The sequence below is a fragment of the Nothobranchius furzeri genome, chromosome 17 (genome assembly GCF_043380555.1).
Source record: "Nothobranchius furzeri strain GRZ-AD chromosome 17, NfurGRZ-RIMD1, whole genome shotgun sequence".
Taxonomy (NCBI): Eukaryota; Metazoa; Chordata; class Actinopteri; order Cyprinodontiformes; family Nothobranchiidae; genus Nothobranchius; species Nothobranchius furzeri.
Genome location: NC_091757.1, coordinates 53,230,899 through 53,455,898, shown reverse-complemented (window position 1 = coordinate 53,455,898; position 225,000 = coordinate 53,230,899). Strand labels below are relative to the sequence as shown.

The 225,000-nt window shown below is 42.2% G+C and overlaps 14 protein-coding genes across 30 annotated transcripts in view; 8 read left to right on the top strand and 6 right to left on the bottom strand.

Moving 5' to 3' along the window:
* The window catches only part of nmrk1 (nicotinamide riboside kinase 1), a 5,266-nt gene extending 2,481 nt beyond the window's left edge, over nt 1-2,785 (top strand). For both annotated transcript variants that reach the window (XM_054731581.2, XM_054731582.2), the window contains 4 exons: nt 160-231; nt 329-435; nt 1,894-1,977; nt 2,202-2,785. In XM_054731581.2, coding sequence (XP_054587556.2) covers nt 160-231; nt 329-435; nt 1,894-1,977; nt 2,202-2,212 — 274 coding nt within the window. In that variant the 3' untranslated portion in view covers nt 2,213-2,785. The remainder of the gene's footprint in view (nt 1-159; nt 232-328; nt 436-1,893; nt 1,978-2,201) is intronic.
* A 53-nt stretch (nt 2,786-2,838) lies between these two features.
* On the top strand, nt 2,839-8,852 carry LOC107394140 (gamma-glutamyl hydrolase). The gene is made up of 9 exons (XM_015972920.3): nt 2,839-3,717; nt 4,819-4,933; nt 5,011-5,061; nt 5,138-5,222; nt 5,794-5,932; nt 6,115-6,221; nt 8,036-8,129; nt 8,218-8,355; nt 8,484-8,852. Exons 1-9 carry the CDS (start codon nt 3,603-3,605, stop codon nt 8,600-8,602), a joined length of 963 nt encoding a protein of 320 aa, XP_015828406.1. The 5' UTR covers nt 2,839-3,602; the 3' UTR covers nt 8,603-8,852.
* A 2,851-nt stretch (nt 8,853-11,703) lies between these two features.
* rnf122 (ring finger protein 122) lies at nt 11,704-37,341 on the top strand. 8 transcript variants are annotated; one of them, XM_054731584.2, is made up of 9 exons: nt 11,707-12,153; nt 15,826-15,905; nt 17,534-17,850; nt 20,295-20,353; nt 25,198-25,354; nt 33,118-33,163; nt 33,239-33,280; nt 33,372-33,454; nt 35,868-37,341. In XM_054731584.2, the coding sequence occupies exons 5-9, from the start codon at nt 25,245-25,247 to the stop codon at nt 35,980-35,982; spliced, it is 396 nt and encodes a 131-aa protein (XP_054587559.1). In that variant the 5' UTR covers nt 11,707-12,153; nt 15,826-15,905; nt 17,534-17,850; nt 20,295-20,353; nt 25,198-25,244; the 3' UTR covers nt 35,983-37,341. The 8 variants fall into 8 exon arrangements, with proteins under 8 accessions (XP_054587558.1, XP_054587559.1, XP_054587561.1 ...); XM_054731586.2 differs by lacking the exon at nt 17,534-17,850; XM_015972919.3 differs by lacking the exon at nt 20,295-20,353.
* A 3,841-nt stretch (nt 37,342-41,182) lies between these two features.
* LOC107394138 (chondroitin sulfate N-acetylgalactosaminyltransferase 1) lies at nt 41,183-50,463 on the top strand. The gene is made up of 10 exons (XM_015972916.3): nt 41,183-41,320; nt 43,836-44,404; nt 44,481-44,581; nt 44,659-44,837; nt 45,339-45,555; nt 47,305-47,406; nt 48,760-48,941; nt 49,034-49,128; nt 49,194-49,275; nt 49,917-50,463. The coding sequence occupies exons 2-10, from the start codon at nt 44,042-44,044 to the stop codon at nt 50,198-50,200; spliced, it is 1,605 nt and encodes a 534-aa protein (XP_015828402.1). The 5' UTR covers nt 41,183-41,320; nt 43,836-44,041; the 3' UTR covers nt 50,201-50,463.
* Nucleotides 50,464-54,892: 4,429 nt separating this feature from the next.
* Nucleotides 54,893-66,648, top strand: LOC107394137 (phospholipid phosphatase 1). The gene is made up of 6 exons (XM_015972915.3): nt 54,893-55,322; nt 58,238-58,389; nt 58,482-58,762; nt 59,376-59,433; nt 59,897-60,073; nt 64,702-66,648. The coding sequence occupies exons 1-6, from the start codon at nt 55,166-55,168 to the stop codon at nt 64,822-64,824; spliced, it is 948 nt and encodes a 315-aa protein (XP_015828401.3). The 5' UTR covers nt 54,893-55,165; the 3' UTR covers nt 64,825-66,648.
* A 5,013-nt stretch (nt 66,649-71,661) lies between these two features.
* LOC107394134 (ATP synthase subunit alpha, mitochondrial) lies at nt 71,662-75,106 on the bottom strand. The gene is made up of 11 exons (XM_015972912.3): nt 74,950-75,106; nt 74,432-74,507; nt 73,950-74,119; nt 73,656-73,829; nt 73,274-73,440; nt 72,895-73,195; nt 72,585-72,809; nt 72,393-72,500; nt 72,170-72,314; nt 71,939-72,089; nt 71,662-71,857 (listed from the first exon to the last, which is right to left on the bottom strand). Exons 1-11 carry the CDS (start codon nt 75,007-75,009, stop codon nt 71,779-71,781), a joined length of 1,656 nt encoding a protein of 551 aa, XP_015828398.1. The 5' UTR covers nt 75,010-75,106; the 3' UTR covers nt 71,662-71,778.
* Nucleotides 75,107-76,102: 996 nt separating this feature from the next.
* On the top strand, nt 76,103-99,116 carry ark2cb (arkadia (RNF111) C-terminal like ring finger ubiquitin ligase 2Cb). 6 transcript variants are annotated; one of them, XM_070546158.1, is made up of 9 exons: nt 76,106-76,415; nt 77,251-79,598; nt 79,728-80,043; nt 82,197-82,325; nt 88,131-88,260; nt 88,412-88,516; nt 88,744-88,839; nt 89,293-89,396; nt 95,516-99,116. In XM_070546158.1, exons 2-9 carry the CDS (start codon nt 79,535-79,537, stop codon nt 95,631-95,633), a joined length of 1,062 nt encoding a protein of 353 aa, XP_070402259.1. In that variant the 5' UTR covers nt 76,106-76,415; nt 77,251-79,534; the 3' UTR covers nt 95,634-99,116. The 6 variants fall into 6 exon arrangements, with proteins under 6 accessions (XP_070402258.1, XP_070402256.1, XP_015828400.1 ...); XM_070546157.1 differs by having other exon boundaries at nt 76,103-76,415; nt 79,371-80,043; XM_070546155.1 differs by having other exon boundaries at nt 76,103-76,415; nt 77,312-80,043.
* Nucleotides 99,117-101,054: 1,938 nt separating this feature from the next.
* On the bottom strand, nt 101,055-141,575 carry loxhd1b (lipoxygenase homology PLAT domains 1b). The gene is made up of 42 exons (XM_070546160.1): nt 140,623-141,575; nt 137,189-137,303; nt 136,776-136,856; nt 136,520-136,704; nt 134,669-134,767; nt 134,436-134,584; nt 132,293-132,416; nt 131,916-132,025; nt 131,241-131,381; nt 131,012-131,147; nt 130,386-130,546; nt 126,405-126,491; nt 126,191-126,326; nt 125,935-126,089; nt 125,615-125,775; nt 123,057-123,133; nt 122,691-122,887; nt 122,313-122,505; nt 118,593-118,753; nt 118,167-118,488; nt 117,019-117,170; nt 114,548-114,681; nt 114,311-114,456; nt 114,135-114,239; nt 113,939-114,067; nt 113,446-113,610; nt 112,188-112,369; nt 112,004-112,120; nt 111,739-111,901; nt 107,696-107,850; nt 107,413-107,622; nt 107,103-107,229; nt 105,919-106,127; nt 105,515-105,700; nt 105,298-105,425; nt 104,987-105,104; nt 104,725-104,902; nt 104,387-104,572; nt 103,844-104,014; nt 103,596-103,728; nt 103,327-103,482; nt 101,055-103,254 (listed from the first exon to the last, which is right to left on the bottom strand). The coding sequence occupies exons 1-42, from the start codon at nt 141,230-141,232 to the stop codon at nt 102,774-102,776; spliced, it is 7,131 nt and encodes a 2,376-aa protein (XP_070402261.1). The 5' UTR covers nt 141,233-141,575; the 3' UTR covers nt 101,055-102,773.
* A 17,956-nt stretch (nt 141,576-159,531) lies between these two features.
* Nucleotides 159,532-162,428, bottom strand: ptger4a (prostaglandin E receptor 4 (subtype EP4) a). The gene is made up of 2 exons (XM_015972909.3): nt 161,336-162,428; nt 159,532-161,087 (listed from the first exon to the last, which is right to left on the bottom strand). The coding sequence occupies exons 1-2, from the start codon at nt 162,113-162,115 to the stop codon at nt 160,551-160,553; spliced, it is 1,317 nt and encodes a 438-aa protein (XP_015828395.3). The 5' UTR covers nt 162,116-162,428; the 3' UTR covers nt 159,532-160,550.
* Nucleotides 162,429-182,093: 19,665 nt separating this feature from the next.
* mrps27 (mitochondrial ribosomal protein S27) lies at nt 182,094-191,547 on the bottom strand. The gene is made up of 11 exons (XM_054731578.2): nt 191,400-191,547; nt 191,176-191,253; nt 190,131-190,201; nt 189,975-190,033; nt 189,535-189,649; nt 189,101-189,179; nt 187,793-187,908; nt 187,589-187,691; nt 187,329-187,471; nt 183,090-183,251; nt 182,094-182,466 (listed from the first exon to the last, which is right to left on the bottom strand). The coding sequence occupies exons 1-11, from the start codon at nt 191,470-191,472 to the stop codon at nt 182,218-182,220; spliced, it is 1,248 nt and encodes a 415-aa protein (XP_054587553.2). The 5' UTR covers nt 191,473-191,547; the 3' UTR covers nt 182,094-182,217.
* A 6,173-nt stretch (nt 191,548-197,720) lies between these two features.
* znf366 (zinc finger protein 366) lies at nt 197,721-210,047 on the bottom strand. 2 transcript variants are annotated; one of them, XM_015972907.3, is made up of 7 exons: nt 208,250-210,047; nt 205,381-206,394; nt 205,137-205,304; nt 201,726-201,876; nt 201,231-201,422; nt 199,465-199,639; nt 197,721-199,379 (listed from the first exon to the last, which is right to left on the bottom strand). In XM_015972907.3, exons 2-7 carry the CDS (start codon nt 206,385-206,387, stop codon nt 198,808-198,810), a joined length of 2,265 nt encoding a protein of 754 aa, XP_015828393.3. In that variant the 5' UTR covers nt 206,388-206,394; nt 208,250-210,047; the 3' UTR covers nt 197,721-198,807. The 2 variants fall into 2 exon arrangements, with proteins under 2 accessions (XP_015828393.3, XP_070402704.1); XM_070546603.1 differs by lacking the exon at nt 201,231-201,422.
* Nucleotides 210,048-211,712: 1,665 nt separating this feature from the next.
* Nucleotides 211,713-213,175, top strand: LOC107394127 (isotocin-neurophysin IT 1). 2 transcript variants are annotated; one of them, XM_015972903.3, is made up of 4 exons: nt 211,713-211,814; nt 211,890-212,011; nt 212,093-212,297; nt 212,863-213,175. In XM_015972903.3, exons 2-4 carry the CDS (start codon nt 211,892-211,894, stop codon nt 213,003-213,005), a joined length of 468 nt encoding a protein of 155 aa, XP_015828389.1. In that variant the 5' UTR covers nt 211,713-211,814; nt 211,890-211,891; the 3' UTR covers nt 213,006-213,175. The 2 variants fall into 2 exon arrangements, with proteins under 2 accessions (XP_015828389.1, XP_015828390.1); XM_015972904.3 differs by having other exon boundaries at nt 211,719-211,814; nt 211,887-212,011.
* A 967-nt stretch (nt 213,176-214,142) lies between these two features.
* Nucleotides 214,143-214,882, top strand: LOC107394128 (fatty acid-binding protein, liver-type). The gene is made up of 4 exons (XM_015972905.3): nt 214,143-214,299; nt 214,384-214,556; nt 214,629-214,721; nt 214,792-214,882. The coding sequence occupies exons 1-4, from the start codon at nt 214,233-214,235 to the stop codon at nt 214,840-214,842; spliced, it is 384 nt and encodes a 127-aa protein (XP_015828391.1). The 5' UTR covers nt 214,143-214,232; the 3' UTR covers nt 214,843-214,882.
* Nucleotides 214,883-216,129: 1,247 nt separating this feature from the next.
* smyd1b (SET and MYND domain containing 1b) lies at nt 216,130-222,817 on the bottom strand. 2 transcript variants are annotated; one of them, XM_015972901.3, is made up of 10 exons: nt 222,370-222,817; nt 221,602-221,778; nt 221,267-221,480; nt 219,945-220,075; nt 219,773-219,811; nt 217,709-217,904; nt 217,432-217,524; nt 217,071-217,234; nt 216,747-216,915; nt 216,130-216,420 (listed from the first exon to the last, which is right to left on the bottom strand). In XM_015972901.3, exons 1-10 carry the CDS (start codon nt 222,591-222,593, stop codon nt 216,256-216,258), a joined length of 1,572 nt encoding a protein of 523 aa, XP_015828387.1. In that variant the 5' UTR covers nt 222,594-222,817; the 3' UTR covers nt 216,130-216,255. The 2 variants fall into 2 exon arrangements, with proteins under 2 accessions (XP_015828387.1, XP_015828388.1); XM_015972902.3 differs by lacking the exon at nt 219,773-219,811.
* Nucleotides 222,818-225,000: the final 2,183 nt, after the last annotated feature.

Below are 225,000 nucleotides of genomic sequence, written 5' to 3'. Positions count from 1 at the left end.
TTGCTAATCATTAAATAATCTACTAGTATGTTTATGATAATAAAAAGGGCACTTTTCTGTAATTTTTTTTGGAAAGTTGGCATCTATCAGATTTTTTTTTCTCTATCAAATTGACGTTTCAGTATTTTCACACAAAAAAATAACATTTTATCTCTTCAGGCCTCTAAATGAGCTGTTTGACAAAAGGTATCTTTTGGAAATACCTTATGATGTCTGCAAAAGGAGACGCAGGTACTTATTTCCTCTTAGGGGGTTTTGCCCCTTATGTGTGAGCTACTGAAGTGGTAAACAGTATTTATTGATTTACTTTTTTGTCTGTTTTTATTAGTTCCAGGGAGTACTCACCTCCCGATCCTCCAGGGTACTTTGATGGATATGTTTGGCCAATTTACCAAATCAACCTCCAAGAGATGGAGAGGACCACATCAGATATTGGTGAGTGACTTTAAATGTTCTATAACTTGGTACATAAAATAAATAAATGTTTTTTATACACATACAAGCATTAAAGGTGCATTATGTAGAAATGAAGTAAAAATTACATCCTGTGGTAAAAATTGGTTACTGCTACCACTTTAAACGACCATGGAGCTTTTTGCTAGCCGCGCTGCAGTATTAGCTCGGAGGAGACACGGCAACCCCACACTCACTGATGGTAAACAGTAGTTACGTCTAGCGATGGGTACCGAATTCGGTACTTTTTAAGGTACCGACCGAATTCCATAGTACCGACTGAGCACCGATTCACGTCATTTGAAACGGTGCCTCGTTTCGGTACCCGTCCTTCATAACAAGAACTTGCCTAGACAGCTGCGCACGCGCAAGAGCGTTATGTCATCGGTCGCTGCGAGCGAGTTGTAAACAGAGCAGCATGGTAGAAAGAACGCACGCTAAAGCTTGGGTCCACTTCACTAAATGTGATGGGTAACTGGGTGATGATGAAACCAGCGACAACGATCTAAGTGAGACATCCTCATCTTAATCTGCTCCGGTAGGTAAATAAAATGTTTAAGATAATGTTAGCTTGATTTGTTAGCTTCCGTTCCGCTAATGGTGCGTTCGCTTTCTCCTCAGAACTCCGAATTACCGACTAGAAGAACATGAACACGCTCTAAAGTTTGGCTTCACTTTACTAAATGCGACGGGTGATTGGGTGAAGATGAAACCAGCGACAACGATCTAAGTGTGAGGCATCATCGTTTTAATCTGCTCCAGCAGCTAAACTGTTAAAGATAATGTTAGCTTGATATGTTAGCTTCAATTGCCACCATTGTTATCAGCTAACGGTGCGTTCGCTTTCTCCTCGGAAATTCTAACTTCCCAGTAGGAAAAATCAAATGAAAAAGGACGGCAAAAGGAATGAAGATACACAGTAAATTTAGTTCACAGTAAAGATGTTTGCTTCAGTTTAATTATCAACTTATAGAACTGCAAGGATGATGTTAAAATACAAACAGTTGTATGTTATTTATCGTGATATTTATCAAATGTAGTTATAAATTGAGAAAAATATATATTTAATTATAAAGGAGAATTAAAATATTAAACACTCAAAAGTATCTAAAATTGGTACCGTTAAGTACCGGTATCGATTCCTAGGTACCGGGAATTAGTATCGAATCTATTCAAATGCCAAAGGTACCCATCCCTAGTTACGTCCCTCCGTCCTTTGTTTTGAAAGCAGAAAAACTTGACAATCCCAGCAGCCAGCTGGATGTGAAATATGATTCAGTATAACCTTCCTTCCAAAATGACTGAAATATTGGACTCATTTGGGATTTTCTCACTGTAAAATTCTCAATATATTCTTACATTTTGCACCTTTAAATGCACAAAATCTTAATATTTCTGTACTAATACAAATAATACTGGCTGGTTTATCTTTTTTTCTAGTGTTTCTGGATGGTCTGAAACCAAAGGAAGAGCTGTTGGCTGCTGTGCGTGAAGATATTTGGCAGGAAATAGACCGACTCAAGGGTGAGGCTAACATGTGGCTGCACACCTTACTGACTGAAGAGTTCACTATTTCTTTTGCTGTCCAGGAGAAAAAAAATCTGAATTGTGGTAAAAATCTGTGAATGACTGGTGCAAATGTCAAATAAATGCATGTAAAAACAACAAAATAACAGCAATTTAGTTCAATTTGATGTCTCACTACCGGAGCGTGCACTGGCTGAGCGGATTTTTATTTTGTTTTCCAGAGAAAAACTGACTCATCTAACATGTTTTACCAATAATGGAGACCGCTGCCCCTCTGGATGTTTGGAAATAATTGCTTTTGGGCTAAAGCTCACCTGAAAGGACCAAATAAAGTTCTGTTTTTGTGCTTCGTGGGGTTCCCGTGGATCATCCACTTCTTCCAGCCCTTCCCGTTGGTGCTTGATCAGATTGAATATTTAATGTTTTAATCGTTTTACTGTTTGTTAATGTTGTTTGCATCTTTTTTCCTACTGACACATCTTGTTGTAGTACCAGTTAAAGCCACCAGGGGCATGTATTGATCTGAGTTTGGCAGGGAATCATAAAACCACCTCTATGAAACTCAGAACTATGAGGTTTCCCAGTTAGGGTTAAATGTTTGCAAACTGAAAAGTGACATTACTTCATCTTTCAGTGGTTTCAACAGCTGTCGGTAATAAAGCTAAAAAGGATAATAATGCAGTGCTGAACCTGAGCTACAATATGTTGACCATATTCACTCATGTTGTTGCTAAATGTATTCATTACAAATTATGAATCCCAATTAACTTTGTAGCTTTTAAAATAAAATGCATCTGCAGATCTATCAAGTCTGATATTTTACATTTTACAAAATAAAGTTCCTTAATTGTTTTAATGCCGATAAAACTAAAGTAACCTGATCTATATGGGTTGTAATTTTGGTTAAAACACCGCCAACATGTGTGCCATTTGCAGTGTTCCATCTATTAATCAAAACCAGAAATTCTTTACTTCCTTAATGCATCTGGCTAATCTTTGCGTTATCAGGGGGAAGAAAGTGCTTATCTGTCACTAAAATTGCACATCTGCATTAAGAAAATGCACCCTTTGGTTATGCAAGCTGATAGGAACTTTATCCATTTCAGAAGGTGTTGCTTTCTTCAGGGTTTTGTGCAAAGTGTGGAAATGCACGTGCACCACAGGTGGAATTTTCTCTGGTTTTTACAGTGATCAGTGCACGTTTCAAGCCTCCTTCCCTCTAGAACCACTGTTTTCATTTTCACGTTTTAAAGTGTCGGACGCTGATTTAAATCTCTGAGCCGTGGGAACCCGCAGCCGCCTTCCTTTCTAATGTTCTCTACGTTTGTTGCAAAACTCATTTCAGACACACAAAGCTGCACTAATTACCACACGCCCGAGGATGAAAATTTCACCAAAAAGTCCACCCCATCTGCAGGATGTTTTATGCATGCCTCAGCAGTACACTTGTCTAACCGGCATGTGCAGCAAGACATCACATGTAAACCAGGGCTTTCCTCACTTCCCTGTACCGACCATATCCTCCTCTGTCACTGCCTATTTAAGTCCACAGCGGGCTAATGTCAGAAACCGTCACGTTAAACCACCTTCCAGGGCTGATTTGCTGAATCGTGACTGGGAGCATGTCCAGCGTGAGATTTTTAGCGTATCTGTGGCGGGTTTTTTTCTGCTGCTGCTGCGTCAGAGCCATGCCTGCTAAGATCCAACAAGAACCACTGAATGACAGACCTGTGATCGGTGAGTGAAGCCGTTTTTCAGTGATATTTGCTTCTGTACATTAGACTTTTCTTGTAATTTCTTTAAATGATCTTGAAAAAAAAACATCTAAAAGTCACAGGAAAACAAGTGAAATGCCGAAAGTTCTTCGGAAATCCTGAGATCCAAACCACCTTAAACAATAACAAATAGTGGCTTTTGTAAGTAGATGATTAAATTAGGGATGCTCGGATCCGATCATGTGATCGGAAATCGGGCCCGATCATGTGACTTTTAAAAGATCGGAATCGGATGTTAAAGATCGGATTTAACCTTATAAAACAACAAGCATGACATTTTTAATCAATCTTGAGATTCAAATTGAATAACAATGGCTTAATTTTGTACCAAAATTCACTTCCTCAATAACAACATGACAACACCATACAGCAGCCGTAACGTCACACGTTTTAAAGTGGACCGCGGAATTCAGGTCGCAGTTAGCTAGCAGGTTAATGCTCGTCTCGCTCCAGGAGAGCAAAAAAATGTCAGCGGTTTGGAATCATTTTAAAATGGAGACCGAATGCTGTCCAACAGCCACTTGCAACGTGTGCAAACCGAGTGTTTCACGTGGTGGAAAAGACAGAGCTGCTTTTAACACCACGAACCTGATCCGCCATCTCAAGAGCAAACATCCAGCTCAATATTCCGAGTTCACCGCGGCAACGCAGATCAAAACATGGAGCCAGCCGACACTGGAAGCTATGCTGAAAAACAAAGAAAAACTTTTTATGGTATCATGTTGGATGCCGTCATATAAATAATAATAATAATAATAATAAAAACCTAACAGGTCAATTTGGAGGCAGTCTCCCTTTTTTCTTGCTATTTTATTGTATTGCTGAAGTATCGGATCGGGACTCGGTATCGGCAGATACTCAAAATCAAATGACTCGGAATCGGATCGGGAGCCAAAAAATGTGATCGGAACATCCCTAGATTAAATCAAAGGTGGTATGAGTCCTTTCTGTGTTTTTGAGCTACTTGTAGTATGAAGGGTGCTTTATAAACAAACAAAACCTGTGCAAATGCTGTGTCACTGTTGCTTTCTTCTTCCTTATCTGTGTTATTTTTACCACACAGGTATTTTAACTCAGCTAGTCTCTGACGACGTCATGAGGCCGTTTGGGAGGACCTACATACCTGACTCCTATGTGACGTACCTAGAGTCAGGGGGAAGCAGGGTGATGCCCATCAGGTGGGAAGAACTGCTCTGATATTTATCTCTTTAATAATATTTAAATAATAACAAGATCCTGTTGCTCCTTTCACCAGGCTGACTCTGACAACAGCTGAGTATGAAAACATCTTCTGGAAGATAAATGGGTGAGTGCATTTGATCTTAAATATGCAGGTGATTTGCATATTTAATAATTATATCTTCTGTTTTATGTTTGTTCAGCCTGCTTTTGATTGGTGGAGCTGCTGATTTGGAGACTTCAGACTTCGCCAGAGTGGCGAAGATCTTTTACAAACTTGCGCTGGAGGTATGTCCTTTTGTCCAGATCTAAATGTTTTGGAGCGTAAAACCCAATCAGCTCCTGGACATGAGCTTGATTAGAGTTGTGCTGTGCTGTTCCTCCATAACCTTTAGTTGTTAAAGAGCAAGTCACCCCCTACAAGAAACTTACTTCACTCCCACTTCATGTTTGAAAAATGCAACAAATGCTGTTGCTCGGCAGACCGAGAGGGCGGAGCTGCTAACAAATACACACACACATAGGCTCACAATGGCATTATGACATCATAATGTACCAGAAGACATCATAGCATACCTCTTAGCCAATAGCGGTGGCAGATTTAAATTCAAATACAGTGCAGAATTTTTCCCTGACGACGGCGCAACACTGACAGTTTTAGGCAGAATATTTGAATTTTAACCAAATGCACTGAAGTGCAAAATTATTGACTACACGTGTCTGTAACATGATTAGACACTTGTTTATAAAGTTTATCAGCAAAAAAAAAAGTGATTTGGGGGTGACTTGCTCTTTAAACTTTTACTGTTTGATTTATTTTTGCACAGAGAAGTTAAATCATCGACTGTGTTTGTTCTAGGCCAACGATGCAGGAGATTTCTTCCCCATCTGGGGTACGTGCATGGGCATGCAGCTTCTAACAGTGCTGGTGGCTGGGCAAAATCTGCTGACCAACACCACGGCTGAGAACGTCGCCCTGCCCCTAAACCTAACAGCAGGTGAAAGCTTTGGGTGGTCTTTTCATTGTCATTAGTTACAGACTTTTTATCGTAAAGCAGGAAAACTGCGTAAACCGAATTGCGACACTTGGTATCCGGAAGAAACATAATCTGCATATTCAGCTGTTTATAACTGGAAAAAAAGAAGCTATTTAACATATTTTAAATTAACTTGATTCCAGATGCCCTCACCAGCAGGATGTTCCAGAACTTTCCTAAAAGGCTCTTAAAGGCCTTGGCAGAAGAACCTTTGACTGGAAATTTTCACAACTATGGACTGGAAGTGAAGGTATCCATCTGCTGTTTCACTTCCATTGTTGAGTTTTTGACTGAAACTTCCATGAGAAGTTAATATAAAAAAAAACACATTTCCAGAGAAGCAGGTTGACCAGTTTTGATGCAGCAGGATGTTATCAGTCAAATGTTAAAATTTCTGCTTAATCAACATAAAGTCATGTTTTTGTTTCAAACTGTGCAAATAACAGGTGTTTAAATCTCCAGAACTTCCCCTACTCCTGACAAAAGGTGAAACAAATGTTTTGAGTCTTTTAGATAACAACTTATTATAAATATTTGATGAGACAGTTTTCATCATTCCACATTTTATTATTGGAAAACTATAAAATCTGATTGACTAAAAGTTTCAAGCCATTTTGGCTTGCTTTTAGCGCCCCTTAGTGTCCGTTAGTAAAAACAAAAGTAAAATGGCCTTCTAGAGTCCTGGAACCCCCCAAGGCGCTTTACAACACAATCAGTTATTCTCCCATTTACACCCTGGTGGTGATGAGCTACATTGTAGCCACAGCTGCCCTGGGGCACACTGACAGAGGCGAGTCTGCTGTGCACTGGCGCCACCGGTCCCTCCGAACACCACCAGCAGGCAACGTGGGTTAAGTGTCTTGCCCAAGGACACAACGACAGACTGAGCGGGGCTCGAATGTACAACCTTTCGATTACAGGGCGAGCGCTTAACTCCTGTGCCACCGTAGCCAAACTCTTACTTGTGCTTTCCTCTTTTTAACACCTTAATCTTGCTAATATGTTTCCTCAGCCTTCATTGGTGTCTACAGGAGTGGTTCATCACTGAATCAAACAAATCAGCTGTGTTCATGATCTAAAACATGGTGGAAGCACTCCAGTGTCGGGCATGTCAGCTTCACTTTAATAAGTCCAAGAGGGACTGAACCGGCACTCTACGGTTGCAAGTGCGGTATTCTGACCACAGAGGGCAGAGGGGGTCTTATTGACATTTCATTAACACTATAAAGAGTTATTTTAGCACGTACTGGCTCAAGAAAAGTATTTTAAAATGTAAAAAAGTTGCATAGTATCCCTTTAAGAGCTAGTTGACTTTTTCTGGCCACTTATTTAAAATGATCAAAATTGCCTCTAAATCACAAGTTACCTAGCCTGGCAAGCCAGACTAAATAATACATTTATTTAAATAAATTTAAATAAATGTATTATTTAGTTGACGGCTCTCGGTTGTGGGGCGGGTTCTACCGTTGTCTTTTAAATGATCTCCGCACGCTACTGGACAATGAATGTGACATACTCACCGCAACAGCCATCGGTAAATGAGGCGGTCCGCAGTTGAAGGAGAAAACGCATCATCTTTTCTAAAAAAAAAGCACTTAAATACATCTATCTGCTCCTGATTCTAATGAAGCCCAAGTTCTAACGTCCAAAATTGATGTAAAAGCCGTTTCAAACGGGCTGTCGGCTTCTTGTTTCACTCTGTTGCATCATCCCACCCACCAGGCATATAGAGTGCCCTGATTGGCCCACAAAGCGGATAAAGCTCTGTGATTTGTTCACTAAGCAGATAGAGAACTATGATTGGCCCACCATTATGGACGAACCACAGCTCTTTATGTGTTTGAAACCCCTCTAGAGAGCTGTGATTGGCCAGCCAGAATGCTGTTGGGGCTGCAGAGGTTCCAGTGGAGCGTTCCTAGACCAAACTTTGCAAAGCAAGAATTTGGTCTAGTTCACTAGGCTACTAGTTACCCAGAGAAGAGCAGAAAATTGCATAAGAACTAAAGATTTGAAACAACAAATAATAAAACATTATTATTTTTCTTATGCTAAATGTTCCTGCAGACCTTCCAGGAAAACCAGAAGCTGCACGGCTTTTTCACACCGCTCTCCACAAACACAGCTGAAAACGGAGTCCACTTTGTGTCCACATTAGAAGGTATTTGTGTGTGAACGTGTCACAGCAAAGCCTTGCTCTGGAGGAAAGCCTGTGATGGCTCAGTGTTGTATTTCCTCTGTCGTCTCAGGTAAAAAGTATCCCTTCTATGGAGTGCAGTGGCACCCGGAGGTGAACCGTTTCCAGTGGGACAGAAAGCTCAGCTTTCCTCACTCCCCTCATGCTGTTCAGGTATCCTCTCTGCTGGCTGAGTTCTTCGTCAACGAAGGTATCACGGCCGACACTGTATTAGATTATTGCAGCATATAGTTCAAATTCTGTTTTCACTAATAGACTATGAACATAAATGTATTAAATGTATTTAATGAACAGATCTTATTTTTTGACTTTGTTCAGGAAGGAGAAGTTTGCATCACTTTGACAATCCAGAGAAAGAGGCCTCGTCACTGATCTACATGCACAAACCCGTCTACACTGCAAACTTCACCTCATATGAGCAGGCTTATTTCTTCTGAGGCCCTCCCACTGGCTTTACTGGGTCCTACACAACAGTGAACTGGTTTCATTCAGCAGTCTGGGTCGAAACTGCTGCTGCAGAGTGCATGCCTGTCAAGAACTCTGTTTTTGAAAAACTTTTAATAATTCTGTAAAGTAGGGGTTGCATGACTTAATTTGTTTTAAAGTCGACAGTCAAGGAATGAAAGTCGAGTCGACTTCGACTAGTTGTTGATGACGTCATTCACCTGAAGCGGGGGGGGGGGGGGGGGGGGGTCAGTAGGTTCGCTGGAGTTTTTGACAATAAAAATTGCGCCCACATTTTCTAAGTTAACACATCTCTTTTAACAACGGTAGTTTCTGCATCCTACTTCAGCCCTCTCCCACTTCCCCCTGCGCAGCAGCAGCAAACTGATGCGCCTGCAGCCTCTCAGAGTTCCTGCTGCTCTAAACATTAAAATAATTATTTCATTTTCTGTTCCTCACTTCTGATTACCTTCAGTGGTGTCTGTTTGTTGCAACCACCAGGTACAAAAACTAACTTGTTTTTATTTGACTATTTTTCTGTCCTGTCTGTTTATCTTCCTGCATCTCCTCTCAGTCCTAAAGAAAAACTGCTACCTGGGTTCATATATATTCACCTTATGAGTTACCTTTGAACTGCAGTTCTAAAAGATCTACCGACCGCAAAAACAGCGGAGTACCGCTGCTCGCCGGCCGACTACAACGGGACCGTTTTTGCTGCGGAGATCGTGCCGGAGCGGAGCGGAGATAGTGGAATCTTGGGGGTGCGTCACCGGAGGACAAAACAGGTGATGCGCCTCGCTCCGCAGCAGCGAAACGCATCAGACACAAATAACAGACAGAAAACAGGAAAGGAAATGAGCCGACATGAACGATCGCGTGTTTAATTTGTTTTTGAGGTGGTGACACCTGATTTGGCGGTGCTCAGGACGCAGATGTCTGGAGCGCGTCAACGATCAGAGCTTTGCATGCGCAAACGTGTTAAGATTAGGATGGGGGTGAGGGGGAAGGTAAAATTGCAAGAGGGAAAAGGTCACAGTTTGGTTAAATGTCCATTTTACCGCCGGTGTCAGTACCGACGTTCTGGCACAGCGCCTCGCCTCTGCCTCCCGACGTGCAGGGGCTCATCACCTGCTGGAGGACTGCATCTTGTCAGTCATTATCACGTGACAGCGACTAGTCGATGACAGGCATAAAAAGTCACTACAGAGCCGTGAAGTCGACTAGTCGACTAGTTCATTTAACCCCTACTGTAAAGTTGTAGTTGCAATGGGAAATTGGGAAAATCGTCAAATTAGCTTAAAACATTTTTTTCATGCCTCTTTACAACATTCTATCATAGTATAGCTATGAATTTATTGTGGTGATTTAAAAAATTTAAACATTAATAAAGTGTTTTTTTCACCTTTGTCTAAAAACCTCTGCCAATAACACGTTTTGGACCAAAAGCAACTTTTGGGCCATCTGGTTGTCGATGTCGCCAAACTGCCACGCTTTCCCGGGTCCCACACTCATTATGCGCATTTAGCAGCAGAACACCACTGGTGTAAGAGGTTTGCGGTTCAGAAACACAGAATTTGAAGTCACGGACAACCTTTGGACCTAGAAAATGGCGACTGGTGTGCTATCTTGTTTCCTCTGGCAATGTGGGTTTCCGGGGAAAATACCCGTGGGAAGGGGTGAGTGTTCCATGCACAGACATATATATGTAGACTAGTGCTGCCTATTGGAGCTGCCATAGTGGCTGGCCGCCATCTTGGATGTGTCTCCGTTTGCTCCCTGTGCATTTATTTCTACTGAGGAAAGTGTTTACCACACTAAAACATATTTTATTATGCTTTGTCATAAAATTAGATATATGTTATAGTATGATAGTTAAACTATAGATACAAATTAATAAAAAAATGTAAAATATAAAATCCCAACAGGTAGGCTAGAAAAGTCAATAGTAATCCCACATGATTTATTTTCAATAGTATGCCATTGTTGCAGCCGTAAACTGCACAAAAAATGGGCATAGTTGTTCACTCTGTGTTGATTCCACTTGGGTTTGGAGAGTGAGGAACCCATCCAGTATGGCGGCAACGCCATTATGCTCTCCAGGGCCCAATGGGGCGTCTACGTATTCATGTCTATGGTTCTCTGACCATATTTGCATTCAAACTTAGCTTGTTTGCAGATTCGCTATAACAGCTTTAAATCTAACGTTAATATGAAGAAGCAGTTTGTTTGATAAAATAAAATAATTGTTGTCTCTTTGGACATATTTGGACATGTTTAAAGAGACATTTCTAGAGTTAATTTAAGGAAACTAACATTCAAAATATCAGAAAAATATTAAATATATTCTCAAAAGAAACAAAAAATAATTATAATTTAAATAAATGAAGCGTTCTCTGTGTGCTCCTGGAATTTCCAGGGCGAACTTTCTGAAACATAGGCCTCAATGAAAGTGGGAAAAAAATTAAAATCAAGCACAATCAGGTTCTTTTGTGACTAAACTATTACAAAAACTGCATTACATTCATGTAACTGTTACAATTAGCCCATTTAATAATTGTGAACCCCACCTGAACTTCCAAATATAAAACTTAACGGTCCACACTACATCCACAACACTTTAAATTTTTAAAACAGGTTAATTATTGTTCATTGTTTGCACTTCTGGTCTTTACAGGAAACTAGAAAATTAATTAGAAAAAAAAACATTAAGATAAAAAAAAATACGTGTTTTGGCGCTCCTTGTGGTTTTGCGCATGCTCACTGCTACTTTTTAAATACAATAATAAAACCATTTTAAAGCCATTTACAGAATTATTTTCACTATAAACTTTAATTTTGTATAAAGTTGAAAGCATCTGAGTGGAAATGATAAATGGTGAAAAAGATCATAAAAAATGTCTTCCTGGCTGAATTCTGTCGCCATCTAGTGGAGAGGGGGAGTTATTTCAGCAAAGATGTTTTCATGAACGAGTTGTTTAATAATAATAATCCACCCCTGACTGTTAGTCCAGTCATGCCGTCAAAACAACACACACACACACACACACACACACTCGCGCGCGCGCGGAAGATTGGTCTCTGCGCGTCAGGGGTGTCTGTCGGGGCGGGGCGAGTGAATCGAGGAGCCCATGCTCTACATTTCCTCTCACACAGAAGCAGCAGCTGCTCCTGGGTCATTGTCATGCAGTCTATTAATAAAAGCACAGCAGTGAGGGTGAGGTGAGGAGGCCTACGCATCATCACTTCTGCTTTTTGACTCAACCAGCGCGTGCGAGCGACTTGGCACATCAAAGCTGCTGCTGCTGCTGCTAAAGGAAGAAAAGAAACGCCCTTCGTCCACCTTTTTCTTTCCCAGTTCGTTCTACAACCACCTCTTTCGCAGGTGCTATTGTCTCGGCCACCTTTCACCCAGCTGGCGCACTCGCTCCTCCGCTGGCGCATCTTGGGCGCACGGGCGTCTGCAGCTTGTTGGTAAACACGAATCGGAACCCAGCGGCAAGGACTCTCCGTGACGCATTGATGCACCCGTTCCAGTGGTGTAACGGTGAGCAGGCAGCGTTTACAGCCGTGTCTCTTTTTGTGGGTTTGAGCCTTTGTGAGATAATCTGGTGTCATTGACAGAAAAACACTCGTGTTAATCATGGTTTGTAGGTAGGATGTTGACTTAACTGAAGTTGGGTGGAATAATGTGAAAATATTAGTGTGGTTAAATCAGAGGAAACTGTTTTTTTTGTTTTGTTTTTGTTGTTGTTGATAATTAAGTTGAGCAGAAATAGAAGAAATAGATCCTTAAAGCAGATTAATCGTGCACTTCTTCTCAGTTCTGCTTCTTTGTGTAACAATTTAATATTCTGCATCTCACGTAAATAAAGTGGAACCTTGCACAGACTGTGCACGTGAACAGCACCATAATCAGTCAAGAACACAATTGCCCCTTTTCAGTTTGCTATGAACAAAGTAATAAAAGATTGTTGTTGCATATTAACGCCAATAAAATCTTTTTTGAATTCATTTTTAAACTTTTTATCTGATTTTTTAATTCCACTTTGCATTGATCTGCAGACTCTAATGAATGCACTCCTTTATTTTTGTCTCAAGTTGAGATGCACACAAGGCCCGGCATTGTGCTCTCCGTGTAGCGTTTCGCCTCTCTGGGTGATCTAGTTGATGCTACGACCTATCACTTTCACCACTTGGCCTTGACCTCTTATCTTTGGAAGTCTGAGACACTTAAGTCTGGTTTGAAGCTTTTCTTTGTCTTTCCTCGGCTCCTTCGTCGTTATTTGTTGGTGTGACAGGGAGACCCCGGGTCCAGATGATGGATTTGAGGTCTTTTTTCCTCCATCTTTGCCTGTTTGAATGGAGGGGACCTCGTCTGTGGATTGTTGGTGCTGCTGAGACAAAAAAACAATTAGTGCCTTTGTGCAGCTCAGCTTTGCTATTCATAGTACAGGCGCACACACACACACACACACACACACACACACACACACACACACACACACACACACACACACACACACACAGACACACACACACACACACACACACACACACAGTGACACTGCTGGAAAAATGAAGCCGTATCAGGCAGCCACAGCTCAGCCTTGTGTTAGTGTTGGATCTTCATTTTTGTGCATGGGTTGGAGAATTCGGGTCGGGACCTACTTTCTTCCTAGTTGCAGCCTTGCAGCCGAGTGTTTCCCTCTCATGTGAAGTCCTGAATATTTGATGGGAAGTTCTGCCAAGCAGAGGCAGAGGCAGAGGCAGCTCTGTGTGAAATCTGAAAAAATAGGACAACCCCTCCATCAGGCGCCGGGTTTCGCAGCTCCGTCGAATCGCACAGGGCCTTCCCAGATCTTTGCATGACTGTTTTTAACGAATGGCAACACAAAATCCACACGGACACAGATTTTCTTTGTCCTCTAAATGGGAACTTGCACGCCTCGGTCTTAGCTCCGCATCTGCTCGCTGTTGGCACCATGGCAACGGAGCTCCTCATAAGAGAGCTAACATATAGGTCAGTGGTCATGCAAGGCCCCACCTGAAGTAAAATATCACACAGAGCTGTTGGATTTCCGCTCGTGCAAAAGGTGGAGGACGAAAAACGTCAGCGTCTACCCTAGCAGTTGGCCGAGACCTGACGAAGATGCACAAGCACTGGTGTGACCTACATTTGGGTTGAGTTTCTGCTGTGATATGAATTATAGACGCCACTTTTCACTTTGTGCGTCCCTTTGTCTTGGGATGGTTGTAGTGAGGCAACAAGAATGGAGAAAATGAGGTCAGCTTGTCTTGTTTGTTTGCAAGTTCACATCCTCACATGTCTCCAGCAACAATTGTGGACGCTGAGGTCATTTCCTCAGTGGCATACTGGGAAACCGAGCAATCTAAAGCTGCATACATTTAATCATTTAACAAATGCTTTATACTTTCTTTTTTCCTACTTAAAGGTGCTGTATTTGTTCTTGGAAAAAGCCGTTCAAGAAGCCACATTTTGGAGAAAAAAAAAGCATTGATTCAAAGGTCCGACCACTTTCTTCAGGCTCTACTTTAGAGTCACATAATCTGAAGGTTCTAGAAAATGGTACAACACCTGCTTGTGGCACAGACACGCACAAGCAGGAACCCCAGGAGATCAGCAGTTTCTGAAACACTCAGACCAGCCCGTCTGGCGCCAACAACCATTCCACTTTCAAAGTCACTTAGATCACCTTTCTTCCCCGTTCTGAAGCTCGTTTTGAACTGCAGCGTATCGTCTTGACCGTGTCAACATTCCTAAATGCATCGAGTTGCTACCATGTGATTGGCTGATTAGTCATTTGCGTTAAACAGTTGGGCCGGCGTACCCAATAAAGTGGCCAGTGAGTGTATATGTCAGGTTGTGGCCGAATGTTTAGGACCCAAATATGCAGATTACCCAGGATGACTCGAGGCAGAAGTTGGTAAAAGTAAAAAATCCTTTATTTTAGGAAGAACAAAAAATAAATCCAGAAAATGGCAGCGGGCCAAAAGTCCTGGAGAACAGGACATCAAAATGCTCTCTCAGAGCACCAAAACCTGAAGACCAAAAGCTCACGAAGAGCACGAAGACCTGGAGACAAAAGCTCAACCAGAGCACGAACAAACGCTGACAAACATACAATGGACCGACGCAACACAGAGACAAGACAGGGCTCATATAGACTGGGAAGAAGAGAGGGAGATGAATTGCAGGTGTGTGGGGAGACGGACCAGGTGAACACAAGTACTAAATCAGGGAGGAGGAAGAAAACACTGGTGGGAAAAAACACACTAAATAAAGAAAGGCTGTAACAACAGTAAATGACCTAAGAGAAAAACAAAAGACCAGAAGGCAATAACCATAACTAATATTCTAAGGGGAAGCTGACACTAAAGAAAAACACTACAGACAGAAACTACAGGGGCGTGGCTAAGAGGGGGGCCAAGAGAGCACAGGACCTGGGAGGGGGATGCCTGAGGAGGGAAACCTAGAGGGCAAATGGGGAACAGCAGGAGACACATGAGGGCGCTAGAAGACACAAAATGAGCACCTAGAGACGAATGGAAGACAGAAGGAGACACATGAGATGAGACGCAGACACAGACCATGACAGTATAGTGTGTAGTGGTGCAATAGATTAATCAACTCATGAATCGGATCGGATCGCAATTTTCAGTCGAGGATTATTTTTTGCATCAGCAGAAAGAATAAAAAAAGAAAAGACGAATAGCTTTGCTCTGTCTTTATTCTGTAGAACATTTTTGGCTCATTTTGCTACTTGCTATGAAAATAAGAGTTACAGAGAGGTCCGATTGCTGATTAAATGGTAAGACGGCTCGCTCACTCCCTGCGTGTCCTGCTTTCACTCATTTCCTCACCTTCCTGAAGCATTTATTTTTCTTTTCTCCTCACTTACAGATTTGTCTCACCAATAATTCCGGTGTCACCAGGCATTTCTGCACGCGTCACCTCCCTCCCTGCTTTACAGCGATCGCTGGAATGAGTTAGCGGCGCTGCACTGTCATACTTGAGGCCCCTTTGTGTGTGTGTGTGTGTGTGTGTGTGTGTGTTCATTTTTGCAGTTTGTATCATCATTGTATTTTACAGGAAAGCCTAAATGCTCCCATACATGAACTTTAACGATGCAGGTGGGTTTTCAAGCTCCTCCTCCGCTATGACCACTGCTGTGCGTTTCTCATTTGGATTGAACAGGTAGCGCCTTGGCCCCCCTTTGTGACCGATCCGAGGACCATGCGTGTGCCGAACCCCGTGTCGATCACGAATCAGTGATGGTACGTTGCGCCCCTAACAGCGTGTGGTGTATTTAGGGTGAAAAACCCGGCAACTTTTTATTCTTTGATTCAAAATCACAGAAGCTTAGTTAGCACTACCAACAATTGGGGAAACCCCACCTCTAACCAAACTGTTTGGAGAAATGGAGTTTGCATCCAAAATGAACAAATCAGCTAACCAAACCAGCTGCTGTCAGAAAAAAACATAACATTTCCAACATTATCATTCAAATTTGATTTGGAAAAACCTCTGTCAGTTTTAAATGACTATCATTTAAAGGTAAGAATGTGATTTTTTTTATATGCATAAATGTGAAAAACAGCAGCAAAAGTAACATAAATTTAAATGTTTCTAAAATGTCTTTTTTCATATGAAACCTACTCCAAAGCTATTTCTCCTAACTGAGGCCATTCAGAAAGTAATCTACCTTAAGGTTGACTAATGATTCTTTACTTTTACACAAAACACAGCTCAGAATCACTAAAATGTGTCTTGAAATATCTGCAGCTTATAGTTTACTAATGAAATGTGCTAATTCAACATTTTTGGCACATTTGTGCAAAATGACAATAAAACAAGTGAAAACAACTGAATATTCTACCATTTTATTAGATTTGCTTCTTAATGAACATAAAGTATGGAATAATCATAATTTAATTTAATTTAACTATAAGTTAGAATTTTATTTAGCAATATTAGGTCAAGCACAAGTGTCACCTGGGGCGTTTAAAAATAAACAACAAATGCAGAACCACCCAAGAAAGTGGCCTTAAGGCTATTTCTAAACAGATGAACTGAAACAGGTATTCTGAAAGGGTGTGTTCAATGTTCTAATTCTTTAAATGTATAATAAACCCTTCATTCACCCTCTCTTTGAGACAAATTAGACAAACGCTGTCCTTGCATGCTCGTGTTTAGAGAAAGCTTCACTCACGCTAATCCGCCCTTCTCCCCACCATATGGCACTCCGTCTTCTACACTCTGACCTTTCCTGTTGATTTCTGAATTTAATCTGAATCATCTTTATTCCATCATAAACTTTCACATATATCTCAACTGTTCTTAGAAAACCATAATATATATATATATATATATATATATATATTATTTCACAGTCTTCTCATGATCGTTTAAAGAGCAAGTCACCCCCTTTGAGAATATTACTCCACCTCCCACTTCCTGTTTGAAAAATGCAACAAATGCTGTTGCCTAGCATACCGAGAGGGCGGAGCTGCTAACAAATACACACACACAGGCTCTCAATGACATTGTGACATCATATGGTACCAGTTCTAGGGTACCTCTTAGCCAATAGCGATGGCAGATTTAAAATCAATTGCAGTGCAGAGTTTACCTGACTGACAGTTTTAGGCAGAAAATTTACATTTTTAACTAAAATGCACTAAAATGTAAACATATTGACTAAACGTGTCTGCAGCACGATTAGACACGCATTTATATAGTTTATCGGGGAAAAAAAGTTGATTTAGGGGTGACTTGCTCTTTAAGGTAAAAACAGCTGAACGAGACTCACAGAAGAGGTCACAGCATCACGCTGTAGGGATAAATGTGCGTTTTTCCTCCTTTCTTGAAGAAGTAACGATTTTGTTTCTGTGTCCTCCTTCAGCTCCTCTCAGTCTCCTTTAAGAGCTGATTAAAGACCCGACTCATGTTTGATGTCTCTGCTGACCAACGCCTCTCGTTGAGCGAAGCATCTTGAACGTGCAGCCATTGAAGAGCTTCCATTAATGGAGATGCTCTCCTCATTCAGGGCGGATGAATCAAGAGGAGGAAACTATTGATCATCTCATTCGGCCACTCTCACTCCGGGTGTTGGATGGAAATGTCAGGGTGTTCCGCTGAAAGGATCGACTACAAATGCCAGGAAAACAAAAAGTGATGAGGGACTGATAAAAACAAGAAACGTCTCCATTCATCACTCCGGTTAGCCGTACTAATTATCTCCAAACTAGGAAACAAATTAACATCCTTTCTTTAACCCGTCTCTCTTGCCAACCTAAACGGTCCGATGTGCCACTTAAACCTTTCCACCAGTCCACATTAAAGAGCAAGTCACCCCCCCAAAAAACTTTTTTTTGCTGATAAACTAAATAAACGAGTGTCTAATCGTGCTGCAGACACATGTAGTGAATAATTTGGCACTTCAGTGCATCTTAGTTAAAATTTAAATATTCTGCCTAAAACTGGCAGTGTTGTGCCATTGTCAGATAAAAACTCTGCACTGTATTTTAATTTAAATCTGCCACCGCTATTGGCTAAGAGGTATGCTATGATGTAAACTAGTACATTATGATGTCACAATAATGTCGTGAGCCTGTGTGTGTGTGTATTTGTTAGCAGCTCTGCCTTCTCGGTCTGCCAGGCAACAGCATTTGTAGCATTTTTCAAACATGAATTGGCAGTGGAGTTAGACTCTGTTAGGGGTTGACTTGCTCTTTAATGGTGGAACTACATGGCAGGCCTTTAGATGGAAGCACTGGGTTTACATTTAGTGATAACGATGAGGTGGAGGAAGTGGCATCAAAAAATAAAAAGGTGTGGGTCTGTAAAATTCTCAGTTTGGAGAATTTTGTAGCTGCACCGACATGAGAATCTCTTCCAGATCTATTTCAGACCGAGCGAGGAGCAGTTTCACAGTCTTGGAGAGAGTCATGGAAATTAAAACCAAATTCAGGCTGCAGAGTCTCACAAGTGATTGGCGCACACAATCTGCAGTTTGATTCTTTTAGACTGTACGTGCGAGGGAGTCGCTCGGGAGATGCATCAAACTAATGATGCATGAACAGCTCAGGGGAAACCATACCATAGAACTATTACAACTTAAAGAGCAAGTCACCCCCAAATCACTTTTTTTTTTTTGCTGATAAACTATATAAACGAGCGTCTAATCGTGCTGCAGACACGTGTATTGAATAATTTTGCAGTTCAGTGCATCTTGGTTAAAATTCAAATATTCTGCCTAAAACTGTCAGTGTTGCACCGTCGTCAGGGAAAAATTCTGCGCTGTGTTTGAATTTAAATCTGCCACCGCTATTGGCTAAGAGGTGTGCTATGATGTCATCTGGTACATTACGATGTCACAATGCCATTGTGAGCCTGTGTGTGTGTATTTGTTAGCGGCTCCGCCCTCTTGGTCTGCCAGGCAACAGAATTTGTTGCATTTTTCAGCCATGAAGTGGGAGTGGAGTAAGTTTCTTGTAGGGGGGTGACTTGCTCTTTTAGAAACAAAGTCATGATATTTCCCCTTTTAAATAAAATTTCTTCTGTCCAGATGTGAATTTAGGAGCATTGTTGCATGAGGAACAGAACAGGAATGTTATTTTGGTCAAGCTTTGCTGTAATTTCTGCACACACTGCATTTATTTTGAAGAACATTTTAAAATAAGTCAATTGAAGCTCAGAGCAGTGATGTAAAACATGATCATTATCGATACATACACACGTGAAAAGGTTAGTTAAGAGACTTTTGCCAAGTTTTTATTTTCTGAAGCAGGTTTTCCATTTTTGATGCAGTTAATTGAGCTGATAGAGTGAGAATGTGCAGGTTGATACTGCGAACGTACCGTATTTTCCGGACTATGAGCCGCTACTTTTTCCTACGCTTTGAACCATGCGGCTTATAATGAGGTGCGGCTTTATGGGCTCGACACACGGGAGGCGACAAACGACCGCGATCAGCGAAATTTGTCGCTGTCGCTTTTATTACCTGACACACGGGAGGCGATCCGCGGCAGCGACCAGCGGCAAAGCTGTCTACGCGTTCTGTTCCATGGCGAAATCGAACCTTCCGTTGTTTTGTTTGGCTGTGTCAGGTTGGAGGGAATTAAGGTTATTTAAGCGGTTCAGAGTTAATAAAGCGGTAGATATGATGTTTCACAAGGTGCTGCTAGAGTTATGTGAAATCTTGCTTCTGATTTTACAACATAAAACATAATAATAATCAACTTCTCCTCCATGTTTGCTCGGAGATGTACGGAGCATCCTGTCCGCTCATTGGTCAGTGAATGAAACCTCCGTTGATTGGTCCTCGTCCCAGCGACAGCGATGAAAAGTTGAAAATGTTTCAACTTTCTGGGATCGCGTCGCTGGGTCGGCCGTGCACGACACGTGCACGAGTGCAAAATTTCACACGCACGTTTTTCGCATTTCGCTTTGTAGGATGGAGACCCGCGATTATCGCTTAGTCGCGCATGTCTCAGTGAAAATGAATGGAGGAGAGGCGATGTCGCCTCCCGTGTGTCGAGCCCATTAGTCAACCAGAAAGGATGGATGCTGGAAAGTCTAATGAAGGAATGGTTAAAGGAGGGCTACGGAAAGCGCCCAGGAGGATTTTTTTCACACTAAAACGACGCTGCTCATTTTCCCAGCTTCACCCGGGGATGATGACAGCAACACGGACAGCGACACTGACATCGCCACAGAAAAGGTATGTGACGAAGCTCTTCTGAGGCTGTTCAGCTCCGACACTGAAGAAGATGTCTTCAGTGGTTTCAGTGTGCAGGAGGACGATGAATAAACTAATCAATAACTTTTCTGTTTTTGTTTCATACTGATCAGTTCAGTTACTTCGTCTTGTCTTCGTCTTCGTCTTCCTCCGCTTATCCGGGTCCGGGTCGCGGGGGCAGCATCCCAATTAGGGAGCTCCAGGCCGTCCTCTCCCCGGCCTTGTCCACCAGCTCCTCCGGCAGGACCCCAAGGCGTTCCCGGACCAGATTGGAGATGTAACCTCTCCAACGTGTCCTGGGTCGACCCGGGGGCCTTCTGCCGGCAGGACATGCCCGAAACACCTCCCCGGGGAGGCGTCCAGGAGGCATCCTGACCAGATGCCCAAACCACCTCAACTGGCTCCTTTCGATCCGGAGGAGCAGCGGTTCTACTCCGAGTCCCTCCCGAATGTCCGAGCTCCTCACCCTATCTCTAAGGCTGAGCCCGGCCACCCTACGGAGGAAACTCATTTCGGCCGCTTGTATCCGCGATCTCGTTCTTTCGGTCATTACCCAAAGCTCATGACCATAGGTGAGGATTGGGATGTAGATCGACCGGTAAATCGAGAGCTCAGTTCAGTTACGTTCAGTTAAACTACGTTTTCAATTCAGTAGATACCTGCGGCTTTTAGCCCGGTGCGGCTTATATTAAGGTGCGCTCTAGTCTGGAAATTACGGTACTCTAATGTAAATTTAGTACACTGACACAAACACACACAAATATAGCTCTCCAACATTTTTTTACACATAACCCAATATTCTATTTTAGAGAGTGGAATCTCAGATGCAAAACCAAATAAAACAGCATGATAACGCTACATCATCACCTCCTTATTTTGATTTTCTAACTATAAAAGCATTATGAAGTGGTCTCATCTCCTCTTCAGCTTAGGAAAATAAGTTTTAAAACCACTCCTTATCACACTCTTAGTATCTTATATAATACCTTATTATAATATATATATATATATTTGTGCCTAACTGCTCTCCGTAGAGGTTTCCTGACTATATGGGGGAGGGGTTTGGCATAAACAGAGCTCCAGTTGGCAGCCAGCCAGCCACCGTGAAGCGGCTCGCTAAAACACGAACAAACATCCTCAAATAATAAAAGCCACAAAGCCAAATGCAAAGTTTAGAGCAGAGCATTGACCCAGAGGTTCCCTGATCGAGCAGACGCGTGAGAATACGTGTAACGACCGCTGAGCAAGCTAGTGGCTAATGCTAGCAGCTAGCTGCTATAATCAAGTATGGTGTGCTTCTTCAAAGATTCATAATCGTTTATGTTCGCATCTTAATGCATCAATTATTAGATCATTTTCCTCAGCTCTACTGAGCACTCCAGCTAAACAAAACAACACACTGCTTTAAAATTGCTCTGATTGGTTAATCGCTGTGTCTGTTGTGCAGACAGAAGCAGACTAGCAAATAGCGTGACTCGGCTGAGAAAAAAATGTGTGCCTGTAGACGTGTCCAGAGAAAATGACACAGGTGATAGAACACAAATACACAGTTCTACAATCTCTGAGCTTTGGTAGATCGTCACACGACACTATCGCAGGCCACAAATGTGCGCTTTATTTCAATACAAAAACTGTTATTTTTTAAATACTCCTCCATAAGGCTTAAAATAGACATATTAGTATAAATCTGAACATTAAAATGTTTATCTACATTAAAAATATCTGAAAGAGATAAAATTCTACCATTCGAGAAATGCTAGAGACCGCACAACATCTCTCAGATCGCCACAAATGGCCCCCGGGCCGCATTTTGGACATGCCCAATTTAAAGGATGGCGTGTGATTGACTCTCAGCCATTAACTCACTTTAGCTATCCAAGGAGTAACTAAGTATTCTGCGTAAATACTATGCACTGCTAGGGATGGGTACCGAATTCGGTGCTTTTTAAGGTACCGACCGAATTCCACAGTACCGACCTAGCACCGATTCACGTCATTTGGAACAGTGCCTCGTTTCGGTACCCGTCCTTCATAACGACAACTTGCCTAGACAGCTGCGCATGCGCAAGAGCGTTATGTCGTCGCTCGTTGCAAGCGTGTTGTAAACAGAGCAGCATGGTAGAAAGAACGCACGCTAAAGCTTGGGTCCACTTCACTAAATGTGATGGGTAACTGGGTGATGATGAAACCAGCGACAACGATCTAAGTGAGACATCCTCATCTTAATCTGCTCCGGTAGGTAAATGAAATGTTTAAGATAACGTTAGCTTGATTTGTTAGCTTCCGTTTTGCTGATGGTGCGTTCGCTTTCACCTCGGAACTCCGAATTTCCGACTAGAAGAACATGAACGCACTCTAAAGTTTGGCTTCACTTTACTAAATGCGACGGGTGATTGGGTGAAGATGAAACCAGCGACAACGATCTAAGTGTGAGGTATCATCGTTTTAATCTGCTCCAGCAGCTAAATAAACTGTTTAAGATAACGTTAGCTTGATATGTTAGCTTCCTATGCCACCATTGTTATCATCTAATGGTGCGTTCGCTTTCTCCTTGGAAATTCTATCTTCCCAGTAGGAAAAATCAAATGAAAAAGGACGGCAAAAGGAATGAAGATACACAGTAAATTTAGTTCACAGTAAAGATGTTTGCTTCAGTTTAATTATCAGCTTATAAAACTACAAGGACAATGTTAAAATACAAACAGTTGAATGTTATTTATTGTGATATTTATCAAATATGGTTATATATTGAGAAAAATATATATTTAATTATAAAAGAGAATTAAAAATATTAAACACTCAAAATTATCGAAAATTGGTACCGTTAAGTACCGGTATCGATTCGTAGGTACCGGGAATTAGTACCGAATCGATTCAAATGTCAAAGGTACCCATCCCTATGCACTGCTGCAGGAAAGTAGTGTTTGATCAGCTGGCTTCTTTGTGTAAACAAACATGTCTTCATGTCTCATGTGTCCTTCGTATATCTGTCCATCCATATGTTCGGAGTTGTCTTTCATTTCTTGCACGGATAAAAACAGATGAACCGAACACTCACATCCATAAAGGAGACCAGTTGGGTGATATTTTTCTTTCAGGTGAATTTTTGTGATTCTCTAATAATCTCAAAACATGAAATCGGACCAATTCAGTTTGCTATAAAAAAGAGAACAAGCGGGAAGGAGGGATTATAAAAGTCTACTGCAGTGGACAGAAATGACCTCTCACACCAGCTGCTTTGGTGCCATTAAAGACCACGAGTCTGCAGATCTCCACCCAGTAACAGCAGAGCGCTCTCTGGTGTGTGTGTGTGTGTGTGTGTGTGTGTGTGTGCACTTGTCTTTATGGGTTTGTGTGGACCAACCCCTGATGGGAGACCAACATTGTGTGGACATTCACCATTGTGTGGACATTTACCCGGTCCACACAACCAAAATCCTAGAGGAAGCTTCCTTTGTCCCACCTAGAGTTAAACATAATTTTTGCACCATTCTGGCTATAGTGGAAGTCAGGGTCCACACAAACAACTCAGAAAACGTAGTCCACACAAACCCATAAAAACACGTGTGTGTGTGTGTATGTGTGTGTGTGTGTGTGTGTGTGTGCGTGCGTGTGTGTGTGTGTGTGTGTGTGTGTGTGTGTGTGTGTGTGTGTGTGTGTGTGCGTGTGTGTGTGTGTGCTCTGTCTTCTCCATCCCCAGTGAGTCGTGGAGGATGGCTGCTTACACTCAGCCCGGATTCTCTGGAGGTTTCTTCCTGTTAAAAGGGAGTTTTCCTCTCCACTGTCGCTTTATGCTTGCTTAGTATGAGGATTGCTGTAAAGTCACTGACACTAGTCAGTGACTTGATGCAATTTGCTGGGTTCCTTATATAGGAAACATTATTTCTGATTGGCTTAATGAACTGTCCTGAATTGGAATGTTTACTATGTGAAGTGCCTTGAGACGACTCTTGTCGTGATTTGGCGCTATATAAATAAACTTGAATTGAAACTTGAATTATTACCTTGTCTCCCGGGTGAAGCCGTCTGTATAGAGCCTGTGTGTTTTGATAGAAATGGAAAAAAAAACTGCCAGTCTGCAGTGGTTTTCCCATTCGACACACAGAAATAAGTGTTATTAACTGATGGTGATCAGTGTTGCTTCAGCTCCCGTTTATCAACTCACTGACCCCGATCTGACAGATGAAACTTAAAAAAATGAGAAAATGGTGCAAAAGTCCATTCATTCAGTAATTCAGCTTAGACTGAGAGACCATGTAAAGGCTCAGGAACCCTTTGCAGGTGTTTTGGATTCATTGGCTGGTTTTCGAGTGACACGAGTTTATCTCATGTATTAGTTTCATCTTTTAGGTTGAATTACTGAAATAAATGAACTTTTGCTCCATATTCCAGTTTTTTGAGATTCATCTGTGTCTTGTTATATTTTCTGAATGACTTATTTCTCTTCAAATGTCTTTTGTTGTCCGTGACCTCAAATAGTGTTTTTCTCTTTGGGACTCTGGTAGTTTGCCTAAAGTTGAAGCTGATGCAGCCGGCTGTTTCTCCTTCCCTGATGTTATTGATCCATGAACCTCTCACGCTAATGGCGTTCTGTTGCTAAATACATGAGTGTGTTGTGAGTGGAGTATGCAAGGAACTGCGGTGAGACCTAACCCTAACCCCAAAACACCTGATTCAGGTTAACCTCTCTGGTCCTCTTCAACCAATCAGAGCTCAGAATTGTCTGCAGGCAGCAGCTCTACAGCGATGAGGATGTTTTTCAAGTTTAAATCGCTTTATATTTTAGGTAAATATCCCTTAAAATATCTAGTGTGTCTTTTGTTCAGGGTGCTTCTGTGGTCTGGGACTGGTTTACTCCAACAAGTCGTGCGCCATGCCACCCATCACCTTCCAGGATCTGCCTCTCAACATCTACATGGTCATCTTTGGGACCGGCATCTTCGTCTTCATCTTGAGCCTCATCTTTTGCTGCTATTTCATCAGGTGGGTGGAAACTCAAATAGAAATGTGGGTCTTTTGTTGTTATTGAAATTTTGAAAAGACCAATTTTGTAGATTGTATACTGCAATGCATTGTTTGTGAACAAATCCATCGTGAGGTTCTCTTGAAAGAAATAAATTGTAGATTTTCTTTGAAAACACGAAAAATGGCCCAAAAATCAGATTTACAGCAGAACTATCGCGCCCCAACTATCGAGTTTCTGCAGGTCTTTTAACCAGCAGAGTGTTGATATAGTTTTTCTGTGGAAAGTGTAACGTGATGGAGGCGCTATTCCACCGAAGGTTATTTACCCTCTCTCCACAGATGCCTCTGACACAGAACTAGTCTGCATGAGATATGGCCTCAAGGTCTCATGCATTTGCTCTAAACTGCTTCTTTCCAGCTCAAGAGAAGAATGAAGAATGGACTCTCTCCTTTTAATAAATCAAAGAACTCTATTTTAATAAAGCTAATCTAACAAAGTGTTAGTCAATAATAAGATGTGACCAATCTGTGAAATCAAAATATTAATTACTTTATTATAATCCTCTAGAATATAATGAGTAATATGACTTTAAATGTTCCACTAGGACTGATCTCACGTAGCGTTAAGACATGACACATTGTTTTACTGATCCAATCAGAATCTGCCAGATCTGACGGAGGCGTGGTTTTGGTGGTGCTTGGTAAACCTGTCATCTTTTCATTCGACCATAAACCAAAACATCCGAAGTTTAAAACTATGCCCACGTCATCTTTAACGCCAGTTCAAAGCGTTCTAGAGAAGTTGTCGGAGTGGCCAATCCGTAACTTTCCTCTTCAGCCGAAAGAACCAACGACAAGCTGGATAAAATCTGTTGCTGTTCCACCTGCTGCAACGGTTCCTTTCAGAATAAAGAACCATCACGACCCCGTTTTGGGTCTCGCTAGATGCCGATAAACTGTCGTGACCCGGAAGTATCTCAAAGACTGGTCTGGTCGGCAACCGCTGCTTTTCCTACCGGCTTCGGTTCCAGAGAGGGTCAAGCTGGACCTCGACATTCCTGATCTAACGGGGACTTCCACAAGGGTACGTAGACCGACAGAATGGCGTCGAATGTGTTTATGAATCTCCTAACCAAAGCTTAGCGCGACGACATCACCTTCACTTCCCACCAGAACTAATCGTTTCTTCGGATTTGCTGGTTCATTCCACACTACACCATTCTCCATCTCATTCACCTTAGTTACACCATACATTTAGTGTTAAAGTCAGTCTAGTTTAATTTGTTTAGTAATAAATCTTTAAACTTTTAAAACTTGACTCTCTCTTCTATTGTCTCTGAGTGAATATGACGCTGTTATCTAATCCCTGCAATAAAAAGTTCCAATCTTCTGGTTAAACAGTACCCACAGATCCATAAGGTTGATTTCATATTTACTATGGAAGCTTATGTCTTATGGCTCATTAAATAACATGTAAATTAAACCATTACTAAAGATATTTATATTATATGTTTTGCATATTTTTATTACCATGCAGGAAATTCTCATTTTGACATGTTTTGATCACAACGCAGAAACTAATAGAAACATTTGACTAAGCAAAAAAAAAAAAATTATCTGGAAATCAGCAGTCATTCCTCTTGACTCACACTGAGAAACGGTGTGTGTGTGTGTGTGTGTGTGTGTGTGTGTGTGTGTGTGTGTGTGTGTGTGTGTGTGTGTGTGTGTGTGTGTGTGTGACAGAAATGCATTAAGTAAAAATAAAAACACAAAGCCAAGAGGAACACACTGACCTCCTCTGCTGTTGACCAAGCTCCCTGATGAGCTGTGTGTGTTAGAAGGACGGGATGTGAGGCAACAGGAAGCCGCCTGTCACGGTGTGTGAGGACAGCAGTGAGCTCAGAATAACCCCACGCAGTGGGAGCACACAAAACCCTTACACATACAAAAGCTCACCAGGAAACAGCAACACCTGCAGAAGGAGGAGGGTTCTGTGTTTGATCCGGAGCTGGCTCTGGGAGACTCTGTATTTAGTAAACTGTTAAACGTTTTGTGTTGCTGTGTGATATTTTAGTCTGGGATTTTGAAATCCTTTTCAGAAGTAGGCAGAAAGTGTCAGAGTTTTGGAAATATCTGTCAGCTGGAACACAAGGACCAGTTTTCTGTCCAAAAATAATTGATCATCTTGTTTCCTGTATTATAGCATGGGTAGATTATTTATTTTAAGCTCATATTTAACCAGTAAATGGAAAAATTGTTAACATTTTAACTCAAAGTTAGATTTAAAGCTATGTTCACGTATTGTTGCGAAGTTCAGTATGTTAAGTATGGGGAGAAACAAACCTCCAAAGATCTGAGTGTGTGTAACAAGATTTGTGCGCATGTAGTTTATTATTTAGGTATAGGTACACACACACACACACACACACACACACACACAGATCTTTTAATTACGTACGCACAGATCTTGTTACACTAACAATTCTAGTTACACATGCACAGATCTTTTGAGCCTTGTTTCTCTCCATACATAAGCGTCGCAACCCAAACTTTTCCTGTTTATTTGTCCAAAAAGATGCTGCTCCATGCTGGTTCCCATCACAAATTTTAGCCAGAAATCTCTATTTACTGTGCTATGTTAACATTTTACGTTTTCTTTCCAATGACCTTTCATGCTGGTAAGTAGAAAAGCTGAGATGTATTTAGATTTTAATGCAAAAGTCAGTAAACAGAAAATAATCTTCTTTCTTTCCAAGTGGCTTTAACATCAATTTTAAAATGTTTAATTGAAAGTAATTAGGGACATTGTTCATTTAAAAAGAAAATCAGATTAAGAGAGATTTTTAAATAGATGATATAAAAACTCATTAACAGGTTCAACTCCGTGTCAGATCCTGTTAGCAATAGACTTCAAGTGACTGTAAACTTGAGCTTCGACCACGATCTTTGTCACAACCAGTTCACATCCCTTTCGTTTATCTGGCGCTTGCCGATGAATCACAACCTCTTGAGTCACTTCCTGTGGCTCTATTATCAAGCTGAACATAATATTGGACAGACATGAGATTGTGAAGCCATTTATAGAGCAGGTGATTCTGATTCAGAATCAATAAGAACGCTGTCGTCTGGAATTAGTTTGCAATTCTCAGATTTCAATTTTGCTTTTACAAAGAAAAGAAATGATATTTAGAGAAATGTTTCTGAAAAAAAGCTGAAGCCTCGAGGAGTTTATCCAAACCCAGTCATTGTGTGCCTAACTATGAGGACTTCTCTGCCTTTAGCTGTAATAATTAACCCTCTTCAGTCTGAAAACCTGTTGAGACCAGGCCAATTTAAGATGGAATAATTGAGACCTCTCTGAGAGAAGTGTGCAGAGTTAAAAGGGACTATAAGGAAGTGTGACAGCCAAAACATGTATAGAAATGATAAATGTCTTCTTCATACATTCTCCTGCAATGCCCTGGTCCTGTAGAATGAGTCCTGGCATTTTTACTGTGATTGCCTGTTTTTCTGTAAAATCACAGAAAAAGAGAGATGCTCGGGTCGAGCAGGCTGCTTCATGCGCGTTCACGCTCAGGCATCGCCCGTAGCATTTGCTATCCGTAGCTTTAGCAGCAGAGAGAGAGGCAGTGCCACTTTGTCGCTGTTCCTAACGCCTAGTGACAAAGCTAGCTACATTTCTGAGGACCCTTAGCTACTTCCTGTAGAACTTTCTTCTAGATATTTCCTGCAAATCAGCAACAAAATAGCCATTTTCACCTCGAACCGTTCTTTGGTTTGACGTTGTTTCAGCTGTCATCAAGGATATAAAAGTTACAGATACATTCAACATCATTGGTGCTTTAGCTCACCTAGTAAGATGCCTGACTGTCATGCAGAAGACTTGGGTTTGATTCTGGATGTGGACATGGTTTATTTAGAGTTTTTTACATTAATGGTATATTTTTTTACAGTAAGAAGCCCAAATTTTTATTTGAGACTCGCCGAACGGCATTGAATTCACAGATAAAAAAGATGTGGGTTCAACTTTCATTTTGGAACAATTTTTCAAGCAAGGGAAGGGAATGATCTGAGCATGCAGGAGGACTGACCCATCATAAACCTTTGTCGGCTGTGCTGAAGAGAAAGATACAGAACCAAATTATTTAATTAATTAGCTGCACGTTCTCCTGTCCTCTGTCCTCCGGGCCACACACACACACACACACACACACACACACACACACACACACACACACACACACACACACACACACACACACACACACACACACACACACACACACACACACACACACACACACACAGGACTGTCTCAGCTGTTATTTTTGTTTAGGAGTGTGCACGTACAGCGTGCACACCTCATGTACGAGCTTACTTTTGAAGCTGCAGTTTCGCGTTAGGCCTGAGTGGCGATCGCGAGCACAAAAACTTCAAACTTCCTTACAGTCCCTTTAAGGACGAGAAAAGAGTTGAGGCTTGAGGACTGAGAGGAGGATTAGTCAGAGGAGAACAAAGAACCAGAGAGTTTGATTTATTATTAGTTTTAATTAGCATTTAAATGAAATATTTTTCTTATTTGGTTTATTATCAATTTTTTTATCAAATAATCTAACAAATCCCGAGCTTTAATAAAATGTCAGTGGTTTAATCCAGTGAAGAGATCTGTCTGACTAATCAAGAATAATTAAGGAGAAAAGCATTTATTAGGTTTTTATTTATTTATTTAAAGATGAAACATTTAAAAATAAGAGAGTGAGCAAATCTAAAATCCTATGGTTGGTTCGATCCATCAAATGTTTTAAATGCTTAGGTCAAGATTTAAAAGTTGTGAATATAAAACTAAGTGCAAAATTAAATGTATAAAATAGGATTTTATAAATCTCTTTTTCTGTGTCATCAGTCAAGTAGGTTTCTAGTAAATTCTTATATTTCCTTTTTGTTCTTTAGAGTCGAGCTAGGTGGGCTGTCTACCTTGGACCTGACCCTTAACAGTGGCGGCTGGTGAATTTTTCTTTTGGTGGGGCACATTTGAACAGTTGTGCTGAAAAGAACGTGCCTGCTGTGCATGCCCTGTTGTGGGAAGCTGCATATGAGTAACGAGGCAGCTTTTTAATAAATTTGTACTATTAGCATGTTTCTTATCCATTTGCTCCTTTACAATATGATGGTTTATGGGCAGACAAACAAAATAAATGACGATTTATTTGGAAAATAAAAAACGATTCTTTAAAATGGCTAAAAATTATAAATGAGGAAGTGTGTTTTAACAAACTTGTAAAGGAAAATAAATTAAAGTGAAAACTTCTAAACCGTAATGACATTATAACTTTTCCATCCTTGGGAAACTCGACAGATGTAAAGCGTGTATTCTCATATTGTTCACATGGAACGCTGTAAGCACCCGTCTGTGTCAACAACAAACCAGCTTACCAAAGCAATTATCAACTGTTACTTCCTCACTTCGGCTTCTCTGACTTTTTCTGATGCATTTTTTTAATTATTCTGCTTTTCGAATCACATCTCAGATGCTGTGTTTAGTTTCGGGCCCAAACTGCAAATTTTGACTGATATTTGCGTCTAAGTTTAGTTTTGTAAAAACAAAAAGCCCAAAATAACCTTGTGGACAGAAGCGGTGGGCCAAGAGATAAAAATCTGCTCTCCATTGTTGGTTTTTGGAGGGTGGAGTGGAGATTCAAAGAGCCTAAATACTCATTAGCTCTGTGTGTGTGTGTGTGTGTGTGTGTGTGTGTGTGTGTGTGTGTGTGTGTGTGTGTGTGTGTGTGTGTGTGTGTGTGTGTGTGTGTGTGTGTGTGTGTGTGTGTTTTGCAAGTACACTTGCTACACTTCTGAAGTGTGTGTTCAACCCGTGACTTTTTGAGAAGACAATTATAATTTATGACTTTTAATTCTCATTCTATCAATCCAAAGTTAAATGTGAGTAATCAATCCAATGATTTGGCACAAAACTGGTTTAAAAACACAAATAGTATGTTAAAATTTTATTTAATGCTAAAATTCTGCTAATTTAATATAGCCCTAATTTATTTTGTGTGTTAAAATTTAACCAAATTTTTCCATTAAAGGGACATTATGGAAGTCTGACAGCCAAAACATGTATAGCAATAATAAATGTCTTCTTCATACATTCTCCTGCAATGCCCTGGTCCTGTAGAATGAGCCCTGGCATTTTTACTGTGATTGCCTGTTTTTCTGTAAAATCACAGAAAAAGAGAGATGCTCGGGTCGAGCAGGCTGCTTCATGCGCGTTCACGCTCAGGCATCGCCCGTAGCATTTGCTATCCGTAGCTTTCGCAGCAGAGAGAGAGGCAGTGCCACTTTGTCGCTGTTCCTAACGCCTAGTGACAAAGCTAGCTACATTTCTGAGGACCCTTAGCTACTTTCTGTAGAACTTTCTTCTAGATATTTCCTGCAAATTAGTAACAAAATAGCCATTTTCGCTTTGAACCGTTCTTTGAACGTTGTTTCAGCTGTCATCAAGGATATAAAAGTTACAGATACTCTAAATGTTACTAGAGTGTAGCTCACCTAAGCCCCCTTCAGACAGGCCATGAAAAACGGAAATGTTCCGGACTCTGTCCGTAAGACCTTTCTGTCTGAATACAAACATCCGGATAACGTGTTCTGGAATTTATCCGGACGAAGCCCCTAGTAACAGGTCCGGACTTGTTACGGACAGGCTGGCTGCTTCAGACTGGTGAGGTAGAGTTCCGGACAAGAGGGAGGGGGAGGAGGAGGGGACCGGGGGACGCTGTGCGCACCTATATAGCCCGCTGCTGTAGCATGCGGCGAACCACGGCAGCTCGCCTCGTACGGTACCGTCTAGACGCGCGATGGAGCGCTTCACACCGCTTCAGTGATTCCTTTAACCATTGAGCTTCATCATCCAGGTCTCTTATGCTTCTTCGTGTGCGCAGAATTATGCTTAAGCTCCTCGTGATTTTTATCTTGAGAGGCGCTATAGAAATGATATTTTCTTCTTCTTCTTAACTTAAGTCCGATTCCCACCCCACCCCACCCCCCGCAGCCGTCAGACATCTGGAACTTTTCCCTGCTGTGTGAACGCAGCCGAAAGGACAAGTTCCGGTACAAAAGTGGTGTGTCTGAAAGCACAGTTCCGGTTAAAAACCGGATTGAATTGTCCGCAAATGTTCCAGAATGTCTGTCTGAAAAGGGCTCTAGTAAGATGTCTGACTCCCATGCAGAACACCTGGGTTTGATTCTGGATGTGAACATAGTTTATTTAGAGTTTCTTTTTTACATTAATGGTATATTTTTTTACAGTAAGATGCCCAAATTTTTATTTGAGACTCGCCGAACGGCATTGAATTCACAGATAAAAAAGATGTGGGTTCAACTTTCATATTGGAACAATTTTTCAAGCAAGGGAAGGGAATGATCTGAGCATGCAGGAGGACTGACCCATCATAAACCTTTGTCGGCTGTGCTGAAGAGAAAGGTACAGAACCAAATTATTTAATTAATTAGCTGTGTGTTCTCCTGTCCTCTGTCCTCCGGGCCACACACACACACACACACGGGACTGTCTCAGCTGTTATTTTCGTTAAGGAGTGTGCACGTACAGCATGCGCGCCTCGTGCACGAGCCTACTATTGAAGCTGCCTTTACGCTTTTGGCCTGAGGGGATAATCGCGAGCATAAAAATTCAAAAGTCCGTAAAGTCCCTTTAAAGAGAATGTCCTCAATCAGTTTTCTACGAAATGTGAATTATTTAATATTTGATTCCTTCTTGCTTACAGCAAACTACGGCACCAAGCACAGAGTGAGCGGTTTGGATACAGAGAGGTAGGACTGAATCATATTTAGCACCATAATATTGTACCTTTGAACAAATATTCAAACGTGTTTCTAATCCTTCAGGTGGTTTTAAAAGGCGATCCTAAAAAATCAAGTCTTCATGGGGTAAGTTTGTGTTTGCAACTGATTCGGACGAGCAGCGGGAGCGTTAAACTGACCAGTGATCGATTCATACTGTCTGATTTCACTCACGCAGCAGACCTGCGCCGTGTGTCTGGAGGACTTCAAAGTGAAAGACGAGCTCGGAGTGTTGCCATGCCAACATGCCTTCCACAGGAAGTGAGTGGAGCACAAACGGGACTTTCTTCATGCTTGTTTGCACCTCGCACCTGCTGAGGCTTGCCCAAGTGAAAACTGTCAAGCTTGGTCTGAAGTTCAGAGATCAAAAGGGTCCTCATCACTCATTCGTGTCATCGTGCTGCGATTTCCAGTTCACGATTAGAAGGGAGGGTCTGGTAATCGGTTTATCACCGCCGACATGACTGGTCCTGAGATCCTGCAGGGGAAATACATCTGCATACTGAAGATTTAGGATTCTAAAAATGGACTCCCAAAGACAGAATATGGTTTTCATGTATTATTTATTTTTTTGTGAAACAGTTTCTTAAAGGTGGTCTAATTCATCCAGATTACACAACATAGATATGAGTCGTACGCATATTACCTGCAGTAGAAAGCAAACAAAACCATCTCACTTTGGGGAATCAGGGGGAAATCCTCTTAAAGGAGTCAAGATACAAACTAGCCAGTCTGGTGTCTGTTCCAGAACTCATCAGAGTTTTACATCTAGCTAAAAGTATTGACTCGTTGTGGTTTACATTAGTGGGTCAGGGTTTATGTCTCGTATATTTAGTAGCTTTTCTTTCCTATAACTATGTAGCAACCAGCACAGACTCAGGAAATATGTTTTGGGAGTAATGCGGTACAAAAGTAATTAATTACTGTAATGCATTGCTTTTTGCTGTAATGTGGTAATGAAAGGCATTACAGGGAAAGAAAATGGTAATATTTACTCGGTACAATTGTCAGTAACGCGGTAATTACAATGCATTTTTAAACCCAGAATCAAGATGTGGGGTTCCTAAAAGTTCAAATCGCAGGAAGCCTGAAAAACGATCCAGTATCCACATATATGACGTAATTTATGGACTCAGCTTTGCGGGCATTCTATGAGCAGAGAGGACGCAGCGGTGATGGCTCAAACACTCCAGCTGCGTCCTGCGCGCGGCCGCTGTTATATTCACAAAATCGCTCCACCAAAACAAAGTCATTCGTTTGCAATCGTTTATATCAGCCCATATTCTCTGGTACTTCATGTACTTTTCAGCTGAGTTCATAATCTGTGCCCCGGTGATTTCAACTAATAGCTGCTGGAGCGCAGCACATATTAAAATATATATATTTTTGCGTTCTGTAGATCCCTTTGGCTGATTAGTTAGAAAGCAGGAAATCTAGGAAACAGTTTTTCTGGAAGACGGAGAAAAGATGCAGCATGCAGGAAGGTTAGAGAGAGAAAGGGTCGGAAATTATTCAAATGAAATCAAGAAAACAAAACAAAGTGCTTGAAAAGAAAAAAAGTAGCTAGATTTATCCCCAATACACATTTTTACCAGTGAAAAGCAATAATATATAAGCATTTAATATTTATACATGTGGTAGAATCAGATCACACCAGAAGCCAGTCCCACATCCAGGGCCGTATAAAGGCATTTGGGGACCAAGGCAAATATAGGCTTGGAGCCCCCACCACCTCACTCCCTGCTCAGTTAATATAAGATGTCAGCGTGCTGAGAGTACAGATTGTTGTTGCTTTTATTTAATAAACAATCATTTTAAAGCACTGTTATTATATCTGACTGTTTTTAACAGCAATCCTAGCTCAGACACCACATCACCTTCCACATATATGTCATGAGCTCACTGAGCGTCACATGACCAGATTCATACTGAAGTTGTTTTGGTGAAAGTAACTTAAAGTAATGCAAAAGTAGTGTAATGCCTTACATTTTAAAATCAGTAATATTGTAATGTAATGAATTACTTTAAAATGAGGGTAACAAGTAATAAATAATGCATTACAGTTTTGAAGTAACTTGCCCAACACTTAACACATGTATAAAACGTTTCCTGTAAAAGTACCACTTACTTATTTTATGAACTGCTATGCATTCTGGGAAAGTGGAAGACGAGCTTGTATGAAATTCAAATTCAAATTAGAAAGAAAGAAAAAGAACGAAAACGATCTCACGGCGTCTCTCAAGATAAAAATCCTGAGGCGCTTCACATAAACAAAATTAAAAACAATTAAAGTATAAAGAATATTTCAAAAGTGATTAAAAAATAGGTTTAAAATGAGAAAATAAATACATAAAATAAAAATTGTGATAAAAAACATGATGTAAGGGAAGGGAGAGAGAAAATTAATATGAAAGAGGGAAATCAGTGGATCGCGGAATAAGTAGAAAGAGCAGAATTTTACATAATCTAATTAAAACCAAGTGAGATGGACAAGATTTATAACAGTTTAGTGCTTTTTTTGTTAAAATAACTTCCAGTTTCCCAGAATGCAAAGTGCAGAGTAATGCATCAGCTTCACAGCACCACCCTTTTCCCCTGCTGTATGTGTGTCGCCATCAGCAGGAGCTCATTTATGTCCAATTAGTTCAGTTTGTGTCTGTTTCTTCTCTTTTAGGTGTTTGGTGAAGTGGCTGGAGGTGCGCTGCGTCTGCCCCATGTGCAATAAACCCATAGCCGGCCCCCCCGAGCAGCATCACAGCATAGGGACTCTACTGGATGAGCTGGTATAACCTCTGACCCCTAAACCAGCCGCCTGGGTGGGGCTCCGTCGTTCCACCACTCCAGCTGGTTCAAGTTGGTGACCAACATGAGGAGGGACAATGTTTTGCTGTCAAAATTCAGCAAAGCACCGACACGGGGTAACCTAGTTACCACCTGGAGGAAGCCTCTGAAGGTTCTGTTGCCTGGCAACAACGTCTGATGGCAACACGACACCTTACAGTGTCTGAGAGATTATCTTCAGCCACCCACACTTCACTCCACCGCTCTTCTTTCTGTGCACACGTTCCTTAACATCCTCCACCGCGGCTGCCAGGAGGTTAACTCTGAAGCGGAGGAGGCGGTTTCTCCACGGCGACGTGGACAAAATGAGCGCTGACAGTTGGAAGCGCTTAGCGGGAAGCTCTGTTTGAGTCTTACATGTTACGGTGGGCGCAGGCGTGAAATTATATCTGTAACAGCTCCTGGGAAACATAAAAATAACACCAGCAGACAACAAGCTTGTGAGTTATCTCAGATGTTCCGGGGGAAAGCCTCGCTCTGTCTTTGTCAGTGGTATCGAGTAGTTTTTAAGGGTTTGTTTGATAAAAGTGGAAAGAGAAATAAACGTGTTTATGTAAAAATGCTCTACAGGGCTGATAAAACTGTTCCTAACACCTAAATGAATCCCTAGCGGTAAAAAATAAAATGTGGGACTTCACATTTCATCACTTGTATCTAAATGCTTCATTTTTCATGTGTAGCAAATTTTCTCATCAAGTTAAACCAACTAATTATTTTAAAATGTTTACAATTAAATCCAACTTGAACCCCCAACAGTAATTTTACAATATTTCTAAACTAATGTAAATGTTCCAGCTGTTTTTACTTCCCACTGTCATGTTTATTTTTACTGCCCAGATCTGTTTTTGTGTCGGTATTGATGGAAATAATTAAAACATCTCGTAACGTCACAGTTTTAAAACACGTTTATACATTTTTCCAGATTATTGCACTTTGAATTTTCCAAAAGAAAACGTTTTTGTCTGGTTTTGTTTGCAGCACCGCATGTTCTTTGTTTTTAAATCCGCAGAGTTACAAAGCCGTGAGTAACCATAAAACTGAAAAAGAAAGAAAAGGAAATGCAGGATTGAGTTGCAGCGGACGATTCTGTTGGGTTTATTCTCCTGAAAGCAAAACACTGCCTCAGTTGAGCACAAAACTCACAAAGCACACCTGAACACAACCGGCACCCTAATCTAAATGTTCACCATCAATAAATTCTGCTGCATTCTCTGCAAATGAGCAAAAGAAAATAAGTCTTCTCTTACTGTGCACATTCCACTTTTTGTAAGCCAACAGATGTAAATAAAGTCTTTGTTTGCTCTGCTTCTCCCGTTTCTTGTGAATTTGGCGCCACCTTCAGGCGAAAAGATGCAATAAACTTTAAAACTACAAACGCCGCTAAAAGCTATTTTAGTCTTTTTTGTATTTTTTAAAATCTTACTGGTAATCCAGAAACCTAACTGTTGTTTCAAACTATTAGGGACAGCAGGAGGTGGCAGGTTCGAGAATGCTGCTGTTGTGTCCTTGAGCAAGACGGTCGGTGGGACCGGTGTTCAGCAGGCCTTGCCCCTGTCAGTGCACCATCAGGGCAGCTGTAGTGACATTGAAGCTCATCCCCACCAACATGTGAATGGGTGGATAACTGATGGTGTTGTAAAGTGCTTTGGGGGGTTGTAGAACCCTGAGAAGGCGCGTTACAAATACAGACCATTTACCTTATTATTTGAGCTACAGCAACGACATTTTTTTTATTTAGTTATAACAATAATGTATGATATTTTAATTATTTCAGATATTTATTGGTAGGATTAAATTGTTATTTTTTTAAATCAAACAAAAACTGGAAGCTTGGAATATTATCTCGATCAGATGTTTATATAAATCAGATATAAGGGGTTGCACTAATGAATTAAAGTCTATTTATGTTGCAGCCCAATCTAAACATCCCAAAGTTATGTTATTTGTCTAAAACGGTCTAGTGGCTGGTTCAGGTTTTATGTTTTAAACCAGGCTAGCTTTGCAGGAAGTGTATAGGTTGCAGGTGAGTGGCGTAGCTGCTACCTGATGGATGTCGATTGTTTATACATGCAGAGAGCTGCTTTAACCAATCACAACAGGTGACAGCAGCCGGTACCGGTCGCTCGTGTACATCAAAGTTATCTTTCATAAGACGATAATCAATAAAACGATTTATATAAAATGGATCCAGAAGTTGTAGCCCGTCTCTGCCTACAATATTTTGATATTTTTCACCCTGTTGGTGGTTTTACTGAGCAGGTGCCACTTTTGTCATACGTTTCTTTTTAAAACATGTTTAGACTGTTCAGAATACAAATCCAGGCTCTGTCACGTTTGATTGTTGTAATTAAACTTTGTAGGTGGGGAAGGTCAGAAAAGGATCCGATCAATTTGTTTTCAACGGCGCAGTGCGCCTAGCTCTGGTGGTAATCGAGTGAAATTTTATCTCTTTGCAACAATTTTCACAAGAAAACAGAACAGTTAAAAGCAGGGCTCGTGTTGACCGGACAGTTCCCGTATTTGACCGTTTATTTTGACGGAGAAAGAATAGAAAGAATCACCCCGACGCATGCAGACGAACTGACATTTTAATCGTTTCGCACATCGCAGATGTAGCTAAATCACTCAAGAAAAGATTCCCATCTGAACATCTGAGCTGGACACTGCTCAGCACAGCTCACTGTCAGCGCGTAAGATGTGGAGAGGGGCTTGGAGCGCGTTGCAGAACCAGAGCGCATGCAGGAAGATTCCTCCCACTGAAGCGAGACTTGTCACTTAGAAAATGTTCCCTGATTATGAAACTTTGGCTGAATAGCGCTTGTTCCTGTCTCCAGTGTGGCGACACATCCAGGAGCCGTCTGAGGAGAATCCATGCGGCTCCAGAGCCGCGGGTTGCCGACCCCCACCTTATACTGTATGTATAATAATGTGCTTAATGGAGGGACTCTCTGTAGCGTTATAGGTTTCTGAAGAGCTGAACTGAAGCCCAGTGGGTTGTTCATACTATTGCTATCTTGGCCACGTCACGTGGGGGAAAAAATGGAGCTGAGGGTGGGGGCAGATGATTGACACCAATCAAAATCTGAGCAGATGTAGCTACAAGCTAATTGAGCTAACCAAAGCTAACATAGGTGGGCTAGTGCTTTTAGCTAGAAAACCGTGGCTAAGCATCTCTGCTATGCTTTGCCCTCTAGGCTGTGGCACTTTTAATGTGAGGCCTTGCAGTGGGCAAGCTACAGCCTGTATGCTCATCGGACACCTGTCAATCAAAATGTCATGCCCCTAATAATTCATAATTTTATGCTTTAATTACATTTTAATGGATGAGTTACAAAAGAACCCCCCCCCCCCCCCCCCAGAGTTGTCATGACTGTAAACTTGACCTATTAAACCTGAAATGGGTTTGAACCAGGCTGTAAACATGTTTATTTCTGCTGTGAACTTTGCATTTTTAACATGGGGGTCGATGGAAATTTGCTCCTTTCTGGGACCAGCCTCTAGTGGATGAGGGGGGAACTGCAATTTTTGTCACTTTTACCAAAAGCAGTGGTGTTTGCTCCTCTAGGGCCACAATCCTGCACATTTTACAGGTTTCTTTGCTTCAACACACGGGATTTTAATCAGTAGGGTGAATTGCAGGCATCTGCAGAAATTAATTATACTGAAAAGGTCATTAAAACTGTTGAATCAGGTGTGTTGGAGCGGGAAAACAACAAAAACATGCGGCAGAGGATTGAAACCTTTCCCTTCTTCTTTTACATTTACATTCATTAAAACTATTTGGCATGTGAGATTTTCTGGCCTGTAAACTGATAAAAGGTGATCATCGATTCTTGATGGTGCCACTGGTTTGCTAAATTTTCAGCAGTCTTGAAACCAAGTTAAATTGTCGTCGTCTTCCTCCACTTATCAGGGTCCAGGTCGCGGGGGCAGCATCCCAACTAGGGAGCTCCAGACCGTCCTCTCCCCGGCCACCTCCACCAGCTCCTCCGGCAGGACCCCAAGGCGTTCCCGGACCAGATTGGAGATGTAACCTCTCCAACGTGTCCTGGGTCGACCCGGGGGCCTCCTGCCGGCAGGACATGCCCGAAACACCTCCCCAGGGAGGCGTCCAGGAGGCATCCTGACCAGATGCCCAAACCACCTCAACTGACTCCTTTCGATCCGGAGGAGCAGCGGTTCTACTCCGAGTCCCTCCCGAATGTCCGAGCTCCTCACCCTATCTCTAAGGCTGAGCCCGGCCACCCTACGGAGGAAACTCATTTGGGCCGCTTGTATCCGCGATCTCGTTCTTTCGGTCATTACCCAAAGCTCATGACCATAGGTGAGGATTGGGACGTAGATCGACCGGTAAATCAGGCTAAATTGTCCCTTATAATATTTAAAATGCAATTTTAAGTTATTTAAATAAATGACAAAATGCATTATTTCTGCAAGTGCATTCCTCATTAAAATGATAACTTGAAGCCAAATTTAAAAAAATTAGCTCAGGAGTTAGAATTAATAATAATAATAATAATAATAATAATAATAATAATGCATTGAACTTATATAGCGCTTTTCAAGACCCCCAAAGATGCTTTCACACACTCTCACATTCACACACTGCTAGTGATGGTAAGCTACTTGTAGCCACAGCCGCCCTGGGGAGGTCTGACAGAGGCGAGGCTGCCATTTGGCGCCGTCGGCCCCTCTGACCACCACTAACACAGGCAAGTTGGGTGAAGTGTCTTGCCCAAGGACACAACAGCAGGATACCCCTGGCGAAGAAGGAATCTAACCCATGACCCTACGATCATGAGGCAACCCGCTCTACCACCTGAGCTACTGCTGCCCCAGAATTAGGAAAAAAACAAGAACCATCTGTACTGCTGCCTCATTAAACCCACTTCCCATTGGCAGGATGCGACTGGTTCTTGCATCTTTCCCTCAACAGATTGTAGGCGGCAGAAACATCAAGGTGTGACAGGAATTCTTGACTCTGGCTGTCTTTTAATGAGACCTGCAGGCAGAAAGGCAGAGCACCTGAAAGTGAATTAAGAATGAGGACAGATGTTGGAAAGGAGCGATGGAAACGGCAAGAGGAGGAGTGGCGGGGGAGGTGCTGGCTGGGGAAAAGGTGGAGACTAGGAGGAGAGAGGATGTGGTTCATTTTACTCATCTCATGTCACTTCAACCTTCAGTTCTGATGAGAAAAATGCTATTTTATGGCTTTTCCTAAGAGGAAATTTCCTTTTGAATGAAGGACTTCCAGATGTAACTTCTATATGAGATGCACAACAGCTGGTAAGTTTATTTTAAAAGATTCTGTTCATAAAATCAGTGAAATGTTCACATAACTTGGGTGATGATTTAGAAGAGATCAAATATTGCAGCTGAAGCATGAACTATGAGCAAAAAAAAAAAAAAAACCAACAAAAAATGTTGGTTTTGTCCAAGTTTTAGTTTGGTTTTGCAAATAAAATCTAATTTACTGTCGTTTGTCGCGCGTCATTACATCACTTGTGCGACCCTGAAAGTACAAGCAGGTCTTTCATGAAACTGGTCTCTACCTGAGCTATAAAGAGCCATCTGTGTTGTGAAAACACACACACACACACACTCACGCACAGAGAAATGCTTGTTTCTGTCACTTTCCTCCTCCTCCGACATCGTGGCGCTCAGAGTGGACGTCAGGTCAGGTTGATTCTCTCTTTCTCTGGATGTTGAAACAAACCAGAGCAGCAAAGGCACAGGATCAGGCTGAGACGCTGACCTCTGAGCCACATCAGGACATGATTAGCAGGTTGGGCGGTTCCTTTTTTCAAGCTGTTAAGAGATCCTTTCACTGCATGCCTCAGTTTCCCCCTGAAATCATCAGGACTTACCTTAGGGTTACAGATGAAATGACAACAATCCTGCACAGGTTGGGTCTCTGAGTGGGTTTTAGGAGTTAGTAAATAAGTTTTTGTGAATCTAATAATTATCTTTTAGAATCAAACTTGGTTTTAAGCATGAATTCAGTTCACACTGCTCCACTGTGAGTGAGATTATAGGCTCCAGGTTGGACAGTTTACTTCGGTATTCCCTTTAACGACACAAAAAGAAGCGTGATCTCAAAAATCTGTTTGTAAAAATGTGCAAAAGTCTCTAATTGTGTCACATTTTATTGCAGTTTGCTTCCATAAAATCAGACTTGCTTTTAAATACTTAAACGGGGTTTAAATCTTAAAATTTCATGCTTAAAGGGACTTTACAGAGTTTTGAATTTTTATGCTCGCGATTGCCCCCTCAGGCCAAAAGCGTAACGGCAGCTTCAATAGTAGGCTCGTGCACGAGGCGTGCATGCTGTACGTGCACACTCTTTAATGAAAATAACAGCTGAGACAGTCCCGTGTGTGTGTGTGTGTGTGTGTGTGTGTGTGTGTGTGTGTGTGTGTGTGTGTGTGTGTGTGTGTGTGTGTGTGTGTGTGTGTGGCCCGGAGGACAGAGGACAGGAGAACACACAGCTAATTAATTAAATAATTGGGTTCTGTACCTTTCTCTTCAGCACAGCCGACAAAGGTTTATGATGGGTCAGTCCTCCTGCATGCTCAGATCATTCCCTTCCCTTGCTTGAAAAATTGTTCCAAAATGAAAGTTGAACCCACATCTTTTTCATCTGTGAATTCAATGCCGTTCGGCAAGTCTCAAATAAAAATTTTGGGCATTTTACTGTAAAAAAATATATCATTAATGCAAAAAAGAAACTCTAAATAAACTATGTTCACACCCAGAATCAAACCCAGGTCTTCTGCACGAGAGTCCGACGTCTTACAAGGTGAGCTACACTCTAGTAACATTCACAGTATCTGTAACTTTTATGTCCTTGATGACAGCTGAAACAACGTCAAACCAAAGAACGGTTCGGAGCGAAAATGGCTATTTTGTTGCTAATTAGCAGGAAATATCTAGAAGAAAGTTCTACAGAAAGTAGCTAAGGGTCCTCAGAAATGTAGCTAGCTTTGTCACTAGGCGTTAGGAACAGCAACAAAGTGGCACTGCCTCTCTCTCTGCTGCTAAAGCTACGGATAGCAAATGCTACGGGCGATGCCTGAGCGTGAACGCGCATGAAGCAGCCTGCTCGACCCGAGCATCTCTCTTTTTCTGTGATTTTACAGAAAAACAGGCAATCACAGTAAAAATGCCAGGGCTCATTCTACAGGACCAGGGCATTGCAGGAGAATGTATGAAGAAGACATTTATTATTTCTATACTTGTTTCGGCTGTCAAACTTCCATAAGGTCCCTTTAAAAGCTTTTTTAGGACTTTTTCATTGTTGTCGTCTAGCCCCTGACTTAGGGTCAAAACATAAATTCAATTCAATTCATAAATACTTTATTAATCCCAGAAGGGAATTGATTCTGTCCTCAAACAGCATGATTTCATCTTAGGGGACATTGTTGCAAAAAAATAAAAGTTTACTTATTTTCTGAGTTTCATTCTCAACAAACTGACGGGAAACAAAGTGATTTTTGCACAAAGAATTTACCAAATATCTCAAAAACTGGGTATAATTAGAATATTTTGATGTTCGACAAATGAAGGACAAAAGAACACGCCTCAAAGTCTCTTTAAAGAGATGTTGGAAAATACTCTAGCTGAGACTCAACACAGGACCTGAGGGAAGTGATGGTTTCCAGTCTGTGCTTGTAGATCATTCTAAATTATTTAAATCCCAACATAATGCAAAGAAATCTATTTCTGTTTCATTAGAAATTGTTCTCTAAAACATGTTATTTGTGTTTCTGACCTGAAATAAAAGGCTTTATTTTTTTCACAGTGTTTTCTGGAGGTTACCTTACACAAACGTGTCCACAAATGAACACATGAATCATTTAAGATGATGGATGAGGATGTCCCAAGAAAGCTTTAAACATAATTTCTGATCATCAGAAGAAAAATCAATGCATTGCTCATTTTTTATGAGTGCATTTCCACATTTCCAACACCTCAAGTGTTGCAGAACTTTTTAAAAGACAACCCGCCATGCTCAGAAGGTGGCTGCTGTACCTGGTGGCCAGAATGGGCCTCATCACTCTGGGCCTCTGCTGCTGTCTGCTGCTGCTTTACCTCCTGGCCTGCAGACCGGCGTCCCACAGCAAACAGCAGCCTCTGCAGTGGTCTGGAGGCACCACCAGCAAGGAAGGATACATGGCCTTGTTGCAGGAGAGGGAGGACTCCCACAGACATTACGTCAACAGTCTGACGAAGCAGATATCTGAGCTGAAGGAGGCTCTCCTGGAGAGAACGCAGCAGCTTCACGAGTCCCTAGAGCAAGCTAAAAGTAAAGGGATTCTGCCTCAGGGTCTGGAGAGCCTGCACAAAAACCCGACAGAGTCTGACCTCAAGGTGAGGTTTACCAACAGGTGATGACAACAAAAATATGGAGCGATGCTCATGGTAAATGCTGCCTCGTGTCCTTCAGGAGTTCTTCCGTTCCCAGCTGATCCAGGCGGAGGTGAACTCAGGTGTGAACCTGCCCAATGAGTACGCTCTTACTCCTTTTGACACTTTCACCCTGCAGACGTGAGTAAAGGACCGTTCAGAAGAAGCCCCATCATTTCGAAGGTTACCACTCTAACAGATAAGGGTTCTTGCTGCAGGGTTTACCAGCTGGAAGGTGGACTGTCAAGACACCCAGCTGAGAGGCCTGCGAGGAAAGACCGCAGAGATGAGCTGATCAGCGCAGTGGAAACAGCTCTGCACATCCTGAACGGACCCCAACAGCACAGAGACGGCGCCAAGAGGAAACAAACCTACTCACCTGCAGACTTCATACAGGGTGAAAAGCTCAGATTACTCACGCTAGTTCTAAATCCCGCTAATCTCACATCTAATTATTAAGTAATTCTGATGAATATGTATTTTTGTATTCAAATTAACTCCTGCATGGACTCAAAACAACCATCCTATCCCAACAGGGCCTACTGACATCAACGACTCCTTGGTGTAGGGATATTCATAAGTAGTTTCAGCTCGTTAAGCAACAACACACAGCTGCAGTTTATAAATTTCGGACCCCCCCATATTCCAGTTACAATTAACAAAGCTCCTCGGATGACTATTGAAACGTCTTCAAGAAACGAAGTAGTCCAGTTGCCTTCATTTGAGCCTTTTGGATTACCATGACCTGGATAACAGAGAACCTTCACCAGCATATTCAAATTTAAAGGATAATTTCCATTTTTCTTCCATTTGAATATTTTTTCAGCTGAATTTCCATAAAAATCCTTATTACAGAAGATTAGAAGCAGTTTTGAGTAATGAGTGATCTCTGTGGCAGGGCTGACTCGCATAGAGCGGGACAGAGGAAGTGTTTACGAACTGATGTTCAAAGGGGACGGATCTCGGGACTTCAGGACGCTTGTCCTCTTCAGGCCGTTTGGTCCGGTGATGAAGGTGAAGAGTGAGAGCGTGAACACCCATGGCGTAGTCATCAACATCATTGTCCCACTCTCCAAGAGGTTGGAGGCGTTTAAGCAGTTCATCAACAACTTCAGGTACCCTCTGGAAGGAAAAGAACTGAATTAATTCACCTGCTGACTGACATGAAGATAAATACATTTAATGCCAACAAACTTGGACAAAAGTTTCAGAATATTGATAACTTTATACATATTTTGAGTTTCCGGCTAATAAAGTAGCAAAATTGACAGTGGTGTCCCCAAGAAGTGGCCAGAGGGGGCCATGACCACCCCCGGGAAATAATTAACCACCACTCTGGTCCCCCTCAGGGAAGACCGCCCCTCTTAATAAGATCAGTTAAGCATTCATCTTCTGTAATCAACAGAAATATTAAAGCTAATAATACATTCACCTTTATAATGTTTTAATTTAAAAATTATTCAATAAATCACAATTTTCATGAATACATTTATTTACAAATCTTATTGTTTTAGAATTTTGAAACTGTTTAATTTGCTAAACTCTCCCACAGTCACCACAGGGGCCAATCTGGTGTGCCACCCCAATCTGGCCCCCTTATAAAAACTTCCTGGGGGCACCCCTGTGAAACAACTCCAAATTGTTGTGAATCGGCAAACACCCGTGCGTCGTGTTCTGTGTCCCTTTGGTCCCTAGCCCCCTCCAAGTGTCCCCTCACGTTCTGTGTCCTTGTAGCCCCCAGCTCTTTTTGTCCCCAGCTCCCTCCAGGTTTTCCTCATGTTCTCTTAGGCCCTGTCCACACGTAGCCGGGGATCTGCCAAAACATAGATATTTTTCTACGTTTTGGCCTGTCAACCACACGAAAACGGAGTTTTTTCACACGAAAACGTATCTTTCTAAAAACTCCGGCCAAAGTGAAGATCTGCATTTTCTCTGTTTTGGGTGTCTGCGTGTGGACGGACAAAACCGGAGTTTTAAGGTCCGCAACGTCACTTTCCGCGACAAAAAAAATGCTGACATCACGTGTGCGACCTGTGTTTACACTAGCCGACAGCATGGATGCCCTCAGAGCTGCGCTCGCTTTATCAATTGTCCAAGCGCTTTTTGCTTGTTTGTTTTTGCAAGCGGAATTACTGCTCCTTGCGGAAGACCACAGATGAAGGATGAGGTTAAGAACGGGGGAAGTACTGCCGCCTACAGGTCTGGCATGTCCACAACGTATTTATCCGGGTACGTGTGGACAAAGTTTTTTTAAAACGAGGTGGTGTGGATGCAAGTTTTTGGAGGGGCGGATATTCGTTTTTTTAAAAACCCGGCTACGTGTGGACTAGGCCTTAGTCTCCCCACTGTAGTTTCTATCGGTTTATTATTTTAGTTCCTTAGTCTCCTTTAGTGTGTGTGTGTGTGTTCCCTTCCCCAGTTAGGTCTGGTTTCCTCCCCTGCTCCATTCTGCTCCTCCTCTCTGTTATTGGTTTCACCTGTGCCCAGTTCCCCACGCACCTGCTCCTTTCTCCTATCACCCCAGCCCTGTGTATATAACCCTGTCTGTGTCTCCGTTGTTTGTTGGTTCATTGTCCGTTGTTTTTGTCCCCATCTAGTTTACACAGATCCTGGCTCATGTGTGAGCTTTTGTTTTTGACTTTTTGGAACTTTTGAACTTTGGTTTTGAGTCCTGCAGTTTTTGCTTTTTAGTTCTCACCCCTAATAAAAGGATTCTTTAATTATGCAACCTCTCCAGCCTTGAGTTGTGGTGTTCTGTGTTTTGGGTCCAATCCTCCTGTGCCACTGTGGTCAGATTGATTTATTTAAAGCACTGGGCTGAAATTTAGCTGTTGACATGTGGTTCCTCATTTGCTCTGTTTTAGAGAAGCAGGAATCCAGCAGGACGGCAGGGTTCATCTGACTGTGGTGTATTTTGGCCGAGATCAGATTGAGCAGGTGAAAGCTTTAATGGATCGGACCACCAGGTAACACCTGAAAATAAACAAAAGTTGCAAGTAAAACTGTCGAATTAAAAAAAATCCTTAGTTTTTGCACAACTTGAGTTATTAAGAAGTTTTTAACAACCACCAAAATGACTAACCTGAAATGCTTCCATGTAAATCCACTCTACAATTACAGAAACACGGAACAGCTTCCAGATGAATTTTAAAGCTCGTTTCTTTACTCGATCCCTCTTATAAACCTGGAGTCTCCTGTCATTTCCAACCTTAACGACCTTCCAGTTTTTAATCATAATCTAGTGTTGCGTTTATGTATCGACCCATGTAGTTTCAGGTCAGATCTTCCATTATTGAATTTAAAGCATGAGACACATCCATCTTTCACACCGACGATATGAGAATGAAATTTCTCCGTACTCCGAACATTCTAAAGATTCTTTTGTGCTAAACTTCAGATTACCCCCCCCCCCACACACACACACACACACACACACTCATCCATAGATTATACACTGTAAAAAAATGTTTTTAAAGAAAGTAAAATGAAAAATAAAAAGATAAATCCTTCATACGTTTTCTTAATTTGTCTAAAAAGAAAACATTTTCCTAATTAGCAGGTTTTACTCATATTAACCCTTTGATGCATAATGGTCACTACAGTGGACAGGTACTCAAAACTGTTATTTATTTATTTTTACTATCAAGCACAGCTGTTGAAGACTTTATTGCATTTGAGCCCCTCCATTTGGACTTCAGTAAGTCAAGCCAACATATTTCATGTTCAGAATGCACGCTGTCCACTGAGGTGGACATGTGATAAATTTTTTGTAAATTAAATGTTACAAAAAATATGTAAATATGAAATTTGTTTAATTCACACCTAAAGATGACTGAAAAAAATTGTTAAAAAATCATGGTTGAATATTTCATAATTCATGCATCAAAGGGTTAAGCTCCCTCTAGGAACATTTGTCTAACTTTTCTTAATAAGATATTTCAGCTCATTTTAAGCTTAATTCAACCATTACAGGGCATGGAAACAGTTTGTAATTTTATTCTGGAATTTCAACCAATTATTATTTTTTTATTTAAATAGTAAGCACACTTAAACAACGTTGCAGTTTAAATTTCTTTGTGTGTAAAACTGTAATATGCACTGTAAAAATCAATTTTCGATCTTATTTTCAGAAAAAATTGGCTCAAATCACAAAATAATTCAGTCTCTTTTGCTTCATGTTTCAATTAGAAAATTCTCCCCAGATGTTCTGTTAGTAAATGACGTAAAGCTGCAACAGCTGTCTGATGAGGTTTGATGACCACAATGAACCAGAAGTGTTCGGAAGTTGTCTGGTCAGATGTCTTGTTTTTGCCTCTCAGGGAGACGCGGTTCAGGAGTTTCACGCTGATTCAGGTGAACGAGGAGTTTTCCCGCGGCCGAGGCCTGGAGGTAGGCGCCAGGGCTTGGCGGCACAAACAGAACGTCCTGCTCTTCTTCTGTGACGTGGACGTCCACTTCACCGCCGACTTCTTGACTTCTTGTCGCCTGAACGCAGAACCTGGTGAGAATCTGATCCACTTTATGCCGTTTAACTGAACAATTGGGATGCTTTATTTTTGACAGTTTTCATGTTTATTTTTACATCTTTTTAAGGAAAGAAAGTGTACTACCCAGTCCTGTTCAGTCAGTATAATCCAGCCATCATCTACAGCAATCAAACTCTCCGACCTTCTCTTCAGCAGCAGCTGGTGGGTAAAAATCTGAGTTCATGTCTGTTAGACAGAAAACATTTAAATAATTTCTTATGTTTCAGGTGATAAGGAAGGAAAATGGATTCTGGCGGGACTTTGGGTTTGGGATGACGTGTCAGTACAGATCAGATTTCATCAATATAGGTAAAGGTCTGTCTTCACGTGTCAGAAACGTCCAAAACAAGATCGCAGGAATAGTTTTATTTCATACGTATTTTTCATTTCTTCTGCAACATTAAACATTCACATAAATTAGTATTTGTGTGTCTTTTCAGTGTAAAACGTGTAATATTTTGCCTGAAAAATTAACTAAAACATAGATACTCCAGTCTAGTTTTATACATCTTACCTCCAAGCAGGGGCGTGTCCAGGGAGTGGCCTGGGGTGGCACATGCCACCCTTGGAATCTGAATGGCCACCCCATGTGTCACCACACTGAATTCCATTTAAATAGTATTTTCATTGTCCACAAAAGGCTTGGGGTAAAAAAAAAAAGCATAACCATTGGTGTCACCCATGCACAAAGTAGTGCCTCATCTGGGCCACCCCATTCTAAAAGATCTGGACACGCCACTGCCTCCAAGTAACGCAAAGTCACTGAAATATTTGATGTGATTGAAAATAATAAACAGAGAATACATTAAAACTGATAAATGAATGCATTTATTCACAACTGATTCAATAATTGTAGCTCTTGAGAGTTTTAGTGATTGTTGTCTGAGGAAGTGGGAGCCAGATAATCTACGCGAGTCTAATCCAGATGTGACCTTTCTGTGTCCCACCAGGTGGATTTGACCGTAGCATTAAAGGTTGGGGTCTGGAGGACGTGCATGTCTACAGAAAGTACCTTCACAGTAAGATGATGGTGATTCGTGCTCCGTCTCGCGGCCTTTTCCACTTGTGGCACGAGAAGAGCTGCTCAGACGAGCTTCCTGCAGACAAATACAAGATGTGCATGCAGACGAAAGCCATGAGCGAAGCCTCACATGGCCAGCTGGGGGAGCTGTTCTTCAAACAGGAGATAGAGCACCATCTGGACTCCCAGAAACAGAAATCTGAAAGCATCTGATGGGACACGTGAATTCAGATGACGGATTTCTATTGTTTAACATGTTATAATGTAATAATTTAAATGCTTCATAAATCAGGACATTTTAATTGAATACTGAAGCACACATTTTTATTCTACGAAAGTTTTTGAGTAAACGCAGAAAAAAAGAGGATTTTAAATAAAAGTGTTTGCTGTTTCTTATGGACGTGGGGTCAACTTTTATTATTTTGCACAAAAATATTAAAGTCTAACTCAGAATTGTCAAAGCAGAGAAACATGAATTGAATATGCTGTTGTCTGATTTCCTCTTTCTGACTTCAAACCTGGGCTAACAGAATTTAACCATAAACTCTATCAAATAAAAAAATAAAGTTTTAAGCCTATAGTCTTAAAAGTAGACGAGGTGTCTGCCACACAGATTAAAACTGGGAGCTGGTTCCACAAGAGAGGAGCCTGATGACTAAAAGATCTGCCTCCCATCCTTTTTTAGATATTCTAGGAATAACCAGTAAACCTGCAGTCTTAGTGCAAAGTGCTCTTTTAAGAACACATGAAACAATCAGATCACTGATGGAGTCCGATTTTTAAGAGAAGGAGTGAGAAGGATGATCTTAAAATCATTTCAGAATCTAACAGTCAAGCAGCCAATGTAGGGAAGCTAAGATGGGAGAGATGTGATCTCTATAATTCTCTATCTGCAGCATTTTGGATCAGACTTTTAAGTACATTATATGGACTTCCTGATATGAATTACACTAAACCAGTCTTGAGGTAATCAATGCATGAACTAGTTTTCAGCATTTAAAAATATTTTCAAGTTTAAAAAAGAAGTGCTTTTGAAACAGAAAACTGAAATTTAGAAGTCGCAACAAAGGAACAACATGTAAGAAAATACTGATATGCTGAAATATCAGGATACCTTATGTTATGATACTGAACAACTAAAACCAGTGAATCGGTTTTTATTGAGAATTTACATGTAAATCTTGCCTATTACTATGTGTGGTGCAATACAAACTTTAACGGTTCATCCTGATGGAACAACGAGGACTCTCGCCAACACTTGATGTGTCTTAGAAATGCTGGCCTGAATTTTTTAATTCAATTCAGTCTAAAAATCGCTTATACTGTCTGGCCTTTAGCATCAAAATGTACCATATTGTGTTTCTTCCTGCACTGTGATTATATTGTATCGCCCGATTTATATCCATACTCAGCTCTAGTAACATAAAACTGATGCAAAACAAAAGACTATCGAGAACAAATATTTTCTTGGATAAACAAGTAGATATTCATTAAATGATTCCAGAGCATAGTGGTGACAGGTTTAGTATTACCCATGTTTTTCCAACAGGAAATTAGTAGAAATAATTTATTTAGTGAAAACAAACAAACAAAAAGCCAAAAAAGCTGAATAAAAATATTCAGGAAGACTAAAACAACAAATGAGGACAAAATGTAAGTCAATGATGATGATGATGATGATGATGATGAGCAAGTGAATAACAAGTAGGAAGTAAAGGTGAAAACAGTACTACAGTTAGATAAACGGAAGTTAAATTAAGATAGAAAACCCAAAAACAGCAAAGCATGTGTGACTAAAGTATAATTGGGGATTGTTTGTATTTGTCAACTTTAATTCAAATACAGTAAGTCACAAAAAAAAAACTTCCTCCATTTGTGTTTAATGTGTTCATTGATAACTAATCTGCAGTTATTAAATAGCTAACTGCAATCCTTTTAAATGTTACAACTTATTGACATCATTGATAAATGTAGTAAATATGTTTTTTTTAAACCGATCAGTGATTTTTTATTTAATGATCAGTGGAATCTCCTCCACTAATAGCTGATGCTGCAACAGCGGAGGGAGGAGCAGCTCTGCATCAGCAGACCTCTGTCGTAGCGCTCTTCCGGCCTGGCGATTGGCCCCAGACTCCCATTTCCTTTTCCCTGTCTGGTGATGCCTTCAAGGATAACTCGGAAATTTAAAGGTACTTATTTCATAGACGCTCGGGACGGTGCTGGCCTGAGTAACTTTGTAAACAACTTCTAATAATTTAAATACAGCCGTGAAAAGTGACAATGGTAATACTATTTCTCATTCTATAGAAGTTTAACCCTTTTATAGTCCATAGTGGTGGACAGCTCTAACAAAAATATTGACAGTATTGTAAATGTTAATTGGTATATTTTCAAATAAATCACATTACTACATTGGTTTCACAGTAGTGTATCACTCCATATGTGGTCAGTAGGTGGTACAAAAATATAAAATTAATGAGTTTGTTTTGTCAATTCAGTTCAAGTTTATTTATATATCACCAAATCATGACAAGAGTCGTCTCAAGGCGCTTCACACATCAAACATTATACAGTTCAGTTCATCAAGTCAGTCTGTAAAAAGTTTCCTATATAAGAACTCAGCAAATTGCATCGAGTCACTGACTGTCCAATTAGCTATGTGGTATAAAAACAAACAAACAAACAAAAATAAATAAATAAATAAATACAAAAAAAAAATAACAGAAAAAATATAGTATATTAATAATATACTGCCTATGTGTATTTATTTACATGTTACCTTTGTTATTATTTTTCTTCATATTATTTTCTTAAGTGTTTGTGCTGCTGTAATAAGTGAATTTTCCCACTGTGGAACCAATTAAGTCTGTTCTATTCTATTACAATTAATTTGTGTTTGTGTTATTCTCTTGAGTGGAGAATTAAAAGTGTTTGTGCATGTTTTTTTTCTTTTATTTCATTCAAAATAAAAACAAATAAAACATATAAACAATAAGAAATACATAACAAAAAATCAAATTAGAACAAAAAGGAGCAGAATGAAGAAAAACATCTTATAATTTCTGCCCCCTTTTCCAGAAGAAATTATCAATTTATATATAATTACCAGTTGTCAGACACACATACAGATTCATTTTAAACTGTTTCCTGTTCTAAATTCCAGTGAGATCATGATCATTGATTTAATTTACATTTTCATAATTATTTAGTACACTCAATTTGGTGCATTTAGCTCTAGTGCAGGGGAGTCAAACTCAAACTCACACGGGGCCCAAATGAAAATCTGGGACGGAGTCGAGGGCCAAACTTATTATTTTTTGAAAAAGTGATGCAAATTTGCACATTTTCTTTATCAACATGTATGCAATTTTGAACCTTCAAATTTGGAAACAAACATATTTCTGCATTAACACTGAATGTGGAATAACCAAATTACACACGAGCAAGTCAGTTACAAATAAAACGCATCAGTGGTATTCATTACTTGTGGTATAATCAGCATTTTAAAAATCTATTCAGGATTTATGTTTTCTTGTTTATTCATTTTTCTTATTTTTTATTCTCCTTTTTTCTCCTGTAATAAGTGTCATCGCTGCTGTAACGTCTAGCTTTCCCCACTGAGGAACAATAAAGGCATTTTCTATTCTATTCATCTATCTGCAGCCTTTCCACTTCCTGTTTACTGTAGGTTAAATCTTTTCTCACGGGCCAACAACAAAATAAAAATATAATTTTACCTTAAATGAAAATGCAACATCTCACCTGTTAACTTTCATGTTTTGGAGCAGAAAAAGAGCATCAAACCAACATATTTAAAGCTCAGTTTGCTCCACTGGTTTACTGTGATGCTCACCTGTTCCAGCCAGATACCTGCATCATGGGGTTGATCTGAGCTGAGGAGGAGACTCCTGTTGTTTTGTTCATCTTCATCATAATAATGACAACATTAGATGACAACAGGTGCTCACATAGGTTTGTGCTGATGAACATGTCTGAGCAGCTTGACCACGTTGTTGTGTGTCAGGGAGGAAACACGACGACAGCAGCCACAGAGCCGTGCTGGTTTGAGCGTGTCGCTGTTCGCTGGAGTTATATCAGCTCTGTCTGGACGTTAGTTGGAAAACTTTCTCTTTCAGTCGTGAACACATTACTGAGCGGCTAGAATCTCCGTTTCTGGGCTTCAACGTCAGAAAACAGCTGAGTGAACTCGGCGCTGAGCGAGAGGAGTGTAGTTTGTCCGAGACAGCGGGGCTGCAGACACCGGCAGCAGACGCTGGAAAAAACACAAAGGAGGGGGCGCGTCGGCTCCGTGCTGACGCCACAAAGCATCATGGGAGTTGAAGTTTTTGCTGTAAAATCGGCCAGCGGTCCAGTTTAAATATATTTTTGATATTTATCTCGCTGGCCACATAAAAATGCTCCGCGGGCCGCATCTGGCCCACGGGCCTTGAGTCTGACATATGTGCACTCCTCCTCCATTAAGCGCCTCCATTGTATGCATTTATCGCTTCTGTGAAGTGTGCCAGGCTTAGAGCACCGCCTGCCCATGGGAGAGAGAAAAAAAAGAGCCAAGTAATCTTGCACAACAGTGTGCATGCATTGATAAAATTCTGCTCAGGGCCCCACTTTGGCCAGGGGCAGCACTGTGGTCAGTTTTTCTTAAAATGACAGAACCCTGAAAGGGCTCATTCTGGAAGCTACTGAAACTATCTAGAATAAAACTGCTTATGTGCGTGGAATTTTGCAACATTAACATGTTATTATTATAAACAATAGAACTATTGCAACTTAAGGAAAAAATGGAGTCATAATGTGTCTCCTTCAAATGTTGTAAACTCGTGATTGTTGACGTTTAAAAGTGACTGAGCTCGTATGTACGGTTTCCCAGCTGTCACTGAAGGCAGCATTAATCAGTGCAGTGGAGGAGCGCTCGTGCCAGTGTCTCTCGGGTAATGTCTGATGCGCTGACGGGGCGGATTGTCATGTCAACAGAAGGAATCCCGTGTTGTGCTGGTCGGTGAACGCCTCCTCTGTTTGTGGTGCTGTTTGCTGCTTTAGTTAGGCTCTTAGAGCCGATTTTAACCCGTTTTAGTCCGCTTCCTTGTCGGTTTGGTCCGCTCGGACTCTCCCGGGACAATGACACCGGTGTCTAGAAACTCTGTGCTGGAATAGAGACGCATGTGCGGCAGAGAGCGTGCGCCTCAGACACCGGTGGAGCCTGGAAAGTCTAAAGGTTTATTTATTTTTATTTTAACCAAAATCACGGACGCCAGAATCATGTTTGAACCCTCCGGAGTCCCTCTCATCCTTCTCGACGTTACCTGCCTCATTCTTGGTACGTACGCCTCTTCTAAACACACATTTTATTCATTTTTAGGGTTGTTTTCCTGCAGATGTGCCATATAAATTATTCTAACCCAGTTTTTATGGATTATTTGCATGTTTTATACATCTATAAAAGTGCGTTAGGTTACAGGAACCAGGCAGGAAGATGGAAAAAGTCCCACCCTGTATGCTTTTTTTCTTCTTTTTATCCAAGCAAACTTGTATTTTTAGCTCACTGCGTGGGACACCACAGAGGAATGGTGCAGGGTTGGTTGTTGAATTAACACTCAGCTGAGTGTGTGATCAGATTTAGATCCAGAAACCTTCTCCTCAGATTAAATCCACACTGCTCAGTCAGTGTCCTGTGGTTTGTCTCTGCTACACACACACACACACACACACACACACACACACACACACACACACACACACACACACACACACACACACACACACACCGATCCAAAACATCCATGAAAGCACTCAGAAACGATCAAAGTTTATATTATTTGGAAAAAATAAATTATAATTGTATTGCTTTGATAATCTATTTATGATGGTAAATTATTTATTGACTTAAAATAAAAACTGTTAATTTAAGTTGAATAAAATCAAGAAATGTCTGTAATTTAAAGTGGAATAAAAATAATCAGATTCTAGATGAAAAAGCTTAAATTTTGAGCCAATCCCCATTCATCTTTATTTTCTCTATCTCTCACATAAGTATGGAAGCCCATTCCCGCCACTCAGATAAAAAAAATATATATATAATCTCATATTTATGACTTAGCTATCTCATAATAATGAGGTACTATCTGAGATACTATCTCATTATTATAAGATAGCTAAGTCATAATTATGAGATAATAATTTTTTTTATTATCTGAGTGGCGGGAATGGGCTTCCATACAGCGCTCAGATCTGCTCAGTACGGAGCTCTATTCTACTAATGTTATCTATTTCAATGTCCTTTCTGGCTTCATCGGCTAATTTTTGAATGTGAACAGAACTTTATTTCCATCAGTTTTACAAGCTCAGCCCACATATTGTGGAGCACATAAATAAATAGACTTCAAACTTAAATGTTCAAATGCATATTTATGAGAATTTTTTTACACTATTATAAACATTTTTATCTTTACATCTCTGTAGTTAGTTACACAATTCTAAAGAATAATAAAATGATTAAACAGAGTCCATTAGAAGTTAATTCAGAGTTAAATCACCAGCAGACACTCATTTGTGCTGCAGCGACTGCACGATAACTCGTTTAGCCTAAAAGCATTAAAGCTGGAGGAATGCCCACTATTGCATTAGTGCAACCTACCTGATTGTGTAAGGAAACCCACCTTTTGAGAGGTGAGGAGAAAACATGCAGTCAAAGTTGTGCCAGAACACGTTTGTATGTTTGTGCGGATTAGGATCATATGTTCCTACTAGTCATGCCTGCACTGACTCACCATCTGTGGCTCACTCCTGTCTGTTGTTGCAAAATGATGCTGCAGCAAATCTACGCCTCGGGTAACTTGAGTCTGTGATGCAGAGGGGAGGAGAAGCTTCATAATTCTCAGGAGATTTTGTGTGGTTTTTTTTATTTTATTTTATTGTATTTTTTGCGGGAGGAAGTCCCTTCCACAGCCGGCCTCATCGAACATTAGTCAAGTCAACTTTATTTATAAAGCACTTTACAACAGCATAAAAGCTGACCAAAGTGCTTAACAAGCCAAAAAGAACACGAGATCCCTAAAAATTCTAAAAAAGAGATAAAAAGTTCATCACAAAGTAAAAACATGATAAAAACAAACGTATCAAACTGACATAAAAGCTACTAAAAACAGATGCATCCTCAAACTGAATTAAAAGCTACTGACAACAGACGAGTCTTTAAAAGTGATTTAAAACCCGACAGTGACGAAACCATCCTGATATGAATTGGGAGTGCATTCCACAACCTTGGAGCTGCTACTGAGAAAGCTCCATCACCCCTGAGCTTTCTCTTTGTTCTCGGCACCTCCAGGAGAAACGGGTCGGCTGCCCTCAGTGACCGAGACGGAGAGTGAGTAACTAAAAGTTCACACAGATACTGCGGAGCAAGGCCATGTACAGCTTTAAAAGTCAATAAAAGAACCTTGCACCGGACCCTAAAATCCACAGGCAGCCAGTGCAGCGAAGCTAAAATTGGGGTAATGTGCTCCCTCTTTCTCGAACCCGTCAATAGGCGTGCTGCTGCATTTTGCACCATTTGAAGACGAGAGAGGTGAGACTGAGGAAGACCAAGGTACAGTGCGTTGCAATAGTCAAGGCGTGATGTAATAAACGTGTGAATCACCGTCTCAAAGTCATGACTTGAGAGCAGACGCTTAACCTTGGCGATCCTCCTTAACTGATAAAAACTGGCTTTGGTGACGGCACTGATTTGCTTTTCCAGAAGCAGATCGCTGTCAAGCCGGACTCCCAGACTGGTCGCTACAGGTTTCCAAAAATAGGGCTAGTGGACCAAGGTCAGCAGAACATGGCCCACTGGACACACTAAGACTAAAAAGCATGACCTCAGTCTTGTCATTATTAAAATGTCAAAAATGTGCAGACATCCATGTTTTAACCTCATCAAGGCAGTTTAGAAGAGGATCTAAAGAATTGGGTAGGCCATGTTTAATGGGAATATAAACCTGGGTGTCGTCTGCATATAGATGAAAAGAACATCCATGTTTCGTAAAAATAGAACCCAGAGGTAGCAAATAAAGAGAGAACAACAACGGGCCCAGCACCGATCCTTGAGGAACCCCGCATACGAGAGGCGAGCGAGATGACGTGAAGCCACCTAATGATACTCAAAACGACCTCAGCTGTGTCGTCGCTCTTTTTTGGGAGGCCAGTTTGATCATTTGGGATTCAAAACTAAAACGCTTTTCTGTGTTTTTGCAGTTGGACTTCCCTTTTTCATCCTAACTCCTCAGCATAACCCCTTCAAACGGGGTTTCTTCTGCAACGATGAGTCCATCAGATACCCACTGAAGGACGACACCATATCCTACCAGCTGCTGGGAGGAGTCATGATCCCTTTCTGTCTCATAGTTGTATGTTTTTTTTTATTTAATCTGCCCATTCAGATTTCTGCTTATAAATCAAAGTATTTAACAAATACATTTTTTTATCTCTACAATTTTAGCTCCTTTGCGGAGAGTTTCTTTCAGTTTACCTGTCTCGTATCAAGACCCAGCCTTTGGGTAAGAAGTACCTGTGGTGCCTGTACAAAGCAGTGGGGAGCTACGTTTTCGGAGCCGCTGCCAGCCAGTCTCTGACTGATATCGCCAAATATTCCATCGGCCGTCTCAGGCCGCACTTCCTGGCCGTATGCAAACCAGTCTGGGAGCGGATCAACTGCAAAACGGGAGGTTACATCGAGAACGTCACCTGTACTGGAGACAGGTTTGATGTGGAAGAGGCCAGGTGCGGTTCTAAAACAGAACAAAAAAAAGAAGTTTTTTATTTCCCTTTTTGTGGTCATTTCAGAAGTTTTGCTTCCTGCTCTGCTGGAGTTCAGTTTTATTATTTTTTTGTCACATTTGACAAACAAAGTAAATTTGCCTAAGGGCACATATGAGGAACAAGGGCAGCAGACAGGTGAGGAAGGATGAGACAGAGAACCAGTGCAGACGCAGGAACAGAGCTGCTGAGCCAAAAGCGGCCGGAGAACCGGCACAATAAACCAGTCAGAGTGCAGGACACAGGAAAAACGTGGTCTGTCCAGAGTCATTCAGTGGTGAAGTCATGAGTCTCCATGGCAACAAAACTGGGCTTTAGGAAACCTGTTGCATAAATACTAACTGTAGTGCATAAAAACCACCTCACTGGAGCTGAAGCCTGTATACTATTACTGCATGACTCACCTGTTTCCATTCATGACATCGTTATGCAAACACACGATATGTAATCAGATTTAAGAATCACATTTAAGTAAACTAGTAAAATGTTTGGTAGATCTTGAATAAAAATCCATCATTTCAGACTGTTTGTGATTAAAAAAATGACTAATAAAGCTGATTTGTGCATTTTTCCACAGATTGTCCTTCTTCTCTGGTCACTCATCCTTTTCCATGTATTGTATGTTGTTCCTTGCTGTAAGTACTGGATAAATAACCTAAAACGTATTGTATTTGCCTTACTTTTTGCAGCTGCTTCATGCATTTAAAATGACTTTAAAGGCACATTTGCTTCTTTTTCTCCTGTGAATTAGTTGCAAATTGATGGTGCAGCTTTGCAAGAACAAACTCGGATACAGGTTACACTCCGTAACCCATAAAGAACAATATCTGTATATTAAATAGCTTATTATGCCTGAATATTTATTTTAGCAACACATGAAACTTTTAGATTCAAGTTCTGAAATGTCTTCAGCTGAGCTTCAGTTGTGTTGCATTTCAACTACATGACTATTTAGTTTTTGTGCGTGAGAGTTGTTTATTAGGGAAACCAGTGTTTATTGGTTTCTGTCAGCTACAGATTTTTTTTCATTTCTTTCACTGAAAGAAACTCTGTCCAAAAGTCAAATGCATTTCTTTTTTTGCGTTCTGTTTTTTGCAGCTGTACATTCAAGCCAGAATGAAGTCCAAATGGGCGCGGCTCCTGCGGCCCACCTTCCAGTTCTTCCTGATTGCCACTGCTGTGTATGTGGGTCTGACCCGGGTCTCTGACTACAAACATCACTGGAGTGATGTGCTCACCGGCCTCCTGCAGGGGGGTCTGATGGCGTTTTTCACCGTAGGTTTTCTCTTGTGTGTCGTTACGATGATGATGAAGTAATTTACCTTGATTACAGCTGGCATTAGCTGGTGCATGGACAGATCAAGTCTGACTGCTTAAGCGGCTTCTAGAAACAACATTTTTTGCAATTAGAACTGTTCTTTGAGCCTTTGTTTACTACGTGATTTTGTTGGGGCTCACAATGGCCCAGGAGCCCTAATAAATGGCCAAACACAACCATAATAAAACCCTGCAATGAAAAGGCTAGTTAACCCTGCCCAGTTGGCCAGGACATGAATATTACATACTGCGTGCTTATTGGCCAGTTTACCTTGATGGCTCTAAGGTGCTGCCTGAAGCCAGAAACTCTGGCCCAATCCCAATACTCGCACTGCGCCCTATGGCCTTTAGTGAAGGTCACTTGAAGGAAGTGTGCAGTAAGGCTGCGAGTGCGTAGTACACAAGTTTGCCGAACTGGGACAGGAAGCATTGCGTCATCGACCATGATGCATGGCGGGATGCCGGTTACTGTTTGTGCTCTCAAAATTCCCACACAGCAATGGATTGTGGGTATTACCCTATGCTGATGCAGTCCGCATCAATGTGGACTTTGGCGAAGTATGGATCAAGTGTGCAAAAGGAGCATGGTCAACTTCCACAATTTAGAATCGGGACACCCTACCATTGGTACTCAATAGGCAACCCCGGCCCGCGAGTTACAGTTCTAACAGGAGGACTGTCTTAAGCCTGGGGCACACCGGAGGCGGACGTGACGCGCCATACAGCGTCGCGCCCGCGGTTTTGATAAATCAAGTGGTCACATAAGGGCGCGCCGCTGAGCACTTCTTGGAAAGACGCGCGATAGTCACAACATCAAGCGGGACTTGAGAACAGAAAGCAGGAAGTGACTATTGTTTATACGTGATCAGACTTATCTTTGTGTTTTGTGAGACTCTTAATTCAACTGTGGGGTAAGTACGCTATTTATTAAATATTTTAAGATCAATAGTACTTTAAAGTTATCAAAACTGCGGCTGGGGTTGTGCCGTAAAGCCATTCCACTTTGTAATGTCTGGTGTGAAGTACTCCACAGTGTTGTAAACAGTCGCGGCGCTCCCCGTGTGCCCACTCTCAGTAACTATAATGGTTTCTATTTAAAATGATGGCACGGGTGCGGCGCCCCCCCCTCCGGTGTGCTCCAGGCTTAAGGCTCCACTTACTCCCCTCCGAACCGGACCTCGCTGTTGAACCGTTGACTCGGTTAGAATGTTACAAGAGGTCATATCACCAGTTCAGTCATCTCTGAATGTTTTTGAATTACACCCCCACCACCTGGACAGGACCTTTCAGTCAGGCCTTTCTGTTAGCACCCCACACCCCCCGGACTGGCCCTCCAACCCATAAGAAATGTTTTATCATATTTGAATACCACTGCACTACACACTCACACCCCTGGACGGGAACGCACAATTGAAGAGCGCAAGGGTGGAAGTGCGATTATTGGGACTTGGACTATGTCTACAGATGTGTTTAATGTATGGATAACTCAACAGACGTGCCATATTACCAGTATATCCTGGAATGTCACGTGTGCTCCGACATTCTTCTTTGTTTTCCTCTCATCCAGCAAGGACGCTAGCAGCAGCTTGCACTAGTGTTAGCAGTAGTTTATGCCAACAGTAGTTCACGTCAGAAGTAGCTCAAGCTAGTGTTGTTCTCAGGTTATCAACATTTATTGCTACTGCTGGCGTACGCAGATTTAAGTGTGTGTATCTAATCTTATGATTTGACATACCTGTTTTTGTCAGTACCAACCGTTTCATCATTGCCATTGCAACATTACTAATTTGAGTAGTTAAACAGGTCAGAGACAACACAGACAATGTTTCTATATTAAACAACAAGGTAAATGTGGTTTTGAATTCTGTGAGTACTGAGACTGGGCCTAGAACCCTTTACTGCCCTCAACCTTGAGCTTTTGTTTCCAATTTAGATCACTAGTCCACCATCCGGTGCCTCAGGGGGGGAAAGCAGTGCACTACCAACACTATCTATAGTGGGGACAGTGTGCTGCTGACCTCTACTCAGGACATTGTGGATCGATGGGCAGAATACTTCGAAGACCTCCTCAATTCACCCGACACGTCTTCCAGTGAGGAAGCAGAGTCTGGGGACTTTGGGTTGGCCTCTCAAATCTCTGGTGCTGAGGTCACTGAGGTGGTTAAAAAGCTCCTGTGTGGCAAGGCTCCAGGGGTGGATGAGATCCACCCAGAGTTCCTTAAGGCTCTGGATGTTGTTGGGCTGTGTTGGCTGACTCGGCTCTGCAATATTGCGTGGACATCGGGGCAGTCCCACTGGACTGGCAGACCCCTTATTTAAAAAGGGGGACCGCAGGGTGTGTTCCAACTTCAGGGGGATCACACTCCTGAGCCTTCCTGGTAAGGTCTATTCAGGGGTTCTGGAGAGGAGGGTCCGTCGGATTGTTGAACCTCAGATTCAGGAGGAGCAATGTGGTTTTCGTCCTGGCCGTGGAACACTGGACCAGCTCTATACCCTTAGGGGGATCCTGGAGGGTGCGTGGGAATTTGCCCAATCAGTCTACATGTGTTTTTTGGATTTGGAGAAGGCGTTTGACCGCGTCCCTCGGGGGGTCCTGTGGGGGGTACTCCGGGAGTATGGGGTACCAGGCCCTCTGATATGGGCTGTTAGGTCCCTGTATGACAGGTGTCAGAGCTTGGTCCGCATTGCCAGCAGTACGTCGGGCTCGTACCCAGTGAGAGTTGAACTCCGCCAAGGCTGCCCTTTGTCACCGATTCTGTTCATAACCTTTATGGACAGGATTTCTAGGCTCAGCCAAGGTGTGGAGGGCATCCGTTTTGGTGGCCTGAGGATCAGGTCTCTGCTTTTTGCAGATGATGTGGTCCTTTTGGCTTCATCAGAACGTGATCTTCAGCTTTTGCTGGAGCGGTTCGCAGCCGAGTGTGAAGCAGCTGGGATGAGAATCAGCTCCTCTAAACCTGAGACCATGGTCTTGATTCAGAAAAGGGTAGAATGCCTTCTCCGGGTCAGGGATGAGGTCCTGCCCCAAGTGGAGGAGTTTAAGTATCTCGGGGTCTTGTTCACGAGTGAGGGAAAACTGGAGCGTGAGATCGATAGGCGGATTGGTGCTGCATCTGCAGTGATGCGGGCGTTGTACCGGTCTGCCGTGGTGAAGAGAGAGCTGAGTCAGAAGGCGAAGCTCTCGATTTACCGGTTGATCTACGTTCCTACCCTCTCCTATGGTCATGAGCTTTGGGTAGTGACTGAACGAACGAGATCGCGGATACAAGCGGCCAAAATGAGTTTTCTCTGCAGGGTGGCTGGGCCCTCCCTTAGAGATAGGGTGAGAAGCTCGGTCATCCGGGAGGGGCTCGGAGTAGACCCACTGCTCCTCCACATTGAGAGGAGCCAGTTGAGGTGGCTCGGGCACCTGGTCAGGATGCCTCCTGGACGCCTCCCTGGTGAGGTTTTCCGGGCACGTCCAACCAGGAGGAGACCTAAAGGTAGACCCAGGACACGGTGGAGGGTTTATGTCTCTCACCTGGCCAGGGAACGCCTTGAGATTTCCCCAGAGGAGCTGGCCCAAGTGGCTGGGGAGAGGGAAGTCTGGGCCTCTCGCCTTAAGCCGGGCGTACACTGTGCGACTTTTTCACTCGCAGCATTCAGTTTCAGCTCAAACTGTACGACTTCCTCGCAGGGCAGATCTCACGAGTCATGTGCTCGCACTGCACGACCCAGTTCTCGCATGCGACCTGACTGCTCACACTGTATGTCTGGTAGCAACACGTCGGCCCTAAAAATGTGCTAAAAATAGCAGTTTTTACTCAACACGTCAGACTTTTTTGTCTTGCCTGTTGTCCTTCGGGAGTGCTGCAGGAGGACACACAGGGATTTATGGGGGTTGGATGAGGAAAACGAAATAAAGAAAGTAAATCTGTGTTTAGTGATCAGTTTAATTTGACATGAACACGACAAACACGCTTTCTTGACAATCTTTGTGAGTAAAAAAACGTGTAGAAACAAAAACGAACAGCGTGTGTTATTAGGGAAATAGCGAGCGACCGGCCGGCGTTGATGCAGGATTGCGCACGCGCCGTGAGCGGTTCTGATACTTTTTGGATCGTAGCTGCTCGCAGCGCCGCTTCAACAGTGCGATACCCTCACGAGGGACGAGCGAAATATTAAACACACCAGAAGTCCCTGCGACCTCACGACTGCTGATCGGCGGCTGGTCACGTGGTGTTAATCGCCTCTCGTAACCCCCTGTACACTACACGACCGCTCGGCGCAAAACTCGCCCCGATGTCGTGGCTTCTCGCACGACTGGAAAATCGGCTCAAAAAAGTGAAAAAGTCGCACAGTGTACGCCCGGCTTTAGGCCACTGCTCCCGCGACCCGACTCCAGAAAAGCGGATGAAAATGGAAGGATGGATGGGTCCACGATTTTTTCAAAATGATAGAGCTGTTTAGTCCTATTAAGTTTCGTGATATTTCCTGATTGCAGTTTAAAAAGTTGCTGAAATTAATTCAGTATGAGCTCAGATTTATTTTATGAATCTTACCAGTTAATGCAGAATTCTACAGTTTATGCTTCTACTTTTCTGCAGGTGTCCTGCGTCTCAAATTTCTTTGCACAGCCGCTGGAACCAGTTGTCTCACAGGCCGAAGAGGCTTCACACAGTTTACAGGAAAGCCCTCCCGCTGGTAACCACTACGGCAGCACGGACTGAAATCGCAGCTTTTCGGACCGCGCTCTTTCCCAGAAGATTGTCGCCGTGGGTCTTAGTCACATAAAACAAACAGCAGATCTCTGACAATAGCTTCTGAACCCGCTTCGCCTGCATGGAGCCAACGGTGCTACCTGGTGTAGCTGTGGAACTGATTAGACTCACAAAGTGCCCTACAGAAAACTGTGCTAGCACACACTAGTCTCACATCGCCTTCTTGGATGAATGTAATTCATAAAACCAAGAATATAATGAGCACTGCAAGCAGGCTTGTAGAAAACCTGTGACAATTTCCCTCTGGGATTAATAAAGTATTTTTGAATTGAATTGATCAAAAGAAAACCAGGATAGTCTTAAACAATGGAGATTGAACTCAAAACAATAATAAACCACCAACCCTGCTCAACGGTCACCTTTCCTGGAGAGGTCACCCGATAGGACAGTGGGAGGGTTAATGTAAACTCAAATGACTTTTGCAATTATTTTGTAATTTGAAATGTGCTTTTATTGTCAAAAAAACTAAAATCGGAAAAAAAGAAAAACAAATGCCCCTTTTTTGTTTTGTTGTTTTAAAATTTTAAATAACTGGTTTATTTTGTTTGTGTGAAAATACAAAGCAGATGGTAGAAAACTGAGAAGTGGAGACTTGATTTTATTTTTCACAGAAAATAAAAGAGCTGAAAGGTAAGTTAATGAGGCGAGCAGCTGGTCTCAGTGGGGATTCAGCGAGTTTGTCTTTCATTGTTTGAGCAGCTCGAATAAAGGTTAAAAAGTCAAAAGGATCAAGAATGTTGCTGTGAAAGGGATTCCTTTATTTCATCTTTTATCAGCAAACAATGCCCACCAGGTAACGTTTGTTTTTGGCATGTGATGTTATTTTGATGCACCAATGTTTGAAAGTCTTCTAAAACTTTGGCCTGACTGATTAAATTTGATAAAAGTAGAAGAAGAAAAGATTAGGAGTCAGATGTGACTATAGGGAAGGGGCTACCGAAGGAAACTTATTAAATAGTTCATGTTTTTATGCAGATTTGCTGTTTAAAAGAAGCTCACGACCTTCTGGCTGATTATTGTTGTGTCTGTGGCTGCACAGAGCTCTTATTGTCATCAACAATAGTGATGCTGCTCCATTCTCTCTGTCACATGTCTGACTTTATCCCGCCAGACGATGATGCTGCTGCTGCTGCTGCTGGAGAGAAACATGAGAGCCACAGCCCAGTCAGCAGCAGAATGGCTGAAGAATGACCTTATTTAGCCATTTCATTTATGAGGTGATGCATTGGTTTGAAAACCAATGGCTGTCATTTGTTTAGCTGCTGGGATAAAAGCAAAATGAACACTGAGGTATTGAGGAAAATACTTTCGTTTTGATTTTGAAATAAAGTTCAGCTGCTTTTTCTCCAACACCGAGAAAATGGAAAATTTTTTTGAACAGTTTAACTTTAAAGGAGTCAGAAAACAGAGTAAAGGCAGGTGTTGGCTGAAAATGTACAGCATTGTACGTTTAGAATTTAAATGTACAAATTTGGAAAGTTCAGTTTAAAGTTAAGGTTGAATAGTAGCATAATTGAAATGTTAACAAATGCGAAGTTTCGTTAAAAAAGTTAGAGAGCAAGTCACCCCCTACCAGACTCCCACTTCCTGTTTGACAAATGCAGCAAATGCTGTTGCCTGGCAGACCGAGAGGGCAGAGCTACACACACACACACACACACACACACACACACACACACACACACACACACACACACACACACACACACACACACACACACACACACACACACACACACACACACACACACACACACACACACACACAAAACAGCATAGTGAGCTTAAGTTACGCCCATCTACTTCCGCACCACGGGTCCCCAAAAGAACGAAAAAATGAATGCAAGTCAATGGGGATAAAAACTCTATGTTCTAATTGTGCTTGTTTTGTACCATGGATTTCACTTATGATGTCTGTGAATTTAAAAGAAGCATTTTGATACCAAGAACGTGCTTATTTTCGAACGGGGGGGAAATGCTATTTTAGGTTTTGTGTGAAAATAAGTCCAGGACTACAAATGCGCTTCACGAGAGTGACGTCATCGAACCACACGCAAAGAAAACTGAGGAGAAAGGGCAGTAAGTTCAGCAAACTTCCCACAGGAGGAAAGAAACACATGACACCAACCCTGCTGATTTCATTCCCACTATCTTGTTAATCAGGATGTTTGACCAAATTGGCCCATGCATTGTAGATTTTATTAATTTATCCCTACAATATGGCTCTGTACCATCTGTTTTCAAACTTGCAGTTATTGAACCTATCCTTAAAAAACCAAGTTTGGACTCATCTCAGCCTAAAAATTACACACCCATTTCTAAATTACCCTTTATCTCTAAAAATATTGGAAAAGGTTGTGGCAGATCAACTGATTACTTTTCTGGAACTACACAACAGTTTAGATAAATTCCCATCCGGTTTTCGTAAAAAGCATTCAACAGAAACGGCTTTGCTGAAAGTTTCCAGTGACATCATGGCTGCAGACAACGGGGAGTTCACAGTGTTAGTACTGTTAGATCTCTCTGCAGCTTTTCACACTGTTGATCACAACACCTTAACAGACTTGGTGACTCGGTGGGGATCTCTGGAACTGTGCTAGACTGGTTTAAATCGTTCTAACAGAAGTTACAATGTCTGAATGAACCAAGTCCTGTCAGACTCTACCGATCTGTTCTGTGGGGTACCCCAAGGCTCTGTTTTGGGTCCGCTGTTGTTTCTACTGTACATATGGACGTACTCTTGGACAGATAAGTGATTCATTTCATAATGTCTCTTATCACCTCTATGCAGATGACATTCAGCTGTACTGCTCCTTTAAGGATTCTGAGATCTACAAACTGTCTGAATTACTAGAGTGTCTATCAGTGATCACCAGCTGGCTAGAAAACTTCCTTCAGTTAAACTCTGAAAAGACTGAATGTCTGATCATTGCCCCTGAGAGCATGGTTCCCCTGACTAGTCTAAAACTTGGTCATTTATCCTCTGCCGTCAAGATAAACTTAAGGAATTTGGGTGTTATTTTTGACCAATCAATGTCTCTTGAAGGCCACTCAAAAACGTTGGTCCGAAACAGTTTTTACCACTTAAGAAATATCTCCAAACTGCGAAGGTTGGTTTCAAAACATGAACTTGAAATGGTTCTCCATGCCTTTATCTCCTCCCGTCTAGATTACTGTAACACACTTTTCACACGTTTTAACAAAAAAGCCCTTGACCGCCTTCAGTTTGTCGGGTTGCTAATGACCTGTCCTCCACTGAGCGGCTGCGACCTGCCTGTAATGGCTGAATGAAGTCTTCTTCTATTTGTTCCACATTTAGTGTGAAATTTGCTGCTTCAGTGCTTAGCTGCGCCCCCTACTGGACAGGAAATTGCACATTTAACCAAAACCAGTTTTCCAGGATCAGTGCGAAAAGATATAATGAAAAATAAATAAAAATAAATAAATCACAATATAATAAAATGGCTTTAAATACTTTGCAGTCTTGTAAATTATTGAATTTAAAGTTTTCATAAGAAATAATTTAAAACAATAGAACACTTTGTTGTTTATATGTTGTTATTTTTTATCGAATTTTGTGTTCATTTATTAAATGTTTTTTTAAATTAATTAAAAAAACACTCTTGGTAACACAGCTGAAAAATTTTTTTCAAGTTTTAAATCTAACTATGTTAATGACGTGTGAAAAAGTCTCTTCACCGGAATTAACTGCATTCTAAACGAAACTGTTGTCATGGCCAAAGGTCCATGTTATATATATATTTTTAACCAGGAATAATTGTATTTCCCCTATTTGTCTCTCAGCAGACAAGATCATCATCATTATGTGATTGCAACAACACACACGAAAATGCAAAATACACAGGGAGAAATCTGACATAAGTGCTCAGCCATAAATATGAGATAGACACTTCCTAGCAGAGAATAAAAATCTAATAAAATGTTTGGTAGATCTTGAATAAAAATCCATCATTTCAGACTGTTTGTGATGAAAAAATGACTAATAAAGCTGATTTGTGTATTTTTCCACAGATTGTCCTTCTTCTCTGGTCACTCATCCTTTTCCATGTATTGTATGTTGTTCCTTGCTGTAAGTACTGGATAAATAACCTAAAACGTATTTTATTTGCTTTTCTTTTTGCAGCTGCTTCATGCATTTAAAATTACTTTAAAGGCACATTTGCTTCTTTTTCTCCTGTGAATTTGTTGCAAATTGATGGTGCAGCTTTGCAAGAACAAACTCGGATAAAGGTTACACTCCATAACTCCATAACCCTAACCCTAAAGAACAATATTTGTTTGTCCAGAACTCTGCAGCGAGGCTCCTAACTGGAGCAAACAGAAGAGCACACATCACTCCTATTCTGATGTCTCTGCACTGGTTACCCGTTAACTTTAGAATCCTGACTATAACTTTCAATGCTCTACATGGTGAAGCTCTTCCCTATATTACAGAACTGTTAAAGCCTTATGCTCCAACCCCACCAGAACCTTCTAGACGTTCCAAAGATCAGATATAAAAGTCGAGGTGATCGCTCCTTCCAGACTGTTGCACCCCGACTCTGGAATGATCTTCCTTTATCCTTACATAGCAAGTCTGGACACCTTTAAAAACAGCTAAAGACCCTTTTATTTAAAGCTGCTTTTACCTAAACCTTTTATTTTCTTGTCTTTAACTCAAAATTTTAATCTTTCATCCGTCTATGAAATGTTATAATTTTATGACTTTATTTTTTTCTGATGTTAATCTAATTCTGTCTTGAGATCATTATGATTTTATGACTTTGTTTTATTTTATTTTGATCTATGTGAAGCTCGTTGTGATTCTATGTCTGTGACAAGTGCTTTATACATAAAATTTACTTACTAATTACGAACTTTTACTAGCTTATAAATCTCAAAGTACATGACTGCCATGGTCGAAACACCCATCAATACTTTTCATTTAAACTGCAGTACAACACACGAGCGATCCAGGGCGTAAGGAAAGCAAGTTAGAAAATGGCGTTTTTAGCCCCGTTGACATTTTTTCGTTCTTCCGGGGACCCATGAGCCAACCGGAAAGGGGGGTGACTTAGGCTCCATACTGTGACATCATAATGTACTAACTAACATCATAGGGTACCTCTTAAGGTTGGTTTATGCTTGACACGTCCACGAGGTTCGCACGGCTCCGCGCGGCTAAATTGCGTCATTTTAACAACCACGCCCCTCCACCGTGTCTCTGCACGGCCCAAAATTTCCGCACCGCGCACCTAGGAAATTTTCTAACCACGCGGACGGTCGGACGCGGAAAAACATGGCGGACTGGCAAGAACTAGTATGGCAGAGGTTCGTAAACACAGATATTTGTATGATTCAGCTCTCAGAGATCACCGTGATCAACATGTTGTTAATAATTCTTGGAGAGAAATAGCTCGCACTGTCGGAAAAGACGAGGACGCTGTTAAAAAATGCCGTAGAGCTCCATGCTGCCCCCTACAGTTTGGGAAATATTGGCTCACCGCAGAGACAAGCCGCATGAACCGTAAACGCTGCAAGTTGTGAAGCGCGTTCCATCCGCGAGCCGCATCACCAAGCGGAAAGTGAATGCGTCAAGCATAAACCAAGCGTTAGGCTCCATATTGTGACGTCATAATGTACTAGCTAACATCATAGGGTACCTCTTAGCCAATAGCAAAGGCAGAGCTTTTACCTGAAGACAGCACAACACTGATTTGGGGGTGACTTGCTCTTTAAGTTACCAAAACACAGTATGCCACGTTAACATGCATTACATTAAATTGGCGATGGGGGCAATACATACGTAAATCATTACAAGCAAGCAGTATTTTTGTGTTCGAGTAAGATCTTACCAACGGATGACCATTAGGGTAAAAAAATCCCTGGGAGTGCAACCTCCAGCAGAATGACACATCAGACTCCCTTTCATCACTGGCAAAGAGTGAAGAGGTTTTAATTTGGTTTTATTTCAAGTTTCAGCCAGTCTGAAGTTGGAAGTGAAATAATCTGGCCACAGGGTCCTGGTGGACTTCCATTAACTGTGTAAAGAGTTATTTTGGCACATACTGGCTCAAGAAACTGATTTGAAAATATGAAAAAGTTGCAAAGTATCCCTTTCAACTAAATTTCTACAATTTTCATGCGGAGTCTAATGTCATCAAACCTACTTTAAACATCTATCACCATCTGCTGGACAAAAATATAAAATGTGCAAGAATATGAAAATGATCAGATATTAGCAATTAGCTTTTTCATGACTAAACTTAACTTGTAGATTTTTTTTTTGTCATGCAGAGTGCTCTATTTTAGAAAGTATGAAGTTTGGGGAGAAAAATACATTTTTAATCGCCAATCTGGAAATCTTGCAATTTTCTCAGATGAAAATATGTAGGGCAAGCCAGTAAAACATTTAATTGAACCTGTGCCGAATCTACCAGACATGTCTCATAAGAACCATATTAACGAGGACATATTCCTGATCTTACCTCCAAACATAAGACAGGACTAGAGGATGTAATTTGTGACAGCGTCACAGATTTATTACTTTATCAAACATTTTACGCCAATCATTTCATCCAGTTGATCAGCAGGAGTTACAGCTCGCCTTACACAATAAACCAGTGAAGAGCAAGTTTGTTTTCAATGGTCCTTTGAAAAACTATTCAGGAACCCTGATCGCTAAAATTCTGAAACGTGATGTTTTAAATGAAAATGAGCCATCGAAGGGGTTAAAACTCATGTGCTCCATCAATCCAACACAATCAAAAGAGCAGAACGGAACAGCAGGGTTGTACGTTTTTTATTTGGAGAAGTCTGTACATGGAGGTTTTGGCCTTTGGGATGTTCACACATATAGTTAAGCTTTAGGAGGACACTGAAGATTGAGAGAAGTGCAATTCATTACTCAAAACTGGACAGGAAGTTCAAAACAATCTGCTTCAATTTAGCATCTGACGCTTCTGAGATCTTGCCATCAGCCCTGAAACAGAACAGGATTAAGTTAATTCCTTTTAAACCCAAATATATATACAAAAAAACAAGTCGAGGAGATGTGGCTCACTTGATTGCGGTGAGCAGGTCCTGATGCTGACTGAGGATGTGTTGCAGGAAAGCCTTTTCAAACTTTGTGATTTTGCTGGGCTCCATCTTGTCCAGGTGACCTCTGACCCCAGCGTAGATGACTGCTACCTGCTCCTCAATGGCCATGGGAGCTAAAATAGACGCAAACTCACTTCAGAACAAGGTAGGAATACCATTTTAATGAAAAGTTACACATGGCAGTGATACTCACAGTACTGTCCCTGCTTCAGCAGCTCAGTGAGCCTGACGCCTCTGTTAAGGAGCTGCTGGGTGGCGGCGTCCAGGTCAGAACCAAACTGAGCGAAGGCTGCCACCTCACGGTACTGAGCCAACTCCAGCTTCATGGTACCAGCCACCTCAAGAGGAAAAGGTTCATGTAAATCCTTCTGAACTTACCAGTTTTAGGTGAGCGTATTAGGATATTCCGATGTTACCTGCTTCATGGCTCTGGTCTGAGCAGCAGAACCCACTCTGGACACAGACAGACCCACATTAATGGCTGGGCGGATACCCTTGTAGAACAGCTCAGTCTCCAAAAAGATCTGCAACCAACAGGATATGAGACACCCAATGAAATACAACAACATGGAGAATTTTATGAAAAACGAAGGCACTGCAAAACAGACCTGCCCATCTGTGATGGAGATGACGTTTGTGGGGATGTAGGCAGACACGTCTCCAGCCTGAGTCTCGATGACAGGCAGGGCAGTGAGAGAACCACCTCCAAAGTTGTCGTTCATCTTGGCAGCTCTCTCCAGCAGGCGGGAGTGCAGGTAGAACACGTCACCCGGGTAGGCCTCACGACCAGGAGGACGACGCAGCAGCAGGGACATCTGACGGTAGGCGACAGCCTGAAAGAAGAGTCGGAATAATAAATCCATGTACAGAACCCCAGAAAATTAAAACAGTGCTTCAAAGTTAGCGTAGAGCCTAAACCTGCTTGGACAGATCGTCGTAGATGATCAGGGCGTGCTTGCCGTTGTCTCTGAAATACTCTCCCATAGAGCAGCCAGAGTAGGGTGCCAGGTACTGCAGAGGAGCAGCGTCGGAGGCGGTGGCAGACACCACGATGGTGTACTTCATGGCATCAGCGTCAGTAAGCCTCTTCACCAACTGAGCCACAGTGGATCTTTTCTGTCCAATAGCAACGTAGATGCAGTACAGCTTCTTCTTCTCGTCAGTGCCATCATTGAAGCGTTTCTGGTTGATGATCGTGTCGATGGCAATGGCAGTTTTACTGAAATACAGATTAAGCAGAGTTTGACCTTAAAGCTGGTCTCAAATGCTAAAAACAAACATCTCCACTTATAGTTACCCAGTCTGCCTGTCACCAATGATCAGCTCACGCTGGCCTCGGCCAATGGGCACCAGGCTGTCCACAGCCTTGATTCCAGTCTGCATGGGCTCCCTCACAGAAATACGTGGGATGATACCAGGGGCCTTCAGACCCACGCGCCTACGGACCTTAGAACCCAGAGGACCCTAGAAAACAAACAAAACATTTAAGCTACAGTAAGAGTTGCTTCACTTTTAAAACAGTACTTTCTTTAAAATAACCATAAATTTGATGTGTTCTTTATAATACAAACTCAAATAATTCACCAACACCTACAAGGACTCATTTAGTCAAACTGCCAGAAGCAAAGTAAAATCAAACTTGCATCATTTTGCTTTAAAGAAGCAAAACTTCAAATAACCTTTCCATCAATGGCATTTCCCAGAGCGTCCACCACGCGACCGAGCAGCTCCTCGCCCACAGGAACATCCACAATGGCCCCAGTCCTCTTCACTATGTCACCCTCTTTGATCAGCTTGTCGTTACCGAACACCACCACACCAACATTGTCAGGCTCCAAGTTCAGAGACATACCCTGGAGGACAAAAACAAGTTTTTGGTCAGTGATCTTAGAAATGTGTAAATAAAGACAGGTAATTAAAAACAGTTATAACCTGAATGTAACTAACACAACGTCTAAACTTTTTATGCATACTTTGAGACCAGAGGAGAATTCCACCATCTCTTCAGCCTGGACATTCCTCAAACCGTACACCCTGGCAATACCGTCACCGATGGACAGCACACGTCCTGTCTCCTCCAGGTCAGCAGAGGTGTCAGCACCCAGGATCTTCTCCTCCAGAATTGAGGACACCTCTGCTGTGCCTGTGAAAAAGCACACATGCAAAGCTCTTAATTTAAATGCATTAAAAAGAAAACCCATTTTAAACTATTGAGAACCAAGTTGCCATTTAAATTCCCAGATATGTTTTGGTTTGTAAAATCTGAAATGGTAAATTACATTTTATCTTAGCTGAAATTAAATGGAAGCACCACTGTTATGCAAGTGCAAAATTAGTTTTAGAAAGACTAATCCTGACAAATGCATTGTGTGAAATATAAGAATTACAATTAAATCCTACTTTAACAAGAACGCTGCGCCTGGAGGACAAAGTTAGCCTCGTGTTTTTGTCTCACCTGTCTTCTGCAGACATGGTCTGTGTGTGTGGAGGTGGTTGACCCCAACACAAGCAGCTGGGACAGTCTTGGACACCTGGAACCAAGAACAGGCAGATTTAATAATTCGTTGACTGCAAACATGTGAGTTGAACAAATATTACAGGAACAACCGAAAACGCGGAGTTGGAAATACTGAACTCATTTTTTAAGCTCAAAGAACATGCGCTGTCGGACTTCCTGACCTTCAGCGTGGCTCAATGAGCTCAGCGTTAGCTGTAATGCTAACTGTTAGCACCTGCCGGACAAAGATTATGTCTTCGCAAGGACAGCTCGGATAATTATGTTTTAGCTAGTAAAATTAAAGGCTATGAAGTTGAATTACTGCAGAAAGCTTACGTTTAGAGATGAGTTGAGACAACACTATTAGTCCGTTAGGGCCCGTGTAGCGTTAGCTAACAGAAAACGGTTTCAAATAATACTAAATATTTTGACGTTACAGCCTCGTTAGCTGCAACATGTTCAGGTAAAATACTTACAAATCCAGCTCTTCTGGGCAGGCTTCGGGCCAAAGCTGCTGCAACTCTCACAGATAACATTTTGTCGGGTTGCTAATGACCTGTCCTCCACTGAGCGGCTCCGACCTGCCTGTAATGGCTGAATGAAGTCTTCTTCTATTTGTTCCACATTTGTGAAATGTCCTGCTTCAGTGCTTAGCTGCGCCCCCTACTGGACAGGAGATTGCACATTTACCCAAAACCACTGTTTTCCACATGGTTTTCCAGGATCAGTGCGAAAAGATATAATTAAAAAATAAATAAATAAATCACAATATAATAAAATGGCTTTAAATACTTTGCAGTCTTGTAAATTATTGAATTTAAAGTTTTCATAATAAATAATTTAAAACAACTAGAACACTTTGTTGTTTATATGTTGCGATTTTTATCAAATTTTGTGTTCATTTATTAAATGTTTTTTTTAAATTAATTAAAAAAACACTCTTGGTAACACAGTTGAAAAATGTTTTTCAAGTTTTAAATCTAACTATGTAATGACGTGTGAAAAAGTCTCTTCACCGGAATTAACTGCATTCTAAACGAAACTGTTGTCATGGCCAAAGGTCCATGTTATATATATTTTTTAACCAGGAATAATTGTATTTCCTCTACTTGTCTCTCAGCAGACAAGATCATCATCATCATGTAATTGCAACAACGCACGAAAATGCAAAATACACAGGGAGAAATCTGACATAAGTGCTCAGTAATAAATATGAGATAGACATTTCCTAGCAGAGAATAATAAAAATTATTTTCAGTCCGTGTGGGATAATTCTATCAAACATCATGGGAAATGTAGGATTTAGAGCAGGGTCATTGTCCTACATGTTTTAGCTGTTTTCCTGCTCCAACACACCTGATTAAATGACATAATTCACCCCTTCAGCAGGTCCCCACGTGATTCAGAGATGTGTTTATTAACCGCTCATTCAAACCAAGTGTGTTGATGCAGAAGCCCTGATGGCAGGACCATGATTTCGATTCATGGGAGTCAATCTGAAGTTTAAACAATCCATCTCAATATTTGATTATCTGTCATTTGATCAGTTTGTGTTATTTATGTCCTTTATAGGGAATAAAAATCAAAAAGGTTATAAACAAGGGTCCGATTCAAACGGTCGAACCCTTTTAATGAATCAGAATTGACAGACTGGGACAGGTTAACCTTGAGAGACTTGCGGTTGTGGAGCACCGCAACATCGCCCCCTGTTGCCCCGGACAACACATGACATGTCTGCTTTTGTCAGCAACAACCAGCCGAGGCAGACAGTCGTTATTAGCCAGCCAGCAACAAACAGCCGCCTGAATGTAGATCCGCATGGGCTGCTACAGCTCCATCTCTCTGAAATACCCGGCTTAATCATAGGATACGGATCCCAGGATGGTGTTAGTGCATGTAGGATATCTGGTTCTTCCCGTGTTCGGCTCAGTAAGAAACAGAGGTACGGTACTAATTAATACTCACATCGATCCAAAACATGTGCCCTGTTTATCTTAATATTCACTGCAGCTGTTGCTCCGTCGGGTTAGCTCGTTGCTAGCTTGCTTCAAATTACCGGTCAGTTCGGTTGCGAATTGACTCAATTCTTAACAATACGTGGATTTTAGTTCGTTATAGATTATCAAAAGTCACCGAATGATGTGAGGCCCCGCGTTAAATTTGCGCGAAGCAATTTAAAAAAAAAGGAAGAAACGTCCTTGTCACGGAGAAGCTAACTGGCAGTTTGGTCACGGCTAAGTCCTGGAACGGAAACATTCCTCACAAAGGCTTCCACATGCTTGGAAGAGTGCGGCTCGGAAGTTCCTGCCACAAACACGTCCCTGCACGTGCAGTTGTGTTAAACTAATGTTTTGTGTTTCCCCCTTTCCCCCTTCATAGTTTAATTTTACCATTTCGCACAGTTGTGCACGTAACTGCCGTTTATTTGTAGTGTCGGAATACCGCAAAGTAGACGTAGCCCCCTTCCGCCAGTCAGCTTTATCCGTGCCTGGATGATGTCATTTGAAGATCATCCGCTGCCGCTTCCGATTTTCATTGCGATTTCTTCTAATTGTTATCAGTGTAAATCGGTACCAATCGATACGAGACTAATTGCTCGGGCTAGCCTGGATATCGGATCAATTTGTCGCCTTTTTAAATTTGCTAATCCAGTTCGAAGCTGCAGAACTACAGAGACTGAACATCGGTAACGCTACAGTGTAAGATTAATTTCACAACAGTGGCATCAGTGATTTCATTGTGCTTTTATTTCTGTTCTTATTTCCCTGTTTTCATAGTATGGAGGCTGGCTCTACATTCTGCATTTATCAGATCTTTGTCGTCCCCCCCATTGTGTAGCTAATGATCATCTGCTGCTGTGTGGTGTGGCGTGGCCTCTGCCTGTTCTCTGCATTTAGCTGTATTGTGAATCCCTTCTTCATTTCCTCTTTCCATCAGAAGACGACATTGGTATTAAACGCACCCCCTTCCCAAGATGTATTCAGCTATAGACTGTTCATGTGAAGCAGACTAAAACTATAGCTAACACTTAAAAAAAAAGAGCACCTTTTTGTCTTTTTCCTGTCAAATTGCTGTAGCACTGAGTGGACATTTTTAGTTTCTCTCTAGATATCAGTTGAATGTCATTGTGTACCTCCCATCCAGTCTTGTTAGACGACTAGCTGTAAATTCCTGTAAAGTGGATACATTTTGCATGATCTCAAGTTCTGCACTCGCATCGTTGAACACCAGAATTCGGCTCATCCTCCTTCTCTCCACACAAGGTGCAATGTACATTTATCAAAGTGACTTAAAATTAAAGGGGGAAAAAAAAGAAATTAACGTGCAGATTGGAATTGCATGCATGCCGCTCCTTTTTCCTGTCATGACTTTAAAGTACACTGCACCTGCGCACAACAACCTGCCATAACTGTCTCCATTTTTTTGTGTAATCTTTTATTTTGTTTCTCTTTGCAAATTTTCCAAGCTTTGAATCACACTGAACCGTCAGGGCGTCTCACCCTCGTGGGCTGAAATAGAAATATTCAAAATGCCAAAGCAGGAAAAGTGCTCACTGGTGGTTCATCGCAGTTTGCCCCTCCACTAACATAAGAGCAAAATGCTATCCATTTCACAGGGATGCCTATTTTTCCTGCACTGCTAAAAAGAGATCCTCTTATTAGTAATAACGTCTTTTATTGTTTGGTTGTGGTCTCTCTTTACCTTTTTGGTTCTGGTAATAGTACTTTCAGTGCATGGTCACGTTTTTATGATTCATAATTATTTTTTGTTTTATGTTTTTGTTTCTACATTGACTAGTGAAAATCCAATGTAATCTTTCTGTAGAAAAGATGTACCCTTGCTGTACTGAAATCATGTGCTGTAGCCAACACGTCTGCTCATTGGATGCTGCTTTTGTTCTTTTTTTAACCCTATATGGAGCATGGTGGGCCTTGCCTTCAGTCTATGTTGTTTAGTTTTGTTGCATGGATTTATACTATTATTAAAAACCAACAAAGGAAACACAAATTCCACATATACTAATATTTTTCAATAAAGAACATAGTGTTTATCCTAACCTTCAGTGTGCTTCTTGCTGATTTCCATTTATTGTGCCCCCCCTTCCCTTCCTCCTGCCCCCCTCTCCTCCCCCCTCCACTCCTCCAACCCCCCCCCCCCCTTTCCTGCTCCAACAAAGATAGACAATGTCCACGCTTCCTCCATCACAGGGCCTGAATGAGTCTATCTGCTGTCATTCGTGGTGATCGTTTTCTCTAAAACGCCGTAGTCTAGACTCGAGCTTTGACCTACACCAGCAGGTTCATCGCTCGTCTGCCTGGCTGCGCACTCTCAAACTGCCAAGCTTGAAATCTATATTTTTGGAACGGACGCTCTGCTCATCTGTTCTGATTGTCCCAGTAAATGCAATGTAGACTTTGTTTATCACTTAAATTATTTTAAAAAGTGCACATTTTAGACTAAATCACAGCAAGTTAGTTAAAAAATTGCCGAAATGTCTTCATTCAAGAGAAAAAATTCATTCGATTTTGTCAGATATATATATGTAATGAATTCTTTTAGCTTGAGTTGAGTTAAAACCTCACTGCACAAGCATTTTCTCTCTCACTTTGGGTCCCGACAGCAGTCTGTTTGCGTCAACTGCCAAATGTCTGTGGTTAGAGTTTATAAAAAGCATCCCAAGCATTTCCCCTCGGCTCCTGAAGGCTCCTTTGGGAGAAGGATAGAAGAAGCAAACTGGATGTCTAAGATGGAGACAGTTTGCTGGATTAAGTGCAAGCAAGAGACTGCATCTTAGAAAAAAGGGGCATTTTAGACGGTAACGGAACAGGAAAAGTGTAAAGCAGGTGGTAATGTTTCCTCCTGAGTGCACTGACCTGCTGTCGGGTGCCGGTTTTAGGAGATCTGAGCGGCCTTGAAGACCTTACTCATACACTGGTCCAGTTCATCTGTTCCTCTGTCTGAATCGGAAGAAAAGAAGTCGATCCAGATGTCGGAAATACATTTAAAGAAAGGAAAGCTACTGGGGCTTTTGAGAGCCAGACCCAAAAAGAAGGGGTTTTCATGTTAATGGTACTTGTGGTAACCATCATTTCCCCACCCCCCACAGAAGTATTTTTCACCCTAGGTAAGAGGCAGGGCTTCATTAACATGCTTTGCCACACACACACATACACAGTGACACTTCACCCAAAAATTAATTCCAGCTCAGTTTTTCCCCCAGGTATGCTTGACGACTTGTGCTTATCCTCCACAGGATCCCATTTTAACCGGCAGCAGCAGCACAGCCATGCTACCTCTTGCCGGCACTTCCAGTTAGGTCCTCAGGCCCAGCTGCCCATGGACTTCCCTATGCCCCACCCAGGGCAGCCACAGGCAGGCATTAACCCCCACCTGGCCCCACCCGGCCACCAGCACGGCCCTCCCCTTCACGCGCCCCTGAACCCGTTGCCCGCTCCCCAGTTCCAGGACATCCCCGGCCCACCCTTCCTACCTCAGGCATTACACCAGCAATACCTCCTCCAGCAGCAGATCCTCGAGGCCCAGCACCGACACATCCTGCAGCCCTCCAGGTATCCACACGTTTATCATCTTCATCAAATAGCAAAACTCCAGTCAGGACCTAGAAAAACTCATTCATACGTTCATCTCCAGTAGGCTGGACTATTGCAATGGTTTATTGGCTGGTCTTCCCAAAACAGCTGTGAAACAACTGCAGCTTATTCAGAATGCTGCTGCTAGAGGCTTAACAAGAGCAAAGAGAATGGAGCACATCACTCCTGTTCTTAAATCTACACTGGTTACCAGTAAACTACAGAATCAAGTTCAAAGTGCTTCTACTGGTTCACAGATCACTCAATGGCATGGGACCAAAATACATGTTGGATCTCCTTCCTGTGTATACCCCCAGCAGGGCTCTCAGATCCTTAGGAAGTAGTCAGCTGGTAGAACCTCGGGCCGGAACCAAACAGGGTGAAGCTGCTTTTAGCTACTATGCTGCACACCGATGGAATCTATGGCGCAGTATGGGGCCAAAATTAAGACTACTGCCCAGCAGCAGGAGGCTATAAAATTCTGAAGCAAACTACTGACCTGATTAATGATAAGCTGGCGCCGGTAACTGAGAGGCTGGCGCTGCTTACTGAGAAATGACACCTTTAGCGGCGTTACTACTAGATACGCTAGGGACTAGCAGCCCTCGGCTGGTCATTGACTGGTTCACACACTCCCTCTGCTGTCTATTAGCATGGATAGGCTAGCGTTAGCCTGGATGGGCTGGTGTTAGCATTGGAGAGGCTAGCCATTAGCGTGCCTAGGCTGACCACTAGCTGGATTTCCTACCCCCTTGATGGACCATTAGTATGGATAGGCTGGCGTTAGCATCGGAGAGGCTAGCCATTAGTGTGCCTAGGCTGGCCACTAGCTGACTAGTGACTGTCCGAGACATGCTAATGGCTAGCCTCTCCGATGCTAATGCCAGCCTATCCATGCTAATGGTCCATCAAGGGGGTAGGAAATCAGCTAGTGGCCAGCCTAGGCACGCTAATGGCTAGCCTCTCCAATGCTAACACCAGCCCGTCCAAGCTATTGCTAGCCTATCCATGCTAATAGACAGCAGAGGGAGTGTGTGAACCAGTCAATGACCAGCCGAGGCCTGCTAGTCCCTAGCGTATCTAGTAGTAACGCCGGTGTCGGTACAGGATCGGCTCTGGGTCCTTCGACTGCCGATGACGTCACATTATTGCAAATCTACTCGGCTTTCACACGTACGTTTTGGAAAGACATCAGCAGTTTGTTAATAAATTCTTGTTTAACACCTAAATGTTTTCTTTATAATTGTAATTTGTTAATAAAACACCATATTGTCTTTGTTTTGTAAAGAATGTGAAACTGCATAAAACCAACATCGGACTGACAAGAAATAGAACAGTTCTTATATGTGAAGCCACATCTGTTAGTACTAATTTGGAGTTCGTCTGTATATTTCCTTAGTTGTTATCTAAATACATTCTTTGACTCTAAATATTGCTTGGTGTCTTTCAATAAAGTTCTTATATTTTATTTTGCCCCATTTCATCAACATCAAGAGCTTTTGAGGGTCACCGTTTATCTTTAGCTTATATTTTACTTTTCCGTTAGAAATTCAAATATATTTTCTCCAAAAAGTGTTGATTTTTGGACTACAGGACTACAACCGCTAAGACTACGACTGCAAATTTGTTCTGACCAATCAAAATCACAAAGTGATTACGTCACTTCCGTAAGCTTCATGTTCAGCCAATCGACTACTTTGACGTCATCGGCAGTCGAAGGACCCTGAGCCGATCCTGTACCAACACCGGTAAAGGTGCTATTCCTCCTGCTGCTGGGCAGTAGTCTTAATTTTGGCCCCCATACCGCACCATAGCATCAGCTTCCTTATGAACTCAAATGTGCCCCAACTCTAGTAACTTTTAAATTAAAACCTTCATGTATTCATCAGCATTTGATTGATTTTCTTATACTGCACCCCCCTTCCCAATTCAATTACATTTATTTCAATTCAGTTTTTTTATATAGCACCAAATCACGACAAGAGTCGTCTCTAGGCACTTCACTATGTAAACATTCCAATACAGTTCAGTTCATTAAGACGATCAGTAAAAAGTTTCCTATATAAGGAATCCAGCAGATTGCATCAAGAATCCCAGAATGTTTTCTAACACCTGGTTGTTTGTGTTGGCAGACGCACCCCAGAGAGAGTTCCTCACCAGCCCCACAGACTGAGACCTGGCTACGAGTTTGCCCCTCCTCTCCATGTCCCTCCTCAACCTGTGGTGCAGCAACCCCGTTACCTTGCTGAAGGCACAGACTGGTGAGCAGAGCTGCACCCAAACTGGTCCAGATGATGAAACACTTAATCTGGTCCAGATCAGGGGTGGAACGAGTACTAAAATGTCCTACTCAAGTACGAGTACCAATACTTTGATAATTTTTTACTCAAGTACAAGTAAAAGTACTTGCCTAAATTTTTACTCAAGTAAAAAATATCATAAATAAAATGTACTCAAAGTAAAAGTTACTTAGTTACATTTTTCTCAGCGTAAGGATGGCTACATCTAAGTAGTGCAAAATCACAACACACACACACACACACACACACTGCAGCATTTTAGAATCATTTGAATGACTAATGTAAAGAGCAAGTCACCCCCAAATCAACTTTTTTTGGCTGATAAACTAAATAAATGAGTGTCTGATTGTGCTGTAGACCCACGTAGTCAATAATTTGGCACTTTAGTGCATCTTTGTTAAAATTAAAATATTCTATCTAAAATGGTCAGTGTTGTGCCCTCTTCTGGTAAAAACTCTGCACTGCATTTGAATTTAAATCTGCCATTGCTAATGGCTAAGAAGTATCATATGACATCAGCTGGTACCATATGATGTCACAATATCATTGTGAGCCTGTGTTTGTGTGTATTTGTTAGCAGCTCCGCCCTTTCGGTCTGCATAGCAACAGCATTTGTTGCATTTTTCAAACATGAGGTGGGGATTTTGGTAAGGGGTGACTTGCTCTTTAACTACACTGAACTGCTTTTGTAATAATTTAATCTCTTATTCCGGAGTAAAATAAAGAAACAAGCTACTGTAAATCATCACATATCTGTGGCATCAAGAAGCATCTTCTGAGTTCAAACACAGGGATGGAGCACAATGTTTACACCTGAACAATATCAGGATGTTTTAACTCACACTGTTTTATGAGCAAAATGCTGAGAATCCGCTTGTTATGAGCGCTAAACAGTATTTTGCCGCTTCCGTGTGGAGTGGTAGGGAAACACATTTCAAACACGGAACCGAGTTTGGCTACCGAACCGAGCAGAATTCTGAAGACGTAAAACTGGTGCGCGAAGGTGCATTATTGAGCCTACAATTTATTTTTACTCAGTAACGGATATGATTTAAAATGTAGCGAATTACATTTCTTTTGTAAAAACATACTCAAGTAAAAGTAAAAGTACAGATTTAAAAAAACGACTTAAAAAGTATAAATACGCATAAAAGCTACTCAATTACAGTAACGTGAGTAAATGTAATTTGTTACTTTCCACCTCTGGTCCAGATTACATTTCAGGTGGAGACAGGTTCAGTTTTAAGCTCCAGAGGGGAGGATTAAGTCACATCTAGCTGCAAAAATTTCGGTAGTGATCTGTCTGGAATATAGAATGGTTCTATTAGAACCATTTGAACAAAAACAAAAGCTGTTTGGTTTGTTTCCTTTATGGCTGATGTAGTGAAAAAGTGTGAAACAATTATAATCTGAATTTTAAGATAGGAAAGTTAGTATTTGATATTTATGACAACAACATAAAGTTGTAACCTGGATCAAAGTTGACAAAGCCACACACGGTTTCTGGTGACTTTGAGCAGTATTTCCATCCAGGCTTTTGCAAAAAGAGGATGGAGCTTCCACAACATTATTAATAACACTTCCCATTATTTCAGTTCCAGAATTAATTTAAGAACATGCAAGTTTCATCAAATATTGTATTTAAAATTCAGTGGGAGGTTTTTCTGTTGAGCTTTTTCTGAGATACAAAGTAATTTCAATCAAAATCCACCAGAAAATTGAATCATTTTACATATTTAAGCCAAATTGCTGCTCAAACAGAAGGTAATTTTTTATCCTGATTGAAATTCTCTAAATTTATGACACCATAATTTGCCCTAGTAGAACCATGCTGTAAAATATTCCTATAAGAAAGACAAGAACATTAAAAAACATGTATTAATTGCATATTTAACACTTTGGTGGTTATTTGTTTAAGTCTTAAATTACTGCTGACTAAACATGTTTTGCAAAGTTGGATCCAGTTCCTAAATGGTTGCCAGAGGTGGTTTTCCCAAACTGGAATTCATCCTATGTCACATATTTCTTTCTTTTCAGTGTGCAGTCAATAACCTGAGTTATTTTAAAGCCACACTATGCAACTTTTTCATATTTTTGAACTTTTTTTTTGAGCCGTCGTCGTCGTCTTCCTCTTCCTCCGCTTATCCGGGTCCGGGTCGCGGGGGCAGCATCCCAACTAGGGAGCTCCAGACCATCCTCACCCCGGCCACCTCCACCAGCTCCTCCAGCAGGACCCCAAGGCGTTCCCGGACCAGATTGGAGATGTAACCTCTCCAACGTGTCCTGAGTCGACCCGGGGGCCTCCTGCCGGCAGGACATGCCCGAAACACCTCCCCAGGGAGGCGTCCGGGAGGCATCCTGACCAGATGCCCAAACCACCCCAACTGACTCATTTAGATCCGGAGGAGCAGCGGTTCTACTCCGAGTCCCTCCCGAATGTCCGAGCTCCTCACCCTATCTCTAAGGCTGAGCCCGGCCACCCTACGGAGGAAACTCATTTCGGCCGCTTGTATCCGCGATCTCGTTCTTTCGGTCATTACCCAAAGCTCATGACCATAGGTGAGGATTGGGACGTAGATCGACCGGTAAATCGAGAGCCTGGCTTTCTGGCTCAGCTCCCTCTTCACCACGACAGATCGGCTCAGCGTCCGCATCACTGCAGACGCCGAACCAATCCGCCTGTCGATCTCCCGATCCCTCCTACCCTCACTTGTGAACAAGACCCCGAGATACTTAAACTCCTCCACTTGAGGTAGGACCTCTCCCCCGACCCAGAGTTGGCAAGCCACCCTTTTCCGGTCGAGAACCACAGTCTAAGATTTTGAGGTGCTGATCCTCATCCCAGCCGCTTCACACTCGGCCACGAACCTGCCCAGCAAGAGCTGAAGGTCAGAGCTGGATGGAGCTAGGAGGACCACATCATCCGCAAAAAGCAGAGACGAGATTCTCCTGCCACCAAACTCGACACACTCCACACCACGGCTGCGCCTAGAAATTCTGTCCATAAAGGTAATGAACAGAACCGGTGACAAAGGGCAGCCCTGGCGGAGTCCAACCCTCACCGGGAACAGGTCCGACTTACTACCGGCTATGCGGACCAAACTCACGCTCCTCTGGTAAAAAGACTGAATGGCCCTTAACAGAAGCCACCCACCCCATACTCCTGGAGCGTCCCCCACAGGGTGCCCCTGGGGATACGGTCATAAGCCTTCTCCAAATCCACAAAACACATGTGGATAGGTTGGGCAAACTCCCATGCCCCCTCCATCACCCTCGCAAGGGTATAGAGCTGGTCCACAGTTCCAAAGTCAGGACGAAAACCACATTGCTCCTCCTCTATCTGAGATTCAACTATCGATCAGACCCTCCTCTCCAGTACCTTGGAGTAGACCTTTCCAGGGAGGCTGAGGAGTGTGATCCCCCTATAGTTGGAACACACCCTCAGGTCACCCTTCTTAAAGATGGGGACCACCACCCCGGTCTGCCACTCCACAGGAACTGCCCCCGATGACCACGCAATGTTGCAGAGACGTGTCAACCATGACAGCCCTACAACATTCATAGCCTTGAGATACCCAGGACGAACCTCATCCGCCCCCGGGGCTCCGCCGCTGTGTAGTTGTTTGACAACCTCAGCAACTTCTGCCCCCGAGATTGGACAGTCCATCCTCAGGTCTCCCGGCTCTGGTTCCTCCTCGGAATGCGCATAGGTGGGATTGAGGAGCTCCTCAAAGTATTCCTTCCACCGTCCGACTATAGCCCCAGTTGACGTCAGCAGCTCCCCATCCCCACTGTAAACAGTGTGAGCGAGTTGCTGCCTTCGTCTCCTGAGGCGCCGGACAGTTTGCCAGAACCTCTTTGGAGCTGATCGATAGTCTTTCTCCATGGCCTCACCAGACTCCTCCCACGCCCGAGATTTTGCCTCGGCAACTGCCACTGCTGCATCCCGCTTGGTTATCCGGTACCTGTCTGCTGCCTCCGGAGACCCACAGACCAGCCACGCCCTGTAGGCCCCCTTCTTCAGCCTGACGGCTCCCCGAACCTCTGGTGTCCACCAGCGGGTACGGGGCTTGCCACCACGACTGGCACCGGCCACCTTGCGACCACAGCCGCCTCAACAATTGCAGAGTGGAACAAGGCCCACTCGGAGTCAATGTCCCCCACTGCTCTCAGGACGCGGTCAAAGCTCTGCCGGAGGTGGGAGTTGAAGACCGTCTTGACAGGTTCTTCTGCCAGGTGTTCCCAGCAGACCCTCACTATGCGTTTGGGTCTGCCAGGTCTACGCGGCATCTTCCCCTGCCATCTGATCCAACTCACCACCAGGTGGTGATCAGTTGACAGCTCCGCTCCTCTCTTCACTCGGGTGTACAAAACATACGGCCGCAGGTCAGATGATATGACTACAAAGTCTATCATCGACCTGCGACCTAGGCTGCCCTGGTACCAAGTGTACCGATGGGCATCCTTGTGTTCAAACATGGTGTTCGTTATGGCCAAACTGCGGCTTGCACAGAAGTCCAATAACGAAGCACCACTCGAGTTCAGATCAGGCGGGCCGTTCCTCCCAATCACACCCCTCCAGGTCATCCTGGTGCCAAGAGCACATGTGGACACCTTTATGTCTGAACATGATGTTCATTATGGACAATCTATGACGAGCACAGAAATGTGCCATTCCTCCCCACCACACCTCTCTATGTCTCTCTGTCATTGCCCACGTGAGCACTAAAGTCCTCCAGCAGAACAAGGGAGTCACCAGAAGGAGCGCTTTTCAGCACCCCCTCCTTGGACTCCAAAAAGGGTAGATAGTCTGGACTGTAGTTTGGTGCATAAGCACAAACAACAACCCATCTCTCCACATGTAGGCGGAGGGAGGCTACTGTCCCATTCACAATGGTAAACCCCAACGTACAGGCCCCAAGATGGGGGGCAACTAGTATGCCCACCCCTGCTTGGTGCCTCTCAGTGGGGAAAACTCCAGAGTGGTAGAGTGTCCAACTCCTCTCAAGGAAACAGTTTTCGGAGCCAGAGCCATGTGTCGAGGTGAGTCCGGCTATATCTAGTCAGAACCTCTCAACCTCGCACACCAACTCAGGCTCCTTCCCCACCAGAGAGGTGACATTCCACGTACTGAGAGCCAGCTTCTGTAGCCGAGGATCACACCACCAAGGTCCCCGGCTTCAGCTACCACCCATCACACATTGCACCCGAACCCTTTGGCCCCTTCCACAAGCGGCGAGCCCATGGGAATGGGGACCCACATTTCCTCTTCTGGCTGTGCCGGGCTCCATATTTGAAAGCCCGACCACCAGGCACTTGCCAATGTGCCCCACCTCCAGGCCTGGTTCCAGATGGGGGCCCCAGTGACCCGCGTCCAAGTGAGGGCACACTGTTACCATTTGAATTATTCATTATAAGGGGTCTATGGGCTGCACTTTGTCTGATCCCTCAGGAACGTACAGTGAGCAGATAAGTTTCACTTTTTGTTTAACTAAACAAACACTCGGGGGGTGTCAAAACTGCATAGTATCACTTTAAATGACTCGCTCAACTTGATTTATAACTTTTTATTATTCCAAGCAATATTTCAACCTTTTCCCACATCCCTGCGTTTTGATAACCTAATATCAGAAACTTAAAACTTTTGTTCCTTTTTTATAGTCTTTCCAAACATCAAGTTTCTACACAAGCAGCACTATGATTAGAACTCAGTGTTTCAGAACCACGCAGAATTCCTCCTGATTTTGCGTTTCGGTTTCCCTGCAGGGATCTGAGCGTTGATGCTGGAATGCCCACTCACCAGTATCACATCCACCCGCTGCCACAGCACTATCAGCACTACTTGACCTCCCCGAGGATGCACCACTTCCCTAGAAACAATGCCTCAACGCAAGTGGTGAGCCCCCCAAACACACAGTCTGCTGTGTTTGCCTCAGTGAAGTCCCCCTTTTGGGAATACTTAAGATCCAGGAAGACCTGTGCCCTGGGCATTCACCTGATTTCCACCGTGGAGCTGATGGAAATCTCTTTTATGTGTCTTCTTCCAGGTTGTCCATGAGATCAGAAACTACCCTTATCCCCAGCTGCACTTGCTGGCTCTGCAGAGTCTCAACCCTTCCCGCCACGCCTCTGCCGTCAGGGAGAGCTATGAGGTCTGCGCAGCTTCCGATTCCCTCTTTTCTGCAGGCACATTCTTTAGTTTTAAAAATTCTGGATCCAGATCTTTCAAACGATTCCTTAATTTACCTTTTTTTAATTTCATGAAGCTGCTATTTTCTCTTTTTGTGTCTCTTGATGCATTAATTATGTGTTTATTTTGGTTTTCCTAGTGCCAAAATACGTTAAAAAATAATAATAATAAGACCTGTTTTCCTCAAAGGAGCTTCTGCAGCTGGAGGACAGACTGGGCAGTGTGAGTCGGGGAGCGGTCCAAACCATCATTGAGAGATTCACTTTCCCCCACAAGTACAAAAAGGTAAGACCGGCGGCACTGGTGAAGCACTGGGAAGGGATGAAGGGAAATGTGGAGAGAAAAAAGGCATAAAGACGGGCAGTGCTGCCGGGTCAGTGAGTGAAGATGAGATTGGAATTAAGGTCACGACTCCTACAGCAGTTCAAAGGTCAATCTAGTTCCTGTTAGAGAGCTAACGAGTGGAAGCTGCAGTGCACACAACCCAAGAGCAGCGATGACTCATACTGCTGTCTGCAGACATGAACGTGAAGTGAATAAAAAAAAACGTCTAGGCTGAATTTGACCTAAATACTGTGGAAATAGACAGAAAATTTTCTGCATTTTTTAAATTTTCCTTCTAGGAAAGATGATTAGGTGACTTTTTTAATCCAGTCTTAGCTGAGCCAGAAACCCCTGTGGCATCAATACTGCATCCTATAAAATGAAAGTGTGTTTGCTCGTTGTGGTGATCTGCAGAGAATACCACAGGACCTGAAGATGTGTCTGGATGACGAGGAGCTCGACACGGATGAAAAGTGCACCATTTGTCTATCGATGCTGGAAGACGGGGAGGATGTCAGGTATAGACTGTTGCTTCTAACGCTTGCTTATTGGAAGTGCAGCGTTTGCTAATATGAGGTGTGCATAAACATTATGTTACAGTCCGAAAAGTCTCAGAAAGTAGTTTGGTTGTTTTCAGACTTTAAAAAAGATTTATGGTGACTTTTGCTGCTAATGCAGGATCCAGAAAGACCAGAAAAAGCATATAAATAGTAAAATAACCTTTATTTTGCTGCTAACTGGGTTTTGTTGCTTCAACATTTATACCTTTATTTGGTTTTATTTCAAAAGCATTTAAATAAAACAGTTTAGCATGTTTTTATAACTGTCATTAAACTACCAAAACAGATGTTCCATTCCAGGAACAAATGTGCCTTCTTTTAGCAGCAGTCACAGTTTCCAGATGGAAACCTAACAAGTTGCGGTTTGACTTTGAAATTTTGACTGGAGGTCACTTGAGACTTGTTCTGGTACCAAATTTAAACCTCGACCTGACAACTGGATCTGTTCTAGAGAAGATCTTAAAATCAGGAACCACATCTGGAAATGACACAGTTTAACTAAGAAAGGCTTATAAATGTAGGTATTTTATTAATATTCTAACAAGTGCTGAAGGGCTAGAGCAGCTGCTTTCTGTCAGAAAAAAAAACAAGCTCAGTACTTGATTTTGACGTAATTGTAATGAATTTAAATTACATGTTATTTAATAAGCCATAAGACGTAGGATTCCATAGGAAATATGAAATCAACCTTATGGATTATTTTAACCAGAAGATTGGAACTTTTTATTGCAGGGATTAGATAACAGCTTCATATTCACTCAGAGACAACAGAAGAGAGAGTCAAGTTTAAAAGTTTAAAGATTTATTACTAAACAAATTAAACTAGACTAACTTTAACACTAAATGTATGGTGCAACTAAGGTGAATGAGACGGAGAATGGTGTAGTGTGGAATGTTGCTCAGAACCAGCAAATCCGAAGAAACGATTAGTTCTGATGGGAACTGAAGGTGACGTCTTCGCGCTAAGCTTTGGTTAGGAGATTCATAAACATATTCGATGCCATTCTGTCGGCCTACGAACCCTTAGCTGAAGTCCCCGTTAGATCAGGAGGTGTAGAGGTCCAGCTTGACCTTGTGGAGCCGAGGCCTGTAGAAACAGCCGCGGCAGCCGACCACCAGTCTTGAGATACTTCCGGGTCACGACAGTTTATCGGCATCTAGTGAGACCTAAACCTGGGTCATGATGGTTCAGCTTTTATTCTGAAAGGAACCGTTGCAGCAGTTGGAACAGCAACAGATTTTATCCAGCTTGTCGTTGGTTCTTTCGGCTGAAGAGGAAAGTTACGGATTGGCCACTCCGACAACTTCTCTAGAACGCTTTGAACTGGCGTTAAAGATGACGTGGGCATAGTTTTAAACTTCGGATGTTTTGGTTTATGGTCGAATGAAAAGATGACAGATTTACCAAGCACCACCAAAACCACGCCTCCGTCAGATCTGGCAGATTCTGATTGGATCAGTAAAAGCAATGTGTCATGTCTTAACGCTACGTGAGATCAGTCCTAGTGGAAACATTTAAAGTCATATTACTTATTATATTCTATAGGATTATAATAAAGTAATTAATATTTTGATTTCACAGATCTGTCACATCTTATTATTGACTAACACTTTGTTTGATTAGCTTTATTAAAAATAGAGTTCTTTCATTTATTAAAGCTCCTCCTTGAACCGTCACCTTATCGTGGTGGAGGAGTTTGAGTGCCCTAATGATCCTAGGAGCTATGTTGTCTGGGGCACTTAGTGCCCCTGGTAGGGTCTCCCATGACAAATTGGTCTTAGGTGAAGGGTGAGACAAAGAACGGTTCGAAGGATCTTTCATGGCGGTGAAAACGAAGAGTCGGAGTACCCGGCCCGGAGGGTTACCGGGGTCCCACCCTGGAGCCAGGCCTGGGGTTGGGGCCCGTGAGCGAGCGCCTGGTGGCCGGGCTTTCGCCCATGGGGCCCGGCCGGGCCCAGCCCGAACCGGATACATGGGCTCGTCCAACTGTGGACCCACCACCCGCAGGAGGAACATGAAGGGTCCGGTGCAATGTGAATCGGGTGGCAGACCAAGGCGGGAGCCTTGGCGGTCCAATCCCCGGACAAGAAAACTAGTTTTTGGGACATGGAACGTCACCTCGCTGGCGGGGAAGGAGCCGGAGCTTGTGGCAGAGGTTGAGCGGTACCGGCTAGATATAGTCGGACTCACCTCGACACATTGCATTGGCTCTGGAACCCGAGACCTGGAGAGGGGTTGGACACTCTACTTTGCTGGAGTTGCTCCGGGTGAGAGGCGGAGGGCTGGGGTTGGCTTTTTGTTAGCCCCGAGACTCTCTGCCTGTGTGTTGGGGTTTACCCCGGGGGACAAGAGGGTAGCTTCCTTGCGCCTTCGGGTCGGGGAACGGGTCCTGACTGTTGTTTGTGCTTATGGGCCAAATATCAGTTCAGAGTACCCACCCTTTTTGGAGTCCCTGGGACGAGTGCTAGATAGTGCTCCATCAGGGGACTCCATTGTCCTGCTGGGGGACTTCAATGCTCACGTGGGCAATGACAGCTTGACCTGGAGGGGTGTGATTGGGAGGAACGGCCCACCTGATCAGAACTCGAGCGGTGTTTTGTTATTGGACTTCTGTGCAAGCCGCAGTTTGGCCATAACGAACACCATGTTCGAACATAAGGATGCCCACCGGTACACTTGGTACCAGGGCAGCCTAGGTCACAGGTCGATGATAGATTTTGTAGTCGTATCATCTGACCTGCGGCCGTATGTTTTGGACACCCGAGTGAAGAGAGGGGCGGAGCTGTCAACTGATCACCACCTGGTGGTGAGTTGGATCAGATGGCAAGGGAACATGCCGCGTAGACCTGGCAGACCCAAACGCATAGTGAGGGTCTGCTGGGAACGCCTGGCAGAAGAACCTGTCAAGACGGTCTTCAACTCCCACCTCCGGCAGAGCTTTGACCACGTCCCGAGAGCAGTGGGGGACATTGAGTCCGAGTGGGCCTTGTTCCACTCTGCGATTGTCGAGGCGGCTGTTGCTAGCTGTGGTCGTAAGGTGGCCGGTGCCAGTCGTGGTGGCAACCCCCGTACCCGCTGGTGGACACCAGAGGTTCGGGGAGCCGTCAGGCTGAAGAAGGAGGCCTACAGGGCGTGGCTGGTCTGTGGGTCTCCGGAGGCAGCAGACAGGTACCGGATAGCCAAGCGGGGTGCAGCAGTGGCAGTTGCCGAGGCAAAATCTCGGGCGTGGGAGGAGTTTGGTGAGGCCATGGAGAAAGACTATCGATCGGCTCCAAAGAGGTTCTGGCAAACTGTCCGGCGCCTCAGGAGAGGAAGGCAGCAACTCGCTCACACTGTTTACAGTGGGGATGGGGAGCTGCTGACGTCAACTGAGGCTATAGTCGGACGGTGGAAGGAATACTTTGAGGAGCTCCTCAATCCCACCAATGCGCATTCCGAGGAGGAACCAGAGCTGGGAGGCCTGGGGATGGACTGTCCGATCTCGGGGGCAGAAGTTGCTGAGGTAGTCAAACAACTACACAGCGGCGGAGCCCCGGGGGCGGATGAGGTTCGTCCTGGGTATCTCAAGGCTATGGATGTTGTAGGGCTGTCATGGTTGACACGTCTCTACAACATTGCGTGGTCATCGGGGGCAGTTCCTAGGGAGTGGCAGACCGGGGTGGTGGTCCCCATCTTTAAGAAGGGTGACCTGAGGGTGTGTTCCAACTATAGGGGGATCACACTCCTCAGCCTCCCTGGAAAGGTCTACGCCAAGGTACTGGAGAGGAGGGTCCGATCGATAGTTGAATCTCAGATAGAGGAGGAGCAATGTGGTTTTCGTCCTGGCCGTGGAACTGTGGACCAGCTCTATACCCTTGCAAGGGTGATGGAGGGGGCATGGGAGTTTGCCCAACCAATCCACATGTGCTTTGTGGATTTGGAGAAGGCTTATGACCGTGTCCCCAGGGGCACCCTGTGGGGGACGCTCCAGGAGTATGGGGTGGGTGGCTTTCTGTTAAGGGCCATTCAGTCCCTTTACCAGAGGAGCGTGAGTTTGGTCCGCATAGCCGGTAGTAAGTCGGACCTGTTCCCAGTGAGGGTTGGACTCCGCCAGGGCTGCCCTTTGTCACCGGTTCTGTTCATCACTTTTATGGACAGAATTTCTAGACGCAGCCGTGGTGTGGAGTGTGTCGAGTTTGGTGGCAGGAGAATCTCGTCTCTGCTTTTTGCGGATGATGTGGTCCTCCTAGCTTCATCCAGCTCTGACCTTCAGCTCTGGCTGGGTAGGTTCGCGGCCGAATGTGAAGCGGCTGGGATGAGGATCAGCACCTCCAAATCTGAGACCATGGTTCTCGACCGGAAAAGGGTGGCTTGCCACCTCCGGGTCGGGGGAGAGGTCCTACCTCAAGTGGAGGAGTTTAAGTATCTCGGGGTCTTGTTCACGAGTGAGGGTAGGAGGGATCGGGAGATCGACAGGCGGATTGGTTCGGCGTCTGCAGTGATGCGGACGCTGAGCCGATCTGTCGTGGGGAAGAGGGAGCTGAGCCAGAAAGCCAGGCTCTCGATTTACCGGTCGATCTACGTCCCAATCCTCACCTATGGTCATGAGCTTTGGGTAATGACCGAAAGAACGAGATCGCGGATACAAGCGGCCGAAATGAGTTTCCTCCGTAGGGTGGCCGGGCTCAGCCTTAGAGATAGGGTGAGGAGCTCGGACATTCGGGAGGGACTCGGAGTAGAACCGCTGCTCCTCCGGATCGAAAGGAGCCAGTTGAGGTGGTTTGGGCATCTGGTCAGGATGCCTCCTGGACGCCTCCCCGGGGAGGTGTTTCGGGCATGTCCTGCCGGCAGAAGGCCCCCGGGTCGACCCAGGACACGTTGGAGAAGTTACATCTCCAATCTGGTCCGGGAACGCCTTGGGGTCCTGCCGGAGGAGCTGGTGGACAAGGCCGGGGAGAGGACGGCCTGGAGCTCCCTAGTTGGGATGCTGCCCCCGCGACCCGGACCTGGATAAGCGGAGGAAGACGACGACGACGACGACGACATTTATTAAAGGAGAGAGTCCTTTCTTCATTCTTTTCTTGAGCTGGAAAGAAGCAGTTTAGAAGCAAATGCATGAGACCTTGAGGCCATATCTCATGCAGACTAGTTCTGTGTCAGAGGAGAGGGGGAAATGACTTTTGGTGGAAAACAGTCATTTCAAACCGCTACATAATAATAATAATCACATGAGAATCGATATCTGGTGAAGTGTGACTTACTACTACTACTACTACTACTACTACTACTACTAATAGCTACGTGACACTAATAACAAAAAAATTAAACACTATGAAAATCACCTTTATTGCCCAATCCATAAAATGTAACCTTTCCAGCGGTGGCTGGTGGAAAAAAAAATCTCGGTGAGGCTATATGTGAAAAATATTCCTTTCTTAGTCCATTATCAATAATTAAAGGTGTGGAACAATGAAAACATTTTTTACGATTATTTCTGATTATAATCGGTCACTCTGAATTTTTCATGCAGGCTGAACATGAAACCTACACCTTTCTCCTGATAGAAAATAGACGGTGAAACTCTAGGATTTGATCATTCTCACAGATCTACGTCACACTGTCACTTAACATTCATGGACTCACCCATCTTGACTCGCCATGGGGAAGACTGTTGTTGCTTTAGCGTCCAGGAAACCGCAGAGAACGCCTTGGCTAGTAGAAGCTAACTGTTAGCATTAGCAACTCCACCACTCGACAAAACTCCTCCAGGCTTGTGTTATTTGTGGAGATTAAACATCAACCTCGCAAGTCAGTGGTAGGGTCTCATTGCTGTTATCCAATTTGGGGCAAGATGTCCAAATATCAGGAAATAAAACTCCAAAACTTGCCGTCTGAAGCTCATCTGTGATGTATTTTTGAAACCTTTTTTCCTCATGTTCGTTTGGGCGGCGCCCTAGCGCCCCCTATGGACGAGCTGCCACTGGAATTTTCCATATTCTCTTTGACGCTTGTGCAAATTATTGTGGCTCAGCAGGAAAAATGGTGCACCTAAGAATAAATCCCAAATCTAAACCCTCTCACTCTTTGCTCCTTTCAGGAGATTACCCTGCATGCACCTCTTTCACCAGGCGTGTGTGGATCAGTGGCTGGCCACCAGCAGGAAGTGTCCCATCTGCAGAGTGGACATTGAGACCCAGCTAACCCCCGAGAGTTGATAGCTCCTGTCGACTCCCGCGACTATAGATCTGGTCTCGTTTGTTCTCCATCGCCTCCCTCCTGAATGAGGAGGGGGGGGGGGGGGGGGGGCGCTCAGCCAAACACCACTCTACACTTCTGCATCTCTTAAAGAGCCTGCCTTCTGAGACGGCTGCGACAGAGGGATCAACAAAGCACACTCACTTACAACACAAGGAGGGAGTGGGGTGGGGGGTGGTTGATGCACAGATAGGACGGACATTTCTGGACGTGTGAAGGTAGGAGTTGTATGGACAGATGTGCTGAGTCCTCACCTGTCCCCATACTGCCACCGTGACCTCTGACCTCCCAGCTCAGTGTGATGTATTCGGGCCGTTTTGCTGCCAAACCTTACCTACCCCCGCCCCCCCGCCCACCCACCAGGCGTGTGAAAAAATCTTTAAGCTGCTCTCCGCCCAAGCCCTCGCTCAGCACATCTGTACAGAACATTATCAAATGATTAGCATGAGGTCGTGTGGTGTGAACTCTTGTAGCTGAACGCTTGTGATGTCATGGAGTATAGTACTGAATAAGTATTTACAGAGTAACAGTGTTGTGTAGCAAAGCTAAAAGCCTTTTGAGATGTGTTTGAAAAAATGAACCCACAGAGAGGGGCAAGCGCGGGTTAATCGGATTCTGTGTTCAAATCACGAGCATTGAGATTTAAAAAAAGTCCACAAAGTCCCTCTTCTCACGTCTAACATGGATTTCCAGTTAGTTGACGCCATCGGAGTTGACGCTGAACCCGCTAACTGCAGGCATGGCTTTCAGTGATGTGTGTAGTGTCGTAGTCGGGCCTCCACCTTGGAGCCGAGGCCTCGGATGTGCATGCTGTATGGCAGGCTTGGGCTGTGTCGTTGATATTGTGGAGCAGTTTAGAAACAGGGATCGTGTCTGTGCATGTGAACCGTACTATTATGATCCCGCTCATTCATAGAGGAGAACAAGAATGCACCTGTAATACGCGCACACACACCCTCACCCACCCCCTAAATCACCCCCATAACTCTCGAGTCGCCCTTAGACGCTGATCCCACGTCGGTGCGGCGTTTCTCTCCTCTTTTAACGGTCAGGACTCAAAGAACTGCGGCCGGATCGGCATCTAACGGCAACTCTCTGCTCTGCTGCCTCCACTTGATCATGATCACGAGGGGCCGCCGCCGCGGGCTCGAGGACGCAGCGCCCGAGTCCCGCCATCAGAGGGACGTTTCTATTCTTACCAGAACCTTATTGCCTATCGAACAAGCACATGTGATTCCTAGAATCGCCTCTGTTGTGTGTTGGCTTCTTTAATTTCAATCTAAGTTGCTGCGGCCGTTTGATAAAAATAACAGATAAACTGTGTCTGGTGTTACAGGGAAAATACAAACTAGTTTGCCTGTGAAATGTGCTAGAATGTGTATGATTGTCCCCCACCTCACCCTCTCCAGCCCCCCTTCATGGTGCTTGTGTATGGTATTGCTAGAACTGTGATCAGTGATAGAAGCTGTTTCTCGACATCATGCATGAACCATGTTGGCGTATTTCACTTGAAGGAGGGTGAAAGGGAGAAAAAGCCATCCATTTGAAAAATACCAAACAACTGTTCTCAACATTGATTTATTTTATTTCAATTGTCTTTTTCTACCATTTAAAACAATAATATCTGTTTGTTCTTTTATTTTTTCTTTTATTTTTTTGCTCACCTGCCAATTTGGACATGGTACCAACACACCGGTGTCCATTTTAACCATAGTGAAGAAGAAAAGCTGCAATGCTGCAAAAACATATTTATTGTTGTTCTAATGTAGCTTGTGTTTCGTAAATGCACTATAATATGGAGTTGCCTGATATTTTTGGTTTGGTGGTGTGGGTACTTCTTGTCCTAGATTTTGTGTTTTCATTCATTTTAAAAAGTATTTTCATGCTTCCTCGTGTACTATTGGGGGGTAACTTGACTGTTGGTGTTGCTTTAAAAAAAAGTTATTTTCATTTTTTGTATGAAACCTCTGTCCAAAAAAACTACATATAGATGAAAATGGAGGTTTGCTAGTTCACATAGAATGCTGTGATTAAAGATGCCTTAAGTATTTAACAATCATTATTTATTACTAACTGTAGCTAGCTAGCTATTGTGGTGGAATATTTAATGTCTCTATCTCATAACTTTGCAATTTAATCAATATATTTATTTAAAATAACACAAAATACTAAAAAAATACCTCATTATGCATTGGTTGGTGGGGATGCTTGTGCATGCCGTCTGTGTTTTCTTTTTCAAAGAAGAATCTGTTGGAAAAAGCGACTGGGGGGGTGTTTCCCGACCTGTTTTCTAGCCAGCGTGGTGCTGTTGATCTAGACTACATTCCACTTATTTCATCTCTTCATTTTGAATGTTTTAATCCTGTTTCCAGGGCCAAACCCTGCCAGTCTTAGCTTGATTTTCTCCCGAAATATGACCGCTTCACTCGCCAATAACCCATATTTGATTTAAGTTTTTTGGGGAATTTTCTTTCACGATATTCATTATATTTCATTTGAGTGTTTAACGTTTTAGGAACCCACGTAACGAGTTGAAATATTTGTTCCTACATGTTGCTGGCTGTTGCTTTGTGTGGGATTTATGGGACTTATCTAACATGCTGACTTGAGCCATCGATTTCTTGAGCAAACTTCTGGTGTACTGTGGTTTTACAATATTAGATGTTCCACACCTCGATATGATAAGCTAACTACGTTTTTTCGGTGTGCATTTCCTCTTAATCCTCTACTAATCCTGCAAAAATATTCTAGCGTGAATTGAATTGGAATGAAGCTGACTGGTCTTACTATTATATCATTTCGTGCTCTCACTGGCCTTACCCCATGCCGACCCCCCTCCCTCGGCCCTGCGCCCGCTACAGTTTAACCCCCCCCCCCGTATCTCCAGACTGAACTGGACCGTAGCCATAGTATTAACTCAAGCTGATGAACCGGAACGAACAGTAGAAACTCAAAGCACAAGCTTTTTAATGCATGTCCTTCTCAGGTTTTCCTATGTGTATGTGGGAGTAGCTCTGTAGATGTGTTTAATATGATGCTGTACCTTCTTGAATATTTCAGATGTTTCTTTGCTGCTGAAAAAACACGTTGATTTTTAACCTGCCAGTGAAAAAGGGAAGTGGCCATCTTTGTACAACACACTGCTGTTTTGCTGTAACCGCGCAACGTTTTACGATCTTGACTATTTTATAGAAATGTAGAAGTATGTATCAATAATATGAAAGCAATAGCTAAATCATAATGAAGAATAACATGATCAGTGAATATTGTGGAAAAATCTTTAGATTCACTCTGGGTGGATTTTTGTACTGTATTTATTACTAATGATGATGCAAAAAGTTGCATAGCTTAACCCAAACTGTTCTGTCTCTTTTTTAATTTATTGTCTTGTATATGACCTTTTTGTATGTGTTTTTCAAATAAATTGCCTAAAATGCTGATAACTAATCTGCAGAGTTGTTTATTTAATGTATTTTCAGTGAAAACAAGCTGCTGAAGATTTGAACACGACTTGGTAGAAAATGTTTTAATCCCTGTTTTTACAGTGCACCAGCTGAAATACAAAGATGTTCAAAAATACACTGTAAGAACAAAAAATGTTGAATTTACTTAACCGAGTTATGTCATCTGGTTCCATTAAAGTTGGCATACCAACATTTAATGATGTGAATTTACTGTTTATATTTAAGCAAGTATGTTTAGTGGAACCAGACGGCATAACTTGGTTAAGTATGTAACGTGACGGAGGTGCTATTCCTCTGAAGGTTATTTACCTTCTCTCCTGGCTGGCTCGCCATTATGTAAAAGAAGTTAATTTGCATCTAATTCAGGACCCGTGAGACAAAAGATTCCATAGTAGATATGAAATCAATCTTACGGACCGTTGGGCTGTTTTAAACAGAAGATTGGAACTTTTTATTGCAGGGATTATGTAACACTTGTATTAAGTCAGAGACGAGAAGAGAGAGAGAGTCCTTTAAAACATTTAAGATGATTTATTTCTAAACATTTTAAACAAGACTAAGTGATGAATGGATCTGGTGTAATGAGAACTTGGTTAAGTAAATTCAACATTTCACTTAGACTGTAGATTAAAATACAAATGCACTCTCAAATGTTACAATATATTGACTGAAAAAAAGATAAAAACTTTGGCTTAGTGATATAATTTCAAATAGAAATTGAATAGATGAAACTTCTAAACCAATAATGGTAAATGGCCTGTATTTGATATCGCGCCTCCTAGAGTCATGGAACCCCTCAAGGCGCTTCACAATCAGTCATTCACGCATTCACACACTGGTGGGGATGAGCTACGATGTAGCCACAGCTGCCCTGGGGTGCACTGACAGAAGCGAGGCTGCCAAGCACAGGCGCCGCCGGTCCCTCCGACCACCACCAGCACTTAACTCCTGTGCCACCGTCACCCCACTAATAATAATGCATTAAGAGAGTATTGATAAGCTTAATCTTTGTCTTACAGGCAGAATATTGTAAAGTAAAAAACAATTTATTTCTTTAGCTGAAAACTAAAAAAGTGTCACAGATTACCAGTGGTGGAAGAAGCACATGATGTTTTTACTTAAGTAAAAGTACAGATAAAAAGCTACAGGTAAAAAAGTAAAACCGGGAGAATCCAAGATGTTTTTTTTTTACTTAAATAAAAGTATTAAAGTATGCATTTTCAAATGTACTTAAAGTAAAAAAGTAAAAGTATTCACTTAACATTTAAACGTGCATTGCATGTATAGAAGAAGTGGGCTGTCGGACCAGGAGGGAGCAAAACACAAAGTATAATTACCTTTGGAACGAAGTGTTCTGCTGGTCCCCATCTTTGTTACGTTCGCTCTGTGTTGATTTTTCCATTCAATTTTTTATCTGTTCTTTTTTATACACAGAGAAGTAGAGCTTCAGTACGAAGGTAAAAGCCAGCTCTGCATCAACTATCTATACGTCTAAGTCTTTAAAGAAGAACCAATAAAAATTGGAAGCAAATTAAAGTACTTTTACTTTTTAAACATTTTTGATAATGTAGTGGAGTAGAAAGTACAGCTAATTGCTTTAAAACGTAGTGGAGTAAAAGTAAAAAGTTGACCTCAAGAAACGTGCTCAAGGACATATACAGAAAAATTGTAAAGTAACGCAGTATTAAATTCCATCAATGCAGATTACAGTTGTATGGAAATTACAACTTTTCCTCTTTCTCTATTTTTTTAGGCAATGCACATGCTGTCAGCAACGATAAATATACTAAAAATTAGCTAAAAGCAGCCAAAGTCAAAACCCTTTAAATACCTTCCCAATTTTTGATCAGGACCAGGGGCGGCGTTAGGCCCGGCTACTTGGGCTGAAGCCCCGGATGTTTCATGGAAAGCCCCGGATCTAAATCGCGGAAGCAACATGCAGTACCAAAGTCCAACAGAGAGGGAGCAGCTGGCAGTAGTTTGTATACAGCCTGCCTGAGCCTCCACCACTGAAGAAGAAGCCCTTCAGCAGCTGGCTTCTTCTGCAGTCTCTGCCTGAAACGCATGAGTGAAGATGGACATAAGGACGTGTTTTAGACCAAAAGTACAACAACAGAACCACAGCTTTGATGAGACTGGTGTTGACTCAGGTTTGTGAGTCTTATTTAAAAATATTTGTTGTTTGCCTAAAGTTAGCTTACTATCAGGTAAAGTTGATGGAGAAAGAAAGGGAATATTTACTATCATCTCACACTAAACACTAACAGGAACAATACTCTGCCCTGAAAATGCTTAATATGTAGCTTCAGATTAAAAATGATGTGGTTCAAGACAAATATATATGATGTTGACTAGTGCGTGTCACGTGTGTGTGTGTGTGTATGTGTGCGCGCGCATGTGTGTGCGTGTGTTAAGCCCCGGATGTTCTTCAGTCCTTAATCCGCCCCTGATCAGGACCACTTTAAAGGTTACAAACATTTGTGGCTCCTTGGATGTAAATTACAAAGAAGTGATGTTCTGCTTGACAACAGAAACTGTCTTATTATTGTTTGGCTATGACAGAGCAAGACTGTAAACATAAATAAATACAAGTTTCCTCTTTGTTGAGTTGATGTATTGGTCAAAAATCTCTGAGAAATATTTTGAAAAATATTTTCCAAAGTGCACAGAGAAGGAAAATGTGGCAGTGTGAGCGTCCTGTCACAGTGTCCCGATTGATTACGTGCTCTGGGGATGTCCTGTTGGCTGACTGGTTATCGCGTGTGACTCTCACCCGGGAGTCTGGGGATCAAATCCCGCCCAGGCCCTCGTTTCTCCACCTTGTCACCGAAACAACTGCAGATAAAACCTGCCCAAACACTTTCAGTACATAAAAGTTTTATTAATAGACTGATGTATTTCTCTTAACAAAAACACAAAATACATTTTATACCTATGTCAAAACATAGATGATGAGTTGGTCTAAGAATAAATATTCTATACACACCACTGGTAATATGGCTTTTTATCTTGTTTGGCACACATTCCAGACCAAACATTGGATTTGTCCTTTAAAGAAAACCTATTTTCACTTTTTGAAAAAATTGTAATAGTCTCATGGTCTATACAAAAAACGTTAATGAAGTTTTTTTTTGCATGAAATCCGTCTCGCATAAAGGAAGTTCAGCAGTTTTAGTCTTGACATTTGCAGTACCTTCCAGAATGAGCCGTTTCAGAGCTCTGCCACTTTAAAAAAAACAAGCTGGAGCTGGCCACGCCCACCCATTCCTCACTCAGGCTGTATTAGCTGGGAATCTCCGATATCCGGGAGCAACTTTGAGTACAGCTGCTGCTCTTCCAGTCGGGAGAGGTGGGTTTTTTTTTGTTGCTAATTTCCCCATTTGTGACATCACAAACAGGAACTTTATGAAACGGCTTGTTTTAGGCTGATTATTCCTGAAACCAATCACTGACAGAAAATGGGTGGAGGTTTTTTTTTCACATTTGGAGTGTTCATAGAGGCTGTAGAAACCCAGGTGGCAGTGCAAAAGGAGAGTTTTTGAAGTATGCCCTCTTTAAAAAAGCTGCACTGAGCTTAAGTAAATCCAACTCTTTCATCAGAGTAAAAAAGACAACAGGGAGTTGTTTGTTTTCCTTCTAATACCTGGGATAGAGCACTCGATAAATCTCTCCGTCTGCCTTATGAGCGTCCAGCCACTTCCCACACTGGAAGATGGTTGTGACAGAGTTAGCCATGTTGGTCACCTCGACACATTCTAGGAACCACCCGTTGTTCAAGCTGCTGCCGTCGTGCTCCACTTTGACCCTCAGCAGCTCCCCGAGGTCCAGCATCTCCAGAACAAAGCGGTCTGTCTGTCCCCGCTCAAAGAGGTTGCGGAACTTTTTCTTGAGTGCGCGCTTGCCCGAGTCCCCGTTGACGCCGTAGATGGTGATGGAAACGTTGGCATCAGTTCCACCGCCCTTGACGTCCCCGGTGATGATGATGATTTCATACTTGACAGGGACCAGTTTGCGCACTTTACTCGCGAAGCTCTCAACAGATTTATAGCACTCAAATGTGAGGAACTGGTCCTTTTTGGCTGTCAAAGGGATCTGGGCGTCACAGTGAAAGAAATACCTAAAAGAGGACCAGCCTCATCAATCTGACGCTTTATATAAGATGATGTAGGCAGTGTGAGGCTCCACTCACTTGTTTCCCAGCTCCATTTCTGTCACCACCACCTCCATAACGTGCCAGAAGACTTCCTTCTTCACCTTCTTTCCATCTTTTGAAATGTGACCAAGGCAGATGCCGGCGATTTCCCCCAAATGCTTGGATGAGAACTCAAATGTGTCTGTGGCACCGCTGTGGAAAGTTCACAAACGCTTTTCACATTAACAGCGGTGAGATTCCTTTTCTCAAAGGAATCTTCACCCCTGGAAACAGAATAAAAGGTGGAAGGACAAACTTTGAATTACCATAAAAACTTCTTTTTCTTGTTCTCCAGAACAAACTCCTTGGAACGAGCTTTCCTCCCCTCCAACACGATCCAGGCGTTCTCTGCGGTGGAGGCGTTGTCGGTGTTTGCAGTTGTTGTGGCGATCTCGTATTCTGTTACAACGCAGAGACAAAAAGAAACTGAATTATAATCTTTTCACATCTGGTAAGATGTTATTCTGGGTCAAATTACAGGGCTCAAATTTAGCAAACATCCGTTATTACTAACTGGTTTTGTCACTGAGGTCTATAGAGTCATTGTTGGCACACGCCAGTTCCCTTATAATCATCCCATCATCTTCGCCTTTAGCCAGCCAGCGGTTGCAGGGGAACCTGAACATCTGGTCCATGGTCTCGTCTTTCACATCAATGTACTCCAAGTGCCAGCCAGGAGCCGGGCCTGTTACCAGCATAAGGAACAAAGTTCGGAAAAGGTTTATGTCCTCTTGTCTTTGAACTCTGAACATAATTCAATTCAATTTTATTTATATAGCGCCAAATCACAAGAGTCGTCTCAAGGCACTTCACATAATAAACATTCCAATTCAGGTCAGTTCATTAAGCCAATCAGAAATAATGTTTCCTATATAAGGAACCCAGCAAATTGCATCAAGTCACTGACTAGTGTCAGTGACTTTACAGCAATCCCCATACTAAGCAAGCATAAAGCGACAGTGGAGAGGAAAACTGGTTGGATGGCTGCTGTTTTTTTTCGAATTGCATGAAAACAATTGCGATGAAAAAAACAACGAATGAAGTGCTTCCTTCTCACCTTTGTTATCGTGCCACACTCTGATTTTGGACAGCTCACCCAGACTGAGCATTTCAGGAATTCTGAACACGTCTTTCGATTTCCTCTCAAACTTGTTCCTGTTGCTGCCCTCCTTCAGAGGCAGCATCCCAGTGTCTCCGTACTCCCCGAACACAATCAGAAACACGTTGGCATCGGTGCCAGCACCTGGAACAAAAGAGTTTAGCACATTTTGACACAAACAAAATAAAATTTGATGAATTCTGAGGGCGCAGTAGAAGAACCGGATGAGATTTCTTAAATATTTTTGGATAAATAATGTTAATATGTGACAAAACCATATGAAACTCGTGACTCACCTCCAACGTCGCTGGTCTGGACTTGGATGATGTAGTTCGTTTTGTCCACCATCTCCTCCTCGTCCACCACCGCTGGCAGCTCACACACCTTTGTCCTTTTTGGTCCTTTGGTCTTGGACAGCCAGTTCTCGTAGGTGAACAGATACTCCTCCTCTGTGGTCAGGTTCCTCATGAGGATCTGAAAGTGTTTTTTGAGCTATTTGATCACGATGTTACGAAAGATTCGATACGAAAACCTATTTCACTGCAGTGTTTTTGTTACCCTGTCAAGAAACCAGTCAGGTCGACACCCACTGCCGTCAATCCGAACTCTGATCTTCTTCAGAGGAGCTATGTCGTCAATCTCCAAGGTGAATGTGTCTTCTTGGTCTCTTTCAAACCTGAACAGGAAAACATGAACACGCTTTATTGGTCTTTGTGCAGCAGATAATTTGTTGGCTATTTTTGGACTTTTTTCAGCAGAGAAACAGAAAAAAGCATGAAAATGATTCCCGTCTGGAGATTTTTGTTGTGTTTATTTTTTTTTCTTTATCGGTAGATTGACAGATTATAATCGATTGCTGCTGGGTCCACCTGTCTCCATTTTTTGGCAGCAGCATTTCCTCAGTGCTCCCGTTCACCCCGTACACAGTCAGGAAAATGTTGGTATCCGTCCCTGCATACTGAGTGTCTCCCGTGACAACCGTGATTGAATAAATAACCTAAAAAGACAAGAAACGGCTGTCTTTTTTACGTGAAACAACCAAATGGACGTTCTCCAACACATCTGATTTGAGATGAAGTGACTCACTTTGCGGATAATGTTGATTGTGCTGGAATCCAGTACATTTAACAGTCTGACAGTCAGACCATCTCCCCTGTCTTTAGCCAGCCAGCACTTACATGGAAAGATGTACTTGATACCTTTGGTTGGCACGGCAACCGACAGCTCTTCCACCAACCAGCAGCTCTCTGGTGTGACACCGTTATGACCAATCTGAACAGAAACAAGGGAGAAAACAGAGACGGAGGGGGAAGATGAGCTGGGAATAGATATGTCATTTGACTTTGTTTTGATTAGCATTCTCTCCTCACTGCAGCTTTCTTTAATTATTTCTGAACCAGAATGGTGCTATTTAAATCTTTTAGCATCAGTGGCAGCAGAGAGGAGATGGTTTCACAGATTTAGCTGCAGACACAATCACAGATTCTCACTTCCACCCTCTTGATCTCTCCCACGTCGGTGCCGTAGCACACAAAGTGCTCCATGCTGCCAGCAGCAAAGGATTTCTTCCCCTGTTGCAGGTCCAGCCACAGACGGTCCGTCTCGACGTCGTTGGGGCCGATGATGATGACGTATGCTCTGGATGTGGTGCTGGCATCACGCTCCATCCCAGTGGACAGTGTGAAGTGATACGGGATGACTGCAAAGGGGGGGAACATGAGGTTAAAATGTTGTTTTTTTTAAGTTTAAATTCTCATGGTTGAAGCTGTTGCAAAGATTAGAAGTACAGTAGGTGTCGACATGTCAAAGCCTAATTTATTCCACATCTAGCACCATACCCTTTGATGCATGAATTATGAAATCTTCAACCATGATTTTTTAAGCAAGTTTTTCATTAATCTTTAGGTGTGAATGAAACAAATTTCAACAAATATTTTTTGTAACATTTGATTTACAAATAATTTATTACATGTCCACCTCAGTGGGCAGCGTGCATTCTGAACATGAAATATGTTGGCTTGGCTTACTGAAGTCCAAATGGAGGGGCTCAAATGCAATAAAGTCTTCAACAGCTGTGCTTAATTGCAAAAATAAATAAATAAATAAATAACATTTTGAGTACCTGACCACTGTAGTGACCATTATGCATCAAAAGGTTAAAACCATATACATTTCATTTAATTTCTTAAAAAATAACCAGTAAGTCATTGACGTACAAGACACTAGATCCCCAGTTTTCTCCAATATTCAGAGAGCTAAAATTACAGTTGAAAGGCTTGAATTTGGTCTCTGCTTTAAAGAAGTGGTTTACTCATTTAATCAATACATTTGCAAAGGAACGCCTAGTACAATGTTCTCGGGGGAAAACAAATAATAGTGCACTATTTCTCGAACCTAAAGGTTGCCAACATCAAAGCTGAGATGGCAGATTTTAGAGTCTTGTTTCCTCATATTTGGACATCTCACCTTGGATTGGACAGCAACGCGACTCTACCACTGACTTGCAACTTGGATTTTTTTATCTCCATAAATAACACAAGTGTGGAGGAGTTCTGCTGTGTGGTGAAGTTGATAATGCAAACAGCTTCTGCTAGACATTCTCTGCTGTTTTGCTTCTGTTTTTCATGTATAGGATGTACTTTTTTAAAGATAACTTTATTTTGTCTTGGCTTACTTGGACCTTCTTCTGCCACCACTGCTTTTTTCTTCTTTTTCTTTTTGTTGGCATTTTGGTCCAGCACTTGTTTGGACTGGGCCATCTTCTTGAAATATGGATCGATGCTCCTTTCACCCTCATACCCCTGAACCACCCACACAGGACACAAACAAAGTCGTTGGAAACATAGTAAACCCAAGATATTTGTTTTATTGTCCCTTTTCCTAAATAGTTTCTTATATTTCAGGTCTGAAACACAGTGAAAACAACAGGAGTAAATAAAATGAGCTGGGATGGAGACACTGGTGAAAACGAGAGTTTCCCAAACCTTGACGTAGAAGATCCTGTCTATCCGTTTGTCCTCCTTCTTTTTGGACAGCCAGCGCTCACACAGAAACATGTAAACTTCTTCTGTGTCTTCATCCTGCACCTCCACCTGATCCAGGTACCAATCTGCACTGAGCATGCTGTTGTCGTGGCGAATGCGGATCTTAAACACCTGTCCCAGGTCCACAGCCTCAATGGTGAACCTGTCCACCTAAAAGTCCCAGGTACAAGTACATACTCAGACACTTTTAGACACAACACTCCTCACAAAGTCACGCTCTTACTTCGCCTCGCTCAAATTTGTTCTTATTGTTCTCAGATTTGGCAAGTTTGCGCTCTCCTGTGTCTCCCAGGTCTCCGTAGATGGTGAGGAAAACATTGGCATCTGTTCCCGCTCCGAACATGTCACCCGTCCGCACAGTCACCTTGTACATGTGAGCTGTTAAGAAGAAAGAATGAAAAAAAATTATAATTTGCGCTCTCTTCTATTCTTGCTGTGGTTCCATCTCAACAAAGCAGTGGTGTCTCCAGAAAATGTTCATGGTGGGCAAGATGGAGGCAGTGAAAATTCTTTGGTGGCTCACCAGTTTGGTCCATGTGATGACTCTGGGAGCGTCTAGCCTGTGGCAATGCCTTGTATGCTCTTTATCATTAAAAAGCAACATCAAACACATCTACCTTAAATTTGAAAACCAAACATGATTTCATTGTAAAAAAATCTAAAAAGGATGTAGTCTTTCTTTACAATTACTGAGTTTGCCGGGTTGTCAAGTCTGCATCACCTGACGTCACACTGTCTGCATTTGCAATCGTACACCTGCCAGCAAAATGCTCTAGAGTCATGGACATTATATTAGCCAGTAAAAGGAGCAGCCCAGAAGTTATTTTTTGTACCCCTTGTAACAGAATAAAATGACTGTTTTCCCCCTCCTCTGACACAGGACTAGTCTGCAGAGATCTGTTCTCAAGGTCTCATGCATTTGCTTCTAACCTGCTTATTTTCAGCTCAACAGAAGAATGAAGAATGAACTCTTTTCTTTTAATTAATCAAAGAACTCTATTTTAATAAAGCTAATCCAAACAAGTGTTAGTCCAGGGTATCTGCAGGTTTAAGGGAGCCAACTTTAAGACTTTTTAAGGATCTTGTTTATTGGGTCTTTGGTAATTTAAGACCATCGGAAACTATTTAACAGGGTATCTGCAGGTTTAAGGGAGCAAGGCTTTTTAAGACCTTTTTAAAGGCCACTTTGACCAAATTTAAGCTATTTTTTAAATTTAAATTTAAGCTATAATTTCCAGCTATTGCCTGGAACCAGTGCCAACCACGTCGCGAACATGGGATTAGCCATCCAGCTACCATTAAACTTGCACTTCCCCATGGCGCAAGTTCCCGCTAGCTTAACCAGCTAATGTGCTCATCTAAAAATAGCCCCCTTTCACAACCAACTGAATGTGTACGGTTCCGCTTACGCCAATATCATACACAAAAAATGCTGAACACTAACTAGAAATTCACGAAATTTTTATAGAAATAAAAGGATCTTGTTTATTGGGTCTTTGGTAATTTAAGACCTTCGGAAACTATTTAACAGGGTATCTGCAGGTTTAAGGGAGCAAGACTTTTTAAGACCTTTTTTAAGGCCACTTTGACCAAATTTAAGCTATTTTTTAAATTTAAATTTAAGCTACAATTTCCAGCTATTGCCTGGAACTGGTGCTAACCACGTCGCAAACGTGAGATTACCCACCCAGTTACCATTAAACTTGCACTTCCCCATGGCGCAAGCTCCCACTAGCTTAACCAGCTAATGTGCTCATCTAAAAATAGCCCCCTTTCACAACCAACTGAATGTGTACGGTTCCGTTTACGCCAACATCGTACACAAAAAATGCTAAAGACTAACTAGAAATTCTTGTTCATTGGGTCTTTGGTCATTTAAGACCTTTGGAAATTGTATTTAAGGATTATTTGTAATTTTTAAGGATTTTTAAGGCCTTAATTTTAGAAAAGCAAATTTAAGACTTTTTAAGGACCCACGGATACCCTGTAGTCAATAAATAAGATGTGACTGATTTGTGAAATCAAAATTTTAATTACTTTATTATAATCCTATAGAATATAATAAGTAATATGACTTTAAATGTTTCCACTAGGACTGATCTCACGTAGTGTTGAAAGACGTGACACATTACTTTCACTGATCCAATCAGAATCTGACAGATCTGACGGAGGTGTGGTTTTGATGGTGTTTGGTAAATCTGTCAAATTTTCATTCGACCATAAACCAAAACAGCCGAAGTATAAAACTATGCCCACGTCATCTCTAACGCCAGTTCAAAGCGTTCTAGAGAAAGTGACGGAGTGGCCAATCCGTAACTTTCCTCTTCAGCCAAAAGAACCAACGACAAGCTGGATAAAATCTGTTGCTGTTCCACCTGCTGCAACGGTTCCTTTCAGAATAAAAGCTGAACCATCAAGACCCAGGCTCGGGTCTCACCAGATGCCAACAAACTGTCGTGACCCGGAAGTATCTCAAGACAGGTGGTCGGTTGCCGTGGCTGCTTCTACCGGCTCCTGCTCCATAAAGGTCAAGCTGGACCTTTACACCTCCTGATCTAGACGGGGACTTCCGCTCAGGGTAGGTAGACCGGCAAATGGCGTCGAATGTGTTTATGAATCTCCTAACTAAAGCTTAATGTGAAGACATCACCTTCAATTCCCATCAGAACTAATTGCTTCTTCGGATTTGGGGATCCTGTTTACCCAGCGAGAGCAACCCTGTATGGCGCTCAGCCACTGTAGCCACAGGTGGGAGGGAGATCTTGGGAGGAGCGCAGAGCACATTGACACCTGCAGGTTTCCAGAAAACCAGATATCCTCCCACTCCAGTCAGAAGAAATCTAGTGATCATCAGAACAAACATCCACACATCTTCGACGTGCTCAATGGACAACCGGGAGAGGCATACGATCCTCCATTATTTCCAGGAATCGAGCATATACCCCGCCGGGTGTGTCCCTTGCGGGCAAGTGGGAGCCCCCTGCTCCGTTCTCATCGTTGAAAAAATCTTATCAATTGCGTTGAATGACCAATTTATTAAATCCATTTCTAAAAAATAGTGTTTTTCAGGAGAAGTGCAGAGAAGCGCTCTGTGGGCAGACAGGACAAAGAGCCTTGGGAAAAAAAGATAAGGGAGCAAAAAGGGAAGCATCTGTACTCTGCGAGTGCCAGAAGACTACAGGGTACAGAGTACGCTGTAGTCAGAGTAATACATTTTTAAACGTTTAAACTTGACTCTCTCTCTTCTGTTGTCTCTGAGTGAATACGAAGCTGTTATCTAATCCCTGCATTAAAAATATCCAATCTTCTGGTTTAATTAACCTTACAGATCCTCCTAACTAAAGCTTATTTCATATTTCCTATGGAATCCTACACCTTTTGGCTTATTAAATAACATGTAATTTAATTCATTACACCCTAAAAAGAGGACTAGAGGCTAACGTTGAGCTAGCAATGCTAACAGTGACTAAGCAACAAATAGTCGGCTCAAAAATATCTCAAGCAACATTTTCAGTTGCCAACAACTTGATATTACAGGGAAATGTATTTACTTATCGACTTACTGCGTACGATTTGTTTTCACCTGTCATCTAGAATCTTCTGGTTTAATTAACCTTACAGATCCTCCTAACTAAAGCTTATTTCATATTTTCTACGGAATCCTACACCTTTTGGCTTATTAAATAACATGTAATTTAATTCATTACACCCTAAAAAGAGGACTAGAGGCTAACGTTGAGCTAGCAATGCTAACAATGACTAAGCAACAAATAGTCGGCTCAAAAATATCTCAAGCAACATTTTCAGTTGCCAACAACTTGATATTACAGGGAAATGTATTTACTTATCGACTTACTGCGTACGATTTGTTTTCACCTGTCATCTAGAATCTTCTAGCACTGAAGTGGCAATGGCCATGAAACTCACAAGATGGTAGCCTGGTGTAAATGAACTGCAGTACCTAGGTTTGACCACAGGATGGCAGTCTTACATTATGCACCTTTAAAATATGATCTATTTGCTCAAAAATTTCCATTTTTTATTGGCCCTTACATGTCTTGATTAAATAAGATGAATGTGTTTTGTGTGAATGTAAATGTCATTTATAAAATGGGGAAATCTTCCCTTGGGAGTGGGGTTGCCAGCAATTTTCCAGGGGGGATTATGCCCCCGCCGTAGCCACCCCTTGGGGTGCCACTGCAGCAAACTGTTTTGTTTCTACCACTCAAATGCAGATAATTATTCCTCTTCTGGCTATAAACCTACTCTCTAAGGCATCCTCCACCTCGGTCTCAGTTGTCTTCAGCGTTCCATCCCTGAGGAGCTTTTGCGTGATGATGTCAGACGCGACAAGCTCCCTCACCGTCTCGCCGTCTTCTTCCGACTTGGCCAGCCAGCACTCACACGGGAAAATGGTCGTCTCTGAACCCTGCCATTAATCACAGACAAATGGGCCCAGCTGGGTGTGGTCTCTAAGAAGATGTTCAATTACAAATCTGTTAACGATTGTAAGGACAAAGCTGTTTGCTACCTTTCCCTTCCGGAGCTGGCGCCTAATCTCCACCCTGTCCAGGTGCCACCCTGGGTTGGTGCCCCTGTTGTCGTGACCAATCCTGATTTTCTCTATGACATCACCGACATCCTCCAGCTGTGAAAGGTAGTTATGTGCTTACAGACACATCAGCAGAAGTTTTAAAATGAACATTTGCTCTCACCTCCACTATGAACATGTCCTCAGCTCCTCTCTCAAAGTACAGCCGTCTCTCTCTCTCGTTCACACACAGGTGCTTCTGCTGAGTGCATACACCATTTCGCCCGTACAACACGATGAACACATCAGCGTCTGTTCCCGCGGCAAACACGTCACTGGTGAAGATCTTAAGCTCATAAGGCACGACTGTAGGACAAAAACGAATGATTTGATGTTGTGATTTTGTCCCAGTATTATCTTTTTATTTGTACTTTTGTAATGAAAGTTCTATTCGGGTCTGATTATTGGGAATATTTAGTTGTGCGAATTTCACATGTAAGGTAATTTTAACAAAAGGTGAGAGAGAACATTTTCACTTCAATGTTATTAATGCTTTTTTGTACTAAGAACAGTTAATTTACTAGATTTTCTTGTGTGTGAGTTCTGAGTCAGTTGTAGAGATGAACCCAGGAAAATAACCTGTCACGTTTTTGACAGCTAGTGGGAATCCAAACATTAATAAACCAGTGATAAAAGAAAAAATAATCTTGTTTTTGGGCAAATGTGAGCTAAAAATGATTATTTTGTTAAATATTTATCACAGAATGCTAGAACGGTTTCATTCTCAAAGGTAAAATAAATTTAAATGGCGTGTCTGGGATGTTTGGATTAAATAATGTAATGCATAATTTAAGAATCCTGCATCAGGACGCCATAAAAATCGCCACAAAAACATGTTTTAATAGTAGGATTTTTCTGGAACAATTAAAAAAAATTACTGTGCTAATACATCAGAATAACACCCAAATCACAGTTCGGCATAAATAGAAATATCTTGTAATCACACAAACATGTTAGGTTTATTTGACTCATTCTTATTTTTACGTGAATTTACTACTTACCAAGTATCTTACTGAATAAAAAGACTTTTTTTTGCAGAAAAATGTTAATTTCATGCAGAATTGAACAACTGCATTATTTTAGACAGGGTTTGTCCAACTAGAGCTGCTTCTGAAACAAGTCTGCTGCACGACAATGTCGTGCCATCAATGGTCTATTCCATATTGCCTGTTTGTTTGACCTCTGAATTTTTATTTCCATTATTTTCCTGTTTTAAATGAAAATCCAGGTCTCAGGACAAATTTATCCTAAATTAATTAGAAAAAAATGACATTTAAGAAGTTTTTGTGTGCATTTTAAAATATTTTGGCATACAAAATCAAATGTTATAAATACAGCTTTCAGCGGCTTTCAGCAAGGAGTTGAAATATCTGATTACTCACATGGAGTATAAAATTCAGTCTGTAACTCAGCAGGATAGAGATCCCTCACAATGGCCCCATCATCTTCTCCTTTATCCAACCAGCGGCCGCACGGGAAACATATCCTCTGACCCAGAGAGGGAGCGTCTATCTCCACCCAGTCCAAAAACCAACCAGATGAACCTCCTGATGCCAAAATATTACATCAAACATACTCACATTGCTCTGCTCTTACAGTTTTCTGTTAAAGGCACACTTGGCAGTTTTACTTGCTAGTGCCCGTTATTAATTCTCTGTGGTTAAAGCAAAAATGAAACTTATCCCCTCGCTGCGCCTTCGTCTTTTTAACACTTTAATCTAACAGCTGAAATGTCTCCCCAGCCATCATTAGTGTCTACAGCAGCGGTTTTTCACTAATTTAACTAATCATTTAATCTGTAAAGCACATACTGGCTCAAGAAAATGATTTAAAAATATGAAAAAGTTGCACAGTATCCCCTTAAGGTGATCTCACCTGAGTTGTCGTGTCCAATTCGTAGCTTCTCCAGGTCGCCCAGGTCCACCGCCTCCACAGTGAACTCATTAATCATCCCCTGTTCAAACTTGTTCTTGTAGTTCTTGCAAGCCTTCAGATTGACGAACCCTGTGAGGATTTTAGTTTTTATTCAATCATCCTCAGTAAGAATACACGTAATGGTGGCTTTTCTCACCCGTGTCATCCTTTTCTCCAAAGAGGATGGCAAAAACGTTGGCATCAGTTCCAGCGTACTTCTTTTCCCCAGTTTTTATTTTAAGCGTGTAGGTGGTGGACATGGCTGAAACAAACACAAGTGGTTAATATTTCGACATTAACTGCATTAATTAAACCAGGTTTGTTATTTTATACATTTCTGCTCCAGTCCCAGAGTGGTGCTCCCACCCTCTTCATCCTCATCCTGCCTCATAAATGCCTCGTCAACAGGAACCAGCTCTCTGGCCACCTGTCCATCATCTTCTTCCACTGCAAGCCAGCGGTTACAAGGGAAATAGTATCTATAAGCCCAAAAATCAGAGGAAAAGTTGGATTAATTCAGCGTAGTACAAAATATAACTAAATTCAGTGTTTACTCATGGGCTGGCCTACGTAACGTCCTCCTTCGTGTCCACTATCTCAACGCGATCCAGGTACCAGGATGAGTAAGGCTTGGTGTTGTCATGACGAATTCGCAGCTTCTTTAAAGTGCCCAAATCAACAGCTGTCACAATGAAAACATCCTCCTGCAAAACAAAAACACCACAAAAATACTGAAAGTAGTGGCTCAAATGTGTCATTCTTGATTTTCTGAAAATTGTTAGATGAAATGAGTTGAATTTCATTTTAGACAGTGCAGTTTGTTATTAATTAGGGTTACATTTATTTTCTTTAATTCATAATATTTGGCAAAAAAAACCCTATTTCAAACATGATATGAAACATGTTTGAAAACAGATGAACTAGAAACAGGAATCAAATGTTTTAAATTCAACACAGTAAGTGAGATGTCATTTCTACATAAAAAAGGAAGTATTACCATACCATACCGTACCATAGTTTTTTTTATATAGCACATTTAAAACGCAGCATGGGAGCTGCCCAAAGTGCTGCGCAGGCTAAACCAAAACACAACCAATCTAAGCAACTAAAACAGAAGATAAAAATACCGATCAAAAGCAGATAAAACATGAGGAATGCTAAGAATACATTAAAACAATAACTCAGTATATTAGAAATGTTAGAAGTCACCACAGTGGCGGCGCCAGGGGGGTGCTAGGGGGCGCTATAGCTACCCCTGGATTAGTCATCGCACCCCCAAGTAAATATTAGATTTTATTTTTTACAATTTAATTTTAATTTAACGTGTGGATGTAATAATATTTAACATACAAAACAAAAATAATCAGTAAATTATCATATAGATAGTAAAAACTTTGACCTAATTTTCCCCCTGTGAACGAGTGAAAGGTAGAGCTCGTGGTAAAATGGATCGGTTTCTGTTGCCCACATTTCCACGGGTTCAGTCAGAAACGAGTGAATCTTTGGAAGTGATCTCAGACCCACAAAAACCTACGGATCTGGATGAAGAGAGTCAACCCTCAACCGCCGCAGCGGTCGAGGGTTTTGCCGCTGGAAATGCTAACGCTAACGTTAGCTAACCTTGCAACACTATAGATGGTTTTCTGTGTGGCTCTATGTGTTTATGATTTCATGGAAAAGTCAGCGATTGTTCATATGTTTATGATGTATATTAATGATTGTTTCAGGTGTTGTTGAGGTGTTGTGCACACATGTGTATCTGCTAGTGTTGAAGGTGTTTTAGAGAACAATAGGTACGCATGACCACTTCCTTCATAGCACCCTCAATAAAAAGACTAGCTCCTTCATAGCACCTGCAGAAAAACATTTCTGGAGCCGCCACTGAGTCACCATATTAACTGCTGAAACAAACAAACAAACAAACAAAAAAAAACAACAAATGTGGATAAACTTATCTATTATTATAATTTCAGCCTGTTAATGCGCAAAAACAACGTAGCAAAACAAAATCTTTCATTTTTGCCTTTTTTAGTGGTTTTATGAAATGCTAGGTAATAATATAAACATCTTTGGCACGTTCTTTCTGTGTTTGGCTTCTAATTCCATTTTTGGTTCTTCTTTAAAACACAGGAAAGGTTTCTCTTTACCTTGCTGACAGTTTCGTTTGCATCTGCAAACATCCTCAGAGCTGACGCTCTGAGAAACTTTCCCTGTGTTTAAAAAAAGAACCAAAAATGGAATAATAATTTAAGTAATAAAGAAAATTACACACATACAGACACACACGGACCCTTTTCACAGCCCATGCTGTATTAATATATCCACTTTAGTATTGATTAACAATACTTTTCAGCACAATGTTGAAATCAAAACCTCATACATTTAAGCTTGAGCCCCACTAAGTCGGGGGTTTGGAGACGATGGGAAAAGTTATTGCTTTAATTGATTGGTTGCTCCTTTGAATTATGAGTTTTCCTTATTCTTGGTAACACATAATTAGCCAACATTCTCGGAAGGGAGTGAGTCATCTGTGGTGTAGAATGACTTTGATACGCTGATGAAAAACTAACGTATGAACTTAAAACCTCTCCAAGTACTTTTCTAACACGAATACTCACCATTACCAAAAATACTGCTTTAGGTCCGTCAGACAGAACTAAACGCAGCTGTGTGTGCATACAGGATCGACTGTAAGGTATAGAAATAAATAATTTACAGGTGTGGATAAAGTAATGAGTAAAAGCAGGACAGGTTGAGTGACACAGAGGACTTCTCAGAGCTCCTCTCAGTCACAGCTGGCTTGCCTGCAGGAGAGCTTGTAATCTTACCAGAAAACACTCCCACCCACACCTCAGTGCTGGCTCCAGTTACCTGGAAGTGCTTGAATCTTTGACTAAGTGCTGGGTCATTTTCAGCTGCGTAAAGCGGCGCAGCCCAAACTGATGTGAGAGTGGTTTTAAAAATGTCAAGTGAAATTTAAATACATGAACCACAAGTGAGCTGCTTTCATCCTGATGTGTGAAATAATGCTTTATGTTTACCTGCCCTCGCTCAAATTTGTTAATGTTGTCTGAGTTGCTCAGGAGGCGTTCCCCGGTGTCTCCATTTTCTCCGTAAATATTAATAAAGACGTTGGCGTCTGTCCCGGCGCCCAGCATTTTGCCAGTGAAGACGCACACTTCATAGGTGAAGACTGTCAGACAAAGCAAGGGATGAATTATTAAAATGTCTCCAAACTGAGGCATGTACTCAGCCAGGAAACGGTGTTAAATCAGACCATGCAAATCACACACACACACACACACACACACACACACACACACACACACGCACGCACGCACGCACACACACACACACACACACACACACACACACACACACACACACACACACATGTATATTAATATAATGACGCCCAGGTCAAAAAAAAAAGTATATATATATATATATACACATAAATGTGTGTGTGTGTGTGTGTGTGTGTGTGTGTGTGTGTGTGTGTGTGTGTGTGTGTGTGTGTGTGGTATTAGGAATTATGTGTCTGGATAAAAGCCATTTTAAAAAGACCCCGTTTGTGATGAAAAATAAGAAAAAAAATAGAACCATCTCTCATGTGCAAGAGAGAGCGGCTGCTTGAAGAGCAGTGGCTCTACTCCAAGCCCCTCCCAGATATCGGAGCTTCTCAGCTTATAGCAATCTGAGCAGGGGATGAGTGGGTGTGGCCAGCTCCAGCTTGTTTTCTTAAAGTGACAGAGCCCTGAAACAGTTCATTATGAAAGCGACTGTAAGCGGTAGCCGGGGAGATTCTGTCAGACATTGCCTAATCAACGCTCTCCTCGTCTGCCGGACAATCCCTCTTTTTGGCTCATTTATCAAACAGGACGTGTGAGTGGAGTAAGACTCTGGTAGAGGGTGACTTGCTCTTTAAGAAAGAAAGTCCTAATGAGCCCCCTTAAAAATTTTAGGTTATCAGGAGTAGCTCATAAACACTGAAAAACATTCATGCAGCAAAGTAAAAACATTGCTAAATGTACTTTTCTCTAAATATATGCATGTAGAGTGATATAAAAAAGTAAAGTATATGTTTTAAATATCAACATGTTCCAGATTATACGGAATGGTTGCATCAGCATGAGCATCAACATTCATCATCCAGATTAGCATTTTCCTCCTACACATTTGTTTGTACCTTCTAGGTCTTCTGCTTCCTCTGGCACCAGCTCCACCACCAGCTCCCCGTCCTCCTCGCCACCGCTCAGCCAGCGCGAACAGGGGAAGTGATAAGTATACACCACTTCCTGCATCTCCTCTCCTCCATCTTCATCGTCGTCGTCCTCATCTTTCTTCTTTTTCTTCTTCTTCTTCTTGTTCTCTTTCTTCTTCTCTTTGGGCACCAAAGCCAGGATTAGATGTTTGATGTCAACAGTCTCCAGAAACCAGCCAGACCCAATCCCAGAGCCGTCATGGCCGATGCGTATTTTGAAGATCTTCCCCACGTCTTTGGCCTCCATCTGTAGATCATTTGGAATGTTGTTACTCCAAAGATCAACAAGCTTCCGTTAGGATTTTTATTAAATCGATTTGATTATGGAACTAATAAAAACATGAAGTTCACCTTGAAAATCTCAGTTGTGTTCCGCTCAAAGTTGTTGGATCTGCTCTCAAGCCTAAGGACTTCTGTCTTACCCTTTTCTCCGTAGATTTGGATGAAGACTTTGGCGTTGGTGCCAGCGAACATCACATCTCCAGTTACAACGACTATCTCATAGTTCATCACTGGAAAACGTGGATCAATAACTGTCAGTGCTTATAGAAAACAAATTTCAGTAGTCAATGTTGATGAACATTTATCAGAGAAATAACAGCTCATGAACTTCTTTTGTTTGGTAGTATAGAGTTAGCTTTCTAGGGGCGATGGTGGCACAGTCGAGTCAAGTGCTTGCCCCATAATCAGAAGGTTGCAGGTTCGAGCCCCGCTCAGTCTGTCAATGTGTCCTTGGGCAAGACACTTAACCCACCTTGCCTGCTGGTGGTGCTCAGAGAGACTGGTGGCTCATGTGTAGGGCAGACTCACTTCTGTCAGTGTGCCCCATCACCACCAGGGTGTGAATGTGTGTGTGAATGGGTGAATGGCTGATTGTGTTGTAAAGCACCTTGGGGGGTTCCAGGACTCTTTTTGCAACCGCTGATGTATTGGTTTAATGCAGGAGTACTCCAGGATCAATCGATCCATCATCTTGACTTCGTCATTTCTGGGGTAAGGGGGAGGCTGGTGCCTAAATTCAGCAATACTTCCATCAGAGGGTCACTCACTCACTCACTCACTCACTCACTGGGACAATTTAGAGTCCTCAATCAGCCTGACATTAAAAGGATCTCCAGCTATGAGGACGTGTGTGCCCTCCCAAACTATGTTGTAAGAAACACACAAAATATTGCTGTTTATTTAAAAATCTATAATATTTAGTACATTTTTTGACATACGTAGGACGCCATGTTTTCCGCACGCAATGCACTCTGGGGGCGATGACGTATATTGGTTGCACTTGGAAGAATAGCCATTGAAGAGCTAGAGCTCTTCTTGCTCTTCATTTTGACGCTCGTTTTGTCAAACATCGTCAGTGATGCCCTCATTAAGGTTTCACTCTGGTTCAAATTGAAAAGGCTGAACAGATGACATGTTGATGTCGCTGAACAGTCACTACAGGGTCGCAAAGCCGGCCGGTGCAACCAAGGTACAACCATATGACGTCACTAACCAGCGTGCACTGCGACGCTAAAAACAATGGCGACATACGAGTTAAACTATTTTTACAAATTTTATAAAAATGAAGGCATTAACAAGGTTTTTTACACCACGTTAATATAACTGATACGAACATTTATCTTTGAAGTACCACAAAGTTTTGTAAGCTGGGTTCCTTTTAATGGCTTTGGTCAATGGGAGGAGTTCCCAGAGAAAACTCACTCGTGCAAAGGAAGAACATGCTAAGGGCCACGGAGGACTTAAGTGTGTCCTCGATAACTGGAATGTTGCAGGTTCACATCCATGGACGTCATTTTCGCTTTAGAAGTGTGTGTGTGTGTGTGGGGGGGGGGGGGCGGCGGGGGGGGACTTTACAGTATGCTCTAATGGGAAACAGGCTTCAACACAAACGGTTGTTTTCAGCTTGGTCCTAGAGCTCAACCAGTGTCAATTTAATATAGCGTAATATAGTTTTGGATGGTAAAAAGTGCAGGGGTCAAAATTTGACTTTGGAAAAAGTAGATGGGGCATGTCTCCCCCCCGTCCCCCCCAAAATTATGTCCATGTTCACATCCCTTCTGTCGCAGTTGTTGTGGCCTTGGGCAAGTCACTTCACCCATTTTACTTGTTGGTGGTGGTCAGAGGGACCAGAGGCGCATGTGCACAGTGGACTTGCTTCTGACAGTCTGCCCCAGGGCAACTGGCCACAGTGAACATCACCACCAATGTGTGAATGTTGTGTGTGGGTTAGTTGTAAAGCACCTTTGGGGGTTTGTAAAACTCTAGAAGGCGCTAAATGAATGCAGGCCATTTTCAAGGCTATACAGGTGGGATTTGCACCAGCAACCTTCTTGATGTGTTGTAACAGTGCTAGCAACAACACCTCCATGCAGTCTGTAATAATATTTTTGCTCCCTACAACCAATTTTATTACATGTAAAGAAACTTGATCATGCTAACATTTAGGTCCAATTTCCAAATAAACATTTTGTAAATTTAGGATTTAGGAGCCCTTTTGCTCACTAAGACCTAATGTCTTGTAGTCTTCTGCAGATTAAAAGTAATTTTAAGACTGGAAGTGCAGCTGCAAACCCATTCTGTGTACTGTCGTGGAATTTCTTTTGGAGACTTAATAAAATGGTGAAAAAGCAGTCCACGATTCAATCAAAAGCGTTTAATGTCAAAATTGCAATATCGAAATGAGGAGACAGTCACAGAGGCTCTTCCCAAAGCAGCCTCCGGGGTGAGTCCTGCCCAGCAGAGGCCCCCACACTCTATGTATCCCCTTTGAACCCCCCTCACCCAATGGGGGAGAACAAAGGAAGGCCCTACAGTGTCATCTGTAGGTGTGATCTGAACCCATACCTTGGGGCCGTGCTTACTAGAGACTAGCGATGGGTACTGAATTCGGTACTTTTTAAGGTACCGACCAAATTACAAAGTACCAACTGAGCACCGATTCATGTAATTTGAAACGGTGCCTCGTTTCGGTACCCGTCCTTCATAACGAGAACTTGCCTAGACAGCTGCGCATGCGCAAGAGCGTTATGTCGTCGGTCGCTGCGAGCGAGTTGTAAACAGAGCAGCATGGTAGAAAGAACGCACGCTAAAGCTTGGGTCCACTTCACTAAATGTGATGGGTGACTGGGTGATGATGAAACCAGCGACAACGATCTAAGTGAGACATCCTCATCTTAATCTGCTCCGGTAGGTAAATAAAATGTTTAAGATAACGTTAGATTGATATGTTAGCTTCCGTTTCACTAATGATGCGTTCACTTTCTCCTCGGAACTCCGAATTTCCGACTGGAAGAACATGAACGCGCTCTAAAGTTTGGCTTCACTTTACTAAATGCGACGGGTGATCGGGTGAAGATGAAACCAGCGACAACGATCTAAGTGTGAGGCATCATCGTTTTAATCTGCTCCAGCAGCTAAATAAACTGTTTAAGATAACGTTAGCTTGATATGTTAGCTTCCACTGCCACCATTGTTATCAGCTAATGGTGCGTTCGCTTTCTCCTCGGAAATTCTAACTTCCCAGTAGGAAAAAACAAATGAAAAAGGACGGCAAAAGGAATGAAGATACACAGTAAATTTAGTTCACAGTAAAGATGTTTGCTTCAGTTTAATTATCAGCTTATAAAACTACAAGGACAATGTTAAAATACAAACAGTTATATGTTATTTATCGTAATATTGATCAAATATGGTTATATATTGAGAAAAATATATATTTAATTATAAAAGAGAATGAAAATATTAAACACTCAAAAGTATCTAAAATTGGTACCGTTAAGTACCGGTATCGATTCCTAGGTACCAGGAATTAGTACAGAATCTATTCAAATGTCAAAGGTACCCATAGAGATGGGGGTGTGAACGATGCTTCACCTGCCTTTGAAGCAAAAATCTCAGGAAACTGTAGCTAAAAAGAAAAACTTTTATGGCTGTCATAAAACAAACTTCTCTTGCCCCTCTGTAAGTTTGTAAGGGTCAAATAAAGAAGAGAGATAAAATGTTTCCATTACAGTACCATAAATGTGATGTTTGGTAAGTTATTATCATCTGTGGATGTGTGTTACATACGTTGCTCCATGTCCAGAATCTCGCTCGGGTAAATCTCCACCTCTGTCTTCCCATCAGCCTCGTCCTTACAAAGCCAGCGGTGACTGGGAAACATGTACTTATTTCCATGGACTGGAACCATGATCTGAACACTGTCCAAGAACCAGCCAGCACGCATTCCTTTGTTGGTGTGACCAATCATCAAACGGTTGATCTGGAACCCCATACACAGACATCTCACCTCAGCAATCTAGGACATAAGCTAACAGAAGAATTAACATTCTACTGGTGGAAATCATGTCAAAAACACAAGTGTCAAGTGAGACTACATCAAGAGTTGAGTAACCCCAGAATCAACCTAACATCCACACACAAACATTCCCAGAGTGATCTCATCACCTGTCCAATGTCAAAGGTTTCTACTGTGAAGATGTCAACACGGCCCGTCTCAAAGTAGTTCCCCAAGTTATTGGTGGAAACCACCAGCATCATCTTATCTGTGTCTCCTTTTTCTCCATAGAGCTTGACAAACACGTTGGAGTCGGAGCTGCCGCCGGGAATGTCACCAGTCTTCACTGCAATCTGATAACTGATGTCTGACACACACACACACACACACACACACACACACACACACACACACACACACACACACACACACACACACACACACACACACACACACACACACACACACACACACACAAATAAAAGCTTTAGAATAAAAGAAAAATCCTAGATCTACTCTAGTTTTCCCTGACTTACTGTAAAGACGCTGCCCGTCTGAAAAGGGCACTAATTCTCGTACGATCTGTCCGTCATCCTCGTTGCGGTCCAGCCACCTGCAATTGGATCATCACAAAAACTTTATTTTTGGGGGATTTTGAACTGAAATGTTTTGAACTGATGCAAAAAAAGAAGCTTGATTCTCAGAAGATCAAATTGAAAATTATTTGTCCTGTGCATTTTAACATTTGACTAATAACCTAAAACTTGAATATGTTTTCTTTAACTGTTAACTGCAACTTTCAAGTACACTTGCTCCACAATCATTCACACACTCACATGTAAGGTCAACTTGGGATCACCAATCTGCAGAGTTTTGATTTGAGAGAATCTCTGCTATCCAACGTCAACACAGAGCTTACTCTAATCGCCTCAAAATGATCAACCAGCACGTTTAGCTAAATACTGAAAATTAAAATAAATCCATTCATTACGGTTTGAGATCAATTCACATTTAAAGTATTATTAATGAAATGAAATATACACGTACTAACAAAAGTTGTGTCTTGTTCTTAAGCTGGCAGTGAGCAAAAAAACAAAGTCAGGACTGAAAAGGATGGTGATACCGGGGAGTTAAAAAAGCAGTCAGCAGCGTTTCCAACTATAATGACACCTGTGGAAGTGATGGGGGGCATAGACGGGGCACAAACACCAGCCCCAAACCCAGAACATCCAACCAAAACTCCATACAGTGAATATAAAACAATTATTTCAACCTTAAAAGAATCAAGTTACTTTAGTTCATAAAAATTATGTGGAGTCAACATGATTTGTTAAAAGCAGTTTCACACAAATACAATAATTTGGTTTGACTAGAAGGAAAAAGAAATCTTTTATCCATAAACTTATTTAATCTTGTGGAACAGATGAACACAAAAGAATTACGTAACTCCAAAGAGTTTTTAGTGTATAGTTTAATTTATTATTTATTCATTTCATTAATTGATTTATTTATCCTACTTCTGTTGATTCTTTAGACAAAATACTTAGTCGTTTTATTGTTTCTGTACTTAACACAGAACCAGCTGCAAAGAGGCTGAAGACAACGGGGAATTCACAGTGTTAGTATTATTGCATCTTTCTTCAGCTTTTGACACTGCTGATCACAGCACCTTAATTAACAGACTTGGTGACTCGATAGGGATCTCTGGAACTGTTCTAGACTGGTTTAAATCGTACCTTTCTAACAGACGTTACAGTGTCGGTATAAACCTAATCATGTCAGATTCTACTGATCTGTTCTCTGGGGTTCCCCAAGGCTCTGTTTTGGGTCCACTGTTGTTTCTGCTGTACAAACTCCCTCTTGGACAGATACTTGATTCTTTTTGTGTCTTGTTACCTATATGCAGATGATATTCAGCTGTACTACTTATTTAAGGATTCTGAGTTCTATAAACTGTCTGAATTACTAGAGTGTTTATCAGCTATCACCAGCTGGCTAGAAGAAAACTTCCTTCAGTTAAACTCTGAAAAGACTGAAAGTTTGATCATTGCCCCTGCGAGCATGGTTCCCCTGATTAGTCTGAAACTTGGTCATTTATCCTCTGCTGTCAAGACAAACTTAAGGAATTTGGGTGTTATTTTTGACCAATCAATGTCTCTTGAAGACCACTCAAAAACGTTGGTCTGAAACAGTTTTTACCACTTAAGAAATATCTCCAAACTGCGAAGGTTGGTGTCAAAACATGAACTTGAAATGGTTCTCTATGCCTTTCTCTCCTCCCGTCTAGATTACTGTAACACACTTTTCACAAGTTTTAACAAAAAAGCACTTGACCGCCTTCAGTTGGTCCAGAACTCTGCTGTGAGGCTCCTAACTGGAGCAAACAGAAGAGCATACATCACTCCTAGTCTGATGCCTCTGCACTGGTTACCCGTTAACTTTAGAATCCTGACTATAACTTTCAATGCTCTACATGGTCAAGCTCCTCCCTATTTTACAGAAGTGTTAAAGCCTTATGCTCCAACCCGAGCCCTCAGGTCTACACACCAGAACCTTCTAGAAGTTCCAAAGACCAGATATAAAAGTCGAGGTGATCGCTCCTTCCAGACTGTTGCACCCCGACTCTGGAATGATCTTCCTTTATCCTTACGTAGCATTGACAGTCTGGACACTTTTAAAAAACAGCCAAAGACCCTTTTATTTAAAGCTGCTTTTACCTAAACCTTTTATTTTCTTATTTTTAACTCAAATTTTTAATCTTTCATCTGTTTATGAAAATTTATAATTTTATGAATTTATTTTCTGATGTAAATCTAATTCTGTTGTGAAAGCATTTTGATTTTATGATGTTAATCTATTTACGATTTTATGACTTTGTTTTATTTTGTTTTGATCTATGTCTATCTACTTTGTGATTCTATGTCTGTGATAAGTGCTATATACAGAAAATTTACTTACTTACTTACTACACGCACAGAGTGGTTAAAGTGATTAAAGAAAAGTGATGAAAGGCTTTTCGCATTTACTTTTATTTTTTATTCATTAGTTTTTTCCAATGAAATCTAAATGAGTGTAAATTAGTGCGTCTTTGTACCTGTTACAGGGAAACTCCACAGCGTTTGCCTCGGCCTTTCCTTCCTCCCTTACAACCACTTTGTCCAGAAACCACCCGCAGCCTCCGCCTTTTCCATCATGTCCAATCCTACACCTGCGGATCTGCCCGATGTTCACTGCCTCGATTATAAACTCATCCATCTAGGGGAAAGAACAGCAGGAATTTGCACAAGTTATAAAGTTTGAACAAAATAGAAAACACACATTTCTAAATTATGTCTAAACCGTGCAGAAAAAATAGCGATTTGCGTAAAATATCAATAATCAGAATAAAAAGTGTAACGTTCAGAATGAACCCACGTTTCCTTTCTCAAACTTGTTGACATTGTTTTTGCAGTTGACCAGCTGTCGCTCTCCGGTGTCGCCCAGGTCTCCAATCAGGTTTATAAAAATCGATGCATCTGTTCCGCTGCCTCCAACATTCCCGGTACACACCGTCAGCCTGTATTTAATTACTGCAGAATATGAGAACACCACTCATCATCTTCACATCCCTTTGTACTTTTATTTTAGTACATTTTATTTAGTACAAATTATTTGGGTTTTTCATTCACACCAGGCAGCGGCTCGTCGATCAGATCTCCAGAAGCAGGGAGCTCTCTCACAACTTCATTATCGTCCTCGTTGATGTCCAGCCACCGCTCGCACGGAAAATTGTATTTCTCCTTTGTTAATGTCTTCTTTAGGGTCACCTGTGAAACAAGGTGTTTCAGCATGATATTAAATTAAAGATTTCCCTTAGAATATGCTAATCTTTTAATGTTTGAGACTTTGCTCAGATGCCATCCTGCAAATGGATTCCTTTTCTCATGCCAGATTCGGAGTTTGGTCAATTTTCCCAAATCAGGCAGCTCGACCTGTAGAAGAAAATTTAAAAAGTCTTATTCACTGGCTTATTGATGTTAAAGGGGCAAGATGTAAGAATAAAGTAAGAAAGACATCATGTGGTTAAATCTGGATACTGCGGTCCATTTTTATGGTAGGGAGCACTTATCATGCATTCCACTTGTCCTTGGAATTCAGAATTTCTGAGCAGGAAATGACGTAAAAGGCTCTTTTTGCATTCCAGCTTCCAACTTGGAAAAAATTGATGCCACCAGTGTTGTTGAGTACTAAACCAAAAGAATTATATAACCAAGTATTCCCCACATCCAAATAATAGTGACACACATGCCCTTCGACTAGCAAAGGGTACCGAAGTTGGTACTTTTTAAGGTACCGACCGAATTCCATAGTACCGACGGAGCACCGATTCACGTCATTTGAAACGGTGCCTCGTTTCGGTACCCGTCCTTCATAACGACAACTTGCCTAGACAGCTGCGCATGCGCAAGAGCGTTATGTCGTTGGTCGCTGCGAGCGAGTTGTAAACAGAGCAGCATGGTAGAAAGAACGCACGCTAAAGCTTGGGTCCACTTCACTAAATGTGATGGGTAACTGGGTGATGATGAAACCAGTGACAGTGATCTAAGTGAGACATCCTCATCTTAATCTGCTCCGGTTGGTAAATAAAACGTTTAAGATAAAGTTAGCTTGATTTGTTAGCTTCCGTTCCGTTAATGGTGCGTTCGCTTTCTTCTTGGAACTCCGATTTTCCGACTGGAAGAACATGAACGCGCTCTAAAGTTTGGCTTCACTTTACTAAATGCGACGGGTGATTGGGTGAAGATGAAACCAGCGACAACGATCTAAGTGTGAGGCATCATCGTTTTAATCTGCTCCAGCAGCTAAATAAACTGTTAAAGATAACGTTAGCTTGATATGTTAGCTTCCATTGCCACCATTGTTATCATCTAATGGTGCGTTCGCTTTCTCCTCGGAAATTCTAACTTCCCAGTAGGAAAAATCAAATGAAAAAGGACGGCAAAAGGAATGAAGATACACAGTAAATTTAGTTCACAGTAAAGATGTTTGCTTCAGTTTAATTATTAGCTTATAAAACTACAAGGACGATGTTAAAATACAAACAGTTGTGTGTTATTTATTGTGATATTTATCAAATATGGTTATATATTGAGAAATATATGTATTTTATTATAAAAGAGAATGAAAATATTGAACACTCAAAAGTATCTAAAATTGGTTCCGTTAAGTACTGGTATCGATTCCTAGGTACCAGGAATTAGTACCGAATCAATTCAAATGTCAAAGGTACCCATCCCTACCTTCGACAGTTGCCACTTACAACCAAAAAATCATTACAAATCAAATGTACAAATATAATTGCAAGGAAAAGTAAAAACCATGAACATTGGTCAATTTTGCAGCAATGTTTGCCATGATCCTGCCATGCCCTGACCTCCATGCACCATCATTCACCTCATCAGCCTTCATGCAGCACACCTGGTCCCCTCATCAAGCTTCAGCCAAGCCCTGTTTCCCCAGCAACCACAGTCAACTCATCATCAAGCTCATACCGCACACCTGCCTCACCAGCTACATATTCCTCAGTCAACCACCAGCACTCCGCCAGATTATTGAACGCTCACGCCAGTAAATTCTCCAGCCTCTGCCTGTATCATAGCCTCCTGACCTCGTTTCCACGCCTGACCCTTGCCAAGGACTCTGCCTGCCACCACGACCTTCGCCTGTCCACGACCATGTCTCTAGCCTGCACCCTGTACCTGCTTACTACACCAATTATGGTAGAATGCCTCTGATATTAGAGTTTGCCATCTTGCTGTTATGGTTCTGAACCAAGCCCCCACAATACAGGTGAAAAATTGAGGCAAACCCAGAAATGAAATAAATTGCAGTTCCACTTTTATCCACTAGGGGCTGGTGTCAGAAGCGAGCAAATCCTCATTGACTCCCATGTTAAAAATACCAATTTCACAGCAGAAGCAAACATGTTTACAGCCTAGTACCAAAACATGTTTTTGGTTTAAATGATCTACTTTATACTCATGACAACTCTGGGGGGGGGGGGGGGATTTTTTTTCTCACTCTTCTGTTTAAGTGTATTAAAAGCCTAAAATTCTGTATAATTAATGAGCATCAGACCCACGTGACCACAGAGCTAGCTCCGTGGAAAGGCCTCAGTAGAGCCTCGGTCTGGCTTGGAAACTGCTCCGGGATTTTGAGTCTCTGTGTTTGTGTATTCTTGTTTGGATATTTTTTGTGCAATTGTTGGACAAAATGACTTGCTGTGGCATTAACTGCACTAATCGAGCATCCAAGGAGTCTTCGCTTCATTTTTTTGGGTAAGTAAAATTATATTTATGTATTTTAGGTCACTGCCGAGCTGAGCTTAGATTTTAACATGTACAGTTTAACCATGAAATTTAAATGTAATAGGGTAAAACCCAGTGAATTTAACACAATGCTGCACTTTAGAAAATGGGTTGAAATATAACATGTTGGTGGAGCTGGGTTCCGACCAAGGACGAAATTTTCACTTTAGAAGTGGGGGGGACACGGGGGGGGGGTATCTTTGCAGTATGTTCTAATGGGAAACAGGCTTCAACACAAACTGTTGTTTTCCGCTTGGTCCTAGAGCTCAACCAGTGTCAATTTAATATAGCGTAATATTGTTTTTGGATGGTAAAAAGTGCAGGGGTCAAAACTTGACTTTGGAAAAAGTGGGGGGGACATGTCCCCCCTGTCCCCCCCCAAAATTACGTCCATGGTTCCGACTGTTGGCTTGTGGAGCTCTTGGGAGACCTCTGTTTTCCACCCGTTTCTCCCCTCCCCGCAGCTCGGCGCATCTCTGTCTGATCGCGGCTCCTGACTGCTGCACGGGCTGCCGGCTTGTGGAGCTCTGGGATGGAAACCTTTCCACCCGGTTCTCCCCAGTGGCTGCTCTGCGCATCTCAGATCGCAGCGGCGCTTGTCTGCTGTGCGGCTGCCGGCTTGTGGAGCTCTCGGAGACCTCTGTGTTCCACCCTGTTTTACCCAGCGGTCAGCCTGGCGTATCTCTTACTCAGAAGCTCTGGTGTTGTGCACAGGTAACTCCGGTTGTAGCTAGGTTGCTACCTCCGTTAGCTTAGCTCCCACCTCTGCATTAGCTTTGGATTAGCTTCGGGTTAGCTTGTAGCTAGTTCGACCGGGTGTCGTCAGTTGATCCCAGCCTTACAGCCCCACCCTCAGCTCCACCTCTCTTCCCTTTTGTGGAATTGTCTGGGTTTGACGGAACCTGTGACGCGGTCAAAATGGCGGTGGTGGCCACCTCCCATTTATCTTCAAAAATGTGTTATTGGAGCCCATGGAAACCCATTGTCCAATATTTATATGTTGATGTTCCGAACGCCTTATAAAGGAAGTAAAACACCACGATTGACTCAACATCCACTTCCCACACATTTCACTGTGATATCGAGTTGTTGGTAAAAAGTTTGGGATATTTCCAGAGCTGACCATTTGTTTCTAAATCACTGTTAGCATTGTTAGCTCAGTGCTATTTTGTAGCTTTCACCAGATAGTAGAGTAAAGCAAAAAGAATCTTAGGGGTACAAGAAATTACTTATGGGTCGACCATAGTCAGTTTACAGCCTTTTTTTTTAAACAGCTCTGGAGCTTTGTCCTGGTTAGTGTTGAATTACAAACGCCGCAGCTACTTTGTCCCCCTTTTGTTTTTTTTCTAAAGTTGAAAAACTGAAACCCCTCCTAGCTGGCTGAGAAGGAAACCTTTTTCAGTATAACCTTCCTTCCAACATGATTGAGACATTGGACTGTTTTGTGATTATTTCACTGTACAATTCTTACTTTTTGCTCTTTTAAATGTATGTTTTGTAAAATTATATAATACTTACCATAAATTTATCAGTCTGCCCCTGTTCAAAGTTGTCAGATTTATTGTCCAGCCTCATCTCATCCGACTTGCCCTTGTCTCCATACACCTGAAAGGAGATGTCTGCATCGGTTCCTGCTCCGGGCAGGTCTGACGTCCAGATCCAAAGAGACCAGGGGTGCTCTGAGGGAAGACAGATCCAAGCACTGTTTTGATTAAAGAGGAATAACTACATGTCATTTCTCCTCCTTCTTGTGAGTCTCGTCCCGTTTGCTGCCCAGTAGGAGTTAAACCCACATGTTTCAAACTTTTGGAAGCAGCAGAAGCGTGGAGTTTACAGAAGTAGTTCATGTCAGGTTATTCTTGAGTAGTTTTGCTCCTTCAGCGGTTCAGTGGAGCCCAAGCGATGGCACTTTTTTGCTTGTTAAAATGTCCTCTCAGGGCAGGAGTGAAGCGCTGAAGTGATTGTGGTGGACAGCTTCCAACTGGGACACTGTGTTACTGGGAATAAATATGAAGCCATGCAGTGATGGAAAATTCATCCTACAAGTTGATGTGAACAAATAAAGTCTGTTCTTCCTCTCCCTCTCTTTATAAGTATTTATATTCATATGGAACAGGAAAAGCGATGCCGCTGTAATAACTTACTCTTCTGTCTCCGGTGTCTGAGTGACACCATCTCATACAGCTCTCTTTCTATCAGCCCGTCTCCTTCCTTCTCATCCAGCCATTTCCCACAGGGGAAGGTCTGCTCTATCCCTGTGAATGAACAGTACACAACCACCTGCGGAGAGCATTGATTAGGCTGAGCTGATTCACAGTGCATCACTAGACTTAAGCACCACTGGGTTGTGTAAAAGTGTGCGCACCAATGTACCTTCTCGCAGTACCACCCAGCGTTTACTCCATCGTTATCGTGTCCGATCGTAACTCTGCTGAGGGGACTAAGGAGCGCGGCGATCTCAACGTTAAAGATGTCCGTCAGACTTCGCTCAAACTTCCCTCCTTCCAAAAATACCTGCAGAAAAAGGGAAGCGATTGAGCCTGTTGTTTAAATGTATTCTCAGTGGCTTGAAATGATGGAAAAATAAAATATAAGCGTGGAATATAAAACAATAATACTTAAAAAAAATGTTTGTTAAGCTGAACTATTTCTTGTCTAACATTAATAAAACAGATATGTGATAATTGGTTTTATTTTATGATGTGATAATAAAACAGCAATAGACAAATACAATCTGCCCTTTCTACCTGTAGACCCTCCAACAGAGGGTAGAAGACATGTGAAGGACAGGAAATAGTAAGATTTAATGAAGGTACTAATCCTGATGCTTCATCTGTATGCTTTAAGATCAGAAGGTTAACGTGAGGCACTACTCGGCAAGTGATTACGCATTTTGGACACTCATTTCCTCATTTTAAGGTCACCACTGACACTGGCTGGATAAGAAAGAGATTAATCTTTCCTTTTCTCTTTAATTTAAGCAAAAATCTGCTGATCGTTGTTTTAAATAAGTGCCGTAGCGTTTCTGGTTTTGTATCCTTCCATCACCTTGCCGCTGTTCTTTAGACCTTTGGTACCATGCATCACTATGTGGATTTTGGAGTTGGTCCCTGCTCCTCGGATGTTTCCTGTCACAATCTGCACGTTGTACACGATACCTGGTAGATACAGTTACATGTTAGTTTATCAGAGGTAAAGTCACTCAGCCAGTATGGTTTACTGCTCTGAGCTCTGGAGACACTGAGTAGCAACAAGATCCCTCTGATCTGAACATCAGCGGTCTGACTCAAACATGAATCACGTGGTTGTCTGCAGGTAGAACTGTATCATATAAATGAAACTGTGAAAGATCATTGGACAGAAACAGCTGTTTCATCTTTCCAAGAGTTTATATTTCCTGGTTTAAAAGCCTTTTACTTCCTCACCTGTTGGCTGATTTCCTCCAACCAAGCAGTCCCTCTGAATCTTCCCATCATCCTCGTCCAGAGCAAACCATCGTTCAATGGGAAATTCGTACACCACTTTGTTTCCCATGTCATCCAAAACCACCTGCCATAAAGACAAAAAAAAAACCTAATATAAAAGGAATCTGTATGACTCTTCTACTAAAAACTGCAAAAAAGAGAATCCATCAGGATTCCACACAGAGTCCTCACAGGCTTAGTACTGGGTACTCATGGAGATATTTACTATGCAATGTAGCGACATGAATGGCCTCATTTGTGACCCAAAGGTCACACTTCCCCAGCTGGGTCAAGCTGTCCTGGCTGCACTTCTATTTACAGATTATCCATCACAGGAAACATAAAGTCTGCTGAAAACCATCTTTAATCTGATTGCCTTTTATCTGACTGCTGTTCTATCCGCAAGATGAAGGACACTTCAAGATTTAAAAAAATCCTTTTTAATAAACTCTTTTCACTGTCCTATTACAAGGTTTATAAATAATCATCATGGTTCATTACAAATGTAATTCATTACTGAAATGACTTATTATTCTTTGGTTAATAATAATTATGATTTATGATAATCAGCAATGTTTAACAGTGTAAAGGAGGTCATGTGCACTTATACACACCATGCAGGACACAGAAATCAGGTTGAAGGTAACTGCTCTCACATGTTTTTGCTCCATAACCAAAGCTTTCTATCTCTGAGAGGGCGTGTCCTGAGGTTTTAAGAAAACCAGAACTCCTCAGTTCAAACTCAGTTCGAAGCTCGCCAAAATCTCTCCGTGGCACGAGAGTCCCAGAGGATTGAGACGGCCGCTCGAAGCCTCCACTAAGCTGTTCTGTCACGCCGATAGAATTTCTCCAATAAACGCCACCTGCACCAGCTGACGCAGACTCCTTCAGAGTTCATTTAAGACACAAACTCAACACCTGTGTGCCTGCGGCAACTCTTGGACCACTCGGGTCTTCCCTACCAGACCGAGTACCCAGAGGCTGACAACATCCTCCCTTGACCTCCGGATCCACACAGAGGGTCGTCTGAACGGTGAGGTAGAACACAGATTGCGTCCGTATGCTGTTCCCCTTAAGAGATAACTTAGCTCAGCTGCAAAACAGCTCTTTCACCCAGAACGCGTTTCTCTCTATGAAAGAAACCTTCTGAGATTCCATTCACGCATCCAACATACGCATTTCATTTTAGTCCTCATCCAGACACAGGTTGCTTTTAATACCAAGTTTTAACATCAAAGTTTTATAAATTGTCTTTTAAATCGTCATCTTTAAATTGTTAGTAATAAATTCTTAACTTTTTAAACCTGACTCTTCTTTGAAATGAAACACATAAAGGTGCATATTTGGTTATTGAACGAGCAAAGATTCCTTTTAAATCTTCTGATTTAATAAATAAACTTTTGCTATTAATTTAAATCTCTTAAATTAAATATTAATCTTTGGATTAAATATAGACCACGCCAGTTGGTGTATGAACTTCTATCGATTATATAAATATCCGTGGATAGCTATGTAAATATAAGTTCATAAGCCAAATTGTTTGATCTTTCTCAGGATTTAGCCAAGCTGAGAGCAAACAGCGTTAAATTCTAGCATTGTCTACGCTACAGCAATAAGTACTGAGTTATTATGGGGATACTTTCAAAGTACACCAGTAAGTACTGGTTACAACCTGGTTGTGGATGAACAAAAAAAAGTTCAAGCCAGATTTCATCTTCCTAACTTCTTTGTTTTACTTTCACAGTGAGATAAAGCAGCAAAAACTTATAAAATGCTAATTTCTGGTCACAAGTGAACCTTGGTGTCAGTTGGCGCTGTAGAAACAAACAAATCTCCTGACTCAGTGTGTGTGTGTTGTAAGGCTATCCCTTAATGAGGTGCGGTTTTCCTTTACACAGAGGGTAGAATGACGACATGCGTGTCCTGCCTTTGTCAACGCGCGTGTCAGTTTGCATCTCTCAGCTAGCACAGCAGAGGCAGCAACCTCAGATTGGAGAAACTGACAGGAAATCAGGAGGTCCTGCAGATGAATTAGCCTTAAGACTGATTCAAAAACTAAAAAAGGTCAGTGTGATATTGTGGGTTTTATAACTTTTTTTATTACCTTTTCCACAAACCATCCTGCTGATGAGCCTTTGTTATTATGGCCGATGGTTATCTTCCTAATTTTTCCCAAATTTGGTGCATCAAAGGTGAACTTGTCCTCTGTGCCTTTTTCAAAGTTGTTTTTGTCGCTGTCAAGCCGCCTCTCCCCTGGAATGAAACAGTATAGTCAGATTTTTATGTCACTCCACTGTTATGCATAAAATCTAGCCTCCACCTGAGAAAAAGCTATACCTGTATCCCCAAATTCCCCAAAGATGTTGATGAAAACGTCTGCGTCGGTGCCGCTTCCTTTCATGTCAGCAGTGAAAACACTCACTGCATATTTATTATCTGGGAAAACACACATAAAAAAAACAGTTTCACCTCTGCGTTTTGGGCTTTTACAGAGCAGTCTTTTAGTTAGTTAACGTCTATGACTGAAGTAACAATAGATAGATCTTTCAAACTTGAAGCTAGAACTTTAACATTGATCTCCGTGATTTTTGGGTTAGAAACTTGACACCACTCTACACCTCTCAGCTGGCGAGATACATCAGGGGTTGTTGTCCTAGGGGCGGCTCTTTACCTACTTCACGGATGTTAGCTGTAATGCTAGCAGTTAGCATTTTCAGTTTGCTACTCATCAATAAAAAGCACAAGAAAAAGAAAGTAATGTCTTTGGAGGCGAAGCAAAACCAAAAATCAGTGAACATTGGCACGGCCAAAGTCTACAAAATCCCTGACTGATGATGACCTGGCTGTGTTGCTACTGGACTTAAGTAATAATATTTTAGTGAGGAACCTTTAACTTCGTGGTTTACTTTAGTTAGTGTAGGGTAGTGGTCGGAGGGACCGGTGGCGCCAGTACTCAGCAACCTCGCCTCTGTCAGTGTGCTCAGGGCAGCTGTGGCTACATCGTAGCTCATCCCCACCACCGTGTGAATGTGCGTGTGAATGGGTGAATGACTGATTGTGTTGTAAAGTGCCTTGAGGGGTTCCAAGACTTTGGAAGACGTTACGTCCAATACAGGCCATTTATCATTTGTCATGATTTGAGGATGGTTAGGACCCAAAATGCAGATACCCAGGATGTCACGAGGCAGGAGTGGATATATAAAGTAAAATCCTTTTATTTATAGGATGAACCCAAGCGAACATAAATCCAAAAGGGCAGGAAGCCAAATCCAAAAATCCAGGAAATGATCAGGAGATCCAAAAACACTAGGGAAACGAGCAGACTGACAGAATAAAACACAATGGACCGACACAACACAGAGACAAAACAGGGCTTATATACACTGGGGAGGAGCAATTAGGGAAACAGGCAGCAGGTGTGTGGAGTGAACCAGAGGAGGGCAGATAAACCTAAAACTATAAAACACAAAACTAAACCTAAAGCCTGAGGGAAGGACTGATACACAAACATACACATACACACACACACAAAACACCGAGCTGGGGAAGGACACGCACACACACACACACAAACACCGAGCTGGGGAAGGACACGCACGCACGCAAACACACACACACACACACACACACACACACACACACACACACACACAAACACCGAGCTGGGGAATGACACACACACACCGAGCTGGGGACAAAGAGGCTGGAGCTACACCTGGAGGGGCTGGGGATGACTTAATGAACACCGGACCTGAGGGGAATGATCAGAAGGGCTACAACAGAAGACACATAAATAAGACGCAGACAAAGGACACATAAGGGCGCTATGAGACACAAAAGGGGAATCTAGAGAGGGATGAAGAACTGGAGGGGCTGGGGAACAAAGGGACACAGAACATGACACCATTATGCCATTTAGTTAGCTCATGTTAGTGTTAGCGCGTTGTTAGCGCTAGCTACAGTGGGCTGCAGCAGGGTTGTTTACGACACTTGTAATTCCACTTTCAACCAGTAGGGCAGAGGAGCAGGAAACTGTCTAGTTACTGTAAATAACTTTTTCGTTCCGTTGAGGGTTTTGTGATAGGTCAAGTCATAGAAACGAAACCAACAACAAAGTTGAAGAACCTTGTTCTGTATGTAATGTAAATGTAAATGTTTAGTGTTACTTTAAAGCAAATGATGTCATACATTTGGGCATGTCCATGGGGTCCATGGTGGCCAGCAGGTCTCGAGCACACAGACCATCTCCTTCCTCTCGACTGAGCCAGTTGTTACAAGCAAAGTAGAACCTCAAGTGAGGTCGGATCACATCTGTGATGACGACTCGGTCCAGGAACCAGCTCGCACTCAAGCCGGTGCTGTCGTGTTCAATCCTGGAAGAACATAGTAACTTAACTTTGTGTCAAATACTTTTTACTTTAAGTATTGGACTTCTTTTCTACACCTTATCTTTTTCAGGGGTCCCACATTGTGAGTTCTGATTCTGAAAACGTCTGTTTTGGCTCTCTCAAACGCCGTTCGACTCCTGGAAATACAAAAGCAGCTCAATCCTGTGTTCTGCTCTCATTTTAATTTAACTTTAATAAAAACCTAGAGTCGATGCACATTTAGACAGGGAAGAAAATATTTTATATTAAAAAAAATCTTAAAAAATGCAAAATTCGGGTGAAACTATGCAGCAAATCAAATTCATGCAAACAGATTAACACAGTGCATGCAGTCTGTCATGACTTTTAGAAAATACTCACTTCTTTTCTGTGCTGTGAAAGTGGAGAAAAGCATGAGGTCAGACACGGCACCATAGGCATAAAAATGATTTTTTTAGACGAGTTTTGTTGTTTTCTGGTTATAACTTACTTGCTGGCCAAGTGAATTTTAGGTGTGATGCCATAATCTCCAAAGAGAGTGATGAACACATTGGCGTCCGTTCCTGCTCCTCTCTCATCTCCAGTGATGGTCACCACCTCATAAACTGGAAGGCAGAGGTGGAAAGAGTACTGAAATGTCCTACTCAAGTACGAGTACCAATACTTTGATCATTTTTTACTCAAGTACAAGTAAAAGTACTTGCCAAAATTTTTACTCAAGTAAAAGTAAAAAGTATTGTAAATAAAATTTACTCAAAGTAAAAGTTACTTAGTTACATTTTTGTCAGCGTAAAGATGGCTACATCGGTGCAAAACCACAGCAGTTCACAACACTCTAGTGTGCACGCACACACACACAGCAGCATGTTAGAATCATTTGAACGACTAATTGAACTACACTGAACTGCTTTTGTAATACTTTAATCTCTTATTCTTGAGTAAAATAAAGAAACAAGCTAAATCATCACATATCTGTGGCATCAAGAAGCATCTTCTGAGTTCAAACACAGGGATGGAGCACAATGTTTACTGAAACTGAAACAGTGGTGGAAAGTAATGAATTACATTTACTCACGTTACTGTAAATGAGTAGATTTTTTGTATATTTATACTCTTTAAGTCGTTTTTAAAATCTGTACTTTTACTTTTACTTGAGTAAGTTTTTTCAAAAGAATTGTAGTTCTCTACATTTTAAATCAAATCTGTTATTGAGTAAAAAGAAGTTGTAGGCTTAATAAATTAAAAGCACGTGTCGCAGCGTCGGAACTGAAAGAAGAAGAAGAAAATATCATTTCTATAGCGCCTCTCAAGATAAAAATCACGAGGCGCTTCACAAAAACAAAAAAAAAATGTTAAAATATAAAAAAAACATTTAGAAAATGTTTAAAAATATATTTAAAATGAGCAAAAATAGGCAATTGGGATTTAAAAGAAAAAAAATTAAGAAAGAGAGAGAGTGAACAGGAAAGAGGGAAATCAGTGGATCCTGAGGAAGGTGGAATAGGTGGGGAGAGCAGAATAAAGAGAGAGTGGTGAAGAAGGTCATACAAAAACCAGCTTGAACAAGTGAGTCTTCAGCTGCTTTTTAAAGGAGACCACCGAGTCCACTGATCTCAGGCTCAGGGGGAGAGAGGTCCAGAGTCTGGGGGCCACAGCAACAAATGATCTGTCACCTCTGGTCTTTAGCCTGGTGCTGCACAACCAGTAGGCTTTGGTCACTGGACCTCAGGGACCTGCTGGGGGTGTAGGGACTAAGAAGATCACCAATGTAAGATGGTGCTTGTCCATGTAAGGCCCTACAGACCAGAACCAGGATCTTGAAATGAACCCTGAAGTTGACTGGCAGCCAGTGAAGCTGGAGGAGAAGCGGGGTGATGTGGGTGTGTTTGGAGGACTTGGTCAGAAGCCGAGCACAGGCGTTCTGAACCACCTGTAGACGGTTCAGGGAGGTTCTGCTCAGACACGTGAAAAGAAGGTTACAGTAGTCTAAGCGCGAGGAGATGAAGGTGTGGAGAACTGTCTCAAGTTCAGAGCGAGAAAGAGACACCTGCACGAGCGCCGCGTCTAAACCGTGTGGGTGTACACTTTTGCTCCAAAACATCAGTTCAGTCCCTGTGATCCACTCCCTGTTTACCTCCTCTCTCCCTCCTCTCCTGTGGGTTGGAACCCGCACCTTCGTGCTCCGGTGTTACGTCATCAGAGTTCTGCTCGGTTTGGTTCCGTGTTTGAAATACGTTTCCCTACCGCTCCGCACGGCAGCGGCAAAATAACGTTTAGCGCTTATAACAAACGGATTCTCAGCGCTTTGCTCATAAAACAGAAGACCTGCAGGCCTCTGTGAGTTAAAACATCCTGATACTGTTCAGGTGTAAACATTGTGCTCCATCCCTGTGTTTGAACTCAGAAGATGCTTCTTGATGACACAGATATGTGATGATTTAGCGTGTTTCTTTATTTTACTCCAGAATAAGAGATTAAAGTATTACTAAAGCAGTTCAATGTAGTTCAATTAGTCGTTCAAATGATTCTAACATGCTGCAGTGTGTGTGTGTGCGTGCACACTAGCGTGTTGTGAACTGCTGTGGTTTTGCACTGATGTAGCCATCTTTACGCTGACAAAAATGTAACTAAGTAACTTTTACTTTGAGTACATTTTATTTACAATACTTTTTACTTTGACTTGAGTAAAAATTTAGGCAAGTACTTTTACTTGTACTTGAGTAAAAAAAATTATCAAAGTATTGGTACTCATACTTGAGTAGGACATTAGTACTCTTTCCACCTCAGAACAGTATCAGGATGTTTTAACTCACAGAGGCCTGCATGTCTTCTGTTTTATGAGCAAAGCGCTGAGAATCCGCTTGTTATGAGCGCTAAACGTTATTTTGCCGCTGCCGTGCGGAGCGGTAGGGAAACGTATTTCAAACACGGAACCGAATCTCGCTACCGAACCGAGCAGAACTCTGATGACGTAACACCGGAGCGCGAAGGTGCGGGTTCCAACCCACAGGAGAGGAGGGAGAGAGGAGGTAAACAGCGAGTGGATCCCAGGGACTGAACTGATGTTTTGGAGCAAAAGTGTACACCCCCACCCCCACGGTTTAGACGCGGCGCTCGTGCAGGTGTCTCTTTCAGTTCCGACGCTGCGACACGTGCTTTTAATTTATTAAGCCTACAATTTATTTGTACTCAGTAACAGATATGATTTAAAATGTAGAGAATTACAATTCCTTTGAAAAAACGTACTCAAGTAAAAGTAAAAGTACAGAGTTTAAAAACGACTTAAAAAGTATAAATATACAAAAAAGCTACTGAATTACAGTGACGTGAGTAAATGTAATTCGTTATTTTCCACCTCTGCTGGAAGGGTTTAATGGGAGTTTAGTGTTAGAAGGGCCAGACTGATACGCTGCATTGTCTTTGAGAAAAATAAATGTATATGTCAAATTTCGTGCGGCTCATTATGCAGAATGGCCGAGAATATCAGCCTACCATTACTATCAGCCAATATTGGCATTAAAATATTATAATAGAAATGATCTGTATCAGGTTTTTATTTTGACTTGACATTTACACTATTATAAATCAAACGTTCATCTTCTGTGATGTTTATAGTCATTTTAGTGGCAGCTTTTATCTTTACAGCCTCCAGTGATAAACGTAAAACTACCACTTTGTTAAAGGTTAGTGGCAAGTGTTCTGTAGACAGACGATACGTTACTGTCAGCATTATCCTACCTGTCAGGTAACGTGACAGTGAGCATTAAACCAATGCAGACTCCTGTAACGGCAATCAAGGATCCTCCTCCTCTCTGAGGGTCAAATATCTCTTACTTGGGCACGCCACACATCAGGTCTTCACACAACACCAGGACGTTTATATATAAAGTAGAGATTTTTGTCCTAAAGAAATTGAGGAGTTACCTTTCTTTTTGTGGTACTCGTCCTCGTAATCCTCCAGGCGTTCGGGCTCGTAGCTACGAAGTTCTTTCTCATAAATTTCAGCATAGTTCTCAATCTTTTTCTTTTTGCCTTTTGTCTTCTTGGTGTCTTCGTCGCTGTCGCCCTTCACTGAACCTTTCTTCTTCTTCTTCTTTTTCTTGTCCTCATCTTCATCATCTCCTCCCTTTTTGCTTTTGTTTTTATCCTTTGCTCCCATCTTGTCTTTGACGGAGGATTTCTTTGAGGGTTTCCTGGTGGCTTCGATCACATCAGGGAGTTTCTCTCCTTTCTTTTTACCTTTTGGCTCATTGTTGTTGTCCTCGCTGCTCAGCTCAGCCTCACTCTCTTCTTTGGCCTTTTCTTTTGTACTCTTAACCTTTTTCTTCTTCTTGGTGCTCTTTACTTGCCCTCCTCTTGCATCAGAGTCTTCTTCTTCATCACTGCCCTTCTTCTTTTCTCTAGCATTCTTTGATTCACCTACCTGCTTGCCTTTCTTCTTCTGCTCGGGTTCCTGATCCTCCGAGTCGTCGTCATCCACATCTTTGGTTTCTTTCTCTGCTCTTTGAGACGCTTTTTTCTTTTTTGTGGGCATCTTTAATTTATTTACTCCCTTGTAACTGATTCCTGGGTGTTCCGGTGAAACTTGATTAAACTGACCTGTGGCTGCGCAGGAGCGACCAGCTGGCAGGACGAGCCGGAGTCGGATCTTACAAACTGCCTTTTGGTGCCTGGGAAACCCCACGCTACTGCTGCTGCAGCAGATGCTCTGACCTCATTAACATGATGGACGGCGTGTCGTCACCTGATCAGAGGAGGAAACCCTTTTCTTGGAAGGGTGAGGTAATACAGTATAATAGAGAGATGAAGAGAAACAGGTCTTTTTTTAAAATAGAAACTTGCATAGAGATTAAGCATTTTGTGTGTGTGTGTGTGTGTGGGGGGGGGGGGGGGGGGGGGCTACCCCCTGGACAGAGAGCCAGTCCATCGCAGGGCAGTGAAACTGAGCCATATTCCCCAAATTTAGATAAGTGGAGAAAAAGCATTTTGTAACCTGCCCAGTCATTCTCCTAATTAGCTTTAGCTTAGCATAAACAATGTGAGTGGTAACAGCTAGCATGTGATGTTAAAATGTCGTGGAAGTTACTCAACAATGATCACAAGTTTTCTTTGTGACCTCAATTATCATATCAACTTCATAAGAAAAGAAAGCGAAGAAATTACAGAAGTCAGTTACAACAAAGTGCTGGTGCAAGCCTCCACTGGAAGGTGCAAGGACATGACACATTAGACGCAAAAGACACCTACTTCCTCTGTCATGAACTCGGCCTTTTTTAGATCAATGTACTATGCTGTTCCTTCAAAAAAAAAAAAAAAAAACTAGAGCACGTATAAGCCTAGTAGCCATGCATTTGCATTTATGGAAGTGTAGGGTACTTTGAATTTGAATGATTGAAATGCTAGCTGTTACCATTCACTTACATTGCTTATGCTAAGCTAAAGCTAACAGAATACTGCCCAATTAGGAGATTGAAAAATGCCTTTCCACACTTATCTAACTCTGGAGAATACGGCAATAGAGTTCATTTCAGTTGGGGGTGCACTATCCTTCTCAAGATGAACAAACTAAAGAGAATGAACTGAAGAGCTTTTTATTTTTATAATTGTTGTAAAATATTAGTTTTGCCACACTAAATGAAAATGTAAATTTTTTATGAAATTTTTGATTTTACAAACAAAAGAAAAAAACAACAAGCCAAGGATTAAGATTACATTTTAGGGTTGTGTAATTATTTCTGTTTATCAATTTTTTTTGTATCTTAATTTGGGTTATTTTATTCCCAACTTACCACGTCCTATATCAGAACATAAAAATATGTTTGACCAGAATATTACAAGGTTAAAGATTAGAGAATCCGTCTTTAAAAATAAAATAAGGACCATTTTTGTCGCTTTTTCAGATTACTGCAGCCAGCAGAGGGAGATGTTGCCTTTGTCTTTATTCTGCATGTAATTACAACCATTCAGCAGAGATTGAACACTGGTTGCATCAGTCAGATGTTTTATCAGAAAAAAACAGATGGGTCATACATTTACCCTCAAGCCTTTTTCTTCTTCTTCTGTGAAATATACAATGAAATCCAACGAGCGTGAAATACAACCTGGGAAGTTAGAGCTTTGTTTAATGTCTCAAAGAAACACAGTTAAAATCTAATAATATAATGTGTAAAAGGCAGAATACAAGCAGCAAATCCAGTTTATTGCTGATTTCTTGTGGTTTAAGAAGGTCATTATAAACAGATGGGTATTAAATGACTCTCCATCTTATTTTTATTTGGTGTCTAATGGTTTTTTGTGTCATCACTTTGTTTCTCTTGGCTGCATTTTTCACTTGAAAGGTGTTTTTAGTCCAAATGAATCCTTGGATCTTTTTCCTCAGACATTCTTTTTCCTACACAGAACATTGATTCAGAAAGATTAGGAGCTGTCCATCTGCAGTCTGTGATTAACCTTTGTGGCCATGAGTCGACACAATACATGCTTTATTGTCATAATTAATCCTGTAACTCATCACGTTAGCCTGACTTAAAAGCTGAACTTGTTTATGGCTTTGCTATGTGCCACCTGCAGTATGACTCATTTATGCAGCTCCTCTTTCATTTAATTGTTTTAAATGGACCCACCAACTGTTTTCGGCTTCAAAAGTAAAACGAATCAACAGATTTATTAGATGAAACAGATGTTCCTGTGTAACTAAACACAAACCAGCTAATTTTATTAAAAACGAGTACAACAAATTCAGATTATTCCGTTTCTAAGATGCTTGTCAGTAATAAATACAGAACATTTGGATGTTTGTCCTCATGATCTAAACAGGCTGGTTGCAGTAAATCAGCTGACTTTCATCGAGCAGTTTGGACAACAGAGAAGCAGATCAGTCATCATCAGGGACCAGAAACTGGACATTTATCAGTCTTCCCTGTAATCACAGATTCAAAGCCTCTCGAATCATCACAGAAACAAACCACAGCTACTGATCCAGATTATATTTGTCCTTTCTGGTTCACTGGCAAACCAAAAGGAAAGACAACAGAGTTGCATGAAAGAGCTGAATCCTCAAAGCACGGTTAATTTTATTATTATTACTTGTTTCATTTCATATATCACAAAACCGATAACTGAACAAAAAAGTAATTTAAAGCAACACTGGACAGTTTCCTTCTCCTTTGCCCTACTGGTTCAAAGTGGAATTACAACTGTCAGTAACAACCCTGCTTGCGGCCTGCTGTAGCTAGCGCTAACAATGAGCTAACTCTAACATGAGCCAACTATCACTAAAATAAGCCACAAAGTAAGAAGAGCCACACTGTTCGACAAAAAGTAATATTACACACAAGTCCAGTAGCAACAAAGTCATGCAGCTCACCAAAAGTCCGTGATTTGTAGCCTTTAGCTCCCTTATGCTAGTGTAGGCCATGCCGACGTTCCTTTCAGTTTTAGCTCTTTGCTTCACTTCCAGAGGCGTTACTCTCGTACTTTAACTTCCAGTTTCCGCCATATTGCCAACAGAAACGCAAACTCCTTCTTTTTCTTCTTCTTGTGCTTTTTATTGATGATCAGTGAACTGAAAATGCTACCCGCTCGCATTGCAGCTAACAGCCGTGAAGCAGGTAAGGAGCTCCCGCTGAAGAAGAAGAAAATTTAATTTCCATAGCGCCTCTCAAGATAAAAATCACGAGCCGCTTCACAAAAACAAAAATGTAAAAATATAAAAAAGAATTTAGAAAATGGTTAAAAATATATTTTAAATGAGCAAAACATTGACGATTGTGATTAAAAAAAATTTAAGAAAGAGAGAGAGTGAACAGGAAAGAGGGAAATCTGTGGATCATGAGGAAGGTGGAATAGGTGGGGAGAGCAGAATAAAGAGAAAGTGGTGAAGAAGGTCATACAAAAGCCAGCTTGAACAGGTGAGTCTTCAGCTGCTTTTTAAAGGAGACCACTGAGTCCACTGATCTCAGGCTCAGGGGGAGAGAGTTCCAGAGTCTGGGGTCCACAGCAGCAAATGATCTGTCACCTCTGGTCTTTAGCCTGGTGCTGCACAACCAGTAGGCTTTGGTCACTGGACCTCAGGGACCTGCTGGGGGTGTAGGGACTAAGAAGATCACCAATGTAAGATGGTGCTTGTCCATGTAAGGCCCTATAGACCAGAACCAGGATCTTGAAATGAACCCTGAAGTTGACTGGCAGCCAGTGAAGCTGGAGGAGAAGCGGGGTGATGTGGGTGTATTTGGAGGACTTGGTCAGAAGCCGAGCACAGGCATTCTGAACCACCTGCAGACGGTTCAGGGAGGTTCTGCTCAGACACGTGAAAAGAGAGTTACAGTAGTCTAAGCGTGAGGAGATGAAGGTGTGGAGAACTGTCTCAAGTTCAGAGCGGGACAGAATGGGACTCAGCTTAGCAACGTTCCTGAGATGGAAGAAGGAAGAGCGAACAAGAGAACTGACATGAGAATCCAGGGTGAGAGCTGGGTCAAAGGTCATGCCAAGATTCCTGACGGAAGGTTTGGTGTGAGAAGCAAGCTGACCAAGAGAGTCTCTGACTTTGGGAACCAGCTCGTCTGGGGCCAGTGTTGCCACAGTTACTTTGACAAAGTAATATATTACAGACTACTAATTACTCCTTTCAAAAGTAACTTAGTTACTTTACTGATTACTTTATTTTTAAAGTAACTAAGTTAGATTACTAGTTATTTTATTGGTTACTTTCAGAAGCTGCCAATAACACTCCCCACTGCCTCAACATAAAAACTTCAACCGGTTTTGCCAATACTCACTTTATTGGAAGTGTATTTTAACAGTAATGTCAACAATATATCTCCTGACATTTGAAGTTGAACTTAAAACTTTTTTCCTGACAGAAATACTTGTTTGTATGAAAATAAAGAAAGTCTTTGACTTTATTTAACATAAATACTTAAAAAAAAGGAGTCTTTCTTGACTTCATTTCACATGAAAGCTTTTTATAAAAAACAAACAAAGAGTCTTTCTTGACTTCCCTTAAGATACTTTTCATACCATCCACATGTAAGCACTATTGTCCGCTTTTGTAACTTTGGAGTAATCTTATGAAAAAAAAGAGAATGCAGGTCCAACTTAAATTGCCTTACTTCCTTGCAAGTAATTGATTTAAGTTAATCAACTTGAAAACTTTAATAAATTTATTAATTGACTTTGATAAATTTAATTCAATTACTTGTAAATAGTTCTTTAAATTGGATTCCCTATTCTCTTTTTTTCAGTACATGTTGTCATCACATGTTATGGGGGAAACAGTAGAGTGGGGTGAGTAAACCAGTGGTTGTACCTCATTAACAGAAGCTTCTCAAACCTTTTGTCAGAAAGTCGATTTCTTTTCGGCGTGAGCACCAAACCCCCCAGACTAAAAAGCCGCTCCACAGGAGCACTTGATGGGGTTGGAGCATTATACTTTAAGAAGATTGTCTTTATGCTTGGAAACTTATGCAGAATCTGAAGGTCGTAGCCTGACATCAGGTAGTCCATGACTTCTTTTTCTGCAGAATAGGTCTCCTCCTCTGGCTCTGCCTCAAAAGTGAAAAAGTCCATCTCACCTTGGCTGCTAGATGTAGTAGCACTGGGTACACTGGCAGGGTTGTTTGCCAGAGGAGCAGTGGTGCAACACTCTGCTGTCAGAAGCTGTTTTACTTGCTCCCTCCTTCCTGCATCTCTCAGCCATCGGAGTTTGAATTTTGGACAACTGGCAGCTGCGAGGAGGGCATCTTTGTCGTCCAGCACACCGGCGAAACGAATCTGAATAGCCTAAAAACATAATCGATATTTTTATGCCTAAAATGTATTATGTTATTGAATTATTTGCAAACAATGCCTAATATGAGATCAGTATTATGGATTTATTTTGTTTTAGGTGACTTGTAAACATTTTAATTGTTTTAATCTTATTTTTCAATGATAATTAATATTCTGTTCCATGTTTGTGAATTGTATGAAGCAATACATTTGACTAATTTCAAGATGGAGCATACCTGTACAATGGCATCTGGAAGGCCTGCAGTCATCCTGGAGAGGTCATCCTTCACAGTCTGGGTCTTCTGCATCAGAACTTCAAGTGTTGGTAGTAAAGTTCCATATGGACAGTCGCCTTGTAAAATGTCCAATGCTGCAGTCAGAGGTTTCATGGCCATGCAGTACTCATGCAGGAACTGGTATTCTTGATCTTTGAAGCACTTCAGTCCTAGCTTTGTGCACAGAGTATTCAGCTCACCCATGGGGATTTCTGCAATTCTCTTTACAGCATCAAAAAAGGAATTCCACCTTGTGGATGTTGGTATTAGGAGCTTTCTTTTGCTGATTTCTTCCACGGTTTCTGATGCAAGTGTAGATCTACTCGATTTGGTCCAAAGAGCTGTGCATTTTGCTGTGCTGCTCCTATACACAGACCTGCTCTCTGCATTGGTTGTTAAATGTTTCTCCACATCACGTGTGCAAATTATGTTGATGGTGTGCGAAGCACACCTGCGGTGCGGGGGAAGAGACAGCTGACCATCACTTTCATTCTCAGCTGAGAGGATTTCTGACAGATCTGAAAAAGTGACATAATCGTCTTTTGGGGTGGACTCTTCCTCCTCCGTCTCATCATCGGACTCCGTGACATGATGATAAACTTGAAACGCCTTAACAAAGTTGGATCCATTATCAGTAACTGTTGCAACTACTTTGTTGAGTAATCCATAAGAGGAGTGAATGTTTTCGATTTCTGTACCAATGACATCATACGTGTGTCTACCACGAATTCGCCTACATGCTAATGCAACCTTGTGGCGCTCTAATGTGGTTCTACTGATCCAGTGGAGCGTTACTCCCATGTAGCTTCTGTTGTTAGCAGTCCAAATATCCGCGGTAGTTGAAACAAAGTCAATCTCATTAAGTGCGGCCTTCAAATTTCTCTCCATTTCTGTAAACTCCTTCTCCAAGTAAGAAGTAAAAGTCGTTCGGTGAGGCAGCTCGGCATTAACAGAAGTAGGGATCTTTTTTATTATGGCACGAAACGAGGGAGAGTCAACAGTGTTTATAGGTAGCATTTCTTCTACAATATACTGCGCGACCAACTTCTTCAATTCTTCATCACTTACTGGTTTTGCACCAAAGTCCAACTTTTGTTGTTTGGGGGACGTAGGACCTGCGGAAGTCACGGCTCTCTGCTTCGGACCCCTTGGTGGGACTCTCTCTGTGAGTTTGACTGTGCCGTGCTGCGACTCCAAATGTTTCTTTAAGTTTGACGTCGTGTTTTTGAAGGTAGATAACACTTTTTCGCCAACACAGAGTGTACAACGAACCTTAATATTGAAATCTTTAGCTGACAGAAACTCAAAATAGTGACCATATTTCCAGCTAAAGAACGCACATCTCTCTCCCTCCATTGTTGTTTACAATTTTTTACGTCGCTAGCTGCTTGTGAGCGGAAAACGTGACCTGCCGCTTATGTGACGTTTCACGAGTCACGACACGTATAATTTTGATAAAAAAAATAATAACGCACAGTGGTTTGGAAAAGTAACTTTAATCTGACTACTGTTATGGAAATAGTAATGCGTTAGATTAATAGTAATGCGTTAGATTAGTCGTTACTAAAAAAGTGGTCATATTCAGAGTAACGCGTTACTAAGCAACGCGTTACCGGCATCACTGTCTGGGGCACAGATGAGGATCTCTTCATGACTCAGATGAGTCTTATCTTCATTCAGCTGTAGAAAGCTCCCAGCCATCCAGGTTTTAATAGAGTCTAAGCAGGTGAGTAACATCTGCATCTTAGACATCTCATGGGGCTTAAAGGAGATGTACAGTTGGATGTCATCTGCATAAAGATGGTAGGAGATTCCTTTGAAGGAGCTCAGGATGTGCTGAAGAGGAAGCAGATAGAGGAGGAAGAGCAAAGGCCCCAGCACAGAACCTTGTGGGACACCATGGGTAAGGGAGGTGGTGGAGGACCTAAACTTGGAGACGGCCACAGAAAAGGAGCTCTCAGAAAGATAAGAGAAGAACCACACCAGAGCAGTTCCTGATAGGCCTACCCAGTCCCTCAGCCTCTCCAGTAGCAGGTGATGGTCAACAATGTCAAAGGCTTTATGAAGCAGGTAGGGCGCCTCTTAGCCAGCGTGATTCTTGACCAGGTTCTTCAGCACGTTCACTGCTTGGGATGAGCTACAATCCTTTCTGATTCATGATGTGTTTAGAATAAGATAAAGAGCAAACAGTTAAGCCATCAACACACCCATAACATCCGCTATCAGCAGTTTGAAATGATGGTGAATTTTGTTTTTGAATGTAAACATAAAGAGTTGTTGTAAACTCCAGAGGGAGGGGGAGATGCCTCATGTGTGATGATGACTTTCATAGCCTCTAGATTAGGAGCCTAATTGCTTTTCCCAAAGAGCAAATGTTTATTTCCCAGCCTGTCCAGACGGAGCTCTGTGATAACACAGCTTTGACACAGGAGACACTCGGCAAAGACTTTCAAAACAAACACACTGGAGGGTCTGACAGTTCACGCAGGAAGCACCAACGGAAACAAAATGGGACACAGTGGGATGTGAGAGAAGCACAATAACCGTTGTGTTCTTCATCTGAGAGCCTCGGAGGCCACGACTGTGGTCAGGTTATGTTGTGACAAGAGGTTCAGGTTGTAGTGGGAGGTGAGCACTGATCCTTCTGAGAGGGTATGACACTTTGTTCCCCATAGATGTGTGAAGGGCTGGGAATTATGCCACAACCAAAGAGGCCATGAATAGTCTTGCTAAAAAAACAGCAACCAATGAGCGTGAGGATGTAAATGTGACCCGTAGAGGAGAATATAACATTAAAGCTGTGGTACAAAGTTAAAAATTTCTAAAATTACTTGAAAATATTTAAATTTTTACCTTCTGACATTGTTCTGATATAAAGTAGTTCTTTCATGATTCATCTTTCCCCTAAGTCCTCCCCGCTTCTTCAGCAAAGCGAATTGTTTACGCTGGTCTAGACTGTTGACCAACAGATTTGAGTATCCACAGCTTAGCACACCAACCTAGCTTGAATGCTAACTTGATCTGCACTGAAGTAATTTCACTCTGTACACTTTAAGCTACTGATAGAAGAAAAGGGAGATAAAAGAAAAGTGGTTTATCTTTTGTGTTGTAGCTAAGTGTATCAGAGCGTTCAAGCATCCTCATGCGTCATAGAACTATTGTTTTAGCCCTTTGTAGCATTAGCAGGGATGTGTTAACATCACGAGTGCCAGTTTTAGATGTTTCACCACTTAAAAACTGCAAAATTGATTAAAATTATATATTATCTCCACAAATAACACAAGACTTCTGCCGTGTGGTGGAGTTGCTAATGCTAAAGGTTATCTTCCACTAGCAGAGGCGTTCTCAGCTGTTTCCTGGCCAACAACAACAGCTTTCCCCGTCGTGAGTCAAGAAGGGTGAGTCCATTAATGTTAAATGACAATGTGACATAGATCTGTCAGGCCGAGAGCAGTGATGTTTTGGGGCTGTCGCCGAGCAACACGGACTTTCAACTCCCTCCACAGATTTTCTACGGAGTTGAGGTCTGGAGACTGGCTAGGCCACTCCAGGACTTTCAAATGCTTCTTACGGAGCCACTCCTTTGTTGCCCGGGCGGTGTGTTTCAGGAAATAATACAGTTAAAGAGCAGATTGTAGAAGAAAGTAGTCGAGTGTGGAAAGTGGTCAGTGTGTCCTCCAGCAGTCTAAGCCTATAGCAGCAAAACTACAGACATAACTCTGGATAACCTAGCCAAAATTTTAGATGGAGGCATGTTGGAGGCAGGGCAAGGGAGAGCCGTCTTTACCGACTGTACACTCCACCTCCCTCTACTCCCCCACTTGTCCAGATCTAGGCTAACATCAGATTTTAACCATAGGCCCTATCAAATAAAAATGTTTTAAGCCTAGTCTTAAAGTGGGCAAGGTGTCTGCCTGATAAACAACAACTAAAAGATTGGGGCACAAAAAAAAACAGTAACATACAGTAATATATATATATATATATATATATATATATATATATATATATATATATATGTACAAATTTCCATGTTTACAATGTGAAGGGAAAAATGAACAATTGTGCTATTTTCCCAAAATAAATGCATCTTTGTTTTGCAGCTACTTCTTCTTCACAGGATCATTCAATTAAACAAAAAAAAAAAAAAAAGAAAGCACAACCAGATGCAAGACAAGTTATTTTTCTTCACATCTGCATTTGTTCTGCTCATAATGTCTGCAGTGCAGGGTTGGAGTTGGGCTCTACTGCAGCCGGAGGTATTCTGCGTCAGAAAAGCCCACTTGAATTTGCAACTGCTCACAAAATTTAAATGTGATATAAACACTCCTGACAAATATATGCAAAACCCTCTCGGGAGAATTACACATGATTATGACCCCTGAGCTTTGCCCGTTTAAGTTTATTGGGGATGAGCTAAGCCAGTGGATTCGAACCATCTGAGAACTGCACGGAGAGGTTCTTCTGCATAGATATAACAGCGATAGCGCCAACGGTGACGGTACCTGTTTCACCAGGCGGCCCGTAAACCCAACAGCAGTGGAAATAAGGTCAGTGAGCAAAACTCCACAAGATAAAACTAAATATCTGTTAAAAATACACAAACGTATGATAAATAGCATGCATAGAAGTCACTACTTTCAGGGTCATTTACAGAGCAGATAAAAGGAAAGGTCAACTTTACTGCAGATTTATCTTTGCCCTTGTCAGCTCATTAATTTCAGCTGATTTATCATAGCTCCTGTTGCTTTATCTTGGTATCCTAATCAAGCCCTCCAGTAAATCATCCTGCTGCTGACTGCTGCTCTGCAGAGGTTCCCATGCAGAGACAAAAATATTGCAATACAAGAAAAGTCAACAGGAAAATGACATTTTCAGCAACAACAGTAAAAGCACTAAACATTTAAACGTTGCACTTGCAAGTAAATTTCTGCACAAGCGTCCTACATCTGAATCTGAACCCTTTGCGATGAGTCGCTTATTGGAAAAACATCCGCCTCCAGGTGTGACTCAGTCACCGTGGAGTCAAAGTGGAGTGAGGGTTTGAAGAAACTCTTTATGTAGCGCTATTCAATAAATTAACGATTACTGGGATATTTTCAACACAAATACTTTAAATTTAATCAAAGCAAAGAGAAAAACATGAAGAAAAGATCACAGGAGCGTATGATAAGTTCATTTTACTTTGAGCATTACTTGAACTAAAGCATCAGATTTTCCACTTTCTTACTGTTTCTTTAAACAGTCTGTCAAAAGCAAAATTAAGAGTTATTTAAGGTAAAACTTGAGTGCAAAAGAAGCTTCTTTTAGGTACAAAATGACAAAAAATTTGACCAACGAAGCTGTGGTAAAATCGTTCTGAATTAGGAGGGATTTTCCAAGAAATAATGACATAATGTCTGCAGATTTAAGCATGCCACTCTGTTTCTTCATTCCATCGATTAGAGAGTAATCTGACTCCCACAGAGAGATCGTCCAGTGTTGGTGGAGCTTCATCGTATTTAATCATCTTAGATGAATGATTAATTATACAGAAGTCTGAGGGGGTGAAATTTTACTCATCGTGTAACAGACGATTAAACAAATCTAATCTTTTTTTTAAGAAATCATCAACGCAGAGACTGTCGAGAAGTGAGTTGTTGAAGCTGGAAGCTGCAGCGATGCAAGCTGGGAAACACAGCTGTCTTCCAGTCCGTGAACGTGTGATTTCATGTTGGAGAGCGTCCACGTGGACTCGAAACGTCTCCTGAAGCTGCTTATGTGACATTTTGTACTGAAACCAGACAAAAACAACTCCTTTTTCATAGTTAGGAGTGTGTGTCAGCACTTTTCTTTTCTTATTCTTTCTGGAGTAAGGATCATAGATTTATTTGATTATAAGCTTAAAAAAACAAACAAAACAAAAACCTAATTTGCTCTGCCGAGTTTAAAGCTGTGGAACAATGACAAACCCTTTTTAAATATTTATTTCTGACTATATTTGGCCACTCTGAATTTTCCATGCAGGCAGAAAATAGTCTCCTACACCCATATTCTGCATTAGCTTCTGATAGAGCATAGATGGTGAAAACAGTCTGACTGATCTATGTCACACTGTCACGTAACATTCATGGACTCACCCTTTTTGACTCACAACGGGGAAGACTGTTATTGGTTTAGCGTCCAGGAAGCAGCAGAGAACGTCTCGACCGGTAGAAGCTAACTGTTAGCATTAGCGACTCCACCACAATGGAGAACTTCTCAAGGATTGTGTTATTCGTGGAGATAAAACGTCATCGTTGTAAATCAGTGGTAGAGTTGCTTTGCTGTAATCCAATCAGAAGTGAGATGTCCAAATATCAGGAGATAAGACTCCGAAATCTGTCGTCTGAAGCTCGGCTGTGATGTGGCTCACTGCTAGTTCCTGGAAATGGTGCACTGGTTGCACCGAGTTACCCCTATTTCCTGCATTAGCTTCAGATGAAAGAATTCGACGGGGAACTGCATGGGCCAGAAAAGCCTGACAGCTGCACATCATAAAAGTTTAATAAATGTTTTAATTCACCATTCACAGTAACCGGTGTTAAGACTTTAGCCTTACTGTTGTTTCATTGTCTTACATGAATAAAAGTCTAGCATGTGCACACTTGATTTTACAGATTCGTCTGAAATTTGTCAATCTTACATTTAATTATTATTTTTTTTTTTTTTCAATTTTACATAGAATCGGCAAAACTCAAAAGACTCATTGTTTTCTAAAAGGTGAGACAAACAAAAAAAAGCTAAAAATCTTTTTGGTTTAACGTGATTTATAAAGTACTTGATTTTGCTGATGGAAGGGACACACACACACACACACACACACACACACACACACACACACACACACACACACCAGATGCACACATTAAAAGTTAAAGTCCCGTTAGCTGTCACACTGGTGAGTGAAATTCATCTCTGCATTTGACCCATCCCCTGGGGGAGCGGTGAGCTGCAGACACGGCCATGCTCAGGAACCTTTTTGGTGGTTTAACCCTCCAATCGAACGCCTTAATGCTGAGTGTCAAGCAGGAAGGTGTTGGATCGCATTTTAAAAGTCTGGTATGACCGGACCATGGGTATTAATCCTTTATCTCCCAGTCTCACTGTGGACTCATACTGTACCTCCAGCTTCACTGGCTCCCAGTCAACTCCAGGGTTCATTTCAAGATCCTGGTTCTGGTCTATAGGGCCTTACATGGACAAGCACCATCTTACATTGGTGATCTTCTTAGTCCCTACACCCCCAGCAGGTCCCTGAGGTCCAGTGATCAAAGCCTACTGGTTGTGCAGCACCAGGCTAAAGGTCAAAGGTGACAGATCATTAGCTGCTGTGGCCCCCAGACTCTGGAACTCTCTCCCCCTGAGCCTGAGATCAGTGGACTCAGTGGTCTCCTTTAAAAAGCAGCTGAAGACTCACTTGTTCAAGCTGGCTTTTGTATGACCTTCTTCACCTCTCTCTCTTTATTCTGCTCTCGCCACCTATTCCACCTTCCTCAGGATCCACTGATTTCCCTCTTTCCTGTTCACTCTCTCTCTTTCTTAACATTTTTTCTTTTAAATCCCAATAGCTTATTTTTGCTCATTTTAAATATATTTTAAACATTTTCGAAATGCTTTTTTATATTTTTACAATTTTTTTTATTTTTTGTTTTTGTTTTTGTGAAGCGCCTCGTGATTTTTATCTTGAGAGGCGCTATAGAAATTATATTTTCTTCTTCTTCTTCTACGCCACTGAGCTGGTCTGTTGATTGCTACTGGATGCTGTCGTTGACTGTGTAAACACTTCCCAGCAACAAGATCCTGCAATAACACTGTTACTTCCGGCAGAAAGGTTTTAGAAATATTTTGAAGGATGTTTATTTAAAACCCGTCATTCAGATGGCCTGATGTGGCTAGCTTCTTCCTATTTAGTTTAGTCATTACACAACAGCGGGGTTCAAAGTTACCAATTAGACGTCTGTGTCATGGAAACTTGCTGATGTAAGTTTTAATGCTTAAAGCCTTTAAAACAAGCTACACGCTGTATATTTGTGGGGGGATTTGGACGGGGATTAAACCCCACCTCAGAGCAACTCAGTCTGCAGCAACCAGCAGAGCTCCTGATCGCTCAAAAACATTTAATTATATACACCTCCACAGAGCTATACTTCCATTAAATGTAGAAAATTTCAAATTAAATGCATTAAATAATAAAAAAAATTGGTATCTGTGGATCAGTCAGATCAAAATCTGATGAGATTTTCATCTTTCAGATTTAAATTATATATTTCACACACATTCTTTAACATAACTGTGTGAAAACATGGTAATAGTCATCATCAGGTGAGGATTTGATGCTCTTGAGGACATTTAGACCACTTCAGGGACACCTCATGGAAAACGCTGAGCTCTTCACGCTGATGTGAGTCAGAGGTCTCCTAACACACCTCGGGAGATCCTGTTTTCCCCCCAGATGACATTTCACTCCTACTTCCTCTCCGCTACCGAGCGGAGGAGGCCCAGGCTCTGAGACATTTATCAGCTGCTGCAATCAGATCTGGTTAGGTTCTGGCATCTTTCCAGACAGATTGCATCGTGTCCTTTTCAGCGCCAGGTGACGGCAGATGCGTCAAAGCGGCAGCAGGTATTTTCTGCTGTTTGTCAGTGAACAGCCTGCGGATCCCAGCTGATGTAAAACATCACACTCATACATTTGCCCATCTTATTAAAATATCTGGAGTGTGTCTGCAGCACACTGATCAACGAGAAGATCGTCTGTTGTTTGCAAAAAGCAAGCAGACCAACAGTTAACTCTGGTGAGTAAGGATGATCACTTCCCACTCCTGTTAGGTCAGTTTTCCCCAAAGTTTATGTTGATTAATGCAGTCTGAAGGACACTCTGACACTTTGTCTTTTTGTGTTGCTTGTTTAAGCTCAACTGGACTAAAATGTTTATTATTTGTGGAGAAAAGCTTTCCGTCAGTCTGGCCAGGTTTTGTTTTCCAGTTCTTCATTTGATTGAATTAATGAGGTTTTCTCTATAAATTTTGTTAATTTAACATGTCGCACAAATGTAGTCCTTACCCTCTATTTCCAGCATTAGCCGTCGATAGAAAATGGATGGGGAAACGCTTGGATTAGAAAAGCCTGACAGATTTAAGTCACGTTGAAAAATGAACGGTAATAGACTCAACCATCTTGGCTTGTAATGGGGGAGGCTGTTGTTGGTTTAGCTTCTAGGAAAGAGGGGAGCACAACTCGGATAGCAGAAGCTAACTGTTAGCAAATTTACAACATGGCAGAACTCCTCCAGACTTGCGTTGTTTATGGAGAGAAAACATAAACGTTGCAGAGCAAAAAAAGTCAGCGGTAGAGTCACGTTGCTGTTAGACAATCAGAGGAAAGATGTCTAAAAATCTGGAAATTAGACTCCAAATCCTGCCGTCTAACGCTCACCTCTCAGCTTGCTAAATTCTTGTTCCAGACGCCTAGTCCACACGTAGCCGTTTTTTTTAAACGAATATCCGCCCCTCCCAAAACTTGCATCCACACCACCTCGTTTAAAAAAAACTCCGTCCACACGAACCCGGATAAATACGTTGTTAAGGACATGCCAGACCTGTAGGCGGCAGTACTTGCCCCGTTCTTAACCTCGTCCTTCGTCTGTGGTCTTCCGCAAGGAGTAGTATTTCCTCTTGCAAAAACAAACAAGCAAAAAACGCTTGGACAATTGATAAAGCGAGCGCAGCTCTGAGGGCATCCATGCTGTCGGCTAGTGTAAACACAGGTCGCACACGTGATGTCAGCATTTTTTTTGTCGCGGAAAGTGACGTTGCGGACCTTAAAACTCCGGTTTTGTCTGTCCACACGCAGACACCCAAAACGGAGAAAACGCAGATCTTCACTTTGGCCGGACTTTTTAAAAAGATCCGTTTTCGTGTGAAAAAAACTCCGTTTTCGTGTGGATGACAGGCCAAAACGTAGAGAAATATCTACGATTTGGCAGATCCCCGGCTACGTGTGGACAGGGCCTAAGACTGGAGTCGAGAGATTTTTCCCTACAGTGATCGACCCACAAGACAATAATTTCACTGCAAATACTTTGCATAAAACAAGTGAACTTGGTCTTTAAAGGTGCAGTAAGTAACACTTTTACAGTGAAAGAATCACAAAACACTTTAATGTCTCAATAATGCTGAGGAAGACCATCATATGCAAGAGACAAGCGAAATCAGTAATTTGGGGCCTGCAGACACGGGGGACTGCAAATGAATCATCATTGCTTTCCGTCAAGAATGTTGGGCGAGCAAAAAGGAAAATATCAACCAACAGCATTTTAGTGGCTGAAATATAACTACCAGTGCAGCATTCTGCTTTGTTTGTAGATTGTACGGCAAACCGAGACAAACAAGGAATCAAAAAGATACTCTCCCCACCTTAGGTTTTTAACGGTCCAAGCTTCCTTGACGATCCCAGTTACAAGCTGCAGTCGTGGAAGGTCTTTCGGTGCCCTTCACCGACTGCACGCATGGCCGAGGAATACAACGGGTCAGGAGCGGTAAAGAGATTTGGCTCTAACGTCAAAAAAGAAAGAGATGCTGGCTAAGGTTGACCTCGAAGAGGTCATAGATTTGCAGAGGTAAAAGCAAGACGTTTCAGTCTAACTTCCAACTTCTAAGAAAAAAATCAGTAGATGTGGAGGAAGAGAAAATAGGATGTTGAATAAAAGAGGGAGGGAGATGAGGATTAGAGGACAGGAAGAAAGAAAAGTTAGACAGGAAAATAGCAGGTGGCAGAGGGAAACTAGAGGCGACATCAGGAAAAGCAAGAAGGAGTGAGCAGATGATGGAGAGGAAATGGTAAATGGTGAATGGCCTGTATTTGATATGGCACCTTCTAGAGTCCTGGAACCCCCCAAGGCGCTTTACAACACAACCAGTCATTCACCCATTCACACACACATTCACACACTGGTGGGGATGAGCTACGATGTAGCCACAGCTGCCCTGGGGCGCACTGACAGAGGCGAGGCTGCCGAGCACTGGCGCCACCGGTCCCTCCGACCACCACCAGCAGGCAACGTGGGTTAAGTGTCTTGCCCAAGGACACAACGACAGCGACAGACTGAGCGGGGCTCGAACCTGCAACCTTCCGATTACGGAAAGAGAGCAGCAGAGGTCCACCGTGCAACTTGACACAACTAGCATTTGTGCTTGTAAAGGAAAGAAAAATTTCTAAAGAAATTTTCATTGTTACTAATTTCATCATCTTGTCTTTCATATTATTAATACTCATTTTAGAGATTTTGTTTACATTGTCACAATGAAGTGTGAAAATCAATTCATGCTCAAGTATGTAGTTCAGTATTCGTCATCAAACGCTTCAAAAAGCCTTTTTTTAATCTGTAGGTTCCCCCAAAGTCCTCTGTGATTGTCTGGGCTCAGCCCCAATGTTCTAAGTTACTGGAAACGCCCCTAATAGAAGCTAACCTTGAGCTAACAATGCTAACAGTGAATTAAAAAAAAAGACAGTCAGCTCTAAATCAACAACTTGATTTCACAGTGAAATGGAGTTATCTATTTATGAACTTACTGTCTATGACCCATCTTTGCTCATCTCTTCTGGTGCTGATCCGTAAACGGCAGCAGCTGTTCAGAGCTCACTGGTTTGGACTGCAGTACCCGTATTTGGCCACAGGATGTCACTCTTACATCTTGCACCTTTAAATGTAGGGTAAATTCACTAATCAGTGACTGAATGATTTCATGGAGTCAAACAACAGATTTTCTGTCACAAATCTTTTTTTATAGTGAGAAAGTGCACAACGGGTCAAATGTTTTAGTGGAACATGAACATTCATTTATAGCTGCATTATTAAATATACATGTTTGAATTTCTGATTCAACAGAAAGTTTCAGTTATTAATAACAATCAATCATGTTTGCGGAAAAAAAGCAAAAATCACCAACAAATATTACACAAAATTACAACATTAAACAAAATAAAGTGCACTATTGGCATTTTCAAATAAATTAAAAGACCTTGTTTTTCAGAATTTCCTACAAAGAGCAATTAAAACGAGATTCTTAACATTAAAAATGACAATTTCATTGTAGAAAAAAATTAAGCCAGGTTGTGTCATCAAGCTCATTAGAGAAGGAAAAAATGAAAACGGACCCAAAAGTTCAACGTGAGGGCAGGGAGAAGGTGTCGACTTACAGGAGAGGATGTTAAAACGTGAAATTCAGTCTTTTAAAAACAAAATAGAGGAGAGAGACGGTGTGGATGGAATGTATTTCAATTAAAATGAGCAGAAATAGGAAAAAAGTGTTGTGTTTTCAGCGGATCCTGATCTGAATGTTTACAGATCTAAAAAAAAATAGTCTTAACATTCCTTAATACCAATATATTAACGGTGAATGAGCAACTTTTCAGGGTTTTTTAAATTCTAAAGTCAATATTGTTTTAAATGACAAAAACTATAAACTGTATTCGAACATTGATTTTCAGCTCGTCCTGATACATTCTCATACCCAGTGAATACATTTTCTTTCCTTTTATCGTTTTTGCTGAATCTCTAAAGTTTCTGAGTTGCAGAACTGCACTTGATCATGGACGTAGTTTTGGGGGGGACAAGGGGACACGCACCCCCCCCCCCCCCCCCCCCAGTTTTTCCAAAGTCAATTTTTGTTTTTTGCACATTTTACCGTCCAAAAACAATATCACGCTATATTAAATAGACACTGGTTTAGCACTAGGACCCATGGATGTAATTTTTACTTTAGAAGGGGGGGGGGGGGGGGGGGGGTATCTTTACAGTATGCTCTAATGTGAAACAGGCTTCAGCACTAACGGTTGTTTTCCGCTTGGTCCTAGAGCTCAACCAGTGTCAATTTAATATAGCATAATATTGTTTTTGGATGGTAAAAAGTGCAGGGGTCAAAACTTGACTTTGGGAAAAAGTGGGGGGACATGCCCCCCCCCACCCCCCACCCCAAATTACATCCATGCTAGGACCAAGCGGAAAACAACCACTTGTGTTGAAGTCTGTTTCCCATTAGAACCGTTCAGCAGCTCATATATTGGCTCTGCTGATGCTTGCTAACGTGTGATTGGCCGTTCCTTCCACCTGTGTACTTGACAGTTCTGCATTCCTGACATTTGCATAAAAGAGCCTCTAAGTTGTAGTTTTATACGTACATCATGCCAGTTGTGTCCTCCACTTCTAAAGTCAAAACTACGTCCATGCACTTGATGAACACAAAACACTGATATAACCTTTAAAATGATCCCGAACACAAATACTCAACCGGAATGCATCCCGAAAACGGGATTTAATACAGAACCTTCTCCTGGAGAAGAATGAACGAATTACGTAGGCTATGCATCACAACACGTTACTTTTCACTGACGCCACCACATTTCCTGAAAGGTGTAACTCTTTGTACCCTCGACGTAAGATTAAATACCTTCGCAAATTTTAAGTTTGTGCAGCAAAAATAAAAAAAAACACTCATTACACAAAGTCACAATAAACTGCTTTGACCTGACAGCTGTTCTTCTTTACTGTAACGACCACTAACTCGTGACTCATTATTTCTGATTTACTGCCCCCTCCCCAGTTCACTTTCACATGCACACAGCAGATTAAAATGAGAAAGAACCGACTTCTCCATCAGTGGCTGTTGCAGAACATCTGTCAGAATCTGCAAATGCATTCAGTTTGTCATCTCTGAGGTAGCTGCACCTTTCCACCCCCATGTGCTCGACCTGGGAGTTAAAATCTTATCAGAGGTAAAATGACAGGACTCAGATGCATTTCTCCACCGTCGTTTCTGAGTTTAGAGTCACCTGCAGAGCTGGATCTTTTGGATGTGCCGTGTTTGTCCCTTCTTGAGTCTGAGCCTCACTGCTGCCACTCTCAGAGGAATAAGAGGCTTTTGAGTTTCGGACTGAATTTTGTTGTTTATTTGCCTTTGGACCGTTTCCAGTGTGCAGCTCACTTCCCTCTGAAGTACAGAGGAAGGACTGGGAGTTGCTGGTGATGTCTCCAGGGTCGTGGGACACCAATGAAGGAGAGTCCTGGTTAGAGATGATTGAAGAGAGCTGATGGGCATCCATGCAGTGAAAGTTCCCATGAATCTGCTGCCTTCTTGCTCCTATTTTGCAAAACAGGCACTTGACTTTCTCAATGAGCTTGAGGAGAACGGCCTTGCGGAGAAGGATGTAGATCCAAGGGTCAAGAATGGGGTTGAAGGAGGCAAAGCGTATGGCCCGGAGGTCAGGGTTTATGTCCAGCCGTTGCTCCACTGAAGTCTTATAAAGCTGGTTCAGAAACACCTGAGACTGCAAAAAGGAGAAAAGTTAGTTAACATATTTACCACAGCTTTAGTTGTGTGTTTAGAAGCTACTGGGTGGATTGAGCTGCGTATCAAGCATGAAAACTATATTTAACACTAAAATAATCTTATTTACAAATCATTTACCCTGATATGAATATTTTAGCTCAACCAAACGGGTCTCTGCTCCTGACAGACGTTTGAAAAGGCCGTGCGTAAAACGTGCGTAATGGTCACAGCCAAAGGAAGACTTACCACGAGTGGGATGGAACAGATGAGCACCACCACCGATGTACCGATGAGCAGGATGACCATCTGAATCTCCGCACCAGCCAGACGCCCAAAGCTGCGTGCTCTCCTCCGCGGGTCCACGTTGCGCCCCAGGTCGGTTCCCAGCGACGTCCTGCGCACGAAGCGTCGATGCATCCGGATCAGAGCCCCGCATACGAGCACGTTACAGACGACCGTGGCGAGAATGAGAAGAGAGCTGAAGCCGGCGTACATGTACGAGTAGGCGGCATCGCTGGTCTTGTTGCTCCGCCACTCCAAAAAGCACCAGGTCTGCGGGTATTGTTTCTTCACTTGGCCAAAACCGACGATCGGCAGCGCGCAGAAGAGCGCGTTGGAGATGTAGATGGCTATCAGGGTCTTTCCGGCCAGTCTCTGGTCCACGTAGTCGTTGTAAAAGTAGGCATGGTTAATGGCGATGAATCTCTCCACCGACATGGCGCAGATGATGCTGAGACCCGCCAGTGAGAAGAAGAGCATGGTGAATCCGAAGTACTGGCACAGCGGGTCCTGTCCGGGCCACGAGCCTTTCACGTAGGTGGCGATGGTGACCGGGCTGGCCAGCAGGGTGCCCAGGAGGTCCGTGACAGCCAGCCCGCACACGAGCGTGTAAAAGGTGGTCTCCTTCTGCTCTCGGCGAGTTTTACACAGAACTACGATGGCAATGACGTTCCCAACCACCCCGAAAATAAACATGATGGACGGGATGGTTGGGACCATTCTCCCGGTCACCGACTGGTTATTCATTCTGGGAGTCCGAACGCACCGCGGGGTTAGGAGGAACTCGTCTTAGGGCCGGTGTTTCCAGTCTAGATCACCAAAGTTATTGAAAAGCATCATAAAAAGCAGGGAAAAAAGTGCGTCTTAAAAAAAACCACTAAAAGAAAAAAGCCCAGAGTCCAAATCTGATCATTCTGCCCCGGTTCCCAGAGTTTTAGTCTCAGTCTGCTGCGTAAAGCAGGCGGACTTCAGTCAGCAGAGAGCTGAATGTGAACTAGCGGGTTCATTGATTTGAGGCTCTGCCCTGAAGCTTCTTGCAGAATTCAGTCCCTCCCTTTCATTTCATCACAGTTCTCATCGGCTCCCAGCGCGGTCCAGCGGAGTCTCAGACAGACTGATCAGGTCATAGAAACACAATTCGGAACTTGTAAGGGGTTTTCGTTAAGGTCAAACAGCTGAACAACCTCGGTTTAGAAAAACGGAGACTAATTCCAAACAGCAGGATCACTTATTGTCATCTTAATCAGCAGACAGGCCGGTTGCTCAGCATTTGTTAATCACAGACCTGCTATTCTTGTCTTTGATATGAGCAGAAACACAGCAGGAAGTCAGGAAACAATGATAGTTTATTTACACGATTTTCATTTTTCACTTCAAAACCTGATTAAACAGGAAGAGATTAAAAACAATCGGGCGAAGAAGCGAGGACTGAGAGGTGTCTTGCCTAGAATTGTCTTGTAGACAAAAAGAAGCCAGTGATGGAGTCTCCAGGTGTGAAGGGAGGGCCAGAGATCACAGTGGTGAGTGTGGAAGGGGGTATTAGTGACAAAACGGATGGCTGAGTGAAAAAGAATGTCCGGTTTTTTTAGGGCAGAGCATGAAACCATTTTGTAGATGATGTCACCGTAGTCCAGAATTTGTAGTATTGTCATTTTAACAAGTATGTGTTTGGCAGCATGCCTGAAGGAGGCTTTGTTGTGAAAAAGATGAGCTAATCTTGCTCTGACTTTTGTTTGCAGATTGTTGATATGAGTGGTGAAAGATAAAGATGAATCCAGCCAGATGCCCAGATATGTCACATAATCCAGGGCAAAGCCATCAGCACTGCAGGTTTTTTGGGGGATTGGATGTTTGGTTTTTCCTATCAAAGATGATGCATTTGGTCTTGTTTATGTTTATGTTTATGTATTTAGCAGACGCTTTTGTCCAAAGCGACTTACAAGTGATAATCGGCATGTTGCCCTTGAGGCTAACAACAATAACAACAACAACTTGACATCCATCATGAAGAGGAGGGAACAAGGAGTGAACGGTAGAGAGGGGAACGGGTGCAGGGAGGGTGCTAGTTTAGAAGATGCTCTCTGAAGAGCAGGGTCTTCAGGAGTTTCTTGAAAATTGAAAAGGACGCCGCTGTTCTGGTAGTGCTTGGAAGGTCATTCCACATTTGTGGAACGATGCATGAGAAGAGTCTGGATTGTCCTGAGCGTGGTGTAGGCACTGCTAGCCGACGATCCTGTGATGACCGGAGCGGCCCGGCCAAGACGTAAGCCTTTGCAAGAGGATTCAGGTAGATGGGAGCCGTACCATCTCGGACTTTGTATGCTAGTGTTAGCAATTTGAATTTGATGCGTGCTGCTAGCGGTAGCCAGTGGAGCTCAATGAACAGAGGGGTGACGTGCTCTTTTTGGCTGATTGAAGACCAGACGCGCCGCTGCGTTCTGGGCCATTTGAAGAGGTCTCACAGTACAGCCTGGAAGACCAGTTAGAAGGGCGTTGCAGTAATCGAGGCGGGAGATGACAGTAGAGTGCACCAGGAGCTGAGTGGCATGTTGTGTTGGGTATGGCCTGATCTTTCGTATGTTATACAGCGCAAAGCGGCATGAACGAGCAACAGAGGCAACATGATCTTTAAAGGTCAGGTGTTGATCAATCACAACACCCAGATTTCAAACTGCCTTTGAAGGAGCCAGAGATAGGAAGTCATTTTGGATTGAGATATTGTGCCGTATGGTATGGTATGGTCTTCTTGGCATTAAGGCAGAGATGAAGGTTGTGAAAAGACTGTTCAACAGAGGTGAGGCTTAGCTGAAGAGTAGATGCTGCAGAGTTGAGAGAAGGACCAGGTGAGTGTAGAATGGTGTCATCAGCATACAGGTGGATCTGAGGACTACCAGCAGTTTTGGCAACATCATTAATGTAGGTAGAAAATAAAGTTGGGCCCAAGACGGAGCCCTGAGGCACACCTCTAGAAATAGTAAGCGGTTCTGACAAGGTGTTTTCAGTCCTCAGCTGCTGGACATGATTCTTTAAGTGACAGAGCCTAGAAAAGGTTCATTCTGGAAGGTACTGAAAATGTCAAGAATAAAACTGCTAAGATCACTTTATGTGAGAGGGATTTTAAGCAATGAATATCATAAATATGTCTGGTATAGACCATAGAATAACTTTTGAAAAAAAAACTTTCACAGGTCCATTTATTTATTTAATTGTAACCATTAGCTGTTTAAAAAAATCATTCATGCATTTACTGGCAATTTTTAACAACTCTAAACTCAACAAGTAATGAAGTCTTTTTTTTTAAAGAAATTTTCACAGCTAATTAAACTTTTCTCATTCTGATTTATAACACTTGGCCCAATCTTGTGTGTCCCCAAATGCTCCATTTAAGCGTCTGATTTTTGTTTAATAGAATAAAAAAATAATTTAAAGTGAACAATTATCTTTTTGTCTGCCATCCTGACGGACTCGAGCCAAGGTCAATGTTGTTGTTTGTTCCACAATTGCAGCTGCAAATTAAGACAAAGTCTACAGGCTGTAGGGATAATCTAATCAACGATTCTCCGGCTTTATGCTGATTGCTTTTCATTAAATACATCCACGAACCTGTCAAGTACCCAGCTGATAGAAATGATGAAAAATCCTCTAAGAAGAGGCTATGCATTCTGTCATAATGAGCTGTGTTTCTGCGATTGTGAGAATGTGTTATCACATTAAAATCCATGCTGCTGTGCAGGAAATAAACACGATGTCCTGATGAGAGGCAGAGATGAAATTATGTCTTATTGTACACCTTTAAAGAAACTGAAATTGAGATGTTGCTCTAATATTTATATTTATTGAAAAAAAAATTACATACAAAAATCTAATTTAGCAGGAATTGCATGATTTTATTTGTTCTCAAACCCACAACTTGGGCATGAAAACATATAAAAACTGCCAATACTACTTCATAGCTTGATAAATGACTTTAAATGTGTGTTTCTGTGATAAGGATGACTGACCTATAGAGCTCCGGACGTCACGTGACTCTCAGAGAGTAGACGCCATGTTGGCAGGCAACAAAGGTAAACAAAATGAACGGGATCGGCTTGGATTTTACTTCGTCGGAGTCTACTTCACACTTCAAAACCGAAGAAATCGTTTTATATAGTCAGAAAGTAAATAGACTAAACATCTCCGACCCTTACCGTGCCCCTGGGATACTTTTTAAAAACGCCCGAAGCTGTTGGAGCGGACTTCTTACCGGACCTGGCCAGGGAACGCCTTGGAATTCCCCCGGAGGAGCTGGCCCAAGTGGCTGGGGAGAGGGAAGTCTGGGACTCTCGACGCTACTGCCCCCGCAACCCGACACCGGATAAGCGGATGAAAATGGATGGATGGACAAATAACAGATTTACATGTAAGAAGTTTAAATAGAGTGCTGTGCTGTTTGAATGTATAAACTGAACGCCAAGAGAAATCACTAGTCTGATTTTTTTCCGTGAATAAATAAATATGTCAGGCAGGAGCGTCTCAGGATCTGTATGAGATCTGTCTCGGTGAGACAGATAATAGCAATCCAAAGTGCTTTTTATGTGTGATCTGACAATTGATCAACCATTGCTTAAAAATTAAATACAGCTTAGCCGGTTAATTGCTGTGATCATAAAACACGTAAACGGCAGCACGCAGAACTCACGAGGCAACGTTTTACGTGATGTTTACTTGTTGCTATGAATAATAAGACAGAAAAAGCCACGCCAAAATAAGTTTAGGAAGCCCACTAAGAATTATAATAAAAGCATTTAAAATAAATACCACACACAGTCGAGGAAACGTTGGTTTAAGTACCTGATATGAAGCGGTCGCTGCATAAGCAAAAACCTTTACTCTCGGGGTCCCACAGCTTCAGTTTAACCCGGTCACTAGTGCGTTTTATTACAATGATCCAACGTTTGCGGTGCTCCGGATCTTGGGGAATCCTGTAGATGGCTCATTCCTTATGTGTCCGCGTCTGTTCTGCATCCTGGGGCACAACAGGAATCTACCATATTTCCCGTCTGATTGAGTTTTCTGACAATAACAAATAGTCCAGCTGCGGGCTTCTGCCTGCCAATATGGCGCCGTTTCGATTTGAACTGTCGCATGCCGGGAGAAGTGACGTCAACTCCCGGAGCTCTATAGTGGTTGTGTGTCTGCCCCGGGACAGGGAGATCGGGGTTCAAATCTGGGTCGGGTCATACCAAAGACCTTAACAATGAGACCTCCCTGCTTGACACTCAGCTTTATGGGGTTGGATTGGGGGGGGGGGGGGGGGGGGGTTAAACCGCCAAATAGTTCCCGAGCGTGGCCACAGCTGCAGCTCACCGCTCCCCACGAGGATGGGTCAACTGCAGAGATGAATTTCACCAGTGTGTGATGACTTAATGGGACTTATATTCTAGAGTTTAAATTAAGAATTTTAGCACACGTGTACATAGTCTACCCAACTTCTAATTCCAGTTATTTTTTCCAATTGAAATTTTGATTTTCATTTATTATATTTTGTCAAGCTTCTTTTATCTTATTCTCTGTTATCTACTTTTAGCACCCAGTGTGGGCTGAAATATCATCCTCTCATCGTACAGGGAAACATATTTTCTCACTGTGGATAATACAATAAAGCTTTGAATCTTGAATATGGATGACACAGTTACAACACTCATAATCGTATCTAATAATTAACTATTAGTTAACACAAATAAACCATCTTTCATAGTCACTGCACGTGGGAGACAAAACAAAATAGTCAATATGATAAAAACAGAACAAAACAGCAAAAATGCGTAATTCAGGATTAAAAAGGACACACTTGCTATGATTTTGGGCCCTGGTGCACAAGAGAACAGACGGGCAAATAGACGGAGGAGAACCTCAAAAATACGCTGCGAATCAGTTGATAAGGCCGTGAGGCTGCGGATTACCTGGGAGGCGAGAATTAATATTTTATAAAGCATGATACTTAATAGAGTTGCTGCCGGACAGGTGTTACCAAGGAGGAAGTTCTGGAAATAAATAGTGTAGCTGATTTTTGATCCAGTGGTTAATGGTTACCATCAAACAAAGCAAACCAAATGCAGGGGAATTACAGTAATCAGCCAGAGTCTGGAGCAGCAGAAAGATGAGCGCCGACATGAGATGTTATGTAATCTGAAGTAAGATGAGCAACTGACATTGTTTGTGTGACACTGAAATGAAAAGAGTGCCGTCAAGGATGGCTCCTTTATTCTTCACCTGGGAGCTGGGAAGGGAAAACCGAGGAGTTATTAACAGAAACGGAGAAGCAGTTTACCCTTGAGATGTGGATTTAGTGCCAGAGATGGCCTTGAGTCTGAAAAAGGCAGGGTGTGATTTCATGCTAGCAATCAGAGGGTTAGTATTCCAATGAATACGAAAGAGGAAATACTGTGCTAAACGTGCCTCTTAAAAATGCCTTTTGTGCTGCCATGTGGGTCTCTACTTTGTCTGTAAACACTACAAAAAAGAAGAAAAACATACACCTGTTTTCGTTCAGTGTTTAAAAGGTTCCTGTTTGTGACCTCACAAATGGGAAATGTAGAAATTCAACCACCTCTCACCTGGACAGCAGCTGCTGCTGAAGGAGCATCGGCTCTACTCCAAGCCCCTCCCAAATAACATGATGGGTGGGCGTGGCCAGCAACAGCTTGTTTGCTGGGCTAGCCTGTTGACTGAGTTAGCACTTTGTAGCATGAAGATAGCCTCAAATTGTGGCTGTCACGGTTATTCAAATAAGCAGTAAATTAAAGTGTAAACATAATGTCTGCGGTTAAGAATCAAATAATTTTTACTAGTTGGAGACTTTAAAAATGATGCAGACTTGTCAAACATGTCAGTTGCAAACACTGGTGTTGAGGTGGAGAGGGCGGGCCTGTGGCTGTTCTTAATCCTCGGCTGCCTCTGTGGAAAAAGCACAACCAAAACGAAAAATGCCGCTCAGTTAACCGGACTCTAATACAACCTTGGGTCCTCTGACGTCACACGACTAGACTGACCTGACTGACTGGCTGTTGACACTTCTAGGTACAAAAACAAGGAAAACCCTCATGTGATCATGGGCATTCCAAAGCCTTGAAAGGGATTTTTCTTTCCACGAATGCTATTCAGCGTCGACTGCAACTGGCCTTAACACGTCCACCCTTTGAAACGAGCAGTTGTTACATAACACCCCATGTGGATAACCTATATACTAAGAGTCCCGTCTGCAGTTTGGTGTGTTGTAAGTGGATTTCAGATTAAGCTTCATATGAATGTGCTTTTCCTGGCAAAGTCAGATAATGCAGATTTCCAGCTCAGCTAAAAGAATTCCTTTTTCTGAAAATAACTTGTGCTTCACCTATTGTAGACAAACAATCGCGCACTAAAATGGATTCAGAGACTTTGTATTGTGAAGAAAGCAAAGGATAAAATCCCTACCACCAACTCAATTAGCTCCATAACTCTAATTCCTTAGCAGAACAATCAGAAGGTGCAGGTGCAAAGCCACATGTTCCTCTCAGCAATGCTTTTGTGTTTCTGTTTAATGGACAAGTTGGACCATTTCTTAAGGGTTGGTGCTGCGTGTGGAGTAACGTGATCTCTGTGGACATGTGCAGACACATTCAGCTGCCCGTGGGATGAGAAAACTTAAGAAAACTCTCTGTTCCAGGATTAAGTTTGCAGAATAGGAGCAGGGATCAACTGTTTACACACCCAAGTGTTGTATAACAGGCAAAATAGCATTCTGTAAAAGTGAAATGTAAAGGGTGTAAGGCAGAAGGTAAAGAACACAATGCTTCATCTTCTGGAAGAAGAAAGGAATGAATCTGCTCAATGAACAAAAAAGTTAGTCATTTTTTAATCTGGCGTCTCTCTGGATTTTTACTGATGGTAAATTGTGAATGGCGATCATGCCTACAGAGTCCTCACTGCGTGTTGTTGGCGCATCTGTTGACAAATTCTCTCTCATATTAGTCACAGACTCATCTGAAACTGTTTGGTTTCCATGAGTCAGAAAACGCCAGAAACATGAGACAACTTTGGGAATGTTTGGCAACAAGCAACCAAAAAAATCTAAATGAAATGAGAAAGAATTACAAACAATGTATAATATTATTGGGGCAGATTGCAACATGAAACTTTGCAGGACATTCACAGGAGGGTTGCACAAATGTTGAAAATTAGTCATAGTTTTGACTTACATCAGTGGTCTCTAGTCCTGGCTCAGGAGGACCACATATTTGAAAGGTTTCGCCGCTTCAACACACCTGAACAGGTTTCTGCAAAGCTCGATGACCTGCTGTACAGGTGATTCAACCACTAAATCGGGTGGTTAGAACAGGTAAATAACTGAAACATGCTGGGGGTGGCCCTCAAGGAAACCACTGATAAACACAAGTCTCATAATTACCAAATCAGTGGGATTCCATGTTAAAACCCCTTGTGGAGATTTGCTTTGTTTTTCACTGGACTTCTGTTTTTAAAGACTGACCAACTGTCAGCCCTGAGAGTCGACCTCTGAGGGACAAAAGCTCTGGTGCTCTTGTTTCAGGAACAAGAGGTGACCCAAATAAGAGGTGAACTATAGACAGCAGGTTTGGAGTCTTTTCTGATATTTGGACATTTCACCTTTGATTGGCTAAGTGACGAGACCCTACCAGTTGCTCTGCAATGTTGGTGTTTTATCTCCGCAAATAATACAAGCCTAAAGGAGTTATGCTGCTGTAGAGTTGCTAATGCTTATGGTTAGCTTCTACTAGTCGAGACACACTCTGCTCTGTCCGGAATGCTAAATGAGCCTAGATGGGTGAGTCCCTGAATGCTAATTTGACAATAGGACATGCAAATGTCGTTGGCTTTTCTAATTCGAGCACTTCCCTGTCTATTTTCTATCGGCAGCTAAAGCTTTCCGATGGAAATTAATCACCTGTAACGGCCACAGAGAAACAGTTAGTTCTGAGAAAAACTTGTTTAAGCATAAACACACCACCGTAAATCATGTCCCAACTCTAGCTAATGCTAGCTAGAGGAACTGCTAACACTAGCCCGTTTTACTGTTAACGCTAGCCCGAGCTGTTGCTAATGTTAGCCTGAGCTACTACTCCCATTCTTTCGTTCTTTTTTAAACACAGAAACAGTTTTGTTTACCTGTTTGTAGCTACAGTTTTTGTAGTCCTCTGCTGCCCGCAGATAAACGTTTATCTGCGGGCAGCAGAGGACTACAAAAACTGTAGCTACTAACAGGTAAACAAAACTGTTTCTGTGTTTAAAAAAGAACGAAAGAATGGATTTAGAAAGACACAGCAAGAACACACCTAAGCTGAGCTGTCATTGCTGGATGAAAGAGAAACAACAATGAAGAATGTTGAAGACCCACTCGTGTTCCAGGATGTATCTGGGAATATCTACACTATAAATGAATGCTAGCTAGATCCCCGACTTTTGGTCCTCCTCTTTCTTAACCGTGTCCCCCCGGCGGTGCGATTTAACAGAGATAATAAACAGTTTTATTGGCAAGTTACTTTGCTTCTATTTTAAACTAGGATCTTCTGAATTTTGATTAGTTCCACTTGTCATATTAGTGAATCTCCAAACTGCGTCTTTCAGCTAAAACAAAACAAAACAAACAAGGCTAAACTGGCACCTTCAGGCTGAGCAGTTTACAGGAACTTCAGGTCAAACTAACAATTCCCAGCTTCTCAGACTAATGTTCCAGTGAATGGACTGTTGTCCTTGACAACGGTTCACCTCCAGCTTGTTTAGAACGAGTTGGGATGTGTTTATCCGGAGGTTGGAAAGATTTATAGATAGCATCCGTGTGCAATCGCTCTTAACATAACAAAGTCTTGGTGCAGAAGATCAGATGTAAACTGTTTGAACTGGCACCAATTTGCCAGCAAGGAAACAGAAACTGACTTTTTTCCCCAGTTTAAATAAAAAGAAAAAAACCTTTCTGTCTTAATGATCTCGTCTTCGTTTAATGATGAAGTCCCATGACATCGACAGTTGAAGTTGTTGGCTATAAAAGCCAAACCACTGACTTTGTCCTCTTCAACTCAACATGAGAAACTTGTGCTTATTCTTTGGTTTCCTTTGAGAAAGACAGTTTAAAGTGGTGTAACTTGTAAAACATCCAACTATAACATTAGAGGAAGTTGCAGCGAAATTGTTAACCAGCACAAATAAACTAGATCCTCTGGGGAAACTGGGATGCTTTCCTCCATGACTGGTTCTACACACCGATTGTGGGAATATTTAATAGGAACCAACACCCGAAAGCTGATAATCATTATATTGTTTGATGACTGTAGTTGTTTATTACCCAAAGGAAAGGGTGTTATTTTGCTGATGAGGCATGAATTAAGACAATAGTGCAAACCTGCAGCCAAGTGGCCGAATAAGTAACCTGACACCCTATTTAAGAAGCTCATTCATGCTCCAGCCTCTGGGATTATGAAGCAATGTTTCACTCTGGATTCTGCTTAGAGCACAAGTGACTACAGAGATTACAGCTTGTGACTAAATACCAACAGAAGTCAAATAAATACAAAATCCTGCCATAAATAACAGTTACCGGTATGTGAAAGCTGCACTAGTACGTTATCTATTGAAACGATTTGAAGAATTGTACTTTTTTTTTAGCTTTTTTGTGTTAGAAGCTGCAGGTTGTGATGGAAAACACTTGAGCTTTCGAGTTATATTATATTAGAACTGCAAATCACCCGAAGTGTGATGAAAATACACACATTTTCAGTTGGAGTTAAATTGGAGTGACACATGCAAGGCTTTTTGACAATTCAACAAATGTTATACCAATTTTCTTTTAGGAATTCAGTCATTTACATAAAAGTGAGTGGTCAATCACAGCAGAAGTTAGTAGCACAGCCTTCTGATTCGTGAAACAAAACAAAAGTTCATATTTCTTCCTGAACTTCTAATTTCCTTTCAAGATCTTTAACATCCTTGTGTTGAGAGCAAATGAGGCATCCACCATCATGCTTATGACACCATAAATCTCAATATTAACCCTCTCACTGTCTTTATGGGTGACCCCACGAGGAAAGTTGACCATTGAGCAGGACTGATGGTTTGTCCCTTGAGGTCCATGTGGCAGGGGTGAGGTGGTGCTCACTCCTGCCACATGGATCCAAGGGATAAACCATCAATCCTGCTCAATGGTCAACTTTCCTCGCTGGGTCACACCAATTAGGACAGTGAGAGGGTTAAACGTTTATATGTTTTTTTTTGTTCCATTTCATCATCATTTAGCTTCAAAGCTGCTTCTGCAGAAGCTGTGAGAGATCTGAAACATTTACATCCCTCCTTAAACACTTAACACTGAATTAATAATATGTGTCAAATCTTTGCGTAAAATAGTGTTGAAAAGAAGAGCTAAGATCTGTAGGAAATCATTCATTTGTCTTTTACTTCAGATCTTGAAGAATTTAAGTACTTTGGGTTAGATAGGTCAGATTTTACCTTAACATTTGACTCAAGGAATGAATATTCGCCACTCGTTTCAGAGACTCGAGGACAATAATCACGAACAAAGAGCAGCTTCTGTGGTCATTCGCCATGTTTTAAAGGGTTTGGTGATTGTCTAAGTCTGTGCTATGTTGTCCTGTTCCTATTATCACTTCTAACTTTTCTCTCTAATCAAATACTTTGTCACCCATTTTTAAAGCCAGGCTGAACAGCTATGAAAGTTTAGTCACGTTAAACTGGACGAAAACTGTGCAACTTTTTCACTCGTAGCGTTCCGCTTCAGCTCAAACTGTACGACTTCCTCTCAGAGCAGATCTCATGAGTCATGTGCTCACGTCGGACCTATGATATGCAAAAAATAGCAGTTTTTACACAACACGCTGGACTTTTTTTGTGTTGTTATTGATGTCTGTTGTCCTTCCAGATTGCTGTAGGAGGAGGACACACGGGGATTTATGAGGGTTGGAAGAGGAAAATGAAAGAAAGCAAGTCAACGTTTTATCTGTTACATTTGTACGAAAAAAGTGTATAAATAAAAACGACCAACGTGTGTTAATAGGGAAGTAGCTGGCGAGCCGTGTTGACGCATGTCTGATCATGTGCCGTGAGCGGTTCTGGTCATTTTTGGGTCACAGCACCGCTTCAACAGTGCAATGCACTCACGAGGGATGAGAAGATATCAAGCACTCCATTAATTCGTGCAAGCTTACAACTGCTGATCGGGGATTGTTGGTCACGTGGTGTTAATCACCTCTCGTTACCCCCTTCTATACTGCACGACGCTCAGCGCAAAACTTGCCCCAATCTTGTAGATTCTCGCACGAGGGGAAAATCGTCTTAAAAAGTGAAAAAGTCGTACAGTGGACCCCGACTTTAGATAAGAAGCACCATCTCAGAGATATTTAAAGATTCCGTCTGGGATGTTTTACTGCAAGTTTTTGCTATATTGGTTGAAATGCTCTTCACATAACAATGGAAAGCAATGTATTAAACATTCTGTCAATAAATGAATAATTTTAATCGTGTCTGAAAAATACAATCCTGGAAAAACTTAAATCATTGTGCTAGTCCTGTTCTTAAATAGCAAGTCACCAGTCTTACTCCACTCCCACTTACCGTTTGAAAAATGCAACAAATGCTGTTTCCTGGCAGACTGAGAGGGCGGAGCTGCTAACAAATACACACACACACACACACACACACACACACACACACACACACACACACACACACACACACACACACACACACACACACACACACACACACACAGGCTAACAACGACATTGTGACATCATAATGTACCAATAATAATAATAATAATAATACATTTTATTTCAACAGTGCCTTTCTGAACACTCAAGGACACTTTACAGAGATAAAATACACAACAATAAAAGATAAAACAGCATAAAACAAACAGACAGATTGGAGCAAAGAGATTAACTATTGGAATGCTAGACGGAACAGGTTAGTTTTGAGACTGGTTTTAAAGAGAGTGAGGGAATCAATGTTACAGAGGTCAGGAGGAAGTGAGTTCCAGAGCTGGGGAGCAGAGCGGCTGAAGGCCCTGCTCCCCATAGTGACCAGACGGAAAGGTGGGACAGAGAGGTGGATGGAGGAGGAGGACCTGAGGGAACGGGTGGAGGTTGAAGGATGCAGGAGGTCTGAGAGGTACGGTGGAGCTAGGTTATGGATGGCTTTGAATGTATATAGCAGAATTTTGAATTGGATTCTGGAAGTGACTGGGAGCCAGTGGAGCTGCTGAAGAACAGGGGTGATGTGGTGGAAGGAGGGAGTTCTGGAAATGATGCGGGCTGCCGAGTTCTGGAGAAGTTGGAGTTTACGGAGGGATTTGTGAGGAAGACCGAAGAGAAGAGCGTTGCAGTAGTCAATACGGGAAGTGATGAGGCTGTGGACAAGGATGGAGACTGAGTGAGTAGTGAGGAAGGGGCGTAGGCGGTTAATGTTACGTAGATGGAAGTAGGCAGACCGGGTAATATTGTTTATGTGGGACTGGAAGGATAGTGAGGAGTCGAGGATGACACCCAGACTCTTGACCTGAGGGGAGGGGGAAACTAAGGAGTTGTCGACGGGAAGTGTAAAGCTATGGATTTTGGATAGTAAAGATTTAGTGCCGACAAGTAACATTTCTGTTTTATCACCTCTTAGCCAACAGTGATGGCAGATTTAAATTCAAATGCAGTGCAGACTTTTTACCTGAAGACGATGCAACACTAAGATGCACTAAAGTGCCAAATTGTTGACGTGTGTCTATCGCACAATTAGACACTCATTTATGTTTATGTTTATTCATTTAGCAGACGCTTTTATCCAAAGCAACTTACAATTTATAACCTATAGGGCATTTATTGTTTATCAGCAAAAAAGTTAATTTGGGGGTGACTTGCTCTTCAATGATTGGATCATGATCCATCCATCCTTCCATTCAATTCAAGTTTATTTATAAAGCGCCAAATCACGACAAGAGTCGTCTCAAGGCACTTCACATAATAAACATTCCAATACAGCTCAGTTCATTAAGCCAATCAGAAGAAAGTTTCCTATATAAGGAACCCAGCTAATTGCATCAAGTCACTGACTAGTGTCAGTGACTTGATGCAAATCAACTATCCTGATTAACAAGGTTATAAAAGCTCATAAATGAAAAATCACTTTGATGTGTGGGGGAACTTTTCCAGGCCCTCTTCAGCAGGGTGGGACTGGGAGGAGAGTGCTGTAGCCTTTTAGCTGAAAGCTAACCGGAGCCTGGGGCTAACATCACCACCTGGTGGAACACTAGCGACATGAAGGTAGGTGGGTTGGTTCACCGGCACGTGTCGGAGTCAGCCCGGTTATTATCAGCTGCTTAACGACACCGAGCGGACTCACGTTCACGTTTGAAAGCAGCGCTGATTCCAGAAACCTCAGCACAAAGTGTGTTCGTTGCTCTGAGCCAGCATGACGAACAAGGGAACGGCGCCGCTAACTCAGTTCAAGTGTTGCTTTCCATCCTAAGGGTCTACGTAGGGGGCGGGCGTATTACGTGAACGGACCCATCTGATTGGCCGCATATCAGAAGGGCTACATTTGATTGGTCAAATAATAGGGCTGTCGCGGTAACCGCAAAAATGAAATATCGCGATATGAAGAAGCCCACCGCGCTGCATCATGAGCCACCGCGATTACTGAACTTGGTTCAACTCAATGATGCATGTTGAGAAGGATGGCTGCACTGGTATCAAAACTAAACGTTACTTCGCTCCTTTGGGAGCACTTTGGTTTTCAGTACGTCAGCTGCTGCGCAGCCAGAGTCCTTGGCCGAGACAGAGCTGCCACCAGCGGCAAAAAAATAATAATAAACGCTCGGAGACCTCCTGAAGTCCCGGACAAGCACTGCTTCTGCAACCGTCCTGAAGAGAGTTTGAGCCGAGCTGGAGCTCACTCGCTACCTGCAGGAGGAATGCATCCACCCTAAAGAAAACCCCCCTGACATGGTGGGGCAACAACCGGGAGAGATTCCCTTTGCTCGCCAGAGTCGCACGCAAGTACGTGTGCGTTAGTGCAACGAGCGCACCATCCGAGAGGGTTTTCAGTGTTGCTGGAAATGTTGCCACCCCTCTCAGATCCTCTCTCAAACCGTATATGGTTAACATGCTGGTTTTCCTTGTGGGTAACAAGCACGTGACCGAGCTATAAATCACCGTCATTCGTGTGTGTGAAAGTGAAATGATAGTGCGCCCGCCCCCCGGCGCGCGCGCGCCCGGTACATGTAATTTTTTATGCTTGATTTTAAACAACTAAACAAAATGGGGACTTGTTTCTTATTTGTTAGATGCTGCAGCCAAATTTGCATTTAAAAGTTTAACCTTCTCCTGAATTTTGTTGTTTTTAAGTTCAGTCGGACTCCGACTGTCGGAGAAACAAACGTTACTGCGATCTGTGTTGTTACTGCCCTTTGATCTGCATTCAGTAAAGTGTTATAAAAGAAGGCACGGCAATTTTTTACCTTTTTTAAATGTGTAAACATTATCTTTAGATAGTACTGCAATAAAAAAAAGGGCTGCAATAATATCGCACACCGCAATATTAAGCCACCCTGAATCACCCAGGGGGAATTCCTCAACCGCGACAGCCCTATCAAATAATACTTCCGCGTAAAAAACAGAGCTGGTTTACAAAAAGGTGATGTATGACACGGAGGAAAATGTTTGAACCAAACATTTATCGCCGTTTTTGACGTGCTTTGCGATGGGCCTATCGCACGTCCTGTTATCGCGATGACGATAATTTTTCGATATATTGTGCAGCCCTAATTTCTATACATGTTTTGGCTGTCAAACTTCCATAACGCCCCTTTAAAGATTGTAAATATTCAGCACACCTCCAATCATACTGTGATTCCTGAGTTGGCCATCAAGTCTGCTAAAGTTTAATTTACAATTAGAAAAAAACTCAGCAGTGTGAGAAGGTTGCAGCTGTTAACTAACGATGGAGTGGCAGGAAAATGGATCTGACAGCACATAAATCTGACCTCTGCAAATCTCTCTAATTTATTACTTTAATATTAAAAATCCCCAGCGTCAGATCAGATAAAAGGCATGCTTAGCCTCCAAACAAATATGTAGATGAATGAAGGAAAACTGATCTGGATGAATGAGACAGAAAAGCATGAGCAACAACAGTGTTCCGGGATACGTGGATCAAAAATAGAACCTGACTCAAGTTTGAAAGATCTCAGGGGAAAAAATGAGGTTTTTAATTCACGACAAGGAAAACTCCAGCCCCAGGAAGATCATAAACTCTCATGAAAGGGGTTAAAATCAGCAGAAATAATGATTTAGATGTACAAAATGTTCAGAGAGAAAATCTCAAAGGATTAAACGACAAAGAGGAGGTTTTTCTGTGGATTTCTCAAAGTTAAAATGTCCTGATTCCACAAAACGAGATAAAATATTTGTACATTAGGAGCTGTTCTGCGTTCAGACTCTGCACAAATAACCTCTAATGCATCCACTTTTCATTCTGAGATCATGGTATGTTTACACTTCTCTCCCAGCATCCTTATTCCATCCAAGAAAACATACAACTGGTGTTTTAAGCCACTTTAAAGGCTCGGTGCATCTGTCCCAGTAACGTGATCGTCAAACTTCCTGATATCTCACCTGGCTGGTTGCAGCTACTGTGTTGACACACCGATGACCAAACACACTTTGAGGCATCTGGGTTTGTGTTTTCACTCCATGAAGTGCAAGTTAAAAGGCCCAGTGGTTCTCAATCCCAGTCTTGGAGGGCCGTTATCCAGCACGTTTTAGTTTTAAACCTGCTTCAACACACCTGATTTCAATCAGCAGGTGATTAACAGGCTTCTACAGAGCCTGATGAGCTGCTGCACATGTGATTCAACCACTGAATCAAGTGTGTTGGAAAAAAGAAACCACTAAAATGTACTGCATACCAGCCCTCCAGGACCAGGATTGAGAACCACGGCTCTAGATGATGCTTCAGGGTAATCCTTTACAGTACTCATACTTATTACTAATGGAGTAAACAGGAAAACTGTACAGAAAATAATCAAACTCAAGAAAAAGTAGACAAAACTCAAAGGTGCAATATGTAAGAATTAACTAAAGCCCCCTTCAGACAGGCCATGAAAAACGGAAATGTTCCGGACAGGGTGGCTGCTTCAGACTGGTGAGGTAGAGTTCCGGACAAGGGGGAGGGGGAGGAGGAGAGGACCGGGGGACGCTGTGCGCACCTAGATAGCTCGCTGCTGTAGCATGCGGCGAACCACGGCAGCTCACCTCCTACGGTACCGCCTAGACGCGCGACGGAGCGCTTCACACCGCTTCAGTGATTCCTTTAACCATTGAGCTTCATCATCCAGGTCTCTTATGCGTCTTCGTGTGCGCAGAATTATGCTTAAGCGCCTCGTGATTTTTATCATGAGAGGCGCTATAGAAATGATATTTTCTTCTTCTTCTTCTTCTAAACATAAGTCTGATTCTACCCCCCACCTCCACCCCACCCCCCGCCGCCATCAGACATCTGGAACTTTTCCCTGCTGTGTGAACGCAGCCGAAAGGACAAGTTCCGGTACAAAAGTGGTGTGTCTGAAAACACAGTTCCGGTTAAAAACCGCATTGAATTGTCCGCAAATGTTCCAGAATGTCTGTCTGAAAAGGGCTTGAGAGTGACGTCCTGTGGTAAAATTCTGTTACTGCAGCCCATTTTTATAAACAAAAGTTACTTTCTCATTCCTGTTCCGTGAATTTCATGGCTGTTGTTATCAGAAGATTCTAGATAACAAGCAAAGAGGAGTCGTACACAATAAGTTGATAAGTACATTCTCATATCTCTTGGGTGTTTTACGATAGGGAGCACTTACTAGACTTATTCAGTAGTTTGTCTCCGTCATTAGAGGCGTGTTGTTGTTTGCCGTCTTGCTGTTAGCTAGGTGTCATGGTTCTGAACGACTTATTAAAGGAAGTAAAACACCACGATTGACTTATTATTCCTTTCACTATATTATGGAGTTGTTGATAGTTGAAAAAGTAGCTAAAGGTAATTTTAGAGCCGACTATTTGCTTCTAATTCTTCGTTACTATTGTTTGCTCAATGTTAGTCTTCTTCAGCGGATATTAGAGTAAAACAGAAAGATAATGTGGCTTCAGAGAAGCTCCTGTTTACTGGCCTAGGTTCTTTAAACAACTCTCGAGCTTTTTTCTGGCCGTTTCAAATTATAAATGCCTGCACTGCAGCGTTAGCTTGGTGCTATCTCGGCACCTCACCGATTGTACACCGTAGCTACGTCCCTCTTTAGTTTTTATGAAAGAAGAAAACCTGGCAACCCCCTAGGTGGTTGAGAATGACCTATGTTTCAATGTAACCTTCTTTCCAACGTGACTGAGACGTTAGACTGTTTAGTCATTATGTCACTGTAGATATCTTACATATTGCTCCTTTAAAAAGATTGTTTTATGATTAATCTTTCTGTTTAGGATGGCACGGGCTCAGAGGAGATCTTGGTGTAGAGCTGCTGTTGCTGCTCCTCATCATCAAAATCACTCAGCTGAGGCGTTCGCCTCCTCCGTCTCAGATTTCTGAGAAAAACATGAAAATTTTGAGAAAAAATTCCTTAATCTGAGACAAAAGTTGGGATTTTGACCTTTTTTCCCAAATTAAAGACAGAAACCTTATATAGACTTGTGGCCACTTTTGGAAAAAAAACCCCATCTTGTTTCTATTGTTAAGTTTTAAGAAAAAAAAACTTTTGCAGTAACAGGGATCTTATTTGACAGAATGTTGATTGTGGAAAAAAAAATTATAGATCCTAAAATATTACTGATACTTTTGGTGTAATTCTGTAGTAAAAATTCAACACAATTATCCCACAAAAAACGCATACAACTGCATTTTCATTGTTTATTTTTAAAACATGACTTAGTCATTTTTTTAGCATTTCTTGCCAGTTATTAAGAGCCATTGTTGAAGGTCCAAAGAGTCACTTGTGCCTCCTGAGTCTCAGGTTACAGACCCCAGACCTGGACTAACAAATTGAACAACACAAATCATTTAAAGGCCAACTTTACTCATATTTAATACATTTGCTGTGGTCTCTAAAAGGAACGAATGCCTTTGTAAGTCACACTCAGGGGAAAAAAAGCTCTGGTGCGTCTGTTTGAGGACATAGAGGTCAGCCGAAGGAGTAAGCGGAAGAAAATCACAGAATTGGGAGTTTTATTTTTCTGATATTGGGACATCTCACCTCTGATTGGCTACTCTTACCCCAAAATTCCACTACCTCCGCTCCGGCACGAACTTCGCAGCAAAATCGGCCCTGTTGTATTTCATCAGAGCTGTTCCACTGCTGCGGCCGTGCGGCGCAGTGCGCCGCCCGCCGTTCCGCCATCCGGCAAAAATAGGATCGATTCTATTTTTGCCGGATGGCGGAGCACCTCCGCAGTCAATGGACAGAAATCACAGCCGCCCAACAGGAAAGGGAGCAAGCACAACTTCCTTTATTTCACAATAAATCGATAAACAAAAAGCGTTTTTTGTTTCATATGCACATGTTTAACAACTTTTAACAACTATCAATGGCGGTTAAACTTTAAATGCACAAAAATAAGCCATAAGTACAGTTTCTACTATCAAAGTACTCACCCTTTGTTGATCCACACACTGCTGATCTCTCAACACAAATGATGGGCAGATTAAACAGTTCATTTCGATGCTTCTCCCACACAACCGGTGTTTGGATCTAACTTCTGCGTTTATTGCTCGGACTGTATCGCAAGATCTCGAAAATCCTGTGCATGCCTGTTTGCGCACCTCAGGTCTCCGCACCGGGGCGGAGCTGTTGTAGAGCGGGTACCAGTAAAAATTGAGTTCGGAAGCGAGCGGCTGCGGAAGGCGGGGGCGGAGCGGAGGTAGTGGAATTTTGGGGTAACATGACTCTACTACTGACTCAATGCTCTTTGCAGCGTTGCTGTTTAATCCCCACAAGCCTGAAGGAGCTATGTCATGATAACAGTTAGTTTCTGCTAGTCGAGATGTGCTCCGATGTTTCCTGGATGCCAATGGCGCATGACCTGGCCTAGCCCTGGTAGGGTAATTGTGATCACACGTGGGTAACTGTGCGTTTTCCGTGCTGGGCAGCCCGGCTCCCGGGTGGTCAGCTTGGAGCGTGAAGATTGTTGCTTTAGCCACTTGGGTCAAACCCGTGTACGTGGCTATAAAACAATATTGTTTCCTCACTTAGAAATGGAACAAGATTTAAATTTATCAACAAACAGACAAATCTGTTTATAGAAGCAGTCACCAGATTACGATTGTTCTCGCTTCAACGTTTCGCTGCAGCTCATTCATCCCAGGCTGCAAACTAAACTCTTTCCCAAGATTATGCCCTGAATGCTGAATAGAAAGGGATGTAATGTGGAATGAATGCACTAGATGTGGCATTTTCTTCTCCAAAGATCCATTATCTCCAACAGAGTCCAAACAACCCAGTTAGGATCAGCTGGTTGGAAATGAGCAAACTCTGCTCACAAATGCATTCCTTTCTTTGCCAAGAATTTGCTTTTCTCTAGATGCTATCAATACATTCCTCTGTGCAAATGCATCAACTCCCCTGTGAGAAAACTGACAGATGCTTTTGACAGACAAAAACATGAATGCATGATGAAAAGGACCACAGGTAGTGAAGAAACAAAAGCTCCAAAAATCTGACCCAAACCACTTTTATTTTGACAACAGATTACAGATACAGGACCAAAAGGTGTGGGTGTACTAACACAAGGGTGATGTTAAAGCGTAGAAATGGTCACTTAGCTCCTTTTCCAGAGTCTCTAAGCTTGCTGAGCTGCAGCCTTGGCCTCTAACCGCTCCCGTCGTTCCTGCTCAGCCTTCTCCCTCAACTCCTTCTCCCTCTGAATCAGCTGCCTCTTTTCAGCCTCCCAGACCCGAATCCGGCCCTCGTACTGCTCCAGGTCCAGCTTTTCCGCTTCAGCCAGGTTCTGCTGGGCCACCGTGGTCACTAAAGTCTGGAAGGGGGCAGACTCGACTTTACTCAGAGTCTCCAGCTGGCTCCTCAGCTCCTGCAGAGGTGAAACACTGTCGGGGTTAAACGAACTCTTTCAACAGAAACCTGAAAAGTCTTCAGAACTTCTCTAAAAACAAACATTCATAAAAACAATTCTGTGTCCCAGCTATGAGAAGTGAAGAAGACGTGTCTCTGTATACTTTATAGTTTATTTACTGTAGTAATAATGTTTAATCTTTGTGGATAATCCAGTCAGTGTGAGAAACAGAGGAACTACGGCATCATCTAGTCTAAAAATCCTGGATATTGGAAGTAAAAATCAATATTTTGAGTCATTTTTATGTTAAAACTTGAACAAAAACTTCTCAGTGACAGACCTGGCCCATTTTAAACATGACTCATGTAAACTGTTGTTAAAGTAAACCCGTCTTTAAACAGTTTTACTTCCTAGTTTTGTGTTTATAATTTCTCACAGAGGAGAATCTATTCAGTTCAACAGCAGAAAGCCACTCCTCACAAATCAGCTGCGACTGTAAAACAGGAAGAAAACAGAGTTCAGACATAACAGGAAACCGTGTTTGTAGGATTGTTCCAACGAGGAAAACTCGTGTAAATTCTGCTGCAACCGCAAACAGAAACACAACCGCAGCAAACACACACACACACACACACACACACCTTAAATCTGCTGACGTAGTGAGGGAGGTTATCCTTCTCAGCTTCATCATCTTCATCCACAACTTCCTGTTCCTTGTTTTCCTCCGCGCCCGACTCCCCTCCGGACTCATCCGTCTCCGGGGTCGAGGACAGCTCCTGCAGCAGGTCGTTTACGTAATCCAGCTGAAAAATAAAGCAAATCGATGTTTACTGCTACCAAATGAGACGCTTTTATTTTAAATATTCTGATGAACTTCTTACTCTGATGCAGCTTATAAACAAAACTCCTGATTACAGAGCAGACGGAACGACGCGAAGGCTCGACACCTCGGCTGTTAATCTTCAGAAGAGGCTGATTTAGTGTGACCCGCGGCGGCCGTCACCAGAGCCTGAGCTGTAATACATCCCGTGTCTGGCTGCGTTATTCTCTCTGTCTACATTATCGCTGTGATTCCAGCAGACACCCGAGAGCTGCAGGCTCCTCACAATCTCATTAACCCTGGACAGGCCAGATTAAACACACGACCACCAGCTGTGTACGTGTGCCCACATGCAAAAATAACAGCAACAGTGCGTGTTCAGTGTCAGCAGGTGACACCAGTCTGAAGATAAACTCACCTGCTGTGTGTAACGCTAATTTTGATACATTACACAGACATTTGACTGAAAATCCCTCTTGTGTTGCTGGTAAATACATTTCTAGTACAGATATTTTTGGGGGAAAACTTGGTCTCAAAGGTCAGAAAGAATTGATTAAAAGTAAAAAAAAAAGTATATAATCATATTTATTTTCTTTGTAATTTTTAAGGTTTTCAAAGCCAGATGCTGTAGAGCACATTAGTATGAAAGACACTGAATTTATGACACTGAAATTTTATTGTGAAATTTTGTATTTGAAATTTATTACATTTATAATTTTATCTGCAAAAATTCAACATCATCAATTCAACAAAAACATTTGAACAGCAGCCGGCGTGACCTGGTGGCCAATCAAATGAAGCTTCTCTGATCACGTGATAGCTGCGAGGCGTCGACTCGATAGACCGTTTTGGCTCGAGTCACTTCAATTTGAACTTTTGCAGCTGAAATTCTGCGGTAGAATTTGTACGGACTTCATTTTTGCTGGTGTTTAAGTTTTAATAATTTAAAATACATAATTTTACAGAATAAAATTCTAAAACAAGTCATATTCTGGTGATCATTAGGAACAGGACGCTCACGTTGATTGTATGAGGTTTTTACAGGAGATGAAAATCATTCAGACGTTAAAATCATACGTTTGTTTTTGACAAAACATTTAAGTTATTGGTTGCCGTCGGTGTGTGGAGCATTCTGAGCATAACAGCAAAACTAACGCTCCGGCAGAGCTCTCCCTGGGGTCTCTGCACTCCGCGGGGAACCTCTGGAGCTCCATCTTCCGTGGGTCTTTGGGGGCAGGTCTGTGGTCACTCACACTCAGTATTGGACACTTCTGTAGAGAAACCTTACACACACACGTGTGTGTACGCACACAGGTGCTCTCACAAATATGGACTCAGGTGTTTTTGACACACAAGGTAGAGATGTAGTCGGAACTAAATGCACCATGAATTATTACTGGTTTTATGAAGCACACTGTTATGTTGTTACTGGTATATACAGGGTATCTGCAGGTGTAAGGGAGCCAAATTTAAGACTTTTTAAGACCTTTTTTAAGGCCACTTTGACCAAATTTAAGCTATTTTTAAAATTAAATTTAAGCTATAATTTCCAGCTATTGCCTGGAGCCGGTGCTAACCACGTCGTGAACGTGGGATTAGCCATCCAGTTACCATTAAACTTCCACTTCCCCATGGCGCAAGCTCCCACTAGCTTAACCAGCTAATGTGCTCATCTAAAAACAGCCCCCTTTCACAACCAGCTGAATGTGTACGGTTCCGCTTACGCCAACATCATACACAAAAAATGCTGAACACCAACTAGAAATTCACGAAATTTTTTATAGAAATAAAATAATCTTGTTTATTGGGTCTTTGGTAATTTAAGACCTTTGGAAACTGTATTTAAGGATTATTTGTCATTTTTAAGGATTTTCAAGGCCTTAAATTTGGAAAAGCAAATTTAAGGCTTTTTAAGGACCCGCGGATACCCTGTATATATCTGGATGTTGTTGGCAAAGTGTTTTTGTTCTCTCTCATTTTTGTGAAACCCCCCCCCCCCCACACACACACACACACACACACCTCTTCCTTTCCTCTTCCCCTCGTCTTTTTCATTTCCATCTCCGTTGGGATTTAAAACAACCAAATACATTTCTAACAAAGTTTTGATATCAGGTGGGGCATTATAGCCAAGTGTATAGCGCTCCACCTGTGAGAGTAAAACACAGAGTAAGGCTTGTCTTTGCACTCGGACATCAAATCTGATTGCTTTACAGCCGGACAGCCCATCTACCACCCCACCTTAAACCAGAAAACCCCAGAAAAGCAGTCGTTCTTCTTTATCTCGGCATTATTCCACTGGAACCAGACTTAGCAGGACTGCTGCGGAGTATTTCAGGGAGTGGAGCAAAACGTCTGTTGCCTTATTGCTAATTGGTTCCCATTATTTTGTCAGAAACATCCTATTTTCTACTATTTCCTCCAAGTGAGGAGTTAAGGGAACGTTGCTAACGTTTTCCAGTCTAAACGGTTTGCCTTTGTTCTCGTGCTCCGACTGTTTATTCATCATCCTATAAAAGCAGCTTAGCGTCCATCAGGATGGACCTCCTGCATACGAGACATTTAGGGAGCGTGGGTGAGTTGCAATGCCCGTATTCAGTCTGTGTTGAGAGAATTCAGTAAAGTGCATCTGCAGAGTAACTCTGAATGGGTGCTGCAGGAAGTTCAAGGTTAACCGTTGTACTCAAAATAGCCATCGGAGAATTGATTTATACAGCTGGCAGAACGAACACTGAACTTCACGTGATAAACTGATGCTCGTGTCACTCCTGTCATCGCCTGATAGCTTAAATATGAGCCAGTAACCCTTCTGTAAGGAGTCAAACAATAATAATCACATGTAGGGTTGTCACGGTAACCGGTGTAGCGGTAAACCCCGGTAAAAAGTTGACAATAATAATAACCATCTTGTTTTTAAAAAAAATATATAATCTCGGTGGATTTACCGTGGCTGCGGTGTAGGCGCGGTGACCCTTACCAGCCACCGTATCATCTGCTGAAGATGCCGGCGGCACATGTGCACTTTGTTGTTTACAACCAAAACTTTCTTGAAGCTAAAGCTGAAATAATGGCCAAAGGAGGAGACGGCAGCACTCAGGACATTTATTATCCCTCAAAGAAGACAAAGTGGGAAGTAAGGGCATCTTTTGGATGTTTGAAGAATGTCGAGGGACAGTTGATAGAAGACGGCTATCCTGTTTGCAGCACGTGCAGAAAAAGTGTCTGTGAAAGGCAGCAACGCTTCAAATCTCATGACACATCTGCGTGACCATCACCCACAACTCTACAGTCAACGCAAGGCAAGCTAACGTTAGCGTTTTAGCTAAAATGCGTGATCCGAGGATTTGGGTTGAGGGAGAATGCAACGAGTCGCTATATAAAGCAGCCGCAGCGCCGCTACCTGCATATAAACCGTGTCGCGGACACCGCCATGTTGAAATGACGCTATGCATTACGGGGCTCCCAGGGGCAGATAAGAGTTGGTCTCTCTCCGAGAATAATTATGAATTTAACAACGATTACTGCCTGATGACATTTTCCCACATCTGCAAAGCTCACTGGAAGGACACAAACCGAGGACAATATTTTCCTGATATAGGGTTTATTACTCAAGTAAGGGTAAAAAAGTATCTGATTAGAAGGCTACTTGAGTACTGAGTATCATCTGATCAAATATTTTTAAAATGATGACATCACACAGACAAAACATAAGAAGTTATGGGCAAATATTGGTATTTTAAAGACTAAAGGGGAAAAATGTAAACAAATAAACAACATAATTACAAAATAACACATTTTAGGCTAAATTTAGACACAAACTGAGGACGATATTTCCTGACATACAGGGTTTATTCAATTGTGTGAAAATGTAGCACGTTTAAAAAAAATACCGCGATAATACCGAAAACCGTGGTAATTTTGGTCACAATAACCGTGAGGTTAAATTTTCACACCGTGACAACCCTAATCACATGTGGTCTGAGTTTTCCTTCAAATACGTTATAATAAACAAGGAAAAGATATTTAAAACGAAGAGTTGATGTGGCGTTTGTGTTCTTACGGTGTCTTCGGACAGCATGATGTCACCAGGAGCAGCAGAAACTCTCTCCATCACAGCCAGAGCTCGTCTCACATACCCTCGGTTCCAGGAGAGAGGCATCCCCTTAAAAACAGCATGGATGCCCTTTAGCATCTCCACCTTTCCTGTAAGAGTCAAACAAATGAGACATGCAGCTAATGAAAGCCTGCTGGATGAGTCAATCGCAGCACAGAGGAGAAACCTTACAGACAAAAGTCAGACGGAGGAAGTCAAAAACTCACCGAGGAGAGCGTTTCCCAACAGCTGGGCGCTGAGGCCGACCGTGTTGCTCTGCGCTTGTCCACAGACGAGCAGCGATGCCCCCAAGCTCCGCTCCTCTGACACCTGAACACACACACACACACAGAGGCATGTTGTTTTAATCAGTGATGCTAGTTCTGGTCCCCAAAACAGATTTTCTGCACTAACAGACGGTGTTCACTCACAGTGAGTTGTGGTCGGGTGGAGAAGAAATTCCCCAGAGCGTACAGAGACAGGATTTGTGTGGAGGAAAGGTCAAAGGCCTCCTGAAGCATCACCTCCTCAACCACAGAGCACGCACCTGCACAGCCACACCTCGTCAATGTTATCACCGTTTCTAAACTATTTCTGCGACCCACCCTCTAGAACAGTGGTTCCCAACCTTTTTCCCAAGGGAACCCGTTTTTTACCAGTAAAATTTTTGACGACCCCCTCATATTCTCTCTTCCAGTACAAACAGTATTAAGAAATGATAAAATTGTTCAAGCACATTTTAATATGCTTTGATTCAATAGATAACAGTAATAGTAGGCTCCAGAACAGAACAAAGTCATTAACAAAACCAAACAGAGCATAATGTGCTTGACAGTTTGTATTACTTTTCTGAACACATTGTTTCTTGTAAACACTGATAAATCAATCATTCCTTTCAATAAACGTTTGACACATAAAAAATACACTGAGAAAAATGTACTTAAATGTGTATATTACTGTTTATACTAGATTATTTACTGTAAAGGCTGTGATTAATCAACCAGTCCTATCTTTAATGAACTTTTGACACTTGAAAAATAAAACAGTGAGCTGAGCAAAATGTTCTTAAAAGTGTGTTATTTTTTCTGTACTAATTATTTCCTGTCTTAATATCAGTAAACTTTTCACTCATGAAAAAAATGTGAGCACAATGTAGGCTATAAACAAGTAATAAATGAAGTTTTAACCCCTTAAAGTGGAGAGGTCCTGGCGACCCACTGAGAGGCTTTGGCGCCCCCTTGTGGGGGTCGGGCCCCCAGGTTAGGAACCACTGCGCTAGAGTACCTACAGCGAATGTCCTACAATTGAGAAAAACTGCTTTCAGTTTTCTTAACGTTGATGTTTTTAATCTTCTTTTATTAAACGATTCCAAATGCCCCCCCCCCCCCCCCCACACACACACACACTTTCCTGTCATGTAATAATAGATTTAATTTTCCGTTTTGAAAATTTTATATCATCCCTGCCTGCATTTACAACAATCCCGCCAACAAATGTAAACAAAAACTCTGTTTACAAGGATAAAGCAAAGTCTAAACAATGCTGCTTTGTTTACCGGCTGCTGTTATCAAACAGGAAAATAATCAAACTTCCTCCTCACTTGTTTTTTTGGGGGGGAAAACGGACACAAAGAGCTCAGGAATTTGAGTTTAGAGATGTGAAAGTGAACATTTGTGTCTAAATATGTGCTTGCCTGCAGCGGTTTGTACCATGTGACCTTTTGTTCTGAGCAGACTCACTTTTAAAGTCTCCATCCTTGATGTAAGAATCCAACAGCAGGTTGAAGGTGAAGTCATCAGGGAATATTCCATACTGGACCTGTTGGAAACATTTAATATACGACATTATAATGGTCACCATCTGTGTAAGCTTAAATGATCCTTTTTGCACATTTGACATACGAATATCTCATCTCTGACGCATCCCCAGTCAAATCAGTTTTATTACCCAAATAAAAGCATGATCTTTGAGTTTTAGAAATGCAGCAGCTCATTCATAAACATGATACGTGCTTGAGTGGTAACACTGGACCCGTCTGTGGGGTAACTGCAGCTTTTAGAGTGTATCCACCCATTTCCTTACTGGTTATTCACCTGAGCATCATCTGCACTCTACAGTAACCGCCTACATCATCATTTTATAAAAACTACATTAAAACTTTTGTGGGGTGTACCTTGTTCTTAAGAGTGTGCAGGGCCTTTTCTCGGCTTCCATATTTCAGACACTGTCTGATCCAACCGTGAATGGTCCAATCTCGCAAGTACCAACAGTTCGGACTATGACGAAACCTTAGAATGCAAAAAATAAAATAAAAAATTATTGTATTCATCAATCACAGGAAGAGATTACATGCTATGCTAGTTTAAATTCACACTAGATCATTAAAATAAACACTCCCTAAACAAAGGTGTGATTGAAAACAAGTCAGTGCAAGAGGAGGTGTAGAATCCAGAGGAAGGAGAAAACAAGAAAGGTCTGGAGTTGGCTCCGATAAAGAGAACCGTGTGACTGAACATAAAACAGAACGACAACGCAGTCCAAGAACACACAAGAAACAAGGGAGCAGCTGAGATTCAGCACAGACACAGAATAAGCAGAAGCGGTCCCTCGTACTTATACAGGTAATACTCCGCTTGGTCCACTTCCTCCTTAGATGATATGTTGTCAACAAACTGAAACACAGAGAAAAAAAGGGTTACTTCAAATGTTTCGTTTGCTATATAAAAAAACACAAAGCAAATGAGTGACCTGGATGTAAATGCAACTTACCCGTGAAATGGTCAGCGAGCTGACCGGAAGGTTCCTGTCGTACGTTCGGTCCATCAGATCGGCTAGAACAGCTGGAGGTCAGAAAGATTAGGGTCACGAGAAATCAAACATTGTTTATTCAGAATAAAAAGACTGCAACACATGACATGAAGAAAGTGACTCAACAAAAATGGGGATTTAATCCATTAATTTTACGTTTAAAAAATAAATCAAAGGTGCAAATTTAATTTAATATCTGTCAGCTTTCAATTAACACCACCAAGGCGCTGCAGTGCCACCTGGTGGTCATACAGTACAACAGCAGCAACACCTGCTGCTGGCAATAATCAACTAAACATAAGAATTTAATCTTCATCGAACATTTATTCATGTTGTGTTACATATCAACACGGGCAACTGAACATTTGACTTTAAATCCATGTTTACTGATCGCTGCCTTTTAAAGAAATTTAGTATTCATCTTTAGAAAGAGTAAAACTAATACACCTAATTTATTTAACAATCCAATAATTAAACTACATTTACTGTCTCTGCTCAATAAATAAATTATAGGAAAAAAACAACAACAAAGACACCAGCTTCAGCCCACTTCCGTCCATTTCTGCACAAATGTTGCCATTTTTGGCTCAACTAAATCTTTTTAATAACTTTGGTCTCATAATTGGAGTTTTACACAAAAAATATCCACAATTTTGATAAATAAATCCGACGTTCGCATATTAAATGGGGTTACATCTTAATCAAAGGTACAACAAAAGTCAATAGGTGCCAATTATCGGAGTAACTGCTTAGTTACTGTTTTTGTTATTGACAAAAAATATTTTATAGTTCCAGGTTAATCCTCAGTAAAGTTTTTATATTAATTTAACAATTATTAGATGGTGGTGGAACACCTGACATGATGTCCTTGTTGTTTTCTTATGCTTTACACATATGAAGAGGACAGTCTTGAAGCGGTTGAAATGTTGTTCACTGTAAAAGACCAGGTAATCTCCGTAATCCAGACAATCCAGGTGGGCTTTTAGATTATTCATTTATAACTTACCCAGATTCTGTGGGTCTTTTTCTCGCGCCTCCCACAGTTTGGTGTCTGTGTAAGCTGGAGACAGCAACCATCGTTTGGCTACAAAAAAAGACGAACCGATTTAGCATCTCGTTAACTAACAACCAGGAACACGTTCGGTTTATTCTAAATCTGAAACTCTGAAACACCAAGAGGAAAAACATGAATTATCAAATTTCCTGTAGGTTGCAGGAAGGCGCGTTTACCTGTAAGAGACGGAGATACACGTTTAACTTTCAAGGCTGCTTTTACACATCGATTAAACACGGAGGCCGCCATGTTTGACAGGAAACAGAAGTACGTTCTTCTTCTCTGATTGTAACAGTTGTCGGTCAAAGGGACAATACCGCCACCTTCTGCCTCGAATCAGACACTTCTTCTTCTTCTTCTTCTTCTTCTTCTTCTTCTTCTTCTTCTTCTTCTTCTTCTTCTTCTTCTTCTTCTTCTTCTTCTTCTTAATTTTAAAGTGCACAAATATACATTTAGGTGTAACTTTTTGTTAATATATCCTTTCTCAGTAGGAAAACTCCCAATAAAATTAAGTAATTTTCATAAACAATCTTTGTTATGTCGGAATCTTATCTTTAAACACAACTTCTCTCCTCACAATTGTATTATTTGGAACAATACACACATAGTATGTCAAAACAAAACACCCTTTCTACAAAATTGGTCATTAAGTAATGTAAACACTGTGAATAATCTATTAAATACTAATGGTGAAATATTATCGCACAAAGACTTCATAGAAAAATATAATATTAAGACTTCAAAAGAAGAGTATAACATCTATCCCTGTTAGTATCTTTTCTTTAGCAGAGACCATACAATCAAACATTATCTTATCTGCAGCAGTCAGACCTCCAACTATTTCTGGGATCTTAATTACAGATAAGAAATGTAATAATTCTGTTATTAGAAAAGTAATTGACCCCGTATCAACACCGATATGTAAACACCGATGGACTTTAATGAATGCAAAACCATGGAACAGGATCTTTCTGCTTCCTCACCAATACATGATTGTGAATAAGATAAAAGAAGTCTTGTTCAAAGTTGTACACAGATATTACCCGTCAAAAGCGAACATCTGTATTTTTTTCCCAAATGTCTCTGACATCTGTACTTTTTGTGGTTGTAAGGGAGAAACGATTGAGCAAATTTTTGTTGATTGTTTTGATGTAACATTATTTTGGTTCCATCTACAAACATCGTCGTCGTCGTCTTCCTCCGCTTATCCGGGTCCGGGTCGCGGGGGCAGCATCCCAACTAGGGAGCTCCAGACCGTCCTCTCCCCGGCCACCTCCACCAGCTCCTCCGGCAGGACCCCAAGGCGTTCCCGGACCAGATTGGAGATGTAACCTCTCCAACGTGTCCTGGGTCGACCCGGGGGCCTCCTGCCGGCAGGACACGCCCGAAACACCTCCCCAGGGAGGCGTCCAGGAGGCATCCTGACCAGATGCCCAAACCACCTCAACTGACTCCTTTCGATCCGGAGGAGCAGCGGTTCTACTCCGAGTCCCTCCCGAATGCCCGAGCTCCTCACCCTATCTCTAAGGCTGAGCCCGGCCACCCTACGGAGGAAACTCATGTCGACCGCTTGTATCCGCGATCTCGTTCTTTCGGTCATTACCCAAAGCTCATGACCATAGGTGAGGATTGGGACGTAGATCGACCGGTAAATCGAGAGCCTGGCTTTCTGGCTCAGCTCCCTCTTCACCACGACAGATCGGCTCAGCGTCCGCATCACTGCAGACGCCGAACCAATCCGCCTGTCGATCTCCCGATCCCTCCTACCCTCACTCGTGAACAAGACCCCGAGATACTTAAACTCCTCCACTTGAGGTAGGACCTCTCCCTCCAAAAAATATATTTCCAAAAATATATTTTTAAGCAAATTTGAAATACTCCTTATTGTTACTAACCCTCATCTATCATCCAATGAAAAATATATAATTAATTTGATAATTATTTTAGCCAAATATTATTTACATAAAATGATTTTTCAGAAAAGCATTCCCTCCTTTTATAACTTCAAAATTACAGACCATGAAACATTGGAACAGCATTGAAAATTTGACAAAGGAGAACAACAAATTAACCAAGAGTATCAATTTATTTCTTTATTTCAATCTAGACGCAGCAGATCCCTGTGTTATGTTTGTATGTTTTTCTTTTTTTTCTTTTATGTTTCTGTCTGTTTTATTTTCATAAATTAATTGTCAACTTTTAAATGTGTGTTATTGCAAATGTAAACAACTGTAAAATGTGATCTATGAATAAAAAAAATACATTTAGGTGAACATTCAGCCAGGAAAATTAATTAGACAAATATTGAGATCCTTTTTGTTAAAGAAGTGAGAAATAAGATTTATATGTAGTTGTACATCTTAAGGAAAATAAAGATAACATGGCATCTAATTAGCAAATTTACATTTATGGATATAGAATTTAGCCAAGAGAGTTTAAAGTTTATTACAAAAAAAAATAAACGTATCATGTTTTTTGGGGCTTTAAAAAAACACAATTTCCCATTTAAAGAGAAAAATATGCTGAATACCTGCTAAACTCCTTCAACAACCTTTGCTTAAAAGAAGAGTACGAAACAGATGATCATATTCCATATTGTTTTTTTTAGATGATATTATATCATATTATATTATATTATATTATATTATATTATATTATATTATATTATATTATATTATATTATATTATATTATATATTATATTATATTATATTATATTATATTATATTATATTATATTATGTATATGGGGCTGCGCAGTGGTGCAGTGGTTAGAGCTGTTGCCTTGCAGCAAGAAGGTCCTGGGTTTATGTCTGTGAAGGTTCTCGGTCATCCAGGTCATTGTAGTCTAATGAGCTTTGAAAGAAAAGCGTCTGGACTTCTTTGAGTTGCTTGAAGACGTTTCATCTCTCATCCGAGAGGCTTCTTCAGTTCTAAGGTCAAATGGTGGAGAGTCCCAGATTCAAACCCAGTGGGAGTTTCCCCCCAAGAGGGAACAAAAGACCCCCGATGATCTTCTACATAAACACATGAGCCAAGGTGTGAAGGTGGGTGTGGGTCCTATTCAGCCAGAGTTTTGGGTGAGCTCATTGTGAAGCCTGGCCCCACCCTATCATGTGAAGTCCTGAGGTCCTGGGTTCGCTTCCCGGCCTGGGATCTTTCTGCATGGAGTTTGCATGTTCTCCCTGTGCATGTGTGGGTTCTCTCCGGGTACTCCGGCTTCCTCACAGTGCATGATTTTTTGTCCTGTGTGTCTCTGTGTTGCCCTGCGATGGACTGGCTCTCTGTCCAGGGTGTACCCCGCCTGATTGCCCGCTGACTGCTGGAGATGGGCACCAGCCCCCCCGCGACCCTGCGTGGACAAGCGGGCTCAGAAAATGGATGGATGGATATTATATATGACATTATATATTATATTATATTATATTATATTATATTATATTATATTATATTATATTATATTATATTATATTATATTATATTATTATATTATATTATATTATATTATATTACTATATTATATTATATTATATTATATTATATTATATTATATTACTATATTATATTATATTATATTATATTATATTACATTATATTATAAATAGTTTAGTGTATTTACCATCTGGTTTAACACATTGGTCAAAACTGTCCCGTTAACATAGGCAATGGCAGAAGAAAACTAAAAGAAAAGGAAGGTCAGCGCATCCGTCAGTAGGGGGCCCTCTACTCTTTAGGAGGAGATGGATCACATGAACATTTGGTGCAGGGGCTTTATCACTCTGCCCTTTTGCTCTGTATTTAAAGTTAAAGTGTGACTTAGCCTCACATGATTCTTGGAGATCCTCTTGTGAAAAAAGTGTGCATGAACTGTGAAACACTGACATACCAGCAGCTTCACGAATGCAGCATTCTGACGTTTTGCATTCTCAAAATGAAAATATTAAAGATGTGTTTGTCTTGATGAGTGTGTGTGTGTGTGTGTGTGTGTGTGTGTGTGTTTTTGCACCATCCTTGCCCAAACCTAAAACGGATTGTAAATTTTTCAGAACCCTTCTCTGCTTCCCTTTTTCACATCTCATCCCTGGTTTTTGCATCACATTGTTCACCGGAAAGTAAAGAAAATATCATGTGGCACAACAAAATGTTTCAAAGCACAATGACACAAAGAAACTGTAACTGTCACATCCACTTTTTGTAGCCCATGAATATGCAGTCTGGGTTAAGGCAACTAAAAACACGCGGAGTCATGTTTACTGTCATGATTCGGGCTGAACTGACTGTAATAGACACAGGAAAATGCCAAATCTGTGAGCTACTTTAATACATTTTACTTGTAAACGATGCATAAAATCTTATATTGTTCCAGATGAAAAAAGTTCCTAATTTATGTTTTTGCCCCAATTTCACAATTTTATGTAAATCATTTAGAAGTTTGAACACAAAACTTAGACAATTAAGAAAAAATTGTGGTTGAAATTCTTTGTATTCTTAAAAAATATCTTTAAAATTTACTCAAAAATTCAATAAAACAGTTGGTTTTTTAAGCTTTTCACAATTCGTTTTTTGAGTTTTTGTTGTTTATGCCAGGTACATGTACATACACAATAAATCTGCGTGGTATAAAAAATAAAACAAAATGCACTATTATTATTAACATTGTGCTTGTTCGTTTAAAAATGAGGTAAAAGTTGTCAAGATAAACAGTGTGGCTGAGAAGAAGGTAAGCCAGATTTTGTCATGTTTGTTTGTTGTCTGGCCTGTTCCTTGTTTGCAAAAGTACTCAACTTTAAAATGTCCAAATGTCCTTTTTTTAAAATGATTTTTTAAAGTGTTTGTTCACTTGAAACAAACTAAAACACAGTTTCAGTCCCATTTCTTCTCTTGCTAATTCTGAGATAAAAGCAAAAGCACGCGATCCCTGTACGGTTTTTAAAAATAACTCATTTCATTTCCGGTGTTGGTTTGTAGGCCTAATAATAAAACCAAGTATTGTGGAATTTGTTTCAGTAATTTAAAAACATTTTTATATTGAGTAGAATCAGAAAATAGAATAGCATCACAGCAGGGGTGTGCCCAGGGAGTGGCCTGGGGTGGCACATGCCACCCTTGGAATCTGAACGGCCACCCCATGTGTCACCACACTGAATTCCTTTTAAATAGTATTTTCATTGTCCACAAAAGGCTCGGGGTAAAAAAAAAAAGCATAACCATTGGTGTCACCCATGCACAAAGTAGTGCCTCATCTGGGCCACCCCATTTTAAAAGATCTGGACACGCCACTGCATCACAGAAGTTTTTATATTGACAAATATTAATAATTATTATTTTCTGTTGGTCAGTCATTATTTATCTAATAAATAAAAACAAGGCAACATAATTGAAGAGCTAAAACTATTATTTTTATAAGAGTTCATTTTTTATTTACTTCATGTGATATCAGCCAAACTAAAGTTTGGTGAGTTTAATTTGTTTTTTCAATCAAACTCTTCAAATTAAAAGTCCAATTCAAGCTATTTCCTCTTTTATTTGACCTTTTCCACAAGTTGAAAATTCAAATTCAGTTTGCTTACGAAGCCAGCCTTATAAAGCATAATCCTGTACCAGTGTTTGTGAAATAAATGATGAAAAATGAATTATTTATTCCTGCGTGACCAATGAAGTCCGTTTAAAATCCTCCTGATGAATCTCACCATCCTCTGGTTGTCCCTGTGCTGCAGAGCCTCTCTGCAGTGCAACCACAAGATGTTTTTCCCACATCAAACCTCTACCTGTCGTCCCGGCTTCTGCGTCCCCTTCGAATTCTCATGCTCACTTTGGGTTTCACTTCATTAAAAATGAGACCGCGCTGATGGCCGCCTCACGAAACTGCACCTTTTCATCAAACCTGCAGCGTGATGCTGCTGCTGAGAGGCGCTGACTCTTTGCGGAAGACATCCACTCTTCGTGGTTGGCCTCTCGGCCGACGGCCGGGATTGAAGCGTGTAGGTGAGGAAAGGAAAGGAGAGGAGGATGTGAGAACTTCCTCAAACCGTTTGCAGTTTCGCTGTTTGGGACGCGGTGGTCGTGGCTGGTTGAAAAAGAGAAGCTGCTGTTCTGCATTTTATCTGACAGTAAATGACCACGTTTACCTGAACTGGCATAGTTGGAGTGAATCAGAGAGAAAGTTCTGCAAAATCCGAGAAATACAGACAAGTGTCCCTGCATAGAGACTTGTTTTTAACGGATTTCATTTATTTCGATCTAAATTCTCATTTTAACTCATTATTTTCAGCGGAGTTTCTAAAACACAGCGCTTTCTAGTCTGATTCTCACAGAAATATGCAGCTTTTGTCTGGGACACCCACTGAGTTGGAGCACAGCCTGAAGAACAGAAGGGGATAGGTGTTTTCTCTTCCTCTTCCTCCACTTTGAAGGAATGAGACATGCAGGCTTTTGGAAACTTGCAGCAACCATCCCCGGCATTGGTCCGAGGAGATTAAACACCAGTTCCAGTCTGTGAGTGTGTGCATGTATTTACTTTTAATCAGTAGAATCAGGTTCTAATTGCAATTTTTACAGTGTCATAAAATAAAAAACAGCAACATCAGTCAATAAATGTATACAAAATCATGTTGATTTCAACATCAGACATAATCACAGCTTGCTTTAATTTACAGATTTGTTTATAATCAACACAATCTCCCAGAAAAGGCCAGAGTTGACCTCTAAGCGTGCACAAATAATCAGCGATTCACATGTTTTTATTTAATGAAGCAGAAATAAAGTAAAATTGCATTCAAAAGTTTTTATTTACAAAATAAAACGTTTCCTCCTAAATCTAAATCAAGTTGGTGGCTTCGGCCCTGTCCACACGTAGCCGGGGGTCTGCCAAAACGTAGATATTTTTCTACGTTTTGGCCTGTCATCCACACGAAAACGGAGTTTTTTCACACAAAAACAGAGTTTTTTAAAAACTCCGGCCGATCTGCGTGTTCTCCGTTTTGGGTGTCTGCGTATGGACGGACAAAACCGGAGTTTTAAGGTCCGCAACGTCACTTTCCGCGACAAAAAAATGCTGACATCACGTGTGCGACCTGTGTTTACACTAGCCGACAGCATGGATGCCCTCAGAGCTGCGCTCGCTTTATCAATTGTCCAAGCGCTTTCTGCTTGTTTGTTTTTGCAAGCGGAATTACTGCTCCTTGCGGAAGACCACAGACGAAGGACGAGGTTAAGAATGGGGGAAGTACTGCCACCTACAGGTCTGGCATGTCCTTAACAACGTATCTATCCGGGTACGTGTGGACAGAGTTTTTTTTTTTAAACGAGGTGGTGTGGATACAAGTTTTTGGAGGGGCGAATATTCGTTTAAAAAAAAACCCGGCTACGTGTGGACTAGGCCTTCGTGATGACAATACGTGCCACAGCTTCCACTGTTTAATTGTCTGATTTGTTTTCATGGCTTTGAACCTAAATTCCTACTTTTCTCCTCACGCGAGTGTCTCCTGAGCATCCTCCCTGTCTTCCTGTGTGGAAAAAAATTCCGTAAAATCGGTATCATCTTCTGTTATTGTCATGACTTGTAACTTCTCATGTTCAAACGTTAATCACCGATCTCTCTCCAGCTCGTCCGCCTGCCTGCTTTGTTCATGCTCGTCCAGCTCCTCATCTTCAGAGACCGATTCGTACGTAAAGGATGACCCGCCGACCTTTTCCAGCCGGTACTCCTGCTCGTCTGCGTACGATTCAAACGACGTCTCTGACTCTGAGGTGTCCTTCGGGTGTCTCCTGAGAGCTCCAGCCCGTCTTTTTGCTGTCGTCCCCCCTTCAAAAGCCTCATCCTCTGAACTTTGCTGGTACTTCTGTCGTTTGGGGGTCTTCCCCGGTGTCCGTTTACCAGGACCCCCCTGTCCTTGCTCTTCCGTCTCTGGGATGTAACGGCCCTCGCCTCCAGGCTCTTGCTGATCCACCTCAGGACTGTACTGGCTCCTCCTGTACAAACTCTCTTCATCTTCCTCCTGACAGGAGCTACCTGGGAGGCTTTCACCATCCGACTGGGAGAGACGGAGGCCCTGCAGGCTCGAGTCTTTCTGCGAGAGGTCAAACGGCTCCTCTTGGCCGAAGTGGGAGAGAAGCTCCATTGGAGTGGACATGCAGTACCGCCCTCGTTGACGAAACACTGAAATCAAATGAGTTTTTTTAGTGCGTGTGACAACTTCACCTTCAAAAATCTGTCAAGTTCTTTAGAGCGTTTTCATCCTTACGTCTTTCGTCCAAACCTCTGTCCATGACTCCGTGTTTAACCTTCATGTGTCTGGTGAGGTTCCCTTTCAAGGTGAACTTGCTCGGGCAGTAGAGGCATTTGAAGGGTTTGCTGTCTGAGTGGAGATGCATGTGGCCCATCAGGTTGTGCATCCTATTAAACTCTTTCCCACAAAGCTGAAAGACAAGATGCACGTTGCAGGGAAGTTTTTTATTCGTACAGATCTAACAAAATGTTTTCAGTGATGTGGGCGTGGGCTTCCACTTATTTTAACACATTTTCTGTGGCCTATAACATGAATGAAGTCATTCTTTGTGGAAAACAAGCTCTGGTGCTCCAATTTCAGGAAGTAGAAGTTAGTCAGAGGAGTGGGGTGTGGAAAACGTCATTAATATTCATGATATTCAAACATCTGGTCTGTGATTGGCTAACAGCAACATTGCCTCCATTCTCTCTGCAACAATGATGTTTTATCTCCACAAATAACACAAGCCTGAAGGAGTTCTGCCATGTTATGGAGTTGCTAATGCTAATGTTAGCTTCCACTAGCTGAGACGTGCTCTGATCTCTCCTGGATGCTAAACTGACGACAGCCTTCCCCGGTGAGAAGCCTGGACACGTGAGTCCAGGAATTCAATTCAATTCAATTCAAGTTTATTTATAAAGCGCCAAATCACGACAAGAGTCGTCTCAAGGCACTTCACATAATAAACATTCCAATTCAGGTCAGTTCATTAAGCCAATCAGAAATAATGCTTCCTATATAAGGAACCCAGCAAATTGCATCAAGTCACTGACTAGTGTCAGTGACTATACAGCAATCCTCATACTAAGCAAGCATAAAGCGACAGTGGAGAGGAAAAACTCCCTAATGCTAATTTTACAGCGCGGCGTCGATCTGTGAGGCTTTTTCTGACTCGAGGGTTTTCCCATTTGTTTTGGTTCCGCGGCTAATTCAGGTTTAGAAGACTTTTTCACTCAAAGTGACCGATCGTATTTCAAAAAGAACAAGTACCTTCAAATATAAATAAAAATGGTTTCTCATTTAGACTTCTTAAATGTGACTTTATCTATGTGGCTCGGATAAGGATCAGTCATCCTAGACAAATATGTGCGTATTGTTTTTCCTCTCTTTTCTCAAAAGAGCTACACGTAATCATGAATGAATGTCCAGGCATTTGGACACACACCCTTTCTTCCTCCTTCTATCCTTGTTTTTCTCTTTTCCTCTCTGTCTTGCTCCCCCTTTCCCCTCCCTCCTTCACACACAAGAAAAACAGAAAGCTTTAGAGCCAGAAGGAGAGAGAGAGAGGAAGCAACAGTGAGACTGGGCCAGGAGGAGAACAGGGAAGGGCTACTCCTGCGCTGTCCTTCCTCTGCATTCTTTTTTATTAGGGTGGTCCTTTCCTTCAGGAGGAGTGAGGGACTGTAAACTGTCCAAGAGGACCGTGAGAAAACAGGAAGCCCCCTCGAACAGCGGAGAAAGCGAGATGAAATCTATTTGCGGGCTCTGTTCTCCGGGGAGGCTGGGGGGAGCCATTGTTAGAGAGGCGGTTTGTGCGGCGATATCCTTCCTATGAACAAGGAGGCTCCCACTCCCATTCCATGAGCCTCTCTGCTATCTGGTCATCGTCTCAATCGTTGCACACCAAGCACCAAGGTCAAATCAGACACTTCAGAAAATGACTTCAAATTTGCGGCTCAGACATAATCTCTAAGTATTTTTAACTATTCCTTTAATGACTGAATGCAAAAGAAGCTGCCCACCTTGCATTTATAGGGTTTGATGTCTGAGTGGACTATCATGTGAGCCTTTAGTGTCTGCTTTTGGACAAAACTCTTGAAGCACATGTGGCACTGGTAGGCCCTTATGTTGGTGTGGATGAGGATGTGGCGCTTCATGTTGGCCAACAGCGTGAACTCACGACCGCAGATCCGACACTTGTGTTCCTTCACCCCCTGGAAATGAGCGGTGAGAGTCGGATGATTCAAAAGACTGAAAATGTTTCAAAATGAAAGTTTAGCTTGTGACGACACAACCTCAAACACTAGCGATGGTCAAACGACGTGGAATAAAGCACGAAGATGCCATGAAAGGATTTGCAAAACTAAAACTGAAATTCACGGGTTTAAAAGTAGGTTTGGAGACAGAAAACTGTTAAAACAACATTTCGACAAGGGTTGTTTAAAATGTACACAACAAATAAAGCTCTAATGGAGTTCTATCAATATTCGTGACAAAAGCATTTATTTACGACTTACTTTGTGAGTGAGCGTGTGCTGCTTCAGGTGGTGTGACTGGATGAACTCCATCCCACACTCGCTGCAGATGTACGGTCTGATGTCTTTGTGTTTCATCATGTGGTTCTGAAGCTGACTTGGATACTGGAAAGTCTTCTGGCACTCTGTGCACCTGCAGGAACACAGAACAGTTTTTATTTAATCATAAATAGAAAAGAAAAAACATTCTGCTTGATCTGATAATTATGGTTCAACACGGTACCATGATATTGTAAACACTATGATGTGAGATGTTAAAACACGATGATACAAAACAAGATAACGATATGAGATGGAATGGGAAGACAAGATGAAGCGAGATGAGACAATACGGTACAATATGATTTAATGCAGAACAATACATTGTGACATATCACAATATGTTAGAATATAAAGCCATGTGATGCAGTAAAACATGATCAAATAAACGTGATGCAATGTGCAACAATCAAACTTGAAACAATGCAATGCCACACAATGTAATGCAATTCATTAAGATATAATGATTTGATATGATGTGAGAAATGTTACGAAATGAAATGAAATGATGTGATTTGATGTGATACGACATTGGATGATTCAGTGTGACTTGATACAATACTATTTGGTGGGATGTGATACACTGCGATGTGATGAGACGAGATGAGACGAGATGCGATGAAATGAGATGCGATGAGAAGAGGCAAGATGAGATGCGACAAGATGAGACGAGATAAGACGAGATGCGATGCGACGAGACGAGATGAGATGCGACGAGACGAGATGAGACGAGATGCGATGTGACGAGATGAGATGAAATGAGATGCGACGAGAAGAGGCAAGATGAGATGCGACGAGATGAGACGAGATAAGACAAGATGCAATGCAACGAGATGAGACAAGATGAGATGCGATGCAATGCGACGAGACGAGATAAGACAAGATGCGATGCGACGCGACGAGACGAGACAAGATGAGATGCGACAAGATGAGACGAGACGAGACAAGACGAGATGCGATGAGACGAGATGAGATGAGATGAGATGCGACGAGACGAGACGAGATAAGACGAGATGAGATGAGATGAGACGAGATGAGATGCGATGCAACGAGACAAGACGAGATGAGATGCGACGAGACGAGACGAGATAAGACGAGACGAGATGCGATGCGACGATACGAGACAAGACAAGATGAGATGAGATGCAACGAGACAAGACGAGATGCGATGCGACGAGACGAGACGAGACAAGACAAGATGAGATGAGATGCAACGAGACAAGACGAGATGCAATGCAACGAGACGAGACGAGACAAGATGAGATGCGACGAGACGAGACGAGACAAGATGAGATGCGACGAGACGAGACAAGATGAGATGCGACGAGATGAGACAAGACAAGATGAGACGAGATGCGACGAGACGAGATGCGATGCGACGATACGAGACAAGACAAGATGAGACGAGATAAGACGAGACGAGATGCGATGCGACGATACGAGACAAGACAAGATGAGACGAGATAAGACGAGACGAGATGCGATGCGACGATACGAGACAAGACAAGATGAGATGAGATGCAACGAGACAAGACGAGATGCGATGCAACGAGACGAGACGAGACAAGATGAGATGCGACGAGACGAGACAAGATGAGATGCGACGAGATGAGACAAGACAAGATGAGACGAGATGCGACGAGACGAGATGCGATGCGACGATACGAGACAAGACGAGATGCAATGCGATGCGATGAGATAAGACGAGATGCGACGAGGCGAGATGAGATAAGATGAGATGCGACGAGATGAGACGAAACAAAACGAGATGAGACACGATGCGATGAGATGAGACGAGACGAGATGAGATGAGACGAGATGAGATGAGATGAGATGAGATGAGATGCGACGAGATGAGACGAGACGAGATAAGACGAGATGAGATGAGATGAGACGAGATGAGATGCGATGCAACGAGACAAGACGAGATGAGATGAGATGCGACGAGACGAGACGAGATAAGACGAGACGAGATGCGATGTGACGATACGAGACAAGACAAGATGAGATGAGATGCAACGAGACAAGACGAGATGCAATGCGACGAGACGAGACGAGACGAGACAAGACAAGATGAGATGAGATGCAACGAGACAAGACAAGATGCGATGCAACGAGACGAGACGAGACAAGATGAGATGCGACGAGACGAGACGAGACAAGATGAGATGCGACGAGATGAGACAAGACAAGATGAGACGAGATGCGACGAGACGAGATGCGATGCGACGATACGAGACAAGACGAGATGCAATGCGATGCGATGAGATAAGACGAGATGCGACGAGGCGAGATGAGATAAGATGAGATGCGACGAGATGAGACGAAACAAAACGAGATGAGACACGATGCGATGAGATGAGACGAGACGAGATGAGATGAGACGAGATGAGATGAGATGAGATGCGACGAGACGAGACGAGATAAGACGAGATGAGATGAGATGAGACGAGATGAGATGCGATGCAACGAGACAAGACGAGATGAGATGAGATGCGACGAGACGAGACGAGATAAGACGAGACGAGATGCGATGTGACGATACGAGACAAGACAAGATGAGATGAGATGCAACGAGACAAGACGAGATGCAATGCGACGAGACGAGACGAGACGAGACAAGACAAGATGAGATGAGATGCAACGAGACAAGACAAGATGCGATGCAACGAGACGAGACGAGACAAGATGAGATGCGACGAGACGAGACGAGACAAGATGAGATGCGACGAGATGGGACAAGACAAGATGAGACGAGATGCGACGAGACGAGATGCGATGCGACGATACGAGACAAGACGAGATGCAATGCGATGCGATGAGATAAGACGAGATGCGACGAGGCGAGATGAGATAAGATGAGATGCGACGAGATGAGACGAAACAAAACGAGATGAGACACGATGCGATGAGATGAGACGAGACGAGATGAGATGAGATGAGATGAGATGCGAGAAATGTTACGAAATGATATGAAATGATGTGATTCGATCTGTGATATGTGATACGACATTGGATGATTCAGTGTGACTTGACACAATACAAGTTGATGGGATATGACACGATGCAATGCGATGTGATGTGATGCAATATGGTATAATTCAGTATGATATATGAGAAGATATGATATAATATGGTATGATTCAGAGTGATAACATGATACAATAAGATAAAATACGCTACAGTAAGATACAGATCAATACAATATACAATGTAATTCAACATGATATGACATACAATCTAATCCAATACATTGCAACATGCTACAAACTTAGCCTTTATAAGATGAAACAAAACAATGAGAGCAATACAATATCATCTGTTTTAGAAAGAAGGGCAGCATTTTGAGCTCACCTATACAATGCTGGACCTCGATGGACAGTCAGATGCCTCTTTAGTTGAGCCAGAGTTGGGAAGTCTAGCCCACACTCCACACACACATTCTCCTGCCCCTTTTCATGCTTCAGCTCGTGAGCACGAAGCTCACTGGGATACGCAAATCCTCGGCCACATACACTGCAGCTACAGGTGAAAACCATGAAAAGGCGGGTTAACATACTCTAACTGTTTAAAACATTACCTGGAAAAACGTATTCACCTGTATGGTTTCACGTCACTGTGCTGCATCATGTGTCTCTTCAGATGACTGGTCTGAGTGAAGGCCTTGTGACACACCTGACACTTGTGGGGCCTCATGCCCTGGTGTGTGAGCAGGTGTGTGTGCAGGTGGCTCAGCTGCTTGAACAACTTTCCACACAGGTGACACCCATGAGGCTTGATGCCATTGTGGCCCAGAATGTGTGTGACCAAGTTGTACTTGGAGGTGTATGACTTCTCACACATCCGGCACTTCCACCTCTTCTGGTCCCCTCCAACGTCCACATAATAGCTGTCGTCCACGTGAACGTTGAGACCCAACTTCTCAGGGTTGGTTGTCCCGCTTCGAGGAGCGTCGTCACGGGCTGGCTGGCCCAAGCGACGGTCCTGTCTGGGGTAGAAACCACCGGGGGGGAGGTGCATAACAGGCCCAGGTAAGAGGAAAGGGTATGGGAAACGACTGTGGGGGACAGGTGGGAAGTAGGGAGGATGAAGAAAGAGCGGGGAGGGGGGCCAAACAGGGGATGGACTTAAAGACTCCTGCTTCACCTGCACAGGTAGATTCAAAGCTAGTGATCGGTGGTGAGGCCGGTTCAGTTCAATCATCCCAGGGATTGGTTTAGAAGATGGGGAGGAGATAGAGCGAGGTGGAAGGGCGATGGGGACATGCAGGTCCAATGTCCCCTTACTGCTGCTGCTGTCTTCTGCCTCTTCTTCTCCATCAGCTGATTCTCCTCCATCTGTTTCGAGAGGAGCTCGTTTACGTCGACGAGATTCCTCTTTCTGACCGTAACCGAAGCCCGGCGTGCGGAAAAAAGCCGGCGGGCTGAAGGCACCGTAGGCGCCTGCGGTGGGTGCTATGCTCGGGTAGCTGGGTGGGGGAAACCTCTGGGGCTTGATGTAAAGTGGGACTGGGCTCAAGAAGAAACCACGCTGAGGTGTTTGTGTCGGCTCATCTCTGAAGGAAGGACTTCCACCCGGCGGGAAGTTCACAGCATCTTTGTCCATCTTCTACCTGCAGAAAACAGAGGAAGGCAGAAATACGTTTTAACAGAAGAGGAACATCTCACTTAGCGTTCGTCGTCTACGTGCATTTCAGAAGTCGTTGCAAATTCTGAGAGCAGGAAGATTAAAAAGAAGCTCCAAGAATTTTAAGTCTGTCTAATGGAACCAAACTATTACTGAAAAGAGGAACAAACCACAGAAACACCAAGTTCCTGAGAACATTTTAACTTTTGGTGAGTTGAGGGACGAAACCTCGTCCGTCTGGTTTCTGGTGAAGACCTTTCTCTGAGTGGGCGTGCCGTGGCGTCAACACACACACACACACACCTTTCTGTTTAACCTGAAACCTTTCACTTCTTTCTTTCTCACAGACCTTCTTCTCCTTGTCTGAAATTAGGAAGTTCTGAGTGAAACGTTCGCCTCTGCGGCCTTTTCGCTTCTCCATCTCTTTTTTGCTGCACCGAATGAAGGACTTCCTTTTTGCTCCTTCGCTCATAGTTCAACACGATGTTTAAGCTGGATCTTCAAAGAAATCTTGGATTATTCAAAAATTATTTGATTATTCCAAAAAAAAAAAAAACACTAGATTAGACGTGTTTTTGTATCGAGGATGATGAGAGTCATGGTTAAAAATAAGGTGATACCCAAAAGGGGAACTGTGTCACTTCTGCATGACATTAAAATACTAATTAATACAGTTGTTTGTAACACAATCTGCAAACCATTTTCAGCTCACTGCGTGTTGTTTTTTAACAGTTTTCTGTTTGATAATTTCCTTATTCTAGATGTAAAATAAATTCTTTATAATTGTGGGTTATTTTATTAAAGTATTTGTATATTTTGGGTTTGTAAAACATTAAAATATAAAGACAGACACAGCAAAACCAAACTGACTGACACTTTTATATTATTTTTTTACTTACACTTCACTTTCTTGGTCTTGTTTTTGTGTAAATTATTGGGGAAATTTTTAATCCACAACAAGCAACCAGCGGCTGCGCAGTGGTGCAGTGGTTAGAGCTGTTGCCTTGCAGCAAGAAGGTCCTGGGTTCGCTTCCCGGCCTGGGATCTTTCTGCATGGAGTTTGCATGTTCTCCCTGTGCATGCGTGGGTTCTCTCCGGGTTCCTCCCACAGTCCAAAAACATGACTGTTAGGTTGATTGGTCTGTCTAAATTGTCCTTAGGTGTGTGTGTGTGTGTGTGTGTGATTGTTTGTCCTGTGAGTCTCTGTGTTCCCCTGCGATGGACTGGCTCTCTGTCCAGAGTGTATCCCGCCTGATTGCCCATAGACCACTGGAGATAGGCACCAGCCCCCCACCCCCACCGCGACCCTGCGTGGACAAAGCGGGTTCAGAAAATGGATGGATGGAACTAGAAACCAGAAAATAACATTTTATCTTCATAAAAAGCTTTTCCCTGCTGCATCCAGACCCACAAACTTGCAAACAAAGTACACCTGTAAAGGTAAAACGACCCTTTGCAGAGCATCCTGTCAGGTAGAAATTAATTTAACTTGGCTCAACAAAAAAAAAGTGCAATAAGGCAAGAATTTAAGTGCAAATGTGGGATTTTCAGGACCAGTTTTTATTCAGAATTTTTAGAAACCTCTGATGTGGTTCCCAAAGAGAAATTGAATAAATGTTTCCTCTTTTAGACGGATTCGTCTGCTCTCCCGGATCTTCTCCGCTTCTCCTGCTGGACTTCCTCGAAGCAGCCTTGTCTATTTCCACACCACTCACTTCCAACAATCCATTAAGATGAAGCCCCTCCTCGTGTGCCAGTCTGTGCCACGCGAGTGTGTGTCCTGTGAAGCTGCATGCAGCGGAGTGTGTGAATGTGTGTGTGTGTGTGTGTGTGCAGCTTACCAGCTGAGACGCTTCTCTGTGATGCTCAGGTGGAAGAGTTGCTGCAGCCGTACCTGAACCTGCGTTCTCTTCCTCTTGCTCGCTCCGCAGCTCTCCTGACAATGAGCCGCCCATCCACGGATAGCATTTGAAGTGACTTAAGAAAGAGAACAGGAACAATCACTTTGTTCTCATTTTTCAGATGAGTACCTTCGGAGAGAAGGAAGGAAGGGAGGGGAGAGGAAGTCAACAAGCCTAGTGCCTTCCTGCAGAAAAATAAGGAAACACTAGATAGACATCTCCACTTCTCTCTGAAATAGGGATTTACGCAGGTTTTTGGGAGAAACTTGAAGAGGAGAGCTGATGTTTCAAAAGCCAACAATGGAATTTGAATTGTTACAGTTCTTTTCCATTGCTAAATCTCAAAAAGCAAAAATGAGGCGCAATTTTCACAACCTCTACTTCTGTTCCCAATCGCTCGACTCAATTTATCACTACTTAAGATTTCCTTATCATATTAGAACTCTGATTTTCCTCCTTTACACTCTGATGTCAATTTCACATTTCCTTGCTGTCAAAACACAGCATACAATTTTCAGGTTTAACAATAATAACAATACATTTTATTTAAAAGCGCCTTTCAGAACACCCAAGGTCACTTGACAGAAAATACTTAATGAAATACAATAAAACAACAATAAAACACAACCAAGAAAAAACAAAGAGAGAAACCAATAAAATCAGAGGTCGTAGGCAGATTTAAACATGTGTGTTTTGAGTTTGGTTTTGAAAAGAGTGAAACTGTCGATGTTCCTGATATCTGGGGGAAGTGAGTTCCAGAGACGGGGAGCTGAGCGGCTGAAAGCTCTGCTCCCCGTGGTAGCGAGACGGGCAGAAGGGACCGCAAGATGGATGGAAGAAGAAGATCTGAGAGAACGGGACGGGGTGTTAATACTTATAAGGTCTGAGATAAATGGAGGAGAGAGGTTGTGGATGGCTTTGAAGGTATGGAGGAGAATTTTGAAGATGGACCTGAATTTAACTGGGAGCCAGTGAAGCTGCTGGAGAACCGGGGTGATGTGGTGAAAGGAAGGGGTTCTGGTGATAATATGGGCTGCTGAATTCTGGACCAGTTGCAGTTTATGAAGGAGTTAGTTGGGGAGACCATAAAGAAGTGAATTGCAATAGTCGAGACGGGAGGTGACGAGGCTGTGGACGAGAATGGCGGCAGTGTGAGGGGTCAGGGAGGGGCGGAGACGGTTTATGGAACGTAGATGGAAGTATGCTGACCGAATTATGTTATTAATGTGAGCTTGAAAAGAAAGTGAGCTGTCGAGGATGACACCCAGACTCTTGACCTGAGGGGAGGGGAGACTATGGCACTGTCAATAGTTAAGGAAAAGCTGTCAGATGTTGAGATGATGGATTTAGTGCCAACTAGAAGAAGTTCAGTTTTATTGCCATTCAGTTTGAGGAAATTAGAGGTGAACCATGATTTGATTTCTGAGAGGCAGAGGGTAAGGGAGGATGGTGGGAGAGTTGAGATGGGCTTACTGGAAATGTAGGTTTACACACACTTCTCACATAAATTCTCAAAGCTTCAATCAACAACACACAAATATTCAAATCTCTAAACTTCCGGGTCTGGCGAGCAATTTGCAATCAGGGACTGCAGCATAAAAGTAAGTTTCCACAAGGCTACCCAGGTGTGTGAGTGGTTTCAGGACCACCCACCGTTTTCCATTTTTTACCTTCCACCTTATTCCCCCTTCCTCAATCCCACTGAGGAGTTTTTCTCTGCCTGGAGGTGGAAGGTGTACAAAAGGAATCCACAGAGCCAGGTCCCACCGCTTCAAGCCGTGGAGGAGGCTTGTAGAGATGTGGCCTTTGAGGGCTTCATGAGGCACTCGAGGCGGTACTTCCAGCACTGTTTGGACCAGGAGGATGTTGATGAGGCCCTCTGGCCAGGCAGAGACCGGAGGCATGATGCCCCATGATTATGCTTGGGGGGGGGGGGGGGGGGGGGGGCTGTAAAATTAAAATGCTTAGTCTGAAAATTTGTGTGTTGTCTCAGAGAAAAGTGGACACTGTCATACATTCAGTGTGTAATTCATTGTGTTCTATTTAGACAATTGGGTTTTCAGTTTTGCTCTTCAGTGTTCTTTCCATGCTTGGTAGTGTTCACCCAAAGGCTACTTGTGTTCAAGCAATGACTGCTGTGTGTGTGTGTGTGTGTGTGTGTGTGTGTGTGTGTGTGTGTGTGTGTGTGTGTGTGTCATGTGAAAATGTGGCTGTGTTTACCAAATGAAAACACGTGTTCCGTTTTGGGAACATGTTACGATATGTGATGGCAGGGTCTTGTTTTAGGAATCTGTGTGTTGTGTTTGGGGTTTTGTGTGTGCGGTTTTGAAAGAAACGCCTTTTAGCGATCGAAGAAACCTGTAAAAGCTGCGAGGCGACACACAGTAAAGGACGATTAGCCCTTCCATTAGCTCACCTCGTTATTGTTTGCTCATTCAGTCTAACAACATTTTTTAGGTGGAATCTCTTTAATTTTGAAACTTTAAGTCCATTTAGCACTAAAATAGTCAGAAAGCTGCGATAAATCAACATTTTATAGCCAACAAAAAGGCTAAAGTTGCCAGATTTGTCAGGTTTGACCTTTAATTCTGAGGAATCGTGGTTTACTCATCCAGTTTGTGCAAAAGCATCCCACTTAAAATGATCCAAACAAGGATCAATGATGATAATAAAGGAGTGAGTTTGTCAGAGTCCAGAGTCCAGTTTCTGCTACTGCTGTGCTTGGAGCAACATTTGACCGTTTTGTCTCAAAAGTTGGCTGAAAATGTCAGAAACTCTTAATTGAAAAGAGTTGGCAGTGCTTTGGTAATTGAGCTCATATCATTGTGGAGGTGAAGCTGCCTATTGTGGGTTGCTGTAGCTCATTAGCTGTCTTAATAGGCTCATGAAGGCAATTAACCTCAGACCTGGACAACGTGTGCGCCAGTTCTTAAAGATTTCATTAATAGAAAGACATTTACAGGTGTCACTTCCTGTTTCTGTCAAGCATATTTGCAAGTATACTGATTCAAAAACAACTGTTTTTAAAATCCAACATGGTGGCTGAAGTTCTTCTCCTGGTGACCTTTAAGCTGCTTTGTTCTGCTTTATCTTAAAATGAGGAATTCTCCAAAAATCAAACCGTTTTAATTCAAGCGGACGGAAGTTCTGCTGCCCTCGTGACCACTGATCATTTCAATAATTTCATGCTCTTCCTGACCTCTCTGACTTCCCGCCATCTCCAACATGCACGGTCACGCTCCTTTTTTGTAATGAACCGCAGTAAAAATAGAACAAATCTGGCCAACAGGACCACCTTGACCTTTGACCCCAGTCATCTCGGCGGCGAACTTCACCTCCGGAGGTGACGGTGGCTGAAGCAGACTCGTTAGAGACTTTTAAGTGGCGTTTGGCTTTCCGGGTCACTCTCGAGGCGTGCTTTGGACATATATAAGACGCGTTAGCGGAAAAGCAGAGAAAGAGTCCTCGGTGATCGTCTTGGAGCACCTCAAAGAAAAAGAGACAAGTGAGTAGATGACACCTTTTGATGATTTGTGTGTTTTAGGGTTTAATTTCTTTCAATTTCCTTTATTCTCAGCAGAAATGACTGGCGTTGTGGTGCCTCTGAGCCTGCTGTTCCTCATGTCTGTTAGCTCGGCGTGTTACATCTCCAACTGTCCTATTGGTGGCAAGCGCTCCATCATGGATGCACCGCAGCGCAAGGTTTGAGAAGCTGCACGGTGTCATAGAAAACTAAAAATTCAGACGTCCGTTAGCGTTTCTTCTCGTTTGCTCCATCCGTAGTGCATGTCGTGCGGCCCCGGAGACAGGGGGCGCTGCTTCGGCCCCAGCATCTGCTGCGACGAGGGTCTGGGCTGCTTTCTGGGTTCCCCGGAGTCGGCTCGGTGCGTAGAGGAGAACTACCTGCTCACCCCCTGCCAGGCAGGAGGCAGACCCTGTGGATCTGAGGGGGGACGCTGCGCCGCTCCAGGACTCTGCTGCGATGCAGGTAAGAACCCTGAATCCACGGAGGGTCAGGGCTGCAGCCTCTGCAACGCTTTCAGAGTCAAAACTCACATCTTTTGCAGTCCTTTATTTTGTTATTGTTTATTTATTGACCTTCGTGCATTTATTTGTCAGAAAATTGGCCGATATGGGTGAGGGCTGAATGTGCCTTTAAATGATGTTCCACTTTGTAAAACATGAGGTAATCATTTGAATACATTCTGAGAAAAACGTTGCATTCAAATTAAAGTGTTTTCATGAATTTGAGCAAGAATCTGTTTAGTGAGATTAAGCAGGATGAAGCAAAAAAAAAAGGGCTTTTCTTTTAATTTCAACTGACAAGTGTTAAAAGTATCTAAATGAGGAAATCCCCTTTCTCAGGCGTGTTGTCTTGTTGTATTTTATTACATTTAAATGTCACTAAACACTTTCCTGTGCAGCCTCAAGTGTTTCTCACATATCTAACAGCCCGTTAAACGTGCGCTTATCTCTGTCTAACCCCCCCCCCCCCCCCCAAAAGAAGCCCAAAGTGGAAAATTGAAAAAATCTTCTGACTGACTCTCCCACAGAAAGCTGCATCACAGATCAGTCCTGCCTCACGGAGGAGGACCCAGACGACCAAACCAGTCAGGTAGAAGGCGGCAACCCAGCCGACGTCATCCTCCGGCTCCTGCATCTGGCCAGCCACACGTCTCACCGAACCCACCAATGAGCTGCTTCCTCACAACCCGGACCCACAAGGACTTGCTCCTGCTGTATAGTCGTGTTTCTGTATAAATGTCATCACTTTTTTCTCTCCCTCTCTCTCTCTCTCTCTCTCTCTCTCTCTCTCTCTCTCTCTCTCTCTCTCTCTCTCTCTCTCTCTCTCTCTCTCTCTCTCTCTCTCTGACAGAGTGCTTCTAGAACGCCTTTGTTGATACATTTTTATGTATTTAGAAAAAAAAAGGATAAAATTTGCAAATCTTCCGGATTCCTGCATGCCGAAATAAAGTTTAAGGGGAGTAAAAAGTGTTGCTTTGTCTTTCTGAGGTTTTCTTTTCCTCTGTGGTGAAGAACAAGTCAGCACTGGTCTTATCTCCCTCTGGGTTTGATTATTTTCCACAATCGCCACCTTTATCTCGCAGCTCCTCACATGAGGCAGCGTGTGCTTTCTTGGCAGCTCCGGGGACGTAACGTCAGTGTTGCAACTTTTAGGAGGATTATCGTGTCACCTTTGAGCCATTTTCCTGGTAAATATGGTAGAATTAACAGAAGAATTCCCATAAAATACAGATAATAATAGAGTTGCATCAGATCCAAGTGCATGAGTCTTTTCTTCTTCAGGAATAATTACCTTGAACAGTGACATCGCCGGATCAAAGTGCCCTTTGAATTCATGCTGTACATTTGTACAGGAGGGTTTTAGCAGCTGCTGGGGTGGAAATATACAATCCAAATCTATCAAAAAATAAATAAATATGTGATTCCTTCTGAATTTTTTACAGCTGATGTTTAACTGGCTGAGGTCAGGCCCTATAGAACAAACACGGACTTCGAAAGAGATGAAAAACGTCGCAAACTGAAGGAAGAAACAAAAATTTAAAAAGGTTAAAAAGAAGATAAAGAAGACAAAGTCAGAAACATCCGTTCCCGTCAGCAGTTGTTACACCATCCGTTTGTTTGTGCAACTTTTATGATCACATTTCTTTGCATTAAAAAACTTTCCTGAACTTCCTGTTTTCTCCCATTAAGGATCAATAACATTTGAGCTCCAGTTGCGTTGCAGCTCTTTAACCTCTCCGTCGGCTCTTATCTGCAGCGGTCGATAGGATCAGCTGCATGAGATGACCTGCAGCTGTATTAATTGGTGTCACCTGCTGTTAATCATTGACAGCCTGCAGTTTGAGAGTATAAAAGAGGCTGATCAGCCTTTCTTGCTCTACCTGTGTTGTCTGCCATCATGTCTTTCTCTGGAAAATACCAGCTGGAGTCTCAGGAGAACTTTGAGCCTTTCATGAAGGCTATTGGTGAGTTGAAATGCTTTTTGGTTGCTGGGCTTTTCTGGTGGCTTTCTGTCGTTGAACTCTTGCTGTATTTGTTTTGTGGCATAGGGCTTCCTGATGACCTCATCCAGAAAGGAAAAGACATCAAGAGCATCTCTGAAATTGTTGAAAATGGTGACAACTTTACGGTGACCATCACTACTGGGTCCAAAGTCATGACCAACACTTTCACTATTGGACAGGAGGCTGAGCTGGAGATGATGACTGGAGAGAAGGTCAAGGTAAGAACCTGCCGGGTTTACACTCTGAACACTTGCTGAATCTGGTAACTTTAAACGTAACTCGTCCTGAAGGGAGTGGTGGCGCGAGATGGCAACAAGCTCAAGGTTACCCTGAAGGGAATCGAGTCTGTCACTGAGCTGGTGGATCAGGACACGATTGTTAATGTGAGTTTAAAGGCTGCATGAGTGGAGTAGACTTAAATCTTAAAAGCTAATGACTTTTCTTCTCTTTCAGACTATGACTGTCGGCGGCCTAGTGTACAAAAGGACAAGCAAGCGCATGTAAAGTGTTAACATTGAATTAAAAAACAAACTATTAAAGAGGAGCTTGTCTTGGTTTTGAATTTTCTTGGCTTTTAAGGTGCTTTGTAGATCTGGTCTTGGTTTTTAGGAAGCCAGAGCTTTATCCTAAACCTAGTAGGGTTGAAGCTGCTTTAACAAATGTAGAAAACATCTTCCACGCAATGTTCTAGTATAATCGAGCTGTGGTGGACTTAAAAGAGGTTCTTGCATTTGCTTTAAAAACCTTTTACACCTTATGTCTGAAAGTGCTGCACTTTCCAGGGCCTCCATCTTAAAAAAAAAACACTGAGGTTTGTGGCTCTAATAGCCAATTATGCACAACAAGGGTTCACCTCAAAGTGACAGACCTAGACAATGGAAACTGCATTAGTTTAGAGGTCAGAAGTTCTGTCAGGGCCTCAAGCAAGATATTGGATGGATCAGTTAAGTGTCGAAACCCTGATTAGATTAAAACATTGGAAAAAAACAACATGTCTGGAGCCTGTTTCCCTAAATTTGGGAAGGGTATACAAAATGGTAGCTAGAGGCCTGGGGTGTAAATCAGACCATTGTGAGGGAGGCGCCACCAAGAACAGTGCCAGAAACCCACCAGGGGCATCTGGGCCACCTAAAACTTAAATTATGCTTGACACATTTACTTTCCGCTTGGTGATCCGGATGGAACGCGCTTCACAACTTGCAGCGTTTATGGTTCATGCGGCTTGTCTCTGCGGTGAGCCAATATTCTCTCAAACTGCAGGGGGCAGCATGGAGCTCTACGGCATGCATCTAACACTACACCATAGTAATTGGTTTACAACATGGCATTCCAGCATTTTTTAACAGCGTCCTCGTTTTTTCCGACAGTGCGAGCTATTTCTCTCCATTAACATGTTGATCACGGTGATCTCTGAGAGCTGAATCATACAAATGTATGTATTTACGAACCTCTGCCATACTAGTTCTTGCCAGTCCGCCATGTTTTTCCGCATCCGACCGTCCGCGTGGTTAAATTTCCTAGGTGCGCGGTGCGGACATTTTGGGCCGTGCAGTGGAGGGTCCTGGTTAAAATAACGCAATTTGGCCGTGGGGACCTTGCAGACGCGTCAAGCATAAACCAAGCTGGCTCTTCTAATGGTGGAAAAGCTCAAATGTTTATCTGAAGTGCTTAAAACTTCTGACCCATTTGAGGTAATTGCAGCCCTAAGTTCAGAGGTTGCAGATTTGTCAGTTTGGCTTGATGCAACATCAGCAGCAGGCTAAAGTGTCTATAAACAAATTCAGACCACAATCAACTTGAAACAAAGTTTTAATGAAGCTACAAAATGTGAGCAATACAGAAATTGGTCATGAAACTTGTTGGAGAATAGATTCTTATATAAACATGCAAAATTGCTCTCTGCTAGTCCAGTCGGAACTACTTCCTCCGGTGGAACAGGTTCTTGATTCCTTCCTCGACCGATTTGGGTTCGTGCATCATGGTCATCGGCTTGTTTTTCAGAGCTGCTTCTCTCATGCTGTGGTAGACGTACTCGTTCTGCTTGAACATCCTGAGCTCCATCTCTGTCTGCATTCGCATCGCCTGGGGAAAGATCAGAACGTAGATAGCTAAGAGATGTTCCAGAAGGATAACTTGGGTCAAACTTGACCACATGGGGGCAAAAATGGATGATTTTCTTCCAAGAGGGATTTCTCTTGACTTTTTATTTTTATTTATTTTTTTTTTAAATGTTTTCACCAAATACTTTAACTCTGTTTGGTTCTCCATTTGGTTGTCATGTAAACACTGATTCCTGTTTCCGAGGCGTTTTGGTGTCCCACCATCCAATCAATCCCAAATTAAAACCTTAAAGTGTAGATATCTAAAAGTTTTCAAATAAAGCACAGGAAGAAACTATTTAATTTTACTTCGAGGTCCTTGGTGATGGGATGTGTCGGACCATGAGTGACCATCAGGATGGCGTAAGCCTTGCAGATCATCCCGTGTGCAACTTCTATCAGCCCAGCCTGCCAGTGCGTCACTCCTGCTCTCATGGCGGCCATCCCCAGAGCAGCGTTGTTCGGGTTGTACAATTTCCTGTCAGAAATTAGTTTAGACAGTTTTCGCTTCCAAAAAACATATTTGTATGCCACAATAAAAGTCTAAAGAGGACTGAGTACATTTTACAATATTTAATGCTTAATTCTATTCTATGCAAGACATGTTCTTAGTGACACGAAACAGTTTCTCACATGTATCCCTCCACCATTTTGCGGGCGTATTCTGCTGCTTCCTCAAAGTTCTGCAGGTAAGCCTGCACCTCGCTCATCGTGCTCCACATCCTCAGCAGGTAGATGTGAGTGTCGGCCAGAATCGGCTCGGTCTTCTCGATGCACTGTCTGCAGATTTTTACCACCTTAGAAGTAACACGAAAACAGAGAATGTAGTTTTTCTAAGTATTGAAATGGTATGCATGCATGTGTGTGTGTGTGTGTATGTGCATGTGTACGCGTGTGCATGCAGGCATTTGCGTGCACGCGTGTGTGTATGTTTGTGTGTGCATGCATGCATATTGGCGTTCATGCTTGCATTTGTGTGTGTGTGTAACAATACCTCGTGGTAGTCACCGTCCAGCCGAGCTTTATCCATCTTCTCCATCATCTGGAAGCAGTAATCTGTTGCCTCTTTCACTTGTTCCTCTGAAGGCTGTCGGACACACAAACAACAAAAACCAAAAGAAAACAATGACACACTGAATGTTATTTTTGATAAGATGTGCGTTTCTCAAAAGCCTCGAAGGCCGAAACCCCTCGAGTGCGTGCGCCCTACTTCTCATGTGTCGTCCACCCCATCGCTGCGGGATGCAACGAGAATACTCAGAAACTCAAACCTTGGCTCCGTCCTCTTCCTTTCCTCCCATCTTCACATCATCGTGGGTTTTGTTCTTGCAGTGGTCACACGTGCAGTCAAAGAAGTATTGTGTTTTCAGGAGCCGTTGCCTCTCCTCTGATAAATTCAAGTAGTCCACATAGGAGACTGTGAGCTCCTCCCCGTCGGAGATCTTACCCAGAGCGCGCAGCTCAATCCTGAAGAAGAGAAGCGGTCAAACATCCGCAGAGAGGTTTCGACTCAGCTTCAAAACACTGCTACAACCGTTTTCCTGTAATGATTTTGTGAAATTCAATTAACCAAGTATTTCTTGGTGCCATTTGTTGGATTTTATTTTGAACGTTCAGCCTCTGCTAACTCCTTAGTCCAAGTGGAAGCATGCATGTAAAGTCATCACGAGATGAATGCTATTATTACTTTTATTAACATCTAAAGTTACCACAGCACCATCATTTTCCCAACTAACGCTGCAGCATTACGCTACACGTACATGCACAAATAATAATAATAATGCGTTGAACTTATATAGCGCTTTTCTAGACACCCAAAGACGCTTTCACACACTCTCACACTGCTAGTGATGGTAGGCTACTCGTAGCCACAGCCGCCCTGGGGAGGTCTGACAGAGGCGAGGCTGCCATTTGGCGCCGTCGGCCCCTCTGACCACCACTAATGGGCCATTCCCATCTGTACCAGGTCGGCCCGGGCCGGGTAGCGTAGGTTGTTTACATATCTGGGTGGCCTGGTATTTTTCTGGGCCAACCAAGGCTCATTCTCAGCCCTCTTCTCGAGGGGGTCTGCTTCAGGCCGACCAGGGCCAACACACCCACTGCTGACAGCAAATTCACACCTTTCATTAGAGCAAGCCTCTGATTGGTGGGTAGAATCAGCCCACATGGGCGTAAGGCAAGGATGTGTGGAATCAACCAGGCCAGGCTGGGGCCGACTGGGGCTACCCGACCCGGGCCGACCCGGTACAGATGGGAATGCCCCATAACACAGGCAAGTTGGGTGAAGTGTCTTGCCCAAGGACGCAACAGCAGGATACCCCTGGCGGGAGCTGGAATCGTACCCATGACCCTCCGATCATGAGGCAACCCGCTCTACCACCTGAGCTACTGCTGCCCCTAAGCACAAATAAGATATATATTGTATGTTCTTTCACCTAATTTGTCCACTATTGACCCGTTTTCCTTTCCATACAAGCCTGATTTTAATCCCAAAGTCAAGCTCTCTCATTGGCTAAGGCTGCTTCTAGCTGCTGCCCTGGTTCTGGAGTATGTTTTTATAATGGTAGCTTGTATCAGTGCTGGAAACCTTTTTACTCCTCTTCCTCATCTCATCTTCACAACTTCCCCTTCCCACCTCCTCCCCCCTCTTTTCTTTTGTCGAAGCATTTCACATCAGCTAAACTCTGAATGATTAAAGGAACGTGGAAATTTGTTTTGCTCCTCGTCAGCCTGTGACAGAATTTGTCTATTCAAGATGTTGATGATAATGAGTTTAATTTTAATGAATTATATGATGCTAAAATCTGACTCTGAGCACGGAACAAACCTCTGTAATCCCAGTTATTCCAGCATCTTGACACAAAAACACGTTGTACCTGATGTTTTACCTTACAGCTGTGATTATTCTGTTTCCTGTTGCGGCACAAGAGTGAAGTCGGGATGCAAATTTCTAGAATAACACCAGGAAAGGCAAAGCTTCCTGGCTGACAATATAGCTGAAGTTTCAAAATAAAACATGTTTGCAGACCACCTTGTGCAAAAATATGTCCTAGTGGATTGGAGGTGAACTAAAAGCTTCCCCATTACATAAGTAAAACCTTTTGTGTGGATCTGAAAAGATGTTAGATGGATGAAAAATAGGATCAAAAATATTAGTTTTGTTGCAGAAAGTAAAATAATAGAGGGGTTAGTGCGTTTAAATGGTGCGGTGATGATTTAATGAGCAGAGTTCACACCACAGAACTGATCCAAACTCGTGTTTCTACAAAGGATGGAGATTAGGATTTATTAGCCTTTAACGTTCCACTGAAAAGGCCTCGGCTGAGGTAACGCACCTCCGTTGAGAATGAAACACAGTATTCACAGCCGACTGACTGAAAGACAAACAGGAAGCAGTTTTACACCAAACAGCACCTGACGAAGACTTAAACTGGGCACAAAACTGCAAAAAACACGCAACATTTAATTCATTTGCAGTCAGTTAGAGTAAAATTTAGTTAGACGTACTTGCCGTGGTTGAGGATCACTGTGCAGTTTGGCCAGCAGTCGTGGTTTACCAAACACAGGTTGGGAAAAAGACCAACTCCAACAGCTTGCAGACCTCTCTGGTCGCTGACAGAGAAGCCGTTACAGTTGATCTGCAACATCCAGCATCGAAAATGCCTGTTTTAGTCCAAATCCAGGCAACAAAGGGTCACCTAGACTAAGTGACCTTATCAGACATCCCCGTGTTTACTCAGATTAGCTCATCTTAGCGCAGCTGAAATGGAATCAAGTGTGGTAACAGATATAATTCGATTTGGCCCATAATGAAGGAACACCACCTCGACCCTCTGGAACCAGTAATTAGAGTCTGGGACGGTTTTATCTCTATTTGTTTAACTTGTTGGCAAACTGCACATGCTGTCAGTGATGTCGTTACTACCCGGCGTGATTGTTTAAACCTGCCCTGCGTCTTATCACCCTTCCGTTTTCCGGAACCGCGCTGCTCTGGGTGGCTGCATGTTGGAGTAGCTCTGTTGACTATATGTAAGTTTTGCCTTTTCTTGGACATTTTTTCTTCTAGTTTCTCAAGAAAAACTGCATTTTTTGGACAATTTACTCTTCTGTTTCTGGTGCTGTGAAGCTTGGAGGATTTTTACTGCTATTTTTTTAGCTTTTTTCACTTTTTGAGCATTTGTTATGATGCGTAACCATGGCAACAAGCTGGTTTACAATCGGGAGCAGCTGATTAACATTGGAAAGGCTGAAATAATACCTCAACTGAAGCCACAAATCCCAAATGAGCTAAAACGCCAGAAGCGTGGGTGCAGAGCGGGAGCAAAACGGAGACAGAGAAAGAGGAAATTCAAACCATCTCTTCCATCGATCATAATGGGCAATGTGAGATCACTGGCCAACAAGATGGAGGAACTCCAAGCCCTTTCATGGACTCAGCCAGAGTTTCGGCAGTTTTGGAACCGCTGGAGGAGATAATGCAAAGAAGGATTCTCCAGAGAATCAAGAAAATGATGGACAACCCCGAGCATTCTCTTCACAAGACTGTCCGACAACGGAAGAGTGTCTTCAGTCAGAGGCTTCTTCAGTTTGGCTGCAACACTGACCGCTACTGGAGATCCTTCCTGCCAACAGCCATTGTAATATACAACAACTCTTTGATGACTTGATTATTATTATTATTCTGAGCTACTACAGCAATCAATTTCCCTCTGGGATTAATAAAGTATTTTTGAATTGAATTGAATTGAATTGAATCAGACAGATTCCATGATTTGTTTTGATCTCAGAATTAGGCGCCGCAGACGTGTTTTAGAGACATTTGGACGCACCACTCCAAATATGTGTGAGATGGAGTCGATTGTGTGCTGCTTGCTGGTTCGAGGCCAGTAGTCCAGGAAGTTGTGGACGTCCACTTTAAGCTCCTTCATGTCCTCTTCCTGCATGTCGTTGATGTGGTCCTCCAGCTCGTCCAGCGTGGTCAGCTGCATGTCAGAAACCACGCTCCCCTCCTTGTCAAGGCGCCACATGATGCGGGCCACAAGCCTGAATGGCACAGGAGAGATCATGCAGGGGTCACAGGATCAAATACTGGTGATGATTGCCATTTGTGGATATTTGCGTCACAAATAAACCACTACCATTTATTTTTTCTGCTTCCACTCACCGGATGTTCTCATTCGGGACTTTTCCGTAAGCTTTGATTGCACCGCACTCGACTTTGTGTTCGGGCCAGGCGGCGCGTTGGCAGGTACGGTCACAGTAGTGGGCGAATTTGCATTGGCCACACCTCTGGAGCTTGTCTTGTCTGCGAAAACAGTTGTGACAAATACGCTCGGCGAGGCTGCAGGGGAAGGAAAGAGGAGAAATGTAAAAAAAAATAAATAAATCTGATGAAAGACATCACCCAAATTCATTCATCTGGGCGTTTTTGTGTGCATCTGCACAGATTATCCCTTTATGTGGCAGATCTGTAGCTTCAGCTCAAAGTGTAACATTCAATAAACAAAAATTTCAAAATAAAAGCTTTTTTTTAGACTATAAATGTTAAAAACGACCCCTTTCATACTTTTTGGGTTGAGCAATAAGATTAATTCTTCCTATCTTTCCGATCATATTATCACAACATTTCATTCTATCAGCTTATTTAATTACCTCAATATAAAGCTGGTAAATGGACTTTGATATGTTGATACCAGTTGTTAAAGTTAAAATAAGTGTGTGAAAGAGAATGACTGCAAAGATTCAAAGCTCTCCTGAGACAGAGAGGCCAGCGACGTTTGATCAAACATCAAACACCTGCTGGTGCCATTGTGATCGACCTAAGCTTGTGTGAAAATATTATGTAAACTATTTGACATCCAGTCAGTTAAAAATTACCTGCAAAGTAAAAAAGAAGAAACAAAATAAATCACAAGTGTTAAACCCAGCGTACCTGTCAAATACAACGGCTGCGATGCTGGCTTCAGAGAAAATAACGTCTCCTGCCCAAAACTCCTTGGTAGCCTTCAGACCCCTTCCCTTCCCAGGCGAGTCGAATATGGCCACGCTCTCCATCGTTGCTGCAGCGTTTCCTGAGAATTTACTGGAGTAAATGTGGTCTGAAGAGTCGCTCAGATGAATCAGTTTTATCTGCTTCTTCAACGGCAACTGTCGCATTCCTCCCTCGAGGTACGAAAATAGCCAAGCACCACTCGACCTGTACCACCAGGCCCAGGCGGCAGGTTAGAGAAGACTTGTTTTTTTTTTAGATCACAGTGAAACGAGACGTCTCCAGTTGACAGGTCTGTGGACAAAACTATGAAACTTGCTTGGAAGAATAATTTTCAAGCATTCTTTATCATTTTTCTTTATTTTTAGTCCAAGTTTTGTCCCACCACCTGGTAAACATCCCACTCTTCCATCCAGGACTTGGTAGTCACCTTCTCCCTGAGGTTTATTTTAGTCCCTCAGTTGGACCTGTCCATCAGGAGCGGCTGATGGTGAACAGCTGACAGAAACCAGGCTTCCACTTGGTTCTGGTGCTTTCTCTAACGTGTTCTTGACTTGTGACTTGTGATAACAGAGTCATTTTACTTCCTGGAACACTGGGTTGATTTATTTTATAAATCTGTTTTATTTAAACTTCTGCGAAGACATCACTTCCTGAATTTCTAATTGAGACAATGAAATACATTGAATTTTGTTTTGAAAACTGCCTTTTGTTAAGTATATTTGATCAAAGATCATTTTCAGAACAGTGAAAAATATTTCTTGGAGGTGACCACTTAAATCAGACACATGTTTCTATTTAAATTAAAAGTGCAGTGTGTAAGAACATAGAAAGATGACATCCTGGGGTCTAATTTGCTTACTGAAATCTCTCTCTCACTACTGTTTTGTGAGTTTCACGGATGTTTCCAGTTACGGACCAGCACCAGAAGATTCTAGATAAGAAGCAAAGGCACGCAGTACGTACACAGTAAGTTTGTAGATAAATACATTGTCATTGCTGGTGCCATAACTCTTGTGTGTTTTACGGTAAGGAGCACTTACTGCACATATTACAGTAACATGCCTCCGGCACAGAGGAAGGCTGGTTGTTTACCGCCGTCGGTACAGGATCGGCTCGGGGTCCTTCGACTCCCGATGACGTCACATGACTGCAAATCTACTCGGCTTTCACACGCACGTTTTGGAAAGACATCAGCAGTTTTGTTAACCCCCAGAGACCCAAATTTAGAAAACAACTGCAAAATCTTTTTTTTTAACCTTTCACATGTTGTTCTAGGACAGTGGTTCCCAACCTTTTTCCCAAGGGACCCCTTTTATTACCAGTCAAATTTTTGACGACCCCCTCCCATTCTCTCTTCCAGTACAAACATTATTAAGAAATGATAAAATTGTTCAAGCACATTTTAATATGCTTTGATTCAATAGATAACAGTAATAGTAGGCTCCAGAACAGAACAAAGTCATTAACAAAACCAAACAGAGCATAATGTGCTTAACAGTTTGTATTACTTTTCTGAACACATTGTTTCTTGTAAACACTGATAAATCAATCATTCCTTTCAATAAACATTTGACACATAAAAAATACACTGAGCAAAATGTACTTAAATGAGTATATTACTGTTTATACTAGATTATTTACTGTAAAGGCTGTTATTAATCAACCAGTCCTATCTTTAATGAACTTTTGACACTTGAAAATAAAACAGTGAGCTGAGCAAAATGTTCTTAAAATTGTGTTACTTTTTCTGTACTAATTATTTCCTGTCTTAATATCAATAAACTTTTCACTCATGAAAAAAAATGTGAGCAAAATGTAGGCTATAAACAAGTAATAAATGAAGTTTTAACCCCTTAAAGTGGAGAGGTCCTGGCGACCCACTGAGAGGCTTTGGCGCCCCCTTGTGGGGGTCGGGACCCCCAGGTTAGGAACCACTGTTCTAGGAGGTCAGATAAACGGGCCTATTTACACATTTTAACAGCCAATAGTGTTGCAGAACTGAACAATAGGACCTATTAGCAATGCAAATGTGATTTTAAAAAGAAAAAAAATGGGGAAGGTTTATTTTTGTAGACTTAAATCTGATGTTGTAATATTACAACCGTGGGTCTCTGGGGGTTAACAAATTCTTGTTTGTCAACACCCAAATGTTTTCTTTATAATTGTAATTTGTTAATAAAACACCATATTATCATTGTTTTGTAAAGAATGTGAAATTGCATAAAAACAACATCGGACTGACAAACAATACAACAGTTCTTATATGTGAAGCCATATCTGTTTGTATTAATGTGGAGTTCGTCTGTAAATTTCCTTAGTTGTTATTTAAATACATTCTTTCACTCTAAATATTGTTTGCTGTCTTTCAATAAAGTTCTTATATTTTATTTTGCGCCATTTCATCAACATCAAGAGCTTTTGAGGGTCACCGTTTATCATTTGCTTATATTTTACTTTTCCTTTGGAAATTCAAACATATTTTCTCCAAAAAGTGTCGATTTTTGGACTACAGGACTACAACCGCTAAGACTACGACCGCAAATTTGTTCTGACCAATCAAAATCATAACGT

Excerpts from the sequence above, each read along its gene's own strand:
- LOC107394138 (XM_015972916.3), top strand. The coding sequence starts at position 44,042 with ATGCTCAGAAGGTGGCTGCTGTACCTGGTGGCCAGAATGGGCCTCATC. Across the intron at positions 44,405-44,480 it reads CGACAGAGTCTGACCTCAAG|GAGTTCTTCCGTTCCCAGCT; the intron begins GTGAGGTTTACC and ends CGTGTCCTTCAG. Across the intron at positions 47,407-48,759 it reads TTAATGGATCGGACCACCAG|GGAGACGCGGTTCAGGAGTT; the intron begins GTAACACCTGAA and ends TTTGCCTCTCAG.
- LOC107394128 (XM_015972905.3), top strand. The coding sequence starts at position 214,233 with ATGTCTTTCTCTGGAAAATACCAGCTGGAGTCTCAGGAGAACTTTGAG. Across the intron at positions 214,300-214,383 it reads GCCTTTCATGAAGGCTATTG|GGCTTCCTGATGACCTCATC; the intron begins GTGAGTTGAAAT and ends TTTGTGGCATAG. Across the intron at positions 214,557-214,628 it reads TGACTGGAGAGAAGGTCAAG|GGAGTGGTGGCGCGAGATGG; the intron begins GTAAGAACCTGC and ends CTCGTCCTGAAG.
- rnf122 (XM_015972917.3), top strand. The coding sequence starts at position 12,129 with ATGCACCCGTTCCAGTGGTGTAACG. Across the intron at positions 33,164-33,238 it reads AGCGGTTTGGATACAGAGAG|GTGGTTTTAAAAGGCGATCC; the intron begins GTAGGACTGAAT and ends CTAATCCTTCAG. Across the intron at positions 33,281-33,371 it reads AAAAATCAAGTCTTCATGGG|CAGACCTGCGCCGTGTGTCT; the intron begins GTAAGTTTGTGT and ends TCACTCACGCAG.
- ptger4a (XM_015972909.3), bottom strand. The coding sequence starts at position 162,115 with ATGAATAACCAGTCGGTGACCGGGAGAATGGTCCCAACCATCCCGTCC. Across the intron at positions 161,088-161,335 it reads TCTGTTCCATCCCACTCGTG|TCTCAGGTGTTTCTGAACCA; the intron begins GTAAGTCTTCCT and ends TCCTTTTTGCAG.
- LOC107394137 (XM_015972915.3), top strand. The coding sequence starts at position 55,166 with ATGTGCGGCAGAGAGCGTGCGCCTCAGACACCGGTGGAGCCTGGAAAG. Across the intron at positions 58,390-58,481 it reads TCCCTTTCTGTCTCATAGTT|CTCCTTTGCGGAGAGTTTCT; the intron begins GTATGTTTTTTT and ends CTACAATTTTAG. Across the intron at positions 59,434-59,896 it reads ATTGTATGTTGTTCCTTGCT|CTGTACATTCAAGCCAGAAT; the intron begins GTAAGTACTGGA and ends TGTTTTTTGCAG.
- mrps27 (XM_054731578.2), bottom strand. The coding sequence starts at position 191,472 with ATGGCGGCCTCCGTGTTTAATCGATGTGTAAAAGCAGCCTTGAAAGTT. Across the intron at positions 190,034-190,130 it reads GCTCGCTGACCATTTCACGG|TTTGTTGACAACATATCATC; the intron begins GTAAGTTGCATT and ends TCTGTGTTTCAG. Across the intron at positions 189,650-189,974 it reads GCGGAGTATTACCTGTATAA|GTTTCGTCATAGTCCGAACT; the intron begins GTACGAGGGACC and ends TTGCATTCTAAG.
- smyd1b (XM_015972901.3), bottom strand. The coding sequence starts at position 222,593 with ATGCGACAGTTGCCGTTGAAGAAGCAGATAAAACTGATTCATCTGAGC. Across the intron at positions 221,481-221,601 it reads GTCCCGAATGAGAACATCCG|GCTTGTGGCCCGCATCATGT; the intron begins GTGAGTGGAAGC and ends TGTGCCATTCAG. Across the intron at positions 216,421-216,746 it reads CCATCACCAAGGACCTCGAA|GCGATGCGAATGCAGACAGA; the intron begins GTAAAATTAAAT and ends ATCTTTCCCCAG.
- LOC107394127 (XM_015972903.3), top strand. The coding sequence starts at position 211,892 with ATGACTGGCGTTGTGGTGCCTCTGAGCCTGCTGTTCCTCATGTCTGTT. Across the intron at positions 212,012-212,092 it reads TGGATGCACCGCAGCGCAAG|TGCATGTCGTGCGGCCCCGG; the intron begins GTTTGAGAAGCT and ends CTCCATCCGTAG. Across the intron at positions 212,298-212,862 it reads AGGACTCTGCTGCGATGCAG|AAAGCTGCATCACAGATCAG; the intron begins GTAAGAACCCTG and ends ACTCTCCCACAG.
- znf366 (XM_015972907.3), bottom strand. The coding sequence starts at position 206,387 with ATGGACAAAGATGCTGTGAACTTCCCGCCGGGTGGAAGTCCTTCCTTC. Across the intron at positions 205,305-205,380 it reads AGTGACGTGAAACCATACAG|CTGCAGTGTATGTGGCCGAG; the intron begins GTGAATACGTTT and ends TTTCACCTGTAG. Across the intron at positions 199,380-199,464 it reads CAGAGGTTTGGACGAAAGAC|TGTTTCGTCAACGAGGGCGG; the intron begins GTAAGGATGAAA and ends ATTTGATTTCAG.
- ark2cb (XM_070546157.1), top strand. The coding sequence starts at position 79,535 with ATGTTAATGGTACTTGTGGTAACCATCATTTCCCCACCCCCCACAGAA. Across the intron at positions 82,326-88,130 it reads CTTGCTGAAGGCACAGACTG|GGATCTGAGCGTTGATGCTG; the intron begins GTGAGCAGAGCT and ends GTTTCCCTGCAG. Across the intron at positions 88,517-88,743 it reads CCGTCAGGGAGAGCTATGAG|GAGCTTCTGCAGCTGGAGGA; the intron begins GTCTGCGCAGCT and ends TTTTCCTCAAAG.
- LOC107394134 (XM_015972912.3), bottom strand. The coding sequence starts at position 75,009 with ATGTTATCTGTGAGAGTTGCAGCAGCTTTGGCCCGAAGCCTGCCCAGA. Across the intron at positions 72,501-72,584 it reads TCTCCATCACAGATGGGCAG|ATCTTTTTGGAGACTGAGCT; the intron begins GTCTGTTTTGCA and ends TGTTGGTTGCAG. Across the intron at positions 72,315-72,392 it reads AGACCAGAGCCATGAAGCAG|GTGGCTGGTACCATGAAGCT; the intron begins GTAACATCGGAA and ends TTTCCTCTTGAG.
- LOC107394140 (XM_015972920.3), top strand. The coding sequence starts at position 3,603 with ATGTCCAGCGTGAGATTTTTAGCGTATCTGTGGCGGGTTTTTTTCTGC. Across the intron at positions 5,933-6,114 it reads GCCCCTAAACCTAACAGCAG|ATGCCCTCACCAGCAGGATG; the intron begins GTGAAAGCTTTG and ends ACTTGATTCCAG. Across the intron at positions 8,130-8,217 it reads CTTTGTGTCCACATTAGAAG|GTAAAAAGTATCCCTTCTAT; the intron begins GTATTTGTGTGT and ends CTGTCGTCTCAG.
- loxhd1b (XM_070546160.1), bottom strand. The coding sequence starts at position 141,232 with ATGCCCACAAAAAAGAAAAAAGCGTCTCAAAGAGCAGAGAAAGAAACC. Across the intron at positions 137,304-140,622 it reads CGAGTACCACAAAAAGAAAG|TTTATGAGGTGGTGACCATC; the intron begins GTAACTCCTCAA and ends TCTGCCTTCCAG. Across the intron at positions 103,255-103,326 it reads GAAATGGAGCTGGGAAACAA|GTATTTCTTTCACTGTGACG; the intron begins GTGAGTGGAGCC and ends GTCCTCTTTTAG.